This window comes from Thermobia domestica, chromosome 1, assembly GCF_964235325.1.
Source record: "Thermobia domestica chromosome 1, izTheDome1.hap1.1, whole genome shotgun sequence".
Taxonomy (NCBI): domain Eukaryota; kingdom Metazoa; phylum Arthropoda; class Insecta; order Zygentoma; family Lepismatidae; genus Thermobia; species Thermobia domestica.
In genome coordinates this window covers 85,298,113-85,562,833 of record NC_137454.1, presented here as the reverse complement: position 1 = coordinate 85,562,833, position 264,721 = coordinate 85,298,113, and the positions used below count along the sequence as shown (strand labels likewise).

The 264,721-nt window shown below is 35.4% G+C and overlaps 2 protein-coding genes, 1 long non-coding RNA gene and 1 pseudogene across 6 annotated transcripts; 3 read left to right on the top strand and 1 right to left on the bottom strand.

The window, feature by feature from the left end:
• The first annotated feature begins 46,717 nt into the window (after positions 1-46,717).
• On the top strand, positions 46,718-87,822 carry LOC145686939 (cytochrome P450 4d2-like). Of its 2 annotated transcripts, none has more exons than XM_081760551.1 (5): positions 46,718-46,805; positions 54,444-54,557; positions 62,396-62,464; positions 63,524-63,704; positions 83,172-87,822. In XM_081760551.1, exons 2-5 carry the CDS (start codon positions 54,456-54,458, stop codon positions 83,324-83,326), a joined length of 507 nt encoding a protein of 168 aa, XP_081616677.1. In that variant the 5' UTR covers positions 46,718-46,805; positions 54,444-54,455; the 3' UTR covers positions 83,327-87,822. The 2 variants fall into 2 exon arrangements, with proteins under 2 accessions (XP_081616677.1, XP_081616678.1); XM_081760552.1 differs by lacking the exon at positions 46,718-46,805 and adding an exon at positions 47,686-47,879.
• LOC145686965 (uncharacterized) lies at positions 71,636-181,510 on the bottom strand. Of its 3 annotated transcripts, XR_014131658.1 has the most exons (5): positions 181,451-181,510; positions 150,978-151,217; positions 121,712-121,822; positions 80,202-80,542; positions 71,636-73,560 (listed from the first exon to the last, which is right to left on the bottom strand). It is a non-coding gene; the product is annotated as an uncharacterized LOC145686965 (long non-coding RNA). The 3 variants fall into 3 exon arrangements; XR_014131657.1 differs by lacking the exon at positions 71,636-73,560 and having other exon boundaries at positions 79,619-80,542; XR_014131659.1 differs by lacking the exons at positions 71,636-73,560; positions 121,712-121,822 and having other exon boundaries at positions 79,619-80,542.
• A 33,340-nt stretch (positions 181,511-214,850) lies between these two features.
• On the top strand, positions 214,851-256,156 carry LOC145687628 (cytochrome P450 4C1-like). Its single transcript, XM_081761121.1, has 9 exons — positions 214,851-214,917; positions 235,486-235,555; positions 236,059-236,185; positions 237,140-237,224; positions 240,758-240,867; positions 242,511-242,579; positions 243,797-243,965; positions 250,307-250,486; positions 254,293-256,156. Exons 1-9 carry the CDS (start codon positions 214,851-214,853, stop codon positions 254,466-254,468), a joined length of 1,053 nt encoding a protein of 350 aa, XP_081617247.1. The 3' UTR covers positions 254,469-256,156.
• A 3,877-nt stretch (positions 256,157-260,033) lies between these two features.
• LOC145686923 (cAMP-dependent protein kinase catalytic subunit alpha pseudogene) lies at positions 260,034-261,392 on the top strand (annotated as a pseudogene).
• Positions 261,393-264,721: the final 3,329 nt, after the last annotated feature.

Here is a 264,721-nt window from a genome sequence, read left to right as displayed (position 1 = left end):
ATGACAACATTGTAATGAGAATGTAATATTTGTAAAAGCCGGTTGTAAGTTTTCCTTCGTGTCGATATGTTTTGAGACAAAATATAAAATCAAGTGTTCCGCATTTTAAATGCCGCCACGGAAAAGACAATTTTAACGGTAATCTACCCACAAAATATTTAATGGCTGTTTATATGCGTTTTGTTCAAACTAGTATTGAGTGCCAAGCCCTGATCCTTTCTTCCAACTAGGAGGAAGTTTACTTTCTTTATGTTCGTGGTGCAGTAACCACGTTTAAGGACACAAGTTTGTGAAAGACAAGTATTTGGACTGTGTGAGAAGTCCGCATATTATTCTGTTGCTCGTAGTTCTGGATTTCTATGTTGAAGTTTGATATGTTGTAATTCAGATAAATCTCAACTTGCCTATTTGTTCGATTGACATATCTTATGGACTTTTACTGGAATTCGAACTCAAAATCTCACCATGATAAGCAAGTACAGGCTATCTTTACATAAATATGTTTCTTTCTTCAAATTTAGGTTAGGGTACGTGGTATGCTTGATAATGAATAGAGAAGAATGCAAATACATTTACTTCCAGAAAAATTATAAACATATTTACTTAAAAATTACCACAGGTGGAGAAACACAATCGTGACATTACTTGAGTTGTGTGTGTCAGAATTTAATTTTAGTGATTCAGTGATTGTCTAGTCTTGCTTATTTTTGACTAAATTAATCAGGTTGTGCAACATAGAAGCGAATTTTTTAATTATCATTATTATTATTAACCCCTTTCCCTGACTAACCAACTACAAGTAATAGACTTCATTAGGAATCCCCAAAGGAAGCACACGCCATATTTCATAAAATTTATTTAATTTGAGGAATTTTATTTAAAGATAGAAATTGACTCATTTTAAATCAAATCTCAAGACAGGAAAACTCTTGCAGACGCAATCAACGAAGTAAGTGTTTCAATTTTTTTTTTTAAATCATTTAATTTGAAGAAAGTCATCGGTGACTATTTTCTCCTTAAGTTTGGGAGAATTTACCCATTGCTCCAGATTAAACTCAAGCAATAGGCTGATTCTGAAGTCGTAAATAAAATGCACACTATATTTCGTAAAAATCTGAGAAATTTTACAGAATTTATCGTGTAACATATTCTTTTAAAATGGAGTGAATTCACTCCTCAATCTTCATCGATTTCAACTGCAACCAGTAATAGGCAAATTCATCCCTTTGCCCAATAACGGAGTTTTTACGAAATTTGTCGTAAAATATCTTTTTAAATTGAGATAAATTCAGCTCCTTATTCTTAACCGATTTCAACCTCAAGTAGTTGGGATGATTGAGAAGCCTCAAAGAAAATATTCACCGTATTGCATTAAAATCGAGTAATTTTCCGAAAGTTATCGTTGACAAATATCTTCTTCTATTATGTGTATGATAAAATGCTTAATTTAATGTTCCGTCCTTGCTGATCCAATGGATAGCGCGCGCGCGCGCCTTTGGTCCATTGGGTTCTCCAGGTTCGATTCCCATTGATAGAGCCTTGAAATTTGAACTCATTATGGTGATTCGGATTCTACCTTAGAAGTAGGTCTACGTCTCATAGGTCGTCGGTTCTGAAAAAGAGATACTAAACTCGAACCACCCAGCTAAATTAATAGTGATTTTACCCTCTTATCCTTGACTGATTTCAACCCCAAACAATGAGAATAATTGCATGGTCCGAAAGAAATTGTGTATCGTATCTCGTCATAAATCGAAAAATTTTTACAAAAGTTTCATTAAAATCTGATAATTTGAATTATGACTTTTTTTAATGCGGTGAAATGCAATGAATCATAGTCTTGCTTTTCACTATACAGGGAAGTCTTACGTCAAACAAAGCTGCGCTATGTTTCATAAAAACTGGGGGAGTTTGTACGGAATTTGATCATTTCATCCCCAAGCATTGGAGATAATTGGGAACCCAGAAAAGAATTATTTGCGATATTGCGTAAAACCATATGGTTTTTGGGAAAGTTATCGTGGAAAACCATTTTCTCATCATATAATAGGCATAATAACAAGGCTCATAGCGAGTCACTTTTTTAAACTAAAAGTTACTTTTTTTCAAGTTCGTCACTAAAAGTTACTCTTTTGGGGGGTAAAGTGAATTTTTCGCGTGATTTATGTTTTGCGTTGGCAGTTTTCTAAGAAAAATATAAAAATAAATGGAAAAAGGCAGAAACTTGTTACTCATTACTCTTCTGAGAGCTTAAATACTTGCTGCCACATGTGAAACAGTCAGCTTTTATTCTTTTTAAAGCACAGTGGATGATTGGTGGATGCTTAAGCTCTCAAGATGGGGTTGAGAACCCTTCTGTGTCTATTCTTTCTTCTATCATAGTCTTTTAGTTTTCTCTTGTAATAGTTAACGCTCCGTTCAATGTTGAGTGTGTGAGGGGTGGTTTATCATGTTCGTCTTGTCTTATGCTTCTTGCATGTTCTTCTTAAGAGTAGGTGATGAATTTGAATATTTCATGGCTTTGAGAACTCTCAGTGCTAAGTTAAATATAATGTCTGGGATGAAGAAATTAGGAAATAGGCCATAACTGGTTCTACTTACTCAGTAGCTTCTTACATCTGCTAAGTCTGCTTACCGTAACTACAAAGCATACTTAGAAAACCTAAGAAAGGAGGAAGCTCGAAAAGAAGAAGTAAAGAAGAAAAGATAAAACAACAACAAACAGAGAGAGATATGATGGAGACATTGACAAAGGAAAAAAGGGGCATGATGAGATTTTGGTCACTTTTCAACTATTTACAAGAGACCAGACCACTATGAGTCCTGTAATAAAATTCCCAAACTGAAAATTAATTTATTCCTATTTTTGATAGATTTCAACCTCAAACATTAGGCTTATTTCCTAAGTTTGAAAATGAAACTTCATTAAGTTTCATTAAAATCGGGTAAATTTTACTTTCAGTTGTAAAAGTTTTTGTGAAACAGACACACACATTTTTTATGAAACAAAATTCAGGCACACATTTGCATTTGGCTCTGATTGTAGAAGCTCACTTCAACGAAACCTATTTATCTGCGAAGTCATTTTTATTTAATGTTTCAATGTTTCCTTTTTGGTTGTCAGTGATATGAAAAGAGTAGCATTAGATCCTCCACAAAACCATATTGCTCAAAAAAAATCTTAAAAACCTGGACATTTGAAAGAAAAAAGTGTAAAATCAAATGAATAAATATTCAGCTTTTCAAGTATGTTGCGCTATCATATCTGTGTGTACAAAGAATTAAAATAAAATCCTCTATTTTTGTGTTTTACAAGAAATTCAGGCTGTTGGCTCGGAAAAACAAGTAGTGCTTGCATTGGATTCTTATTATTCTCGTTTCGATTTCTGATAGACAAACTAGTTTCCATTAAGCCAGGGAATAGAAAAAAAAGTACAATCCAGAGAAAATAATAGCAGTTGTAGATTCTTTTTAACTTGCATTGAGGTCACAAGAAATATCTTCGGAATTCCAAATATGGTAATTTTATGCTATATTTTTTTCTGAGATAAACATTTACAAGATATTAAAATGTTGGGATTGGCAAATTATAAAACAATTAAAAAAAAAAAACGTTCCAATACACACACACACACACACACACACAAAGAAATGTAAAGAAAAAGCAAGTACAAGCATTTTCGCTTCTACGGACTGTGCAAGCATAGATTGTGCAAGAGCTTTTACAATTTACAACTGTTGTAAATTCAGATCTCCAAACTGCATCTAAGAAAGAAAAACCAAACAAATTTCTCTATAGAGCTTTTGGCGCGGAATACCTGAGTTCGATTCCCGGTGGGAGCTCATGTGGTTCAAATCCCACTTAAGCTGTAGACCACTTTTCATATAGCTGCGGTGCTGAATAGGACGCTAAACTCGAACCAACTAAGTTTCCAACTATAACATTGCTTTCTCAGAAAGTATATGACCAGCTTTTCCCTCATATTGAAAATTAAAGGGAAAAAGTGGACTTGGTGGGCTCTATGTAGTGTATATATATATATATATATATATATATATATATATATATTTCGGGAGGAGAGTATTGTTTTAGACCACAGAAAGTGTTCTTTGCCACTGATGATTGGCGTTTTAACCATATTTATATCTTGTAAACTTAATTATTATAGTAGCATCCCCCATGAAAATTTAAATTTAAAATGTTTGTTCACTACAAGATATACTTTATGTGTTGACATCGTATCCTGAGTTTTCCTTTCCTCATTTATACCATCCAAATGCCGAGATGGGACCTAACATACAGGTTCCAGTCCCCGGATAGTGTGCTTGCCGAGGGCTCATCCCTCATATGTTACGGGCTTTAGACTAAATCCCAGTAATGCCCATATTAAAAAAAAAAAAAAAAAATACTAATTTTAGGCACTTGTACCGATTTATGCGGTCTGCGAAGTGAAGTGAGAAGGGCATTAAAACTCAGATTATTAGTAATAGCTGTCAACATTCTACGCTATCGTCTCTGTGCGTCTTAAAACTTCTCATACATAAATTTATCCTAATTTCAAATTTATTTATCAACTTACTGCCGAATTACTAGTTTCGTGCACTCTGTAATATGATTTTTTTAACAAGTTTTAGACATTGCATATGATTGGCTATTTATTTCAGTTGGACGATGATAAAATAATTTATCATATCATTTAATATTGTTAAATCAGGATTCATGCATACATTCTATATATGTAAACCTGCTTTATTTTAAATACGTATACGTAATGTGTAAATTTTTTTATTGCATGAGAAGATTGTAAGTTTCTCCATAGTGTCAAATATTAAATCGTCGAGTGTATAATGAAGCCTGTGATTTATTGTTTGCTTTATGTGATACTTTGGCTTTATTAACGAACAAATGTGGGTTTTTCGTGTCTTTTTTAATTATCAGTATATGTAGATTTATTTACAATTTCATGCTCAATGATATAAAGGGAACTTGTTAACGAAAAACTGTCTTCACCATGTATGATGATTCTATTTTTCTAGATTTAACTTGTAGTGTTAGTTTATACGAATAGCAGTTGTAGTGATGTTTGCAATTTAATATATATATATATAATATACGAGGGTAATTCAAAAAGGAAAGCCACATTTGAGAATAGCTGTACCTATTCTAATGATAGAAAACTGAAACATACCTTATTTTTCTACTTAACCTTCCTAGACTTCAATGCATTTTCCCCACCGTTTCACAATTTATTATTATTATTATTATTATTATTATTATTATTATTATTATTATTATTATTATTATTCCGTCAGGAAAAAAAAGTTTTTCAGTTGCATCTGTAACCAATTTTGCACCTTACACACACTTTCCGAAAATTTAACATGTCGCGTAAGATGGAATACGCTGAACCACAGCTGATGTTTAAAGTATTGGCGATTTCGTCCACTGTGATTCTTCGGTTTTCCCTCACCATACCCTCAACGGCATTCATATTGTCCTCAGTAATTGACGTCTATGGCGTGCCCGATCTTGCCTCGTCACATACAGAAGTTCTTCCCTGTTTGAAGCGCTCTATCCATTCGTAGATCTTTCTTTGCGATAAACAGCTGTTACGATAATGTGCTGCATTCGACGAGTAATGTCCGCAAGTTTCACACCTTCCGCATACAAAAAGCAAATCACTGCTCTCATTTGCTCCTTGGTGCAGATCGTCAATGGAGCTGCCATGTTTAACGGCCTGCTACACTCCAATGACTAATGCAGGATTACGAGCGACACGTTGTCTCGAATTGTTGCCAACTACACTCACTCAGCACTGGTTACTAGCAGTATTGCCAATCCCTGGAAAAAGGAATTGCAAATGTGCCTTTATTTTTTGAATTTCCATCGTGTGTATCGCGTCATTGTTGTTTAGCAATAGTTATTATAAGTAACTAGTGTTGACTTCTATTCTGACAAGTTCAAATGTTGTATAAGAGATAAGAATGTGTGTCTTTTTTATATCATTATTTCTTGGAAGATTAAATATTATTGCTCAATATTGTATAATTTATAATGCTTAATAGTAATTAGTATCTATTTCCGCCACTTTAACAACTTGTTTTGCCACCGAATTTGATTCTTAATGTTCGTGTTATGTTGCTTGAAGTCACATTTTCAAACTTGCCGAAAAGGAATGCAAGTTCCTTCTAAAACATTTCGATTTCATCATTTAAGGAAAGAGTAAGAAATTTACATACTGTCAGATGAGGTAATTTTGAACAGATTGTATAATTTCTGTCACGAAGTCATATCTTTACTTACTAACAATATTTCTAACTTGTACAGATACAAATAAATTATTGTGTTAAACGGTTTGCTAGTAAACGACTAAAATGTATCTTAAAATCCGAAATTACACGTGCCCGAAGTCACTTTGCTTGACTTTGTATAATAATAGGATTACTCTTTGGTATGACGAATGATGCTATATATATTATGAATATACTTATAAGTAAATATATCGAATTTTCATTAAGATTTTATGTGATTGTCTGGAATGCCATCTTTCTTACCTCTGTTTTATTGCGAAAGATCTGTGATTTTTTTTTCTCTGAACGGTAAAGTAAGGTGTTGGTTTCGTTCTTGTACATTTGTACGTAAAATACATCCGTGTAAATTAATGATTTTCGGTTTTTTTCACTATGATTGTGAAGATTTATAGTAATAATAGTTGTTCTAAGGGCATATTTAAAAAGTGGCTATATTGTGAGATATTGCACACAGTGCCATGCCGTGGAAAATCAGCGTCCGGGGCGAGAGTATACGACGGCGCCCCATACATATATTCCAAATAATTTTTCCTCCCGAATTTTTCGCCCCCTTCGGCGCCCGGGGCTATCGCCCCGCTCTTCATGGCACGGTACTGATTGCAAAGAAACAGTTGTATTATGGTTTTGAATTCAATATTAGATGTTGATTAAATGTAGTTTATCTCTATTTTCGTCTAAATATTAACCAGTTCGTTGGAAAAGTGGACAATAAGTGTTGAATAGTGGCAAACCTATTCAGTTCATCATTAAACGAAGATAATGTCTAATAGAATCTAATTATTTTAATCAGCGACTATAGTATAAAGCAAGATCTGTAAAAGGTCAGTAATAACTAGCACATAATAGAATTCAAAGAACCTTCGAGTCCTTGAGCCATGAAGTGAGTGAATTTGTTAATCAGCGACAAGTTACCTAGTGAATAGCTCAGTACTTCATAAATTAAATGCAAACGAATTAAGTGTTCCATGTTGACACCTCGCTTTCGCTTTCAACATATATATTCCTCTTTAGCCTAAAAGGCAAGACTGTTGGATGCAAAACTAAACAATAAAAATGTATATTACCAGTTATAGTAGTAAATTTAATTATTACAGCTTTGTACATCAAACCTTGCATACAGTGACTGTATCTGCACTGTGGAAAAGCAATTGGAAACCGCCTTGTATCGTGAAAATACAGAGTAAGTCAAAAAAAAAAAAAATACTATATGGTATTATCCACATTACTTCATAGGGTCTCCATTTACACGTCAATGTCAACACATTTCTGGTGGTGATACCATGATACCTGTAATGCGCTCTTAAGAGAATATCGCGTGGCTTGGTAGTGTGCACACGGTTCTTTTGACCATACTTTACAACTAATCCAGAGTAGATTGCATTGGATTGGCACACAATAGAATGATTTCTATGTACCATGAATGAATTAGCACATAAAAGTCATATGGTGAAAGATCTTATGAGTAATGTCGGGTGTTCCAGTTTTACATTTAAAAAATAAAACCGATATTGCAAGCATTAACAAGAACAATTTTATCTACGGAGGATAGGGCTATATAATCTGCACATGTATGCATCCCGTGATCAAGATTCGAAGTTCTCCACATATCTGACGTGGAGATGTCTTGATATTTTTGGGACTGCCCAACGGAGCCCTTTATGCGGCACCTGTGTTCACAAGGAATCGTTCTATTCGTGGACATCTGTTGTTTCCTCTGTAATCGTCATAGCTAGGCTTGACGAACTGCGTGTGTAGCCGTTATATGACTAATCGTGAAGGCGGATTGTTATTAAACTATATTTGATTTTATCGTAAACAGCGGAAACTCTCTTCATCCATACCAAATCTTTTGTATTTGCTCTAAATTCAATCTGGTGCCATTTTATCACCATCTTATCTTGCAGAGAGACAAGAAAATAGTTGTATGTAGTTTCAAAATTCCTGCGAAGTTGAGATTGACCAAGAATTATTTTGAATATAAGTTCAACACATTTTGGTATGTCAGGAATTGCATTTTGCTTAGTGTACGTAGTTACAGATATTCTGTGGGTATAGATATTCACTTATTCGACAGTTTTCGTCATTCAAATGTAATTCTCTGAGAGTATAGATTTAATTGGATTATAGTATTCATCTATGATACATACTGGAACTTGAAACAAAATGTCTGCTTGTTTGGGAATTTCATTGCTCGAAGATTATCTCGTATGTGCTATTCTGCACACCGGTTTGATTAAATATATATAGTAAATTTTCCTTTTTATATGAGTAGGAAACGCGCGAAATCTAGAATACGACATAAAGAAGTTCCCAAGCAGGTAACATATCAGCTGAATTAACTGTTTTGTTATTTAATTTTTAAATGTCATTCTTATTTATATAAACGTAAAAGTTACGTGTGTTTACATAAAATAAAGTTTTTTTTTCGTTTTAAAAATAAAATTTTGATTACAGTGGGTCAAAAAGACTTGAAAACAATACTTATAGACTATTGTAGAAAAGTAGAAGGATTACGTAAAGATGCATTTGTAAGTTTTAATTAGAAGTATTACAAAATGTTATCCTAATGACAAAAAAAAAATGTAAATAAATATTTCGAAATTTATGAAGAAGAAAGAGAACTTTCATTTGATACCAGTTGTTTACTCCTACAAGTATGACTACTTTGTGTAGTGAGGAGAGTATATCAGTAGTGTATATTTATGCATTTATTATGTCAGTAAGTACTTAGTGTATGTACTTTCTCGCGTAGTGGTTTATTTGCAGTAAGTATGTGTGTTGTGGCATAATTGATGTGTCCTTTACGTCTAATGTGTGCATAAGGTAAATATATAAACAAACAAGTGGTGTGCTGTAAGTACTTCTAACTGAAGTTCCTTAGCATTGTATTTTCTGCTGCTACGTAGAATAACCTCAAGTGCATAACTGTCCCTGATTTTGCTTGAATGATGATTCGTCGTCTTTTGAGTATATTGTCACTTCTTACAGAAGGAAAAATTTTGCTGTGCTTTTGGTCTCTTCCATAGAAAAGTCGAATATTTGTACTCTCTGGTATCTCGAGTGTTCCTAATTCTTTATGTTGTTCCTTGACAGTGTAATTTGTATAAGAAATAAAGCAAAAAATGCATTTTGCAACATTAACTACTGTATTTTTATTATGTAATTTGTAGTTTCCAAACTTATAACCCATCATTTCACTTATGTGACACCTCTCATACTTTGAAACTCAGTTTGCATGAGTTAAATTTATGATTTATAGAGTAACAATTAAATAATAAAAAGTATGTTACGGAATAAAGAAGAAAAATATGTGAACGGTATATGCAATCATTCAAAGTATTAGATTGTTGGGAATGAAATGTACACCCCATATATATCATTTACAAAGGAAAAAAACGACATTACTATTTAATCAAAATAGCCCCTGTCTGCAACCACACCTTTTGTCATCATTCAGCCAATGATTGGGTTCCGTGGCAAAAAGAAGTATGGGGTCTGCGATGCGGTCAAATCTTCAACCGCATATTGCATCATCAGCGACGGTCTTTTCTCCCAAGAAGTGATCGAGATGTCAAAAGAGGTGGTAGTCATTGGAAAAGATTTCCGGGCAGTATTGCAAACTTTGTGAGAAGCCCGAGAAGGTGGATTGTTCCTAAGTCCAGACCTAAGATGTCCAAATACATGAGAAAAGCTAGTTGATCTTAATGCAATACTTTTCGGATAACATTATCCTAAAAAAATATGAGAGCTCTCTAAACTGTTACAAGAACACTAAATCATTCTCCAATAACTTATGAACAATTTTTCAACGCTGGCATTTCATTTTCATATCAAGGCACTGCAGGTACACAATATGTCAGTGAATTAGAGAAAGTAATTCCAAAGGATCCGAATATAAAGAAGTAGTAATAAGTCACGAAAATTAGTAAATTTGGGGTGGTTATATGGGTACTGTACTGGATATCGTTATCAGGAATTAAGATCTACAATATCTGTTGTGGTATATATTCACTGTTTATGACCATTAGCAGCCACCCAAGTTGGCACGAAGTAAGACCTTTAGGTAATCTACTACGGGTAATCTAACAATTGTATACGGGCAGGGGTGTAGCCAGCAGGTTTATGTAGGAGGGGCCCGTCGTTTTTGAGGGGGGGGTCAGTTACAATGTACAATGCCAAAAAATGTGTTGTTGCCAGTATTTTTAGGCCTGAAAAAAACGGAAAATTTTGGTTTTCTTCTAGAAAACTAAAAATACTATTTTAGATTATTATTATTATTTTCCTCCATAAATTATATTCAAGGAAGTTTTTATTATGCTTAAACAAGAACTACTGCCCGGGACCAAACGCTATACTTTTGTGCATAACTATAAAGGTAATCAAGAAAGTTCTGTCCCTTTTCGTGGAGGTCTGTGTTCAATTGGACCTCACACCGTGAGTTGAATGCGAGTGGAGATAAGGCGAAGGTCAGTTGATGGTGTGGGTATATCCAACATACTACCTGGTTGTGGCAATTCCGATACACCGTGAACTTGCGAGGACAGAGGGAACATGGGACATCCACAGAGCGTCATAAGGGCATGTATACTGAACGAGTTCAAATGGAAGTCAAACGCCGCTGCAGCGGGACAGAAGATATGCCAGACCTTTGGCGAGGGTGTCGTGACGACGCGGACAGTGCAGCGATGGTTTAACAAGTTTAAGGACGATGACGAAACACCCGAAAATACCACGTGCCTGAAGACCAACAAATGTACAAAATAAAGATCTTCAGGCAGCAGTTGAGGCGAACAGTGGCCAGACATGTAAGGAACTAGGACTACTTTTCAGTGTGACTGGAGAAAGCATACGGCAGCACCTCCATCAACTTGGGAAGCACTACAAGATGAGTCGATGGGTTCCGCATGTTTTGACTCCGGGCCAGAAGGCAACGCGGCAGTCGCCTGTGTTTATTTACTGTTCCGGAGCCAATTCTGGACAGGGTGTTGACATGTGATAAGAAGTGGGTCCTATACGAAGCTCCGCGGCGCCATCATCATTGGTTAGCATCCCATGAACCGATTTCAAAACAGCCTATACCAGCACTGCACCAGAAGGAGGTCCCTCTGGGTGTTTGGTGCATCGTGCATCGGGAACTGCTACCAGCTGGTCAGACTATCAATGCAACTGTATAGCGTTAGCAGTTTAGCTGTGTTCAAGAAAAACTCAAAACTTTGGAGTCAGCACTTCTGAATCGCAAACGGGTCCTCGTTTACGGGATAACGCTAAGTCCCAGGTGACTAGGATGACTCAGGATACCATTCTACGCCTTGGATGGGAAACAATATTGCAACCACTAGATTCCCCGGGTATTGCACCATCCGATTATTACCTGTTCAATTCTTTGGAAGATCACCTTAGAGGACACCAGTTCAAATCCCTAGTAAAAGTGCAAAATGCACCTGATATCTTCTTCGTTTCACGGCCCACCAAGTTCTACCACGATGAATTCCATGACCTTTGAGAACGTTGGCAGAAGGTCGTCGATGTTGATGGGGACTATTTTTGATCTTCCAGGTACGTCTTGGGTGACATGTCGATGTTCGAAGGTGGTGGGTAAAAAAGCAACTCAACTTTTCTTGGTTACCTTTATATTTAAATTTAAGACCTTGTATACAGAACCTATCTACACAAGATTGATTTTCTTTGAAATTTCACTTCATTTCTTTACGGTTTCCTGACAAAAATATTTATTTATTATTTGTGCCTAAAAAGCATAATTATTTTATTACACTAAGTAGAAATAAAAGAGAGCGAATGAAATCCAAACTGAATTAAATCATTGCTTCTCACAAAATTTTTCATCTGATAAATATATGTCTTTTAAAACACTTGTTAAAATATACTGTACTTACAAATCAGTTTAGTACCTTTATTTTGTGGCTGTATTTATAGTACCTTGTTAAAACGTTTGTCTCCGAACTGTCAAATATAAATCGCAATAAATTGTGTAATATGCTGTCACAAAAAAGTATCCTATTTTTCGATCGGTATAAGGAAGATATACCATACTATTTTTCGATCGGTATGGAAAAACAATATTTTTCCATACTATTTTACCGTAAATTATTAATTATCAGTAAACTTTGTTACTTTTAAATGACTGAAGCGAGATAATTTTACTATGATGTTTTAAAAGCTGGTCATTTGGGGGGGGCAGGGAATCATTTGGGGGGCCTGGCCCCGATGGGCCCCTTTCCCTTGGCTACACCTCTGTATACAGGGTTAGACAAGCAAGACAGTCGTTGAGGAAAGTGTTCGTTTTGTTGACCAGAAATTCTTTTATTACTAAATCTTATAAACCAACCAGCAATCAGAGAAAATACTCCCTGAAGTAGAACAGTAAAACCTTTTTCGACTTCAGTTTCGTTGAATCTGTATTTTCCCATAAGACGTATATGCGTGCGCAGAAGAAATTTTAGTTACGATTGTTTAGATTTTTTTTTTCTCTCCGGCCAAAGTTAAGTAATGGGTAAGAGATGATAGGAAGCATTCCCTGTATGAAAATGTCCCTCCGAAAGTATTTAAAAATAGTGAAATTACTTGAGGGACTTAGTAATTGTAGAACACGTTTCCGAAGGAAAATTGGCCATTTCCAGTAAAAGAACGGAAGTGGAGTAAATATACTTTATTTATTGGTTTAAACTTAGTGTCCAGATTGTCTGCCAAGCATGTTGAGTTATGTAATCAAGATATTATACGGAAACAGAAAACTTTAAAAGTCGAATTGACGCACCACAGCTGAAAAGCTAAATGTGTGATGAGAAAACAATAGGAAACTATTTTAACGGAAACCCGTGGAAATGGGTACGCGTTGTGGTACACATCGCTCTTCATTTAGTCATAAGTGTGATATATATACGTTCACTTTGAACGGGCCTTCTGTGCATTTATAATTCTTCCTCAATTGTGTGTGATCAAGTAATTTTCAAGGAAATATTACGGTAAATATCTGTCGTACTAATGTGATATAGCAGGGACAACCTTATACATGTTCTGTCTTTCTTCAAATCACGTAGCCAAGTATCGGTCCTCGGAAAACTAAAGTTCCGGTAATATGGACTGCACCCCTCACTGAATTTACTGTAAAATGATGGAACTTTCCACGGGGTGAATACCGATATACAGTGGGTAGCACACTTTTGCGCCCCCCCCCCCCGCAAAGTATAGAGAAGGGGCCCTAGTTGTAAAGCCGATAGAAGTAAGGTTGGAGTTCTACTTATTCATCGCAAGACTTCGGGGCCCCCCCGCACTGCGGGGGTTGCGGGGGCAGCTGCTACGCCACTGCCGATATACCTAGTTACCACGCTACGCCATGTCCATAGTATGTATCCCCCATCCCACGGTTCTGGAGAGAGTCACACCAAACAAAACTTAATTTACAAGATGCTGAGGATTTTCCACTACAAATCCCATACCGTCAGCGGTAACGTGACAAGTGAATAATCTTCACCTACTATTTCGACAGACGACATGTAGCCTGAGGCGAAAGTTAACATCCCTCTCCTGCATTATCATGCCCTCCATTAGTGACTGCACAGTACCAAAATGTTGAAAGAAAAAAATAATCATGTTTATGAAGTTCTCACTAGGATTGTTAACGGTAACGGAACTGATAGGTTTAAATTGGCTCTACTGAGTTTCGGTTCCAAAACTAAAACCGATATTGAGGGAAAAAATAATTTTGCTTTTGGAACTGATACTCAATTTTCTGAGAAATGGCTTATGCAATCACAGTGGAAAACGAAGAACCCAACCTGCCAGAAAAGCAAAAAAGAACATTGATTTGTTGAAACGGAATGTGTATACGCAAGTGCTGGGAAAAGTAGATGAGAGGAAGAAAAGAAAGTGATATCATCGAGATCTCATGAATATTGTGAGAAACGTGGTGTACGAAAGTAATTTTAAAAACTGGAGTGAGAAGATTTGTACTGTAGAAGATATACAGAGTGTTTCTAAACAAAAACGGCAACGTTTGGAAGGTGATTCCTGACATCAAGATAATACAAAAAGTACAGACCAACTTGGGTGCACAAATGCTTTCTTTCGGAGTTATAAGCTGCCGAAATCATAAAAAATTGAACTTTAAATATCCATAGCTCCAAAACTATGGGGCCTACCGCAGTCGGGTCAAGACTTAAGTTTCAGAATCCTGCGGTACTTCCACAACATTTTTTATAGAGGTAGTTGGTGAGTACTTCATCAAATTATATATGCCCGTAGCCAAACTCCCTCTATAAAAACTGTTGCGGAAGTACCGCAGGATTTTGAAACATGGATTGTTGGATAGGTCACATACTAATGCCTAAGTGAAGTCTTGACCCGACTATGGTAAGTCCCATAGTTTTGGACCTATGGACCTTTAAAGTTCAATTTTTCATGATTTCGGCAGCTTATATCTCCGAAAGAAAGCATTTGTGCACCCAAGTTGGTCTATACTTTTTGTCTTATCTTGATGCCAGGAATCACCTCCCAAACGGTGTTGCTGTTGTTTTGAAACACCCTGTAGATAAGAGAATATTTTTTACTTCAAGAGGAAGATAAGCGAAATTTTTCCACTTGCGATGCAAGTGACAAGCAAGTAATGACAAAATCTCCAATCACTACGTTGTTTAATCATTGTATGTAGTGCTCTTTTTTTCCTGGAGGTATGCAATGGTACGTAGCACTGGCACTCCCCTTCTTGAACTTCTTTAGTATGCTATTTCTAAATAGTGTATATATTCTACATTCTACAAATACCTACATTAACATTGTTACAAATGATTTCGGAAATGAAATTGGAAGTGAGGGTATATCAGAGGACATGTTAAAAGTGTGGGAATTGCTGTAATAATATATTCATGATGAGTATCGGCATTCTTTTTAAGAAAAGGAGCACTGATTGCATATAACATGTACTCCCATGCGCAAAAAAAATTGCGCGTATACTGTAACTCACGATTTTTCGCAATTATTTCATTTTCCATATGTTTATGGGTAAAATTTAGTTATTGGTAAGTGGAGATAATAGAAAGCAATCCATCTAAGGAGATATTTCCAAAAAATATAATAAAATAATAAAAATATAAGCAAAAAACAAAATTATGTTCGGTTTTGTGTATACTGGCAATAATGTTTTCGAGGGAATTTTTGGAGTAGCACAGCACGATTGCAGAGGGAATAACAAGATTAGTAGGAGAAGACCTGAACCAAGGAATGGAAATTGGAGTAAAATATTGCATTTATTGGCTTAAATCTAGGGTGTAAATTGTCTGCCAAATATAAATTAGCTTCTGTAAGCAAGATGTTATGCGAAAATATATAAACAAAGAGAAAAACTGTTGTCTTAAGTTTGGAAGTGACATGCTCTATAGCCATGAGCATTTATTTCTTAAGAAAAAGATAGGCATCAAGAGAAAATCTGTGTGGTGAAGTGGGTAGTGTGACGGACTAGTAATTCTTATACTGTTTTGACACCAGATCGAATCCCATCCGGTCCTGTTCAATTTTTTTTCTTTACAAAACATTGTAGAAAGTGTATAATTTTTATGTTGATAAAACTGAAGCAATACAATTAGGAAATAACTTTTTGTTTCCTCTGATGACGTATTTATTTAGAATTAGTGTACTATTAGTAATACCGATTGCTTTCAGTTTATGGTGTTGTATAGCTTCCTTTATCATCCTCTTTTCTTGAAAAAAAAATATCTCGAATAAAGTATAAAAAAATATATATAGTCAGAAACAGACATCTTAGTATCAAACGTGTTTTATCGTGATGAAATGAATAAGTTTCCCGTTATTAAAAAAGAAAACTATAGAAAATCATTGAATTCGGTCTTAAGGTTTTTATTGTGCTATATGTATTCTTTATAAGACTATACTTTATAAGGCAAGATGAGCGATCATACCCTCAAATTTAGCTAGTGAGTGAAAGATGTTTTCGGCACAAATATTTTACAGGTTTAGGTGCATGAAACACCAATACGCCATGGTCTTGACCTTCTTTATTTCACATTATTATCCGACATATCATAGCAGGTAAAAAGCAGCATCAATCGGCAAGAAGAACTGCAAGTTGTGGTCTTAGTCTGTTTTTGATGCTCCGGACTCGATCGCCTAGCACGCTCGTCTATACCTTGACTCATACGTCTATCATTCAGTGCAGGCACATATCCAGCTTTTCTTTTCGGAGGGGACCCGACACGAATCCTCGTAAGCACGTAATTCTAATGTTTCAAAAATATCAATAATAATAATAATAATAATAATTATAATAATAATAATAATAATAATAATAATAATAATAATAATAATAATAATAATAATAATAATAATAATAATAATAATAATAATAATAATGCAACAGTTCTGTATTTCTCTTAAACGTTTCTTACTTGTCATTTATGAACCGGTCAAACTTAATTCTAACTCTCACGAAATCAAAAAATATTTTCTAGAGACATGTAAGGAAAACTGTCTGCTACGTATATCACATAACAAAAATAGCAAATGGCAATGAGTGTATCGTTCTAATACAGTAATGTTATAAACAGACCGGAAACGAAATTGTAATCCCATTTAAAAGTGTTCTTTAATTCCACCTGGTATCAATGGCATTACGGTATATTTTTACAAGTAACACTTCCCAAGTGTAACACTCCGATTTTTGAAAGTTGACGCCCGAAAGACAAAAACAAGTGGACCAAAGTGTACGAAATTGTGCACAGATATGGCAGACGTAAAATGAAGGAATACGTGTTTTGTATTTTCCTGGAAAAAACGGTTAGGTGGGACGCAGACCCCTCCAAACCTTTGATCATGAAATATCAAAAGTGCTAGTAACAATATGTCTGATGTGTGTAAAGGACGAAGAATTCCGATGACACTTTGTGTATGGACAATACGCAAAAACTAAACGAATGCCTGTTTTAGGGGACAAAATCCCCTATCCAAAATGATGAAAGTTGACGCCCGAAAGGCAAGAAGAAGTGAACCGAAATGAATGAAATTGTGCACAGATATTGTAGACGAAAAATGAGGGAGTATGGGTTCCGTATTTTCCTGAAAAAAAAAAAAAAACGTTTCGGTGGGACACAGACCCCTCCAAAACAATGTCAGAAGTGCTTAAAGGACATGAAGAATTGGAACGACACATTGTGTAGGGACAATACGCAAAAAAAAAAAAAAAAAAAGTTTATTTTCTGCGAAAAATTGGTTTTAGGGGGCAGAATTCCCCCCCCCCAAATTTTGAAATCGTGCACAGATATTCTAGACGTAAATTGAGGTAATTGTGTTTCGTATTTTCCTGGAAAAAAGCGATTGAGTGGGGCTCGGACCTTCTAAGCTGTTGATTAGGAAATATCAAAAGTGCAAATAAGTATGTATACGTCAGAAGTTCCTAAAGAGTATGGTGAACTGCTACGAAACTTCGTATAGGGATAATTTGCAAAACAATAAATGAAATGCATTTTAATTTGTATGAAAAAACAGTGTTGGGGCCTAGAGCCCCTCCAAAAAAAAAGTTAATATTACCGTAAAAGTGCAGGAAGGAGTGGACCGAAGCAAATGAAATTGTGTGTAGATATTGTATAGACTGTATGTAAAATAAGGACTTTCGTGTTTTAAAGATGTCCCTATCAATTTTGGCACATCAACAGCAAACAGGAAATTAATCGGCACGTGTTTTTGTTTATGCGGAAAAACATTGTAAGGGTTAAAGTTGCCTCGTGAAATACTACAAAATACGCTATACTGTTTGTGCTTGTTGTTGATCTGCCAAATTTGAAGAAATCTGATGGAGACACTTGTGAAACACGAGAGGCTTTATTTTTCATATCCAATATCTACAGACAATTTCATTCGCTTCGGTCTAATCCTTCCGACACTCAACGCCTCGGTCCACTCAAAAGGTTTTTTTCTCTTTTCAGGAAAATACGAAGCACGTATTTCCTCATCTTACCTCTACAACATTTGTGAACAATTTCATTCAGTTCGGTACATTTTTCTTGCCTTTCTTGCGTCAAATTTCAAAATTCATGGGGGGGGGACCTTTTGTCCTCTAAAACCTTTTTTTCGCAGGAAATAAAAAAGCCGAATTTGTTTATTTTTTGCTTATTGTCCAAACACAAAGTTTTGTTCCAATTCTTCATGTAAATTTAGGCACTTCTGACATACTGTTATTAGCACTTTTGATATTTCATGATCAAAGGTTTCGAGGGATCTGTGCCCCACCTAACCGTTTTTTCCAGGAAAATACAAAACACGTATTCCCTAATTTTATGTCCGCAATATCTGTTCACAATTTCGTTCACTTTGGTCCACTTGTTTTTGCCTTTCGAGCGTCAACTTTCAAATTTTGGGTGAGGGCTTTTGCCCCCTAAAACCGTTTTTCAGCAAAAAAAAAAATAAATAAATAAAATAAAATAAAAAAATAAAAAAGCACTTATTTGTTTATTTTATGTATAGTATCTACCTGCCAAATTTTATCAAAATCGGAGTGTTACACTTGGGAAGTGTTACTTGTTAGAATTATAACAACAACGCATTGTCCACAGTTTGGACACTGACTCAAAGTAATCTGACATAAAAAAAAAACTCAAAAGGGAAAAAGTAGGTTTATTAAAAAGTGCTTGAGGTTTGGTAAGGGACAGCTTCCAGGACCTCACGCTGGATATCACTGAGTCAATGCATTATATTTGTTTCTTGCAAAGATGATAATTAGATGCGTAATGTGTAAAATTATATCATAGTTTGACTTTTTATAGGTCTTTCCTTAACACATCCATATTATCCGGCGTTCTGCCTGCCTGTTTTATGTCGGATAAGCGAAACTCTACTGTATTTTCAGATAGCATATACACAGGAGCTAGAGGTCTGCACGGGCCGGAATTTTTAGAACGGACCCGGCCCGTCCCCTTTAATTTATAATCTATAGGCATTAGCGGATTAAGAGCAGAGCCAATGGAGCCCAGGGCCCCCAGCTCAGGGGGCTCTTTAAAATCCCTCTGTTTAATACTTACGCTCGCGGTATCGCTAGATTTAAGTCTTTGCATCAGCAGCATTTACCTGTTAATAATGAATGCAATTATTTAATTGTTAATAATGAATTTAACTAAACTAATTATTGTAAACTTGGAGCACTTTCAAATATTACAGCATAGTTCTCGGTAGTTCCATAAGTAATTTCAGAGACCACGGTATTTCAGTGGTAGAGCGTTCACCTTTGGTGCATGGAGTCCTTGGTTCGATCTATGCTCGCGCCAAGTGAACCTTGTGCTGGACAAAACACTGTGTGCGTGGGTTTTCTCGAGATTCTCCCGTTTTATCCCACTTTTTTCATTCCACCATTTCATTCATTTCTTATCATCACTGTCTCTTTTAGCCTATCCGGCATAATCGTGGGACGTAAAACTTAAAAATTTCATTTCAAATCATTTCAATCAAAAAACAGTTGCAGGAAGTACCGGTATGTAATTTCGAATAAAACAAACTACTATATACAATTCTGAGTATATTATTCTTTTATGAAATTCTCGCGAACCTTATTTCTAAATTGAAGGGTAAGAAGACTAAATTCATTCTCTTATTATTATAGATCCATTTCAATTGAAGCAGTTGGAATAGTTGAAAAAAAAAACATACCCTATATTCCAGTGTGCCACAATCGGTATAACGCGCCACACTGGTGTGTCCAGCAAAGTGAACAGTGTGACGCAAACTTTTTCCTATTATTTGCAAGAATATTTGTCGAGTTCCTGTTATTTATTATTATTATTATTATTATTATTATTATTATTATTATTATTATTATTATTATTATTAACGATTTTTTCATGGATCAGCTGTCTGTATACGGTTAAGCAACCACAAGTATCACATTGAAGGAATGAGTGTAATTATTTACTTTAATAGTAATACAAAAGTCTATTTGCTTGTATATTCTACCGGTAATAACTGCATCCGTCTAGAAAGCTAGGACTAACAACAAAGGGATACCAAGTTGTGACCACACACCGCCCCAAATCGTGGGTGCCACAAGTTCTCTTCTACGCCTTAGAACAATAAGGGCTGTAGCGTTCAGGGAGAGAGAGAAACAACTTAATTCCATTGCAGTTATATGCTTATTAAATGTTAACTTATATTTATAAATTGTGTAAGTGATCGTATCGTTTTCTGTTTATTATTATTATTATTATTAATAATAATAATTCTTATTATTATACATTTCTTAATACGTTGATTGCCATGTGTATGGAATTCCATACACACGGCTGTCCTGTACAGTAGAGCGTGATTATTTTCCATACGCAAACAATGTAGATATTCCAAGTTTGTTGTGTTCGTTCTACAGGTGTGTATGTAATTAGATACATATGGCGTAGAAATCAAAATTTAATGTCCATGCCACGTATATGCAAAACCATACACAAAGACATTTATGAACAAAGACATTGAGTTTGAGTTTAACGTCTCGTTCAGCAACGAAGCTATATGAGACGTCGGCCTACTGATTAACGTGGACTCCGAACCACGTGAGCTCTCGCCAGGAATCGAAGCCGGGTCTTCCATGCCAAAGGCGCGTACGCTAACCACTAAAGAGCTTATGACTGAGACATTTATGAGCTAAAACAAAGGCGAAAACAAAGATGTGTGATGTGATTTTTGAGTTTATCGTCTCTTTCAGCAGCGAGGCTATATGAGACGTGGACCTACTGATTAACGTGAAATCCGAACCACATGAGCTCCCGCCGGACGAAAACAAAGACCTTTGGAATTGACAATTGTTTGGACATTCCAGTCGAACCTACCTAATATTAACAACGTTTCTACGATAATTTCGTAACTTGTATTATTTCTTTTGTTGATTAGCTTGGTTAGGCTTATTTAAACACTTTCTTCTTTGCACCGACGTGTCACATCTCTTGGATGAAGATACACTAGCTCTCACTGGAAATCTAATCCAGAACCAATGCACTTGAACCATTTGACCACAACAAGGCACATTTAAAAAGAAGTTTCGATTTTGTTCGGAAAATTGTGATTAGGTGTAACATTTAAAAATATATTTAAGAAAGGGTACGGAGTAAACGCACTGTACTTTCTCGCTCGAATTTTTTACACTGACTTACGTTAGGCTGCAACTGTTATTGAAACATTTATTTGGGAAATTGCGAATAAAATAATGTTTTGGAAAACTTTGCTAGAAGAAACTTCAGCCCCAAAAGTAAAGTACCCATTGGTCATATTTCCGTTAGAAATAACTTGATCCATATATTAGAATTATAAAGGATATAATTGTATGTGAACTATAAGCAAAAGCGTCTGAGTAATTTCTGAGAAAATTATGCAAAAAGTCATCCCCAAGAATAAATTATCCCTTGTGGATCTTTTCAGTACAAACGAGCTATGCTATATTGTTAGTGTTTTCATAAAACATTTATTTATGAAATACGAACACAATCGCCTGAGTCGTTCTTGAGAAAATCGCAGGGTAAAACTTACTGTCAAAAGTAATATACCATTTCTAGATTTTCCGGATGAGGGAATTATACCATATAGCTAGGTTATTTATGTAACACGTATTTATAAAATATGAACAACAAACATCTCCTGAGTTGTTTTTAGGAAGGTCATCGGGAAAAGCTTACCCCCAAAGGTAAACTCTTCTATCTGTACTTTTGACAGTATATCGAGTAATTTTTAAGCAAATCGTCGGGAAAAATTTCACTGTCAAAGTAAACTATCTCTTTTGGATTTTTCTTTTCGGAACAAGCGAGTTATACCATATTGTAAGATTATTACAGAAAATATTTTTACTGAAATTAGAACAAATTTGTCTCAGTTATTACTGAGACAATTGTCCAAAAAAAAAATCAACCCTTGAGAAAACCACTTCTTCTGTATGTTATCGGAATAAACTATTTATGCTCTATGTTAGTTTATTAATGAAATATTTCTTTACGAAATATGAACAAAATTGCCTGAGGCGTTAATGGGAAAACCATCGGGGGAAAGCTCACCCTAAGATTAAGCTACTCCTTCGAACGAGTTGTCATATTGTTAGGTAATTAATGATACGTTTATTTATGAAATGTGGTTGAGAAAATTGTGCAAAGAGAACGCATACCATACAGTAAATTACACCATATATATTTTTTCAGAAGAATTATTCATATGTGGTGGAGATTTGTTAATAAAATATATATTTATCAAAAGTAAATATAATCGTCACAGCTTTTTTTATTTGAGAAAATTGAATTATTTTAAATTTAAATCCTTCAGTAAATTACCCTTGCTTTTAGGTGTCGAAGGACATAAAATTCGAAAGATATTATGTTATTAAAACGTTATGTCTAGAATTCGGTGCAGATACGTTGAACAGTATGGCCTCTATTTGAGTGCGTGTAAAAGCGTGATGAACCGAGAGACAAATAGATGGACAGACATCGAAAAATCATTTTTTTTCGATATGTAGGAGCCATGTAACTTGAATTTATTGAAATCTAGTATTCGGTTTTTATAACTATCACCACACTTTCTTCCTTCGTCGCTCGAATGTGAAAACGAATAGGCCTACACCGACACGTACTGTGATAATTTGTAATCCCAAAAATTTAATTTGTTATGTTTAATGTGTGGTTACTCTAGGAAAAAAAGCTTATGCATGTTACATCATTTTATTATCAGTTTTTCATGCTACTGTATAATTCGGTACGATTATAGTTAATATTCATGGCATCTTTTGGAAGCATTCGCGTTCCTCACAAAGAGAGCTGTAAAATTTAGTTTTGTTTAAAGAAAGCACTCTTGATTTTTTTTCACACAGACTTGCATTCGTTGCACTTGTGGATATGAAACAAAAGGAGAGAGAGAGAGAGAGTCAATACTTTAAAAAGAAACACACACACAGAAACACTAGAACAGTTTTTTTTCTTCATGACAACGAGCTATCGCTGTGACTGTGTTCCTCACGCTGTGTGTAAAGCTGCAGGTTGCTCTTGTTTTTTCCTGTTCCTGACTCACAGACACTCGCAGTGAGTTGAAGCTGTGTAAAAACGGAGAGGGAACGGTTAAGCATACCATACCATAAACTAAAAACAATCGCTATTAGTAATAAATAGTAAGCTAATTCTGAAAAAATACGTCATCAGAAAAACAAAAAGTTATTTCATTATTATATTATTTCGTTTCTTATTAACATAAAAATTATACACTTTCTACAATGTTTTGTAAAGAAAAAAAATTGAACAGGACCGGATGGGATTCGATCTGGTGTCAAAACAATATAAGAATTACTAGTCCGTCACACTACCCACTTCACCACACAGATTTTCTTTTGTTGCCTATCTATTTCTTAAGCAATAAATGCTCATGGCTATAGAGCATGTCACTTCCAAACTTAAGACAACAGTTTTTCTCTTTGTTTATATATTTTCGCATAACATCTTGCTTACAGAAGCTAATTTATATTTGGCAGACAATTTACACCCTAGATTTAAGCCAATAAATGCAATATTTTACTCCAATTTCCATTCCTTGGTTCAGTCTTCTCCTACTAATCTTGTTATTCCCTCTGCAATCGTGCTGTGCTACTCCAAAAATTCCCTCGAAAACATTATTGCCAGTATACACAAAACCGAACATAATTTTGTTTTTTGCTTATATTTTTATTATTTTATTATATTTTTTGGAAATATCTCCTTAGATGGATTGGTTTCTATTATCTCCACGTACTAATAACTGAATTTTACCAATAAACATATGGAAAATGGAATAATTGCGAAAAATTGTGAGTTACAGTATACGCGCAATATTTTTTGCGCATGGGAGTACATATATATATATATATATATATATATATATATATATATATATATATATATATATATATATATATATATATATATATATAAGTTATGTATTTCACACATAACTATGACAGATTCACTGATTATGATGATCCTTCTTTTGTTTGAAAGAGTATACGTTCCCGATGATCACATATGAATTTCTTTAGGATCTTATGGTAATCTTTGGAGCTAAGCCATGAAACAACTTGATGGTTACTGTATTGAAATTGAACCCTATCAAGATTTTTATTAACAGAAGTTTTACATAAAATACACTAAAAAGAAAAAGATTTATTAGTTCTTCTAGTTGCCCTTTCTCCACCAGACACAACTTTGAAAATTATGATGCTAGGAATGGACTTTCCCAGACAAGATTCACCATGTTTGAACTATTCAAGATGATATATGTGATATGAAGCACTTTCTTCTAATTTTACACGGCTTCACAGGATGCGATTCAATTTCGTCAATTTATCGAAAAGGCAAAATCCCTGGTTACAAAAAGTAAGAGTAATATGCAAAAAACTAAGTATTTTCAATCATTCTCGAGTGCCAGCTGAAACTGTGGCTTAAGCTGGTAAATCTTTCTTTCTGTCACTGAATGAGTCAAAAAATATTGGAGACTTGGACATTTTATATCACCAACTGTATGAGAAGACAATTGCCAAACAGCCTATACTTTACAGTTTAACTTAGCTGTACTTCCTCTTACAACAGGAGCTGCTCGTGAGCATTCACTCCGAGTCTTTTATCAAGTGCAGCGTTGACTTGGTGTTAATATGGACATTTTACGCTAGGGTTTGAAGATAGTCAACAGTTATCTACGTTCACTGTCGTCTCTGGCATGTAAACTTGGGAGGGGGGTATCAAAGAAAGTTATTTAAATGGTAGTATCTAGCCCAACCTGTTTATTATCTTCGATTCCATTTGTCACCTTTCTGTTTACCTTGGCGGACCGCCTGAGACGTATCAAGAACTCTGTTATAATTGTTTCACAGCCTGAATATTATATTCCAAATAAATATAATTAATATTATTTAGATGTTATTCTATCGTTATTAAATAAATTAAATTAGAATAGAATATTGAATATTTTGTACTTCAAAATATTGGGGGGACGCGTCCACTTCGTCCGCCCGCCAGAGACGCCCGTGTCTACGTCCCATACCAACTTCCAACTCCGATGTCCGCTGCTCCTAAGGATCTACTGCATCTCTATCTCCTGTTCCTGCACCGACGACTGTGAAGAGTGACGAAGAGATATGTTAAAACGCTCAACCATGTGTATGTACTGCGTATGGCATGGGTGTACCAACAGGAACGTACGTAGAAGATGAAGTGGAAGTGGATGGAGATTTGCTAGTTCCCAAAAAGGATATCGAAGAAGAGACATCCCAAGATGCCAGATATCCTTGTCTGGAATAGATTCAAGTAAAAGTAAGTTATTTTCAAATGAAAATTATCTATGTTTGAACATTTAAATAATAAAGAATTAGTTTTTAGGTCTTTCCCTAGCTCAAACATTACGAATTTTTATACGTTACTAAACATAATTTTTTTTCAACAATTTTGTATACATGTCAAATTACTCCGACTAATCTGGCTTGCAAAGAATAGAGCATTTTTTTTTTCAAGAAATCCCTGAAATTCTTGGATTTTTCTCTTTCTCCCTCCTCAAAAACAGTCAACATCGGGGTTTGTAAGAGATATTGAAGACTTTTCAAATGCCTATCCATTGATAACTTCACTCAAAACTTGTGGATGCACAGGTGAAAACTTTACAATATTTGGACAAGAGGGAATTTACGGCATTACGTGAATCTACTTTTAAAATCCCAGCATTAGAAGGTGTTAATATTGCGTTTTTTTAACGTTTTACTGAGAAAGGTTTAGCCAACATTTGCATATATTTTGCGTTCTTTCTCCCTACAATATTGTAATAAGGATCAAAAAATATTCAAAAACTCAATTTTTAACTTCTGTTCTAAGAAATTTTGTGGAATTTCTTTTTTTCTCTCTCTCTCTCTCTAGGGAAAGTGTAAATTTCCTCAATTTTTGCACAATGAGAACTTAAAGTGGATGTTATGATTTCCACGAAAACTTTTGGAGTTGGAAATAGCCTATCCAATCGGCGACCAGTGACCAAACCCGACGCGGGTTTTTTTGGGACTTTCTCTGAGGTACTTAATAGAGTATTGCGATTATTTTAGAAAAGATTGCAGCTTTATTTGTTCGTTTATTTATTCTCTCTCTATAATGTTGTAATAAAAATCCAAAACCTCGCTTCTGTTTTCCACAAAGGACAAGGGAGGATCACGAAGTGGCTCCGCTGAGATCCGAACGAGACAATTGTGTTTGCCTTTGATATGTTATAACTAGACAAATCCCAAAGTTATACATGCCGCCGGGAGGGATATCATGAGTTACAACATTTTGTCATGTAAAAGCTACAAAATATTACATGGAGGAATAGTTTGAACCGAGTCATCTATTCGGAAAAGGTTAGGTAAATGGAAAGCTCGTCAAACACGTATCCCATTATTTTCAAGGGCACACTTTTTGGGGTAAAAAAGTGTGCTCCAGGGTCCCAGAGGGGTCTAACTTACGATGGGGTGCTGACTGCCACGGGTGCTGACTGCCACAGCCAATTAATGGTGCTGATTGCCACGACTGGGGCTGATTGCCAATATCAAGGTGCTGACTGTCACGATGGCATACTGACTGCCACGAGCCTGAGAGAAGGTTGCTAGACGTAACATTACCGGACGCCAAGAAGCATGAAAGGAACTAGATGATCCTTAAAATCGTGTTGTTCAGACCAACACCTAACAAAGGTAAACAGGTCTCTGTATGTACACTCATGTCCAATATTATTGTCACATGATTATAAATATGTTGTTCTAGTAATATAATTTGATAACAAATTCGCCCGGTACTTCTTATAATGTTAGTATGTGTATAATCGGCAAAGACAAGTATGTGGTAAATTTCATGTCAAAAGAGCAGTAAATAAGAACAATAAAACGAAAATAAAATTTTCTTGTCCATTTAGTTACATTTTATTTTACTCATTATGATTTTCGTATTTATAATTCTTTTCCTATGAAATTTATCACAAATATAAATTTCCTGATTATACACAATATAAGTATTAAAAGTACTCTGCAAAATTATCAAATTAAATTCTTACAAGAAGACAGCTATAGATATGCGACAATAATTTTGGACATGAGTGTACTTTCAGTTTTGTCAGGGAGCGGTGCGTACAAAATTGGTACGATTTATGTATTCTCACTTGAACTCCCTATGTCAGCACATGGTAGAAATAAGACAAGGTAAGTCCATCACCGAACGCGTTTGCGTCCTACTCGCGCAATGACGTCATCTTCGACACACGCTCGGGAAAGGAGTCGCTCTGTCGTCTGCTTGCTCCCGTATATTCTCTTTGGAATCTCAATGTGAAATTACTGTTTTCTCCTAACTTCAAGATATCTATTTGCTATTTCAGATTTAGATGCCTATTATGTTACTGGAAATTTATTCTGGCATGGGAATATATATATATATATATATATATATATATATATATATATAGATATATATATATATATATATATATATATATATATATATATATATATATATATATATATATATATTGTTTTTTAAATCGACATAAAAAGAAAAGTAGGATAAATCAAGTATTTCAATATACTCTTATTACATCCAAAACAATCAAACTTTCATCTATATATACGGTATAGACAAATTTCCCCGCAACCTTAGAAGTATTGCCGTCGTGATTTTTTATTTTTTATTTTTTTTTATTAAATGGTGTCCCCAGTAGGCCTATCCACTTGCATTTACCAGTTTTTTTTTCTTTTTTTTTACTGAACTCAATTCTCTCAGTTCACCACTTTCTTCATTTTCTTTAAAATATTCTTTTACGGGAAGAGTTTTTCAGTTGCTTGTTTAGTTCATTTATTCTTATGCAGTTCTAAGTCGGATAAAATACGTTTAAACTTTCGGTTCACACTTATTATCAAATTCATTTTTCATTATACTTGTTAATTTTCTAATGATGCTCTATTTCTTTTTGTATAAATTCTCGTTCTTTTTTGTGATATGCAATAAAATATTTGTTAGCTACTTTGATTGTGTCCAGACGTTTCCTTTGATAGAAATGTCAGTCCTCTTTTTGAGATTAATTTTGTCCAGTTGTATTGCAGCAGGTTCTTCGACAGGGAACTGTGAATATTTGATTTTAAATTTGAAACCTACCCTCCCAGCTATAAATTCAAGACCATTGTCATGCTTATTTAATGAACATATTTGATTTTCACTTTCATTTATATTTTCTGGTAAAATATACATCAACAGTTGCACTGTTGTACATAATTCATCATACAGTACGGAATTATTCAAGTATATATCTTCAATTAATGTAGATCTTATTGTTTCCTGCTGCGTAGAAGATTCTTCGATAGATTTAACATTTTTACCGTGAGTAAATAAAGCAGCAGAATGCTTACTCATTATATATCCTCTTAGTCTGTACTTAAATCCTAGAGAATCTGGATGGTCGTTGCTTGAACCCATGCCTCTGATAAAAAAAGAAAAAGTGAATTTAAATATAAATTTTCATTCCAAAATACTCTCTTATAAACCACTGCTGAATATTAGAAAATAAGCGCATATGGATTAAAGTTACGTGATTAACTTGGAGCTTCAAAAACAAATACCAAGAAACCGGCATGTAAAATCAAGCTCATGCAGATTTTTTATTGAATAACTGCCTTCAGTTAGCCGGGGACTTCGCCCCCAGACCCCTACATTTACTTTTCCCACGACCTCTCACTTCTCATATCCCTAAGAACTCTAATCTTAAGGGATTTTGAGATATATTATCTTATTATAACAATTGAAGCGCTTAGGATGAAAGTGTTGTGTTATATTTTTCGAAACGTTAAATTTTGGCGGTTCGTGCACGTGGAAAGTAATGTTACATAACAGATCATTTAGTGAGTCCTCGTCCCAGTGAAGAGATTTGAAAACGATGAGGGATGTATGTTATCGGATATAGTGTACACTTTCCCAAAATGTACAATTTGTTACAAACCATCTTTATCCTCTAACCGTTTCAATTGCAACTCGCAACTATTTTCTTCCCGTCTTTTTTCCTTTTAACGGTAATATCAAAATCGCTGAAATACATAATTAATTAAGATGTTTATACTCTTAAGGGATTTCGGGAAATGGTCATTTTATTTTACCAATTACAACCCCAACCCCTTTTTCTATTTTCTAAGGAAACATTAAAAAACGCAGAAACATGTCTTTAATTGTTTCAAATTTAATTATTTTAAATTAAAAACCTAAACACCAATTTTCATGCCAATAACGTTAAGGGATTTCATGATATGGCTGCCCAATTATAACCGCCCTGGTTTCTTTCCTTCTAGAGCAAATATCAAAAAACGCTTACTTACATATCTAATAATTTTTAATGAGATGTCCAAATAGCGAATTTCATGTGTTTAAGCTTAAGAGATTCCAAGATATGGATATCGTATTATATTAATTGTAATTCCCACCCCTTTCTCATTCCCACTTCTTTTCCTTCTCGTCTAGGCAAAATATCACAAAACGCTAAAAAAAAAAAAAATGTATATAATTGTTTTAAATGAGAAGTTCAAATACCAAACTTAATGTCTTTAACATTCAAAGATTCCAAGGTATAGAGATTTTAAGATAGTAATTTCCACTTATCTTTCTCTCCTTCCCCTTTGGATTCTCTCCCCCCCCCAAAAAAAAAATCTATGCCCAGTTAGGCGTTGATCAATCAGTCAGTCAGGACTTGTTCTTTTATATAGAGAGATACATAATAAGCAAATTAATGCCAAAAGCAGTATTTAAAGTGGTAGTAGCAAAGAACACATATGTTGTCTTACTGTATACAATATATTCATTCACTAGCAGCGTTCACCCCGCTTCGCTGCGGTCACCCCGGAACGCAATAAACTTTGTTACTTAGATAATTTTTACTTTTTCGCTTTCAAGTGATATGATAAAAACCATAGAAGATTGCAGTAAATCTTAACATTATATCGCCTGTCATTTATGTTAACCCGCCCCGCTTCGCTGCGGTCATCCCGGTGCTGGCATATTGTAAAAGTGTCTGTAAAAATAAGCAAATCAATTAAAAAATTTTAAACAGAAGATTCAAGCTATTTTCCGCTGTATATCGCCTGTCATTTATGTTAACCCGCCGAGTGACACGGTCATGCGGGTTGCATATAAATACGTTTATTTTTACCTATGATGAACTAATAACAAAGGATTTGTACGTTATGGACACTTGAATGGTCAATTATCTCAAGACACTGGTAATTAAAAATTAAAGTGATATGATAAAAACCATCTAGGGTCCAAATCCTAATAACCCCCCAAAAATGAAAGAAATTGGTTCAGCCGTATTAGCGTGATGAGCGGACAAAGGATTTTGTACGTTCTCTTTTATATATATATAGATTTGGTAAAATTCTAACAATTGCTTAAATCCTCCTGCTTTGGAAATAAATGGAACTTGGCATTCTCTTCACCAACTTTTCTATTGTGTTTATTTTTTCAGCCATACATAGCACATGAGGGTATTTTTAAAGCTTTTAGAGTCAATGTAACAAATGCAGATGAGTTGTACAGTACAAAATACAATATTTATACATAGAAAATGTCATACATAACAGCGTATAACAAGTTAACCAAATGTTAAAATCAAAGAAAACGTAGAAAATCTTCAATAGAAATACAGCTAGCAACCTGTCAACTGAGAAGGCGCGACAATAATATCATCTTGTTCGGAGGGTCAGTGATTTGGTGTCGAAGGTGACGTCACGCGAACGGGCAGGCTGCGCGTGGGTTTACCTTATCTTATTTCTACCATGTGTCAGCATGAACTGTGTACAGCTGTGCAAATTGTTTCGAGCAGCTCTTGAAAATTCCATAAAAAAAGCACTGCTGGCTGTACCTTACAAGGGAAGTTCAGGAGAACGCACTCGCCTGCAGATAAACTAAGCATGCCATTTTAAGTCCCAATTCATGCTGATTATAACAAGCTAATAAAATTCCTATACGGTTGAGAACTGTTCGAGATATTCAACTTGGAAGTTTATATGAGAAAATGAGGATATACGCATTTATACGCGTTAAGTACAACGTAATTAGTAACGAATATTGACATACGAATTGAAAGCTATAGGAAGTAACAGAAAAAATGTGTTTCACAATAACTAACAGGTTTGTTAGATACAATTAGTCATTACATTGTTCACAATAATCATAGGTTAGAGATGAAAATTGATCACTGTTGTTCTTCTGTTTTATGAAGAAATGACGCAGGCAAAATACTCCCTTGCACCATGAACATTTTATATGTGCAATTGTGTTGCATCCGTCAAGAGAACAGTTCGCAGAACGAAAGCAAAAAGCAAATTCGACAAGTGATTCAAAAGTTATAGGTCTATAATTTGTTCGTAACCTGCCTTGCAAAACGCAAACTGAAACAATCCAATGTATCGCGGTGATCGGAAGTGATTCGTATGGACACGAACTTTATTTGATTGTTTCGTTGGTACATTATAACGTCCAGATGAAGAAGATTCATACTATGTATTTGGTCTAGGAATTAATTCGTGCGGTTGGTATGCACACATTGAAGCTGTAGTACAAACACAAAATACATAAATACCTTAAGAAAAATATTGTCCATCGCTAGCCACCACTTTCGCCCATCTGTCAGGCAATGTACGGATTCCGTGGCGAAAGAAGTCCTCATCCTTGGAAGCGATCCAGTCAGAGACCCATGTTTCGATATCTTCTGAAGAAGTAAACCGCTGTCCAATCAAATCGTTGTTCATGCAATCGAACAAGTAGTAGTCCGAAGGAGCAACGTCTGGTGAATACGGCGGGTGGGGTAAAACTTCCCATCCGACATTTTCTAAATAGGTTTTGACCGGTTTTGCGACATGTGGGCGAGCGTTATCATGTTGAACAATAAGTTTATCATGTCTGTTCTCCCATTCTGGTCGTGTTCTGGCCAGAGCTTGCTTCAAACGCATTAATTGTCGTCGATAACGTTCTCCATTCATAGTTTCACCCGGTTGCAGCAGCTCATAGTACACCACACCTTTCATATCCCACCATATGCACAGCATAACCTTTGCACAGTGAATATCTCGTTTTGGTTGTGATGGACCTGGTTCACCTGGTTTCACCCAGGCCTTTTTTCGTTTAGGGTTCTCGTAATGGATCCACTTCTCATCACCCGTAATAATTCGATGCAGAAACCCCTTTCTGCTCTGTCGTTGAAGCAGCAATTCGCAAATGGTTTTTCGTCTTTCAACGTCTCTGTCTTTCAATTCATGTGGAACCCAATGTGACATCTTTTGAATCATTCCCATGGCTTTCAAGCGTTTGGAGACTGTTGTTTGATCAACGCCTAATGCTGCTGCAAGTTGTTCCTGCGTTTGACACGAATCCTGCTCGAGCAATGCTGTCAATTCTTCGTCTTGAAATTTTTTTGGCTGTCCAGCTCGCTCTTGGTCTGCCAAGCCGAAATCACCACTTCTAAACCGTGCAAACCACTTTTAACACGTTCGCTCAGCTAGAGCATGGTCACCATACACTTCCACCAAAATACGATGACTTTCAGTCGCACTTTTCTGCATGTTAAAGTAATGCAGCAGGACACCCCGCAAAAACACTTTATCAGGCACAAATTGCGCCATGTTCACTTAACTACAAACTGGTGTTGTTGACGCTTTAATCCACTGCCCTATACTACTAACGATACGCGATGACAGGGGTTTGCAACACATGTGTGGATACACGGAACTGTGGGACGCTCCGTTCGTTGCGCCATCTCTTGTCCACCCGCACGAATTAATTCCTAGACCAAATACAAATCTCCTGCCATAATCTTTGATTGATCGGAATCAAAACACATCAAATGGTTGCACAAATCGTGTGCAATTCTTTGGTATCTTCTCAACCATTAGGTTATTGCTATCCGTCATGGAACTTGTAATAGACAAATTGTCTGTGAATGGACCCCAGTGATCAAGCAATAGCAAGTTCAAACCATCAAGGTTCGCCATGGGTAAGAATACTTAACGCATTGAAACGTGCATCCACTCATTTTCTCATAGAAATTTCCAAGCTGAACATCTCGAACAGTTCTCAACGTACAGGAGTTTTATTACCTGTTGTAATCAGCATGAATTGGTCCTTCAAATAACATGCTAATTTCTCTGCAGGCGAGTGCTTCTCCCAAACTTCCCTTGTCAGCTGGCTTCAGACCATCATATCCATTAAATAATACAATAAAACAATTAATATAAACAATGAAATGTGCAAATTGTACATATAACAGAAAAGACAATCCCTTTATAAACATCCAAGTGTATGTCGTTCCACTTAGTGAGCAACTTTGTAACTTATAGGATGCCACATAGATTTACTGTGATGATTACTAAATTAATTACTAATTATAAATTTAGTATGAGAGGTTAATTCTGCTCTTTCCAAATACAGTTTCTCCCAGGCTCGTGGCAGTCAGCACGCCGTCGTGGCAGTCAGCACCTTCATATCTGCAATCAGCGGCAGTCGTGGCAGTCAGCACCAATAATTGGCTGTGGCAGTCAGTACCCGTGGCAATCAGCACCTATCCTAACTTACAAGTTTCAAATGGCAAGGGGGTTAAGTAGCACATCGTTTGAAAGCTGTTGTAAAATGAAAGAAAATGGTAAGTCTCGACTCTCTACGACAACCCTGTGCAAAATGACGTGAGTCAAAATGTAAAAAAAATTGAAAAGTCAATATCCCTCCCCTATAAATCGTAAATATTGAGACAAATGTGAAAACTGGCAAGGACGTGTGGCATTATTTTCAAAGTACAACGATTTAAGTTAAACGTCTTGTCCTAGGGCCTTCAAAGGGTCCCAGGTGGGATCCAACTCAAAAATTTAAAATGGCAACGGGATTAAGTAGTACATCGTTTGAAAGCTGTGTTAAATGAAAGAAGACGGAACAATTCTCGACGCTCTACGGCAACCTGTGCAAAGTGGCGGCGGGTCAAAATGAAACAAAAGCTTAATTGAAAAATCTATGACCATCTTGAATCCAACAAGGCCGGTTAAAACGTGTTTTGAAAGGATAGGTATATCAAACTGCTGAAGCTAGGAAATCAAAATTTGGCAAGAATTTTGATCAGTAGGTGATGAAAAGTTGAGAAATGTTCAAAAATGCGACATCTTGAGTTCAAAATGCCGCACTATGCATGTAACGCATGTTCAGCTCAAACCACTGGTGTTCGAGAAGCGAAATGTGGTATTTACGTTTGTGGTCAATAGTAGTGTAGCAGTACCAATCTTAAATTTTATTTTCAAGTTAAATCTAATTTTCATTTTTAGTTTATAAAATAAAAAATACAAAAATAAGTTCATTTATAAACAATTGTATCTAAAAAATTAAATCACAATGTAACTGTTATACAATCATGTCTGTAAATTTGTCTCATGCACTTACAACAGCTTTACTTACAGAATTAAACTCATTACAAAAAGCTAGCACAAACATACTTCCTCCTTTCTAAATTCTACAATTTATTCTAAAATTTCTAAAACCCAAACTCAAAATTCTTTCATTACTGCAGGTGGCTTTACGTCACGTCCACAAGCTTTTAAATTATCAACCTCACCAAAAATCCTAATATAAAAAATTAAATAATTTCAAAAAAGGGAGTTCCAACAAATCTAAAAGTCCATGCAGTTTAAGTAGTTCATGAAGTTGGTTAACATCTTGGTCTATCATTATCATAAACATAATAACTCCTGTCAAGTTTAACACCGTCAAAACAGCGGGTGTTCAGCATAACCACTATACAACTAATAAAAAAAAAAACTACTTATCATCAATACTCTGTCTCCAAAGTAATAATTCACCACCAACAAAAACTACATCAAAGGCAAGGCTAGTCAGTAATCAAAAACATAAAATTAAAAATGTCATCCTCATCAAAACTTACCAAATATGTATCAAAAAAATCTATTTGTGCTAAGCTTACCAAGTGCATAAAACACTTTATTCACAAACACACAAATTCACATTCAAAATTAAACTCAATTAAAACTCTTTTTAAGTTTAATTTATAAAATTTAATTATTATACCTCTTACTATACACTCCCAAATTAAAACCTAAAATTAAAAGCAATCTCATATAAGAACAGTAGATATCCATAAAATATCAAAGAGTATCATCTGTAATCCAATATTACTGCCAGCGTGAAAAATGAGTTTGTATACAAATAGGCCTATGCTATTTCTTGGAATATTGTGACCAAACCGACGATGCTTGACGCAGCTCGATGTACTGAAATGATTTATACGTGGTTTGGTACTGCTTGTCAATCTTGTAAATGAACTTTTTTTTTTTTTTTTTTTTTTTGTATATTTGGTATTGCTTGAAATATTGCGGTCAAACCAACAAATGACATACAAATGTAACCATCATGAATACGTTAGAATGGAGCCTCCAACCTGACTGGTGAAGCAAGTCCTTTATGTATAAACTACGTACGATAAAATTAGAAAAGTACCCGAAGGTGTTCAGCTTTTGTTTAGCAATATGAATAGGAAGTAAGGATTGTGTGTTGATAGCATATTCGTTATATTCATGTAAATTATATCGAAAGAAAAGTGACGAACGTGCATTAGGAACAAAACATATGGGCCCTATGTATTGTTACGGAATGAAATAATTGTTCAAGTAAATCGAAATCCAATTGTACTTTAGTATTTCTATTGTTTCGAAATATACAATAGAGAAAAATACAGATTTAGATTTGTACTGTTATGAATGACGTAAGTTTTAAGTGGCAATCTTGGATTCAAGGTGGCCATAGGCTTTTCAATTAAGTTTGTGTTTGCATTTTGACCCGTCGCTATTTTGCACAGGATTATCGTAGAGAGTCGATACTAGCTCCATCTTCTTTCATTTAATAACAGCTTTCAAACGATGTGCTACTTAATCCCCTTGCCATTTGAAACTTTTGAGTTGGATCCCACCTGGGACCCTGTGGGGTCCCTGGGACAAGATGTTTTAATTTAAGTCGTCGTACTTTGAAAATAATGTCACACGTCCTTGCCTGTTTTCACATTTGTCTCACTGTTTACGAGTTACAGGGGTGGCCAAGGACTTTTCAATTAAGTTTTTGTTTACATTTTGACTCGCCGCCATTTTGCACAGGATTGTCGTAGAGAGTCGAGACTTGCTACATTTTCTTTCATTTTACAACAGCTTTCAAACGATCTGCTACTTAACCCCCTAACCATTTGAAACTTTTGAGTTGGACTCCGTCTGAGACCCTGCGGGGGGCCTTGGGTCAAACCTTTTTTATCCCGAAATATGTGCCTTTGAAAATGATGGGATACGTGTTTGCCGAGCTTTCCATTTACCCAACCATTTCCGAACAAATGACGCGATTTAAACTGTTGTGCCAGCTTTGTAGCTTTTACATTACAAAATATGTTGAAACTCATAATATCCCGCCCGGTGGCACGTATAACTTTGGGATTCGTCTAGTTAAATCATATCAAATGCAAACAATTGTCTCGTTCCGATCTCAGTGGAGCTACTTCATGACTCTTCCTTGTGAGAAAGTTTGAAGAATTTCCCTTCTTTCCCTTTCGGGAAAATGTAAATTTCCCCAATTTTCACACAATAAGTACAACCAATTAAATATCTTTTCAACGAGGTTTATATCTCTTCTGTGTTTATAACCTGAATTATAATTAGTTAAAGTGAATGTTATGGTTTCTACGAAAACTTTTGGCATTGGAAATAGGCTATCCAATATGGCTGCCATAGTAACCAAATCCGACTCGAAATTTTTTGGGACTTTCTCTGAGTTACTGAATAGAGTATCGTAATCATTTTTGATTTTTTTTTTGAATGTCCGGGTTTTGCCCTTTTTGTCTAATTACACTGAACTATTTACCTTATCTCCAGAACAGTTTGAGATATCAAATTACTGTAAACGGGATTATGATCTGTACACCTATTCAAAACCATGTCTGTGATTAGATGGGATACTTATCTAAGCAGTTTTACGTAATAAAAGGCTTTTGAAAAAGTACAATTTTCAATCCCTTGTAACTTTGTTCCTATTCACATTCGAAATTCATCATATCATGACCGAAGTATTAGACACGAAAGTATTTTAGATTAGCACTGATCCGTTAGTGACACTTGCGTGTTACTGTTCTAGAAGTCAACAAAACTTGGGTGTTTCTGATACTGTAGTGCCCTTAGTTTAAAACACTGATTAACAAAGATGATACTGTAAGTTTCCGTTTGGAATGTAGATTTGAAACATGTAATAACCTGACGCAGTGCCATTTGAAAAATATTTATTTCGGTTATCAACACTGTTAACTTGGCGGTATCACAGAATGTGTCAAACAATGTCCCTCTGTCGATATTTTCGTGGTGCAAAATTTCAACTTTTTTTGGTTTAAGATAATTGGTCCACCCTGTATACTGTGTGTTCATAAATTATCTTTACACCTTTAGGCTGTAATAACCAAGGATGTTATAAATAGAGGATCTGCCCATATGTATCTTCATCCTATTAAATCGGTGAAGCCAAAAACCAACCGAGCATCGGCACGTCTGATTGGCTACTCTCGTTTCTACCATCGTCTGATTGGCTACTTTCGTTTCCGCCATGATTGTTGGCTCAAAACATTGCGATCCTATTGGGCGGAGTGGGCAGAGTAGGGGTGGCGAAACTGTGACGTATGGCTTCAAGATTTTGTTGTTAAGGGCAGATCCTCTATTTTATAAGATCCTTGGTAATAACTTTAAAACTATACTAGATAAAAACAAACTGTTTTCAACATATGAGAAGATAGCTCATAAGTTTTTCCCCTTATATATATCAATGCGTGCACCCCTAGTGGCACGGACAACGGTCCAGTCGGTATTCAATTTCTTAGGGAGCAGTAAAGTAGTGCCCTGCTGGAATATGACTTCAGATTGCAGATTTTCCAATTATGACCCAGCAAACTCTTGTAACATGTTCAGGTAAACATCACTGTTGGCAGTAGATTTGCTGCAAAAGAATAGACCAATGATGTAATTGTGCATAAGTCGTCACCACATATTGACCTTGAAATTGTCTTTTCCTTTTCACTTTAACATGAGGACGCTCTGATCCCCCACATACGAACGTTATGACGATACAGTGTACCGGATACGTGGAAAGTTGCCTCATCCCAGAAACAAATTTTTCCAAAATGTCATTGTTTGCGTCAATCTTAGCTAGGAAATCTACTGCAAACTATTTGCACTAGGGTTTGTCCGTAGGTTTTACTGTCTGAAGCAGCTGCGCCTTATAGGCGCCTCTTATGTAAATCTTTGTACCCTGTTGATCGTGGCATTTCCAAATCTCTGGCCGGCGTACGCATTGATTTTGTCAGAGTCCTTGCAAACCCCTGCCGTACTTTGTCCACGTTGGCCTCTGAAACAGAGCAACCCCCTATTTATGGAGAGCACTACCTATCTCCATAAATGACGTATGTCAAACCTGAATAATTGGTCGAGATGGTGATTCTCTTCCACACTGCATCCGAAAATTTCGTTGCATTAGGGTATAGGACTTCGTCTCTATGAAACAGGCTACACACTGAGCTTTCTCCTGTAACGTCTGGAAAATAATAATAATGAAAAAAAACTTCATTAGTTATTTTGGCACATGTTGAATACAGTTTGCTATTATCCACTATAATTTTAGTTATTAAAGTCTAAAGTTATAAAAATAATTTATGCCTGATACATCGGATGTCAAAAAATTCAACCAACAAACTTAGGGAGTCACGAAAATGAAAAATGAACAAATATTATCATGAAAATGAGCATAACTCTGAGTAAATATGTGTCCTACGACGCGTTCAAGAGATTTAAATTGCTGAAAGTGTGGAAAAATGAACTTTAGTGTCGTATATTTGAATCTATACAACGTAGATAGTGCTGCTTACATCGCTTTCGATGTTATACTTACTCTACTTAAGCATGCATTTTAAAACCGTGCAATGCATTTGCAAGGGATTCACCAAAGCGACGTAGAGAGTCCCGGATAATCTGTCAAGCAAAGATGGATCAAAATAGTTATGGATGCAGAGGTTTTGTACATGGTGAGAATAATTCCTTTGTACCAAACCAATATCGCAAACAGATACAAAATGCTGAACACTTTTATGCTATGTGTGCTTCCATAACCACCAGGTGCTGATGATGGCTAACAGTGAAGTTATAAATATGAATTGCAATGAATGTGCAGCCGAGTGGTGGTAGGGACTAGATGTGTGGAAGCAAGAACGGAAAACAAGGCCGATGTGGAAACAGTAACAAGTGTTTACACTCACATGAGATGGTAAAGGGAGAGAACTGCATAGGACATGTTAGCCGTAGAGTGGTCATCGGGAAATACGTCAGGCTCAACTCAATAGAAGCTGTTACAGATAGGAAAACCAGAATATAATGATCATGGTAGGCAAGAATGTCTCCGGAAAGCATGAAGTACAGTAGTATCTGTTAACATACGTAACAATGACCTGACAACTGACGTCTTTGGAACTTCAACAATAAGATGCAAACTATTGTAAAGATGTCGGCATGCAATACTTTGTTGCGTGTCCGCAAGTTGTAAAACGTCGGGTATCCAAATTTTGCAACGTTGATTGTTTGTTGAGTGAGACATTTCGAGCGAAATTAGGTTTAGAAAGTTGATATTGAGAGATCCTCTGGTATGTCTGTGAAATGCAGAAAGAGCATGGAAGCTTTCAGAAGGAGGCAATAACTGTCAAGGTTTTATTTATTTTATTTCCTCAATTGCAACACAGCATGGCAAGTGTGCTATTGTAAGTTTTTATTTAACATGCACATTTGAAATACGTAATACCTTGACGTAGTGTCATTTGAAAAGATACTCTTTGTGTTGGGTTGGCAATACTGTTAACCTTGCGGTTTGGTGCCTTAAACAAGGCATTCTGCTCCTCGATAGACTCACAGTGTGGACTTCGCGACGTCGGAGGCTTTGCCAAATAGGATGGAAAAGAAGGTTTGGGATTTTGATAAGCGGTCTGTTAATGTTCAGTGATGTTGGCGACACCAGAACGATAAGTAGGGGCGTAGTTGTAAGAAAAATCGCTTTCGTGTGCAATTTGATGATACAAACATGTCATTTGCGACATTCGATTATTTTTACGTTCCTGATGAATAATTACCATGGTGTCACTCTTTCCAGACCTTAGGCCGCATCTGGTGACGTCATCAATGTGGCCGCCACTTCAAACTACGTAACACGTAGACCCTATTATGTTGAGAACTACTTAACCAATGTTTATTCTGTTTGCGTCAAATGAAAACTTTAATTTCAAGCTAAAATTATGTTAAGTAACATTTTTTCATATAAGCGATAATTAAAAATGTACGAGGGGTTTTCCGAAATCAAAATTTGTTTTTTTTTGGCAAATTACAAAAAAAAAAAAAACTGTCAGGTTTACGAAAACATGTTATAGGACATAAATTTTAATTCAATGTGATACCTTTAATTTGCTGTAAAGAAAATCAAAATTGGCCTATTAGTTCTTGAGGTAAGGACATAAGAATAAGTCAATTAGTAAATACATAGTTGTAAGTTTGCATGCAAGTTGATAAAAACATGCCGTTTGCGACATCTGATTATTCTCGTGTTTCTAATGAACAATTACCATGATAGGGGAGAGGGGGGACATTGGTACACGGGGCACATAGATACGAGGTAGATATTTTTCCACTGTGAAAAGGTAAATTGACAACAGTTTGGTGTTGGCAACATTGGTGACAAACGAACATCGTGAGGCACAGTTGATGGATGGACGCAGCGTTCTTTTCTCTGTGCAGAAAAAAAAAAAAAACTTGATTTCCTAGAGTAAAAGGAAGTTTTCACTTAAGTCTTTATAAGCTTATATTTGTAATAAGCACTGGATTTTTGAAAACATGTATGTTGCATGAAAGTGTAATTCTTTACAAATAATTTCATTTATGTTTAATTGCCCTCCATGGAATAATTTTTCAGTTATAGGAATTAATGACTCTGGAGTTCGGTTGAGGCACATTAGTGCACATGCATGTGGGGTGGATTGGTACGGACCAATGTGCTCCCACTGCTCTGTACCAATCTACCCTTTCCATTTGTAATAAGGGTAGACTACTCTTTGTGCATTTCCCGTATGGACAGAGAACTTGCGTAAGGACAGAGTAAACATGGGACTTCCACAGTGTCCTAAGGGCGAGTATGGTTTACGAGTTCAAACTGGGGTCATTGTAATAAGGGTAGACTACTCTTTGTGCATTTCCCGTATGGACAGAGAACTTGCGTAAGGACAGAGTAAATATGGGACTTCCACAGAGTGTCCTAAGGGCGGGTATGGTTTACGAGTTCGAACTGGGGTCAAACGCCACTGTAGCAAGGGAGAAGATATGTCAGGCCTTTTGTGAGAGTGTCGTGACCACGTGGATAGTGCAACGGCGGTTTAACAAGTTTAAAAACGGTGACGAAACACTGGAAGACGCACCACGTGCCGGAAGACCAACACATGTACAAAATGAAGATCTTCAGGTAGCAATTAAGACGAACAGTGGTCAGACAGGCGAGGAACTGGGTCTACAATTCATTGTGTGTGAAGAAACCATTTGGTAGCACCTCCATCAATATAGGAAGCAACACAAGTTGACTCGATGGGTTCCACATGATTGGATCCGTGCCAGAAGGCAACGCGAGCAGATACCTGTGTTTCTTTGCTGTCTTGTCTGAGGAAGGAGAAATTTCTGGAAGGGTATTAACATATGATGAGAAGTTGATTCTGCACGAAGCTCCATAGCGCCGTCATCATTGGTTAGCATCCCATGAACCGGTTCAAAAACAGCCAAAAGCAGTATTGCACTTTGGTCCGTGGAATGTTCGTGGCATCGTGCATCGGAAACTGCTACCAGCTTTTCCGAGCTGTGAGCAGTTGGTTTGTATTCAAGCAACAACTCAAAACTCTAGAGCTAGCACATCTGAATCGCAAAGGGGCCCTCCTGTTACAGGACAACGTTAAGCCCCACATGACTAGGATGACCCGGGACACCATTTTATGCCTTTTACGAGAAACACTACTGCATCCTCCACACTCCCCGGACATTGCACCATCCGATTACCATCTGTTCTATCGCGATGGAATCCATGGCCTTCCAGAGCGTTGGCAGAAGGTCGTCGATGCTAATGGGACTATTTTTTATCTTCCAGGTACGTCTTAGGTAACATACCGATGTTCGAAGCTTGTGGGTAAAAAAGCGACAGAACTTTCTTGGTTACCTTTATAATAACAAAGCTCCGCCTCCTTTCCAGACAAGGGGATGCTCGAACCAAAATTATAACATATTTTCCAGCTAGTAGTTGAGGTATGAATGATTTCAAAATTTTGTGAACTGTAGGTAGCCCTTGAATTATTTACTTCTATTTTTCCTTATAGAGACATCACCTCATTTATAGTATGTTTTTATCTTTGTAAATAGCTTGCGGAACTTTTAAATTTTGATGAGAATACAAGCAAGCATTGGACTTTTTATTTTATCTTTTTTTATTTTTTGTAACAGGTTGAACTAGATCTATTGAATTACTAAAGTTTCTGACAAATCTTCACATTCTTTTTACGAAACATGTTTTTATTTTGCATTTTTGCTGCTGTAGGTCCTTAAATCTATTGTTAAAATACTTGAGTTTGTGGAAGTTTAATTGAATATTACAGTGAAACCTCTCTAAAGCGGACAGCCGTGGAGAATCAAAAATTGTTCGTTATGTAGAGGTGTCCGCCTTAAAGAGGTTTCAAATATTTTCTTGCATAAATTAGTGAACAAGGTAATATACAATAAGAAAAAATATTTTTGCATGAATCATGTATTTACGAATATTATCTGCATTATCTTCCGTTATCCAATACTCTATGTTCGAGGCACTACATTGAAATAACATGTTATAGTTCTCTGCACTTTACACATATCAGTACTTCCTACGTTTCCAGTACGTCGCTTTAATTTGTGGGTTAATTGAAGTCCAGAAGTGTCCTTTTTGAGACAATATGCAACCTGCGGGCAAAAAATACTACACTTGTCTTCTGGTTGGTTAGTGATTCCAACGGGACAGTAGCATCATACCAAACGGCTTGCAACTATCAATCACTTTTGTGTCTAAAACAGCTTGGGTGGGAGTGAGATGCAAGCAAAGGATATGAGTGTTGTTGAACGGAGACGCTTCGTTTGGGTTGCTGAGTAGACAGTTGAGGCGGCGAAATGTCACAATGCTTCCTTGGTGACACATGTATGAATTACTAAAAGTGTACTTTTACTACACTTTTCAATTTGTTTCTAGAGAAAGTGTCCGTAATACGGAAGTAAATAATACCTATAAAAGACAGAAAAGACTCTCCGTGTCCGTACTAGAGAGTGTCAGTTTTAGAGAGGTTCGCCAATATGTTTTTTCCTATTACATTGTTTGGAGATTACAAAATATGCCCGTTACGGGAGATGTCCGCTTTATATAGGTGTCCGTTAGTAGAGGTTTCGCTGTATATTTCAAAATATTTCATGGAAAAATAAAACAAAAAATACGTTATCTCTATTATCAAAAATTCTGTGTGATATTTCACTTTGCTCGTACCAATCTGCCCCAAACCAGTACCAATCTGCCACTACATGGGGAAGATTGGTAGTCTACAGATTGCAGACCTTTCGTAAAATGTAATTTATTTCAGGTAGGACATTAGTAGAAACAATGTTGTATATTGTAAATGTAGCTAAAGAATCGCAGTTTAAGTAGGAAAAAAATCATGTTTCTCAAGCTGACGAAATGTTCTAAAATCTCGGGTAAGTAAAAATCGTACCAATGTCCCCCCTCTCCCCTATAACATCTTCCCTCCCTTAGGACGCGTGTGGTAACGTCGTCAATATGGCCGCCACTTCAAACTACGTAACACGTAGGGTTCTGTTATCTTGAGAAGCACCTAACCAATTTTTATTCTGTTTGCATCAAATGAAAGTTTTGGTTTAAAGCTAAAAATTATGTTCAGTAACATTTTTGTCATACAAGCGATAATTAAAAATGTACGAGGGACTTTATATATTTTCTGAAATCAAAATTGTGAAATTTCAAGAAAACTCTCATGTTTAGGAAAACATGTTACAGGACATAAATTTAGTGTAATTTAAGACCTTTAACTTTCTGTAAAGAAAAAAAATCGACCTATTAGTTATCGAGGTATGGACATAAGAATAAGTCAATAAAATACTTTGTAAATGCTCGTCACTATCCGGTTTCAGATGTCATGAAGAAGACTTCATGTTGAAGATTGTCACATCATTAAGATAATCAAAATAGAGATATACGTAGGTGCTGATGCCATTACATTGCAACTAATTTGGTTACCTACAGTAAATACTGCTTCTATGAAATTGCGGCTGAGGCCGCCCGCTTGCGCCGTTTCGCTCTTCCAGAATGCGATGCAGATCTAAAGTTCTGGCTACTGTCCCATGATAATTCTATGTCACAAACCAACTCCTGAACTCGAAGGGCGACCATCTCAAACTTATCACCCGACCGTAACCGAAATGTGGAACTGAAATGCTAATTTATATGCTGCAACCGAAGGCGGTAAGGCCGAACCTTTTCAATACTCCATCAAATGTGATATACGTACTGTGTCGATTCAAGATATCGTGAAAGATACGAATTGCTGATTTTTTATAAAATTTACTTAAAATATCTATTGGATAATAGCCATGAATCAACAACAAATGAACTGTAAATAAACTTATACTTATTTTCGTTTCAATCCTTCATACAAACAAACAATCACATCACAAGAGCAGTTCTTGGCGCCCTTAGGTACACCTTTTTCACATACCTTGCATATAAAGAAAATACGTGATACAGAAATAAATTTCATTCTTGACCCCTGCTAACGCTGTATCTTTCTATTTTTCGAAGAAATACTACCACTCAAAAGTGAAATCACTAGACATATTGCACAATGAAAAAAGAAAACATATGTGGCGTACTAAAAACGTAGGTTACATATGTACATCCTGTAGTTTTTGGACTTAACGTACAGCAAACATAACTGAAAAAGTATATTTTGTACGCACTTTCCTTATAAGTGTTCCGAATAAACGTACTTCGCGGAATGATAATATAGGAGGAAATAGGAAAACCTCGTGAAACCCATGAACATGTTTTCTACGATAAACGCATATTAATATTATCTTATGTTTGACAATGCCGAAGGGTGTATTACTATTCACGACCTGCTCCCCGATCGGAAACAGGGCCGCGGTGTCTCAGTGGTAGAACGTTTATCTCTGGTGTATAGGGTCCCTGGTTCGATCCAAGCTCGCGCCAAGTGAACTTTGTGGTGGACAAACACCGCGGGCGTGGGTTTCCTTGAGGTTCTCCCGTTTCCTCCCACTTTCTTCGTTCCACAATCACATATCATCATTACGATCTGCTTTAGTCTAGCTGGAATAATCGTGGGATGTAAAACCCAAAGATTTCATTTATTTATTTTTTTTCGATCCGGAACAGCACCACACGCCACTGGAATCTCGGTATCGTCTCGAATCTCGGTCTTAACTCCAAACTTCCAGACGAGATGAGACCGAGACTAGTCTCAGTTTCGGTAACATCCGTAGATAAGTATGTTTATACTGTAAACCATTTACATCCTTTAAACATTTAAAAGTAACATCATACGTATAAATTAACCTTCCTCCACACAGATTGTTACAATTCCAAGATTTAAGGAAACCAAAATACAATTGTATCAAAATTACACTAGAGTGCCATTTCTAATCTTAATTTTCTACACAATTAAAAGAAATACTATGGTTAAAGGTAAATTCATTAAGTGTTATTTTGTGTTGTTTCCTCAGCTAAATGCAATAAACAAGTTTATTTATGCTGTCAGTAAGGTCAATACATTAATAAACAGAGTTCATCAACATATAAATAAGCCCCAAGCATTTTGTAGGGTACGAGGTGATGAAAGAGCTCTTATACTGGAAATGTAGCATATAGTTGTCAAAACAACCTTCTATGTCTTGAGTCCTGTTGTTGTCCTTGTAGCTTGGGTGGTTCGGGTTTTCTTTTTTCTTTCTTTCTTTCTTTCTTTCTTTCTCAAATATAATAAGGCTATATGCTCTCGGTTAAGTGTGCTGTAACAAGATTGAATAGAGCAAATTAATCTATTCTATGTTATTTGGTGCGTTAATATGAGTTGCGCCATATTTGAAATGATATCTTGAATATTTAATCAAAGAACTGGTTTCTTTCAATGTCACCAAGACCATTAATATTGAAAAACTCATCATAGAATTAAGATATTATTTTTCTCTCTTTCAGTTGCTTCCTATCCTTCATTTCCGTAAATATTCAGTAATGGAGTATTGCATTCTTTAAGAAGAGTCTCGCAGTTTGATCCCTAGGGTATGCTTTCCAAGTTTTCTGAGCATATAATTATTGTATTATTGTTATTATCGTTCATTTTCTTCAGTATAAAGAACATAAGTGTAGGATTGTATATATTGTAAATTTTTATAATATAATTTCCGAAGTTTTATTGAGATAATTCAGAATATGAGGATTCACTTAAGTTGCAGGTATGAAATACGGTATGAAAACTTCTAGTTAAAAAAGAAGGGACTACTTGCTTCAGCGTTTTCGAAAAGATTGCTCCTAAACGGAAAAAAATTAATATTATTTTCTAGTATTGAAGCAATTTTTATATTATTCAAATTTCCGGCTTTATATTTCCGTACCTCAGTTTACTAAGGGTGGTTGTCACAAAATGTAATTTTTAAATAGAAGCAAAATATGAAATCAAAGTGTGGATTTCTTAGTGGACACCCGCCGTTTTACAGCTGCAACAACTCTGAAACTAGCAAATTTAGCTTCTTGAGAGCTAGGAACACTGATAGGCTATCTGTATTTATTAATATAATGTAAAAAAAAAAAAAAAAAAAAAAAAAAAAGTTAAAATCGTCAAAAATGGACATTTGTCCGTAGTGAACTAACTACGTATTTATAAACTTTACTCTCCGCATGCGAAGAACGGGTACCTCTGCTAGTATTATACTAGTGCATAAGCTTTTAAATAGACCTGTTAGTTGTTTGTAACCAGTATTTTTAATGTATCATTTAGCCTCCACTTCTTGCCAAATAAAAATAGCTTTAGCATAAATACTTGCTCAACAGGTGTAACAACAACAAGAAAATAGGTATGTACAATTTTTCTATAATCTTACACAGCACATGGTCCATTAACCTTGACGTAGCAATTCAATATCAAGGCTAGACAATTGTTATGAACTTAACTATAGGAAATGGACATTCAAGCATATTATAACGGAATGACCTTGAGTATGGTCATATGTGAATTGTTTGTTATGTAAGAAATATGTTATTTAGTGTGGACTTGAGTGACCAACAGTGAAGATCAATCTCTTGCTGCCTTGAAAATATTTAGGTAGTTTCGTACTCTTGTTAACATCCTAAGTCAGTGTAAGTAAACAGAAGAATGTTTGTAAGCATAATGATAGCATATTTCTAAAATTAAGCAGTTAGCAGAGTTTGAGTAAGTTTAAGTTCTATATTGTAGCATGTTGGTTTTAGCCCATAATTAAAAAAAAAAAAAAAGTGTTAATTTTGATTGAAGTTGCCTACGAGATAAGAGAGATGTTCTCCGTCTTGTCTGGAGAAAATGTAAAAGTAATATTTCGTGTCGAAAATTATATGTTTCTGTTTGAAAAGCTGTCTCGTCTCGTCTCATGTCTGATTATCAACTGTCATTAACGTGCTTAAAGAAAAATTGGCCACGCTAAAAAGTCAGACCTGATATATTAGTGATAAGTGTACTAACCTCATAATTAGAAAGTTCCTAGTGTGCTGTAGTCTAGTATAAACCTGATCATTCGATTATCCTTCACAATACGATTGCTGTGAAATTATGCAGTTAGGCTCTTCATTCTTACTTTTAATGCAACAGAAGTACATGGTTGATTCATTAATTCAGTTTTAGGTATTTTATTTGAATACTGTCTGAGTATTTACTTAAATGTATTCAGAATAATGTGTCATAGAAAGAGAAAATACAAAGAGAACTAAATACATGAAAGTTTGACGAGATCGTAATACTGGACATTGTGGATGCATTAAAATATCAAATAATACTTTCGATAAAGTGGATACTTTCAACTATCTAAGATCAATATTAACAGAACAGAACCATTCATGAAGAAATTAAATGTCGACTAAAAGCAGGAAATTCGTGTTATTATTCAGTTCAAAATATTTTGTCGTCACGAATTCTGTCGAGTAATTTGAAGCTTAAAGTAGATAAAACAATAGTCATGCGTATTGTTTTGTATCGTTGCGAAACATGGTCGCTTACTCTGATGGAAGAAAGTAGACTGAAAGTATTTGAGAACAAGATTCTGAGACGAATATTCGGACCCAAGAGAAACGGGAATGATGAGTGGCGGAAACTTCGTAACCAGGAACTGAATAATTTATACCGTTTCGAGTCATCGAGCCTTATGCAGAGTCGTTCTGAAGCGTGATTAATGTCATTCTAAAGAGTTCGATTAACATATGTTTTCTGCACTAGTCACGCCTTTAGTATGACGCTAATCATTACGTCAAAACGACTGTGCATAAGATCTATCAAGTCTAGGAGGTTCAGGTGGCTAGGTCACAAAGCCAGAATGGAAGAAAGTAGGATGCTTTCAAAGTTTTAACTGGAAATCCAATTGGAAAATGACCATTAGGAAGACCTAGGTGCAGATGGGAGGACAATATTAAGATGGATCTTGCAGAAATATTAATACAAAGTAGAAACTGAATCCAATTGGCTAAGGATGGAGGTGAATGGAGAGCTTCTGAGAACGCGGCATTGAACCTCAGAGCCATAGATTTAGTTAATGTCCCATAGAGTCAAAACTCTCAAATTATATGGACTACATTAACATTGATCAAGAAATGGTCTCTTAATACATCTCAATGTAACGAATTTTCTGTTTCATGTGTTTAATACTCTATGAAAAAGTCCTCGTGAAGGAAATCTTTTAGGCCACGAGAACTTTCTAACTGACAGTGAGAGAAATTGACACATGTCTGTCCCTTTTCTTTCTATTGTAATGGAGTTAAATTTCTCTGTAACTAACATATTTCAGTTAATAATTCTATATACATATAATTTAATCATATTATTTTGTTTTCATAAGAATAAACCTATAAGATTAATGCTCTACCTATAATTTATTTTTGTTTGATGTTTTTGAGCTTGTCATAGATTATTTATTACGAGCATATTTAGGAAAGAAAGAATAAATTCATTCGTTCAAATAGAACTTCGTACTTATTACTGTTGTTGTGTGAAATGTTCCTTCTCAGAACCGATTCTGTATGATGCGTGAAACTCCAGTTTAAGGCGGAATCCAAACTGCCGTAATGCTTTCAAATTTTTCAACGCTGTCCAATCAGAAATTGAAATCGGGACTCCATACACCAGAGGCGAGCGCACTAGCTACTAGACCAAAGGGAGGACTGTACTGACTAATGGAGGTTTGCGTTCTTATCTTCCGTAGGAGACACTCAGGTTCGATTCCTGTTGATGATAGTACATATGAGAATCCTAAGTTATTATCGATTTCTTCGACTCGTTTTAGTTCCTTGATACTTTAAAAAGAATGTCAAATTTTGAGCAAGTGCACAATACTTTATTAGTTTGTGCGTGTATGTGTATGTGTACATACATGTGTACCACAAGTATTATTTTGATATTTGTTATATTTTATCGTAATCTAAAAACTCAGACTACTGCGAACATACGGCGCGGGAGAGCCAGGTTCGATTTCCGGCTGGATCTCATTTTGCATGGATCTCATGTTATGCTTTAGGTCCACGTCTCATATAGCCTCACTGCTGAATGGGGCACTAAACTCGAATCAAATCCCAAAAAAATTCATAAGTAAAACTCTTTCGAAAGTTTACTAATGGTACTAAGTAACTTTCTGTTTAGTAAAGAGCTCTCTTCAAATTATCCATTCTAGTAGCTATTTATTAACATGGGATTCTCTTTAAGGTATTAATATTAGTAGTAGTAGTAGTAGTAGTAGCGGTATCAGCTTGGTGATTTAAAAAAAAATCAATAGCTACACTTGAGTCTGAATTCAAATTAACTTCTTTTTACCTGAAAGGTCTAGGTTCGATTCTCAGTGAAAATATAAAACTCTCTAATAGAAGGTGAGGAGATGAAAACAAAAGGAAAAGATTCTTGTCTGTAGTCTATATATTGGCTGTGGTAAACATTCACAGATTTTCTAGATACGTCGGTGTTGGAATCGTTTTCCGTGTTGTATTTAGTTTTGTATCAATTTCGCTGTCTTTCGAAATAAAATCAGATATGTGAATGATAAGAAGAAAGGAATGATTGCAACTAGCACAAGAACCTCACGAGATACCAATGAGATACCAAAGAACCAATAGTTCGTTAGATAGCCCTCATCATACTAATTAGTAAGTCCCAAAAGCTAAACTCGAAACCAAGAAAGCAATTCGAGAAAATCGTTATCAAACTTTCTGACAAATGAGGCCAAAGTGCACCATTCTACGCCTGCACCAAAACTCTGGAGACAGCACTTCTGAATCGCAAAGGGATCCTCCTGTTACAGAACAACGCTAAGCTCCACGTGGCTAGGATGACACAGGACACCATTCTACGCCTTGGAAGGGAAACACTATTGCATCCGTATACTCCCCGGACATTGCACCGTCCGATTATCACCTGTCCCATTCCTTGGACAATCACCTTAGAGAACGCCAGTTCAAATCTCTAGTAGAGGTGCAAAATGCACTTCATACCTTCTTCGCTTTACGGCCCACCAAGTTTTACCGCGATGGAATCCATGGCCTTCCAGAACGATGACAAAAAGTCGTCAATACTGATGGGGACTATTTTTGATCTTCCAGGTATGTCTTAGGTGACATATCGATGTTCGAAGGTGGTGGGTGAAAAAGCTACAGAACTTTCTTAGTTACCTTTTAATACGGAAAAACTGTCTATCCTTTGCACTCCTGCGAAATACTGTATATAAAACGGGTTTTGCATGCTGCTCTTTGTATTTACAAAATTAAAATGATTAAAATGGCAGGCTCCAACATGGCAACCGTAGTGGGCACTTGAGTCGTTGAGTTTTCAGATCCTCCAAACACCAATTATAGTGAATGTGGACTCCGACCCAACAGTCTTTCCTCTGTTAGGACTGTCATCTGACTTTCGGCCCACACTGTACGACTCATACTTTTTATGTGGATGTTGCAGGTGAGAAAGTTTATAGGCGATTTTATCGGAAGTAGTTTGCTGAAAATCAACTCAACTTTGGTGGTCAATTAAGCACTGATTTTTAATTTATTTTTTATGTTCAGAATGGTTCACTTTGGCCTTATTTATCATAAATTTAGCATCTGTTTTCTCGAATTGCATCCTGGGTTTCAAGTTTTTTTTTTTTTTTTCCTTGATAGTTAGTATGAGGTAGCTATCTAACTAGATAGCTGGTGTTTCGGTACCTCATTGATATTTCGTGAGGTTCCCGTGTAATTGATATTTGGCATACTGTAGCTACTACTACTACTACTACTACTACTACTACTACTACTACTACTACTACTACTACTACTACTAATAATAATAATAATAATAATAATAATAATAATAATAATAATAATAATAATAATAGCTGAGAGAGAGCATGCATTTCATACACTTGTGTTTCTTTTTACTTTCGAGCAACGACGAGAGGAGACATGCCGAAAAAGTTGTTTTCGGTTTTCGTCCGTTCTCCCGATATATGTATAAACACCTAGAGACTATATCTTCTAACCAGACACGTAGCCAGGATTTCGTGAAGGGGGTGTCCGTGACATGAAATACTGTGATCATCACACCAGGGGCTCGATCATTCTAAACTATTTTACTGGAACATATATGGGTTCGTTTAACCAGGATTTCGTAACGGGGGGGGGGGGCGTGATATGAGATTCTGAAGGCTCAGGAGCTTGATCAATGTAAACTACTTTACTATCAACATATATTGGTTTGTTAGGACAATAAAATGAGGATATGCTTGTAAGTATTTTAATAACAAACTATGAAGAAATCTCGAGTAATAAAAGAATTAAAAAAAAAGTATTGAAAAAGATTTTACAATATTTACGTTACTTTCTTTGTTCATTCAAATATAACAATTTTCCTTTCATTATGATCTCAACTATTATGAAAAGTACATATTTACTATTATAAAAAGTACATACTCAATAATGTCTTGTAAAATATTTTACAATATCTGCGTTGCTTTTTCTGTTGAATCAAATGTTAACTTTCTTTCCATATATTTTTTTTGTTTTTATTATTCCGTCAACTACTGTCGATTCCAAATGACAGGTTAAAGAAGCCGTAGAAAATTGTTTTTGAAATAACATGTTTGATTCCGCAAGGATGCGATGACGAAAAATTATGATAAAAAATGTCCACGCTGTTTCACAACTGCACTATGCTTTCGGAAGCTTGAAATCTCCCTGACTAGTAACAGAAATTCTGAGAATTCTGTAACTTTTCCAGAAATTTCAAATTCCCTGACTCTTCCAGGATATCTCGCTCACCTCGCCACCCTGTATTGCAAGTAATACAAATCTCCTCATAAGAAAGAGTAGCCAAAAGCTTCCTGTAGGTTTTTATTATTATTTTTTTAACGCTGATCCTTCTTTTTCTCATTTCATTTTGTATCATTCTTCCTTATTTTTTTCATTTCTGGTCTCGAAGGGGGATCCGGATCCCCCGGCCCCCCCCCCTTGGCTACGTGCCTGCTTCCAACATATCGGAACCAAATTTTTAATTTAAGATCTTCGTAAAGTTTCTAATGGGTTCGAATTTTCTTCCTATCTTCAAAATTTCTTCCTATCTAGGTAGTTTACCGAGCGAAGTAGCGCAAGTGGTAGATTGTTGGCTTCGCATTCGGGAGGTCGTGGGTTCGAATCCCGCTGCCGACCATCCTGACTGAGGTTTTCCAGGGTTTCCCTCAGTCCTACCAGGCAAATGCCGGGATGGTACCTACTAAACAGGCCCTGGCCGATACCTTCCCAAATCCTTTCCATTGTTGTTGTTGTTGTTGTTGTTGTTGGATATCCAGTGTAAAATGGCCTCTGAGCTGTATCTGGTGATTGTTAAATAAATAAAATAAATAAATAAAAAACAAGGGTAGTTCACTGGAGGACGAAAATCGAAAAATTGAGATTTTATCGAAAAAAGTTCTAATGATTTTGTTTTATTTCGTAAATATTTATATCATTAAAAACCCTATAATGTGCGGTAAGTCATTTTTCTAGTGAATATTCAGAAGAATTTACTATTGAAATGAGTTTTGTTTAAACATTTTTTTTTCTTTTTCGGAAAAGAAAAGCAGTTCAGGTGATTTCATAAGTAATATTTCACTATAAATGAAATATTATTGACTTGACTAAATTTAAAAAAGTGAGATTAAGGTAGTTTAGTCCGATGGTTTGAGCTTCTTAGGGGTACTTAAAACCTCTTTGTGGTGTTCAAGGGTGAACTTAATCTCTCTAGTTGCAGATTTAAGTTTTAATTTATTTTGCTGAGTCATAGTCACTGCTAAACTGAGAAATTAATTTATGAGAAGAAGGCATCAAGTAATTACATCAGAAGTTGGGGTAGATTTCACCCCGGAGTTTTTAATGGATTTGTATTTCCTAAGCCTCAAAATATACACAATCACCAAGTTCCATTAATACTGGATACATTTTATGATAGTTGCTTTGGAACGTACTCGTAGATACCTACAGACAAATAGACAGACATGCAAATGGATGATGAGCCAAATGGTCAAATGGTAGAAACTCGCTTACATTCATTTCAATAGTCAGTATTAAACAAGACTATTTAATATCGATTTGTTAGAAAAGATAACTGTTGTAAAACATAGTAAAAATAGTTTTTTTTTTTTTGTAAAATCTTTATTGCAGTATTATTTTACTTTTTACTATTCTTCTCAGGGATCAAAAGAAATGAAATTATTCTCTGATACCTTGCTCCAGTCCAATTATGAGAATCCATACTACCAGAATGAAGCAAGTAAGCACGAAATGAAATCTACATTTGATATAAAGGTGAGTTGTAGTTACATTGTATCTATATTCACAGAAATCAGTGAATCAGTTAAGATAACGACATTTTGCATGTTAACTTTTTACATTTTAATTGCATATCTCAAAGTTGCTGAGTTGCGTAAGAGTAAGTGCTAAGATGCACATGTTGGGAACAGTTAATCTGAAGTTCCAAAATTGAAGAAAAGAAAGGAGATACGTAAACTTTGATAATCAAAATATTAAATATGCATCAAAATATATAAGTAGATAAAATAAAGATCGTTGTTTCTACACAATTAATTAACTATTCGTTCAAAATAATACAAAACTAAGTGATGAAAATATGGTGTTGGAGCATTAAAATATATGTGCTGCCTAGCGTTTCCTACTGGTGTTATAATTGTGTGTTGATGGAAGTAGCAAATTTTGAAACATCTTTTGACAAAGTTTCATATATCGGGTGTTGCAAAATAAGTGTTACAACTCTTGGGAGGTGACTCCTGTCACTGAGACAAGAAAAAAAGTTCTCTTCAATTTTCTGCTATCGGACATAGTTTCAGATCTACAAGGTGCCGAAAGCGTGGGAAAATGACTTTCGGACGCCAATAGTTCGGAAACTATCCAACATAAAGAGGGCGGGTAAGCAATTCACTGAAGAAGTCATACCTGCTCTATTAAATTTTGCATGTTTCACAATCCTACCGTGCACGCGCAAGGGATTCCCCAAAGGAACGTAGGGAGTCCCGGATAATCTGCCAAATGAAACTTGGTTAAATGGATATGAATTGATAGGCTATCTACCAGGTAACAATAATTCGTTTGTCTTAAGTCGTTATCTGGAACGAATACAAAATGGCGGACTCCTTTATGCCCGTTGTGTGTGGTTGCATAATCGCCAGGAACGGATGCTGGCCAACAGTGACGTTCTGAGTATTAATTGTAGCGAATTTGTACTCAAATGCTCTAGAAAGACAACTGGAGTGTCGGTAGAGCATAAGAGGTGAAGCAGGGTGATTCACATGTGTGGAAACACTTAACGAAAAATGCCCAGAAATGCACTCATACTCAATAAACGTGAGTTCAAAGCGTCGGAAATGTAAGGATTAGCGTCAAGAACATGAAAGCCATTGCCAATTCACCAATAATATTCCCTCAAACCGATGCAATATGATGTGCATGGTTGCATACCAATAAGGATGAGGCCAAGTTCAAATTGTGCAATGGACTCACAAAGAAACTGGGTAAACTAAAGGAATGTCACTAGTGGGATCGCATGATCGATATTGAAATGTGGCCAATATGTGTATTGATATCAACATGTAGCTAATGGACAAATGTCAACATGTCGCACTACTGCTGGGACACCATCTCACGTGCGAAAACTAGGAAAATAACGTTGTACATTCTGCTATTACATCTGGTGCACCTTTTGGTAGAACGTAACTAGAACACGATTGTATCAATGTCCCTCTTTGTTTCGGACATTGTCCCACAGTCGACACATATGGAAAGAAATCTCATAATGCATGGTTCAAATTCTGATAGAGCGTGAAAGTAACAAACTTGTATCATGTCCCACGTCTTCTGAGACATATGACGTACTCGAAATATAGGAAAATACCTCCAGAAATTCGTATCTTACACACAGTGCACATGCCAAGACAAAGACGAAAATGAACCGATTTGGCACATTTAACACTACAGCTGGAACACCATACATATGGAAAATAAAACGACATGAGAAATAGGAAGACACGTCTTAAAGCTCTGATTGTTTATAACCGTGCAGTAGAAGTAACAAAATGAAACACACAAGTATGTCGGGAGGCTGTACAAGAGAGCTTTCCAAACAAAGTGGGTACTCTTCAAAGAAATGAATACAGAGAAAGTGAGGCTCCTTCGAGCCATTGCCAATTCACCAATAATATTCCCTCAAACCGATGCAATATGATGTGCATGGTTGCATACCAATAAGGATGAGGCCAAGTTCAAATTGTGCAATGGACTCACAAAGAAACTGGGTAAACTAAAGGAATGTCACTAGTGGGATCGCATGATCGATATTGAAATGTGACCAATGTGTGTGTTGATATCAACATGTAGCTAATGAACAAATGCCAACATGTCGCACTACTGCCGGGACATCGTCCCACGTGCGAAAAATAGGAAAATAACTACTCGGGTCTTGAATCTGAGGCCGTGGGCTCCCAGTAGGATTGGAAATTGCGACCACGCGAGCAAAAGCGAGCGTTCTAGCCCTGAGGTTCGAAGGAGCCTCACTTTCTCTGTATTCATTTGTTTGAAGAGTACCCACTTTGTTTGGAAAGCTCTCTTGTACAGCCTCCCGACATACTTGTGTGTTCCATTTTGTTACTTCTACTGCACAGTTGTAAACAATCAGAGCTTTAAGACGTGTCTTCCTATTTCTCATGTCGTTTTATTTTCCATATGTATGGTGTTCCAGCTGTAGTGTTAAATGTGCCAAATCGGTTCATTTTCGTCTTTGTCTTGGCATGTGCACTGTGTGTAAGATACGAATTTCTGGAGGTATTTTCCTATATTTCGAGTACGTCATATGTCTCAGAAGACGTGGGACATGATAAAAGTTTGTTATTTTCACGCTCTATCAGAATTTGAACCATGCATTATGAGATTTCTTTCCATATGTGTCGACTGTGGGACAATGTCCGAAACAAAGAGGGACATTGATACAATCGTGTTCTAGTTACATTCTACCAAAAGGTGCACCAGATGTAATAGCAGAATGTACAACGTTATTTTCCTAGTTTTCGCACGTGAGATGGTGTCCCAGCAGTAGTGCGACATGTTGACATTTGTCCATTAGCTACATGTTGATATCAATACACACATTGGCCACATTTCAATATCGATCATGCGATCCCACTAGTGACATTCCTTTAGTTTACCCAGTTTCTTTGTGAGTCCATTGCACAATTTGAACTTGGCCTCATCCTTATTGGTATGCAACCATGCACATCATATTGCATCGGTTTGAGGGAATATTATTGGTGAATTGGCAATGGCTTTCATGTTCTTGACGCTAATCCTTACATTTCCGACGCTTTGAACTCACGTTTATTGAGTATGAGTGCATTTCTGGGCATTTTTCGTTAAGTGTTTCCACACATGTGAATCACCCTGCTTCATCTCTTATGCTCTACCGACACTCCAGTTGTCTTTCTAGAGCATTTGAGTACAAATTCGCTACAATTAATACTCAGAACGTCACTGTTGGCCAGCACCCGTTCCTGGCGATTATGCAACCACACACAACGGGCATAAAGGTGTCCGCCATTTTGTATTCGTTCCAGATAACGACTTAAGACAAACGAATTATTGTTACCTGGTAGATAACCTATCAATTCATATCCATTTAACCAAGTTTCATTTGGCAGATTATCCGGGACTCCCTACGTTCCTTTGGGGAATCCCTTGCGCGTGCACGGTAGGATTGTGAAACATGCAAAATTTAATAGAGCAGGTATGACTTCTTCAGTGAATTGTTTACCCGCCCTCTTTATGTTGGATAGTTTCCGAACTATTGGCGTCCGAAAGTCATTTTCCCACGCTTTCGGCACCTTGTAGATCTGAAACTATGTCCGATAGCAGAAAATTGAAGAGAACTTTTTTTCTTGTCTCAGTGACAGGAGTCACCTCCCAAGAGTTGTAACACTTATTTTGCAACACCCGATATGAACTTTCTATGGCGATCATAAAATCAGCGTTTCGCTCCACAGGAAATAAAGCAATCAAACAGAAAGTTTGTGCTTGTGTATTTTAGGGGTAAACGTGCCACCAGTTTCAATCATGTCCTGAATTGACTTCTTTCTCCAAAGCTATCGTCGCTGGTCTAGTAGCTAGAGCGCGCATATTTGACGCACGAGATCCCAAGTTCGATTATCGGTGCGAGATTTTCAAATTTGAACGCATGATGCTGTTCGAATTCCATCTCAAACTGTACGTCTCATATAACCTTGCGCTAGAACGGGACGCTACACTTCAACAAATAAACAACAAGAAATTACTGGTGTTGTTAACACCACATAAATCAAAAAGGAGTCACAAATAAATAAATAAATAAATACGACATAACGTTGCTTATACAATGTCATGTACGATTTAACAAATGAGACACCACGCTTGTTTCATTTGTTTTGATTTGTTTTCCCTACTACAGTTTAATCTAGCACCCGTGTACAGTACGATGCGTATTCATTCAGCATATTATTTCTCATAGTTTAAAAAACTAGTAATTTTGCAAGATGATTGCAATTTTTTAACTTCTTACTACAACTTCTATTCTAGGTTAATCTTTGGAAGGTCAGATAGGGACAATTGTTCCCTCACTGAGTTTGAGACACACACATACATTTTAATCAGTAGTATAGTAATATACTTTAGAAAAATGAAGCTACTTATCTCAATGTAGTCTTGCCTCCCCCCTCCAAGCATAACCTCAAATGTCGCTGCTGCTCTGGAACATGTTCAATAATTATTTATGGGCCTAATGCAGAGTTGTTTTGACAAATGATTAGCGTTATACTAAAGATCTGACTATTGCAGGAAACATATGTTAGTCGAACTTTTTAGTATGACACTAATCACGCGTCAGAACATCTTTGCATAAGGTCCTATGTGTCTTGGAATTGATTAGGAGGATGAACAACTTACCATGTCCATGTGTATGAGATACCATACACATGGATATGAAGTATAGAAGTTATATTGTTAAGCTGGTTTAGCGCAGCCTCTCAGCTATTATCCACGCTGCACGCGTGTCAAGTTTGGCACCCATCTCGCGGAAATCTTGCTCATTCCCAGATGTTGGGTGATAATTCGGTTGACGCTTGCAGTAAATAAGTTCACTGTCTCAGCAATCTACCTGATAGTCATTCGTCATGATTATTCGTGATGACTTCGTGCACTGACAGGCCTTCCTGATCGAGTGTCATTTTCAAAGGAGGTTCTGACCCTCTTAATTTGGCTGCCCGCTTTTCACTGTAGCATATGAAGGAGCACTCTCATCTAAAGTAGCAACCCTGTTGGCGTGGATCTCCTGTGGCTTTAAACCTTTCTTGTGGCGATATTCAATAACAGTTCTCGCCTTCAATTTCTTCATTTGGTCACACTTTGCTCACTCTTCCGCTTTCTGAACCTGTAAAGTCGGCATTAATTCCAAATTTGGTTACATCAAAGGAAGATTCAATATATACGGCCTAAAAGTATTATTAATGCATGTCTAGTTTTATTTCTTGGTTAGGCATAGCATTTATAAACAACTCTTGTGAACTCTACAGAAGTAAATTTCATTATGCATTCCTATCCTATATTGACGTAACATTTCCATTTATCAGATATGAATTAAAAAAAAAAAAAAAAACTATCAGATTATGGTATAATAAATGAAAAAGGCGAGTTCCATAAAAGAAACTAAAAAAAAAAGGAAAGCTTCTAACTGTAGATCTCGCAGTTTGTTTAGTTTCTTCCTAATATTTCTATGAAATGTGTCTTTTGTGTCTTAATGAACTATAAAATGAAACATTTATACATCACTATCTAGTGTTGATCTTTACTTTTTCTTAAACAAAAAACTTGAGACTGTGTTTCAACCTTTTTCAGCTACCAACACACACACTAAAAGTCTAATTTTAAAATGCACAGTCTGTATTTGTAGGTTATGAAGTTAATCAAAACACTCAAATGATACTACCGTACTCTTTTACATAGCGTAGCGCTTCGATACTATTTTTTATGAATATTACATAATTATATATGATATACCAAGTAGAACTGAGCGAGCTTATCAGGAATTAGCTAATGCCAAGTACGTGAGAAGAATCACCAGCATGCATTCCTCATGGATACAATTGATTCTTGTTCTCCGCTTAGAAAATTAAATCTTACTAAAGACATAATAGGCGTTTAACTTTCTGTTCTGTTATGAATGTATACATTTTTTACTAGTTTTCCTATTTTCTGAGGTATTATAGAGAAAAGTAAATTTCTAGGCTAGCTCCATCGAATGTACTACTTTTAATAATTACATTCGAATTTACGTTATGTGTTAATGTTAATTGTGCTAATACTGTCCACTTGATACAAAATGGACTATTAACGCAGAAATGGCAGAAAACGATTTGAGATTGGTTTCATACTTTATCAACGAAATTAAGATATTTAATAAACTCTACTGAAGACAGTAAAGGGGGTCACACGAAATGTACGTTTATGAATAAATGGGATTGCGTTTATAATAAAGATGAAGGATATCTAAATATTTTTGCCTAGGTGTTTATGCAACTCGTAACTCTTAAGTGTTTTGAGGGTTGTATATTACCTTTACGCCAAACTTGTATTTTGCGAATGAATGGCCTACGGATAGCCATCGTTACCCTTGAAAATGTTAACATATTGACTGTATTAACGAACTAGGCTGAGATAATTGGTCTAGTTATCTATTGCGAAAAATATAATTCAAGAATTCGCTTTCGTTCATGAGTTATCGTTTGGAGTAACGGACAGACGAGTATATTAACATTATTATCTTCTAAGGCCTGCAAAGTTCACAATTCCGTCACAATTCGGCTCATAGCTTATGACCAGTAATATTCTCTCGTGGGAACATTTCTTTTTAGTTTAACGTCCCATGATGACGCACCGAGCGCAAAGGAGCCCATAATCGTAATACGTATGAATGATAATGGCTAAGTTACCAAAGTGGGAGAAAACAGGAGAACTTCGAGAAAATCCACGCACGCGATGTTTGTTCACCAATAAGCCTACTTCGCGGCAGCTGCGATGAAACCATAAACCAGAGTTAGGTGCTGTACTACTGAGCCATTGTTAAAAAAAAAAAAAAAAAATCTAACATGAAACAGTTTTTCCGCCGCCATTTCATAACATCACATTCGCTCTTTAACCGTAGCAAGGTTCTGCTGCAGATGACCTTTAACTTGCAAAATAAGCGAAGGTTACTTGTGAAACTTAGAAATAATATTTCTAACTAGCAGCGTTCACCCCGCTTCGCTGCGGTCACCCCGGAACGCAATAAACTTTGTTACTTAGATAATTTTTACTTTTTCGCTTTCAAGTGATATGATAAAAACCATAGAAGATTGCAGTAAATCTTAACATTATATCGCCTGTCATTTATGTTAACCCGCCCCGCTTCGCTGCGGTCATCCCGGTGCTGGCATATTGTAAAAGTGTCTGTAAAAATAAGCAAATCAATTAAAAAATTTTAAACAGAAGATTCAAGCTATTTTCCGCTGTATATCGCCTGTCATTTATGTTAACCCGCCGAGTGACACGGTCATGCGGGTTGCATATAAATACGTTTATTTTTACCTATGATGAACTAATAACAAAGGATTTGTACGTTATGGACACTTGAATGGTCAATTATCTCAAGACACTGGTAATTAAAAATTAAAGTGATATGATAAAAACCATCTAGGGTCCAAATCCTAATAACCCCCCAAAAATGAAAGAAATTGGTTCAGCCGTATTAGCGTGATGAGCGGACAAAGGATTTTGTACGTTCTCTTTTATATATATAGATAGATAATAAAAAAGCAATTCTATCCTTAACATCTTTGCGTACTTAGCTCAATATTAACGACAATTAAGATATTACTAAATTCTCTATATATTAATTTCAATCATCGTAAAACGTCCTTTGCACTGCAGAAGAATTATTATTTTTTTATTATTTCAATTAGTTTTATAAAGTTCCACGTGAATTCATCATTCAATTCGTTTGACCTAAAGAGCATAAAACAGTTAGCAAAGAGCATAGCATGCTAAACTTATTTTAACTTCTTTTATCCTCATAATAGGGTCATGACACAACGGAGTTACGAGCTTTATTCTTCTTCTTGGAAATGAGTCTTCATCCAGAAATTGAGGTAAGAATGCTCTTAAAGGATACTTACAAATATACATTTTTTCTGAATATTAAATGTTTTATTTTTTAAGTAAAATAAACCTATTAATGTCTACAGTATGTTATGGGTAAAACTGATATGAGGTTAATAAACTTAATTTATGACATAGTAGCCTAAGTTTACTTTTTTGCTTTTATGCTGGAAACAACAATGAAAGATGAGAGCGCCTTCGTACCTGAGCGGTTAGCGTATGCACCCTTGGCGTGGGAGACCCCAGGATCTCATGTGGTTTGGATTGCACATTAATCAGTAGGGCAACGTCTCATATAGCCTCCCTGCTGAAAGGGGTGTTAAACTCAAACCTAACTCAAGTCAATGAAAGATAAAAGATGATTTGATTAGCAAGTCGTCCCACACGATATCAACGTATATTGAAAGGTACAGTATCAACGTTCGCCTGGTGAGGCTGAAATAAAAATTCTACAGAAACTTCAGCCAGGGTTACCAGCTGTATATTTCGAACCTGCAAAAATCTAGGCAAACGTGACTGCTCAATTCACTCAGTGCCTGCCAACCTCCCGAGATTATGAGACGCTAACCGTCTACCTTGACCCACTCTGAAAACTATTGGTTGTTTCCATTTTAACTCTTGTATGTAAAACTACGAACAAATTGACCTTTATTCAACTTTGGACGTTTCATATAGCCCAATCGCTGAGAAAGGAAGCTAAATTCTAAAACAACCAACCAACAGTTTACAAAAGGTCAGCCCGATTTGCTTTTCGGCATATGAATAAGTAATATACGAATTTAAGATGATAACATGATGCAAACGAATAATATTCTTCCCTTAACTTGAAAAATTGCACTTAGAAGCATATTCTTCCTCTGAACCTTGTATTTTTTTTCTAATGCAATATTTTAATCATCTAACAGTATTTTATACTCAAAATATACGGATCCAAATTACCAAAGGTATGTGTTTACACTGAAAAATATGTCCAGTGTGTACAAGGATTATCTACTACAATAAATATAGAATCTTCATTTATCTAAGTTTAAAATGTGATGATTTTACAGGACAAATTTTATGAGGAGCTGAATGATATATTTGGCAACTCAGGCCGTAGATCTGAGTCGCCAAATGCTAACAAAAATCTTAGAGAACTTGAGATCATGGAAACATACATCAAAGAGACTCTGCAACTTCGTCATTCAACTGCTGTGTTTGGAAGATTAGTTGGGTCAGACATTCAAACAAGTAAGTCATCTTTCTATTATAAAATAGGTGAATTATAAACATTATAGGACGTAAACAAAGTATTCACAGCTGATATACGACTAAAGAGCTCTGATATATTTACAAATTAAAATTAATTTCAAAAAAGTTTATAAAATTTTGATCGTAGTTGAATGTGGCTCTTAAGTCAGTTGACACTAGCGGGTTAATAGACTCTAGTTTGACTATGTAGTATGTATTTGACTAGAGCCAGGGGAGGAGAAACCATCAAGCAAAAAAGGCACGTGCTTAGGAATTAAAGGGAAGGGGGCAACACTCAAATTTTCCACAACTGGATTTCCCGTGGTCCGTGGGCCGAATACCGAATTGTGCAATATTGTAAATGATGTGGATGAACCACGATCTGCAAAAGGGGTCCTAACACTAAATGGAAAAAAAAAAGAAGATAAATACGATAATAACAAGAGAGCTCAAAGTGTGCATACCTCCGCCGAGTCATGAAATTGAAAGAGAAAAGATGCTCCACGTTGCCTAGATAAAAGAAGAGGAAAACTGTTTATGCAGTATGTGAAATTTGTACCTATACTTTCTGTACAACGTCAGTGAATAAAATAACTCTCTCTCTCTCACTCTCACACACACACACACACACAAACACACACAATACATACATACATACTTCGTCAAAAACGTGACTTCCTTGGTGGATTGAGAATAATAATAACGGTACTGAAAGAACTAATGATTGATAATAGTAGCAATTGAAGATATGATAAAACACTTTCGAATTTTAAAAAAAACTGGGAAAAAACTTTTCATATATCAGGTAGTCTAAAAAGTACTAAGTCTTTTGCGCACGAGATGGTGTTGGAGTTCCAAATCTCAGTTTATATGAGTCGCATCGGGACAATCTTAATGCCATTTGACAACTGATAATTGCAGCAAGTAGATGAGCAAAAAGTATTGGAATCCTTGTAATCAAACGTAAGATATTGCATTGTGAAGATGAGTGAACTTTCCGCAAAACCGCGCAACGTTACACAATATTATTTCGATAAAGGCGCAATTGCCGCGCAGATCCGTGAAGAAATTTGTGCTGTTTATGGAAAAGATATATTATCAAAAGCAACAGCTAAAAGAATGGTGCAGTCGCTTTCCGTTGGATGATATTTTGGCAAAAGTCGAGCAAGACCGACGTGTAAACAGTCCACCATCACCAATGACCTAAACATCCTTCACTAAACAGTGTTAAACAATTTGGGAAAAGCTGGCTATAAAAAGATGCTCAACGTTTGGGTGCCACGTGACCTGATTCAAAAATATTTATTCGATTGAATTTCTATCTGGGACTCTCTGCTGACTAAGCGGTTATGAAATTTGATAATGATAACCTACAACGTATGAAAAAGATCTTGGTCGAAGCGAGAAGAAGGTCCGTAAATTGTGACAAAGCCCACATCTGACGCCCAGAAAGATTATGCTATGCATTTGGTGGGATTGAAAGGGCATCATGCATCACAAACTGCTGCCGCCGGACAGAACAATAGACTTGGTCTTCTACTGTCGACAATTAGCGCTAGTGTGCCTAGGAATTCAAAATAGACGGTAGTAACTGGTCAACAGGAACAGGCAGCGCCAGACCTTATACATTTTTAATGACCGGTCAGAAATTGCAAGAACTTGGCTGGAGGTTGTGACATATGTATCGTTTAGCCCTACCTGGTACCGTCTAAATATATATATTCTTTTGGTCTCTGTAAAACTCTCTAATTGATGTTACGTTAGTTTCAATAAAAACTACGTGACAGTTTTCTTTAATAGCGTCGGAATTACTATGTTGGCGGAAAAATTGTCTGAAGGTCATTGAACAAAAGGTGCATAAATGGTTTCAAATACCTTAAAATCAAAATAAATGTATTTTCGCTTATGAAATCCGAAGGTTCAATAATTTTAGACAATCCTATATTACAAGGCAACCAAAAAAGTTCTTGCCGTTCTAGAGCGGTTTCAAACAAAGGGCAATACAGTGGGTATAGAACGCAACGTTAGGTTTTGTCAACGTTTCTGCAACTATATTCTGATGATAAAACTCGGCCGTCGTGGATGCAAAGAAGTCCATGAGTGCGTCCTCATTTACGAAGGATCTCCCACAGACGTTTGTCAAGTTAAAATCACCACTTACTATTAAATTAAAAATATAATAACCGTTAGTACTGGTTAGTACCGCAAGCACAATGTTAGTACTCTCACCCATGTAAAGATATTAACGAATTAAAGTGGTGATACTCACTTGACGTCAAGCCAGAATCGTCACTTTTGTAAATATTATCCAAATTATACAAAAGTGTTGTCAATCGTTAGTACTGGTTAGTACTGCAAGTACAACGTTAGTACTATCACCCATTAAAGTTATTAACGAATTAAAGTGGTGATTCATACTTGACGTCAAGCCAGAATCGCCACTTTTGTAAATATTGTCCAAATTATACAAAAGTGGTGTCAATTGTTAGTACTTCGTTAATACTGGTTAGTACTGTAAGCACAACGTTAGTACTATCACCCACGTAAAGTTATTAACGAATTAAAGTGGCAATGTTCACTTGACGTCAAGCCAGAATCGCTTTTTGTAAATAATTTCCAAAGTATACAAGAGTGGTTAAAGTGCTTCGTTAGTACTAGTTACTACTGCAAACACTAAGCTAGTACTCTCGCCTATTTAAAGTTACTAGCGAATTAATATGGCGTTATTCATTTGACGTACGTTTGTGAAGTCAAAATCGCCACTTACTAATAATTAAATTAAAAATGTACTAATCGTTAGTACTACGTTAGTACTGATTAATGATTTAAATCAACACAATGTGAGGACCCCATTTGTTCTAGCGACTAGAACGTTTGACTTCGGTTCGCGTGGTCCCGAGTTCGATACCCGGTGAAGGTACAGTTGAACTACCGAAGTGGTTCGGATTCCACTATGATCTGTAGTTCCACGTCTCCTTTAGCCGCCCTACCATAAGAGTGGGACGTTAAACTAAACCAAACCAAACCAAAACTCAACACAATGTGTAGCTATAGGCTATTTAACTGTAAGTCCTTGAATAATTGCATATAGCTCTATGGTATAGATCGAGTTTGAGGTGGTCGGTGGTCAAATTAAAACAAGTGAAGTGTAATTAGGATGTATACACAAATTAGAACTTTTAATTAAGAACGGTTTTAATCTTAAGCAGTGAAGCCATATCTAGCATCTTGGTGCTAGATCTAGCATAATCCACAAGCATTTAGCATCTAGCATCTTGACTTTAGCATCCTGGCCAAATCTAGCATAATTTTATTTTACCCTTTGTTAAAAAGAAAAAGAACGAAAATTTAGATGGTATAAAGACCGTCGGGAATTATTCTTTTTAGTTGAAGCGATGGTTGGAGAAATGAAACCAGTCAGTATTTCTGCGGTTGTAATTTTTTGTTGAATTCAGAGCAAACACAAATGTTCAAAAATAGCAAAGGTGACTGCAAAACATATTTACTTACTCATAGTTTTATTACTGCCAACTGACACCTGAATGTGTGATTATCTGGGATGTTTCTGTTCCTTTCAATTTACAACTTGAGAGGGAAGGGATTTGAGCGTCAGAGGACAACTAGTAATACACTAAAAAAAATGCTTCAGGGCTGAGTCGGAAGCGGCATGTTGTATATATATTTCTTAAAATGTTATCCATTCATAAAATATAAATTCGACCATCCTCCCCTATAACGTGCCATTTATCATCATTCCTAACAGCGTCATATTAAATTTGTACATGAATACAGTTAATACACTTCATTAAAATAATGAAGATAAGTAGGGGCGTGTCTTTAAAATTAGTTAGGAAAGATAATTTGAAAATCTGGCATAATTTACAAAAATCTAGCATAATTCAGACCCGTGTTTGGCATCATCGTGAGTCTCGAGTGTGGCAATCCTGATCTTAAGCGTACACCAGACCTACGGCTTAGAGGGAACAACTAATTTTAATGAAAAATTAACAGTTACATTTAATTTCAGTTACAATTTGCATTTACCTGTATTGTTGTAACGAAAACTTTGATATTAATATTATAAGTAGCCCAAAGACTATGAAAAACGACGTCTTTTGAAAACATTCTTCCACCATAAAACAAACTACGAGTAATTTTAAAATAGTTTGCAGTTTAACTGTTATTGGTACTATATTTAGAATAATGTTTAGCAATTTATTTAAGTTGGCAACACCGCTTTAAGTAATGTAACTGCGACTTGTAATTAAAACCACTAAAAAAAAAAACTATTGTTGTAGTGTTATAGAACCAAAGCAATGAATACTCATAAAAATTTAACAAAAATACGTCATTTTGAGCAGTATAACAATCACTACCCATTTGTATCTCTGAAACGGTTTGAAATAACTGTTGTAAATTGCATTATGATCATTTAAGTCTTTTGGAAGCATCTACATGATGAGAGGTGATATCTCAGCACGTTTTCGAAGTAAAGTCTTTAGAAAAATTTAAATTTTCAATTTCTTGTAACTTTGTTACTTCATTCATTTGAAATACATTATACGATGATCACAGTATTTGATGCTAAGATACAATTGATGCGCATGGCACCGTCCATGTTATTTGAGTCATTAGAGATCTCCAAAATGTTCATGTTAATGCTACTGTATTGTCCTTTGTTACACTTAATAATGTATGTAGTATTGTGGCAGTTGCGGATCTAGAAGGTAAAAACTAGGGGTGGCAGCTAGTACCCCACTGTAAACTTTCAAAAATATATAAATAATAGCTTAAATTATTTTGTCACAGAAAAAACTGGGGACCTAGCCCCTCCCCGGCCCTGCCCTAGATCCGATACTGTATTGTGGTTTCATTTAATATTTAAATTAGAAATATGTAATACATTACGTAGTGCAATTTGTGAAAATACTACTTAAGCTGCAACACTGCTTGTTTATCTAGTGGTATTGCAGAATATCTAGATGAATTTCCCCTTCAATATTTCACCCAACATGTACAAGATTTCAGCATTTTTAATATATACTAGCATATATTACCCGCTTCGCTGGGTTGAAATGAAAATTTAAATGCACAACTCCGTATCTCATGTGTTTAGTACCTGTGAAATATGCTGCTTTCGTTTTTAATGGCATTGATTTAAGCAACATCGGAAAGATCATTGATCATTTCGACGACCCCGAAAACCATGGATTCGACACTAATATTGGTCATTTTCGATCATTTATATATATTGGGCCATGGCATCGGAAGTGTCACCGTTATCTCAACCACCCCAAAAAATGTAGATCCAGCACTAATATCGGTCATTTTCGATCATTTTTAAATATCTCTTTCTCCCCCTCCCCCAAGTGGCGGGGCTGATTTTGGATTTAAGAAGGATCGGAAATGCCACTGTTAACTTGACTGATCCCGAAAACTATGGATTACACATAATGTTGGTCATTTTCGATTATTAGCTCCCCTCTCCTCCTCCATGCTGCGGTACACGGCATCAGAATGTCACTGTTAATCTCAGATACTCCCAAACTATGGATTCGGCACTAATATTAGTCATTTTCGATCATTTTAAAATGTTTATCCCCCTCCCCTACGTTTACCCTCCCCCTCCCCAACTATCAGGGCTGAACTTGGATTGAAACAGCATCAGAAGTGTCACTGCTTCTCTCATACACCCCGAAAACTATGGATTCAACACTAATATCGGTTATTTTTTATCATTTTTAAATTTCTCTCCCCCTCCCCTTCCCCTACGTTGCATCGTCAAAGTGAATGGCATAAAGCAATCCCTGCTCCTAAACTCATGTATGTTGAAAATTTGATTGAGGTTGGTCGGATAGTTCAAGAGTTATTAAGTTACAAAAATAGTCACTTTCAGTCTTATATGCATTGATTTTTATATATCTCCTCCTCCTTCTACTCCCCTATGTTGCTCCGTCAAATTTAAATCATAAAAATGATCCCAGATCTGAACCTCATCTATATTGAAAATTTGACCAAGATCGGTCGAGTGGTTCAGGAGTTATTAAGTTTTAGTTATTTTATACCCCTCCTCCACCCCCTCCCTTTAGGTTCTACCATCAAAGTGAATAGCCTAAAACCAGCCCAGCCTCGAACTTCATCTATGTTACAAATTTGATCGAGATCAGTCGGGCGGTTCAGGAGATTTAGAGTCACGAACATAGTGGTTTTCAATTATATATATATATATATATATATATATATATATATATATATATATATATATATATATATACCTATATATAAGACGCCGATCCAAAGGGAAGGTTATAGAGGATAAGCCTCCCTTGACGCTCAGGTATACACTGGATAAAATTGACTTCAATCCTACTTTCTTTACACTGGATAAAGCGGCAAACTATGGTTGAGTCCTTCCCTTGACCATACCATATATATAGGGGCGGATTTAGGGGTGAATCGGTGCACCTGCACCTTCATTCGTTGCAAATATACACTATCTAAAGTGACAAGTTAGCAGCGAAAATAGCAAATTTTCTGAAAATTTCTGACCTTAAAAAAAAAGCGCAGTTTTGTAAAAGTAATAGTTTAAATTAATTTTCTGAAGGTTGAAGGAAAAGGATTCTTTGAGATCAGTCAGCATTTTATATATATGCAGAGAGAGTAGGCTATATACATCAGCAGTGGATATTTTGTTTCGGGAGAGGCTTGAGGAACAAGTAAGAAACATTTGTGTTGTACGTGCAATGCGAAAAAATATCACAAATTTATTTTGGAAGGTGCATGAGCCCGATAGCCACCCCCTAAATATGCCACTTTACATTAGTCATTCGTTTCCATATTATCTAACACAAAAACGAAACAAATTTTGACTAAAGGCAATTTTAATAGCTATCAATATTCAAGAGGAAATCGAGACTTTCGAGACAGCTGAGTCTCGTCTCGATTTACAGAGGTCTATTTCGGTCTCGGTCCGGTCTCGAATATATAAACGTCCGTCTCGGTCTCAGTCTCGTTTCGGTATATAAAAGTCCGTCTCGGTCTCGATATCATCCCTAATAATGATTTACCACCTGTTAGCATCCTCCCACAAACTATTGTTTGCTTACAATCTAAATATCTATCGCAGTATCTCCACGGAATTAGACGCTATTTCTTTGCAAAGCGACATAAATTTTATTTTCCAATGGTGTGAATCAAACACCAGGAAAATGAAATATGTGCGCAATGTATATACTATTAATCAAACACCAATTAAGAGAGTGGATTATATAACCGATCTGCAGTCAAACCTATCATTCGATATTCATGTCAACGTAGTAGTTGGTGAGACCTTTAGGAACCTCGGCTTTGTGATGAGGTTAGGAAGTGATTTTTCTAAGATCAATATCCTCCAAACACTATACATTGCCTGTGTAAGGTCTAAGGTTGAATATGCAGCGATAATATAGGGTATTAATAGTAAGAATTTATATTTAAAAAATCGAAAATGTTCCAATAAATCTGTGTGCTTTTTAACATGTAAAGAAACAGGGATATATCCAAAGGAAGATCTTCGAAGCAAACATTCATTACAATCACTTGAAAGCAGGTGGACTCATTTTATTTTATCTTTCTTACATAAAATAATTTATAGTTCAGTAGATTCAGAATATTTGTTATCAGAAATCAAAATTCACGTCCCGCATAGAGCAACAAGACCCCACAATGGCATGTTCCTTCTCTCAGCACAAATTACTAGTGCATTGGATCTATCGCCTGTCAGAAAAAAAAAAAAAAAAAAAAAATATATATATATATATATATATATATATATATATATATATATATATATATACATAATATGTCACAAGAACACTCAGAAATAGACATTTTTAGTTATAGACAGAATTTTACTCTAAATAAATAAGATGTATATCAAGTCACATGCATTTTAAACTATTTTACCGTTGTATTATTATGTTGTCATATGTGTATTTTAAAGAATATTATCATGATGGAAAACTAACTAGGCATTCACCTGCTGTTTTCTGAAATAAATAAATGAACTGCTAGTGTTTTCTCCGGAGCACGCTACTTTCGACAGGCTGTCAGATGCCAATAGTTGAAAATTGAAATGGTTAGCTTTTTTGAGAATTTTTCAGAATTACTAAGGCTCCTCACTGATGAAAGGAGCCATAGCTAATAGTTTTACCAAAACAGAAAGGGTAAATAAATACGTACAACCATTTCCTGAATTCTTGTACGTGCTTTTTCTTATTCACATCTTCCTTCGCCACCCATTTCAGGGTATTATTTTGGCCACTGACCTCCAAGAACAAATCGCGGGAAAAAGTATTATGATTTCTTTCGATTGAATACATTTTGTGAACGCGATATTTATAGGTTCATATTCTTGAAGCTGCGCCTTGTGGGAAAGGTAACGTTTTTTTTTTTTTCCTTCCAGTACCTCTCTTATCAATATGAGTCAGCTATTATTTCACGAAATACTTGTTCTTTGAAACACTGCTCCTCAATGAGAACGTGTCCCATCCAGCGTAAGCCGCAAGGCAAAGTGGTGATTTAAATGTCAAGATACATTACTGTAGGAATATACATAGCTTCTGCTTGTATACAAAGGATGAATAGTACTAGATGCTTTGTCTGCTTGTGCATCTAATGCGGTCTTGTTCCAGCGGATCAGGAACAAGAACGCCGAAAATCCTCATTGGGGCAGGTAACATGCTGTGCAGTATAAAAATGATCAACCAGGTACTCTTATTGTATCAACATCTGTGTAATAAGTAGTATCTTTGTCATGGATAAATACAGGCGCTTTCTTTATTTTCCAGACAACAAACTATAATGTTAATCACGACTGAACATACTGAAACTGACAATAAAAATAAATTCTCCACTTTAATATGAATTTAATGGCTTTTTCCATAAATAGCACATAGCACTGAGCTTTAATGACGTAATATGAATCAAAGTAAGTAACATTATGACTTAAGAAGGCTGGAACTTCATTATCAGAGAAAAATGATTATTTAAGGCAATGACGTAAGCAGAAATTCGTCAAGGGGATTTAAGCTTCCAAATTCATATAAGTTCAATACAGAAAATAATTACTCATTCTTATTCTATCTTACTAAAGACGAGAGAGTTTAAACTCCGACACTCCTCCTTGCTAATTTCACTGATTTAAGGTGGATCACCACCCGGAAGTCAGTGCATATTATAGCTCATTCCTTTAACTATTGCGAAATGAAATGTTACATATTATAAATATTATACTATAAGATAGTTACAATTCAGTTACAACACAAGACACTGATTCATTTCAATGTGCCTTCTGATATCGAAAAAGACACAAATACAAGAAAATATTTAATTCATTTTACAATAAGCACACAAAATGGCACTTGCTGTTAGATCTTACTAGTGCTCAGTTTTATGAAATGTTTGTTTGAATGTGTAAAGTACTTTAAAGTAACGATCTTATTACGAAATAGATATATTGTTTGACAGCTTTTCGTGTTATGTTTCATATTTTATTTAAATATTAATTTATATTTAAGGAAATAGATTTTGAGAAGAAACTTGCGCTGAACGCCATAATGCGTTGTTGCTAAATTTGTACGTTTTCTATGGTAGTCGCAATAAGAAAATTCCTGGATTCTAGCGTTGCAGTTCGAGAAGCGGAACTTTGCTGTGAATTCGGTAAGGGTAGAAAACTAATTTCTGCAGTAAGTATCCAAATAAAATTCCATGATTACTTCCTTTATTATCTGATATCAGTAAACACTCGGCACTATCTGGCAATACCACACTATTCAAGCAGCGTTTCGCACAGCACCGAGAACATTTAGTGACCCACCTTAAAGAGAAAAAGTAAACTTTTTTCTTCACAAAACTTTTATACAGAACCAAGATTAAAGTTCTTTAATTTATTAAATCCTATTTTACTCTTAAAGTAAATATTTTGTTTTGACAAATCAACCAAAGTACTTTAATAAATTACTAGCATCATGTCCGTTCTTCGTACGGAAAGAATAAGGTTTATAAAAATATTTCATATATGAGCAAATTTTCTAAATTTAAAACACTTATTAATAGAATTTTCATTTCACTGGAATTACGTAAACCTTCACACAAGCTCCTAAACAACTTTTCAGAACGCCAAGGCTGATCCAGCCGTTTTTTCACAACACAGAGTAGTGGTAATTATCAATTCTTTCCATAAAATAGTTATTTTTCATTCTATGAATTAGCTCTGTTTGATGTCAGTTTTCGTGGGATCTTCAGAGAATATTCAATTGTCCGTTTTATGTGTTAAAAACGAATGACTGTAGATTATCTTGTATCTATGATTAATTTGATTTAATTCGATGGGGGGGCCACTGATTGTAATTTGCATTCACTTACATAAAATAGTTATATACAGGGTTTTCATAGTCTGGACGGATTTAATTTGCTTATAATTTTTATAAAAATGCTCATAATGAAATCAAATAAAGTGCAAACGGTAGCGGAAGGATTAAATTTTTAGTTGGCAATACTGTTACCGTATCAAAGATGGCGTCGGTGAAAGAGAAAGCGCAATGTGTTCTTTGGTACGCAGAGCTAAAATCACCAATTCTGGTGTGTCGAAAGTTCACCAAAGAGTTCAAAAAGCCGGCACCGACTGAGAGTGCAATCCGAAAGTGGCATGCTAAGTGCTTGGAGACAGGAAGCGTCCTGGACCGTCCTCGAAGTGGGAGGCCGCCAACATCGCTTGCAACAGTGAGCAGGGTAAGGGAAAGCATCATCAACAGCCCACAGAAGTCGATTCCTAGTGGCGCCCAGTTGGAGGTATGGCGGTGAATGAACTGAGCTGGTGCAGATTACAGGTTAAAAATTTAATCCTTCCGCTACCGTTTGCACTTTATTTGATTTCAATATGAGCATTTTTATGTAAATTATAAGCGAATTAAATCCGTCCATACTTTATGAAAACCCTGTATTAATATATTAACTCCGTTTCTTGTCAGTTTTCGTACGATCTTTACAGGTTATTCAATTGCCCGTTTTAGATGTCAAAGGTTACCCTCTGTATATTATCTGAGAATATTTTGGTTCGATTCTTTGAGTGGACATTGATGGTAATTTGCATTCAATTACTTAAAATAGATATATATTAATATACTGACTCCGATTCTTCTCAGTTTTCGTGGGATCTTTACAGATTATTCAGTTGTCCGTTTTAGGTTTCAAAGACAACTGTATGTAGATTATCTGTGAGTAATTTGGTTCGATTCTTTAGGGGGCCACTGATGGTAATTTGCATTCATTTACATAAAAGTGTTTTATTTTAATATATTGACTCCATTCCTGATCAGTTTTCGTGGGATCTTTACAGATTATTCAGTTGTCCGTTTTAGGTTTCAAAGACAATTGTATGTAGATTATCTGTGAGTAATTTGGTTCGATTCTTTAGGGGGCCACTGATGGTAATTTGCATTCATTTACATAAAAGTGTTTTATTTTAATATATTGACTCCATTCCTGATCAGTTTTCGTGTGATCTTTACAGATTATTCAATTGTCCGTTTTACGTGTCAAAGATGACTGTATGTAGATTATTTAAGAATAATTTGGTTCAATTCGGTGTGGAACCACCGATGGAAATTTGCATTCTTTTTTTTTTTTTTTACATACAATAGTTTTTTTTTTTTAATTTTTACATATCATAATTGTTTTTGTTATCAGATTTCATGGAAGAGATATTCAGTTTTCCGTTTTACGTATCAAAGATAATTATATGCAGATTATTTGAAGTCAATTTGGTTCGATTCGGTTGGGAGTTACCATAGTTATGGACGTTGATAATTTATTTAACGAATAAATATTTTTGTATTTCTGGCTACACTGCTTTTTGATGCCTTGATGCTTTCAGCTGTCTGCCAAAATCACCGCGGTGAACAGGCAACAGTAGAAGAAAATAATGCCAGCTTTAGCAAATGCTAAACACACAGGCAACATGGGGCCCTGATGAGTTAATATATATCGCTATTTACAAATATTAGGTTTCGCCAATATCAATATTTCAGAAGAAAAAATAACACACAAATATGGAAAGATATGCCAATCCGTTCATTTTCCCGCAATATAGGCGAAAATTTTCATCGTTCTTGTACCGTTCTCTAAACTCAAGCTCTTGGACCATCCTCTACGTTGACTTACGCAAGTAAAAAGAGCTAAAAAAAAAAATTAAGGAATCATAAAAGAAAGAGTAAATTTTGAGTAAACATTGGCAAATAGTTATTGGATATGTTAAGAAAACAAATTTATATACAGGAAGAAAAAACGTAGGGCCTATAAATATCTCTGAAAGTTTCCTTTCAATTAAGCTTTATGGAGCTATCGGGAAGCAAAACATGGGTGCCAATTTTTCAGTGGCTTCTTAAAAAAAACTAGGCTCCTAAAGAAAATCCTTCAAGTTTATATTATTTGATTTCCGATAGGTGAGACTTCCATTAGTAGACGACCTGATGGAGTGCAAGACACAAAGTTCATATGACCTGACGTCAAGTGAATATCACCACTTTAATTCGTTAGTAACTCTGTATGGGTGGTAGTACTAACGTTGTCCTTGCAGTACTAACCAGTACTAACGAAGTACTAACGATTGACACCACTTTTATATAATTTGGACAATATTTACAAAAGTGGCGATTCTGGCTTGACGTTTAATTCGTTAACAACTTTATAAGGGTGAGAGTACTAATGTTGTGCTTGCAGTACTAACTAAGTACTAACGGTTGACACCACCCACAGAGGTGGTTGTCGAGGGAATGAAACAGGTGGTAATCTGTTGTCGCAAGATTCTGTGAATATGGAGCATAGTACAATGTCTCCTAGTCAATTTGCTGAAGAGTTTCCTAGGTCTTCTTTACCACATGTGACTTTGCGTTGTCGTGCAAGAAAAACACACCCTTGCGATTTATCAATGCAGGCTTCTTCTGCCGCACTGCGTGGTGTACCTTTAGCAACTGCTGAGAGTAGAGGTCAGCAATGATGTTCTGACCAGCTCTCGTAATGCACCACTTGCCAACAATTCCATCGCACAAAGAGCATAATCTTTCGTGGGTGCAGTCCTTGCAGAGGTGGTTTTGAAATGTGAGGACAACCAATGTCTGGTACGCTTGGGAGTGTCATAGAGCATCCTTTCCCAACCTGGGGTACGCGGACCACCTAGGGTCCGCAAGTCGACCTCAGGGGGTTCGCAAGGCAATCTGAGAAAGGTACCCACTCAGTTGCGAGAAATACACCATTTTAAGTTAAATGATTGAATTAATAATGATAAGTCAATTTGCGCGAGAAGTGATATTCGACCTACAAGAAGTTGTCTATACTTCTAAACTTCAATTTTTTTGTATCTGTGTGTGTGTGTGTGTGTGTGACAGTTCCAAAAAAAGCGTGTAGAGCCTGATGTACGTGTTTGTAAACTATCTTCAAAAGAAAATCTTCTTTGACGTTTTATTTTTTTTTTCTTCAGAAATATCTTCAGGTATTCAGATCTTTTCCCAGAAATATCCATTTTTTCTATAGCTGATAGATAGGCTATTGTGATTTAGTTTTGTTTACGTACTGGATGTATTTATAAATTTGCATCATCTTTGTTAAGATTTCCGGCCCCAGGTTTGAAACCCAGGACCACCTGATTACGGAGTAGGCATCATACCACTCTAATATCACTAGATGAAACATGAAAACAGCAGTAAAAAGTCCAGGCAGAAACACTAGCCATCAGGATTCGAACTCAGGACCTCCCTAATGGCAAGCCGACGGTTGTTCGACAAGGAAATGTTATTATTGTTTATTATCTTCTATCATGTCGTCACGTCTTAGAATAATTGCTTGTCTTATATGAAGATCCCCGCGGAACGGAGTCCTCCACAAATTCTCCATGTATTTATGGTTAAGCGGTTAGCGTACGCGCATTTGGCATGGGAGATCCGGGTTCGATTCCCGGCGGGAACTAATATGGTTCGGATTTCACGTTAATTAATAGGTCCACGTCTCATATAGCCTCGCTGCTGAACGGGACGTTAAACTCAAATTCTCAATGTAAATTTGACAAATTAGACTACTGGTTAGGCAAGATATACCTTTGTGTTCATATTTTACTTAAAATATCTTGAAACCTAATTAACAGTTCTTCATATTCCTACATCTGATATCATTCACGAAACTCAAAAATATCGTCTGTCATCTTCTCTACTTTCAAAGTAGAATTTAAGGCTGAGGACACACTATAAGATAGATCGAGACCAACCTTTAAGCCAGTGAAGTAGCCGCAACCGAAGGTCTATGTAACTTGTTGGAACGTCTCTTCATAACGGCGTTGGATCGCATTCAGTATTTTAACTACAATAGTTTTCTTTGTATATATATATATATGTAATATGCATCATAAAGTGGATGATTGTGATAGGTAAGTGGTAACCTCATTGAACTTTCACTGAAGAGACTCTGGTTCGAATCCTACCAATTCCGAACTTTTTAACATGCTTCAATTCAAATGCCAGTTCATACTCACTAGAGGTACTTGAACCTGAACACACAAAGTGAGAGTGATGAATATATTTCCTGAAAGCTTGGGTCAAGGTAAGATCAAAACCGGTTACCAAAATTGGAGAGGTCTCATGCATTCCGCTTGGGGACAGCACTTTATTCATTTTTATTAAAATCTTTAAGCATGCCCGGAAAGTTCGTTGCAACCCCGAAAAATGTGAAACGATGAGACAGGTATGAAAACAGAAAAGCATGTCTTTCATCATTTCAAAAGCACAACGTATCAAAGTAAAATAAATTGTCCCAGGGTCCCTCGCAGGGTCCCAGACGGGATTCAACTCAAAATTTTTAAATAAAAAGGGAGGTCAACTTTCATATCGTATGAAAGTTGGTGTTAAATGAAAGAAGATAAATCAAGTCTCGACTCTACGATAAGCCTGTGCAAAATAACGGTGGGTCAAAATATGAACGCAATCTTCATTGCATTCTATGGCCACTAGTATGAACCTGAAACGGTGGGATAGGTGTAAAAAAAAATGTTGAAATGGGAAAGGGATTCAAGTTTAGTTGAAAGCTGATATTAAGTGAAAGAAGATGAAACACGTCTCGACTCTTGATAAGCCTGTGCAAAATGACGGTGGGTCAAAATGTCAACAAAAGCATAATTGAAAAGCCTATGTCCACTCCTATTAATCTGAAACGGTGAGACAGGTATAAAAATAAACCAAAAAAACTAGAATGTATCAAAGTAAAAAAAAATAGAAATGTCTCAGGGTCATCCGCAGGATCCCTGACTGGGTCCAACTCAAAAGTTTCAAATGCCAAGAAACTGAACTTGAATAGTCATTTTGTTAACATGTCAACCATGTTGTCATTGCATGGACAAGTACTGATTAGAAGCCCGCCAAAAGGTTTAAATCCTCTCGCTACGACAAGGTTTGAATTCTTACGAGAGAGAAAAGGCCCGGCTGGATGTTGTTTATGTAAAAATTGGAAAGACAAAACTTATTGAAAAAGTCGTGACTGTGGTAATTGGAAATGACTGAAAAAATGGGAAGAAATCGCGCAGACTCTTTCCTGCTAAACATGAGAACTTCCATTTCCTGCCGCAACTAATACAGTACCCATTGAGGTCGCTGCGACCGACTGTCTAGAAAAAATACTCAACTTGAAGCCCTTTTTCATTTCAACATTTTGAGTTGGACCCTGTCTGGGACCCTGAAATAGGTTTTATATATATATATATATATATATATATATATATATATATATATATATATATATATATATATATATATATATATATATATATATATATATATATATATATATATATATACTTTGAATCATTATACTTTTGAAATAATGACATATCCGTGGTTTTGGTTTTACACCTATCCCGCCGTTTCAGATTCATATGAGTGGCCATAGACTTTGCAATGAAGATTGTGTTAATAATTTGACCCACCGCTATTTTGCACAGGCACATCATAGAGAGTCGAGACTTGATTTGTCTTATGTCATTTAACACCAACTTTCATACGATATGCAAATTGAGCCCCTTTTCCATTTAAAAATTTTGAGTTGAACCCTGTTTGGGACCCTGCGGGGAACTCTGGGACAATTTATTTTACTTTGATACATTGTACTTTTGAAATGATGAAAGACATGTTTTTTTCTGTTTTCATATCTGTCCCATTGTTTCAGATTTTTCGGGGTTGCAACGGACTTTCCGGGCATGCTTAAATATTTTAATAAAAATGAGTTAAGTGCTGCCCCCAAGCGGAATGCATGAGACCTCTCCAATTTTGGTATCCGGTTTTGATCTTACCTTGACCCAAGCTTTCAGGAAATATATACATCACCCTCACTTTGTATTATTTTTAGTTTCATTCAGCCATTTTCTAACTCAAATATGATCAGTGGTTTCCCTTCTTCCACATACATTATATAGGTACATACTACGAGGTATGATGTCATTGATATGTGGTGTTCATTAGACAACACGCTCCAAACAATATAGAATCATCATAGAACGGAGAAATGGTTAGTGCATCACCCACTCTAAAGTATGAAGACCAAACTGCCGGTTCGGTGCTGCTAGCTTCTCCCGTTGCTGAGAAATATTTCGTGTACGTTAAGGTTTGTCTGTTCAGGTGTTGATAGCGTCACATGTGCTAGGCCCAAAATAATTGAATTATAGTACTCAGAAGCCCATATTATTTTGCTGGTGACTGTACCATGTAGACGTCAATAGATAAACCTCCTCTGCACCATGTCTGAAAGATAGAAGAACCCTGTACCTGGAATATAACAAAAGAAAATACTTATTAGGAAATGTTACCTTTTAAATTCACCTTCATATTTGTTCATTCCTTCAATATTCAATGCATTAAGTAATTATGACTGACAAATTTCAAGCTTAAATCCCATAATAAATGTATCTTGTATTGCTACTGACAAGGTATTTGATTACACGCAGACTGATACGCAGTATGAGACTGACAGTATTATTTTCAAACGATATTACTGAATTGTTGCTGACTCTTGATATGGAGCAAATACATTGCTACTATAAGCGATAAATTACTACTATCTTTTGTGCATTGTAAAATGAGAGATCGAATAAAACTTCCATTTCCAACACTACTTATCTACGTATATGATCAAATACATCTGGGTATATCAATTTGGCAATCACTATCGAACTCTATCCGTCGCCTTTATTTCAACCTGACCCCTGGGAGGATTCTCCTAGAAAAGTTAAATTAGGATTCTAATGTGGGATGTTAGGGTGTGGAGGGCATTCATTTTCTAATTAATTTTATAGGAAGTTTATTGGTTTGAGGTCTGGCCTCAGTTCGTTAAATCAGAAATGCTTCATTCTTTCTGAATTAATATATGCAATTCCACCTATTGAACCGCATAATGAACTGTGATTCGTGTCGCTACGTAACAAATATTGCCGTTGTTTAGTGGGCACGGTGTCTACTAGTATAAAATTCGTATCTTATGAGAGGGACGTTGGATCCAAGCCAAGTGATTTTGTGATGAACAATATTTGTGTCTGTGCATTTTTCAAGATAACCTCATTTCCTCCCATATTTGTATTTCATAAATTCTTCCACAGTCGTTCACTTTTATTAATTATCCGTCTTCGTTAACTTAAAGGACATACCGTGGAACGTTAAAAAAAATATATTTATTTTTTCATTTACGTTGATAAACGTGAATTTCAATCAACTTTTGGTATTTAGAGGGTTAATGTTTACTTATAAATGATTTTGATCATGGAAACTTATTACCAACATCTTTCAATTAGTGAAAAATATGTCGGCTTTACTTGAGATTAAGTTTTGAAAGTTAGTGAGGTAGTAGCAATCGAAGTTTGGTGGTTTTGATGAGTCATCCCCTCTCAGTATTTCGCTGTATCTCAATTTCTATGCACACGGCCTGTGAAATACTGATTGCAAGAGGCTCATCACGCACCACAGATTCGAACAACAATCCCCTTACTGATTACCAAGCTACTAGGGACAGGTCACGGGCGTCGTTAGCGGGGGTGGGTGGTCGGAGGGCTCGTCCTCCCCAGATTTTAGTCAAATATATTTAAAGAAACTAAGACAACTTTCCATATATAACTTTTGTCTGAAAGAGAATTTTTATTTTGATTCATCGACCCACCCCCAGTTTTAAAAAGCTAACGACGCCAGTGGACAAGAGTCGCTGAACTGTACAGAACGTTGACTTCGTTATTACGAATTGTTAAACAGTAAACATCTCTTTACTTTATTTTTATATTGACATGTACTGTATGTCCTTCAGTTAACTACTGTGAAGGTGGGTTCAATGCTTTCCACCACATGAAGTAGAGTACAGGAATACTTTGCATAACACAGTTAATTAGTTTTAAGAAACGTCCGCGCTATGCAAAACCGCGTTGCTAGAGCTTTATTTACAATCAATTTAATTTTATTTCGTTATTACAAAAATTTAGGATAATAATCAAACTTTAAAATGAAAAAATATAAACTAAAAAGATACAGGATATATTTTTGGACATTTTTTTCAGTTTTAGTTTTGCATTATGCCCATAGGCTAAAGACGATGGATAATTAATGAAAATAGATGATTCCGAGAACCCAAGAAAACCCATGGACATGTATTCTCCACTACAAACCCACATGGTGGCCTGGGATTGAACCAAGGACTGTTCATGTCAGAGATGAACACTCTACCACTGTGCCATCCTGTCCTATCCTTCAATTCTAGTTAATATAATCATGTCACATGCCAATACTTTGACTTGACTTATAGAGTATTTCCATCCATATTAGTAGTTGCTACTTCTAGTTTTATTTGGTTAGTTTTTTTTTTTAATGAATGTGGAAATGTATTACCAAATTGTAAACATGTGTAATGATAAAAAACTGGTTAGAGGAAAAGTTATGTTTTTCAAAAGTGTGTTATGCAAGATATTCCTGTATGCATGAATACATAGCCTACTATATAAGTACTTTCTTGTATATATATGTGCATTCTTTCCAAAATGTTCACTCCGTTTTTATTTCAATAGTTCTCTCCAGTTCTATTTAGAATTTGAAAACGTCTCACAATACATGACAATAAAATTGTGATAAATGAACTAGTTTGTTCTTCATTACAACTTTTAAGTTGAATTTCCTTGAATGTGTGATATATATTTTAAATGTTATTCAAGAATTAACATTTTATCTACCTACAGACTCAACTTTGTTTTTTTCTCTGAGCATCAGATTGCGCAACAGCTATTTACTAAAGTTACATCACTGCTGAAAGAGTTAAAAAAAATAGTTATATTTATAAGAAATGTAGTGTTTTCATATTAGACAAGCACTATGTTTGGAATATAAGTAACGATATAAATTTCTAATTTTATTTTCTGTTGTTTAGGATCAAGAAATACTACTGAAATATTGCATATGGCTCTGGGGACGAAGAATAAAGTAATAGCCCAGCGGAAACGTTTAGCAATCGCATGTAAAGAGAATTCAAGATCATGTTTGCCTGTATTGCGCAGACAGAATTCAGATACACGTGGATTGTAGAGGTGTATTCTGAAGACAAACCTTTTTCCCACGAATACTGGCCATTATGTAGTGTGACCCAAAGAGAAAAAGGTGAAGCGAAATGACAAAATGAATTTGTGTTGTAATTTATTTCATTTAGCGTATCAAATGAGTTTGCCCTTGGTCAAAATACTTTTTGAGTTCTTGATATTACTATTTTTTTCTTTCCTTCAACTGTAAAATAAATAATATAAAGGAAATAACACAGAGTAAGGTTCTCAGATGCGATCACACTAACATCTTGCCTAGTTGGGCAATGTTAATCAAAGACAATAAATAGTTATTTATTTTATTTATATATCAAAACTTTACCTTTAACCATATATGTAAAGTAAATTAAATAACAACACTTGAAAATAAAATTTATAACATGCCATGTTTGTAAAAAAATAAAATAAAATAAAATAAAATAATGAAAATAAATGTTGAGTACATTTATTATTGGATGCATTCTTGTTTGTTCAATAAAAAGACGATTATCGATAGATTTTTTTCGATCACTGACTAGGATATCATTTTCAATAGATACAAGCCAATGATGTTGCTAATGTCCCCTGGCACACTTGTTATTGCATTGTTATGTATTGTTAATCTGCTTAAACTTAATAAAATGTACACGAAAATCATTTCAGTTGAACTCTTTACTATAGAAGTTCCTTTAAAATTCGGTAGGTACAGGAAGGTAAAGGAAATTTAAGAAGGTGTCAAAGTACATAGGTGCCGTTCGCATTAATAGTATAGTGGTTGTGTTACACGTTGTGTACTGACACGAACTTTACCCGTTACATACGTAGTCTCGGCTAGACTCCGCCAGAACTTCGCCATGGTAGCATATATATATTAGGGTGGAGCGAAAAACTCAAATTTTCGAGTATCGAATTCTAATAGGGCTCCAAAGTTGTGTATTCGCATGATAATCAATGGAAAAATAACGAAAAAATTCACACTTTAGATCTTCAGTTCGCGCAAACGGCCTCAAGTTTGAAAAAAAAAAAAAAACGACAAAAGCACCAAAATTTACCTTCACGCAAGGAATACACAATGTACTTTTTTAAAAATTATTTCTATAGCGTCTAAGTACTTTATTTTAGTTGTGTGAGGTCATGTTTGTTATTAACTCGTTAATGTGAGTGATTTTATACATTTTATTTTCATAATGATTTTGCAATCTTCGCCCATTTCTAAATTTTTAAAATGAAATGACCCAGAACTCACCACGAGGAGGTGGCTGCACTTCGAGTTCCACCCATAACCTACCTAACTCTCGTATCAATTAGGGTGTGCTAAAGTATGTATGTTGATTTAGTCAAGGATGTTGTCATAAATTCACTTTCTTTTTTTTTCTTTTTTTTTAAATCAAATTTTGACATTGTGAGTATTGAAAGTAAAGTTACTCTAATGTAGCCATCTGTGTTTTCTTGTCCTCACACTTTTCCTGCAGACTGTGTGACAAGTTCGACACAACTTTCAACTTCCTGAGTATTGCATGGAAAATTTAAGAAGCCAAACTCATGAGAAGATTTGTCATAAGTGGTAATTTTTTGTTGTCAAACTTTCGAGCACTGGAGGGGGCGACAGCGTGCATTTTCTCCAATCTATCAGCTCACTGTAGTCCGTGGCATCAAAATTTATTGAAGGTGCCGTAAAAGTTCTAACAGACTTATCCTTCGGATCTTAATTTCTTGACTCTAGCATTCTCTTGTAACCTAACTCTCGTATGTGTTGTCTTTCATCCACTGTCATAGCCAACATATGTTCTCTAGATGACAAAAAACGTGTTTCTCTCAATCACAGGATCGATGATTCTTTTAATGTTATTTGGCAAATGTTTAATTGTTTGAACTAACTTCAAATTATGTTTTGGTCCATATTTCATTGACATATCTCTGTTTGTCGAACCAGACAGGAGCATGCGTCTTTATAATGTAGTTTACAAGCATTGGACACAAACTTTGAGTTTGTTTGTAGGATCTGTTTGAGAAACGTACACTTGTAAGATCCGGTTTGCACATGTTAGCCTTCGGAAGTTAAGCCACATCTGGACCACACTGCCCTGTCTGAATTGCTTTCTTAGAACTTGGCACCTTCAATAAATGTTGATGCCGCGGACTACAGTGAGCTGATAGATTGGAGAAAATGTAAGCTGTCGCCCCCTCCAATGCTCGAAAGCTTGATAACAGAAACATCACTTATGCATGACAAATCTGCTCATGAGTTTGACTTCTTAAATTTTCCATGCCATACTCAGGAAGTTGAAAGTTGTGTCAAACTTGTTACAGAGTCTGCAGGAAAAGTGTAAGAACAACAAAACAGAGATGGCTACATTAGAGCAACTTTGCTCTCAAGATTCACAATGCCAAAATTTGATTAAACATCTGAATTTAAGGCAACGTCCTTGACTAAGTCAACATAATTTAGCACACCCTAATTGGTAGGAGAGTTGAGTAGGATGTGGGTAGAACTCGAATTGCAGCCCCTCCTCGTGATGAGTTCTTAGCCATTTTATGGAAAAAAAAAAAGTTGAGAAATGGGCGATGAGCTGCAAAATCATTATGAAAATAAAATGTATAAAATAACTCATATTAACGAATTATTAACAAACATGACCTCACACAACAAAAATAAAGTGCTTAGACGCTATAGAAATGGAAAAAAAGTAATCCGTATATTTCTTGTGTAAAGGTAAATTTTGGTGTTTTTTTCTTCCTGTTTTTTTTTTTTTTTTTTTTTTTTTAACTTGAAGCCGTTTGCGCGAACTGAAGATCCAGTGTAATTATTTTCATTATTTTTCCATTGATTAGCACGTAAATACGCAACTTTTGAGCTCTATTTGAATTCGATACTCGAAAATTTGATTTTTTTTCGCTCCACCCTAATGTATAGGCTATAGTATCCAGTAATGTAGGCCTACTATATTTCTTATCAATATACGCCCTGATCGGACTCCTTCGAAAAACATTTCTCCATTCTCAATCTTTAATATGCAAGGAAAACTATATAAGTAATCAAATGTAATTTAGATTCAAATATAGGTAAGAAACATTTCATGGTCAGCTAGTGGAACATTTGTAAATTCCGGAATGCGAAACCAGAAACCGACAGAGTAAACATTATTCCATTACTTCATTACTATGAGGCCACATGTTGTTCTGAACATATTAATCTTTTTACAATATCTGTTCTATTTAAAGTGAAACAAGATTGAAGAAAAATAATTCACCAAAATTAACCTAATGCTTAATTTATATAATTCATTATCAATTTTTAAGGGCAATGCAATTGTTCCAGTATTTTCTCTATTTACGTTGCAGAGGTGGAACTATTTTGCTAATTTTGGAAGCCATGAGTTTCTTTTGAGGGAGATTGAGAGGGTAATACCTGTAACTTCAAATTACAATTCATCCCATCTACATTTGACCGTCTGAAAATATAGGGTTATTACAAATGATTGGAGCGATTTCACAGATGCATAATAACTGTATTGCTGTATATACAAGGTGTTTCAAAACAACACCGAAAACGTTTGGGAGGTGATTCCTGACACCAAAATAAGATGAAAAGTATAGACCAATCTAGGTTCACAAATGCCTTCTTTCGGAGTTAAAGGCTGCCGAAAACATGAAAAAAAAAAAAATGAAATTTAAAGGTCCATAGCTCTAAAACCATGGAACCTATCGTAGTCGGGTCAGGACTTTACTTGCGAAGTAATATGTGCCCTATACAAAAATCCCTGTCTCAGAATCCTGAGGTACTCACGCAATATTTTTTAAAGAGGAGGTTTGGCTACGGACATATAATTTGAAGTACTCACCAACTACCTGAATAAAAATTGTTGCGGAAGTACCGCACGATTCTGAAACATGGATATTTGGATAGGACTCATACTAGTTCCTAAGTGAAATCTTGACCCGGCTATGATAAGTCCCATAGTTTTGGAGCTATGGATCTTTAAAGTTCATTTTTTCATGTTTTCGGCAGCCTATAACTTCGAAAGGAAGCATTTGTGCACCCAGGTTGATCTATACTTTTTGTCTTATCTTTGTTTCAGGAATCATCTACTTTCAGTATTGTTTTGAAACACCTTGTGTATACTGCGATCATTTTTTTTTTCACACAGAAAAACCCAAAAAGTTTTTGTTAACAATTACAAATGTTCGATATGTGTCCCCTTAGTGATTTGACACACAACAAGCCGAAAATCAAGTTTTTCCCACACTCGGCGCAGTATATCCCTTCAATGAGTTCAAAAGCATTGTTGATGCGGGCTCGCAGGTGGGCTTGCAGTTCTGGCAGGTTTGCTGATAGAGGAAGTGTAAACACTGAATCTTTCACATAACCCCACACACAAAAAACAAAGGTCTACGCATGGGGTTAGATAAGGAGAGCGTGGAGGCCATGACATGAAATGCTTTCTCGGCGCCTGTCGCCATCTTGACTCCCTGCTCACTGCTGTGCTCTCGTGGAAGAAATGTGAAGTACACCTGCAACAAACAAAACTCTGAGTTTTTCTACTTTACTATTAAGTTTTGTTACAATATCTCAATTACTACAGCTACAGTGAATTTATGAAATCGCTTCAATCATTTATAATCATCCCGTATATAGAACCCCAGCAAATGCAACCTATTTGTCATCCTGAAAGCAAAACGAACTTATAGCATGTTATGGTAAAGCAGAGACAGAAGTGATTATTGTAGAATTAAATTCAGCTGAGAAATTCAACGTTATAGTTGATGAAACTCGTTATACTAAAATACTATCAACGAGTCAACGGCGCCAACTTTCCAAAATTTATGTGGGTGCATATCAATGGCGGGGCTTGTTATATTTTTTATCGGGGGAGTCTCAATAATTTTGATTGATTTCCTTTTAGTTAAAATCCTTTATGAAGACTATCATAAAGAGTTGTGCTGTGATAAAGTAAAATATATGTTAGGTTTGAGTAATGTTTGTCTTCTTTTGGATATTAATGGAGGAGGACAGTGGCAAGCCACAACAAGATAAAAACAATCAATACAAACAATTTCAACAACAAAATAAAACGTCAGCTGTACGTAAAAGACGTTTTCAAAAAATGAAATGAAATCTTTACGTGCTACGGTTATTCAGTGCATATTTAAATTCCGGGATCTGTACCTTTCCATTCGTTGATGAATTGGAATTTTCAGTCTCTGTTTTCTTCAGTTTTTTTCCACACTAAATGCGTAGTTTAAAATTCTACAGTGCACTTACAAACATTTATTTTCTTTCACAGCTAATGCAAAATTCCTTTGTATTTTCGGTTATAAGGAATCATTAACCAACGGAAGTTTGTTACTCTTTTGAAAGGTATCAATAATAAACATTTGTCAGAGGTATTTGTTTTACGTAAAACTTCTTACGTATGCGTGTTTCTCGAAATCAAATTTGTGTCAAAGCAGTCGTGTACACACTTTTAACTAGCTCTAAGTTGATTATATAAAACAATTTAACATGAGATCAATGATAATGCCAGAAAGTGAGTAAAGGGACAGGCGACCCCTAGTGACTACGTCTGCACCCCCAACTGTCCCTCCAGACATGTTGTATTGTTGTGATGTAGATTAAGTAACATAAAACTTTCCTTTTAGGTGTATAAAACAATATCTGCTTCCCAAATTGTCTCTCCATCTCCTACCCCCTTCCCCGCAAGAAACTAAAATTGGTGTCGTTACAGCATGGGATCAAATAATAAACCTCTATAGATATCTGCTAACTTAACCCTCGAGAAGTCGCGCTGAAAAAGTAACGCGAGTAGTCGCGCGCGGTCAAAAGGACCGCACGAACATAATGTGTTGCAAATATCGTTTTAAACATTTTTCTTGCATTAGAAACGTAATTTTGTACATTTTCTGATTAAGAGGGAATAACATTTTTATTATTATAATAAGTTACTGTATAATATATACAGTAATAACTATTAGAGGAACCTACAATTAGACATGTACTGTTTTTTTTTTTTATTTCTTTTTTGGAATAAATTGTTTTTTTTTTTTTTTTCGTTACATATTTCTTTAGATAGATAGCTACGCACTGGTTTTATTGAAAATTCTAAATCTGATGACGATCTTTGGTTTTTGTCAACTCTTTGGTTCGTCTAAAATTAGAAATGCAATAGCAAATTGGTAAAATAAATACTATATAAACATAACACTAAAACAAAGCTTCACAGAGCACTTTACATTCAATTAGAACTCACTCGTAGCTAAGCGGTTAGAATACACGCCTTTGGCGTTGGACTTCCTTGTTCGATTCCCTGTGGGTGCTTATGTGGTTCGGATCCCACGTTAAGAAATAGGTCTACGTCTTACATAGCCTTGATGCTGAAAGGCGCGCTAAATTGAAATCAAATCAAATTTGCATTGAATTATTTTACGGTCCTGTTATTTTGAAACTTCACCTATACAGCACTACATTGAATTATTTTAGGTTATTTTCAAATTTACACTTTTCTACACTCGTCGCTTATTTCGTCCTCTCCTGCTCTGACTACATTCAGGGAATCGCTGGTCATTTCTGGGTTTAAGATCTTCAGACTTGCTCGCAGACTCCTCACTTCATCTTTCGTGTTCACTCACTTCTACATTTTCTTTGTGATCTTCCTCAGACAGAGCTTCCACTAGATCATCTCGGCTGATTTATCCAAATAGTCCATTCTTTTAAGCTCCCTCCGTTTCCCTCCGTTCTTTTAAGCTCTTCATTTCTAATTTCCTCTTTTTTCACACTTGGTATCAGTTTGTTAACTGTGTCGACCTCTCTTCCGTCCATTAAAATAATATTTATGTTTATAAAGCTAAAAACATCTCTAAAGCAAAGGTCACCTGCAGACCGAAACACTGAGAAAAAACATTACACGGTTAGTCGCGCGCGGTGGAAAGCACCGCAGAATCACTAAACAATCACTAGTAGTTAAACTAAACAACGGAAAACGGAGTGATTGAGCAGGAATGTTCGGGAAGGTGAGGGGGAAGATTAGCTAGACGGAGGAGTCTGTCGGACAAACAGTATGGGCACACGATCAAAAATAATTTCCCTGCGGTGCTTTTGACCGCGGCGCGACTACTCGAGGGTTAATTGTCCTGTAGGAAAGCATGGTGGCTTAATAGTACAGAACTTATCTTTGGTTCAATCCCCGGCTACGTAAGTTTGTAATGTACAGCATCTTGTCTGTGGGATTTCTCAGGGTTATACATTTCTTTGATTCTCACGTTTCCTTCCACATTCTCATTCCACCAATAACTTTATAATGACACTTTCATTAGCTCATGTTACCTTTAGCCAACAAGGTATAAACGTGGGGCGTAAAACTACAAATTACCTTTCATTTTCATTACATTGTTCTGTATAAAACATAACTCTAAACGTTAAAGAATATAAATTACTGTTCTTCGCACGGAAAGAATAGTCAATTCAAAACAACTCACAGATCTGAAATTTATGCAACTTGAATGACAGAAAAAACGTTTGGGTTGCCTACCTTAGAGGCACTGTGGTATTCACTGTACAATTTTTGTATATATTTTGACTCCCGAATTCCCGCACCAGACGAAAATAAAAAAACAGTTTCGTACGCGATTAGATTGAGTGAAGATTTATATGTGTACAAAATTTGATAGCTCCGACTTTTTTCTATGTGAAAATCTTATGACACACACACAAACACACACACACACATACACTTGTTATTTAAATATTGAATCAGATAATGATTATGCCAGTAAATGGCTGAGAAAACACTTATACACTAAATTATATGGACAATATAGAGAGAGTACAGTCTTTCTTTGAGTAGGATCACATGACTATAACTACCACTGATTTGACCGTTTTCATGTGTTTTCTATCTATTAACCCGTAGCTAATCATTTCTGGTAAGAACGGTTCTGTAGGCATTTTAAATGTTTTTAAGTTCCTTAACGATGTTTGAAGAGCAGTAAGTTACGTAATACGCGACTTACATCAAATCACAATTACGTAATACATATCGAAAATGACAATATACTAGGCATATGTCAAATGCTACATTAATATAGTTGTAAGTCTATATTTTCCATACTTGGAAAAAAGAGTATTATTGTCTGTTTCCATTAGCTGGGGACACTGAACATCTCATTACACCAACACGAAAGAAATTGAGATCTTGGAGAGCCACAATATAGAACATCGTGATCTCGGATTTGGTACAATTACTATAGGTAAATAAAGAGTATTCTGATTTCTGGCATAATATTTCATCTTACAAGAATTAACACATATATCATTGCAACTAAGTAATACTGCATCTCATAAAATATAATTCTCATTAGACTGTGCTGGAGCCAGGGCCGTATTTACATATAGGCCAATATGGGCCATGCCCGATGCAGATTTTTTTTTTTTTTTTTTTGAGGATGCAAAATTTCTCTTACCAACTTTTTTTTTCATTTTCCAGTTCTAGAAAATTGGCCGGAAACATTGATATAGGGAGGCGGCGCTTTTCAATGACCCAGTATGGCAAAATTTTCAAATATGGCCCTGGCTATAGTTCCCTATCAACTGCTTTCCTGTATTAGCTAGAAAGTTCGATTGTGTACGAAAATGGTAAGAGTTTGCATGCCTAGCTCACTCAAGAGTACGTACATACTTTTGTGTGCTGGCTAATCCTTAGCAACCGATGCAAAAGTATTGTTTAATACTGTATTAGTAAACAATAAGGTTGTATTTATGAAATTTTTAATAGAGCCAATCATTTTAGCCCTGGATTTCAGTAGATTATTTTGCAGTCTTGGGAAGATGACAATATTGATAAGGTAAATAGGTTTTTTTTTTTTTTAATAACATTAGATTCAGCGATTTCTCATTTAAGAACCAGTTTGAAGCAAAATGTTTTCTATGTTCATTTAAATATATTAGTTTTTGTAATCTTTTAAAATGAACAACCCTTAAAAGTGAAAATTAAAATAATTCAAGCCTACTGTTTTCAAAACACAAAATGTTAAAATATTAAAATTTCACATTGTACAGTCAGCAGCAAAAGTATTCCCCCCTATGACTGGCATAGTTCCATTACGCCGGCTCCAGTACAAATTACACATTAGGTCGGCTGCTATCACAAACGCCTGGCTATATGCAACGCAATTTATACCAAACATTTCAACTAGCAGGAAACAGTTGGTATGCCTGTAAAGCACTTAAACAGGCTTTTGCTGAGGAAATTGACGCACGAAAAAAATTTTCACTTCAAGATTAATCTGAATTGTTTGGAGCTTGTTGCCTAATCAGTGCCATATATCAATGACACTAGAATTTATGTGCATAATGTATTATTTCACTACATTCTGTATGTAGGAAGAACGAAAAAAGAACACTGTTCACACATGACTTAGAAAATAGTTGAAATTAACTGAAAATATCAACTTTGGAACGATTGAAGTAATAAGTCCATAAATCTTTGTGTTCCCTTATGAACCTATTCCAATTCTCCATCATTCTAGTCATTCCAACACCTCTTTCCTTCTTCACAGGAGAAGATCTTGCATATCACACAGAGTATGGATTGAAATTAATATTGAAGCACGTTAAAAATTTCGAACCTGCGGCGCTTCGAACCCTTAGTAAAAAGGCGATGCAGCAATCACTTCTATACACCCATCATTTAATTGGTGTTGTATGCTCTATTATTGCTTTATTATTATTATTATTATTATTATTATTATTATTATTATTATTATTATTATTATTATTATTATTATTATTATTATTATTATTATTATTATTATTCGAAGCCTCCACCAGTTCTCAGATTCTATTTTACGTAAATTATTGTGACGGAAAATAAAATATGACTTGTGCAAAAATTACGTTTATACGCTACAAGAACTGTAACCCCCTAATTATTCGCAATAAGCCCAATTGTGCTTGACTGACAAAACCTTGTGTGAAGCATGAGAGAAGGAAGTACGATGATTTTTAAAAAAAATCGAATTCGAGGTTCCAACGGACTTACACGTTTCATCACCTGTACATACGGGAAAAGTGATTTTGAATATTCGTTCGTCCGTTTCAATCTAATGGGTACACTACCCTAAAAATTATATCATTTAACAAATGAGCACCAAATTTTAAACTTGAGATTCGCTAAAAGAGTTTCGCGAATTTCATTCCTATCCCAAAAGTACTGAAGAATTACGGTAGTCAAGATATGGCTCGAAAATGGCTCTAACAATTATATATATCGTTAGAGCTAATAGTGGTACTAGTAGTAGTAATTTATTTATGGCGTTGAGTGCTTTCCGGACGATTTTCTTAAAACTGACAGATAATTTTGTTTATTTTTCGTAAATATATACGAGGGTGGTTCAATAATTATTGTCCCTGACCTATAAGGAGTATTATTTTTCCAAAAAGTCTCTTTTTATAATAATGCACTTCTTTCACCTATGCTGTAAAGGCACTATGCCAGCTTCAAAGAAAGTCTCTGGCTGAGCCGTGAGCCATTCCTCCACAGCTTCAATAACAGCTGCATTTGAGTGAAACTTCTTCCCCTTGAGGTGCTCCTTCAACTTTGGGAACAAATAAAAGTCACTAGGAGCGAGGTCGGGTGAGTAGGAAGGATGTTCCAACATATCAAAACCAGCAGCATGGATTGCGACACCAGTAAGATGGCTTTTGTGGGCCGGAGCATTATCTTGGTGGAACAGCACTGTTAGCTGCAACACCCCGCGCCGTTTTTCCTTGATTACTTCGCGTAACTTAGGGATTAGGGCTGCATAATAGGTCTCCGTGATAGTGTGTCCAACCTCCAGGTAGTCAATAAGGAGCACACCCTTGGCATCCCAAAAAAATTGTGGTCATAACCTTGCGTGCTGATGCTTGCACCTTGAACTTGCGTGGGGGAGCTGAACTTCTGTGCCGCCACTCCATGCTGTGCCATGGACTCGGGATCATAGTGGTGGAGCCACGTCTCATCCACTGTCACAAATCTATCACAGAACTACCCCCATAACCTCCAAACCAGCCCTTGAACATCGAACTTTGTCTTTCTGATGTTCACAAGATAACATTTTGGGTACCCATCGCGCTGACACCTTTCTGAATCCTAAGTGTTCATACACAATGCTTTCCACTGAGCCTACAGAGATGTGCATGATATCTGCTAACTGTTGCACCGTGATTCGTCTGTCTGCTATAATCATATCATGCACAGCATCAATGTTTTCTGGGGTACATGCTGTTGTTGGAGGACCAGCATCAGGGGCCTGTTGACAGCTTTCCCTGCCGCAACGGAAGTCGCGGCACCAGTTCTTTACCACCTGGTAGAAAGGAGCCCCATCACCCAATACACTGATCATGTCCTCATGAATCTCCTTTGGGCTTAACCCCTTTTTCTGGAGGTACTTGATATCAGCTCGTTGTTCGGTTTTCTCCATTTTTAAGCTAGGTGCCTCCTCTCACACCTGAAAGAAAAAAAATAGAATATTAATATAGCAGCTATGGTTCTGAAATTTAACATATATGCATCTAAGACATTAGGCTACAATATTCCCCATCAGCCATCCCAGTTCAAGTATTTTAAATATGCCGGGGACAATAATTATTGAACCTTCCTCGTATTTAATTATGTGACAATGTATAACTTACTAATTCTGAACAAATCTACAAGGGGTAATGATTTTGATTGGAATATTTTTTTCAAAAATGAATCAGGTAATTTTGTATATATTTCATAAGTAAATCTTTGTTTAACACCTTGACAATACAACATAACTCATTTGTCCTAGAAAAAAGTCCACGAGGGTATATTATTTTTGGTGGTGATTTTTTTGGAAGATTTACGCAAAAACAATTCAGGTGATTTTGTTTGTATTTCATAAGTAAATGTTTCATTAGTCTGTGACTACGTGTACATTGCCAACACTTGCTTATTCCATTCTTCTACATCATTCCCTCCCCTCCTTTACCCTAGGTTTCCTGTGTGATATTTCTCAGATTGTAAAAGCCTGCTCCTACGTTGTACATCGGCTAGTTGGATATGGAGGTATAGGCATGTTGCATATTGTATGATACATAATCATTCTCCTATGGGCGTCTCTGGCATGTAAAATTTGATAGGAATGACTAGAACATACAATGATTGTACGCACTCACTCCAAATAAATTTACATCAAAATTGTAAGGTGAATGGGAAGCTACTTGACTTCATCCATCACTGGTAGGTCTCTTGCTAACAATTGGAAATTTCTATGTACAAGGTGGTTACAATTAAAGTGCCGCTATTTACGGCGATCCAACGCAGGCTATAATCAAGGTATTACATTGAAATTTAGTAAACATGCTAATGAGGCTATGCGGAAACAAGTTACACTGGAAAAATATTAGTTCCACTTTCCGCCACTAAGGGAGAATGTGGCGCTGTACAGGTAATACGCACGTGGAAATGGTCCTGAATGTATGAATAAGACGATGATCTAGGTCGAAGAGGTCAAACATGTGAGATAAATGTAAGGCAACCAAGGTCAAGGGCAGATGCTTGTAACAATTGGTGCAAAGTTATTAACTTTAAGAACAATATATGGGTAACAAAAGATAAAACTTCATTTCCATTTAATGGTAACAAAAGGTTCAACGGGAATAACTTTATTAACATTTGCAGTTACAGTAACTAATTTACATAGCATGCTCTATATGACTACCAGACACATCGACGACACGTTGCATCCGCAAAACGGCGTACGCAACAGTTGCTTGCAGCAGTTTCGGAGGAATTGTTGCTACATGTTGCCGTATGTTGTCCTTGAGACCCACCAACGATTGGATATTTATCTAATGGACCTGAGTTTTCAGATATCCCCACAGCCAGACGTCACACGGATTGAGATAGGGAGATCTTGCTGGTCACGCATCTGGAAAACCTAGGAAGATATTGTCATCAGCAGTAGTTCCACGAAGCAGATCTTTCACGTGTCGACCGATGTGTATTGTTGCTTCATCTTGAACGAAAACAGTGGTCTCCAAACAGTTTCGTGCCTGTAACGCAGAAATCACATGTTGCACTAAAAGGTCCACATATCGTGCCGATAGGGTACAGGTGACAATTCCTGGGATGTCATCTAGTCAAAGAAAAACTGGCTAATAATGAAAGTTCCTGTGAATTCACATCACACAGTCACGTACACAAAGTGTAATGGCTGTTCCTGCATAACATGCGGATTATCTGAACCTTATACCCGACAGTTTTACGTATTCACTGCCCCTTTTAGTTTAAAATGCGCCTCAACAGTCTACGGCTACATGTCATCCACTTTCATATGTGCCAAAAACCGAAAGGGAAACTCAAGCAAGGCGTTGCGGCGGATATTGGGATATAAGGATACCAGTGTAAAATAACCCTCACTGTTGATTATGGGATATCCATCTCCCGAGCACTGGTAGCAGAATATGAAGCACATGCTGCGTGTCTCACAACATCCACAGCAACCTCGTCAACAACCCCTGTTTGAATGGGCACCTTCCTCTTCCTGGAGCCACACGAAACTCACTCGTTGTCTCAAATTTCAGTATCATCTTCTTTAGGCCATTTCTTGATAGCGGTTTTCTTCTCATTCCTTTCAGACGCCGATATTCTCTCAATGTCGCACTGTAATTGCTCCCGTTCTGATAGACTAATTTTACTAACAGTGCATGGTCTAGCTTGTCAATAGCCATGCTGCTTCTCATGCGATTATGCATGTGAAGTGTGAACTCACGTGTGTTACGGCCTTACAGCGCCACATTTTCCACTGGTGGTGGAAAGTGGAACTATTTTTCGGTGCATCTCGCTTCCGCATTGTCTCATTAGCATTTTCACCAAGTTTCAGTGTAATACGTTGATTACAGCCCGCGCTGGACCACCGTGAATAGCGGCACTTTAATTGTAATCACCCTGTACTGTGATCCTTAGGAAACATCATGTTGATGTAGGTTTTATACCATTAGTATCTTCTATCCATTAATTTTATATGTATCTATCTTTTCTCCCTTCCATCATATCTTCTACCATGTCACTCAAAGTACAATTCGTTCTCCAAAAATGTGTTAACATTTTTAAAATTCTTTTACATCATATTCCTTCATCCTAGTATATCGTTCCAAATGTTTTTCCATTCTCTTCAACATACAAATTTCGGACAACGAAAGCTCCATACTTAGCATTTAAATCCTTTTTGTCACTCTTGATTCAGTGACTAATATAATGTGCTTCTCATCATTATCAGCACAATCATCTTAAAGATATTTCACCACTTTGCACGTTGCTTGTTATTTATCGTTTACATTTTATACCTTTGTTAATAACACTACCTAAGTATAGGAAACTAGCCACCACATACGTACTCCATCTTCCTTGCTCAGCGTTCTACAATTGTCACAGCCTCAATCAACCCAGCCACCATTACTTTAATCTTTTATATACGTGTTTATTTTAATCTCCAGTTATTTTCAGAACCTTCCTTTATCTTCTTTGGCATCATGTTCATTTATGATTCATATTCCACAACTGCAGCCATGCCATCTAAAGAGTAAATATATCGGTTATTTTAGTTTCTATCAAATCAAGCTGTTTTCTAACTAAACTCTCGATGAGAGGTTTTGGGTTCTCATTGCTGAAATACCCTTTTCGGTACCTCGACGTACCGAAATGCTCCTTTGAAGAAGGGCCATTCGAGCCACCTAACTAACATGATGGCGACCGCCACTATAATCAGAGCCGCCATGGCTCTCCAAATACTAAACACAGTGAGGACACACACTGAACAATTGACTATTAAATATTGATCTATCATCCTGCGTTACTTTCGCACGATTACTCCTGACACCTGATAATCGACAAGAACATTTTCCATAATATTGGAAGAAACTGAAGAGGCCAGGTGAATGGAGGATGGCGGAGTTTAGCGATGAGAGTAGTTTCTATCTTAGAGACGGAGACGGTTTTCTGCGTTTAGGTGAGAGGGAAAATCTAAAATGTTCTCATTCACCATATAGAACCAATGCTTCACTTTCTGGTATTTGATCTCGCTCATTTCTGTTTGTTTTTCCAGAGAAAATGATTAGTACGTCGTGCATTCCTGATGTCGTCAATCCTGTCCTCTGACCTGGTCTAGACATTTTCTGAACTCCTATCTCTGAGCAGCACATCTCACGTCCCCATACAACCAGTTTAACCCACCCTATCCTACCGGGTATATACTTTTTGCTCTAGCCTTCTAGGTCTCCGAACCTAAGCACGTGCGAGGCATGATAGAACGGCGTCTGACCACCAGGCGGCTCTCCCAAAATAGATATAGTCTACAGCACCTGAGCGGCTACGCGTCTAAACAGTTGTGTGGTCACTTGGAATAGTACGCGTTCTTTTAAGATGAGCAACTATAACACGTTAGGGATGCGCCATATTGGAAACAGTATTGTTCAAAAATTAGCAGGTGGTCATAATGATTTGGCTTGTCAGTGTATATAGATAGCTGATGTATTTCGATTCCTTTTAAAGCAAAAATAGTGTTGCCACTCTTAATCGTTTATTGCATAATTCTTTTTTTCCTTCTTGAAATCTTTAAAATGATAAAAGTAATTGTTGTAGAAATGTCATATCCGAAGAGTTTCTAATTTTTTTTAAAAAAATCCTTAACTAATTTCACGTATTATTTCCCATTAATTTTCTACTAATTTAAACTTTCATTAAATAAATAATAGAAATAATCAACCTAATAGCCTTCAATCACTGTCATGCTAGATGTTAAGCAACCTTGTTAATTTATTACCGAATCGTGCATTTAAAAACAGTTGGTCGCAACTTCAAAAGGGTCATGAAAGCCCCAGGATCAATCCAGAAATTGTTGGTAAGTTGCACTGAAGACAATTTTGTACTGATCTTTGTTAAACTTACTTTGAATACCAAGAATTCTCATATTTGAGGAATGATATAGGCCTATATATATAGATATATAGATATTCGAAAAATAATAAATTAAGATTATTTGATATTGATGCTAACTTCACAGGTTTTGCTTGAAAAAATGTACAATTTCAGTTTCATGCAGCCAAATAAGTATCGCATCGGGCGCTGGCGAACGCAGGTCCCCGAGATGCACTGACTACGCATTACCTAATTAACTGCTATCTGTCCCTTTGTGAACTGTAACGCTAGATTGGAATAATTTTGTTTTTTACATTGCTTCTATTTTTCGTTGTTTTATTTTTTAAAGATTCAAATTCTAAATTTTAAGATTCAACTTCATTTTCATACATTTCCATACAACCTGGAACTCTTCTAAAATTATGTACAGTACAGGTACGTAAACTCAGCACAACACAACATTTTAACATGACTTGCTCTGTAGCTTACCGTCTTATTGTAAAATTAGTTGTTAATGGTTGCTGGAAGTGATGTATCCTGCAACAAAAATTTTCTGCAGTTGCATGTACAGTAAAACATCCAGAAGACCTTCGTGAATTACGTTTCACGTTGTGAAACTACGATAAACTGCAAGACTTAACTGAATGTAAAAAATACAAAAAGTGAAAATAATATTCGTAAAAAATCCTTTAGAAGCAATACTTTCACAAAATGCACAAAAAAGATTTTATTTTGTGCTAGCATTCATTACCTGCTTAGCTGGGTTAAAATAAAAAAAAAATAATGCACAAGAGGTGCATTAAATTTTAAGTGTTACCTTATCTCATGTGTATGGTACTCGTAAAATATGCTGTTTTCGTTTTTAGTGGCATGGATTTAAACGGCATCGGAAGTATCACTGTTCGTCTCAGCGAACCCGAAAACTATGGATTCGACACTAATATCGATCATTTTCGATTGTTTTTAAATATCTTCCCCTTCTCCTCGCGCAAGTTGCAGGGCTGAATTTGGATTTAAACGGCATCGGAAATGTCATTGTTCATCTCAGCGATCCCGAAAACTATGAATTCGACACTAATATTGGTCCTTTTTGATCATTCTTGTATATGTATTGCACCGTCCTAGTGAAATGATAAAACTCAACCCAGGTCCGAACTTCATCTATGCTGAAAATTTGATCGAGATAGGTCGGATGGTTCAAGAGATTAAAAGTCACAGAAATAGTCACTTTCAATTTTATAATAGGGAAGATAGCAAAGTGAAGAAGTGGGACTAAGATTATAAAAGCATTTTGCGCTTTGAATGTTTCCTACAATAAATTATAATCAATCGCACAAAAGGTTTTTATTGTCCTAATCTCATTTCTTCGTTTAGTCTCACAAAAACATTTTCTCTTCTTGTGTATTTTATAAAAGCTTTGTTTTTATTTAATTTTATTTACGGTATTACGACGTGTTATTTTTATTCAATAAAATATAAATTAGTACCTTAATTGTACACATAATTTGTAAATTTTCCAATAGATGGCGCATGTGTTGCATAGATGTGTAGTTCTAAACTTTAAGGCAAACAACAGATGGCAGGAGAGTACCTACCTGTCTGTCTACAGTCGGTGAGTGATCCGTGGTATAATTGAGATACTACAATGAAAATATTCATGCATGTTGATACGAAAATAGTACTTGCCTCCCAAGGCCATTTTTCAAAGTCCAAGAAATAAAACGAGGAAGGTAGAGAAAGATTAAATCAACAGATATTATTAAAGATATAAAATATATGTTAAGGTTATAACGTTATGTTATTTATATTCTTTCGGTTACATATATTTAGCCCACAGTACGAATCACTGAAATCAACGCAATCGAGTACCTTAAATTTTAACTGCAATTGCAATATTTAATAATTGTATCCCTTGGAATCATTCACATGAAATATACCATAATTAACTTCTTATTCCCTTTTAAAACTCAATGCCTATATTATTTTTTGTTACCATAGCAACTACTGACAAATATCTATATTCTTTCCAATAGCTGACATTTTATGATTATATATATATATATATATATATATATATATATATATATATATATATATATATATATATATAATTAACATATGTACTACATTCTTCTTCTTCTTCTTATCAACAAATTGTGCGCTTCTACGCACCGTTGCCCAAAATCAAGATATAAAAATGGAAGTAATTCGCAAGTACTTCGCAAAACAGATACATAATATCGTTGTATTATGGCTCCCGACGAGGACTTCTTGAATTGGTTACAATTTAAGAAAGAATTCTGGACCGTTAAATATTTATACATATATGGTTATATTACTTTCCGAATAATCCTCATATATATTACAATACATATATCCATTAATTTCATTTTATCTCAACAATAATAATATATTTATTTAATAAACAATTAAATTTTAATTCTATACATTATCGTCGAGGAGGACTTATTCAAAAATACGACCATCTTGTTAATTATTTTGGTCCTAAGATAATTTTTAAAATTTAATTTCATGGGAACTCATTGACGAATTAACTCAGTATAAGTTGACATATTATATATAAAATATTTCTTCCATTTGGACATAATTAACATAGTATTGATAAATAATATTTGTATCGATGTATAGATGTAAATAGCATAGAATTCAGAAGAGGTACAAATTACAAAGGAATTATAACAATATTCAAAGCGAAATAAAACAAAACTTGATCAATATCATTATCAGGAACAATACAAATAAAGAAGTTATTATATTAAAAATCAGCAAAGCTTATGTGGATTAGAATACCGTATAACATGTTTTATTTATTCAAGCATATCTATCATAACTTTTAGTAAACGATATTCGTATTCATATCACAACGTGCTGAAATCTAGTATCCATCATTTTTATTATTTGTATAAAATTCAAACAAAGTACGAATGACAAATGAAATTATGATTGTATTCAAAGTGAAAATAAACAAAAAAACAATTGAATGCGTTTTGTCGGATGCCACAACATTAGCTTAAGTTATATTGCCAAAGGGTTCGATTAAGTTGCATTGTACGCCACCATCTTGTATACAATTCTTTCTATTATTTGCTTCAACAGTATTCCGATGTCTATTTTGATAATTTCTGTCACCTATGAATCTATTGTGAAATCCATTTCGTGTAAAATTACATTTATTGTTCGCTTGATTCCTCAATGTATTACGATTATTGTTTCTGTTTCTCTTAAAATTAGATTCAGTTCTATTACCGGTACAATTAGGTTTAGTTCTATTCTCATTACAATAGAATATAGTATTATTTCTCGCATTAGAAACACATTCTTCCCTGACATTGATATTGCGAACAGGTACATAACTAGCTTGATTACGATTAGCATATGCTTGATTTCGATTACTATTAGCTTGCAAGCTAGATTGACTTTCAAAATTTTGCACTATCATAATCAGGTGATTGAAATTAACGCATTGTGCAGAAATCAACATTTGTTGCAACCTAAAAGGTAATAGTATCCGGATCGATGCTATAATTCGTGATTCATGTTGGTACGGATTAATTAATTTCAAATCATTATACACAGAAATCACAAAATCAGTTAGAATCTTGTCAATTTTAAGATCAAACCGCCTATTTCGAACCAAGGCGTCTCGATTTGCCAACATGAAATCGTTCTCAAAATTGGAAAGCAAAGCATTCTTAAAATCTAAGTATTTCGTAAACTACCCCTGATTGTTTTGAACCAAACAGAACAGGCTGGTAGTAAGACATGCGGTAAAATTTTGAGAAACTTATTTTTGTCTATACCGATTAAATCACATTCCTCTTCGAATTTTTCTAAGAATACACTGGCAGTAATATCTTCCGACCGTCCACTAAATTTTGTTAAAGACTGTATTTCACTGAATCTGACATGATAATTATTACTATGAGACGTAGATCTTACACATCTGGCTTTCCTGCGATGTATTGCACGAGGTCTTCTTTCTTCCTTCTTAACGCTACAGACACTTTCATCTCTCTCTGAGAAACTTTCCGGTATACCACTTTCTTCTGTTGCTAATCGAGGTTCATTGGTTAAATGGTACCTGTTGTTGATTAAATCGGGATTAACATTTAGGGTGATAATCTTTCCCTTTATAGTGTATATTTCCTCCTGTAATATTTTAATCTGGTTACTATGTTCACTAACTTGCGTCTCAACCATATTTACTGCACTTTGTATATACAATTGTAAATTTAGTGTTAATATGCTGTGTTATTTGATCTAATCTACTATCCATTCCCTGAATCATAGCCTATGTATTTTGCTCAATTTGTTGAAACCTAGTATCCATTTGCTGAAACTGAGTATCTATTTGTTGAAACTTTTGTTCAAATTTAGCATCTATTTGTTGAAAACTAGTGTCCATTTGCTGCAACTTTTGTTCAAATTTAGAGTCCATTTGTTGCATTTGATGCGATAAATTACTGACCTAGCTGTTTTATAAGGTCAGCTACACTTGTTGATGTATCCGATCCCGGTGTTTTAATATCACCAATTTCATCATTAATACTTCCGGCTCTGTGTATATCCATTTTAATGTTACGTAAATTTTCCTTTTACTTCTTAACAAAGTATACCCCGTGTTAACGTCTTTTAAGATTGCTTACTTTTCTTCAAACAAATCTTAAAGTCCTTCGCGGAAAATACCATCTAAAATATGTAACGTTATGTTATTTATATTCTTTCGATTACATAATTTAGCCCACAGTTCGAATCACTGAAATCAATCGAGTACCTTAAATTTTACCTGCAATTGCAATATTTAATAATTGTATCCCTTGGAAATCAGACACATCAAATATACCAATATTAACTTTTTATTCCCTTTTAAAACTCAATGCCTATATTATTATTATTATTATTATTATTATTATTATTATTATTATTATTATTATTATTATTATTATTATTATTATTATTATTATTATTATTATTATTTGTTACCATAGCAACTACTGACAAATATCTATCTTCTTTCCAATAGCTGACATTTTATGATTATATACAAGGATCTTATAAAGTAGAGTATCTGTACTTACAACAAAATCTTGAAGCCATACGTCACAGTTTCGCCACCCCTACTCTGCCCACTCCGCCCAATAGGATCGCAATGTTTTGAGCCAACAATCATGGCGGAAACGAAAGTAGCCAATCAGGCGATGGTAGAAACGAGAGTAACCAATCAGACGTGCCGATGCTTGGTTGCTTTTTGGCTTCACCGATTTAATAGGATGAAGATACATATGGGCAGATAATCTATTTATAACATCCTTGATTATATATATAGAATTAACATATATAGTACATTCTTCTTCTTCTTATCAACGAATTGTGCGCTTCTAAGCACCGTTGCCCAAAATCAAGATATAAAATGGAAGTAATTCGCAAAATAGATATATAATATCGTTGTAAGGTGAGGAAGCAACCTAAGGATCACATTGAATGGAAACTTTTTAACTTGTACCAAATGGTCTATCAATGATGGAAGAAAATAATGGTGAATTGTAGTGGTAAAGGTAGATACAGGGTACCACTAGATCTTAGTACTAGGAGATTCCAGATTTAACAAGTAGTTTCTTCAGAATATGTATTTTTTTTTCTAATTTTTTCTAATTTTCTCTTTTATGTATATGTTTAAATTGATACAATATTTTGTATGAATATACCTTAGACAAACAACGCAAAATTAAATTTTCGGTTCTTTCGTTTGAAAAACACTAAAACTATGTAAAAACGAGCTACCAAACATGTTCTAGGTTACCAACGTAAGTCAACAACATTCATCTTTTAGTTTGGGTTATATAGTTAAGTAAAAAAAAAAAAAACATTTTGTTGAATCCACTAGGAAATGAATAAATTTGGGGAGCTTAGAAATAAAAAAAAATAATTAATAATAAACTTCACATTGTGAGTGTAATGTCCTAAAAAGAAAAAAAAATCTGTAATGTTCTGAAGACACGTGAACTACATCAAAACGACAGAGTAGTTGACATTCTGGTTAACATTTCAAGGTTTACATCCTACGATCGATATTAGAAACACAAAAAAGCACTGGACGACTGTCCTTTTGTCTTCTCTGTACAGTGACAGGTGGAATTATAATGAGGCTCGAGTTGATTTTTTAGTGTAACACAAATATTTTGACTACACTATATGTAATCTATCTTTCTTCATCTGGAAATGAGGCACAGATGTAAAAAAAAAAAAGCTTGGATATTCACCTTTTCAAAGATAGAGTAATTATTTTCAGAGATTTTTAAAATGACGCCTTTGTTATTAGCTTTCACCATATTACTTTATTACTCATCGTTGCTAATACCTAATTCGTAACCTTTCATTTGATAATAATTACATTATACATTCTGAGATTCCTTTTAATGCTTTCATATGTCTAAATTCACAGATAGCTTGTGATATAGATCGACATATCAGTAAGAGTCAATATTCTTATATAATCATATACTGATATAAAAACGTTTAATAACACTTTCGTTTTTCCCCTTCTTTCAAACTAGCAGCAATAAGCACTTTTTACTAATTATATGTCCTACTTATTATGTTTGTACAAATGGCTCTGGGATAGGTGGGAATTACCTAAATTACAATTACAATACAATTTTGTACATAATCTTGGACAGTACTTGAAATATGGTATACTTTATAGGTCTTTTATGTTTTTAACATATTGATAAAACCTTGTATAATACGTAAGGTACAGGGGTCGGACAAAAAATCTAAAACGTTTGCAAAAGTGTGAAAATCATACCTAATATGGTGTGGGGCCTCCTTTGGCGTCCAAAACAGCTTGGATACGACGTGGAATGGACGTATACAGCTCCTGAATCGTGGTGTATGGAATTTTGTACCATTGTTCCTTTAAAACATGCTCCAGTTCCTTAAGGGATGCTGGTGGAGGGTAATGATACCGAACACGCCTTTCTAATTCATCCCACAATGGCTCAATGATGTTCAGATCTGGTGATTGTGGGACCCAGGGGAGGTGTGATAGCCATGGTTACTGCTAACGGAAGAGGGAGGTCCACATGACACATTAAAAACAAAAAACGATCGGCAACCGCAACATGCGTTGTACAGTGGAGGGCCAAACTTACGTGTCCTGTATGAAGTGTTTTTAGATTTTTTGTCAATCCCCTGTATGTTCATATTAAATTACAAAAATATTCGATATATATAATTGACCTCCCAACATTTAGAGAATTTTTCAATAAAAAAGTAATATTGATTATTTACGATTATTCTCGTATATTTTATTTTATTATTCATCTAGTATACTGTTATTTAACAGAGTTAATGTGATTCACTCGTCAGCACCTAGATCACACTACTACAAATAGGAACGTAAAAGTTGATTAGAAAATTTATTTTGCTACGAAACCAAGAGATAACAAAGGATTTTTTAATAATTGTATCCTAAGAGGAGAAACTTATTTATTTGTTTATTCTAAGAACAAGGTTTATTAAGAATTCTTGAAGTTAGAGAGATGAAACTCGACTTATTAAAAATAAGTCCTAATTAAAAATAGATAAGTTAACGTATTCCAGCGTTTTAGAAAATTCCATATTTGAATGGGTAAAGTAAACAGTTTCTACGTATAATATTCTAATATTCGATATTAGACTTATATGTTTATCAAATGTAGAATGAGAGGATTTCAAAGTCGCTATATAAATATGAAAATCAATGTTTAAACTTTCAATTAAAAATAAAGAAATACATATTCAGTATTTACGAAAATTGAACTTCTAAAGGGAAAGGGGGAACTTCTTTAATATTCAGTTTCATCAGAAATCGATCAAGGTAAGGATTCATGTAAGTCGGAGGAATGAAATTCGGTATATAAACTCTTAGTTTAAAATAACTGAAACCGTGTTTCAGTATTTGAGAAAATCCAGCTTCTAAATGGATGAAAGGGGTAGGTACAAAAATACATTTTTAGGGTTTTAAAAATTTATTAAACTTCCTTCTTTCCGTGCGAAGAATGGATACTAAATGTCATTATTCATCTCAGCGACCCCTAAAATTATGGATTGAACACTAATATTGGTAGTTGTTTATATTATTATTACATGTCACCCTTCCCACACCCATCTCTTACTCCTTGTCACTTCGATGTCGATAAAAAGATGAATTTTCACTTTACCGGCATCGGAAGTCTCACTATTCATCTCAGCGACTCAAAAAGCTATGAATTTGACATTAATAATAGTTGTTTTCATTATTTTTACATGCCATCTGCCGCTAACACTCATGCCAATGGGGAAGAATTTTGACTTAAACGGCGATGGAAACGAAAACTGGGAGTTAGACACTAATATTTCTCATCTTCGAGTATATTTACATGTCACTTCCTTCTCCCCTCCACCTATACCGATGGGAGATGAATGTGGACTTAAACGGCATTGAGAGTGTCATTATTCATCTTAGTGACCCCGAAAACTATAGATTGGACACAAATATCGATCACTTTCGACTATTTTTAAAAGTCACCCCCTCCCACTACAATTCCTGAAATTCTTTTCGTCCCCATGCCAACAAGGTATGAATTTGGACTTAAATGGCATCCGGAGTTTCAATATTCATCTCAGCGACGTTCAAAAATATGGATTAGACTATGTTTGTCAACTTTGGTATGCGAGCTGCTGTTAGTACTACGTACAACTTTATGGTGGTATATGCTTTGATACCAGTGATGAAAATTTTCTGGAAAATTTTGAAACGGAAAATTTTCCGGAAACTTTTCCGATTCATAAAAACATACTCCACTTATTCCTACATCGTTATTTAGTCGAGATGTAAGGTGGAAAATTTTCTTCTATAGTTTTCCGGAAAATTTTCCGTTCTTAACAAATATCAGTGATTAAGTAACAATTCGTCAGTATTCATAAAATTGATTGAATTCATATATAAAAATATTAAAAAGTGAAAGATCGTTTAAAGAACATGAAAATGTTCATGGCTCAGACAATTTTCAGTACGATGTAGGAATTAGTGGAACAATTTTTCATGAATCGAAAAATTGTCTGTCCTGTACAGTGATGAAAATTTTTCGGAAAATTTTCCGTTCTTAACAAATATCAGTGATTAAGTAACAATTCGTCAGTATTCATAAAATTGATTGAATTCATATATAAAAATATTAAAAAGTGAAAGATCGTTTAAAGAACCTGAAAATGTTCATGGCTCAGACAATTTTCAGTACGATGTAGGAATTAGTGAAACAATTTTTCATGAATCGAAAAATTGTCTGTCCTGTACAGTGATGAAAATTTTTCGGAAAATTTTCCGATTCGTAAAAACATATTCCACTTATTCCTACATCGTTGTTTAGCCGTGATGTGAGGTAGAAAATTTTCTTCTATATTTTTCCGAAAAATTTTCCGTTCTTAACAAATATCAATGATTAAGTAACAATTCGTCAGTATTCATAAAATTGATTCAATTCATATATAGAAATGTTAAAAAGTGAAAGATTGTTTAAAGAATCTGAAAATTTTCATGGCTTAGACAATTTTCAGTACTATGTAGGAACAAGTGGAACAATTTTTTATGAATGGAATGAATAAGTGGAGTATGTTTTTATGAATCGGAAAATATTCATGATTTTTAATAAATTGAAATTTTAAATAATAGAATGGGATATGTGCACTCTACGAACTCGATGTATGTTCTCTGCACTTTGCATACACACACACACGCACATAGAGAGAAAGAGAGAGAGAGAGAGTAGTTGAATTGAGTTGATTTTGAGTTTAACGTCCCTTTCAGCAGCGAGACTATATAAAACGGTACCAACTGATTAACGTGAAATCCGAACTACATGAGCTCCCGCTGGGAATCGAAGCCAGGTTTTCCATGTCAAAGACGCGTATGCTAACCGCTTAGCAACGAAGGAGCTCTCAGAGCAAGAGAGAGAGAGAAACACTGTAAAATTTTATTTCCCAACTTGAAATAGAAAATTTTCCGGTTCCCGAAAGCTAATTGGAAAATTATAATTTGTTGCTGACTAACTTTCCTCTACTGAAATTCAATTTTGTAGCTCTATGTGCAGTTAAATATAGTGGAAAATTTTCCACCTAACATCACTATACATAATATCCAAAATTGTCCGGCCTATGAAAAGTGTTTTCCACTTGTTTCTATATCGTGATGAAAATTTTCCGATCTATGAAAATTCCTTTCACTTGTTTCTACAGAGCAATAAAACTTTCCGATTCACAAAAAAGTTTTTTACTTTTTGCTTCAAAATGATGAAAACTTTCCGACTCATAAAAAGTTCTTCAATTTTTCCATATAAGACAGAAAATATTTCGATTCATAAAAAATTGTTTAACTTGTTCCTACATAGTACTGAAAATTGTCTGAGCCATAAAATTTTTAGATTTTTTAAACGATCTTTCACTTTTTAACATTTTTATATAAGAATTCAATCAATTTCATGATTGCTGAGGAATTGTTACTCGATTACTGATATTTTTTTTAGAACGCAAATTTTTCCGGAAAAATATAGCGGAAAATTTTCCACGTCACATCACTATTTGATACGCTACTGGAAAAGGTTTATAATCTCTGATTAGACATTATTATCATCATTTTCGATTATTTTTACATGTTACCCCCTTCCCACCACAACCCATCACTCCCATGCTGATGGAGGATGAATCGAGAGTTTCACTATTGACGTCCCCAAAAACTATGGATTGGAAACTACGTATTGATCGTTTTCGACTATTTTTATAGGTAACCCATCTCACATCTTCTCCCCCCTTCCTTGCCGAAAATGTGAAAGATCTTGAATTAAGCAAGAGTCTACTCATATAGATAACTTGCTAACTAGTTTAAAAGTCTGGACTATTTTTTTTTTCGAAAATCCTTCCCATTCAATTTCCACAGCGCGCTTTCTATTATTACCCTTCTTGTGGGCAAAAGCATGAAATCATTAAAAAAATAAATAAACTGGAGAATTGAATACGTATCTGGACAACAGTATAACACAAAGACATACTTTTTCTGTTTATGTGTATACTTACGCTGTACTTAGATAGAATAAAAAATAAAAGCAGAAATCTATTGTTTGAGGTGAAAAACTATAGATTAATAATGCATCCTGGATGTTATGTGTCCTTTGAATAGGAATACAAAACTGTAATTTTTATTTTATAATTGGGAGCTGGGAAAGGTTGTCCAATTTGTGTAGCCTTCTCTCTTACCCACTTCTCACCTTAGTGTTCACTGATTTATGAAAAGAAAACCAAAACAATACTGTATTCAACAGATGCATAGATTTTGTCAACATAGACCTTGTGTATTGATAATAGATTAAGTAAATGTATATTTTGTTTATCTGAAAGATCAGGAACGCCTAATTAAGTTGTGATGACCTGAGCTACGGATATCCTTGCATGACAAGCAATTCATCAAGGACGTCTGTTCTGCTTAAGTTCTTCGAGCAGCTACTTCCAAAAAAAGAAAGTAAGAAATAAGAAAAGGTAGTCTCTCTTCCATACCCACCAACATAATTTCAGTTCTCACGTTTCCGCGCAGATGGTTGATAGTTAGAATAAACGCTCTTTCCCCAAATATGTAATTACATTTCTTGAACTTATTCTTCTGTTATTATTACTTCAATCAAAATATATTGTCATATTAACACATAAGAAAAGGAACTACACATATAACCTTGAAAATAACCCCATGTTACGTAAAGCTGTCTAACCTAATTTTTAAATATTTTTATAGTATTGATGTGAGTTATTTTTGGATGTGAATTATTTGGAATTTAAGTCCTTTTTCAGCACCTGGCTACGTGAGACATGTACCGTACCTACATTATGTAAGTAATGTGAATTATGTAACACTATACAAAGGTACAATGTAAACAAATTCTGAACTTTTTAAAACCACATTTACAATTTATTATCGTTATTGTAAATTCTTACATCAAGAGTGCTAATTTTATATTCATTTTCAAAGTTTGAAATTAGCCCTCTCCGCTGGAGACACCACTTTAACAACACCTTTTCTAGACGAAACACCCTCAACCACTGATGATTTCAGACATTTTCCCCGGTAGGCAATTTCAGTACACACGAGATAGTCATGAAAATTTCCCTAAAAATTCTGAAACGGAATTTGTTTCGTTTCATGGAAGGTTGTTTAACTTTTTCCTAAATTATTTATCTACCCTAAACTTTATTTGAATCAATAGTTTTGAAAAGGTCATGAGTCAGAAAAATAAAATTATCAAAAAATAGAAGGAAAACTTTTAATTTTTGAAAATCCTGCTAGACATGAAATTATCTACCCTTGTTTGAACAAGTTGAGTTTTCTAGTCATTGTATATACAAAATGAACAACTTGTATAGAACAACTGTAGCAATAAAAAGTATAGTCAATGTAAACTAGGCATTTTCTGACTCACGACTTTTACAAAACTACTGATTCATTTGTAATAGAAGTCCCATTATAAAATAGTAACACAAAGTGAAAAATCTAACAATTCTTCATTTCTGAAAAACTGTTAGAAAAATTTAATGTACTTTTTCCATTGAATCTATTTTAGACCACGGAAAATCATATCAACATTTTATAAGATTCATGTACGCGATACAATGTTTCTTATGATTTTACTACTTTTCTACATTTACTTAGTTTCGTCTGGTATAAATAAGCAGACACAATATAAATTATCTATACTAAGATTTTGATTTCCCAAAATCCCAAGATTTAACCGAAGTAACTCTTTAAAACAAATACTGATTTTTTTTAGAAAATAAAAAAAAATATCTATATATTCGTTTACAAAATAAAGTAAATTATAACTAATAAACAAGTTGACTTTTGTAGTTGTTCTACCAAGTTAGAAAACAATATAAAAGAAAAATAGAAAGCTGCAAACTACAATAAGTAACTTCATTTTAATGTATAAAATGAAAAGACATATCTTTTCTTATCATATAATTATTATATTTTGTTTTATTATTCTTTATATATATATATATATATATATATATATATATATATATATATATACGAGGTGTGTTAGAAAAGGAATGTTGACTGATTTTGTACTAACTAAAGTTTTTGTTTTTCAAACAACAATGTTATCCCCTTCAAAGTGGTTCCTTTGGGCAGCTATACGCCGGCGAAGTTATTGTTCCCACTCTTGGTAGCAGCGCTGGAAGTCTTCAACTGATCGGTCACAGTCTTTTGAATGTTCTCCATGGTTCCAAAATGACGTCCTTTTAGGACACGTTTCAATTTCGGGAAAACAAAAAAAGTTACAAGAACTCAAATCAGGTGAATAGGGGGTTGAGGAGCAACAGTAATGCGTTTTGAGGTCAAAAATTCACATATTTTTTATTGTCCTTCTGTTCAGTTGTGAGGTTTTTCGGCACCATTTTGGCACAAATCTTTCGCATGTTCAAATCGTCTGTCAAAATTTGATATACGGTGAAAGTGTTTAAATTTAACTCTACATTCATCATCCTTATTGTTAAACGACGGTTTGATCTCACAAGAGCCCTCACACGTTCAACGTTTTCGTCAGTTTTTGAAGATGTAGGTCTCCCTGAGCGAAGTTCATCTTCAACGTGTTCCCGTCCTTCCAAAAATGATTTGTGCCAGCAGAAAACTTGTGCTCTTGATAAGCAATGTTCCCCATAGACCTGTTTCAACTTTTCAAAAGTCACACTCGCGGATTCACCAAGTTTAACACAAAAGTTTATTGCACAACGTTGCTCTAAATTTCGATGCTCCATTTCCGTAACACAGAACAAAAACACAACTTCACTGATGGCGATGTCAAAAATAATGTGTTAGCTGTACGGAATAATGTGTTATATATACAGAGAAACATAAAACTTTGGACAAAAGTCAAAATCTTATAGAAAAAGTGTTGTGTAAGCAGAATATAAACATTGTAAATGTATGTAAACTATGTAAATTTGAACACTATTGTCTATGATTGTTCGATGAGTAATTACCATGTCCATTTTATTAACAAAAATGATCAATTGAGGCTCGTAAAAGCAAAGTAGTGTGAGTCAGTTTTCAATAAGCTATAATGATTAGAGATTGATTCTTTGCGGTGAAGCATGTTGTATTTCACTCATGGGTACATCCACGAGTGAATTACGACGTGCTTCACCATCCAGTTTAGAATCAATTTTGTTGCGTAGTCAATTTTCTGAGTGAAACTAAACCTTATTGAAAACTAACTTACACGTTACACCACTTCAAGAGCCTCAATTGTGCGTGTCCGTCCATCAGGCGGATGTTACTCTTACAGCTTATTTTTTGGATGTTACCAACTAATGGTTAATAAAATGATAGGTTGATTGCAATACACATTGAAATAAAAAATTATGTTGTTTATAATACATTTTTGAAAAAAGAGAATATTTTGTTGTACCGAGTTGTCATGGATAATTTGCACTGTACCCCCAGCAGAAAAAGATTGCGGAACACTTTCTTAGAGGGTAAAATAACGAACGGTTACAGATGTAATTAAGACATAAAATCTCGAATAGCTCAAGCGAAGAATGTATTTGAAGAAAAATAGAAGCTTCTAACCGGAAGCATCGGTATAGAACTTCAGAAAAGGGTGATGAAAACATATGTGTGGAGTGTGGCATTGTGTGGGTGTGAGATATAAACACTAGAAGAGGGAAACCGAAGAAGGGAAGTTTTGAAATGTGGTGCTATAGAAGAATGTTGAAAGTTAGATAGGCGAAAAAGGTGTTAAATGTGTATTGGGAATGGAAGGGAAAAAATGAGTACATTGAAGAATATTTCAAAAAGATGAGATAGATGATCAGACACACTATGAGATATGGAGGAATAATACTAGTAGTTATGGAGGGAATTGCAAAAGGAAAACATCTAGAGCAAGGCCACGATTGAAATTTACGGACCAAATAATACAAGATATAGAGAAGAAAACCTACAAAGAAATTAAACGTCTGGCCCAGGATAAGATAGGCTGGAAAGCAGCTTCAAATCAATCGCGAGGTTGCTGACCTGAGATTATATATATATATATATATATATATATATATATATATATATATATATATATATATATATATATATATATATATATATATATATATATATATATTCCCAGATTTATGCCCACTGGTCAAGAAAGTTTTGGATCCGCCTCTGATTTAAACGTTGATGAAAATTTTTCATTGTGTACGTAGACCTACAATCACTTTATCAATTTATACGGGTTTTGTACTATGACTATAAAATTAGTCTCATAGTTTTATACTATGAATCATGTAACACTAGAAATCTAAGGCTTGGGTGAACTAGTGCGGCCCATGAGACTATTGAAATTTCTCATCCTGTCTCGAATGTAAAGAGGTATTTCTCAACTCATGGGAACATAAAACATAGTAGTTGTAGAAACAAAGTAATGGAAACCACAAGGTCCTAAACAACCCCAACACAAAATCCACATTATGCATCCTAAAATCGAACCAGAGACTCTGCACTCTAGAAGTATTGGTACCACTTTACCATTGAGGCACCAATTTTCATGCTAGAAAGGCTCAAACAAGAGTAGCTAGGACAGAAAAGCCCAATTTAGATTCTTGTTTAAAATTGTTATCGTGATTTTAAATACATTATCATTTTAAACTTTCCAACGTATTCTTGCCAGTTAATATTCTACATTCATCTGTTAAAAGTTTATAACTCGAGGGAAAAAAAAACGAATTTTAGTTGTTTACTTTATAGATTGCAAGTGGGCCAACTGAAATTCGTTCAAACTTGTTTACCTCATGAATGAATAAATTATCAACCATCTTCTTCGTGTTGTCGTGAAGACTGAAAACAGTAAGAATTAAGAATAAAGAAGGCACCTGATGTTAAAGAAAAGAAAACGAAATAACTAAAAGCAAAACAGCTTCAAGAATAACAAGATTTCAGCTAGCCAAGTTCCTTCAGGACAATAGCTGTCAATCAAAACCAGCTTTCTAGGGGTCCAAACGCTAATAACATTATTATAATTTTGCCCTAACAGTACATCTAAGCTATATTCTTTGTGTAGTGTATAACTAATGGAGGTTCCATTCTCTCTTTCCGAAAATGCTCAGGGCAGCGATTGCCTTTTTAAAAAAAAATCTCAGTTTAAGCCTGTAGTTTGATATGTAATGTGATAACTCAGATCAAGCTTTAAAATATTATTTTTATAAAAATATGTCTTTCTCATAGTAAATCTTTGAATAGTACAATCAGAAGCAGTATTAAATATAGGTTGGGGGTATAAGAAATGCCAAACTTTACTTAATATTGTTTCTGACTGTACATCTCATAGTAAATCCATGATTTGTTTGTTTCATCTTCTGATTTTGAATCAAAATTTCGTTCAATTCAGTATTAATCTTTTCATTGCTTATTTTAATTTTTATAAGATTGATATTTTCGTAAATATAATAATAATAATAATAATAATAATAATAATAATAATAATAATAATAATAATAATAATAATAATAATAATAATAATAATACAAGCATTAAAACATATAGGGTCTTGTGCAGAGTCATGCTGATGCGTGATTAGTACCATACTAAGTTTACAGTTACCGTTAACCAAAATAGTACCGATAAAATTATGATCTTACAACAAAAATAGAAAACACATATTTAGCTTATTGTAATGTTGATTGTTAGTATTGTATCAATATAAATATTAAAGTAACTTACAGTTAGTACATTTTTTTATCTCGATTGACAAACATATTGTGTAGTTTTCTTAAGAATAATGACAATTTTTTGCACTCTTGACCGAGTCGTGCGTAGGAAAGAATATTAAAAGTCAAAACTTCCCAAAATGCATGATTAAGAGATAAAGTTACAAGTACTATTGACACCATTACCATTAACAATCCTGAAAATAAGTGTTAAATTGTATTTATATCACAGACCAAGAATAGAGAAAAAATAAGTTCTACTTTTTCATCGAGAAAATTTCCTCTGTATCTTCAGTCCTTCGAAACGTATTCCGGTGTCTCGTGTTCGTTTATGAGATATTTCTCCAATAATAGTCGAAACATTCCATGTAGGACCGGCAAAGATAAAATGGCGAGGACAAAAAAACACAAGTCAATAGGGCTCTGGTCGAAACGGCTCCGTGTGAAACGGGCCAGTGGCAAAACGACACCAAGTCAGAAGGGTCCAGGTCAAAGGAGCCCTCCTTTTAAACGGCCTCATGCCTCTAAAGGCTCCTGCGTCAGAAGGATTCGGGTCAAAGAGGCGTCAAGTCAGCCTTGGTCAAAAAAGCCGCTCGAAAAGTTCCTGCATCGAAAAGGTCACGACTCAAAAGGGACCCAGTCAAAAAGACCGTGTCAAAAGACAGTCAAAATGCCCAGCATAAAGAGAAGCCTGAAATCGATAGCCCAAAATCAAAGTATGAAAAGTGAATATAAGTAAAAGAAAAAAGGGAATAAAGAAAGAGAAAAAGAGAAAAAGTATTCTTTAAACATCATCTAATTTATTTGTGTTGAAATAACATGCATAGTTGCTGAACTCGAGTTTCTTTCTGAGTGAATTTTCTGAGCTCGTGCGAAGCAGTTGCCTTTTTAGTTTGCCCCAAATCACGGCTGCCTAGTCGAAATTAAGCACAATTATAGCTCACTAAAATTGCTGTAGCTGCTTGAAACTTGATACATTATTATGTTACTTAATAAAATTCGGCACGGGGATTATGAAGGAGGTATTTTTGGATTATTTTTACGGTATCTCGAACCCTTTTCAAGATATTGGCATAGTTTAGGTTTGGGGAGTCAAAATCATCGTAGAGTTATAGGCTTAGTACATAAATGTTTCGTGATGGATTTTGACTCTTTGGAGTCAATTTTGAAGTTATTTTCCGATATGTCTCTGTACTGTTTACATCCCATTTTGTAAAAAATACGCCATCTATTATACAAGTTATGATCTGTTGTAAATATGAATTTTTTAAATTTACCGCGTGCTCCCAAGTATCTTTTGAGGAAATCTGTTCAAACTTCGGTCGCTAAGAACACGCTCACAATTTCTATAGAATGAAATAAAATAAGTATACTAAAAAGCACAGATGGTTTGTTCATGCTTTATTCCTTCAGTCAATAGTTCAGTTGCATGGAAAGCACTAAACTTAAACCAAATATTCATAAAAAAATAACAACAGAGAAAGATGCACACATACAAAGCCACGTGTAAATACTTTAATTCGAATAAAATACGTATTATCTACAGATTAGTTTTTTCCTTTTCTTTCTTTCTTTCGATTTCTTTTTTATTTATACATACTTTGATACTTTGGTTTCATTCTCTTTTAACACAGAGTACTTTCACTCGGTCTGTTCTGAGTATAGCCTTTTTAAAGCGGGCTCTTTTTGACCGTTGGCCTACTGAGAGTACGGGCCCTGGCCATAGGTCCCGAGGAATAGCATATCTGACAGCAGTTCTCTCCGGATCCGGTATATACTGTACAATCCAATATATATATATATATATATATATATATATATATATATATATATATATATATATATATATATATATATATATATATATATATATATATATATATATATAAACTGGCATACATTCTGAGTTCCGGGCAGTTTTTTTTTCTTCTGTGGTGCCTTTTCGACAGGAGGCCATTTCTCGTAGAGTTCTTTTGACGTGTGTTCGTTTGTCGAAGATAAAAAGTTTGTGATAATACTGAGATCGGGCGGCTATCCAGGCAGTGAAACCATATGTCAAAACAGGTAGGTGTTGAGGATTGTGTGTGGCTTGAGACCCCAGATAGTACCAGTAAAACATTTCAAGAGATTGATACGATTATAAGCTTTAGTAGTTACTGTTTTCAGACATTGTGATCAAGTAAGATGACGATCAAAGGTAATTCTTAGATACGTTACTGTATTTTTGGCCTGAAGGGGCACTTGATCAACATATAGAGATAAGCGACGTGGGTTTCTGCGCACTCTGGAAGTGCATCGTGGTAGTAAGAAGACCATGGCCTATGTTTTTGTTCCGTTAATAGTAAGTCTCCAGTGATTACACCAGGTACTGAATCGATCGATAGCAAGCTGGAGAACTGTATTGATCTGTTGGATAGAGTTTTCGAGTTCAAGGAAAGCCGTGTCATCGGCATATTGGAAAATATGAATGTTATCAGCTAGTCTGGGCATGTCAGCGACTTACAAGAGATAGAGTAGAGGAGATAATGCAGACCCTTGTGGCACTTCAGTAAGTAGAAAGACCGGATGCGATAAACAGTCCTGAATGGAGATGTAAACGAGACAGTTGGTAATGAAATTGTAAATTAGGCGGATGTAGTACATAAGGAGTCGAAACTGAACAAGTTTGTATATTAGCCCGTGGTGCCAGACTTTATCAAACGCCTTTTCTAAGTCAAATAGGACTGCAGGATAGTTTTGCAGAATTGAAATCTTTGAGTTTTACGTCCCACGGTTATGCCGGTTGGGCTAAAGGAGAGGGTGATGATGAGTAATGAATGAAATGGTGGAATGAAGAAAGTGGGAGGAAACGGGAGAACCCCGAGAAAACCCACGCACACGGTGTTTGTCCACCACAAAGTTCACTTGGCGAGGGCTGGGATCGAACCCGGGACCCCAAGCACCAGTGGTGAACGCTCTACCACTGAGCCACCGCGGCCCCTAGTTTTGCAGAATTATTGAGTAATAAGTGATGATAATCTTAGAAGCTGATCGTTAAAAGAATATGAGGGTCTGAAGTCGGCCTGTCTGAAAGGAATTAAGCTGCGATCGTTTATTATTTTCTGCTTTTTAGTGTTTTTATTAGTTGCTACTTTTTTAGCACTTTTGTTCAAGTCGGTTGATATTGCTTTTTTTAAAAAGGTTTTATTTTCTAGTTTTTAGTGCGTTTTTGAAGTCGATTATTTTTTTTAAGTTTTTAATTTTTTCCACTTTCAACTATATATATATACAGGATGTCCATAAAGTCCTTTGCCACCCCTAAAACTCGGAAACGGTGAAATATATGTCAAAATGAGAAAACACGTATTTCATCATTTCAAAAGTACCACATAATGAGGGAATCAAAGTTGCCCCAGAGCCCTCGGAGGGTCCCAGACGGAGTCCAGCTCAAAATTTTCTAATGGCAAGGGGGTCAAGTAGTATATCGTTTGAAAGCTATTTTCAAAAGAAAGACGATGGAATAAGTTTCAATGCTCTATAGTAAACTTGTAGAAAATGGCGGCAGGTCAAAATCTTAATACAGTTGGCATTGAAAAGTCTTTGGCCACTCCTAGAAATCTGAAATGGCTCAACAGATATCAAAACATAAAAGCACATGCCACCATTTCAAAAGTACCACGTTTAGAAGGAAACAAAGTTGCCCCAGGGTCCCTCGGAAAGTCCCTACGGGTCCAACTCAAACTTTTCAAATGACAATGGGACCAAGTACCGTTTGAAAGCTATTGTTAAAAGAAGGAAGATGGAAAAGGTTTTATGTTTTAATACTAACCATGCGTGCATTGCGGGGGGATTAAACTGTTAACACGGCCTTCATCAAAATGTCCATGTCACTTCCAGTGATTCGAAACGGTAAAACATAAGATGTCAAAATGCTAGGGATTTAGGATTTAGATTTCTGGGCTTTCGGCATCTATGGCCATTTAGAAGCGTGTTACACTTTTTCGATCGAGTGACCCCACCGGGAATCGAACCGAGGACCGCTCGCACCGAAAGCGAGAGCGTTAGCGACTACGCTATGCGGGGCCACTGTCAAAATGCTAAAAGGAGTGTTTCCTTATTTGTAAAGTACACCTTTTCGATGTACAAATATTTGTCCCAGAATCCCCGCAGGTTCCCAAGTGGGGTCCAACTTAAAATTTGCGAATAGGAAAAGGGTCAAGTACCATAGTGTTTGAAAGTTATTGGTAAAAGAATGAAGATGATACAAGTTCGGAACGGCTATGCAAACCGTGTCCGAAAGAACAGGGATTGAGTGAATTGATAGCTATGTGAACAGTCAGATCTATTGAAAGGTTTAATTAACTGGATGCCATGTTACTACTAATTGAGACAATACTATATCAAGTAGAAGTGTGCCTACTATTACTTCTGATGTTATTACTAATGCTCCTATTACAATTAGTAGTACTATTATTAGTATTACTACAATTCGCTTTACAAGGCTGTGCTAACATTTTCAGTCCCCCGCCACTTCACACGAGGTTAGTATACCCACAAGACTTGTTCCATCTGCCTTCTTTTAACAATTGCTTTCAAACGGCCATTTACAACTTTTGCGTTGATCCCCATTTGGGACCCTCCGAGGGACCCTGAGGCAACTGTTTCCCTCAATACATAGTACTTTTTAAATGCTGAGATACGTATTTTTCAGTTTTGATATATGTTGAGCCATTTCAGATTTCTAGGAGTGACCAAAGACTTTTCAATGTAAACTGTATTAAGATTTTGACCTGTAGCCATTTTGTACAGGTCTACTATACAGCATCGAAACTTATTCCATCGTCTTTCCTTTGAAAATAGCTTTCAAACGATATACTTGACCCCCTTGCCATTTAAAAATTTTGAGTTGGACCCTGTCTGGGACCCTCCGAGGGACCCTGGGACAACTTTGATTCCCTCAATACGTAGTATTTTTGAAATTATGAAATTTATGTTTTCTCATTTTGACATATATATTTCACCGTTTCCGAGTTTTAGGAGTGGCAAAGGACTTTATGGACACCCTATATATATATATATATATATATATATATATATATATATATATATATATATATATATATATATATATATATATATATATATATGGGGGGTATGTATGTATGTATGTATCGTTACTGGATTCTTCATGGGCATAAACGAGATATTAACAGTGTCAACTGTTGTGGAGTTTTGTTTTTCTAACTTAAACTGTTATCAGATCCTGATAAAATTTGTTGGAACCTACAAAAAAGTATACCCTTTGAAACTAGAAAAGAATAATCAAAATCGAAAAATCTATTATTTGTTGAAGTTATGTGTAAACAGGGAGAGAATAAAGCCGGTTAATTGCGATATTAACATGGTTAGCCGTTTATGAGTTTCATAGTCTAGCTCTGAAGATTATTGGAGGCGGCATGTGTCGACTGTTTGATGTTCCTTGCGGAAAAGCACTTGGTGTTGTTTGTAAATTCGATGCATTTTGCAATAATCACTAAGAATATTTGAGTGCACACTGTCGAACATAGAAAAGGCAGCATGGCAAGCATTCAAGTTAGTGCGTTGGGAATACAAAAGCATCAAATTATAGAACTATTGTTAGTATATAGTGCTCTGTTTCCAAAGCAGGGAATGCCCTGAAATTACATATTTTGGATTCACATTTGAGTTCTTACCACAAAATTTAGACATTGTTAATTATGAATATGGGGAACGGTTTTACCAGGACATCGCACCATTCAGTGGATTATGGAACAGTGGATGATGATGTAAAATGCGTATCCTACCTACAACGACAAAAAAAAAAAAAAAAAAAAAAAAGTACGTGTTAAGAGGAAACGGACTTCACATATCGATTTAGCACCTCTAATTTAGTTAAAATTAGTTGTTTTCAACTAAAGGACAGAACATGACCACAAAATAATGTTATTATCGACAACGGAAAACAATTTTTAGAGCCATAAAAATTCTTCTTCCTCAAGAAATCCGTACGAGAGGGATATATATGTAATTCGATGTAAAAATATGATTATATCTCTATGTATCACCTTTGAGAAACATTGTACCTAAACATAAATTAAAATTTGAGATATAATCATATTTTTGAATAATTGTATATCTCATTAATCAAACTGTGTACTATGATCTGATTAGTGTTATAATGAAGAGCTTACTTCCGTTTATCGTACAGTGTCAATTTTTAGGTTTACAAAAAAAATCTCTATTTTCTCGAAAACTGCACATGAGGACTTCCATTTATCCATATCATTTTGTTCGATAAGATGTATTAATTGACATTCTTTTCCCCCGTTAAAGACTAATAATGTCGTAAAATTTAACAGAATTTCGCAAACACTATTTGGCCTACTTTCTACGTATGACTAAAAGTAAGACTAAGAAGTGGCCAAAGCGTAGTGAGACTCTTACACTTTTTGCTATATAAGAAATCAATCACTGCTCAATGTTTCTTCCTTCTCAGTATATCAGAAATTCTGAGTAAAAGACATGAAATTCTTATGTAGGTGCAGAACTCCCCCCCTCCCGCACCCATCAACCAGAATCTGAAATGCCGTTGCAGATGGAATACATCTCTTCCTCCTTTTACTCTCTGTGTATCTTATATTCGTGTTCCATTATAATAATAATTCAGGAAAACGCTTATTATAGTATTTTTTTTTCTTAGAGATATCTACAATAATTTTTTTGTTATTATTCTAAAATTGAGACAAAAGTCCTTGAAGATCAGAGATAGAAAGTACGGATAGAACATTAGGAAGCTACATACCTGCGAAATCTGCATATTTATTATTTTGAGATTATCGCAACATGTCAACTGCGTACAATATAATTGTACTATGCTAAAACAGAAAATTACACATGTTTAATTGGTATAGGTGGGAATTGAATCATAATTACTATAATCTATAATTTCTTCCGTTTTTTCCAACTATCATTAGATTTTGTTTATATTTCTTTTATAAAAGTAGTTCTGTAATAATACAAAGAGTATGAATAATTTGCGTTTTTGGAATTTAGTTTTTTTTTTTTTTTAAGTGTTTGCAATTACTCCTGCTGTTATGAAAGGGCAATTGCTGTTAGTCTAATAAAATTGCTATTTATTTATTAAAAAAAACAGGTTTCTTTTGTACTTCTCTCAGTTGGCTTTGTGAAGGATATATGGGAGGACAGGATAGGAGATTCTTTATTAACGAGGACGAATAGCCGCGTTAGATAACTAAAATAGGTGTGTGAATTATAAAATAAATTGTTGTGCAAGTTACTTGCTCGCGCTTTTGATTGGTGAGAACCTGTCAAATAGGAAGTACACAAATAATTACTACTTTAATTTGTTTACTACAATCCAAACCAGATGTCAATCTAAGTCTTTATGTAATATTATAACAATTTTTGCTTTTAAAATTAAATTCAAGGTGAGTGATTACATCACACAGTAATGAACTACCAAACAGACTTCTTGCTGTAAGATACAAAGAAATATATTCTGTGTAGAATTTGTACTATATCATTCAACCATTCAACAGATTTTACATTTTAAGTCTTCTAATCCAATAGTTCCCAACCAATGTGTCGCTGAGTTCCACTGTATGCAGTGTTCGTAGTTTGAGGAAATTTCCCTAATCTAGGGAAATTTCGTAGTTAAATTTAACAAAAAGAGAATAATGGATTTTTTCGATAAAATGTGAAAATCCAGGCTGACCGAGTGACCAATCTTCTGAAATAAAGCAATACAATAATAATAGTTTGTATGTGTGTTTAAAGTAACATAATTTACACCCATTGTTCGCTAAGTATATAATAGTATTTTTTGTTAAAAAAAAGAACAAGAAAAAGAAAAAAAAGAAGGAAAAAGTAAAAAATAGAAGCAAAAAACAAATAAATAAAATAAATGTGGTTCGCACTTCCATTAATACAGCTAAATTAATCTTATTACATAACTTGTGTCATAGGAATTAGACATTCAACAAACTGGGGAAAATTTGATAAGAAAAGGGAAAATTTTGTGTCAGTCGAGGGAAATTTTCATACGGAAATCTACGAACACTGACTGTATGGGCCGTGAAATTTTAGAATTTAAAAATGAGGAAGCAATTAGATCTAATAATAAACCAGGATGCAATTAATAATAAGTTAAAATAAATTTTGTGACAGACTGTACCAGTTCACCTCTCCTGCGGCAGCAATGCTCAGTACTATAACTTATACTCGTAGTCTTATACTAGAAATTATAATTTACATTATTATTAATAGAACTAATAAAAATCAAACGTGATACTGTGAGCAAACAGTAAAGTGTAAGAAAAGGTTGGGAACCTCTGTTCTGAACATTTTGCTACATTACCACAAAATACTGGAAAAACCCTCATGTCTCTACTTGTAGTAGAGGTCTGCACGGGCTGGAATCTTTAGTCCGGGCCCGGCCCGGCCCGTGAATTTATGATAAATTAGGCCCGGCCCGAGTCCAAAATATGTTTTAGCATTTAGGCCCGAGGTCGTGTGATAATCAAATTAGCCCGAATTACAGAAACTTAATAATTAACTCAAAATTATATTTTTATTTACAGCAATTGGAGGTTTAATTATGCAGTTGTGCTTTAAAAGTTCTTCAGAAAGAACGGTCCGATAAATATTGTTGTACAGTATATTTATACAGTTAGGCCCGAAATGGTCCGAGAAATATGGCTGTATATTTAAAAATTTAAGGCCCGAACCCGGCCCGGGCCCAAAGTGACATATGCTTTGTAGGCCCGGGTTCGGCCCGAGCCCGTGCAGACCTCTAACTTGTAGGGGAAGGGAGTAATGGCCATCTCCTGTGGAAAATCTTACATTAAGTGAATATTGCATACTGTACTAGAAACCTTCTTTTTTCTTGTATACGCGTAAAATACGATTCAGATTTAATTAAGGAAGTAGCTACACCGAAAAAAGAATGAAAACTACATTGATCCTCATTTTCCATACCTTGGTGTGATTGAGATCATTAATACAGTCAGAAAATAACATCATAATGAATAAATCATGAATAAACATTTTTACAATCATTCAGCTGTCATTTGTCGAGAAGTCTCTATAACACCGCCTGAAGGAAAAACAACACCTGCCAAAAATGGAGGTTACTTTACATTGTTGATGAGAATGAGAGTAAAAGAATGAAAGTATACACTTGCACGGTATTATGTACGTCTCATACACCCGTGCAGTAGCATGCAAATGCACATGTGCACACAACGGCTTAAGCACCGGTAATTTAAATGTGCTTCATCTACGCAAATACACATATGCACATGCACGGCTCAAGCATAGGTTATGTACGTGTGCTGCATCCACGCAAATGCACATGTATACATAACGGCTACAGCACGGGTTATATAAATGTGTGTTTCATCCATGCAAATGCACATGTGCACATAACGGGTTAAGCACGGGTTACGTACGTGCGTTGCATCCATGCAAATTCACATGTGTACATAACGGCTTAAGCACGGGTTATATATAGGGATGATACCGAGACGGACTTTTATATACCGAGACCGAGACCGAGACGGACTTTTACATACCGAGACAAGACCGAGACCGAGACAGACCTCTATAAATCGAGACGAGACCGAGACGAGACTATAGTCAGTCTCGAAAGTCTCGGTCTCGTCTCGAATATTGATAGTTATTTTGCCTTTACTAAAAATTTGTTTCGTTGCTGTATGAGATAATATGGGGACGGTTGACTGATGTATAGTGGCGTATTTTGGGGGTAGGTATCGGGCTCAAGCCCCTCCCGAAATAAATTTGTAATCATTTTTTTGCATTGCATGTGCAACACAAATTTTTGTTACCCGTTCCTCAAGCCTCTCCCGAAACAAAATCCTCTGCTGTTGTATATAATCTTCTCTCTCTCTCTCTCTCTCTATCTATCTATCTATCTATCTATCTATCTATCTATCTATCTATCTATCTATCTATCTATCTATCTATCTATGTATAGGGTGGCCTATTTTAATCTTTCCACGGAAATATCTCGAAAACGGTTGAACCTAAATGTACTGAACAAAAACTAAGATAAGAAATACCATGGAGCAGATCGAATGGCGATGTCATGGTGCCCCCAGGGCCGCTCTTCAAGGGGGCCCGGGGCCCAACTTTAAAAATCTTAAATGGAAACATGGGTCGGGTAACACCTCGTTCGATAGGACTTTAAAAACTAAAAAGCGATGTGGCAAAAGATTTTTCATATCGGTCACCGTATTCAAAATAGCCTGAAGATATGTTACCTGCATCAGATGAACGTCCAGTAGCACTAATATGAAAACGGTTGAAGATAAATGAACCAAACAAAAATTCAAATATTAAATCCACGGGGCAAATCGAATAATGTTGTCGCGGTGCGCCCCAGGGCTGGCTCTCATGGGATCCAGACCCAACTTAGAAATTTGAAACGATAATATGGGTCAAATGATACCTAGTTCGATAGATCTCTATACACTAAACAGCATTGAGGCAAAAGATTGTTCATATGTGTCACCGTTTTAAAAATGGCCACCAAGACATGGTGCCTGTATCAGATAAAACGTCCAATACCACTAATATGAAAACGGTTGAAGATAATAACGGATGAACAGAATAAAACTCCTATAGGAAATCACAGAGGGTATTTATCATTCCAGGACTCGAAAATGTTGCAACAGAGGAGAAGATGCTTAGAGTAAAAGTGCCATAATGCAAAGGAGGAAATCTAGTTCCTAGAAAATCATCGTTCCAACGTCCTCCGTATGTGGGTGAAGCGGGACAGGAAGAAACGGTGAAATTTCAAATGAGAACCTTAGTTTTTGCAAATTGTATCTACACAACAAAATTATCTGAAATGTGAGTTTATAACAGATAGGTGTCTGTAATAGAAAAAAGTAGGTAAAATTCTTGTTAAACATTACTTTCCATTTTGATTGCAGGCAATGAATTGTTCAAAGATGAATGAACTGAAATGCGAAACCAATTTGTCGAACAATGCAATTTTAAAACAACTTGTACAAATGTTGGTTTTGCTCAAAAGTCGTCTGCACAATATTGGTTCGTTACTTCATTACAGTACCAGCCACTTGTACACCCAAATGTTTCAGACAATCCATACCTATTGCAAGTAAAAGTGGGGTTTTCATTTGAGATTTTACCATTCATTTCCGCTTCACCCACTTACGGAGGGAGATAGGAAAGATAATTTTCTAAGAATTAGATTTCCTCTTTAGCATTATTTCACTTATACTTTAATAATATTTTTCTCCGTTGGATTATTCTCGAGGCGTGGAATGATAAATACCTTCTGCGGTTTCCTATACGAGTTTTATCCTGTTCATTTATCTCCAACCGTTTTCATATTAGTGGTACTGGACGTTTTATCTAATACAGGCACCATGTCTTGGCGACCAATTTGAATACGGTAACTGATATGAAAACATCTTTTACCACAACACTTTTTAATTTTTAAAGATCTAACGAACGAGATATCATTTGACCTATGTTTTTTCCATTGATAGTTTTGAAGTTGGGCCCTGGGCCCCCATGAAAGGCGGCCCTGGGGGTCACCACGGCATTATCCGACGTTCTTTATGTAATTTTCCTGTTTCACTTTTTGTTCTGTTCATTGTCACAACTCTGTATAGTGTTTGAAGGTCTATCGAACGAGGTATCACTTACCCCATGTTTCCATTTAAAATTTTAAAGTTGGGCCCTGGGCCCCATGAAGACCGGTCCTTGGGGACACCGCGACAACACCATTCGATGTGCCCCCAAGGCTTTCCTATTTGAGGTTTTGTTTGGTTCATTTATGTTCAACCGTTTTCATATTAGTGCTACTGGACAATTAACTGATACAGGTAACATAATTATCTTGGCTACCATTTTGAAAACGGTGACCGATATAAAAATCTTTTGCTACATTCCTTTTCAGTTTTTAAAGATCTATCGAACAAGGTGTCACTCGCCCCATGTTTCCATTTAAAATTTTAAAGTTGGTCCCCGGGCGCCCTGGGGGACACCATGACATCACCATTCGATTTGCCCCATAGTATTTCCTATTTGAGTTTTTATTCAGTTCATTTTTGTTCAACCGTTTTCGAGATATTTCCGTGGAAAGATTAAAATGGGCCACCCTGTACATATATACATACAGGCGCGAATCCAAGATATGATCAAGGGAGGGGCTAAACTATACTTTGCCTCTTTATCCAGTGTAAAGCAGGATTGAAGCTCATTTTATTCAGTGTATACCTGAGCATCAAGGGGGGGGATATAGCCCCTATAGCCCTTCCCTTGGATCCGTGCCTATATATAAACAAGCAGTGTTACCAACGCAAAATAAAGTTGTATTTTCTCAAATTGCACTATGTAAGGTATTGCCTATTTCTAATTTAGATATTAAATAAAACCACAATACCACATACATTATTCAGTGTAATAAAGGACAATACAGTATCACTAACATCAACATTTTGGAGATCTCTAATCTCTAATCTAATGCGCATCATTTATATCTTAGCGTCAAATACTATGATTATGATATAATGTACTAGCAGCGTTCACCCCGCTTCGCTGCGGTCACCCCGGAACGCAATAAACTTTGTTACTTAGATAATTTTTACTTTTTCGCTTTATCGCCTGTCATTTATGTTAACCCGCCGAGTGACACGGTCATGCGGGTTGCATATAAATACGTTTATTTTTACCTATGATGAACTAACAAAGGATTTGTACGTTATGGACACTTGAATGGTCAATTATCTCAAGACACTGGTAATTAAAAATTAAAGTGATATGATAAAAACCATCTAGGGTCCAAATCCTAATAACCCCCCAAAAATGAAAGAAATTGGTTCAGCCGTATTAGCGTGATGAGGGAACAAAGGATTTGTACGTTCTCTTTTATATATAAGATTTCGAATGGAGGAAGGAACAAAGTTACAAAGAACGAAAAATTTAACTTTTTCTAAAGACTTTACTTTGAAAACGTGCTGATATATCACGTCTCATCACGTAGATGCTTTCAAAAGACTTAAGTGATCATAATGTCATTTACAAGAATTGTTATTTCAAACCATTTCAGAGATACCAAACACATGGATAGTGATTGTTTCATTGCTTAAAATACCGCATTTGTGTTAAGTTTTTATAATGATTGTTGTTTTAGTTTGCTTCTATAACATTACAACAATAGTTTTTGGTTGTTTTAATTACAAGTTGAAGTTCCATTATTTTAAGCAGTGTTACCAACTTAAATAAATTGCTAAATATTATTCTAAATATAGTGGAAACAACGTAACTAAGTTGCAAAATATTTTAATAACTCGTAATTTGATTTATGTTGCAAGAATGGTTTCGAAAGACGACGTTTTTAATTGTCTTTGGCTATTTATAATGTTAATGTCAAAGTTTTCGTTCCAGTAATACATGCAAATGCAAACTGTAACTGGAATTAAATGTAACTGATAGCTTTTCAGTAACACTAATTGTTCCCCTAAGCCTTAGGCCTGATGTACACAAAACCATAAATACACCCTAGTTACATTTCACTTGTTTTAGTTTGACTACCGACCACTTCAAACTCGATCCATACCATATAGCTATATGCAATTATTCAAGGACTTATAGTTAGTAATACACATTGTGTTGATTTTTGGTTTGGTTTGTTTTAGTTTAACGTCCCATGATTATGTCAGGGCGTCTAAAGGAGACGTGGAGCTAATGATTATAATGGAATCCGAACCACTTCGGTCGTTCAACTGTATCCCCACCGGAAATCGAATTCGGGATCACGCGAACCGAAGTCAAGCGTGCTAGCCGCTAGACCAAATGGAGGTTCTCACATTGTGTTGATTTAAATCATTCAGTCAGTGTTGCCAGATTCGAAGATCAAAAAGTAGCGTGTCGGTGCTCCAAAAGTAGCGGATTTGAACTATTTGTAGGCCAAATATATACAGTAGAAATGAATTATTTGGCAACTAATGACTGGTACTAATTGAATAATTTTAACATGGGATGGAAAATGTGCTGGACATATTGCAAGAAATTATGATGGATGAACAAAAACAATTCTAGACAGGATACCACGAGATAAAAACAGCCTAGGAAACGTCCTTATACAAGAAGGTTTGACGAAATCAAGAACAACTGGGGAGTAACCTGAAAAAGAATTGCTCAAGATAGATAGTTGTAGAGAAGACTTGGAAAGACCTTCATCCAGCAGTGGATTGACAATAGTTGATTATGGCTATGATTTTATTATATCTGGACCTTAGAGGTAAACTAAACCAAGTCATAATTTCGTAATTTTACAAGAGAATCGAAAAACAAGTTCCTTAAGTAAGACCTATAGTACTGTTTTCAACCTTTTTTTCTAATAAGTAGTTACAAAGTAATAGGATGCTTTTAGACTTACATTGTTACACCACTAGAAAGAACATAGTCTATTAAAAAGTATTCTTAACTCAATTTCGACCAAAAAATGACTTAGCATAGTCTACCTCTAAAATTCATGTATATATATAACTTTTACTAGGTAAGGTAGGGTAAAAACAGATCCAAAATTTAACGAAATTCGTACTACAAAAAACAAATTTGATCCTTTATATTGCGGCAAAACTACGAAAATTAATACAAAAGAAAACTAGAAAGTTAAGAATCACTTGTTTTGCCGGGACAGAGAAAATAGATACATATAGCTCGAATTACTTATATACTTACATAATCAAGGTGACCGGACGTCCCGTTTTAGCCGGGACAGTCCCTTATTTTCAACCGTTGTCCCGTTTTTTTCTGATTCTCAAACGGGACGCCTAGATGTCTCGTTTTTAAGCAAACATGACCCAGGTGTCCCGTAATTATTATTCAAAATATAAATGGTCAATGCTAATTCTACACTTTTCCGTACCAATACTCATTGGGAAGGTTCAGCCGTGCCTAGAACTTCTGAATATTCAAATGAGAATTGAGTGTTCTGTGGTTCAAGTGGGAATTGAATGGAAATTCTGAGTGTTCAAGTAATTAAAAGTATTGTTGGGTAGTACTTAAGTTAGAAACGCTGTGTTATCATTCTTACTTGTGTATTTTGTAAATTGAAATCACTCCTGAGTCCCACAATGCAATGTGGAAGTCCCCCCCGTCCCCCCGTCGCAGATTCGTATGCGTCCCGTTTTTGGAAGTAAAAGTTCTGGTCTCCTTGTACCTAATATGTATGTCCATGTTTCACAAGTAATTTTTAAGCAATATAAAATTTCAGGGTAATGAATGCATGATTAGTTTTCTCGAATAAAGATCACATGCACCGCTGAGAAAAATGAAATGAAATCTTTGAGTTTTACGTCCCACGATTATGCCGGTTAGGCTAAAGGAGACGGTGATGATGAGAAATGAATGAAATGGTGGAATGAAGGAAGTGGGAGGAAACGGGAGTACCCCCAAAAACCCATGCACACAGTGTTTTTCAACCAATAAAGTTCACTTGGTATAAGCAGGCATATAACCAGGAACTCCACGCACCAGATTCGAACGCTTTACCACGAGCTACTGCGGCCCTTAACTTGTGTTGATGTTTAAGAAACAAATTTCAGTTTCTAACGTTTCATTATTACATTTTTTTTTTTCAATTTGAAGGCAATACAATTTTGAAGACAATGTAAATGACTGAGAACAATGTATATACAATACAAGCATAACAGTACAATAGAGATTTTCTACAAAAGTAGCATCTTCTGGAAAATTTTACTTTTTGTTGCAAAATGATCTACATTGTTATCATTTTCAAGGTTTACTAAAATGGCCCTTTTAATTGCCATAAGCATAAATGTTTTCAAGTGTTCTGGGGACAAAGTACTTCTTAATCTAGTTTTTATCAATATTTGCAACGTTTGCATTGTTTTACAACTCTGTACTAAAAACAAACACTTCAATTACTATGAAGGCAAGGAAGCCAATGCGCGTTTTTTACATCAAAATTTTTCTTCGGCGTTTGGCCATACATTTTTCGGATTCAATAAAACCCCAACACGGCTCCAATGTTTCAGACAATTGTACTGCAAAATTCTCTAGTATAATGCTGTGAAAGTAACAGTCGGTGGCCTAGTATTTTTATGATGGGCGCCAGAATTTCGTGCCCGAATAAAATTTTAGTTTCAGACGCTCCTGAACTACTGCAAAAATGGTCATTTATTGTCCCATAAATCTTTTATTTATTCAAGTGATTTTAAAGCGATGATGATTATGACTGTTAAGCTGGGGAACTGATTTTGTGGTCCTTAGGCAAGGTGAACACCGACAGTGGTTTGCCATTGCTTTCTGCCGGATAAGTTCAATGGTGGGATTCTAAAGTATCGAAGAACATTTACATGAATCTAACAATCGTTATTCTCTAATTTCCTAGAGTTCCCTTTCCTACGTTCTTCCCTTTTCTCTCTGTTTTTCTTATCGTTACAGGGATTTCGGTAAAAAGGACGGACATATCCCACCTATCCCATCCATATCCTATTGCTATGCCCCTGATCTCATGCAGTACAAAGAGCAATTTTAGGTTTAAAAAAAAGTGTTATGTTTTTAAAAAAATTAAAAAGTGTATCGATCAGTTTCAGTTGTGACTATCTATTTAGGTTTAACATATTTTCGTGTAGCACATAAACGTTACCGACTGCAATACATTTTTAAAAATTACTTTTTTCTTTTCGTACATTCTGAAATTACAACATGCATGAAACACAACGTGCTGAATACTAGAATACATTTCAAGGGCCCCTGACATTCAGAAAAAAAATGTAATGGTCAATTCTGTTATTAATTCTGTTGGAAGTTGTCATACAAAATGGAGCATTGAGTACAGTATGATTCCACCATTAGGCCTCATTGATTTAATATTGGCAGGGGCCTACCGGGATTCTCCCGGTATCCCGGTGGACCTATCCGCCCCTGGTACAGCATACACGCTCTTATGACGCTCTGTGGAAGTCCCATGTTCATTCTGTCATTACGCACGTTCACAGCGTAACTGAACTGCTACAAGAAGGCAGTATGTCGTATATACCCACACCAACAACTGACCTTCGCCTTATCTCCATTCGCGTTTAACTCACGGTGTAAGGGGCAATGGAACACATATCTCCACAAAAAGTGACAGAACTTTCTTGGTTACCTTTATAAAAGTTCACTCTAATAATTTGTTTGAATTAAATGAAATGAAGTTAAGTGAAAGAGTCATAATTCATTGTCTCAGATTATGCCCTGTTTGAAAATAAACATGAGGTCATGGGAAAGTGTCGGTAGTCTGTAGATAGTTGAAAGAAACTATTAGCATTAGCATTAGCAATTTAGGTTAAAGGAGATGGATGATAAGTGGAAGTAACTAATAAAATAATTCATCATCATCATCATTATAGGCATTATATTATTATTGGCAGGTCACTTGGTGCAACTGTGTCATTTAAGTTGGTCCTCGATTCCCTGTTCCCAAGACAGGCTTTCTTGTTCTTACATTGCTTTCTTGTTCTTACATTGTAGATGTATATGTCATTCCTGTAACGAAGCATCAGCGCATGCGTATTGTTTTCCAGGTGGTATGGGATTGCTGACTAAGCACGTTTACTTTCTTTCCCCGGACGTAACAGGATGTTATGTGACTGAGCAAAGGAGTCGCTGACGTCTGTGAAGTTGTCCCGCCCACATAATGAATTTTTCTTTTTTTTCTACATCGTTAGTTTATCGTTAGTTTACGTTAGTTTTGCTAAAATTATCGTTAGTTTGGAAAAAATAAAATTTTTATTCACCAAATAAATGGGCAGGCCAACTTCACGGTTCCCGCCCACAAACGAATTTTAAAAGTTTTTCATATCACATCGTTAGTTTATCGTTAGTTTACGTTAGTTTTGCTAAAACTATCGTTAGTTTCGCAAAATAACGATTTTATTCGAGAAATAAAGTTTCCCGCCAACAGTGAATTAGCCCGCCCATATTGAATTCTCATAAAATTCCAACTCATATCGCTAGTTTATCGTTAGTTTTGCAAAAATTACGATTTTATTCGAGAAATAAATGGGCAGGCCAAATTCACGGTTCCCCACCCGCAAATGAATTTCAAAACTTTTTTCTATCATATCGTTAGTTTACGTTAGTTTTGCTAAAACTATCGTTAGTTTCGCAAAAATAACGATTTTATTCTAGAAATAAAGATTCCCGCCAACTGTGAATTAGCCCGCCCATATTGAATTCTCATAAAATTCCAACTTATATCGTTAGTTTATCGTTAGTTTACGTTAGTTTTGCTAAAATTAATGTTTATTTTACAAAAATAAAGATTTTATTCTAGATATAAATTTTCCCGCCAAATATAGTTAGCCCGCCCATAAATAATTATCATAAATTTCCATTTCACAACGTTAGTTTATCGTTAGTTTTACTAAAACTATCGTTAATTGCGCAAAAATAACGATTTTATTTGAGAAATAAATGGGCAGGCCAACTTCACGGTTCCCCACCCACCCACAAATTTCAAAACTTTTTCATATCACATCGTTAGTTTATCGTTAGCCTACGTTAGTTTTGCTAAAACTATCGTTAGTTTCGCAAAAATAACGATTTTATTCTAGAAATAAAGTTTCCCGCCAACTGTGAATTAGCCCGCCCATATTGAATTCTCATAAAATTCCAACTTATATCGTTAGTTTATCGTTAGTTTACGTTAGTTTTGCTAAAATTAACGTTTATTTGCAAAAATAACGATTTTATTCTAGATATAAATTTTCCCGCCAAATATAAAGTTAGCCCGCCCATAAAGAATTATCATAAATTTCCATTTCACATCATTAGTTTTACTAAAACTATCGTTAATTGCGCAAAAATAACGATTTTATTCGAGAAATAAATGGGCAGGCCAACTTCACGGTTCTCCACCCACCCACAAATTTCAAAACTTTTTCATATCACATTGTTATTTTGTGATATGAAAAATAAATGTTTCCGTCAAATGTAAAGTTAGCCCGCCCCTAAAGGATCTTCATAAATCGTGAACATTTATTTTTTGAATAAAATCGTTATTTCTGCGAAACTGACGATAGTTTTCTCGAAACAAACCTAAACTAAAAATATACTAAGAATACGAGGTGGAAGTTTATGAAGATCCTTTAGGGGGGGGGGCTAACTTTACATTTGACGGGAACATTTATTTCTCGAAAAAAATCGTTATCTTTGCAAAACTAATGATATAAGTTGGAATTTTATGAGAATTAAAATATGGGCGGGCTAATACAGTTGACGGGTAACTTTATTTCTAGAATAAAATCGTTATTTTTTCGAAACTAACGATAGTTTTAGCAAAACTAACGTAGGCTAACGATAAACTAACGATGTGATATGAAAAAGTTTTGAAATTTGTGGGTGGGGAACCGTGAAGTTGGCCTGCCCATTTATTTCTCGAATAAAATCGTTATTTTTGCGCAATTAACGATAGTTTTAGTAAAACTAACGATGTGAAATGGAAATTTATGATAATTCTTTATGGGCGGGCTAACTTTATATTTGGCGGGTAAATTTATATCTAGAAAAAAATCGTTATTTTTGCAAAATAAACGTTAATTTTAGCAAAACTAACGTAAACTAACGATGAACTAACGATGTGATATGAAAAACTTAAAAAATTCGTTTGTGGGCGGGGAACCGTGAAGTTGGCTTGCCCATTTATTTGTTGAATAAAAATTTTATATTTTCGAAACTAACGATAATTTTAGCAAAACGATAAACTAACGATGTAGATAAAAAAAAGAAAAATTCATTATGTGGGTGGGACAACTTCACAGACGTGAGTCGCTGCTAACGGATGTGACCATGGTACGATATAGGTACTCTCCATTGAATATTTAAAGGCGAATGCAAGCTATGTACAGTGACAAATAGGTATCGGACAAAACAGATATTCGCGTTTTCGTGCTGGACGAAACACATTGAAGGACAATTAGGGGATAGGATGATGACAAATCGCAATCGTGATGTGAAAGTAACTGCTATAGACAATCTCATTCAAGACGACAAGAGTAAACCGTCTTGCATTCCGTTGTTCTTCAGCGGTACTTTCATTGTTCAGTCACACATCATGTTGCGTCCGGGGTAAGAAAGCGAAAATGTTTAGTCAGTAGTCCCTCTCCACCTGGACGACAATATACGACATACACTGTGGGTATACAATACTGGAATACCACATACACCTGTGGGTATACACAGCACACAAAGAAACTACCTCATGTAACACGAATGTCGGGATATTTTGAAATGGACCTTTCCATTTGATGGCACCTTATACATTTTGGTGTATCGGTTCTGTTCATTAAACCGAAAAATTTAATTTGTGTACTTTGGAAGAGAAGTTAAATTATTTCGACATATCGGTTTCTGCCGGGAATTGTTTTTGTCCTAGAACTGTTTGTTTCGGGAAATTCAATACAACCCATTCGTACGACCCATCAGTTCTGTTATCGTTAATAACTCTGCCTTCAGTGGAACCTATGGGAGTTTGCTCCAGAAGTTAGTTCCACTAAATCCTCAAACCTAGGATTGAATCAAACTTACTTCGAAAGGTTAAAAAAAGTCATCTGTCACCATACATTTCTTTCTTTTTTCTAAGTTGATAATGTAAACAAACTATATAAGAGCATTGTTTGGAAGCAAACTTGCTCAGCGATTGATGATAGGATATCAAGGTTACGATTTTCAGTAATACTCGTATTAAAACCTGTTTATTGAAAAAGAAAAAAGCCTTGACTTGACTAAACAGGATCCGCTAGTAATAATCACATGTTTCTCTTCCTATTACTTAGTCACTTCAGCTTTGGTTGGGGTCAATCAATCTTAATTTATGACTGTTTACTCCATAACTGAAAAATTTCAAGATTGCTTTCAGTTCTTTTTAAGATATAGATAATAACAAAGAACGAAGCAAATATTTTGTTAATATTTGTGTGCTAAGAATGATTTAGTTGAAATAAGAGTAAGATTCTATTCTCCTTGAACTGCAATACAGCAAAATCATGAATCTTGTGGAAATGAGCCAAAAATCAAGTTATATAATACTTAAAAATAATAGTGGAAAAGATGAAGGGAAGAACCAGGATATGTGAAAACTCAAACAACTTCTTTTTTTTTTCATTTAATTATATTTGATTGTATAATAGTTTGCATAAAACGATGTGACACTATCATTTCAGGGAGTCTATTTTTACCTGATCATTTTTATGTAATACCTTGAATCTGTTGTTTAGAGCCCGAAAAGGACAATGTCTTCGGTTTTTACAAGCTAGAAGAAAATGAACTGTTTTCTCGTATTAGACTTTGAATAAAACAGTAGTAAAAAAACATATCTAGTGTTGTTTAAACCAGCTCTTCAATATGTTGTCAAAAATAATAACTATTCTCAAAGTGACATTAATTGTAGAATGTAGATCATTTATACTTAGATTTTTAAAAATGTATTTCCCCTTAGGATTTGAAAGATGAAAGAGAAAAGGATGTTAATGTTTTATTGTGATTATTTTTTATTGTTCCGATAGCCATTGAACCCAATTTGAGTGTGATAGCGACAATTTTTATAGAGGTAGTTGGTGAGTACTTCAAATTATATGCCCATAGCCAAACTCACTCTATAAAAAATGTTGCGTGAGTATCTTAGGATTCTGAAACATGGATTTTGGATAGGGCATTAGTTCCTAAATGAAGTCTTGATCCGACTACGGTAGGTCCCATAGTTTCGGAGCTATGAACGTTTAAAGTTCATTTTTCCAAGTTTTCGGCAGCCTATAACTCCGAAAGGAAGCATTTTTTGCACCCAGGTTGGTCTATACTTTTCGTCTTATCTTGGTGTAAGGAATCACCTCCCAAACGTTGTCGGTGTTGCTTTGAAACACCCTGTATTTTCAAGAATAAGACAAGGTATCAGGCTGCTAATATATGCAATAGCTATTGGAAATGGACCTATGATTCTGCCTCGATAAGTAGCCCGTAATTATTGACTAAATAAACTTTTGAATATTCTTATACGACAAACTCTGTTTTTATTTAAATTAATTAATTTTAAACTAGATCCTTCTGCTAACTGAAAGTCCCTAAATTTAGGATTATTTGAATCATTTATGCGCATAGAATAAATTCATTTTCTTAAAAAGAATACTTATCAGAAAAGCGTATTATGGTAAGCACATAACACAAAGCATCTACAGGCCTACAATAAACTAAATATACAGAAAGCTACTTACAATTTAATAAATATCTGCTATTATGAACAATTTGGGTGTTATTCTGAATTATACATTATATATCGGTTACACAGTAATTAAGAAGTTAAAAGATCTTATAAATTGGTACAAAAGGAATAATATTGTGCTTGGTGTGGCATTACTTAAAGTGGCGTGGTTAAAAATGAATCACGTAGCCTCCGGCGGAGTGTAGGCGAGATGATGCTACTCCAGGAATTCAAAGTGGTTCGGTTCAGGTTTTATAAGAGAGTACAGAGTACAGTAGAGTACAGTAGAGTACAGTACAGTAGAGTATCGATTATCAGAACTAATGTGGACTCGGATAAGCAAGAACTCGGTTAACACGGATAAATACATACAAAATATTGTACACTATTTATTATTGTTGTTGATTGATTATTTCTCTTTATTAGATTATTTATTATTACCGTGTTTATTATTTTACTCGATATATTGTATAGTACATATAATTACACATACGTACATAAGAAATTAGCCATAATACAGTAAATAAAATGAGGTTGAAATTGATACGTACAGAAGTAAAACACAATACAGAACACAACACAAATAAGGTACTGATTAACATACACAAAAACGTTTTTCATAATCTTCTGCTTCATTAAGCTGTCTCATTTTTGGCCCCTATATTACACAGACATAGCAACATCACAATGTCAGCTGGTGCCTTGTCGTCTTGCTGTTCGACGTAAAACAGTGCCTTCTGAAACTGAAACTCAAGAAGTGCAACGTTTAAACCTCGCTCGCTTAATTCTGGCAACGTTGGATGGGGGTGTTATCTTTACTTCGCTTCATTTTGTTTTCTTGCTGAAACAAAAGCGTGCAGACTGATTATCGTTGTAACTGGATTAGTTTACAATTTGTCTGTTTGTTTGTTTGTATTAAACTCGGATAAGACGGAACCTCGGTTAATCGAAACTCGGATAATCGGTACTCCACTGTATTACGTATCTACTTTTAAAATATAAATAATGAATATAAATGATTCGCTGAATTTGTCACGATTTTCTTAACCCAACACATACCTAGAAATAGATGATATTACAGGTATTCATCATTACCTTTCAGTTATTTAAATAAAAGCAAATCAATTGGAATTTCTAATACTTATTCTTTGTGTTAATTACAAAAGGTTGATACAGCGGTAGCATACAGTATCAAAGATCCTGGGTTCGAGGATCATGCCCTCTAAAACATGGAATATTTTACCCTTAAATGACAGCATTAGCATGAACTACAATATCGCATACAGCAATCAATAGTGAATTCAAAGTCATTCGCCATAAAGACGATTACGAAAGAAAGCAATATTGAGCTCCCAATCTACTCACCCTAGAATACACTGAGCCAAAGTCATAATTAGAGCTAGTTAGCTCTTTCTCGAGTCATCTTGATTAATTAATCGTGCATACTGGTAATATTAGATTTATAATACTTGCATACTTAAGTACAACCATTCTAAACACTGATCAAATTATAACGACGAGTAAAAGTCGCGTAAACTCAAAGTGGCTTAGCTACTACTTTTCTGTTTACCAACATTAGAAGAATCCAGTATTTCCTTTAACATTGCAATCAAACTTGCACTAGTTTTTCGTGGCGTTCCGCATGATTACCTCATGTTGTCTACAACGTTCTCAAAAACTTTATCTTTCCTCGAGATTTGCAACTCTGTTGATCGACTTTCTCGAAATAGTCTTTGCAATTGGTAATGACCTACGCTTCGTTCAATGACCTCCGCACTTAAGGAAATGCTGTCTTTTCCTTGTTCTTCACTGTAAATTCTCATGGAAAAGATCTTTCGCAAACATCATGAAAAAAATATATATATACAAAATTTAACATTCGGAAAACGCAAAATTTCATCTCCCCCCCCCCATACTTTCCATTTCAAGACTCAGTTCTGAACGTCATAATTACACCTAGTTAACTCTTTCTCGAGTCATCTTGATTAATTAATCGTGTATACTGGTAATATTAGATTTGTAATACTTGCATACTTAAGTACAACCATTCTAAACACTGATCAAATTATAACGACGAGTAAAAGTCGCGTAAACTCAAAGTGGCTTAGCTACAAGCACACTTTGGACTAAGTTTAAAACACCTAGACAATTATTCGGAGCTATAAGTTACTGCTCTATAGCCACAGATGTTCCTTCGCGGGTTATGAACCACGAAAGACTGTACCGAGATGAGATCCAACACACGCGTACGACTGAATGGTATTGATTCCCAACTCGACTGAGTCAAGTCGTTATATGCCACCTCAATTCTTTTCCACATCACAAACTGTAACTTTGATCTAACTACATCATAGCCCTGTATCCTTTCCACTTTGGCCAAAATATTATTTCTGATATTTCTAAAATTGGTCAATGTTTTCCTTTCGTCTTTTAATTGAGAACGCTTAGGTTTATTTCCATCGAAGAGATCCTATTTATGCCATCTCTTTCAACTGCGACGTCACTCAAAGACTGTTAGGTATCCGTAAAGTGGCTATTAATAGTTTTGTGAAGAATTCTCTTCCGTATTAAAGACAGTTATTTTTATGTTCTTGATGAAATTATGCTTTTCGTTTTTCACTAATGTTTTGATGCCACTCTTTTGGAAGGTTTTTAATAAAAGATTTTTTTTTTTTTTTTTTTGGAAATCATCCTTTTCTCCACTAGAGCGTAGCACAGGGGACAAAATGAATTCACTTCCTGTCAGGGGACGAATTGAGAATATGTGAAATGCAACTTTACTATGAGTATTGAGTAGTAACGTTGATAGGCTATTGATTTGAGACATGTTATTACTGTTGTCCAAGAGAAAAAATAATTATCTTGACGAAATTCGAACACGCCTCTTTCAATCAGAACAGATACTTTTCGAGATGAAACAGCTCTTTCACTACAATTTTTCCAAAGGAAACAGCGTCAAATCTCGTTTGGATCGAAATGACTTGAAAAAAGCAATTTACTTTATTTTTGCAACAAGATACAGTAAAACCTGTCTTTACTGGAATCGAAAGGAACTCGCAAAAATATCCGTTAAAGATATGTTTCCGGTTAACAAAGGCAGACTTATGAAAAAAAAATGCTTGCATATAATGGACATACTGAGATGAAATAAGATGCTGTATGTGTTTTAGCCAATCTCCAATATTTATTTCTACCACGAATTAATACACGCAGAAACGCACAATGAAAAGAAAAATACTGTACACAAGTTAACTTAAGTCAAGGAGGGTCTTCTATACACATCGCTGCTTGTCTGCTCAACTTTACATACAGTCTTTAGCCTGAGAAACCACGCTAAGCGTAGCAGTGTCATTGTTGTACTTCCTTTAAACTTTTAACAGAATCTTGATAAGTCTTTAGCCTACGCTCTCCTTCCAACTGAATGTAATATTTCTCTTGTTACTCCACTTTCTCTTTTTTCAGACTTTTCATATAATTCTCAATTAAAGCATGTATATTTGTTGTATCTTCTTCGGTTTACACATCACGTCTGTCTTTGCTAAAAATATATATCTAACCTCCTATAGAATGTCTAAAAAAAAAAAAAATGTCTAAATGATGCATTCGAAACTTGAAATTTTCTGTTAAGATGGTTATTTTCATTTCTGTTGTTTGCGTAATACAGTTTTGGTTTAATGAAGAGAATTTAACATAATTTTTGCTAGTAAATTCATGGGACCATGAAATATTTCCGTTTAACACAAGTTTCCGTTTAATAAACTGTTCATTGAAGACAGGTTTTACTGTAATTGTATTTTTGGGGTATTTACGTCGTGTTTATTTATAATTGTTTTCATGTTGGTTTCTTTTAGGCTATGTGCTTCTTCTTTCATTATCTTCATGATTGAAGACTAAATGTCATTTAAAATGTATCCTCTTTTATTATCAATGTTTTTCTTTATATTAATATCCATTGCTTCCCGTATTATTATTTCTTTCATCTTTCTTCTATCTTTATCATTAGAAATGTTTTAAAGGAGAAATTTCTATTAAAACGCCAGGATAAAACACTGTTCACAGTTCACATTAGATCACAAAGCAGAAGAGTATTGCTCTTCTCAAACATTAAAAATTTTCAGATGCGAATTTTACTCCGACCGTTTTTAGATCATAATTAAAGGTACTTTATCTTTTCCACTTTAGCATACATAAACATTTACATTGTAAAAGTATCATACATGTATTATTATTTCATCGGTATCAAAGAGCTTTGTTTCACTATTGAAAATTATTTATCTTCGCAAATTTTTAAACCGCTACAGTCAAGGTGCAGGGTACGGAGATATTCCAAACAGTGTCGACTCTACACAGTTCCGATCATACGGCGTTTCGATCATACGTTGGATTTCCCTATATATCTTCACGAAAATTGTCGTTACTTCATATTGTGTGATTTAAAATGATGTTTTTTATTACTTCAATCCTATTCAGGTAACTGCTTTCAATCCTATGCCGGTGTCGGCCGTAGGCCGTTTCGATCTTATACTGTTTCGATCGCACACTGTTTCGGTCCCACGCCGTGTCGATCCTACTCATGTAACTCGGCAAATCGACACTAAGGCGGAGCCCGCGAGCCGGACTCGAGCCTACAAAGCATATATCATTTCGGGCTCGGGACGGGTTTGCGACGTAAATTTTTAAATATGCAACCTTCATTCTCGGGTCTTTTCGGGCCTAACTTTGTAAAATACTGTACAACGATATTTTTCGGACAGTTCTTTCTGAAGAACATTTAACCCGTGAGTACTCGCGCCCTTTTTTGTGACACTAGTACTCGCGCGAGGGTCCAATAGACCCCCAAAGTGATATTTTTTTACAATAAAATTTTTTTAAAAATAATTAAGACAATGTAGCATAAATCTAGACATGTTTTTAAAAGTATTTGCTGCAATTACATTTTTTGTACTCGTTTTGAGACATTTTTAAAAAAATCATCAGGACTTCTGGCTAGCAACACAAAAGTTACCTGTTTGGGTGTCTGTGAACAACCCGTGCGAGTACTTAAGGGTTAAAGAACGACTGTAAAATTAAACCTCTAATTGCTGTAAATAAAAAATACAATTTTGTGATAAATATTAAGTTTTTGTAATTTGGGCTTATTTCGGGCTCATTTGATTATCACATGGACTCGGGCCGGGCTCGGGTCTGAACACTAAAACATATTTCGGACCCTGATCCGGCCTCACATTATAAATTCACGGGCCGGGCCGGGTTCGGGCTAAATATTCCGGCCCGTGCAGACTTCTACTGAGTGTTGAATGAAGGACCATGAAAAGATCTAGATTTTCAATAGTTGATTTAGCGATGATAACCAAAATTAGGCATGATTATTATGTTAAGTGGTCAGAAACATTTCAGATGCGATAGGCAAACCTATTTCTATGGGTAATACAACAAAAAGAAAGAAAACATCTGGCATTGTTGATTGTCAAGGTGATTTAAACTATTTAGTTAGAAAAAAAAAGAAGAAGAAGCTAATTCGTATTCCAGTTTTAAAACTTAACAAAAATAGAAAACAAGAAATTGAATCTCTTACGTGATGTCAAGATCCTTGCAAAATTCTTGTTATCTTCCCCTCCTATCCAAACCCAATGACCTGTTCGGAAACAAATTAGCACATTCCTCCCTATTAAATACTTCTTCTTCTTCTACTGATCTTGGTTTGTTAACTGAGCTGTTTTTTTTTCTCCGCCAAGATTATAATAATTACGTAACGCTTTGAGCGCCATTTGTTTTCTTTTCGCTTAACAAGCTAACAAGAAAAAAAATCGCGATGCCGGTTTTATTTCGGAAGGACATTCAGGAGACCAAAACAAAATTTCTGGTACGCCTCTTTCTTAAATACTTTATCAACCTTGAATCGATGAACTTATAAAACTTTTTATTTCCCATGGATATTCAGTATTTTTCATATTGCCGTAGATCAGTGAAAACAGGAAAACCCTACTTCCTAATATCCTTAACATTTTGTCACTATTTTTTTAAAAGGAAGAATTAGCTATACAGGAAGGTAGGACATATTTCAAATTCTAATAATGATATTAGTTTTATTTCGGAAGTTTTAGTTTAAGATAATTGATTTAAAAGAGGATCTGCTACACGTACTAATAATTGAGGTAAAACAAAACAATATTTTAAAATCTTGCAATTGCTTTGTTTAGTGTAAAAACGTTTCTTGTAAATAAGAGCTGGCAGTTTTCTCTTTACCAGCCAGTAAGTAGCTACATCTCTTCGTTTATTCTTTTAATTAGTTTTATTTGATTCTGGTATTATAGACAATGATTTCCCGCATAGCATTTCTTTGTAGGTAGCTCAAAAATTAACGAATCGCATGGATAGAAAAGCAAAATCAGAGAAAGTGCTAAGAATTGTGTTAATAATATGTATTCACTTTGTTGTGAGAATAGAGCAATTTGATCCGTTCAATGTTTACCGCAGAGACGTGTCTGATCTTTATAAAACGAAAGCAATGTGTCTTTTGTTGAAATAAGTAAGTTCCATTTAGTTTATGAAACAAACACGTCTATTGCACAGAATAGTGAAGATTAATCAAAAAAATGGGGCGAAATGAGTAAAGTTATTACTTTTATTACTCATCAGGCCCGTATCCAGGGGTGTCTAGGGGGTCGGCCTCCCCTAAATTTTCGCTGCCCCCCTAAAATTTTCAAGGTAGGCTTGAAAATGAACTATAATATAGTTGGATCGAGTTCCCCCTAACTTCAGCCGGGCCCCCCTTACATTTTTGGGCTGGCTATCGGCCTGCTACTCATTCATATTGTAATGAATATTCGGGTGTCTAACACAACGTTTCCAACTTCCTTCATATTTTATCGATTTTTCTGTACAAGAGTAATTTGTAGTGGTAGATTAGAAATTTTATGTGAAGATGTTTTATGTGTTGAAATTGGTATATGTAAAACACATAAAAACACGGTTTCAGGAGATGCACTGAAAAAAAGAACACATGCAGGGTTTTGAGTGTGTAGAACGTTAGTTTCCTCTTTTTCCGGGATTTTTACCATTTAAATTCTTGTTAAAAGTGGTCAAAAAATGTTTATTGTCTTGGCTACATTACACCTTCATTTTCTTTAGAAGAAAATGAATTAATAATGAAATCATTAGATCATATCGCTATATTTGGAAATTAGCGTCCAGAATAGCAGTCAGTAGGTAGCATGCTCGAATCCCCAATCCCATCAAGCAAATGTCCGAATTCTATTTATCTTGAATCGATAGGAACTGATCTGCTTCTTATATATTTTTTTTTACCGATCTCTTGTGGTTAATTTTCCGGCATCAAATGCCCATCCGGTTGTTTTTCAAACTTATTAGAACTTTGAGTTTGAAATTTGTACAAAACCAGTAGCGGTGTACGATAGGCTATAGGAGAGATTCTCATCTATAAAATATTATAAACTGTCATTATTATTATTCTTTAATACAATGAGAAGTTAAAATTTGAATTTCCCTGAAAGAAATTGTTTGTTTTCTTGAATTTGTTTTATATACTTATTTTTCAGAAAATTTTCATTGGTCTTTCGTATAATATTGATTAATTGATTGGATTTGAGTTTAACATTCTTTTCAGCAGTGAAGCTATATGAGACGTGGACCTACAGCTTAACGTGGGTTCAGAACCACATGAGCTTCCGTCGAGAATCGAACCCGGGTCTCCTACGCCAAAGCCACGTACACGAACAACATAGCCACGAGTGAGCTTAGTTGATTGATTGAGATTTTATGGAGGCGTCATAAGTTACTGGTTTGTGCAGTATAATTAATACTCCCTCTTGTAGCATTTTAATTCTTGATTCGACTATTCAGAGCATAGCTTAAAAAGAACAAAATAGAAGTATATGAATATTAACCTTAAGAATAATATACTATTTACTCATTTATATATATTTCTGGACATTGCCGGCATATACGGCCTTAAGCTCGTCACCTATGAGGGATAATATCCTTCGGCAGGCACATTATCCGGGGAAGGAGTAAGGAAGCAGCCTGGGATGTACATGTTAGGTACTATACCGACACTTGCCTGGAAACCCAGGAAACATTTCATTTAGGATGCTGGCCTGAAAAAGCTGTTACACGTTTTCGACCGAGCGTCCCCACACAGAATAGTACAATAGAATCATTGTAGAAATGGAAGGTACTGATAGGTACACGCGGTGTTCTTATCCTGAATTTTTATTCCTACATTATGTTCTCATCTTAAACTTGCCTTTATATGAATATACTAAAGAGAACAGATGAAATACTAATCTATAGAAATTAATTTAGTCTTTATTGCACTATGTTCAATGATACAGCGCTGTCATCAGAAACGCATAAACGCAAATTAGGATTAGTCGTTCGTGTACAACTTTAGATACTTGTGTTTCATCCACTAATTATGTTCCTCTATCGCCGAAGACGTGAACGAAAAATAAAGTGAAGAATAGTATTGGTGAAACATGTCTTTAGGAAGAAGAAAAGCGTGTATTATGGAACGCTGAATAAAGAAGTGAAAAAAAAAAATATCATCAAATGTTTTTGATACAAGCATCGTGCTCTACGGAGCAGAAATATGGGCATCATTATTATGGAAAAACGACATAAAACAGTCGAAGGTTTTTGAAATTTGAGTATGCAAAAGAATAGGAAAAAGTTGACTACAATGAATGGAAAACTAATGAGGAAGAAGTATTAGGAAAACTTGGACGTAATTAAAAATTAGAAATAGAAACTGGTTAGGACATGCTTCGAGATGAAATTGGATTGTAAGAGAGGCGATACACGGTACTGTAGAAACGTGACAAATATGGGGAGAAAAAGACTTCAATTGCTTGTTTTTTATCTCATTTTCCACAATATATTATAATTTCAATCAATTGACGTTGATTTAAATTATTCATTCATTGTAAGCTACCCTTCCACAATGTGTTCAATGAATTCTAAATTGATAGAATTAAATTATCTTTTATTTCGCACGAATTTGGTATTTTAACTGCCAAACTTCTAATGTTATATAAAGTGTTCGTTCGAGATATTCCAATTAATTCCACTTAATTCCAATTCCACAAAACCTCACAATATTTTGATCAATTCACTTCAAATATCCTTCAAAATGACTTTTTGTATCTGAAAACAATACTTTTACGCTGCTCATATTTGGGTTTGGGTGAATTAAATTGTTGGTTGATTTTGCAGTTTTTTCTTCTTAAAAAAATTAAGGATTTCACAGTGGGAATCGAACCCTTGTCCCGTGGGCTAAAGGTGCTGCGCATTTGTGTCGCAGAACATGTGCATTATGAAAAGATCATGTGTTCAGGAAAAAGCACTGCATATAACATGTCTTGCTGAAGTGACATCGCCTATAACCGTTCACATTTTTTTAAAGGAAAGATTAGAATCGCAAGATAATATAAAGAACATGTTAGCTCTAAAATAATAAGTGTTGATTTACAAAGTTTAAACAAATTGGGAGTCTAACTTTACAGCCATGTAACTGGCGTGTTACAAGCGATGTAGAAACAATTCTATAGTAAATGTTGATTGAAGCCCAAAGAAATCAGATCTTACTTCGTAATAGTTCTGTGTGAGATTTAAAAAATATATTACGATAAATCTGCCAAGGAAAGATTTGGAAACAAAGATTCAACATATCGCTTCTTCATCCCCGAATGAAGTTAACCATAAATCAATTGAAAGTTTCAAAAGCTTCCTACAGGAATTCATAGAAATTAGTGAGACTCAGTCATAAATTATGAAAGTCTGGGTCAAATAATAAATAAAGAAATAAAATAAGGAAAAGTTCTTACTTTGACCAAATTATTCAAGTGCTGCAGGCAACTGAAATCAGTGACGTTTTACTAACATTCTATATTTTTAAGAATTGGAAAAATGAAATGAACTCTTTCAGTTTAACGTACTACGCTATGCCCTTTAGGTTAAGGGAGGCAAGTGAATAATGATAAAAGAATTGGTCCAATGAGAATACGGAAGGAAATAGAAGTAACCCGAAAAAAAACCATGGACACGATATTGTCCACCACAAACTTACTTGGCCGAAGATCGAACCAATGTCCCCACGTACCAGAGGTAAGAGTTCCGCCACTGAGCCACTGTGCCTTTTTTTTAAAAAAAAAAAGAACTATAATATTCAGACAAGCCTATACTTCAATTTTCAGCTGAAAGTTCACGTAGTTATCAACGAGCTTCACGAGTTCAAATTGGTTGTTAATGTTTGAAATTGAAACGTAATAAATTATTAAGTTTAAACTGTAATTCGATTATAATCCGAAGACTAGGTCCCCTCTGAATACATATCCGTGGGCCGCGGTGGCTCAGTGGTAGAGCGTGTGCTTGGGGTCCTGGGTTCAATCCCAGCCCCCGCCAAGTGGGCTTTGTGGTGGACAAACACCGCGTGCGTGGGTTTTCTCGGGGTTCTCCCGTTTCCTCCCAGTTTCTTCATTCCACCATTCCATTCATTACTCATCTTTACCGTCTCCTTTAGCCTAACCGGCATAACCGTGGGACGTAAAACTCAAAGATTTCATTTCATTTTTTGAATACATATCCGATGGAAAGTTCCTATCCGGTCAATTAGCCTAACCAGGTGTACTATTTAGAGGAAATGTTAAAATAACATGATGTATTAAAACTTAACATCCCATACTTATAATCTAAAGACTAAAGGAGACAGATGAGTAATGAAAGTGAATGTTTATGAAGTTATTGGTGGAATGTGGTAGGAGACAGGAAAATCTCGAGAAAACCCACAGACATGATATTTTTCACCACTAACTCACATGAACTGGGGTCAAACCAGAAATACTGGTGGTGAGCATTCATACCAGAAGTAGTGAAGAAGGGTCAGTTTCTTTCCCCTGTAGCTCAAAAGGATATATAGAAATTACAGGGCCGAAGTTTCACTTGGTTGGTTGGAGTATGGCATCCATTTTCAGCACTGAGTCTCTATGAGATTTAGATCTACAAATTAAGGCAGAATTCAAACCATTGTAATGTTTTCACATTTCAAGGCTTTCCCACCGGGAAATCGAAACCAGGACCACGTGCAACACTAGAAACCAAAGGAAGAGTTTAGGGCTCGAAAAAGAAAAAAGAAAAGAAAAATTAAGAATTAAGATTAAGCATACTACTTCATTACAAGAATACTATTTTCTGTTGTATATGCTAGTTAATGTTTCTCCTCAGGAGTTCTGATTTCTAAAACTATAAAGAAAACAAAACACATAAGGTTGATTAAACATAAAAGCTTCTTATATTATTATCGTTTAGCGGGAAAAATGTACAGATATGAATCATATATTAATCGATAAGTCTTATTGCACTGAATAAAATGATTCCCGCGAGTATAAAATTTCATGCGTACTTTTCGAAAAAAAGGAGAGAAACTATTCATTTCTAAACCTAAAAAAAAAAAAAAAAAAAAAATGATGATGTACGGGCGTATGTTACTTATTGAAGTGAAACTAATACTGATTAAGCTCTTTATTATGACATCAGCAAGATGACAATGCAGGGATTAATTAATGTAGTACGGTCTAAAACTATTGATCAACCATTAAATTTTAATTTTTGCTTAACTTAAATATTGTCCAAATATAAAACATAAATCGGTTGAAAAATGACGTCAAGTTGAAGAAGACAACATGTTTGAGGGTGAACTTTCATGTGCAGTTTCCGAGAAAATCGAAAAAAATAAAAAAGATTTTTTGTGGCGCTAAGAAGTATACCTTCGTTGCCAAATAATAATCAAAGCATTCCGCAGAATAACGCTAAAAGGCACATTTCATAGAAACCGAGAAAAAACTACGAAAATAAATGAAAATGAAATGAAATCTTTAAGTTTTGCATCCCACGTTTACGCCGACTAGTCTAAAGGAGGCGGTTATTATGAGAAATCAAGGAAATATTGGAATGTAAAAAGTGAGAGAAACCGGGAGAACCCCGAAAAAACGCACGTACTCGATGTTTGTCCACCATAACGTTCACTTGGCGCGAACTGGGATCGAATCAACGACCCCATGCACCAGGTGAACGCTCTATCACGGAGACATCGAAGCCCACGAAGAAATTGGGGTAAGTTCCCATACACAGCAATGCTTTGCTCAAAGTTTGCAAATATACTACAGCTATTATCTTGGGCAATAGAGAACATAACCTTTTGGCAAGGGCGCCGATTTCTCTGTAATTTTTTTTTGGGGGGGGGGGCATTCAAATGCAGAAGGTATATATATGAGGATTTTAAGACAAATTGCACTCAAATTATGCCAAATATTGTATTTCATAAATACAATAGGGGAGCCCACATAAGCTTTGAGGGGCCCGGGCCCCCTGGACCCCCGGGATCGGCGCCCTTGCCATTTGGTGAATGTTAGATATATTCTGGAAAAGCATGATTGCACTGGTATAACTCATAAGCCCAAAATGTGCCATACAGCGTTATTATGGGGAATGCTTCAATTAACAGTTTTCTTTTGGCCAGAAGAGATTGTTATTTATGTTCATGTAGCAAAATACACTGTTAACTAACAAATTGTTTGTGTTTTTCTACCGTTGACACACATACTCTTTATGCATATGCTACTTGTAAATATTATAAGAAAAAAAATAATAAAATTACTCACATTTGTGTTTTCCGACTTTGTGAGAAAAAGCAGCCGAGTAATTGACACTGGGTGACCTTCATTTTGGCATTCGTTATCTTGTTATGTAAGGGGCAGACGTTCCTCATCTGCATCTGCCGCACCACGATATTTCCTATCCCTGACGTGCTTTGCTACTGGCCACGTTAAAGTAACAAAACAAATCCCGTCAAACAAGATTTCAACTTTTCCCCTCCCTCCAGAAAAGGTAACACAAAAGAACTAAAAAAAAAAAAAAAAACACGTTTTATTGGAAACGCACTGAACTAAAAAGTTGGGTGATATTATCAAATACGTAGCTCACCGTAAATCTAAGTATAATTAGAATTGTAATAATAATTAAATTGAACCGTAGATACAGTCATATTTTATGTAGTTGTATGAATATATGCCAATATTTAATAGGAATTAACGATTAAACTGCTCATACACATACATCATGTAAACTATAGCAGACTTGTATAGACACAAAAAAAATCTGAGTTTTTAAAATTAATAATTGTCTCCGCATGTGGTACTTTCGGAATTCGAGTTATTGTAATAATAATGAGGGTAATGTTAATATATTTCATCTTTATTTTGATAATGTTGTATGCTTCGTTCTTCGACAAATAATAAATTTCAGACTTCAAATTAAATAAAAGAGCTAAACCAGAAGAAGTGTTTTTCTTGAAGAATTTCTTTCGCTTTTGATTCTTAAATATTCCAAGAAAATAGAGAAATGTGCTACATTGCCGCAAAACATCAAAATTCTTTATTACATGTAAAATATCTCAAACCATTTTGCATATATAATATGTACACCTTGTCTCAAAAAGGTTGAGCGCATTCTTTATTGGTGTTTTGAGGCAAAAATTTTCAAAGTCCAACTTCGGGTATCTTCGGGAAATAGTAAACCAGGTTCGAACCTCCAAGCCAGCCTTTGCAATCGGGAAAAAGTTTGCAGATGTGTTTTTCTTGTTTTAAATATAATAAGACTTGTTACCAAGTGTAGAAAAAAAGCAACATTGATTGAAATATTTAATGATACAATATTTCGAAACTTTGTATTAATGTCAGCAAATGTTTGTTTGTCATTTAGCTCTCCATACGTGATGGAACATTTAGATACGTAAACGAATCTTTCCATATGTAAAAGAATGCTCAAAGTTAATACATAGAATATAATTATCACCTGAGTACTAAAATAAAAGTCAAAGTAGAACAGAAACAGCGTTTGTAGTGGATATGAATGTCATAATTGTCTTGAGAATATTTATACATCGCTAAAAGTACTTTAGCACAAGTCCTTGTGTTAGCTCACTGGTAAGTTGTCGGACCTTAAATTATAAGGTTATGAGTTCGAATCTTATCTGGGTCAATGCCTTTTTTAAAAAATTTTATTTTCCGCAATGCATGAAAAATTATATAAAATAATTACATTAAAATATATCAGTTGTATATATATAACATAATCATTGCAGAATGTAGTAATTATTATGTTTAAAATATAAAATCTGAGCTAATTTTCACAGTAGGTCGGTATTATATATGAGAATGTTAAATGCAAGTTAGGAAAATCGTTTAATAGCAATAAATAAATTATGTAGTGTATTTATTTGCAGCTATTTGTCATACAGATGTAACTTCTCAATATTCTCAATACAGCATGTCATTTACATTCGTGAACTACAGTATATTCCTACGAATATAGAAAGTGTGTAAACAGAGTATCCAAAGTCGGATCCTGCTTCAAGACACATAACTTTTCCCGATCCCCTTAACGTCACGGGAAGAAACACAAATTCTCTTTAAACGGAATATCGTTACTTAGAGTCTCATTCGAATACGTTGAATATGCTTTTGTATATTCATTTCTCTCTCTCTCTCTCTCTCTCTCTCTCTCTCTCTCGCTTTGTTTATGTGTTGCGGAATACCCCAAGTTGAATACAACATTTGCAAAATATATGACCATCAGTGTAATGGAATACCGGAAATTGAAAGTCGTGTTTCCTCAGGTTGGATTTGCGTGTTCATGTTAGCTCACTGGTAGAGTACGGGCTTGTTAATGAGGTCGTCTTGAGTTCAAAGCCTGCAGAGAATTTTTTTTATTTTTTGTTAGTAGAATTGCACAGAAATCGGATTCAAGGAGTGGTTTACTTCTAGAAATATTTTCAGAAGCGTTTAGGTAGCCCTGAAAAGGACTGTTTTCGGGAGTTAAGGCGGGGACATTAATATTGTGTCCAATACTTATTTTATTTATTTAAATCCGCTGACTCCAACAGGAGAATCCCAATTACAGGAGTCTTACATAAAATATTACATCTATGTTATCAACTTAAAACAAACACTAGAATAAAAAAAATCACCCTTCTGAATTTATTACACGCCCTATTCTTCTGGGCATGGAATCTATTAAATGGGTGACAAATTTATCTCCTTCCCCTACCTCCAGCTATGCTTCGGAAACAAGATGCCACAGGTCATCTTGGGTTCTGGTGGATCTGCCTCAGGCCAACTATCCCTTAGAGTACTCTTCACTTCTGCCCACATATTTTCCATGAGATTGAGGTCTGCTCCACGAGGCGGCCAGTCAATTAAATCAATCTCAGGCTGCCCTGCGAACCATTCCTGAACCACACGGGAAGTATGTATTGGCGGATGGTCTTGCTGGAACTGAATTACACCATCAGGCTGAAATACTCGTACAGATGGCACCATGATATTACTCATAATATCTAAGTACTGAGCACTGTCCAGGTGTCCTTCAATTCTGTGAAGCTGTTCTGCTCCGCGCCTGAAAATCCAACCCCAACATGAAATAGATACATGGCCACTGCGATTTCAAGCAGCAACACATCCAGGGTCATATCGGGTGCCTCTCGGGCGATACACAAAACGGCGTCCCTCATTTGATGTTGTGAATATGGATTCATCTGAGAAAACTACGTTTTCCCAATTGCGACCCACATTCGCCTGTGCAAGCGCGAGACGGTAAATTTTGTGGTCGTCTGAGAGTTTTTCCTTCACGGCAGCAACACAGCCACGTAACCCGGCATGACGAATCCTTCGCAGAGCTGTATGCTTACTACCAGGAAAAAGAGAAGCTTCCCTTAGCTGTCTAGACGTCCTTAGTGGGTCTAGCCGGGCTTCGTTTACTAATCTCGCATCTTCGGCTTCGGTTGACACATGCGGACAACCAGAAGATCGTAAATTACCAGTTTGACGTGTAGGACCATATTTCCGAATCCATCGCTTTCCTGCAGAGGCCGGGACACCTACTCGCCTGCTAGCTGCAGTTGCAGAATAGCCTTCCAACTCCCATAGAGTAATTACTGCTGTACGTCTATCCATAGTTACCAATGTTCTGAGCTGTGAGCAGGAAGCAATAGGTAAAAGCTAGTACCTGACGCGTGGTTGGTTAATTGCACGACACGCCTATTGTGGGGAACGACTTGGTCAACGACTCGCAAAAGAAATCTGAAAATGGTGCGCCGTAATAATAATATTAAAAACAGTTTTTATAAAGGAGTATTAATACATACGAAAAGCTGTTTAAAGAATGAATTGTTATACTGACTTTACACGAATAAAAACATATACCATATACCAAACAGATTGAGCGATATGATGATAGCTGTATTGAGACGAACACTTTCGAAGTCCAACTTCGGGTATCTTCTGAAAACAGTAAACTAAAGCTGCTGGTTCAAACCTCCAAGCAAACCTTAGCAATCGGGATAAAATGTACAGATACGTTTTTCCTTCTGTTAAATATAATAAGACATGTTGAAATGGTATTAAGTGTAGAAAAAAGTAAAGTTGATTGAAATAGTTAATGATACAATATTTCGAAACTATATATTCACATCTCGTTTCGTCATTGTGATTTCCATACGAAAAAAATAATTTACGTATGAGCTCAGTTATATTTCAGAAGCAGCTTCCGAAAAGCGGTCATGTTAGCTCAGTGGTACACCCCCGAGCGTTTAAATCGTGAGTTCGATACCCGTTCAGGTGAGATTCTTTTATGATATTCTACTTTCCTCAATGCATGAAAATTATGTAAAATAGTTACATTACAATTCATCAGTTGTATATATCAGTTGAATATATATATTCATATCATTTCAGGACATAAGCAATTCTTATCTTTAAAATATAACATTTGAGGTATTGACAGAACGTCGGTATGTTATATGTGAATATTAAATACAAATTAAGAAAATCGTGTAATAGCAATAAATAAGTTATGTAATGTATTTATTTGCAGCTATTTTCATACGCAGGTAACTTCTCAATATTCGCATTACAGCATTTAGGTAGAGCATATCGAAAATCGGATCGTGGTTCAAGACAAAAAACTAGCTAGCCACAAACTGTCACGTAAGAAATTCACGAATCGCAAAAGTAAAGTGAAGAGATTAAGAGCGGTAATACCTTAATCGCTCTCTCTCAACTCTCTCTTACCTGCATTTATACATATAAAAGTGTATGTGTGTATGTTCCAACATAACTCATGTATGCCTAGAGCAGGGTTTCTCAACCTGGGAGTCGTGGCCCCTAGGAGGTCGCGAAGATAAGCGGAAGAGATAAATATAGTTAGAATCTAATACCGGAAATTATTTTGAATTTTGTTATGATAGGCATACATTTATTTTTATACATACTGTACAGAACAATAAAAAATAAGTCTACTGAACATTGTCAAAGGGTGCAGAGTTGTTTAAAAATGAATTTAAATGAAAGACGTATGATATGATACTAATGAGAACTGTATATAGAAATACTAGAAAAATACACATGGAACAAAACCTGCACATTGAAATACAATTAAAATTGAAACCTAATGAGATACCTAAGCATGGTGTAATTTCACTAGTGCAGCAATGCCCGGTTCAATCTTCGTGACGAACATTATGAAGCCATTTTCAACTGATAAGCGATTTCTTGTCTTTGTTTTAATGTTTACCATGAAAAAAAAAAAAAAACTTTCGCACAAGTACGATGTAGCAAATGGAATTATTACTTTTAAAGCAGCAGATACCAGACCAGGATATTCTTCTCTCCTCATCAGGCAGAACTTGTCCAAGTCTTAGTTACAGAAAACCAGTTGCAAAGACTTGTCGCATGATCATTCTATTATTTGGTTAAGAAGTTGTGGGCTTAGATCAGATACGTTAATGGCCTCTTCAAAGAAGGAGTTTAACATCCATCTTGAACCAGCACCTTCGTCGTTGGGAATATAGATAGTACAGTTACTGTATCCACTGTCAATGCCGGGCGCCGAAAAAAGGGGGCACAAATTTCGTAGGAAGTGTGTTACTCATGTTGGGAAAGTAGGGATGCACGCGAGACAAGACGAGACGAGAAATGGAAAAGTCTCGTCTCGTCTCGCAACCTCAAGCGTTGGTCTCGTCTCGCGTAAGGTCTCGTCTCGCAAATGTGAAGTCTCGTCTTGCGTCTCGCATAAAATTTTGAGTCTCATCTCGCGTCTCGCGCGAGACTTTCTTGCATGGTCTCGCATATATTCTAGGTCAAAATTTTGCAATGTGTTATTCTATGGCTGTTAATGAATGATGATGTGATATTCTGTCCGAAGGCAGGTATTTGACCTAAAAGTCCCTTGGCAAGGTGAATGGTGGTTTGCCATTGCTTTCCATGGGATGAATGTTCATAACATCCTAAGGAGACGGAACCTAGAGTTCAATATGGTATCCGAACTTGTGTCCCCTCCGCTCCAAATTAAAAGAAAAGTTGTGCTGGAATTTGATCGCTGGACCATTAATTTTCGCCAAATTAATAGCATAATTTACAGCAAAACCAGCATAAATTGTTGCTGGATCCAATATTGTTTTCCAGCTTAGAGGTCTCCAGCAATATTTGTCTCTTCTAAAATATCGTCGCCACTATCAACATTTACACGTTTTGGTCGTTTCCTTGAAGGGTGATTTTCCAGTATAAAGATGTTTTTATACCACCAAAAGCGCTTGTTCACAACAAAAGAACTCCTCACAACACAATATGACCCAATTCTTTTGGTTCGTTCGGGCTTGTAGCAATGTTGGATTATCGCATTTTATCAACTTTCGCTTTCAACTTATACTGCCAGATCTAGAAAATAAAATTACTGACAGATATAGGGCCATTCCTACCATCTCCCACGAAACCTATAGGGACATCCTGCCAAACCAGTATTTGAATTAAACTTCCGAACTAGAGGGGGATGTTTTTGATAAATATATAGAAAGAAAGTACTTATTCCATGTAAAAATATCATGTTATTTCTGCGAGCCGGGCCGGGGATAAACTTTGACGAGAGGGGATTTCCCCGCCATCCTCCAACATTAATCGCTAGTAGTAATGTGAAAAAGACAGAAACAACAGAAATATCATATTTCGCAGCAATAGGGAGTCTTATTCGCTTTTCAGACCAAAAATAGAAGTTCATGTATTCGTGCGCGCTCGCGTGTATATGTTTGTGTCGCAAAATAAAGTCCTAAATCGATGCTGTAATAAATTTCCAATTTACAAAGCTTTTCTTTTTTAGAAACTAAAGAAGGCTTTAATTCTGAAAATTAACCTTGATTAATAATAAATCTCATAAAATGTCTATTGCCCCAATCACTTTTTTGTTCCTGGAGGCATTAACGCTCAACTTAGAAAACTCAATAAATGTAAAATTACTAAATATACAATTAAATGTAATTCAAAAATGTTGCGAGACTGCGAGAAGTCTCGCGAGACTTCTCGTGCGAGACTTAACCGAGTCTCGTCTCGCATGGTTTAGTCTCGTCTCGCGTCTCGCATAAAATTTTCACTCTCGTCTCGTGTCTCGTATCGCAAATGCGAGACGAGACGAGACTTCTCGCGTCTCGCGTGCATCCCTATAGGAAAGTGCATGTGCACATGTATAAAATAGAAGGAAAAACGTAATAAAATGTGCTCAAAATCAAGAAAAGGCAGAGTTTACTTTTGAAAATTTTATTAAGCTTCGTGCCAACCATGGTGGCGCTTCGCAGCTAGTCTGTCGACCTCACTCATATGTACGGAGACATCGTCGTATACTCTCGCCCCGAGCGCTGATTTTCCATGCCACGGCACTGTTCACTATAAAAAAGAAATGGATTCTACTATTATAGAAATAGGTATGTTAAAAATCCCACACAAGCTTATTATAAAACACAAATTATAAAAGGGTCGCTGGCAAGAGGATGTGATAAAAGGGAATCGTGATAGGAATTAGATTGAGAACCACTGGCCTAGAGTAATTTTAACCAAATTTCTTATAGTCTGAAAAAGAGTGCTGTCGGGTTACCTATGGTGAATGGGAGGGGGATACATATAAAAGATTGCTAGAAAATGATCGGTATTAGTGTCGAATTCATAGTTTTCGGGGTCGCTTAGATAAATAGTGTGACTTTCGATTTCGCTTAACTCCGATTAAGCTCTCATTAGTAGGGATGGGCACGAGCGACTTTTCTTTGAAACTCGACTCGACTCGAAACAGACATCTTTGAGGTCTACTCTAGGACTCGGCGCGAAAAATATCCTCCAACTCGACTCGGATTAGAGTCGAGTCAAACTAAAACGAGCCAAATCCTGTGTGTAGTCCTACCTAGACAATACATAGACAATATAATTATTCTATTATCAATTATACTACTATTACTACAAATAATAATAATAATAATAATAATAATAATAATAATAATAATAATAATAATAATAATTATTATTATTATTATTATTATTATTATTATTATTATTATTATTATTATTATTATTATTATTATTATTATTATTATTATTATTATTATTATTACAACACCGTGTATAAACATGAACGATAGATGGTTAGTAAAGGAATACTAAAAGCTAGTTGACTGCCGACGTCGGTAGTCATGACGTCTACAAGGCAAAGACATCGTTCATTACCCTAAGCTGTAAGCGTCGGTGGACTACAGATTGTCAACTATTGACCTCTCGCCAAAAATTGGTGGCCCCGCAGCGAGAATCCGCGGTGGCCCCAGTTCCATTTTGAAAACTTTACTACCAGCGGCAGAGACGCGATGAAACGACAACGAACCACAAAATTACTCTCCCAAAATATGTTAAAATGCCTATATGTGTGATTTGTTTATATTTAGGTGAGTCAAAAAAACACAAAACAAATACCCCGGGGTGGACGCGAACTATCAATATTACGATTACTAGGCACGTGTTCTTCTGATTTCCCTACGGAAACGATCATAAAAAGCTTGCTTGTTGATGGATAAATCATTGACGTTTTAATTTAGCCAATCAGACAAACCCCTACATCTCGAGTTCTAGGACGTGATACCGTGAACCGTTTCAGATTTATTGCTTTCTGGTGGGGTACTATCTATGTGCAAAATTTGAGCATAATAGCCGACATGCATCTTCGGTGCCTCTTATCTTTAATACAATTTTAACCAGAGTTTGGTGTGGGTCAATGAAAATTTGATTCACGACCCACCATATCCAGTATCACCCACCACCCAAATGACCCATTGGCCCACTCTGACCCATCATCCATCGTGATCTACTCTGACACACCACCAACTCTGAACCACTCTGAACCATTGCGACCAACTCCGACCCATCGACATCAACTCTGACCCATGATCCACGTCCTCTTCTCCGTTGACTAAAGAGGCTACACTTGTAATAAAACAAGACTGTGAAATTATCACTTACCGGAGTTTGAATTTCTACCGTCAATGGCTCAAGCACCTCTCTGTTACTATGCTGGTGGATCTGACCTTTACGATATATAATGGCAAAGTGTTTCTCAACTTCCGAATTAAAATGAATTTAAATTTATCATATATAATTATTTCTTTGTTGCCTTACACACACATTTCAGTAGAAAATAGGATGAAATTTGAAAGTCTCAAATCAAGGAAAAGTAGACCAACGTAAAAAAAGAAAGAAAAACTAATTTTCTATATCATTAAGCACCTGGAGTGCCACTCTTTATCTAATCCACCTCGAAAATTATGGATTCGACACTAATGTCGGTCTTTATATATATATATATATATATATATATATATATATATATATATATATATATATATATATATATATAATTTTGATGTCAGCCCCTTTCATTTCTCCTAGGAGAGCAAACGGATACTGCCACCGTTAGGACTAAATTTGGTCTTAAATGAGATTAAAATTTCTACCAATTAATTTAGCGACCAGTGTTGCATTTAAAAGCTCGGCGCCTCTACGCACTTTTGCTCTCGGCGCCCAAATAACTACATATTTCTCCGCCCCTTCATCCCTAACTTAAAAATAAAACTTAATTCGAATATGCTTAATTAGTGAATTTATTACATTTAAATACCACTCACTACATGCTACAGCTAGAACTACGTAACAAAAAATAACAAATGTGAAACGTGTTCTGAATTATTTTTAGATTTCTTACGCTATTATTATACATATTAGAACAGTAAAAGAGGATTGTTCATGAAATAGTAAATTTGCTCTTGATTTTTAACTTTTTCATATGGAAAAAAATAAAATATTATTCAAGTTTTAAACTTTGCACTCTGCAAATATATTGCCCTCTAGGCAATAGGACTAATGTGAAATGTGGACTAATGTGGACTAATGGGAAATGCGGCACTGTTAGCGGCGCTGAAAATTTATGATTCGATTCTAATATCGGTTGATTTCGATATTTTTATGTCGCTACGTAACCACCCTGGGTGCTAATGGGAACTTAATTGGACTTGAATTGAAAGTAGAACTATTCACCTAAGCGACCACGAAGCTATGGATTCGATACTAATATCGACCAGTTTCTAGCATTTTTGATATGTATCCCGACAGTACTCTTTTCCAGACTGTAAGAAATATAGTTATAATTGCGCTAGATATATCAGAATTATGTTGAAACACACACATACATCCACTTTTATATTCTGTATAAATAGAGAGTGAGCGAGCGAGCGAGCGAGCGAGAGAGAGCGACTAAAGTCATCACCACTTCCACATTGCAAAAGCATATATCAGGAATTGAATTGAAAATCTATGTAAAGACTTTCTGCTGTGGCGTGCTTCATAAGGACAATTCCAGTCTGCTCACGTGACCTTTGGGGTTCATGAATTTCTTGCGAGCGTTGCGACTTTGGATTCTCTGTTTAAACCTTCGGTTTATGCATCGAATAAGTTTTCAAGAACATAAATGACATGCTGTATTATGAATGTTGAGAATTACCCTCTATATGACAAATAGCTGCAAATAAATACACTACATGATTTATTTATTGCTAGTGAACGAGTTTCTTAACTTGTATTTAACATTCTCATATATATAATACAGACCTACTGTGGACACCTACCTATTTCAGATGTTATATTTTAAACATAATAATTACTACATTCTGCAATGATTATGTTATATATATACAACTGATGTATTTAATGTCATTATTTTATATAATTTTTCATGCATTGCGGAAAATATAATTTTAAAAGAGCATTGACCCAGATAAGATTCGAACTCACAACCTTATGATTTGAAATCCATCAGCTTGCCAGTGAGCTAACACAAGGACTTCTGCTAAGGTACTTTTAGCGATGTATAACGGTTCTCAAGAAAATTATGACATTCATACCCACTAGAAACGCTGTTTTTGTTCTACTTTGACTATTATTTTAGTACTTAGGCGATAATTATGTTCTATGTCTTAACTTTGAGCATTCTTTTACATATGGAAAGATTCGTTTACATATCTAAATGTTCCATTACGTATGGAGAGCTAAATGACAAACAAGCATGTGGTGACATTAATACAAAGTTTCGAAATATTGTATCATTAAGTATTTCAATCAATGTTGCTTTTTTTCAACACTTGATAACAAGTCTTATTATATTTAAAAGAAGAAAAACACATCTGCAAACTTTTTCCCGATTACAAAGGCTGGCTTGGAGGTTCGAACCTGGTTTACTATTTCCCGAAGATACCCGAAGTTGGACTTTGAAAATGTTTGCCTCAAAACACCAATAAAGAATGCGCTCAACCTTTTTGAGACAAGGTGTACATTAAACGTTTACCATACTGACAGATTATAATACCGAATTTGACTTTGCTTCACGCTTACCTGTTACCATCTAGTTTATCTGTATGAAATAACTTCATTATTGAAGTTGCTACTTTATTACTACAATTGATTTTTTTTTTTTTTTAAATTCTAGGTTAAGGAAAGCAAAATTAAATTGTCTTTGGTATTTGGGATAGTCTCGAATCTGTTCTCAGCCCAATATAATAACAATTTCCACTCAACAATGTTCTTAAAATTCACAGGCGTTACTCCCTTTATCTGTAGATTTTTTTTAAATGTATAGTTTCCACTACAGTATCAACTTATTTATACATTGATAAAATTGTACTTTAAATTGAAAATTTTGTAATTAAAATTACACATTTACTACAAAAAGCTTTAGAGCACAATAAACTTTTGTTTCGTTATTTGTAGGGTCTATATACAACATATAGGCCCATCAATCGAATTTTCTAACCTTTATTAACTTTTGAATATCAAACAATGATTCTTTTGTTTGTGTGGAAATTGACAAATATTATTTTTCCGTATCCTTTCTCCGAATTATGACAAAAGATCTATGACATGTCTTAGAACGCTTGAGTACATTGTGCCTGACCCATCATACATCAAATCAACTGCTGGAATTTTACACTTAGTATATTCGAACATACGAATATGGCCGAGGATCACGTTGAAAATTACCGGATATGTATAATACGAGGATATGTCCTGATTAAAGTTCGTATTAAGGTGGATCACTACGTGTTCCTGGGCTATGCTAAACAATGCTTGAATAGTGTGAAGTTGCCAGATTGTGCCGAGCGTTTATTGATGCCAGATAATAAAGGAAGTAATCATGGAATTCTGCTGACCCTTACCGCAATTTACAGCTAAGTTCCGCTTTTCGAACTGCAACCCTAGAGTCCAGGAATTAAACGTACAAATTTGGCAACAATGCATTATGTCGTTCTGCTCAAGTTTCTTCTCAAAATGCGTTTCCTTAAATAAAATGTGAAACAACACGAAAAACGTTCAAACAATATATCTATTTTATAATAAGATCGTTACTTTAAAGTACTTTACACATTCAAATAAACATTTCATAAAATTGAGCACTTCTAGTAAGATCTAACAGCAAGTACCATCTTGTGTGCTCATTGTAAAACAAATCAAATATTTTTTCTTTTATTTGTTACCTTTTTCGATATCAGAAGACACAACCAAATGAGTCAGTGTCTTGTGTTGTAGCTGAAACATAACTTTATTTTATAGAATAATATTTATAATATATAATTTTTCATTGCGCAGTAGTTAAGGGAATGTGTTAAAATATGTACTGATCCACCTTAAACATGAAGTAACCACCAGCGTGAAATAAATCTTTGTTGTTGTTGTTGTTTTTTTAGATTCTCCATTATAATTATGAAAAATGTATGTATATTAGCATTTCTTTAATTTTGAAGGCGTTTAGTTTACCAAAACTCTTTTTTTTATATATATTTACTCTGACTGTCCTACCGGCAGACATAAAATTTGTGCGCTTTCCGGAGGACAGAAATTTGAGAAAAACCTACTTTATGGATCACTATCAATTTTGGTGAGGATGTAGATGGTTAAAACTTAGGAATTGAGTTCGTTGATAGCCATAATATTCAAACTAGGAGTGCTAGAAATCAACCATTTCCGGTTTTAGCGTTGATCGCTAGAGTAAAAACGGTGATAGATAGCGAGAAACTATTTCCTGTAATCAATTAGGTGTCTCAAGAATTAGGGATGCGCACGAGACGAGTCGAGACAGGACAAAATTCCTGACAAAATTCGAGTCGAGACACGGCTCTTCCAATAGAAAAATATATATTTTTCGAGTCGAGACATCACTTTTACAGCACATTTTCGAGTCGAGACAGCCATAAATCTTGTCTCGTACGCATCCCTATCAAGAATACATTTCACCTTCATTCCTAATTTTCTGGTAAAACCGAAATTGATACAAATCCACTACAACTTCCGGATTCAATATTGCCCTACATAAAGAAAAAAACGACAAGAGCTAACGAGAAGCGTTTTCCTAAAAAGTCGATTTAGTGTTCCAAGAATAGGCACCACTTCTTTCTTAATTCTATTTTCGAACAAAAAGTTGCAGAAATCAACCATTTCCGTTTTTAACGTTTATCGCTATAGATTTGATTTTGAGAGTTTATCGTCCCTTTTACCAGCGAGGCTATATGAAACTTGGACATACACCTTAATGTGATATTCGAACCACAAGAGCTCTCGCTGGGAATCGAACCCGGCTCTTCCGTACCAAAGACAAGTACGCTAACCGCTTAGTCATGAGTGAGTTCTGTTGATTGCTGTAAATTAAAAACGGTAATACATAGCAAGAATCGGTTTGCTGCAATAACTTAAACATCTCCTCTCTAATATCTCTACTAAAATCGGAAGTCGTAGAAATCTACTACCACTCTCGGTTTCATTAGTAGTTAAGAAAGTTTCACGCAATGCAAACCAAAGTCCTTCACGTGGTGTACACGTAACACTGCCACTTGTTCTCGACCACAACAGGAAATATGTATTAATTTGTTAAGTTTGTCACAACTTGTGCTGCAAAATCCGTTGAATACTATCATCACAGCTGACAAAGTGTATATGTTCAAACTTATTTTCGTGCATGTAATGGCACGTTGTAGTACGTTGTAGCACATTGTTACATGCAGGACTTTCGTGACTAACAGAGGAAAAACTTTTTTGTCTTTGGCAAAAGAAGTAATTATCCAACAAGACACTATTCGCGAAGAATGGCAAAAGACAATTTGAGCTTAGGTTATTGATGTGAATATTCTTTCATTCGGTCCCAATTCTTTTCTCCTTTTCCGACATTCGTATATTTTCTACAATGTAAAATCCTGATATTTTGTCCTTTAGCTATACATTTGACGAGTGACTTTAGTTTCACAAGGCGAAACTACGGTACAAACTATGCGAATTCAAAAATTAAACTTGAGTTGATGTTGAGTTTAACGTCCCTTTCAGCAGCTAGACTATATGAGACGTGAATCTACTGATTAACGTGGAATCCGAACCACATTAGCTCCTGCCGGGAATCGAACCAGGGTCTCCCACACCAAAGGCGCGTACGCTAACCGCTTATCCACAAAGGAGCTCACGGAAATTAAACTTAAAGTAGTAAATCTATGAGGGTCACTATTTATTTATATTTTGAGCCTTGTCAACAGTGATTATAGTTAGGCGCCAGTTTTTGTTTGCATAGAAACGTTTGACATTGTCGACCATAAAGTATCTCAAATATTTTGTCTTCATTTGTATTGTTTACGTTGACAAGAAGATTGCGTGACAACAGAAAAATGGAATTAAATCTTGAAAATTTTCGTGCGATGATTTATTACGATTTTCGACGTGGATTATCAAGGCAGGAGTGCATCGATCAACTTCCACATTTGGCGATGAAGCCCCATCCCTTTCAACTATGGGGGGCGCGGTGGTTCAGTAGTAGAGCGTTCACCTCCGATGCTTGGGGTCCTTGGTTCGATCCCAGCTCACGCCGTGTGAACTTTTTGGTGGACAAATACAGTGCTTGTGGGTTTTCTCGGGGTTCTCCCGCTTCCTCCCACTTTCTTCATTCCACCATTTCATTAATTTCTCATAATCACCGCCTCCTTTAGCCTAACCGGCATAACCGTGGGACGTTAAACTTAAAGCTTTCTTTCCCTTACCACTATGAAACGCTGGTATAACGATTTTACTCGTGGCTGCCATTCGCTCACTGACGAAATTTGCGAAGGTCGTCCAAAATCAGTTGTTATTCAAGAAAACATTAATGCTGTGTAAAACCTAATACTGCAAGATCGTCATGTGATATACTGTTAGAGTGAGGCAACCCTAGGCATTAGTTCCACCAGCATATATAAAATATTATATGATTATTTAGCTGTGGGAATGGTTTGACAAAAACTCGAATAGAAGCTCACGTCGATTGGCGCACACAAATACTCAATAAATACAATGGCGGTGCTTCAAAACACGTATATAAGATTGTAACAAGTGACGAATCATGGATATATGTATCTGAGCCAGAACGTAATCAGCAGTAGAGTGTATGGGTATTTCAAGATGAACCAAATCCAACAAAAGTTGTTCGCGCTCGAAGCACATCGAAACAAATGGTCGCCTGGTTTTCGGGAAAACTGATCATGTGGCAACTGTGCCTTTAGAGGAACATAGAACGGTCAACTCTGAATGGTACACAACAATTTCTTTGCTCGAGTTCTTCGGTCAAATACGGAAAACAAACAAGCGCGAGCTTCATTCTTCATGAAGACAATGGGAGCTCTCACACATCTCGTCTAACAACCGACTATTTGAACATTCAAAAAATCAAATTGATTGGTCATTCGCCGTACAGTCCTGATTTGGCACCCAATGACTTCTTCTTGTTCCCGAATGTCAAAAATAAATTGCCTGAATAACGATTTTCGTCGGCGGAAAAAGCCGTTGATGCGTTGAAAAACCATACTATGGAAATGTCTCACGAAGATTGGAAAAAATGCTTTGACAAATGGTTTGAACGAATGCAAAAGTATATTGATCATAAAGGAAAATATTTCGAGAAAACAACAAATCAATTTTCAATGACAAATTACTGTTTTTTCATTGTTAGGCTCAAAATATAAATAGTGGCCCTCGTATAGCTACTGGTTGCAATAGATTGGCAAGATCAAAGATAGTTAGAACCTGTTCCTCGGACGCTGAATTTATATCAAAGAAGCCATTACTCAATACCTTTTGTTGTTTTTGTTCTACGGCGATAAAACTTGAAATAGAAAATCGTTAATTTGAACCACTACTGATTTGAATAGAGGGTTAAGGGAGGAAATAGAACCTACTTTTGGAAAGCTCAATCGATTACAAAAAGCCGATTCTCGATCTCTCTCACAGTTTTTGTTCTACGCAAAGCAGTATTGAAACCGGAAGAGTAGTAAGTTTCAATCACTTTCGGTTTCGATAGTGATTTAAATTGTGATAATATGTGCCCTGAGACCCGAAATAGATTGGAGAAAACGGCTTGTCAGTATCTCATACCATTTTTATTCTATGGCGATAAATGCTGAAAACGAAAATGGTTAATTTTAAACACTTCCGGATTCAATAAAAGGTTAAGAAAGGAAATGAAATCTACTGTTGGGAAGCCAAAAAAACTGCATCTCGATATCTGTTAGTGTTTTTACTCTAGGGAAATCAGTATTGAAACTGGACGTAGTAGTCAATTTCAAACACTTACGGTTTTGGTAGTGTTAGGGATTGTGACGATATGCTCTCTTGGGACTCTGAATTGATTGCAGAAAGCAGTTTGCCGCTGTCTACTACTATTTTTAATAACCGGAAATGGTTAATTTGACCAACTTTCGGTTTGAATAGAGGGTTAACAGAGGAGATGGAATTTATTCTCGAGACGCTGCATCAGAATCCTGTGGTACTTCCGGAACAATTTTTAAAGAGGTAGTTGGTGAGTACTTCAAATGATATGCCCTTAGCCATACTCCCTCTGTAACACTTGTTGCGTGAGTACCGTAGAAAACGTATTTTTGGATAGTGCACATATTACAGTAGTTTCTAAGTGAAGTCTTGACCCGACTACGGTGGGTCCTATAGTTCTGGAGCTATGGACCTTTGAAGTATTTTTTTTTAATGTTTTAGGCAGCCTATAACTTCGAAAGGAAGTTTGGGTACCCAGGTTGGTCTATATATATATATATATATATATATATATATATATATATATATATATATATATATATATATATATATATATATATATATATATATATATATTGCCTTATCTTCTTGTTAGGAATCACCAACCAAACGTTGTTGGTGTTGTTTTGAAACACCCTGTATAACATTATCTTACAACAATGCACCTAAATACTATATATTGCTCATATGCAGCGTGTGTAAGTAGTTGCATAGAGGGGTTTTATTGCCAATTAAGCTAATGCTCGGTTTAATAATTACAAAGGAAACTATTGCACCATCGTTCAGAAATAATAATCAAATTAAAAGGAATAGCGGCCATAAATAAGCTTTTGATTCAATTAGTTATTGCAATGTGCTAACAGAAAAAGATATGAGTAATAAAAGAATAAAGAGAAAGATCACTTAAAGCAAGACTTGGTACTTGTATAACCGGTTTACGCTATTGAGCTTTACTTGGCTATTTTCAATTTAGTATCGGTCAAGTAAAATATTTGCGTTCTAAGGATTGAATACATAATAAGTTAAGTAAGAAAATTAGTTGAATAATTGATCGTTTAAAGCTTTTAAATGACTATAAAGATCAATCTTCTTAGAATATAGAATGAAAGAAAAAAAAATAGGCCCACAATTCAACTATATTCTTAGTATCTAGGATTTATTAAAGTTCCTTTCACAGTAGTAAAATGATAACTCGTAAAAACAAGTACGATTTGTTTAACAATTTGAAACTACGATACGCTTCAAAGCTACGAAGATTCAATATTGAAACCGGAACAGGCACATTTCTTAATATTGAAACCGGAAAGGATACATTTAATACTTAATAATAAACCCGGATAGGGTACATATATTATTAAATATTGAAATCGGAAAGGGTACATACGTATATTACTAAATAATGAAACCGGAAAGGGTGCATATATTTCTTAATATTGAAACCGGAAGGGTTACATATATTACCTAATAATGAAACCGGAAAGAGCGCATATATTTCTTAATATTGAAACCGGAAAGGGTACATATATTACTTAATAATAAAACCAGAAAGGGTATATGTATTAGCATTCCTGTAGTTTCTCAGCCTCCCTATTCGTCAGATATTAGTCTCTGTGACTTTTTTATTCTCCTTTCTCAATAACCACTTGAAAGGGCGTCATTTTCGAACTTATCATTTTGAATATTATCCAGAAGAGCGTAACCGACGAACTGAAAAATATTTCAGCAGAAGCCTTAAATTACTTTTACGAAGAATGGAAACAACGCCTCCATCACCATATAGCTGCCCAAAGAGGTTATTTTGAAGGAGATACCTTTGATTAATTAAAATAATAACATTCATCGTTAACAGAAATTCGGTCTCCTTACTTTTCTGACATACCTCATATTTTATTCGTGTAACAATAAAAGAAGTTTGGGGACAGCATTTGACTGTGAGGGGATCTTTCAAGCCCTTCACTTTTTTCTTGCTTTACTATAAACACTAAACTCGTCACGTTTAAGGTAAATGTTTATTGAAGCATTTTTATTTATTTATTTATTTATTTTTTACCTACATGCTTCATTATCGCTCACTTTAACTTTTCTTTTATGACAGTCCCATATCCAATGTGTTACGCATATTTCCACTACTTCTTTAGTTAAGGCTTGTCGCTTCTGTCTCTATTGAACTTCTTTCAACATGGTAAAACCACGTTAGATTTCCAAACTATGCAAGTTCAATACTGAAACCGATTATTACTATGCTAGTTGTTGTCTCAAGCCTTCGCTTGTTGTACAGTTCGCTTTAGGTTAAAATCGCGTTTAATTAAAAGTTTTAATTGCTTACATTTAACTTTCTTTTTATCTTGTCCGTGAGGTACTGAAACTACATCAGAAAACTGATTTTCCATATCTACTGCCGTTTTTTTCTTTATAGCGATCAGTATTGAAGCAGGAAATCGTTATTTTCATCATTTATGTCTTGAAAAAAGGAATAAAGACTGAAATGAAACATATTTTTGGCTCGCTGAATCCATATAAAAGCCATTGAAGCTTTAAGTTGTAGTATATTTCTACCACTTCCGGTTTTAGTGGAAAGAAAGTGTGGATACAAAATTTTCTTGGGGCTCTGAATATACTCTGAGAAACTGCTTCTCACTAATCTTACAGTTCTTTTCTTCTCTGATACCTATCGACAGACAGACTTCTGCAAAGCATAGTTTGAACACCTAAAAATAGTTTTAAAAACCTTTTAGCTTTCATTCTCTTTGTAGATTTGACTTTAACTTTTAGTATTTTACAAACTGTAACGAAATTTTCTATTTAAATATATCGTTCCAAATTGATTTTTAATAAATCTTTGTTCTAACTACGCGCTGCACTTACATTTTGATTTGATTTAATTTCTAGTTCAGCATCCCTTTCAGCAGCGATGCTATATGAGACATGGATCTACATCTTAACATGGAATCCGAACCACATGAGCTCCTGCCGGGAATCAAACCCGGGTTTCCCACGCCAAAGGCGCGTACGCTAACCGCTTAGCCACGAGGGAGCTCTGCATTTATGTCGTTTAACATGTTTGTAACTACAAATCTCAAATTTGATATTCAATAACTCGAAAAACAAAGAGGTTTCAATTTATCCAAATTTGAAACGGGGTAGATCTTAACAAGCTTAATAATCACATGAAATACATATTACACTGTATAGACCTTTTGTTCTTGAGTTGTTAACCATAAATTTCGGGCCCTTAAAAATATTTCATAGTCTACGCCCAATAAACATGGTGAAAATCTGTCATCATGCCAAAATTTGGTCAAGATCGATTAGTTTCATGGATCGTGTAGGACATATATATTATCCTTATGATTAAGTAAAAAAAGAAAAAAAAAGAAAGAAAGAAAAGAAAGACAGAAAGAAAAACGGAATTTAACAATCTATCTGCCAGGAGAGAAGTACAAAAAGAATGAGTAAATTATGGGATTGCTTTCAAAAGTAGTAATTACCTGGACATGTAATAATTAATTGGATAATAGAGACATTCAGTACAGTAGTGAAAGGCAAGGGAGGAAGTAATTTTGGTTATTTGAGAAATAACTATGGATTAAATCGTAAATGCGTGTAAGGAATAACACAAGTGCGTGTAAGAAGATTGGATTCTACACACGAATAGTAGTAATATATATGCACTAAAAAAAATTGTTTTCACCTGAGGAAATTTACAACAGGAAAACAAATCAAACATGCTCAAATACTCAGATATTTTTTGACTCCAAATTTTGGACTTAAAAGTATATATTACTGTAAATGTAACGTACGTAATAGCATGATCTTTCTAATGAATAATTTGTTATTTACTTTATATTTTAAAGAGCAAGATATATTTAAAAATTCATTTCAGCCATGTAGAATACAAATATTTCAGAGAGCACATCAACATAATAATAGCAGTGGAAATTTATAATAAATTCTATTTGTTATGCAGAAGTATACTGTAGCATTGCTTTAAATTTATTGTTAGGACAGTTACCATGTAATTTATGCAGGTAACAGTATAATGGTAACAGAACACCGATAGCAAACAAAAGATACATTAACATAAATTTTGGCGTGAAAGCTATTTTATTTACATAACCAGAGAAGAAGGAATCCGCTGCCTCGAGACGTTAAATTGGATTACGGCTATCGGCTATACACTGTTAGACATTAAAAAAATAAAGAACATATAGCAGCCTAATCTAGCAGACGAATGGCTTAAGGTACTAAGTAAGTCTGAAACAATTATACTTGCCACTTTATGCGATCCATGACAGCGCCGCCAGAGCCTAGAAGAAAATCTAGTGGGCCGTGCATGTGAGCCTACTGTAGGCGACCAGAGTGGTTGACAAGAAGAGATATAGAAAGAATGGAAACAAGCTATATGTTTGCGACACGTTGCCACAGCTTATCAACTATAGTCTGCTGTGCGAGTTGTTGTGCAATCATGGAGCAGACGTATGCAATCGGCAATAGATCAGCTGAGCGTGTCAGCCAGAGAAGTAGTGGAAGATCGTGTTCATCCGGAAAGCGCAGGATGTTAAACTCGATGGAGGGCCTGATACCTTGCCAACTGTCAAGAGGTAACATTCTGCAGCATATTACAGACCCATCAAAGTATATTACACCCGAGCAGGAATGAAATCCAACATCATTTATGATAATGCCCGGTGCAGTAGTGATGTAGAATGTAGACGCTGTCCAACCTGTTGACACGGTGCCACTGATTCCGCCGACATAATGTTACAAAGAGAATGTTGTGTTATTCATCTCTCCATGTGCGATGTTCGCGTTACATGTGTTGTGCAGTCAATGAGAGTCTCAGTAATAACAGTCGCTCGTGGCAATAACCTGCCTCGCCAGACGACGTCGAACTGTTTGTAAGGACAGTGGTCACTTCGCAACAACCCCGAATGCGTTCGCCAGTGTTCCGGATGTAGTTACATAGCCATACACACAGTCTGCCCTGTCGGTCTGTGGTATAACGCACAAATTGCAGCTCTTGTGTATTGCCTTGCTACAGCTATTAATTCCATATTCGTTACACTAAGCTGCGTTCTGTACAGCACGTGCACTAATACCAGGAGAGGATAAGCCGCTGCTATGATATGCCACTATTATTCCGTGATTAAATACGAGAACCTGCTGGAATTCTTAGCACATTCGACAACGAAGCATTGTTCAACCATCTATAAATACTGACGTCATCCAACACTCTGCCAGTACTGAACAGTGGATTTCGGGCCTGTTTTTGGTTGCTCTTTTCAAAGAAAGTTATCGGCACTTGATGTGTCGCAGAGGTGCACTGCTAATCATTTTACTGTCCTTCCATCATTTACACATTCTGCAAATGTGAGACCAATTCGATACCTCCTTGTTAGTGTTTCACTTTTAATGTCCAACAATGTATATTCACTATCTGGATCGGAAATTATAATAAAAATACAAGATACCACTGACCTCAAAACACAGTCAATGTATACTATGTATAGTGTAACAGTATAGAAGTACTTCCGACAGACAACCTGTATTGTATAATTTAAAGAATATATTTTAGTCAAGAACGTATCCTAAGGGGAAAAACTGTTGGAAGTCAGAAGCATTGAAAAATCTTTAGTTGATAATGCTCTTCTGGGCGGCATGTTAACAAAATCTAAGGGATGAATAATCGGGGAAGGTAGATAGACATATGGTTATGGATAAAGAATTATCATTAGACAGTTTATCTTGTTGAGAGTTTCTAATATGACAATCGATGTGGTATAAATAAATCTATATATAACAAATATATAAATTTTATTGTGAGCCAAGTAAAAACTAATATGATTATTTTTTGTTACTTTTAAATATTGGTGTCTAGTAATTTCTAAACTATATTATTTTCAAGTAGACCCTATAGTAGATTATTTATATAATCCTCAGTCTTGAAACAACTACGATATATTAGCTACAACAACAATATATATTAATTATCCGTTTTTAAAACGAGTTTTAATATTTGTCTGCAGTCTTTCTTCCTGGAGAGACTTTGATTCACCGCCGATGTTAACTATTCCTCCCCAAAACTAAAATTAAATTAAATTGCGATTACATACTACTTTTATGCAGGACAATGCACCCAATCACATTTTTTATCCTGTTGACCTTGTGGGCCAACATTCCCTTAAAGAAAGGCTCGTTTTCTCAAATCATCAACTTTCTCATTTATTTATAACATATTGAAGCAATTTCTTGAACTTAAGTAAACCTTGTTTTTGGACTTTATTATTATTATTATTATTATTATTATTATTATTATTATTATTATTATTATTATTATTATTATTATTATTATTATTATTATTATTATTAAAATAATATCTATGCCTGAGTTTAGAAATACTTAAGTTTTACGTTCCACGTTTATGCTGGCTAGGCTAAAGGAGAAGGTGATGATGAGAAATGAACGAAATGGTGGAATGAAGAAAGTGCGAGGAAACAGGAGAACCCCCACACAGACGATGTTTGTCCATCATAAAGCTTACTTGGCGGGACCCCATGCACCAGAAGTGAACGCTCTACCACTGAACCACCGCGGCTTCTACACCATATATATAAAACATTTTGAGTCCCGGTTTTGTCCGACTTTCCCCAGGTTTTGCTTGTTCCTCAGCATCTATATGGATAATATAGCTTGAATTAGTTTTCAAATGCTGAATAGATTTGTTATTGACATAAAAATGTTTATTTCGGTGGGGAAAAGTTGGTAAATTTCGAGAGCAAAAACATTTTTAAAGGGTATGCAAAAACCCGGTTTTGTCCAACCGAGTACATACAAAATAATTATTTAAAAAAAACTTTTCTTTTACAAAAACAATATGTAATTACTCCATGAACTAGAACAGTAAGAATCAATACAACTGAAAAAATATGAGCTTAAAAAGTACGGAAAATATAGAAGGCTAGACTATTAGACCAATAACATAGAAAAAATAACTTTAGGTCACGATTTTGTTAAATCTAAGAACAAAAACCATGAATAAAAGTTTCATCATATTCGTCCGCATTGCTACAAGCTTTGTGTGCCCATCCTTTACAGTTAAGACACTGTATCTAACCTTCTCAGATTTACACAGTACTACCCGGTTCTGTCTGACTGTTGATGTCCCGGTTTTATCCTACTACGTCATTATTCAGAACTACAGACCTAGCACCTGTCAAAGAGCAGAAAAATCCTAATTCAAGACATGAAATAACAGCAGGAAGAGTTATTATTATATGTTGTATACTTACATAAGTCGATCTTCCAGTGGTTAGGAACAGCAGAATATTATCGATGGGAGAAAAATCTAAACTTTTCTACACAAATTCTACACATCGCCAATGACAAAGGAGCCACTTACTCAGCTTTCTCTTAAACTAAGAATGATCTAATGGCTGTTTGCAACTAATTCCATGCGTTGGCCGACAGATAATATAGCCAGAAAACCCACGTTCCGGTTTTATCCCACTTTCCCTTATATATATATATATATATATATATATATATATATATATATATATATATACAGGGTGGCCCATTTTAATCTTTCCACGGAAATATCTCGAAAACGGTTGAACATAAATGAACCAAATAAAAACTCAAATATTAAATGCCATGGTGCACATCGAATGGTGTTATCCTCGTGCCCCCCAGGAAGCCCTTCATGGGGGCCCAGGGCCCAACTTTAAAATTTTAAATGGAACCATGGATCGAATGATACCTCGTTCGACAGGTCTCTAAAAACTTTAAAAAAAAAAGTTGTGGCAAAAGATTTCTCATATCGGTCACCGTATTCAAAATGGCCGCCAAGACAGTGCCTCTATCAGATAAAATATCCAGTACAAGTAATATGAAAGCAGTTGGAGATAAATGAACAAGAAAATGGCATGGGGTACGTCGAATGATGTCGCGGTGATTCCCAGAGCCGCCTTGCATGGAGCCCAGTTTACAACTTTAAAATTTTCAATGGAAACATAGTGCGAGTGGTACCTCGTTCTATAGATCTTTAAAGCCTAAAGAGCACTGTAGCAAAAGGTTGTTCATATGGGTCACCGTTTTCAAAATTACCATTAAGACATAGTACCTCTATCAGATAAAACGTCCAGTGCCTATAGAATCAAAACGGTAAAAGATAAATGAACAGGATAAAAGTCGTATAGGAAATCACATAGGGTATTTATTATTCCACGGCTCGAGGAAGATGTAACAGAGAAAAAGTTGATTAGAGTAAAAGTGCCATAATGCAAAGGAAAATTTCTAATTCTTAGAAAATTACCCATCAGACCTTCCTTCTTAAGTGGGTGAAACGAGATTGAATTGTAAAATGTCAAATGAGAACCTCACTTTTACTTGCTTTGGGTATGGTTTGTTTGAAACATTTGTGTGTACAGAGGTTGTTCAGTCTACATTTGGCCAATTTCGACTTACCTAAAAATTTAGAAGAATCCATGGCGCCAGGTCCGTAAGTGCTCAATGGGTTTCCCTTGGTTCCAACAATAGCCCGACAGCGTAATTTCCACTGTAATAGGCTTCTCTGAAGAACTGCAAGGGAAATCTTGTCTCAATCCATTTGCACAGCTTTCCAAAGTCCTTCCACAGTTGTCACACGCCGTTTTCCCAAAGCCCGCTTCAGCAATCCAAATCCACAATAGTCCATAGGACTTGCATCTGGAGATTTAACAGGTACCTTATTGAAAGGTATCCCTGTATACAACTTGCCTCCTCCATCTCCCTGTAGAATGCAAGGAACGATCGTGAGGTATGTCATGAGGCCTTGTCCATGTGAATGCGCACCAGATTGGCGTCATTTCCGTACATTGTTGGAATCTCATGCTCGTAGATCGGCCGCATGATCTGCTCCTGAAAATAGAGCGAATTTATTTTGCAGTTCTTCGCCACCCTACGAATCTTCAGTAAGAACCATGAACCATGAACCATGAACAGTAGCCAGTAAGAACCATGAACCCTTTTGGGAAGGATTCTTTACAGACACGGACCCACCTTCTGAAGTTCTTGGCGCCTTTCTTTCGGTGCATGATGGCTCTCGGTTTGCCGCAGTCGGAAAGGTAAATCCATACTTCATCGAGCGTTACGATGTATATCCACCTTTGTTTTGCCAGATGTCGTTCGTACAGCTTCCGGGCATTAGACTTTCGTTCCTTTTAGTGGACATCCGTGAGAAGATGGCCGCGAGCTTTCATGACTTTTTCCAGCTTGAGTTGATGGTGTAACATCCGGCTCACAGTCCCCAAAGACACGTCAAGACGATTAGCCATACACCTTTGTGTTACCGGATTTTCTTGCATTGCCATTTTGCGAAGTTTCCTCTGCATGGTGGAGGTGGCCTTGGTGCATTCCCGCTTCCTAGGCAACTTCGTTGGTGATCCAAATGGTGGAGTTTCGTTGCCCTTGTACTTTTTAATAACATTTTTATTCCACTTAAACTGATGTTGCAACCATTCTTCTTGCACTGTTTCCTAATGAGAGAAACACTAAAGTGGGCGTCATAAAGAGCCGCAACATAGCCTTCCCAAAACCGGCTTAGTTTGGGCGGCATTTTGGACACAGAGCGGAAACCCACACACTTGGAAACAAATTTAACACAACACTCACAACAATGGTCCTGTTTTGTGCGTTATTGCCGTCCGCGCGGATAAACAACTCCGTTCCCAGGAAGCTACTGCACAACACTGCAGGACGCCACGAGCCAGGTCGGGTGAATCCATTCTGCCCGGGAGGGGGAAGGAACAAAATCGGCCAAACGTAGGCTGTACAACCTCTGTAGAAGTGACTGGTACTGTAATGAATAAAAATAATTTGAAATTCAGTTTGAAGAGTAACACCCATTTGTATTGCGAAGTGTCATTTGATGAGAAAAATAAATAAAAGGTTTTTAATAATACATTTTTGTAAATTGCAAATATTTGATCCACCCCCTTCGCCCCTGATAATTAACGCAATGCGTGCAAGATGCCTGGGAGGCATCTACATCAGTATGAACCGTTTCATTACTGAGGATCACAACTGAAATTACCGCTGAAAGTTATTCGGAATGTAACTGTGGAGAGCATCTCAGTGAACCTAATATTCTATCTCCTAAATTTCCCTCGCAGGTGGTATTGGGTAGGTTGAAAATGGGCATACACGGGGACTCACGAAGAGGCGTGGAGACTCACGAAGAAAAACCATCCCGGAGGTGGGAGGTGAGGGGACTCAATAAAAAAACACCTTGGACGTGAGAGACGAGAAGACCTTGACAAAAGAAAAGCCCTGGACACGACATACAAGAAGACACAGAAGGGAAAGAATCGAGCCAATATCGTGCAGACGACTGTTGAACAAACAGAAAAAAATTGTACACATTGTTCAAAAACTACATTGTTCGACGACTTTGTTTCGCATTTCATTTGAATCATTTTTGCATCAAATCATTGCCGGCACTAAAATTGGAAGGCATCTTTAACACAAATTTTACCTACCTTTTCTCATTACAGAAACAACTATCTCTTATAAAATACATTTCAGATATTTTTGTTGCGTAGATTAAATTTGCAAAAACTAAAGTTTCCATTTGAAATTTCACCGTTCCTTGCCGCTTTACCCACTTACGGAGCGAGGTTGGAGTGATAATTTTCTAGAAATTAGATTCCCTCCTTTGTATTATGACATTTTTACTCTAATCATTTTCCCTCTGTTGCAACATTCTCGAGCCGTTGAATGATAAATACCCTCTGTGATTCCCTATTCAAATTTTTGTTCTGTTCATTTCTCTTTAACCGTTTTCATTAATGTGGTCACTGGAAGATTTACCTGATACAGGTCATTTTGAAAACGGTGACTCATGTAAACAATCTTTTGTCACAGTCACCGTTAGGTTTTTAAGATCTATCGAACGAGGTATCACTCGCCCCATGTTTCCGCTGAAAATTTTAAAGTTGAGCCCTGAACCCCATGCAAGGTGGACCTGGGGGTCATCGCGACATCATTCGATGTGTCCTATACTATTTTCCTGTTTCACTTTTTGTTCTGTTCATTTATCTCCAACCGTTTTTACATTAGTGTTACTGGATGTTTTATCTGATACAGACACTGTCTTGGTGGCTATTTTCAATACGGGCGGCCCTGAGGGGCACCAGGATAATACCATTCGATGTGCCCATGGCATATATATATATGCGCGGTTGTGTGTGTGTGTGTGTGTGTACTATAACTATGTGCAAAGGGAAAGGAAGAAGAAACTTCTAGTGCTGTAACTCCAATACAAATGCTGTTGCAATATGCAATTTTAAACAGATTTTTTAAAAAATCGTTAAGGAAATTTATTTCCCCCCCCCCTCCACTACTTCGCTAGCCATAGTTACCGATCAAAATTTACCATATTTGACCAGTTTTCGAGGGAAGACAATGCTAAGCACCACTTCCGGCGAAATTGAGTTATTGGGTGCAATAGGCTGGGATCGGACTACGGAACAGTATGTAGGTAGTTTAATGTCGGACATGTACTTGTGGATGGCAGGGGAAGCTTGTTTAGTATACATCATTACATTGCATTACATTGAGATATTGAACTCCTTTTTCCAGTTTACTCGAAAGTTAGAAAATGTGACTTAATATTGGTTTTCCCGAGTCGCTCTTGTATCTAACTTTAAAATGTCACACCCTTTACAGTCTATGGTAATACGCGTAATCTCTTAAGTAGTTAGTACTAGTATATCACAAGAATCTTTTCTGCGATTCGATAGATCAACTTTTATTCACTATCCTAATAGACTGAACTTGAGATTCCAGATGAAATTTCAGGTAAATGATACGTATTTTTTAAAGGCATAAGCATTCAGCGTTTTATGCAGCTTTTTATAAGTTATTGACTGCAATGAGCATATTCAAATTCCATGTTTAGCTATAAGTCATCTTAAATGGCCACAGTGCTAGAAAGGAACTTGAACTCTAAATAAAATAATAAACAATTTGCGTATCGGCGCTTAAGATTCTTGTTATAACTTTACTTGTGTGTCTGAGAATAAACTTTTTATCCTATGAGATGTTCAATTTTAGGTGGAATTCAATATTTTCCCCGTACAATTAGAAAAAAATCAGGGAAAACATAGGTCGAGATAGCCAATTTTGGGGATCCCCAGTGATATGTAGAAATTATTTACTTTCTGAAGATTATTATTTTTATTATTCCAAATAAACAAAATTCTAAATCATATTTAGTATAGAAAACAGAAAAATACAAAAGGATGCAGCAATATTCTTTAAAATTAACTTTATTATTGGAGGGAAGTGAATACACGCAATTAGACCGAGGAAAATATTTATCATTGCATTTAAGTAACTTAAAAGATTACTGTCAACCTTTGATTTGAGATGAATATCGAAATATTCCCGCTTGTATAATTAAAAAGAAGAAGAATTTTAATTAGATTTTAAGAAAATACTGGGAAAGATAGTCTCATGAAGATTCTGAGAGTGAAAAACAACAAATCATTGTATACACCTGTATGACTCGTTTTCACCTCACGTTACAAGAGTTATTTTTAAAATTGAACGCACGTATGTTGCTCTTTCATTACTTTGATAACTGCTATAGCTTTGACATAATAAATAAATGAATGTTCTATTACTAGGCCCGCTTTTATCATTTGTCTTCCACAAACTTAAAGTGTAACATAACATAAACTAAGTGAATTAAGCTATTCTGATTTGACAGCTGTGAATTATTAGCAAAATTGCCACATCTTTTATATTAGTGTTTCATTCCTGACAACTTAATCACTGTGATATAAACATTATAATCAGCCAACTGGTTCTAGTGGTTGCGCAATCTTTTATAGTATTCGTTCTCAAAATAAATGAGGATTATAAGACTTGAACTGCAAAATTAATTAACCACATGTCTCCTTATTTAATGCCGTGTCACACCTACATGAGTTCCCTCAAATCGCCCTCTCAAAACTTGTAACGACAGAAAAGCCAGTAGACGTTTTCTTCAATTCTGTAAACATGATAAACATTTGCAGTGGCAGTTCATGACGTGAGTTATCTCGGTAAAAATTGCTATTTAATCGTTACAAGTTAAGGGAAGAGAACTTACCAAATTTCCTAATTCTTGTATATTTGAAGCTTCGAACGACTAAATCGTGATTTTTATTGATTAGAGTTCACTTGCAAGCCGTCACTGCACATTTCTGGAATCAACTAAAGTGGCTCTTAAATAAGTTTTGTAAGTTTTCTTAGCATTTTATAAGAAAAGTGAAATCTCTGTTGTGAGTAAATGTTGATGCAGAAGTCTTGCATTCTATTTCTGTTGGAAACCCATTTAATTCGGATCTCATGTGAAGGTTCGTGTTTCATACAGCCTCGGTGCCAAAAATGACACTGAATTCTAAACAACGAAACTTAAAACGAGCTAACGAAATGTAAATTCAAATAATAATAATAATAATAATAATAATAATAATAATAATAATAATAATAATAATAATAATAATAATAATAATAATAATAATAATAATAATAATAATAATATGGGTTTCAAATTCAGAATTCTACCCTGTGCCACAAAAGCGAAATTGTATAAATTCCAATCAAAATCTTATTCCTAACGTAAAAATTATATCCAGTAGTCCTCGAACTCAGGCCTCACCCAGCCATTTTGTATTTTTTTCTTTCATTCATGTTTCTTCATGACTTCGCATTGACTTCTCCCAGGAAATGCGAAATACAATTGTATTTTAGTTCCTTGTAGTATGAAATGTGACAAGAAGCTGCTAAAGGCTTCTTTTTTCTGCCTAAAATTGAGTGAGTAAAACTTCAATGTAGATATGTTAAGTATGGACAAAGCACACCACACATGTAAATACTACATTATGCAGGCAATCATAAATATTTATGCATGCTCCACGATCCCTCGATTTTTAGATGAAACCTGTTCTAATTTAAATGTAACACTTACTAAAATTAAAGGAGAGGTGATATCTGGTCATGCTAGGTAAGTAAGCTCTTCGAAAAGAAATAAGATGATCGATTTTCCTCTAAGGAATGTAGCTCAAAGTCATAAATTGAAAATAATTACCTGTCAAAATGTTTAGTATCACCAAAAACCAACCTGAAAACAATATACCTTGACCACAGAGAATCGGAATCATATAAAGGACAAACAGTTACCTAAATGATGCCGCTAGTTTTATTACCATAGATGATTACTTTGGTGTTCGTTAACCAAAAGGAATAAAATATCCACTGGAACACCCAACAACTTTACATTCTTTCAAAAATTTACTAGTTTAACCGGTCCAATAATCCTCATTATTTACCAACAAAAATAGTAAAAACAATATACCAGCTACTTCACGCAACACGATTGTCTAGAAAAACCTGTTCATCGGAGTTTTTGTTTCAGTCATTTTGCTGTAGTCCATCTGGATGACAACAAATCAACGGAGCACCCATCGCATGATGATTTTTTCTTTGTGTGCGGAACTTAGTTTATTAGTATTCATGATTAGTTATTCTTTAGTTGCCTCGGAGCAAACGGTTCAGTTAATGTCAAGTTACTACATTAAGACTTTTGTATTTACTTCATAGCTACCCAACAATTTTTCGGATGCACACAATCAGTCAAGTGTACTTGTGTTTCTCCATTAACTATTGATTAAAAAGTAATATATTTATGTACTAAGAATATAAAGAACATATTATTTTTATATAAAGAATGATGTGGCTTCAGGGTCGTTCCACGGGTGGAACAAATAGTGTGATCGTCCTAGGCTCCACGCCATAGGAGGAAAGAGTTCGGCTCTTGCGGAAAATAACAAGCTTGCTGTTTCTAATTCACTTTTGGGATTCAAAATGTTTACAGATGGTGAGCAATCATCTTTCAAAACATTTTTATAACTGTACACTACGTACGTACTAATGTCGTGAAGTGCTACCATAATGTCAACAATGATAACATTCAAGATTATTCTGTAGTGGATGTCATTGATATGAAAAAGTCAGCGCAGAATAATTTATTCACACTAGATATGGAATTTTCATCTACGCCCTTTCCCCCTTTTAGGTGGTTAGCCGACTTTGATGCACGAGGTCCCGGGTTCGATTCCCGGTTCAAGAGCCTTAAAATTTGAATGCATTATTGTGTTTCGGAATCCTCGTTAAACTGTATGTCCACGTCTTATGTAGGCTCGATGCTGAAAGAGAAGGAAAACTCCAATTTACCCAACCTCGCAATCTACTTTCGCCGCAGACCCCATAAATAGATGGGACAGTTCTGGATGGCTTACTGGTAGAGAACTAACCTCTGATGCAAAGGGCTCCAGTTTGATTCTAACCCACACGAATTTGTAATGGATAACATCTAGTTGGTGACTTCCTGGGTATCTTTCGTTTCCTCTGTTTTTCTCACTGTACCAACTCGTTCATTACTATTCTCTTCCATTTACACAGTATCATCCAGCTCGTTCAGCATACACGGTTTAATTGTGCGACTTTCAAAGATTACGTTTCATTTTAATTGTACACCGCATTGAAAACTGCATTTAGACTCTAGAATATTAAAAGTAACAGGCTAGGCGTCCCCTTTTACGGAGACAATTCGTGAATCTTAATTTGTTGACCTCGAAGTAGCAGTCCCCGTAATTTCCAGATTACTTTTTCATCTAGTAATAATCAATTGCAAGGATTTTCTCGCTCGTTTTAACATTATTTCAATTGGATTAGATTGCTTTTGTTTCAATTTATTTAGATTCAGGAGCAAACAAATAAATTAAATTAGAACTATGTCAGGAAAGAAGTGCAGTGCCCATACAGGTAATAAGGTAGACACACTGGTTGTGATGTTCAAGGGATGCGCACGAGTCGAGATTTAAGCCTGTCTCGACTCGTCTCGAGAAAATGTTGTCTCGACTCGAAAATATGTTTCTGTCTCGACTCGACTCGAGTTCGAGACGAGACGTCTCGTAATTCGAGTCGAGACGTAATATACGAGTTAAAATATACGCACACATCAGCCAGAACATTATGACTATCTACCTAATTGTCAGTATGTCCACCTTTGGTATGGATAACAACGCTGACGGTCTTGGCATGGACGCAATGATCCTTGGTAGGTAGCTGGAGAGAGTTGGCACCATATGCGTACACACAGCTCACCTAATTCTTGTTCTGTACTAGTTCTTGGCATCCAAGCAGTTCATTTATTGTAATATAGTATGTAAAATAGTCTCGTATCATAATATATGATGTACAACAAATGTTACATTATATATTATACGTAACTAGTGGTACGATGCAACACATTAAAGGCTCAAAAAAAATAGTTGGAGAAGTGAATAATCATGAAGTTATGTAACCCTATTGCGTTCATTGGGACGAAAACACAACAATTATAACTATACTAAATTACTATAGACTTCCAATTGTTCATTCAGAGAATTTATGTTCACTTTATCACAACAGTTTTATACAAACTAGATTATTAGTTATTATTATTATTATTATTATTATTATTATTATTATTATTATTATTATTATTATTATTATTATCATTATTATTATTATTATTATTATTATTATTATTATTATTATTATTATTATTATCATTATTATTATTATTATTATTATTATTATTATTATTATTATTATTATTATTATTATATTTGAAGTACAATCAAATAACATTTATTTAGTTTTAATTAACTGAATTGATCTGAAAATTAAATGTTGATCTCGTAAGATTAACTATTAAGTTTATGCGTTTTGTACCTTTTTTAAAGTAATAAATGCTGGAATTGGTTTCAAGGCTGTTTCTGAGTGAATACTTTCTTCAAAATAATATTAAAAATTATAGAAAGATTTTCGAGACATTCGAGTCGAGTCGAGATTTTAACGAGCAGTCTTGACTCGAAAATTCGAGTCGAGAAATACGTTTGTCTCGACTCGTCTCAAATTTTACAAAGTGTGTCTCGACTCGAATCGAGATTCGAAAAATGAAATTTTTTGTTTTACGTTCCACGGTTATGCCGGTTAGGCTAAAGGAGACGGTGATGATGAGAAATGAATGAAATGGTGGAATGAAGAAAGTGGGAGGAAACGGGAGAACCCCGAGAAAACCCACGCACACGGTGTTTGTCCACCACAAAGTTCACTTGGTGGGAGCATGGTTTGAACCCGTGACCCCAAACGCCAGAGGTGAACGCTCTACCACTGAGCCACCGCGGCCCCGCAAGAATCGAGATTCGAGTCGAGTCGGGATTCGAGACATGTATCGACTCGTGCACATCCCTAGATGTTCCCAAATTCAGGTTCTCCTCCTGCAGTCTATGACCTTGTGGCACGCTCTTGAAAATTGACGATGCAATGACAAGCATTCATCACTTGTTGTCTGTTTAATTAATTAATAATCAATGTGTATGAACAAAAGAAAATCACCCCTAAAATTATATTAAATTCGAAGAAAAGTCGGGATTTCGTGGCTATGAACCCACTCCCTCCCACTCACACAGTCATCGTTACTATGTTTTAATGATCATAATAAATATCTATTTCCGTTGGTGGGAAATTTTGCGTCTAATCCGTTTTTTTTTTGGGAGGGGGGGGAGGTTACAAGTAACGTGTTACCACGAAACTGACATTAAATGTGTTCAGTGATCTTTCCGTAACAATCATGATTTATTTCAACTCGTGTAGTACAATAGGTTTTATTAGTATAGAATATCATTGGTATAAACAAATAAATATATATTAATAAATAATAATGCATAAGTACATGATAATATAATCATATAATAATAACATTAATATTAATTCAAATTATAACACTAATCATAGAACCGGTTGTTAATATCAGCATGCCACCATAGCTCATAAAAAATTAAACACTTTATGTAAAGTATTCCAGTACTTATTTTTATTTATTTATTTATTTTTGGTTGACTGCTCTTGGACGTCTCTTTTCAGTATCAAGGCTAAATGAGACGAAACTCTGGGTCTTATTCCGTATCAGTCTTCGCAAAAATTGCGGAACATAACGCAACGCGAACATGCAAAAATAAATTATAATTGCTATGCCTGATATTGCAAACTAAAATGCAGGTTGGGGCACGGTGGCTCAGTGGTAGAGCGCTTACTTCTGGTGTGTGAGATCCCTGGTTCGATCTCCAGCCAAGTAATTTGTGGTAGACCACCTAGTTTCCGTGAGTTTTCTCGGGTACTCCCGTTTGCTTCCACACTCTTGTTCCACCAATTGTTCCACCATCATTCACTTGCCTTGATTATCCGTCTCCCTTAGCCTAAAGGGCATAGCGTGAGACATTATTGGATATTTACTATTTGCAATAGTGGATATGTACTCTTTATAATAGTTGGGGTCATAATGAAAGGAAAATTGTTATATTTGAATGAACAGAGGAAGGAACGTAAATTATTTAAGGTAAATTAATATTGTAAAATCTTTTTCAATACCTTTTTTTTATTCTTTTATTGGAGATTTCTTCATAGTTTGCTATTAAAATACTTACTAACATATTCTCATTTCCTTACTAACAATAAAATGAGGAAATGTTGTTTGCCAGTGTGTTGTCAGTAAAGCCAGTAAAGTAGTTTAGATTGATCGAGATCCTGGGCCTTCAGTATTTCGTGTTTCGCTCTCACCTCCCCCTCCCCCCACCCATTACGATATCCTGGCTAAACAAACCAACATATGTTCCAGTAAAATAGTTTAGAATGATCGAGCGAGCCCCTGATGTGATGACCACAGTATTTCATGTCACGGACCCCCTTCCCCTTTCCGAAATCTTGGCTACGTGCCTGTGTGGGATAGAAATCAAGTTTCAACTGTCCATTTAATGAGCCCTGTGACATTTCCCTATCTCACTTTTTGTTTCATTTTTTTATTCTCAGCCCTCTATGGTTTATGAACACAGAAACATTCTATGTGACTGTGCAAGCACTCAGAATCAAATGATGGACATTTCGTAAGCGATGCCCTACACGAAAAAAAAAAAAAAAGTTTCTTATAAGCAATGTTTCTGTACTTGTTTGTTTCTCCATATGTTTTTTTTTTTTTTCAGTGACATATCAAATGACAAATTTTCGAGTGATTCCCATGCTCCCAACGCCCGTTGAAAAGAGGCCCTGTGGGGAAAAAAATGCACGGTCCATTCGATTCCCTCTCCCCCCCCATGACATTTCCCAATCTAACTTTTTATTCATGTTTTATATATTCAAACACTAGTGTTTTGTAATAGATAAATGCTATAAATAATAAATACATTATGCAATATTATTAGATTTTAACGAAATCATGTCCAAAATAAGATCTTCCATTCGATAGATCTTATTGATCTGAACAAAATGGAAAGCTTAAAGGCAAATTCTCATGAGTAGTTTTCGAAAAAATGGAAGAACACAGTTTCGTGGCATTAAAAAGTGTGTTATTTGTTCCCAATTTGACACAGTTGATACTTTTTATTCTGTTCGAATATATTATTTATTTATTTACTGTAATTAAACTTTAAATATAAGATTACTTTCATAATATATCGTTTGATTTCCTCTAAAAGTTCTTCTAACTCTTGTAAGGTTAAATTGAATCTTCATGTAAACGTTATGCAGAAAGGAAAGGAAACATATTTGGGATGACGCTCGTAAAGTTTCCTAAATATAACATGTCATCGCAAAACATAATGGAAAATGGCCGGAAGGAATTCTTCGTGTGCTTTTAAGTACTGTAATGGCCATAATCTTCATGCAATGAATATATAAAAATGTAAATTGAATATCATATGTACCTACTTAAAGCCAACACGTACGCAATATTTGTCTTCATACGCGTATTTGAGGTATGAAACTATTAACAAATTGATACTCACAAAAAAATAAATGTACAATAAAGCTGGGAAGTTGTTTAACGAGTAATAAATTTGCAGAACTACCTATCGGAGCATGTACTCAAACAGGTTTTCCCCTTTTATTTACGCCATTACGTTTAAGTGCTTGAGTAATTGACCATACTCATGAAATGTGTCTTGAAGTTTTTGCCTCATCATTTTTAGACTTTCAAACTGTATTATGTATAAGTAGAAAGACGTCTTATAACATATAATGTTCACGTTTTCCTCTATTATAACTGGGAAGGTAAATCTATCCCTTCTAATTTCAATATTATATCCTCTTAAAAAACGGTAAGGGATAGCAAAAGCTTTTATATGGATTCAGTGTCCTAACAAAAACTTTTAAAACAGTAACCGACTTCAACAAAAGCTCTAGAAAGCAGAAAATAATAAAAGTACTAAAAAGCAGAAAATACTTTGTTAGTATTATCTATAAAAAATGTTGAAGTCTGTGCCAAGCAAAAGAAATTACCATGCCTAAAAAAATTACCATCTGAACTAATTTTATAACTGACATTAATTTGTTTGGCTTGGCCCAGACTTCAACAACGTTTATAGATAATACTAACGAAATATTTTCTGCTTTTTAGCACTTATTATTTTCTACTTTCTAGCGCTTTTATTGAAGTATTGTTTTTCCTTCAGTTTTTATTTTCTCCTTTCTTTTTAAATCGGTTATTTTTCTTTAAATTTGTTCAAATTTTCCACTTTCTCGTTACCGATTACTTTAGTTAAGATATCTAAGGCTAAAAGTAGTACACTAACTTCCTATGAAATAGGTCTGCCTACTAAACATGCGTGAACAATTATATATTTAATATATTTCAATTGGCCTACGTGTTATGGTCCCTATATGTGCGTAAACACATGATATTAACACTATCAGCTGTTGAAGAGTTTCATGGTCTAGGTCCAAAGACTGTCATCAGATCCTGATAAAATTTATACGGAACTTGCCAGAAATTATACTCTTCGAAACTTAAAAACAATAATCAAATGGGATATATTAAAGAAAGGTGATATTGCTGTCATTATCGAAAATAATAGCATTTAATTGTATTGATTGCTAAGTACAACTTAGAAATTATAAGACGATACTGGAAATTGAGTTTATATATAATACGGTTTACGATCATCTCTCTTCGCGAACCAAATCGATTCATGATCAATAGTTTTGTGAACAATTTTGCCCTCGGCTCACGAATGATATTTCGAAGTACGAACATGCATATACTCATACATACACCTTTACCCATTCGAAGCAGTTAGTGTGCCTTAGGCGCTGGAGACCCGGGTTGATTCACGGCGGGAGTTCAAGTGGTTCCTATTCCACATTAATCAGTAGGTCCACGTTTCATATAGCATCGCTGTTGAACGGGACGTTAAACACAAAATCAACTCAACTCAACTCGAAGCAGTTGGTTCCTCCCCAGCACTACCTTGTGCCAGCAACTAAGGTACGAGTAAAGTATTGTATTGTTTTATATGGGGAAAATAATTTCGGTTCGAGAACAGCGTTACAGAACGGATTAAGTTCGTCACTCGTATGTCCACTGTATAAGTAATTGTGTAAGACATCATGAAAAAATGTAAACACATTTAAATTAGCATTAATCCCATTGCATGTGGCTAAAAATAAATTTCCAGATTGTTTGTAAAACAAAGGCACAATGGCCTATTGCGCCTATGGCGATGGGTTGTAATACTGCTACTTAGGGTGGGATGCTGACTGCCACGGGTGCTGACTGCCACAGCCAATTATTGGTGCTGACTGCCACGACTGGCGCTGATTACCACTATCAAGGTGCTGACTGCCACGATGGCGTGCTGACTGCCACGAGCCTGAGAGAAAGTTGCTAGACGTAACATTATCGGACGCCAAGAAGCATGAAAGAAACTAGATGAACCTTAGGATCGTGTTGTTCAGACCAACACCTAACAAAGGTAAACAGGTCTCTGTATGTACAATCATGTCCAAAATTATTGTCGCATGACTATAAATATGTTGTTCTAGTGATATAATTTGATAACGAATTCGCCCGGTATTTCTTATAATGTTAGTATTTGTATAATTGGCAAAGACAAGTATGTGGTAAATTTCATGTCAAAAGAGCAGTAAATAAGAACAATAAAACTAAAATAAATTTTTCTTGTCCATTAGTTACATTTTATTTTATTCATTATGATTTTCGTATTTATAATTCTTTCCCTATGAAATTTACCACAAATATACATTTCCTGATTATACACATATCAGTATTAAAAGTACTCTGCAAAATTATCAAATTATATTCTTACAAGACAGTTATAGATATGCGACAACAATGTTGGACATAAGTGTACTTCAGTTTTGTCAGGGAGCGGTGCGTACAAAATTGGTACGATTTATGTATTCTCACTTGAACTCCCTATGTCAGCTTGAACTGTGTACAGCTGCGCAAATTGTTTCGAGCAGCTCTTGAAAGTTCCACCAAAAAAGCACTGCTGGCTGTTCCTCACAAGGGAAGTTCAGGAGAAAGCACTAGCCTGAAGAGATACTAAGCATGCCATTTGAAGTCCCAATTCATGCTGATTACAACAAGCTAATGAAATTCCTGTACGGTTGAGAACGGTTCGAGATATTCAACTTGGAAGTTTATATGAAAAAATGAGGATATACGCATTTATACGCGTTAAGTACAACATAATTAGTAACGAATATTGACATACGAATTAAAAGCTATTTGAAGTAACAGAAAAAAAGTGTTTCGCAATAACTAACGGGTTTGTTAGATACAATTAGTCATTATATTGTTCACAATAATCATAGGTTAGAGATGAAAATTGATCACTGTTGTTCTTCTGTTTTATGAAGAAATGACCCAGGCAAAAGACTCGCTTGCACCATGAACATTTTATATGTGAAATTGCGTTGCATCCGTCAAGGGAACAGTTCGCAGAACCAAAGCAAAAAGCAAATTCGACAAGTGATTCAAAAGTTATAGGCCTATAATTTGTTCGTAACCTGCCTTGTAGAACGCAAACTGAAACAATCCAATGTATAGCGGTGATCGGAAGTGATTCGTATGGACACGAACTTTATTTGATTATTTCGTTGGTACATTATAGCGTCCAGATGAAGAAGTTTCATACTATGTACAAATCTCCTACCATAATCTTTGATTGATCGGAATCAAAACACATCAAATGGTTGCACAAATCGTGTGCAATTCTTTGGTATCTTCTCAACCGTTAGGTCTTTGCCATCCGTCATGCAACTTTTAATGGACAATTTGTCTGTAAATGGACCCCAGTGATCAAGCAATAGCAAGTTCAAACTATCAGGCTTCGCCATGGGAGAGAATACTTAACGCATTGAAACGTGCATCCACTCATTTTCTCATATAAACTTCTAAGCTGAATATCTCGAACATTTCTCAACGCACAGGAGTTTTATTACCTGTTGTAATCAGCATGAATTGGTCCTTCAAATGACATGCTTATTTCTCTGCAGGCGAGTGCTTCTCCCAAACTTCCCTTGTCAGCTGGCTTCAGACCCTCATATCCATTAAATAATACAATAAAACAATTAATTTAAACAATGAAATGTGCAAATTGTACATAGAAAAGACAATCCCTTTATAAACATCCAAGTGTATGTCGTTCCACTTAGTAAGCAACTTTGTAACTTATAGGATGAAATATAGATTTGCTGGGATGGTTACTAAATTAATCCCTACTAAATTAATTACTAATCATAAATTTAGTATGAGGGATTAATTCCTCTCTTTCCAAATACAGTTTCTCCCAGGCAGTTGGCAGTCAGCACGCCGTCGTGGCAGTCAGCACCTTCATATTTGCAATCAGCTACAGTCGTGGCAGTCAGCACCAATAATTGGCTGTGGCAGTCAGCACCCGTGGCAATCAGCACCTATCCCTACTTAGAGCTACTTTTAAGAGCTCCAAACTCTGGGATGGGTTTTTTCATATATAAAATAAGAAAGTTCCCTCATTTGGGGGGGAGTGGGGTGATTGCCCCGATCGCCCACTTGGATCTGCCCCTGCAAGCAAATGATATTAATGAAAGCTCAAAATTTCCAGTCTCATAATCCGATGAAGATTATGCAGTGCACCCACATAAAGTTTCCTTATACCTTCATTGTTAAATATTGAGATATGCAGAATAGAGACTTTTAACGTGGGATCTGAACATAGAGCATATAAACCTATCGAGTCGGTACGGTCGATTTAATGTCCCTTTTTCATCACCGAGGTTGTATCGGAATCCGAATCACGTAATGCGTTCAAATATTCTTGCATCAGGAATTGAACCCAAGATCTTTTGCACCAAAGGCGTGCGTGCTAGCTATTAAAACATCGTGAAGTACTACATCTAATGAGATTTAAGTTTGGGTCTCTGAAAGCACTTATATTTAGATACGAGTGGGCTCAATAGAATACTTGGAACATGTAAACAGAGGAAATGGGTTATTTCTTTAACATATAATGTCCTATGTAGCTACGCACAACACATCAATTTTGCAACTAGCTTTTCTTTTCTTTCCATCATTCTTTCATAGATGACTTTTTAAAGTTAACATAAACAAAAATGTAAACTCCAGGATTCTATTTATATAAAGAATCAATAATCAAGTCTTCAAGGTTTCTTGTTAGGGCCCTCTTCTTTTCTCGCATAATTGTAGTTTGCAAATATTGCGGTTACATGGAATACTTTATGGTCATGCAGTCAAGGAAGAGATCATATTTCATTCTAGAAAAGAACATAAAGGGAAAACCAAAGACCTTGGCTATCTTAACGACAAAAGAATCTCTTGCATCTTCTGTTCATATTTTTACACATCAAGCTAGGAAAAGAAAAATAGAAGTATTGTAGTGGTTAAGTTGAGTTTGAAATTTCAACAAATGTGTGTGTTTCATCATCCCTGCATACCGAAAAATCATCTTTCGGATCTCTTTCGTCCGCATATATAGGGCCTACATATATAATTATTTTTTTTTTCATTCCTTGTAAGGATTTCCTATTTCTGCTATTCCTTTGCATACGAGTACAAGTTCGGGGATGGCGGTTCAGTAATTGAGCGTCCACTTCTAGTAATAGTATTAGGAGTACCGGTACGCAATTCCAGGTTATGTGCCATTGTGGTGGATGACATTATTTTCGTGGGTTTTCTAGAGGTTCACCCATTTCTTTCCATTTTCTCATTCTACCAATTACTTCATTAAAAATTCACTTTCATTATTTCATCCGTTTCTTTTAGTTTCAGTGGCATAACTATGCGGCGTAAAATTAGAAAATTCGTTTCATTTCACGATTAAAAATATGAATGAAAACTGCAATCGTAATTCTCTCGAAAATAGCTCCAACAATTTTGTTCATATTTCATACGTTGCTGTTTCAACAGTTTTGTGGTTTTCCATTACTAGAATAGATTGAAATATTACTTTTATATGAGTTACTTATACATTGCAACAGTGAAGACATATGTTAAAATTACGTGCCATCCGGATCGCTATAGATCTGGACATTGCTCATATGAAGCAGCTAATGGAGAATGAAGAAAAAAATATGAATCAAAATTGTCACTGACGGGAAACGAACTCGGGGTTTTGAAATATATAAGGCAAGTGTAGAGCAACTTAAAACACACACACACAGTGTTGATTTCGGAAGATTTTTCCCCGAAGATACTTTCTTTACACGTGGGATGAAAAAATATTACTGGGGAAATACTAGGTAATCCACACCGAAAAGGATTGGAAATATAGACTCCTGGTGGAAATAGTTTCGGGAAAGATAATTCCTCCCGTGTCGCCCGCTGAAAACATCTCTGCATACATTAATTATAAAAAGTACAGTGAAACCTCTGAATAACGGACACCAATGGAATATTAATTTTTGTCCGTTACTGAGAGGTGTCCGTTACAGAGAGGTTACAGAAATTTAATCTCTCACAACGGTAATTGTACGCAGTAATATACAGTAAATACATTATGTGTGAGCGTAAATACGTAAAATTCAATATGGAAACACTTATTTACTACGTATTTGAATTACTGGGAGGGAAGGAGAAATTCATTTCTGTTAAATAATATTATTGCTGGGGGATGTGTTAACATATTCGTATACTGCAACCTGCTAAACTCTTTTGTTTAGCGAAAATGGCATGCTTTTATCTCTACAAGCGTAATAGAACTCATTAGCAAGTCTCCTCTGAAAATCCTCAGTACCGTTTGGAATAAACAGTGTGTGTATGTGTTTTTGTACTGGCACGGTATCTTCAATGGTAAAATGGATGAAAAGGCAAGTTATTGGTGGTGCATGTGTTTATTGACCCAGCCCCAATCGCAAATAATATCCTCTTAGAGAAAGTGAAAAAGGAAGCCGGGAAAGCTCCAAACCAGGCTTGTTCCAGTATCATAAGTAAAAAAAAAAAAGTTGCTTTTCCAAACAAGTAAAAAAGGAAACATTGCTCGTTGAAAATGTTATTGTAAAACAATGTTTGTTTGGTTATCTATGAAATTGACGGGAAAGATGCAAGGCCCAGCGGAAAAAGGACTAAATTTTTTTAGGGAAAGGAAGATTTTTCGCATACAATTCTTGGCCATACGACTGACCCTACATGACTGTTGTTCCTTATTGAAAGATTCCTAGGATTTTCACCAGAAAGCAGTTTATTGTGGGCAGAAAAAAAAATAGAATTTCAAGTTCAGCTTGAAGTTGTTCTGTTTGATAGTTCACCAGGTCTAGACTCATGATAGATACACTTGTGGGGAAAAGACTTTTCTGTCTACTGTAATATATCGCAGAACCGAGAATAATTCCTGTCCGTTATGAAGAGATTATTGAAACGTTTGGGGGGGGGGGGAGGACTGTCCGCGTCCTATCTGAGAGTGTTCATAAAAGGAATTTTGTTCCGTAAGAGAACATATATTTTTTGCCGGGACAAAAAAAAAAAAAAAATGTCAGTATTATAGAGGTGTCCGTTAAGGGAGGTTTCACTGTATATGTTTAGAGAAATTAGAGAAATATTTTTGCTAGTAACTTATCCAACGGAAATTTTGAAATTTACAAAATCGTGGAATAATAAATATACAGGGTGTATAATAAAACCAGTTGAGAATGTTCCAAAAGCATTGCCAGAACGAACTTAAAAAGAATGGAGAGATAGAGCGGGAAAGATAACTATGATTGTTCCAACATGAAAAAGCAAATCTTTTTATTCGCACCTTCTGTTTCTCGCAAAAATTCGCAAAATATCCTCTCTCTATGACTGACAATTCCCGAGATGTGGCTCCTTAAATCTCCCGAAATTCGAACTTTTTGGCCAATATCCGGGGAACAGTGACCGGTTGGCCAGTAGCCAGTTGATCAGTGGCCACCGGTTACTATTTGGTACCAGAATGTTCACCATCCTCTTAGGTATTGATCAACACCAATATGATCTCTCTGTGACTTACGGTTCCCGAGATTTGGCTCCTTAAATCTCCCGAAATCGGAACTACCTTTTGGCCAATATCACGGGAACGGTAAGTCATAGAGAGAGTATATTGGCGTTAATCAATACCTTCCTAACAGGATGGTAAACATTTTGGTACCGATATTAATTGATGGCCACTGGCGAAACCAGTGGCCAGTTGGACAGTGGCCACCGGTTACTATTTGATACCAAAATATTTACCACACTCTTAGATATTGATCAACATTAATTTCATCTCTCTATAACTTACGGTTCCCGAGATATGGATTCTTAAATCTCTGAAAATTGGCCACTTTTTGACCGATAAGAGTGACGCGAAAAACTTAATCACGTGCTCAGATAGTTTTTGACGCTCTATCGAATGCGGGGTTCAAAATTGAAAAAAAAAATCGCAAATAACAGACAGACGGACAGACACATAGACATAGAGAATTCAGAAACGAACTTTTTTTTTTTTTTTTTTAGCTCATTGAGAAAAGCTAAGCTTTTGAAAATAAATTTATTCATTGTTTACAAAGCAGTATGTCATCAAAATGGATGGTCTCACTATTAATTTACTCAACAAGAAACATATTGAAAAAACAAATTGTTTTACGTTGTAGAATTTTGTATAATTTCTTTTTTATCTTTTTTGCAGTTTTTAAAGAATTAGGAACATAATGCTTTAGTTGTGCAACTCTAATAGGAGATTTCATTTCAATTATGCCTTCGATTCCTGGCAGGTGTTCATGTGGTTCGGATTCCACGTTAATCAGTAGGTCCACGTCTCATATAGCCTCGCTACTGAACGGAGCGTTAAAATCAACTCAATTTCAATTATGCTATATTTATAGTTTTGCCACTAAACACAATAGTGTCAATTACGCTACAATTGCACAACAACGATTGGAACATTTCATAGCTTAGTCTGTTTTATGCAAGAGATGAAAAACTCATGGCCATTAATTATTTAAATAATACAATACATCCTTTCTTTTCATCCAAAGTTCTCAAACTTAAAAGAAGAAAAGAAACATTGATGTACCTTCATTATCTGTAAAAATAAATGTATGGTTTTCTGAAAATATAGGGTAGAGAATACACCTGTAGGTAGAAGATCATGTTGATTACATATACCGTCTTGAGAGATTAGAAAAGTAGCTGTATTAAAGATGGGTTTGTTTCAGTGCAAGCTATAATTAGGCAATGAAGTGGACCTACCTATCCTGTGCTTAACGTACCAAATATTTAAGCCCTAACGTGTTCATTTTGTTGTCATTATCAAAACTTTTTTATTGTACTAATACATGCATTAAGATTAACTTTCTTTTTACTGATATATGAATATTCTTTCCAGTATACAGGCGGAAGTATAGTCACATACGTCAGAAACTGCTTCGAAAAAACTTTTGATTATAATATTTTACAATAACTACGTGGTAAAGTTCTTTCCAATTTTTATTTCTTTTTATTAGTTTCTCTCCCATCCTCACTCAGCTATCCATATTTGTCTATATTTGTTTAAAATTCTCTTTTTTTCTTTCTTTTTAAACCAATCACAAACAGAGCTGTAGCTTGTGGGGCGAGCGGGGTCGTTGCCCCGGGCGCCGATAGCAAGAGGGTGCCGAATGAAGAAGCAGAAAGAAAAAAATGTTGGAAATGAGTAAACAACGCGTCGTCGTCCCGAAAAAATATTGGTACTCTATTAAATCAATATTGTTATCGGTTTGCAAAGAAATAGATTTGGTAAAAATTTTCTTGCTCGCTCCTCTCACAATAAGAGTCAAAACTAGTTTTTAGTTATTACTTAAAGAATGTTATTATATATGATTTCTTAATGACTATAGTGTAAGTAGGAGCGTTTTCAAAATCAGAAACAGTAGTTTTCAAAATCAGTAGGAGCGTCTAAGTCTGAAATACGTGTTCGGCGTTTTGATGGTGATGAGTTTACTTAGTTAAGCATGCTTTTTTACCCAATCGGATTAATCACAACGGCGAGAATGATGGTATGAAAATCAGAGGAGTGAAGAGACACACGCAAGTTGCTGTTTGTGCGGGAATATTAAAAATGAAGGTAAATAATGAGAATAACAGTCTAATATTTTCCGATTGAAACAGTTATAGAATAGAGGTTTAAGTAGTCAGAACTTAACGAAACGAATTTCGTCTTTTTCAAACACTGATCATTACCATTGATTTGTATTTATTCTATTGACAAATGAAATGCTTCCAATTTGAAGAAATTTATTGTGATCACATTTCCATCAACTACTTGTATCACCAGCATATATATATATATATATATATATATATATATATATATATATATATATATATATATATATATATTACTGAAGTTTGCAACACTGTTTAAATCATGTAATTGTAAGAACTTGTAATTATAAGTATTAAAAGCTATTGCTATAATGCTATGCTATAAAAGAGAAAGAAAAATACAATCATTTTAAACATTTTTCATAAATACGCCATTTTCAACAGTGTTGCGAACTTTATCAATGTTTTTCATATCTCCGGAACGGTTTGAGATATCGAAGAGCTCTAAACGGTCAAATAATTTGTACGCTGATTGAAAACCATACATGTAACTAGATATAATACTTATCTTAGCAGCATTTTTTCGAAATAAAGCTCTTCAAAAATTCAAAATTTCAAACTCTGGTAACTTCGTTATTATTCATTAAAAAAAAAAAAAAAACGTACCATGAGTGCGGTGTGGAACGCTAAGGTACAGTCGATGTGCATTATCTTGTCCATCTCCGTTGTGTTGTACGTGTGGTAGAGGCTTCCAAATTTTGGATGTTTGTGATAATATAACATCCTTAGTTTGCAACACTAAATAATAAAAGTTGTATTTTAAGTTTTCGTTTACATGTTGATTTGAAATATGAAAAAATCTGGCGTATTGTCATTTGAAGAAACATAATTTTATATTGTGTTGGCAACACTGTTTATTGAATCTTTCTGTTTAATACATGTAAAAACCTGGATCCACAACATAAGTTAATCGCTCTTTGATACCGGTCATTTTCGATAATTTTTACATATCCCCTTTCTGTCTTCACGTTGCAGAGCACGGCGTGTCATTGTTCATCTCATCGACCCCAAAAACTATAAATTCGACACTGATATTAGTAATTTCGATCATTTTTATATATCTCCCCCTCCCCCAAGGGGCTGAATTTGAATTTAAACGACATCAGAAGTGTCACTGTTCATCTCAGCGACCCCGAAAACTATAGATTCGATATTAATCCAATCTACCGGTCATTTGCGACTATTTTTAAATGTCTCTCTCCTCCCCCACCTGTAAGTTACAACATCAAAGTGAAATGACAAAAAACATCTCAGGTTTAAACTTCATCAAGGTTGTAAATTTGATCGAAATTGGTCGGGTGGTTCAAGAGTTATTAAGTTTTATTTATTTTTTAACTTCTCCCTCCCCCAACCGTTCTATCGTCAAAATCAATAGACAAATACTATCCCAGGCCCGACGTCATCTATGTTGAAGTGGGTCGAGTGGTTCAAGAGTGATGAAGTCACAAAGACAGTCACATGAGGTTCTAACGTCAAAGTGAAAATATATATATATATAAACATTTCCAGTCCTGAACCTCATCTATGTGGAAAATTTGATCGAGATTGTTCGGGTGGTTCAAGAGTTATTAAGTTTTGTTTATTTTTATAGATCTCTCCACTCCCCTAAGTTCTACCGTAAAGGTGATAGAAAAATATGATAAAACCCACCTCAGGTCTGAACCTCATCTATGTTGAAAATTTGGTTAAGATCGGTCAGGTGGTTTAAGTATGATGAAGTCACAAAGACACTTATTTTTGTCTTTATATATATATATATATCCTCTTCCCCTACGTTGCACTGTAAAAGTGAAATGACGAAAACATCAAATGCCCGAACCTTATCTATGTTGAAAGTTTGATCGAGATCTATTGGATGGTTCAAGAGTTATTAAGTTTTATTCATTCTCATATATTTCCTCTCCTCCCCTTCCCCTCCCCTAAGATCTACCGCCAAAGTGATATGATAAAAAACCAACCTAGGTTCGAACCTCATTTATGTTGAATATTTGATTGAGTTTGATCTTGTGGTTCAAGAGTTATTAACTCACCAACATAGTCACTTTTATTTTTATGCACATTGATTTTAATATATCTCCTCCTCCTCCCCCCTCTCCTCTGTTGCTCCGTCGATGTGAAATGATAAAATCCATCCTAGGCACGAATCTAGTATATTTTGAAAATTTGATCGAGATCGGTCGCTTAGTTCAATAGTTATTAAGTTTTATTTATTTTTTATAATTCCCCTTCTCCTCCGACCCTAAGTACTACCGTCAAAATGAATAGGTAAAAGCACTCCCAGGCATAATAACCGTCACTTTTCAGTATGGCTGCAGTACAAAGAATCATGCGAACTTGGATTCCTTAATCTATGGTATTCCCTTGAAATTGACACACGAGCGAAGTCTCTATCTTAATTCTCTGGTAGATATTGTCATTTAAATGTAAGTCGATGTCTCGGTTTGGTCGCCATATTGAATCCAAGATGGCTCATTTTCCCAAAGTGAACAAGGTGGGGATATTTTCATCTACCTTCAAGCATTTTCTGATTCTGCGTGGTCAGTGTTTTCATTTCTTTGAACATACAGTATATAATGAAATAATACATTACATACACAGCAATATAGAGATTAATATATGGTATTCATTGAACAACACCCTCCGAACCAGAGATTCATCTCAGAATGGAGAACTGTTTCGTGCGTGTTGGGTTACATTTGTCCAGGTGTTTTACAAACTGCAAATTATCTGGACACCAGATAATCGAATTATTGCACTCGGGGGGCTGGAGACACTTCTGCTGGTGGGTCTATTTCCCTACACTATCTGCACAGCAAATAATGCAAAAGTTGTATAAGATGCAGATTAGAAGAAATTGTTAGGATAAGAAAGGATTCCTGCGTTTTGTCTTAATTGCTCAGACAGCAAAATAAGTTGTTTCATCTAAATACGTTGTTAATAATTTCAAATTTTGTGCTATGATCAGGATATTCTTCACTCACTGATAACTGAAACTGATTTAATGATTGTTTTCGAATCTAGAGTTAGAGTTACATGAGGGGAAATTTTCATAAATAGCACACCAGCATGTCATAGGCCAAAGCTAACCACCCGCTAATGCTGATGGTCGGTGGCGGTCGAGGACCATTGGTTGAAAAAGCACTGGTCTATGCTGTATAGCAGCGTTTTTAATTCTCTGCCGGTTTTCATTATAGGCCCTATTAACTGTGTAATTTAAAATCCTATAAAATATTAACGTCTTCACAGCTTATGTCCGTAACTGTAATTCTGATCATAAAGAAACATTTATCTTATAAACTACAACCACCTGACTATTGAACAACGAAATATTCTATTGTTGCCCATTTGAAAGATATTTCTCTAAATAATAAACTTTACTGTAGTGTTAAAGAGTTCTCTCGTGGCTATATGGATAGCATTCACTTCTTTGGCGATGGAGATCTGGATTCGATTCCCGGCCGGAGCTCATGTGGTTTGGATTCCACGTTAAGTTGTAGGATCAGTTCTCATATAGCCTCGCTGCTAAAAGGGACGCTAAATTCCAATCCAATCAAATCCTATAAAGCGTTACACACCGTTTGAAAATTGTTACAGTAAGATTATTTTCAGCTTCGTGTACCTCATACTAGAAAAATGACTTGGCTGAATGTAAAGAGTTAGTCTTATTAGAAAAAAAAAAAAAAAAAACATTAAGTAGAAGTTTATGGATCGCCTAGAGAAGGCAACTCTTAAAGCAGGTTTTGCAAGAGAACAAGAAATTTGCAACATGTCATTAAACGTTTCCATAATTATACCCTTAGCTCTCTTGTCGGGCCTTAGTGTGTTTTTCTTTAACTAATTTTCTCTGTTTTTATGGTAATTTAGTCTTGGAATAATTAGAGTTGTAAATTTATAATGAAGTATGTTTCTTTTAACTTCTTTCTTCACACAATATTTGTGCAACGTTTTCGTATACAAGAGACACGCAACTAAAGAATTGACCATTTACCTTATGTCCCGAGTATTTTTACAAGTACATGAAGTACTAAAAAAATTATGTGGTTAGATGGTCAGTATTCTCAATATGTTATGGTGCAACTTACAAACATGTTAATAAGACCTAGCATAAAAGCTGAAATTAAAAATCGAAAAGTTTGAAACTGTTCATCGAATTTTATACGTGTAGTAAGCCTATCGACCTTTTAAAAATATTGCAAACGACAAAATTTATAACCGAACTACGATTTTGATGGCCACCAGAAGCAGATACTAAAAATAAAATGTCATTACATATTCAAAAATAAAATGAAATCTTTCAGTTTAACGCCCCAAGTTTTTACTTGTTAGGCTAATGGAAATGGATGATTAAGTCAAGTGAATAATGATGAACGAATTGGTGGAATAAGAATTTGAAAGGAAACAGGAGTACTCCAAGAAAACCCAAGGACACGATGTTGTCAATCACAAACTTACTTGGCCGGGGATAGAATCGGGACTCGCACACACCAGTGGTAAGCGCTATAGCACTGAGCCACCATACCCATCGTTACGTATTCAAATGAAGAATAAATCATATAGAAATTGTTTATCCTAAGGTAAACTGCTGTGGGCATAAATAGTTACCAATTAAATGTTGCGTCAGTTAGTATAGTTATTCCAGTTAGCTACTTCAGTGTTTGAGGTATCAAGCCATTACAGAAAGGTTGTAGTTTTAACATTTTATAACGTAGTTTTCCAGTAGTAACAAAATCACGTAATCGTAAATAGCTACAATTAGGGCTCTAGTTGAGGACAATGGTTCCCATTATAAAAATGTCCCTAGTATTCTAATTCAATGTTTATGAAGCATTCGTCTACAGTTATGCCTTGTCTCCTTTTCTTATTGTGATATACTAATAAAGTAGCATTGTAGCACAATGATTGGCTCTTCAATTTAAAATATTTGTCATGAACCATAAAATCAGTTTCTAAATTATAGGGTGAGAATTTCCATAGAAGTTAGGATAAAATAAACCGAGGAGGCTTACGAAAAAGTATCTATTTTTTTCTTTCGCATTCTTTCGTACTTCATTTACCGCAAAGCAGTGACATAAAGTTTCATAGTAATATTGAAGACGGGACGGAAAATAAGGTTTTCTTGGCTCGTCTCGCAAATTTTGTAAAGTTGTATCTCGTCCTCATTCTCGAAACTCTTTTCCGTCTCTTTAGGATTCTTGAAAAGCTTTCCTCGTCTTGCCTAGATTTTTTTTCTCGCCTTGCTTTGTAAATTTCTGTATAAAATTTATGCAGATTTTTTTGTATTGCTAAATTCCACCTAGAAGTTATCAGAATACTTCCGTGTCACGAGTGCTCCACGAAAGAAGGTGATATAACGACACTAAAGACATATTCGAGTGTGTAATGACTTGTAATTTTTAAACATAAGATAAATGCCCTTCATTGTGTTCGTAGAATATCTTAATCTATTTATAGTTTTTATACTATGAATGATATAACCAGGTCGGCCAGCCCAAAAATGTAGGGGGCCGGTAGAAGTTAGATGGGGGCGATCCAACCATATTATAGTTCATGTGCAAGCCTACCGTGAAAGTTTTAGGCGGGGGCCAGTCCCCCTAGACCTCCCGTAGATACGGGCCTGGATATAACACTAAAACGGGTTTAGAGTAGGGATGGCCATTTCCGGAAAAAGAGTTTTCCGGTTTCCGGAAATCACATTTTCCGATTTTCCGGAAAATTTTCCGTCTTCCGTTTTCAATTTTCCTATTTCCGGAAAAAATGTTTTCCGTTTTCCGTTTTTTCGGAAAATATGGCCATCCCTAGTTTAGAGATCTAAGACTTGTTTGAACTAGCATTTCCCACGAGACTCGGGAAATTTCCTTTCTCATCTATTACAATTTAAAAAGATAATTCTCGTCTCGGTTTAGTTAACATTTAATTTAACATTTTAAACTAAACTAATAACAGGAACCTTTGAAGTACCCCTACTTTTCATTTATTGTAAGTAATGACACATATGGCATTGCTTACATTATTAAAGCAGAAGCATGCGTTGTTTCGATGTGAATTTACGATTATGCCTTCGTGTGTATTTACGTGGAGGTGTGAAAGCATGTTCACTTTTAGAATAAAATTAAAAAAATATAGAAAAATATATTAAAATGTTAACTTCAGAAATAAAATTGTTAAAATGATTGTAAATGTAAGTTTCATTTAAAAAAAAAATAAATAAATAAAATAACAAGAGTAAAATGCGAGTTTTAAAGCAAAAATTTAACACGCTCTTTTAAGCTGCAGCGTTTAAGTAAGAGATCCCAGAAGTTAAAAATAAAGCAAAGTAGGTTTTGGACTAAAAGGAAATTGTGGGCGAAAATTGAGACAATTACTCTTAGTACCAAACGGGAATCAAATACTTGTACGAGATTAATTATTAAAAAAAAAAATATATAATAGATAATATTGTATTATCTATTTTATTGTATAAAACTAACGAAATTGAACATTAGTCTACATTCGAATAAACAATATAAAAGATATCACAAACTCTTAAGAAACGCTTTACTCACCTTTTTTTTTTTTTTAATGAAAATTGAAGGAGCGCACTAAAATAACTTTCCCCTGATATGTCTAGGACTAATACCGTAATTAACCGAATTCATATTGTGAACATGTTTACGCGTAACTTTGACACAGGTGCACATATTTTGGTTATTCATTTTGTTTCAAAGAATATTCTTTTGGTGATGGTCTCCTGTAAAATTAATTAGAATCTGATGTCAGTCTGGAGCTAAAACATGACACTTTTCAACAGCTGATAGTGTTATTACTGTAATTGAGTGTAGCTATATTCACGATATAATTCAGTAACGCATAGATTCATTTGAAGAAAAAATAGGGCATTTCCAGTGACTGAATACTTTCTTGACCGGTAAGCACCAGGGTAGGTATTGGTATGTAGAGAAACGGTAAGCTCTGTAGGTCATGAATACTTTGGTTTCGATGTCACAAAGTGAAATGTGTTAGAACAGGAGTCAAAAAAAACTGATCGACGATCCCGACAGTGTTGTAGTCACTTCTCGGGTCACCGTACACCACTGGAGAGACTTTGGGTCTATCCTCATCTCCCGACTGTGCTGCGTAATTCTATGCCGCACATTACTCATAAAACTACAGAGATCCTGCAGGATCCTCACAAGAAGTGACGAGAACCAGACCAGAAGCATGTATTGTTTACTTGTGGGGGCGCGTATCTCCGGTGACCGACGAGCCCCTCGGCCAATGTGAGTATGGTTAAGAACGTGTAGATACGTTGGTTTCCGAATATGCAAATCGCGATGTCGCATTTGAAATTGTTCCACTGCCAAGGCCCAAAACAGTTAGACACTGCTGGTCGTTCTCGGCTATTTTGACCCATGCGTCAGTGTTACCGAACAAATCGAACTGTGCCTACTCTATAGCACACTCCTATCACAACTAAGCCCAAGAATGGGTTAAAACTGGAACCAAGCTAAGCTCAGCTGACACATGGGTCGGAATAGCCGAGAGCGGTCAGTAGTGTCTGCCCGTTTTGAGCTCCGGTACTGGAACAACTTAAAATGTGACATCGGAGTTTTCATATTCGGAAACTAGTGTGTCTTCCTGTTCTTCCCATTCCCACATTTTCGAGCGGGCCGTCGGTCACCAGAGATACGCCCCCACAAGTAGACAATAAATACGTGCTTCTGTGCCGGTTCTCGTCACTTCTTTTGAGGAGAATGCAACATCTCTGTGGTTTCGTGGGTAGTGTGCGGCATAGAATTACGCAGCAGAGTCAGGAGATGAAGATAGACCCAAAGATCTCCACCGGAAGCCTCTCCAGTGGCACACGGTGACCCAAGAAGTGACTACAATACTGTCGGGACTGTCGATCGGTTTTTCGACTCCTGTTAGAACACTATGCGACATCTAAACCAACGTATTCGTGATCTACAGAGCCTACCAGTTCTTTACATACTCATATCGACCCAGGTACTCACAGGTCAAGAAAGTAGGAGTCAACAATGCATTGGGTGGAGATGCCTTTTGCTCACGTATATTTCATAGCCTGACTCATTGTATAGGAAGTTAGTACTTAGTATATCCTACCTTTAATTTAAATACGTCCCTAAACTACTTGGGGTAATAGAAAAATGAAAAAAATGAAAAAAGTATTAACCGACTTTTAAAAAGTGCTAAAAATTTGAAAATAAAAAACTTTTTTCTATAAAAAATATGAACCCACTTTTAAAACAACGCTATTATCAGTAATAATGTTTGAAATATGTTCCAATCCAAACAAATTAAAGCCTAATAAAATTATCACTGAAAGTATAATTTTACATTAAGCAATAGTTTGTTTGACTTGGTACAGACTTCAAGATTTTTTATTCATAATAGCAACATTTTAGAGCTATTAAAACAATACTTCCCTCCTTTCTAGCTTATCTTAAATTATTTTCTATTTTTAGAGCTTCTTTTAAAAGCATAGGTTAATATTATTTTTGTAAAAAAATGTTTATATTGAAAAAAAAAACAGACATTTAAATAGTTTTGACGAAGAAATCAGTAACATTACCTAATTAAAATTCCAATTTAGACCCCATTTAAAAGAAAACAGAAAAATAACTACCCATAGAAAGCAGTAGTGTACAAAAAACATGCTTAGGTTCTCAATTCCCTTAATAATTAAATTAAAGAACTTGCACGTAAAAAAAAAAAAAGAAAGAAAAAGAAAAGAAAGAAAGGTTTGCTACAGACAAACAGAAAGAAATGTACAAGGACAGCTTTTCTTTTAAAAATGTAATAGTAGCTATAGAAGAAATGGTGCGTTACCTATAATTTCTTGTGGTAGGTTAAAAACTATATCTCTTTTTATGCAAACTTCATAAAAACCTGTTTTGAAAATTGCAAAGTTAATAAGTATATCGTAACCTTAGGTCATCTGTAATGGAAAAACATGTTTTTCAGAAGATGTTACCTATCACAAATCAAGGTTAAATGTATTTATATATGCAAAGAAATTGATTCAGATGTTTTTAACAACTTCAGCGAATAACTTTTGAAAAACAATAACGCAAGGAAAACATCTAACCACGCCCTCTTCAAAAATTATGCATTATGATTTGTTGATTGTTACACAGTTTATAATATTGAGCAAATGCTGGATAGAATACATTAAACATGTATTTTGTGGTGTCATATTTACGACCATGGTAAACAGGCTCCAGCATCATGCCAGGTTAACAGACCTGGAGGCTCGAGGCTTACAAAAAAAAAAAAAAAAAAAAAAAAAAATGGTCCCTGCTGACTTCACCTAATACATTTCTGTGAAAGCACAGTAAGAAAGTTAAGGGAGTTGTTGAGTTCAGTTGATTTGAAGTGTAACGTCCCTTTCAGCATCGAGGCTATATGAGACGGGACCTACTGATTAACGTGGAATTCGAACCACATGAGCTCCCACTGAGAATCGAACCCGGGTCTCCCACGTCAAAGGCACATACGTTAACGGAAAGTTATGGGGATACACGTAATTCCATGACATCAACAATGTCATGCATTATAGTGGAGAGGGAATATCCTCATATCGAGTAAAATCGCGCACTTGGTGACAAGTTTTTGCAATTTTACATGGTGTTAGGTATAGACATAAGTTTTTCAAAAAGCACCGCTAACAAGCTGAGGCTGACCTCTGTTGGCCTGTTTGGGTAAAAACAAAATGGCCGCCGGCAAACTACGTCTCTCTAGATTTAAAGTGCTATAACTTCTATAAATTTTTAATTGAGAACTTTGTGATTGAGTGAATATTTAGGTAACATATTGGACATTTCATTTTACTGCAGTATATTGTCATACCGCCCACTATATGCCCAACAAAAGAAATGTCAATGGAAGTACCCGGATGAGATTGGAGAATCGAAGATGGTGCGCCTCATGAGTTTCCTCCACATTGAGATGATAGCGCAAGAATGCGGAGGAAAGCTGTTGGCCAGATCTGGTTGGGATAAGATGTTCTCACAAGCAAAGATTTTTACTCCTGGAATTGCAGAGTCACTGCATAACGGCAAACATGTCAAACGTACCAGCTTACCCTTGCTTTGCTTCACGTGCTTAGGACTGAAGCATGTAATCAATATGGGTTAGAATGCAATGGTCCCCACGAATCCATGGAGATGTGGGAAAAGAAACATTACTACTGCTCCAACTGTCAGTTACTGGGCATCAGTTAGGAAATATCTAGTAGTAAACTGTCAGCTTGTCCGTAGTCAGCGAATGAGTGATCGGCCACTAACTCTGAGCAGTGTGCGAATTGAAAAATTTTCCCAGGGGGGGATGAATTTCACCCATATGCGCACCCAGTCCTCCCACATACACACACATTATATATCTATATCTATATCTATATCTATATCTATATATACATATCTATCTATCTATCTATCTATCTATCTATCTATCTATCTATCTATCTATCTATATATATATATATATATATATATATATATATATATATATATATATATATATATATATATACTAACAAGTACAAAACAGTTGAGATGTGAGATCTTTCATAAATTTTCACTCAAGTAATATTTAGGTTAGCTACGCAAAGTGAGAAATGTTTCCTTTTTCTATCTTATCTTTATGTCCATTTAAAAATACTCCAGAGGGGGAAAAAGTTATCCCTGCCAGGGATAAAATTTTTCTTCTCCAGGGTGGGAAAGATTTTTGTCAGGGGGGGAAATCCCTGGCATCCCCCCCGCCAATTCGCACCCTGACTCTGAGTGCCTGTAGAGACTTTGTCTTTTTTTTTTTCCGTTTGGACACACAAATTACGCTCCTTGGACACCAGTATTCTTGAGAGACATGGCACGTTTACCAACAGAACATCCAAGCATCCATGAAGCTTTCATGAAGGGAAAGTTTGTAGTACAACGCAGTGAAAAAAAAAAAAAAATATCTCATGGCACATGGGACAGTGGACACCGATGTTGTTGCTCTACGAATCTACTGTTTCAACCAGATGAATCTGACACAGTTGTGGATCGGCTTTTGATCAGGAAAGGCATTCAAAGAGATTCAAATCCATTATATTTGTGAACAGTTGGAATTTCAACGATGTCAGGCACTACCCTTCTTTCACGCCTACACAGGATGTGATTTAACGCCGGCGATGCTTGGAATTGGTAAGAAGACAGCACGGAATGTTTGGTTTAATTCCCCTGAGGTTATTGACACTTTCATTCCCATTATCCAAAAACAAAATAGCTTCACACTTGAATCTAGTCACATGCAACGTTTGCAGCGTTTTACAGTGTCCTTGTACAGCAGAAATTGCAGTGCAGAGTCTATGAATGAGGCAAGGAAAGTTATGTTCATACACAGCCTGAAACCACTCGACTCTATTCCACCGACACAGCATGCATTATTACAACATGCAAAGCGTGCTTTACTTACTGCTGCCTTTATTTGGGGACAATCTCTTTCGAAAGTACCAGACATCCCTGACTCAACTAACTTGGGCTGGGAATGGAATGCTAGAACTGAAATATGGATCCCATATTGGACTGACCTACCGGACGCAGGCAAGGGGTGTTCACTTCTACTGCATTGTAGTTGTTCCATTGCTTGTAAGGGTAATTGCAAATGTCATCGAACTGCAAGAAATTGTGGTCCATTTGTGCAAGTGCGAAGGAGGTTGCAGAAACAGTTTCACTAATGTATCAAAATTTGCCCCTGAATAATACTTGTGTGCATCCTTCAGATCGCACAACATCAAATTTTCTGAATGTATAGTGCAGAACTCGGACAAACTATAAGTGTAATGTATGAGTAACGTGTATAACGTAAAATATGTGAAAACATAGTTAATTAATGGTATAATAATTGTAAATGGTATGTTAATGGATATTGTGAGCAATATGCAGTTACTCACTGAAGTCATTATCACCTTAACAGTCAAGTTTAATATGGCAAAAAATGCAAAATTATTATTTTATAACGCAAGTGTAAAATGGATGTGAAGCATAAGATAGTTTTCGCGCTGCAGCCATTTTGAATTTAGGCAAACAGGCCAAAAGAGGCCAGACTCAGCTTGTTTGCGATGCTTTTTGAAAATACTATCTCTATACCTAACATCATGCCAGATTGAAAAAAAAAAAAAAAAAAAAAACCTTACACTTTAAAGCTAGAGAAACGAATTCTGCCGGCGGCCATTTTGTTCCCCCTTCCCCTCCCGGGCCACTACCACATTCTTCGACTTGACACCTGATACCACATGGTTAGATAGCTTCTGATGAAGATATTTTCTTCCTACACGCAACATGTCTTCAAGCAAAAACCCACGAACTTATAAAGGCAGGCTTCAGACAGTTTTTTCTGGCTCGATTAAAATCAAAAAGTACTTCACTTAAAATCACAAAAAAATAGGCTAGTTCCGTTAATTTTAAAGATACAAAAATGGCACATACCTCATTGGAAAGTTCTTGAACTGTCTAATTACGTTCCTGTCAGGGTAGTTTTGTGTACATGTGATAATAAAAAAGTTATTTCCCTTTAAATACAAAGAAAATGGATTGAAAATTCGTAATTTTGGGATTTAATAACGCCATATTCAAAAGATGGCGTCGGTATGGCAATATACTGCAATAAAATGAAATGTCCAATATGTTACCTAAATATTCACTCAATCACAAAATTCTCAATTAAAAAATTGTAGAAGTTATAGCACTTTAAATCTAGAGAGACGTAGTCCGCCAGTGGCCATTTTGTTTTTACCCAAACAGGCCAACAGAGGTCAGCCTTAGCTTGTTTGAGGTGATTTTTGAAAACCTTATGTCTATACCTAACACCATGCAAAATTGCAAAAACTTGTCACCAAGCGCGCGATTCCGCGGAATTGCCTCCCTGCTATTAGATGATCTTATACCTAATGGAAGTTTCCAAATGCATAACAAAAAGACAAAAAAAAAAAAAAAAGTTATTTCATTCTATAAATGTTTATTAATAAAGAAATGAGTACCTCAAACATTTCTTTTCCTAGCTTTCGTCCTAGCGAAATTCTGGAAGTCAAGAGAGCTGGTCACCGCACCAATGTGTTTGAAGTAAACCGGCTATTATTGTGGTCAAAAATTCTACCCGACTCCACGTATACAGAATTTATAAACAGACAGAACTTTTGACACAAAAGGAATGTAATTTGTGAAGTCATCTACGCAGTGACTTAATTTTTCTGTCGGATTGGGACTGGATATTCTATAACTACATGAGACTGCAAAACACTTCTATTCAACGAGAAAATATGAATTACTATATTCGATATTTTTTAAAACTGATTTATGCTAATTTATTGAGACGGTGAATGTAACAAACGGAGAAATTTGTTTCATATTTTGATCATATTTTATCTTATGATGATGATTGTATCTTGTATGATTCTTTTTAAACAGCCAGTTGAGATTTTGATAAGAATAGAGGACCCGTCCACCTTGAGGCCCGTGTCTACAACCCCCTAAGTCCCCCCTTAACCCACCCTTACATGCAACGTAAGCAATTTTCATGTAACTTATCTACAGAGTAGCAGAACGAGAATGTCAACTCCATTGTAGAATTTTAATTTGTTTTGTAGTTTCTGACGAACAAAACGGGAAAGTGTAATTTAGTTAATACAATAATATAAATATAATAAAAACTTTTGTATGATGGCAGTGCGTTAAAGTTAAAAGAGTTAGCTAAAGACTGAGATACATGTAAAAACATTTCCAGACCCGAAAGAAAGAAAGAAGAAAAAACACTCATTATTCCCAGTACTGCTTTTATTATGTTACTTTTCTCCTTGTTTGTTTGTTTGTTAGTGTCAAATTTTCAACTTAAATTTTTTACACTTCCATACTATAATTACAGGTCTTAAATTTTGTGCAAATATGTAAACCCGATGACAATACCATATATTCGTATAATTTCTTTTCTACCTTATTTATTTACGGTAAGATTAGTTAAGATATTACAAATGTATTTAGATTGTGTATATGGATACGCAACGTCAATTAATTAAAAATTACTTTAGTAGATGACAGAGTGATTGATTATTTGATGGAGACCATTATGTGACACATTCAACAGAAAAGTTAGGAACTATTGTCTTCCAGTACTGTTCTCTCACCCGTTCAAAAGCTAAAAAGTAAATAATAACCATAAAAAAGTGTTCTTATATATCAGTGGTGTCCAATTATAATGAGCCTGAGGGCCATAACAGTCTTTACTAGCAAGGTGGAGGGCCGCAGCTAATAATAATAATAATAATAATAATAATAATAATAATAATAATAATAATAATAATAATAATAATAATAATAATAATAATAATAATAATAATATTATTATTATTATTATTATTATTATTATTATTATTATTATTACGCTACAAAACAAAAATATAAAAATGTATTTTGAAATATTACACACCTATTTAATGTGGCAAATGAGGGTGAATAGTAGCGTTTACAAGGGCTGGGATATCTACATCCATTTTTGTTGTTGCTAGACACAGGAGACGTAAAAGAGAAGAATCTCCAAGGCAGCTTCTAAAGCGATTCTTCACAATTTTCATGGTGGAAAATGCACTTTCACACAAATAAGTACTACCAAACATTGACACTATTTTCCGACTAAACTCGCAAAAGTTAGGGAAACGTTTGTTAGAAAGTAGTCTGAAAAATCTACTCCTTTCTTTGTTCTTGTCTGAAAGAATGGGTCAGCCTGAAGGTCACAAAGTTCGAGCTGTAAGTTTGGAGGTTGTTCTTCGATGTCTACTGTCAATGGATTAGTAAATAACGCAATGTCGTGTTTTAGTTTGTCAAAATCTGAGAACTTCGCATTAAATCCATTGGTGATACTCTCGATGTCTCTACAGAACTCAGAAAAATTAAATGCTTCATTTTCAAAATCTAATATCAGACGATTGAAACTTAGAAAGTATGCTAAATTGTGTTTATCACAAGAAGTGGTATATGTCTTACGCGCTATGGCTTCTAGGCAAAGTTCGAGGAAGAAAGGGTCTGATTTAAAAAGCTAGATCAAATATATATGCGTTCTTGAAGTAATCGTCCCTTTCAGCAGCGATTACATTACCGACTCCAGTGTTGCCATGGATGCTCGCGTCTTTTTGTTGTATAGAAGCGCTAAATGGATGCCTTATTCCGAAAGAAGAGTGGAAACATTAAAAGAATGAATGAATATAAATTAAAATATTATGTTATAACAATCGTAAATCAAGAAAGCTTTGCGGGCCGCAGAAAATGGTTTGGCGGGCCGCCATTTGGACAGCCCTGTTATATATTTTGGTTGGGTAGAATCAAGAAGTTGAACTAGGGCTAAAAATAACATCACTAGTATTGACTATCATTCCTAATATCCGTTAAAATCTTTATCCCTCAACCTTAGGAAGAGCACCAAATATTATCAATCTTAGTTTCATTTCTTCATTATTCTCTCCCTTCCCCCAACAAAATATTTTCTTCTTTTTAGTTGATTTTATGAAAGTATTATTTTTATTTTATTTATTTCTTTATTTTTATGGTTATTTTATGGTTTATCACAAACACACCTAAGACAAATACAAGTTCACATTCACCTTAAATTACTACATTTTCTTTTATGGCACTAAACTCAAATTATTGTATCTCAATCTAGCTGAAAGTTTTTAAACTGATAACTAGAATAATAGGCCGAGCAAAAAGTTTTTTTTTTTTTGGTAAGAGTCGCCACTTTGCCCCTACAGCCCATATTATAGCTGTTTTAAAATTATATTAGTTTTTAAGTATTGAAAGCTTACATTTGTAAAATTTCAATAGTATTAGATCCATGACTTGATATCTAAAATGAAATAACTTGGATATCTGTATATAAATTAATGCAACATATCATTGGTAAACTGCTTATAACAATTTGCCTAAATTAGGGGCCTATATCATTTCGATGTTCTACCTTTCTTTTTTTAAAAAAAAAATCTTGAATATGCAACGGCATGTAGTGCCTTTAAAACCTGAAAATATTTATAGAAACAAAGAAGTTTAGTACCTACATATACCCACTATTAGCTCCCTCGTGGCTAAGCGTTTAGCGGACGCACCTTTGGCGTGCGAGAAACGGCGGGAGCTCATGTGGTTGGGATCCCATGTTAAGCTGTAGGTCCACTCTCATATAACCTTGCTGCTAAAAGGGATGCTAAACTTAAATCAATGTTGTTGTTAACATTAGTGGAAACGGAACAGACTAGAGAAAAATGAAATGAAATCTTTAAGTTTTACGTTCCACAATTATTCCGGCTAGGCTAAAGGAGACAGTGATAATGAGAAATGAATGCAATGGTTGAATTAATAACCTGGGAGGAAACGGAAGAACCTCGAGAAAAACCCACGAACACGGTGTTTGTCCACCACAAAGCCCATTTAGCGCGAGCTCGGATCGAACCAGGGATCGCACGCATCAGAGATGAACGCTCTACCACTGAGCCACCATACCCCCGGAATACACTAAAGGACTAGAGGGTCGAATAAGCATCGAACCCAAAAATTCGGAGTTTGATTCCTGAATTCTAATCCGAAAATCCGTATTTATCTCAGACATTAATGAAACTACAAGTCCAGTTCTATATAGCAACTGTGTCGAGAAATAGTTAAAATCATAATAAAAGTAATTCAGTATTCATGTTTTTTTAATGCACTTCGTAATTTTGTTTATTGTGGTAGTAAAGAATCGTCCACGTTTCTTATAGACTTGCTGGTGAAACGAACGTTAAACTCCAATCCAACCAACTAAAGCTACTGAATGATAATTTCATTGAAGGAAAGTTTACCGATCCAATTTTTTTTGCAGATTGGTTTTAACATTTGGTGGAGAGGACAGAGCTAGTCAGCTTTGACCCATATTTGACCCATGGCAATTCACATGTTTAAATCCAGCAATACACGGCGTAAGAAGGACCCAATTATGCGTTATATATCCCATGAAACCTACTTATTTCAGCTGCAAAGCAGTTGCAACCAGTGATAGAATTGGTCATGGATCACCAAGTAACTAATTTTGTTCGAGTCTGGGTTTCGCTTCTCAGGCCCGGACTGACCCGTTGACTCGAAATTTATTTCTGCAGCATTAGTGCAAAATTTCATAAATGGTTAACGATATCCATTGCTTGAGCTCGAAAATTCATTTGTTTGATTGTCGTCATAATATTTCTTAATAAAGATATCATGTTTTGAATATTTCGTGTTTTCACAAATATGATTTAATATTTCTTCGTTTTCCCATGTGTGGTTTCTGAACATAGCCTATACAAATATATTTATATAGAATTAACAATACACTGTTTGTGCTCAGTGGCATCCATTATATTCTAGTTTTACAGGTCCAGTGAGCATTGTGAAACATGACTGTCGCTTATCTTTTCTATGATTCTGGTTCATTTATACCATGATAAACCTTGTAGTTATCTTTCAGAATAATGTTTGACAACGAGAGAGAAGAGAGGACCATATTTGTCAGAAGTGCATTAGTAGCTTCACAAATACTCTCCATGTGTATGACGACGTTTCGTCTCCGGGTCATGAGTCTGTCCTGGCTCCGACCGGGTCACTACGAGTCATGGGTCTGTCCGGTTCATGGGTCTGGTGGGTTACTGGTTGCACCGGACCCATTCCGTCACTGTTTGCAATGGACTACTACAACAATATATTGATATCATAATTGAAAGAGAACACCCAAAGATGTAATAAATAAATAAATAAATAAATAAATAAATAAATCGAAGTTTATATGAAATGTATTATTCATCACTGTCAGTGACTGTAGAATGTAATTCTAACGTGTATTGGTCGTTATATCGTTAATTTCATATTTCAATTTCATTTCTGTTCGTTTTAGGTGAAATATGATGCTGTTATTGCTGTCCATACTAACAACGGTGCTTGTTCTGTACCATTGCTACCAGAAGCGATTAACTTTTCGAATGATATGGAAGATGGCATCATTACCTCATCCACCAACTATTCCTGTCATTGGAAATCTTGATTTGGTGAGAGATGAAGGTAAATTATTGAATCTCCAGGTCCTTTTTATTGGGTCACTTTAACTCAATACCAAATTTCTCTTCATGATTTAACAACAAATTCAATTTTATAATTCAATGTAACTTGTCTTGTAATTTTTCTTTTACAAGAACTTTCAGGCGTAAATGAGTATTTTCGCCCTATTTTCGTAGAATACTTGACCAAACTTATGGCATTATACGTATATATTAAATGAGATGATTTAATTTTGTCAATGAAGAGCTAAAGAAATATTTTAATCATTCTCTAATAGTTAATTGTTTTAAAACGTTTAAAATAAAAGCATTTACATATTTTTTGAGTTCAAAATCAATCACTTTATTTCCCGAAATAATTTCAATCGTAACTTAGGATTAATAATCGGTATTTTGTTGAAATTAATTTCTGATACTAAAAGTTCTAACAACGACATTGACAAAAGCACTACTAGAAGACCTATCTGAGAATGGAATAGAAGTGAATCGTTACTTTATCCAGGTCGACTCAAGTCTCTTTCAGTGCATTTTCAGTCTAAGAAACAGCTAAAAGTTAGAAGAAACCACGTCGGGAATTACTAAGCGTGGCGGACTTAAGGTATCTGCTCAAAGTGCATTATACGAGTAGCTATGCGACTGTCATGCTACACCACCAAATGGCTGTCATTACGATAAATATACATACTACTTGGATTTTCCTTTGGAAACCACAAATAAAGTAAGTAGAAACTAGTATATGAGTTATATTGTTACTTCAATTGTATTCATGTCTTGCTGCATTTCATTATCTGTATTTCAGAATTGTTTGACAACCTGCTGAAATGTGTAGAAAAATTTGGAAATATATTCGCTTTATGGACAATAGGACAACCAGTTTTGATACTGACAGCACCTGAACATATAAAGGTAAGACAAAAAAAATTTTATGCTTTTCTTCAAGGCCATAATCATCAGTAAGTCCCAAAGAAGAATACGCAAAATGGTATGATGGGAATAGTAACTAGCCAATGCAACCAAAATAAGGAGACAAACCAAAACCCTTTTGTCTCTTTCTTCCTCAGATCAACTCATGCATTCAAGAGATTAATTCTCTCGTTTTACCCGTTTCTGGGTCTTTTCTTCACTGTAAATGTTCAATAAGGTCCATTCCACGCAGGGCCAAACTTAACCCTATTGGACTGACTGCTTCTAATCGATCCCCGCGCTAGAGTGTAATCTACTCTCTGCTTGTAAAATACGCTCAAGAACAAGTAAAAATATACGATTTTCTTTACTATTCCAATGATTGTAGCATCTAGAGAAACGATTTTTCCCAAGTTGAAACTGATCAAAACTTACTTAAGACCACCAATTTGGTAAGAAGGTTTGAACAATTTTGTCCATTGAATCTAAAATTAGCATGAGTTTGAATATAGACAAAATTCTAAAAGACTTTGCAGAAGAAGTAGCTTTCTCATAATAAAAAGGAATAATTAAATGACTCATTTATGGTTTATGAGTGTGAAGTCAATTTTAGAACTTCAAAAAAGCATAATTTATTTCTAACACACTTAAATTTTCATTTTTTCTAAAAATCTCTCTCTCTCTCTCTCTAAATATATATATATATAAGCCGGTATACGGACAAAATCTCGCGGCCGAAACATCGCCGCCCAAAATCTCGCCGGCCAAAACCTCGCGGGACAAAATCTCGCCGGGCCAAAACCTCGCGTGGCCAAAACCTCGCCGCCCAAAACCTCGCGGGACAAAATCTCGCCGGGCCAAAACCTCGCGTGGCCAAAACCTCGCCGCCCAAAACCTCGCGGGCCAAAATCTCGCCGGGCCAAAACCTCGCCGCCCAAAACCTCGCGTGGCCAAAACCTCGCCGCCCAAAACCTCGCGGGACAAAATCTCGCCAGGCCAAAACCTCGCCGCCCAAAATCTCGCCGTGCCAAAACCTCGCCGCGAATGAAACTTTTATTTAAAATTTACCCAATGTTTCCTAATATGCAATTCCACATTACAAATAATAATAATAATAATAATAATAATAATAATAATAATAATAATAATAATAATAATAATAATAATAATAATAATAATAATAATAATAATAATAACATACAAAACATCGTGTGCGTGGGCTTTCTCGGGTTATTGCCGTTTCCTCCCACTTTCTTTATTCGACCATTTCCTTCATCCTGGTCATCTACGTCTCCTTTAACCTATAGGACATAATCAAGGGACGTCGTAAAAACTCATATATTGTTTCATATTTTCATAAATATTATTAGATTTTTGTTAAAATTTTAAGTTTTTGGATGTTCCAAAGTTCACGAAACTAACCTCGTTAGTTGTCATTACTTTCCTTATGCAGACTTTCTTTCCCTATAACCAGTTTAAAAACATCCTGTCGCCCTACCTTCACATTGAAATCCTCTAATACAGAAATAGAATTTTCATATGGTATCGCGGGACTTGGTCAAATACCCGTGATACTTCTTCTGAAACAGCGTATTTTATACCGTCATCCTTATCATCTGTTGGAACATTTACATTTTGGTCAGGCGAAATTTTGGGTATGGCGATATTTTGGGGCGCGAGGTTTTGGCCCGGCGAGATTTTGGCCCGCGAGGTTTTGGGTGGCGAGGTTTTGGCCAGGCGAGGTTTTGGGTGGCGAGGTTTTGGCCAGGCGAGGTTTTGGCCCCGCGAGATTTTGTCCCGCGAGGTTTTGGGCGGCGAGGTTTTGGCCAGGCGAGGTTTCGGCCTGGCGAGATTTTGGGCCGCGAGGTTTTGGGAGGCGAGGTTTTGGTCCGCGAGGTTGTCGCCGCGAGGTTCTGGCCGCGAGGTTTTGTACCCAAACCATATATGCCAGTTCAGTCACTAAAACTAGTGACTGTACTTTTCAGAGATGACATGAAAAGGTTAGTTACTTGTAGGCTTACACGTATGCAAAAATCTCCAAACACGTAGGCCCTGATTCCACGTCAAGGCAAAAATCTTCAAGTCTAATGGAATTTGGTAGGAAGGTGCTTTAAGGTCTTGGTTATATGCCAAATATGCTTCAATATCTCCATTTCTTGCACTTCTATGGCCTCTCAAGCCACTGATTTTCTCTCGGAAGTCGGTGCATTCGGTTTACAACGCTTGGGAGAAGAATCTACACACGAAAACAAACAAACAAAAAAGTTTATGTGGCATTTCGTTAAATTCGGCGTCGTTTCCGAGTTACAAGATGTCCCAAATGGCGGGAAAACGACGTATGACACCCCATTGCGGACAAAGAAAAAGTGCAACAGCAAACAATACCAAACAGTTTAGAGAAAATAATGCCTGAATGACACAATAGTGTCAGAAGCAGGGCAGTAGAGACGCGGCGCAATGAATTTCTCAAAAAGGTGGGAGGGAATAATGATGTCGACAGACTGACATGCGGAAACTGGATGCAGAAGACGAGAAACAGTGAGCCACGGATGTATGATACATAACCGAAAACATTAGGAGTGATCAGTAGCGCTTCGGCAGGGGCCAAGGGGCACTTGCCCCAAACAGGAAAATTGTTCTCCGAAAAAAACAAAAACAGTGATATTGAATACATTTCTAATGCGAGCAAGGTGTTACGCAATCATAATGTAGTCTACCATCCCGCTCCCCTGACTACCGCTGTCAATGCTTAAGAATTCTTGTTTATATTGTCAAAATTGCCTCGTTTGTGAGTGAGTTTCATGAGAAAATCGGCTCTCACCTGCAGGATGTAGAAACAGGCCGAGAATATTATTTTAAAATTAACTATGACCTATGCCGTGGGAAAGGGTGGGGAAGGTAGCTGCCAAGGCCATTTAAGTATAGATACCATCCCAGCATTCACCTGGCCGGACTAAAATTCCTTCGGGAACTCCAATCAGGATGGTCGGACCAGGAATTGCAGTCATCCCAAATGCAACCGCATGCTCTACCAACAGAGGTACAGACTGCAAGAAAGGACTGTCTGTTCCTCACACCTCAAAACTACCTCTGCATCCACTAAAAGTTATATTCTCTGTATGGTGGAACACAGCCATAGCCTGGGGGGTCGAGCGGGGCGATTGCCCCGAGTGCTGATGGCAAGGAGAAGCTGAGCGAGCAAGAAGAAAGATAAAGTGTTGGAAATGAGTACATGATGCGTCGCCCCGGAAAAGTATTGGCGCTCTATTAAATAAATGTTGTTGTCGGTTTCAAAGAAATAGATTTGTTAAAGATTTTCTTGCTCGCTACGCTCGCAACAGTTCCGTTAACTTGTTCCCCCACTTTTAAAATTTACTCAGAAAAGAATGTCAAAGTTTTGTACTAGTTTTGTACCGTTTTGTACAACCAAAAAAAGTTTTATACCACGTCCATTAACCAGTAATGGACGATTCAAAGTGCGGGAACAAGTGAATGCCTGTTCCCCACCATAACGAATTTTCCCGAAAATAGTGTCAAACTTTTGTACTAGTTTTGTACCGTTTTGTACCACCAATAAAAAGTTTTGTACCACCCCCATTAGCCAGTAATGGACGATTTAATGTATGGGCCCAGAGTTAACTTGTTCTCCACCATAACGAATTTTCTCGAAAACAATGTCAACAGTTTTGTATACTAGTTTTGTACCGTTTTGTACCACCAATAAAAAGTTTTGTACCACGTCCATTAGCCAGTAATGGACGATTTAAAAGATTTTAAGTTCGTTATGGTGGGGGAACAAGTTAACGCTAGGTCCCAACTTTAAATCGTTCATTACTGGCTAATGGACGTGGTACAAATCTTTTTATTGGTGGTACAAAACGGTACAAAACTAGTACAAAACTTTGCCACTATTTTCGGGAAAATTCGTTATGGTGGGGGAACAAGTTAACGCTAGGTCCAGACTTTAAATCGTCCATTACTGGCTAATGGACGTGGTACAAAACTTTTTATCGGTGATACAAAACGCTACAAAACTAGTACAAAACTTTGACATTATTTTCGAGAAAATTCGTTATTGTGGGGAACAAGTTAACGCTGTGTCCAGACATTAAATCGTCCATTACTGACTAATGGAGGTGGTACAAAACGGTACAAAACTAGTACAAAACTTTGCCGCTATTTTCAAGAACATTCGTTATGGTGGGGGAACAAGGTAACTCTGGGCCCAGACACTAAATCGTCCATTACTGGCTAATGGAGGTTGTACAAAACTTTTTATTGGTGGTACAGAATGGTACAAAACTAGTACAAAACTTTGACATTATTTTCGAGAAAATTCGTTATGGTGGGGGAACAAGTTAACGCTAGGTCCAGACTTTAAATCGTCCATTACTGGCTAAGGGACGTGGTACAAAACATTTTATTGGTGGTACAAAACGGTACAAAACTAGTACAAAACTTTGACATTATTTTCGAGAAAATTCGTTATGGTGGGGAACAAGCTAACGCTAGGTCCAGACTTTAAATCGTCCATTACTGGCTAAGGGACGTGGTACAAAATATTTTATTGGTGGTATAAAACGGTACAAAACCAGTACAAAACTTTGCCACTATTTTCGGGAAAATTCGTTATGGTGGGGGAACAAGTTAACGCTAGGTCTAGAGTTTAAATCGTCCATTACTGGCTAAGGGACGTGGTACAAAATATTTTATTGGTGGTATAAAACGGTACAAAACCAGTACAAAACTTTGCCACTATTTTCGGGAAAATTCGTTATGGTGGGGGAACAAGTTAACGCTAGGTCTAGAGTTTAAATCGTCCATTACTGGCTAATGGACGTGGTACAAAACTTTTTATTGGTCTTACAAAACGGTACAAAACTAGTACAAAACTTTGCCACTATTTTCGGGAAAATTCGTTATGGTGGGGGAACAAGTTAACGCTAGGTCCAGAGTTTAAATCGTCCATTACTGGCTAATGGACGTGGTACAAAACATTTTATTGGTGATACAAAACGGTACAAAACTTTGGCATTATTTTCGAGAAAATTCATTATGGTGGGGAACAAGTTAACGCTGTGTCCAGACATTAAATCGTCCATTACTGACTAATGGAGGTGGTACAAAACGGTACAAAACTAGTACAAAACTTTGCCGCTATTTTCGAGAACATTTGTTATGGTGGGGGAACAAGGTAACTCTGGGCCCAAACATTAAATCGTCCATTACTGGCTAATGAAGGTGGTTCAAATCTTTTTATTGGTGGTACAAAATCGTACAAAACTAGTACAAAACTTTGACATTATTTTCGAGAAAATTCGTTATGGTGGGGGAACAAGTTAACATTAGGTCCAGACTTTAAATCGTCCATTACTGGTTAATGGACGTGGTACAAAACGGTACAAAACTAGTACAAACTTTGACACTATTTTCGGGAAAATTCGTTATAGTGGGGAACAAGTTAACGCTAGGTCCAGACTTTAATTCGTCCATTACTGGCTAAGGGACGTGGTACAAAACATTTTATTGGTGGTATAAAACGGTACAAAACTAGTACAAAACTTTGCAACTATTTTCGGGAAAATTCGTTATGGTGGGGGAACAAGTTAACGCTAGGTCCAGACTTTAAATCGTCCATTACTGGCTAATGGACGTGGTACAAAACTTTTTATTGGTCTTACAAAACGGTACAAAACTAGTACAAAACTTTGACATTATTTTCGAGAAAATTCGTTATGGTGGGGGAACAAGTTAACGCTAGGTCCAGACTTTAAATCGTCCATTACTGGCTAAGGGACGAGGTACAAAACTTTTTATTGGTGATACAAAACGGTACAAAACTAGTACAAAACTTTGGCATTATTTTCGAGAAAATTCGTTATGGTGGGGAACAAGTTAACGCTGTGTCCAGACATTAAATCGTCCATTACTGACTAATGGAGGTGGTACAAAACGGTACAAAACTAGTACAAAACTTTGCCGCTATTTTCGAGAACATTTGTTATGGTGGGGGAACAAGGTAACTCTGGGCCAAGACATTAAATCGTCCATTACTGGCTAATGGAGGTGGTACAAAACTTTTTATTGGTGGTACAAAACGGTGCAAAACTAGTACAAAACTTTGACACTATTTTCGGGAAAATTTGTTATGGTGGGGGAACAGGCGTTAACTTGTTCCCCCACTTTGAATCGTCCATTACTGGTTAATGGACGTGGTACAAAAGTTTTTATTGGTGGTACAAAACGGTACGAAACTACTACAAAACTTTGACATTCTTTTCTGAGTAAATTTTAAAAGTGGGGGAACAAGTTAACGGAGCTGCTCGCAACACAAACGTTTCAATAAGAGTCAGAACAATTTTTTACTTATTACTTAAAGTTATTATATATGATTTCTTAGTGACGATGTGATACACATGCCACCAAGTAATAATGACTTATAGTGTACACAGGAGAGCTTTCAAAATCAGAAACGGTCAAAGTCTGAAATACGTGTTCGGCGTTTTGATTGTGATAAGAGTTCGGATAGTTAATCTCTCTTTTCTGCCGAATCGGATTAAGCATGACGGTGAGAACGAAGGTATGAAAATCAGAAGGTTGAAGACACACAAGCAAGCTGCTATTTGAGCGGGAATATTAAAAATGAAGATAAACAAGGCGAATAATAACATTTTTGAACTTGAAGCAGTTGTAGAATAGGAGCTTAACAGGTCAGAACGTAACCCAATGAATTTCATCTTTTTCAAAGACTGATCACTAGGGAACGGAACTTTGTGTGCTAAAAGCTTGGAAATATTTATTTATTTATTTTCAATAAATTTTGAAAATATGTGATAGAACCAGAAAAATATGTGACAAAAATAAAAATATTTCGTAACAGAAATTTAAATATGTGTATTGTAAGCTTCTTAAAAGTGAGTTTTAAAATGCTTATCTCGTAGCGAGCTATTCTTTGGAAGCTTTGCAGTGGCCACTATAGTTTTCTCCAAGTTCTCTATTGTAAATTTGTGACGATTATCTCTAAAAGCATCTTATATTGCGAGAAAGATCGCTTCATGTCACAAGAAACAATTCTCGTATATTTAAAACATGAAATTTCGTTAAAACATAAATTGACCACATCTTTCTTCACTTCTTCCAAAACACGTGCCATCTTACTCAATGTTTAAAAAACCTTTCTTTTTTTAATGTCTGTAAATATAGACATAGAGGTACTTATCCACTAGCTTCAGTAAGTTTTTTTCAGTTTGATTTCTACTATGAGGATTTAGCCCACTGTGTTCGATACAACGAGAAAGAAAGGACAGGTTTGTTGAAGTGAATGCTAACTCGAGTTTTAGGGAGGGATCTTTTAACAGTTTTTGCAGAATTTCTATAGACGGTGCTTCGCCTTTGTCGACATCATTTATGATAAATAGGAATTGTTCAAAGTTCTGAGCATAATACTCAACAGCATCCAACCAAGTACTCCATCACGTAACTACAAGCTCGGGTGGAAAAGGATTTTTTGATTAAAAATGACTATACTTTTAGGTCAGTTGATAAAACTTTCTCTCCATTTGAAACTAGTTTATCGACCTTGGGATAAAGAACGCTTATCTTTTCACATATTCTATGGAACGAAAGAGCCACAAAGGTAACATGCACCATTTTGGGATAGCCAACGGCAAGGCCTACTGCAGCTTTTTCCATGTAAGCTGCAACATCCGAAACAAGAACATTGTCAGATTTTATGCCTTCTTGCCACAACAGCTGCATTGCTTCTTTGAAAAGTCTTGCTATCGTTACATGTGTAACAGCCAGTAGCGTCTCCTGACGTGGCTATTAGGGCGTTGGCAAGAAAGGAAAAATATACACAAACATAGGCAAAACTAGATTGGGAACTCCCTTTCTCCAGGAGCAAAGATGGGCTCACCCTCATTTTTTTACTGATCAAAAATATTGTGATAAATTTACCTCAATTTACGCATAACTATTTTAGTGGTATTTGCATTCGACATACTAGTATTGAATAGTGACTATACTTTGCCCATCCATCGATTTTTTGAATATAATCTGTACCTGGAAGTTCTAGCAAATTTTCGAAAGTAAGGAACCATGACCGTTCCCGCATAATGTCCTAGTTACGCCAACCTATAAATAGCAATTTTCTTCTAACAATTTAGTCAGCAAATTATAAAGATGAATCAAGCAGGATGTTATTACGTAAGGAATACATTTAATTATAATAATTATATAAGTAAATATACCCTCAAAATAACTGGCATCTCTAGCATGTAAAATTTGGAAAGGGGGGGGGCATCAAAGAAAGTCTTACTACCTAGCCAACCTGTTTATTGTCTTCGATTCCATTTGTTACCTTTCTGCTTACCTTTACGGACCCCCTGAAGTATATCAAGAACTCTGTTATAATCGTTTCACAGCCTGAATATTATATTCTAAATAAATATAATTATTATATTTATATGCTATTCTGTCGTTAGTAAATAAATTAAATTAGAATAAATATTGAATATTTTGTACTTCAAAATATTGAAGGGGGAACGCGTCCCCCCACCAGAGACGCTCGTGCTCAAAATATGAAACTGAAAATCAAAAACAAGCAATTATTTACTTACAATTACTTTAATTCCAGCTCGAGTCGTCCAACTGGATTTACTTTCTTTGTTTAGAAACCTCTGGATTACTGCTTTAGAAACAGTAATGGGGGCCCTGAAACCGTAAGTCTTGAGGATGACACACTAACGACAAAGTAAATGAAAATAGGGAAAGAAAAAAGCAGAATGGAAAATCGTTCTGTAGCTTAACGTCCAAACTTTTTTTTTTTACATCAACTGACACTTTGAACACAACTTGGATCGAGAAAAAAATTATGTTTCTTTTTACCGTGCTCCTTACATGTATTTTAGGAAGAAATCGATTGCATCCTTAACTTATGAATTGAATGATATGTTTAGCAATAAAGTGCGTAGATCATACCTCCTCTCCCCAAAAAATGTATTTCGTATTGTTGAAAATATATGTACATTCACAGATAAATCTACAGACTTGGCAACGCTTGAGACAATCAGAAAACTCAAGACGTTGACTTCCTAAACAATGCCTTGGATCATAGAAGCACGAGGTGAGAAACGCGAAGCGCATGCGCAATATCAGTCTTCTAAAGCAGTGAAAATTCAGCCAAAGCGTTGCCAACGACTTACTCGCAGAGCTGCCTCCTAAAAACATGACAGAGACCGCACAGAACTTCTCGGTTCTTTTGCACTTCAACAGTTGATTCTGTCTCGTTGAAAATAAAAAGAATCCATAGTTCTGACGATCCGTTTAATTAAATTAAAATACTCTTTTCTTCATTTTCGTTGGGCGTTAACACACGACTTGCACACCCAGAGAAGACGCTACTGGTAGCAGCAGATAGCTCTTTACACACTAGCAAGTAATTTTTCGTCAACACAGTTTCGTCATCATTCATAGCATTCCTACAATCACGTTTCCCACCTTTCTACTACTGGATTCTGTAGTTTCGTCCATACATGAACAAATATTTTGATGTGCAATTTCCAAGCGAATATTAGTAAAGTTAGCTCGTAACACCTGTGCAAATAAGTTTTTCGCAATGTTTATTCGTCAGGCAGTTCGAAGTTCGTATATTTCTTTAATTTGAACAATGGAATATCCACGGATACAAAAGCTCTGCACACGTCAGTTGAAAAAGCGGACCATTTTGACGGTTCACCAGAACTAGACACAACTGGTTGACCGATAAAGGCCTATTTCGCTCTATGTTTTTAAAACGAAAATTCTTAAAATATGTATTTACATACGGAAAATTGGAAAATATCTGTTTTATGTAAAAAAAAAAAAAAATTGCTGTTGTGACATAAAAGGATATAATCAACATTTCAGCAAAAGAAAGAGCCTCTATCTTGCTGCAGAAAAAAAAACATTTATTTACCTAAAAATCCGTTCTCTACTGATCACTACCAGTGATTTTTTTTATTCCATTGACATACGAAATGCTTCCGATTTGAAGGAATTAATTGGGATCATTTCTCCATCAACTACTTGTATGGCCAGGATTTTTTGTGTATACGTAGCTATTATTTGTGAGTGTGTGTGATATTTCTATCTATCTATCTACATACAAAAGATATACACACATTATATATATATATATATATATATATATATATATATATATATATATATATATATATATATATATATATATATATATATATATATATATGTGTGTATGTCAGTTAGTGTATTTTTAACATGCTAATTAATATTAAGTAACCCTAAATTCAGAATTCTCATTCATTAAGAAATGAAGTAATTACAATAATTTCAAACATACGTAGTAGTTAAACTATATTTTGGATTTTAAGTACAAACGTTAAACATACTCTTCACCTCCATCGATCAAAATTAAGAAATTCACAGATTCCTTCTGAACTTCAGTTACATTTCTCAAAATATTTCTTACCGTTTAAAAAATCTAAATTAAAATTGCATAGTTTTTTTTTTTACCGTAAATAATCGAATGCAATTTGTGTGTTCACATCATAATAAAATTACAAGAGTTTACAATTATTACTGGAAATTGATGCCCATTTCGTATAGAAATGTCATTCTTATAGATAGTATGAAACGTTATAACTGTTCTCGAAGTAGATATGTATACAACCGAAGGTAGTTTTGTCAAGTTTAACAAAAAGTCCAAAATAAGCCTTTAAAAACAGCTCGTACACACACTAGTCTGTCCAATTAGCTTGATAAAAATTCAGCGTAGCATAACGACAAATCTTTAGCTACGAGCTTGGGAATTGTCGGCAAGTGGTGCATTACAAGCTTCTTATACCTAGTCAGACCATCACTGCTCACGTCTACCCCAGCAGTTGCAAAGGGTGCACCATGCATCACGGAGAATTAGCATTGGTGAATCGCAAGGTTGTGCTGTTCTTGCACGACAATGCTAAGCCACACATGACAAAGAGGACTCGGAAGTCAGACCCTTCAGTAAATCTGCTGGGAGATATTGTGACATTCACCATATTCACCGGATCTTGCGTCAACAGATTACCACCTGTTTCATTCCGTCGACAACTACCTTCGTAGGAAATCCTTCGCAAATGAGAGACACCTGTGGAATATACTCACAGACTTCTTTGCATCAACTACGGTCGACTTTTATCACCAGCTATGATGCAACTGCAACCAGGTATGGGACGTTGGCAAAAGGTGTTGGATGCTGATGGAGATTACTGCGATGCCAAGAGGTACGTGCCGTCCATTGTATTGTTCTTTGTTTATAACTGCTCTAGAACGGCCAGAACTGTTTTGGTTATCTTGTATTATGTTGTATACTGCACTATTGAATGGTAGTGAAGCACTTTGTACTATCCCTCTGCTTTCACTGATCAAATAACGAGTACAGAACTAGAGTGGGTTGAAATAGATATAAAATGCGTTACACCACATTGAACTAAGTAACAGTGGTAGACAAGAAATATGTATATTAATATGTATTAGCACCTTCTTGCTTCAAGGTCCGCAGTGGTTCAGTGGTAGAGCGTTCACCTCTGGTGTATGTGGTTCGTGGTTCGAACCCAGCTCGCACCAAGTGAATTTTGTGGTGGACAAACACCGTGTGCGTGGGTTTTCTCAGGTTCTTCCGTTTCCTCTCACTTTCTACATTTCATTATTTCCCATCATCACCGTCTCCTTTAACCTAGCTGGCATAATCGTGGGACGTAAAGCCTAAAAATTTCATTTCATTCTTATTTCATTTCATTTTTTCTTCTTGCCTTCGACGACATCTGCCGTCTGGTTGGCCTTGCATTTGTTAGCTAATTTTCAGATCATTTCATTATCTTGTCATCCAAAGTACACAACACTAGCAACTTCAGATGTCGAATAAAACAATAAAGGTAATGAAACTAGAAAGACGTCGACCCAGAATTCTCGGCGAAAGAAATTCCAGATCTCTTGTTTCCTCATGCGAAGATTCAATGCTTTGGCCCACCTACGCAGTCACCGATGTGTGCCCACTAGATGTAAAGTGAAGACAGTGGGTACAAAATCAGAAAGAATGTTGCGTGCAAGCAACGGATAATAACAACGTTCTGGTAGATGAAAGCAAATGATCCAAAACATCATTATTAACGTTAGTATTACAGCTTTGTACCATTGATTAAAATGAGTATTATTTAATTTCCAGAAATGATTTTTTTAACTCATTATATTATGCTGAAAAATGTATTGTGAACATAAAGAAGAAAAATACAAGAATAACAAAATAACAGTTCATCACAACAGTTATACCTTGAACGTGTTGAATAATTCGTTGTAACAATTCATCCATAAATGTTCAGTAGTTCGGACAACTAACAAAACGTAGACAATTAACATTGAAATGCATAAGACAGGCTTTGATCCCGATCGACTGAAAAATGTAGCACCGAATTTCCTGAAATTGTTCTTGTGCGTGTAATCAAGTAGTTTGCATGAAACGATTAGCCTTTTTATTAAGCTTAAACTAATATCTTGCATTCAATCTACTTTAGATTCAGGATGCATGTAGTAAACGTAACTTCAACTTCCTTACAGATTTATTTACATATATTTGTAGTTAGCGTATTGGCTGGTGACTTACAATATCTTAACGTTATTAAGTTTACATTTTGCTTGCTTGTTATTTCTATTTAGATATTTAATAACAAACTTTATTTTCATTTTTACGTAAATCAAATTTCAAGACATGAAGCTGACACTGGAATCTCCCAATGTTCTGATATTCCAATTCCAACGAAATAATCATTTTAAAATTTTTATATTATACATATGTAAAAGTGCACTTATATTTGAATATATTAAACATCATTTTCGATATTTTATATTATATTTGCAGATAAATTGTTAATTTATATTGAACGTACTAATTTCGTATTAAATTATTAAATTATTTTTTCTATCTTAATTATTTTACTGATAACCCGTGCAGAATACATGTTATACAATATATATGTTCAATGTATTTTCAGGAACAGCGTCAGCGTTAATAACGTGTAACATTACCTTAATGAATTGTAAAACCAAATGCATCATGCAAATTGATCAACAAGACAAAAACCAATAGTTAGTCAATAGCTACAACAATTATATGAAATTGATATCATATACTACGTTACTATAGGAAGTTGACATGTGTAATGTTTACCTATAGTTGTAATCCATTCCAGATATTATTTGTTTTAGACGATCGTTACAAAATTAAAAGAAGGAGAGAGGTTCCTTTGAGCTAGATAGTATACTTAAAGATTCATGATGCTGCGTTTATTTATTATTCATATATAGGAACTTGATCATACATTAAAAGTTTAAGCCTTAGGTAACTTTTCGGCTGCTCACAAATCTCGCACAATACCCGCGGTGGCTCAGTGGTAGAGCGTTCACCTCTGGTGCTAGGGGTCTCGGGTTCAAACCCTGCTCCCGCCAAGTGAACTTTGTGGTGGACAAACACCGTGTGTGTGGGTTTTCTCGGGGTTCTCCCGTTTCCTCCCACTTTCTTCATTCCACCATTTCATTCATTACTCATTATCACCGTCTCCTTTAGCCTAACCGGCATAACCGTGGGACGTAAAACTCAAAATTTCATTTCATTTTCCAATCCAACCCGAATGTACCTAGGCCCGGCCCAGCCCGGGCCAGAAAAGTTTTAAAGATTTTCGGCCCAAGTCCGGCCCGGCCCGATAAGTTTTTCAAAATTCTTGGCCCAAGCCCGGTCCGGGCCCGATAAATTTCAAAAGTTTCATTTGGTAGCATTTTTTACGGGCACACTTCTTCAACGTTTGCCTTTATTCTAATTATCGTTTAGGAATAGAAAGTATAGAAATAGAAATATAACATTTTACCATTGACCTTTCGGTGACAGCGGGGCTGTATAAAGAAATGTTTTCAACAGGTCAAAGGTATTCTTGGCCACGTGTGACCTAGCATTGTCCTGGAGCACATTCGTCTTATATCTCCGCCGGACACTGTTAGCCGTACATCTGGACCCTGCGATAAATTCCTAAAGAATGCACTCCTTTTGAATGATGATTAAATTAGTTAACAGATCGTTGCTCTGATCTGGAGAATCCATTAGGCACCCGACCACGCTGAACAAGTTTTCTCTACTGAGAAGAGAACATTAATACCGTTCACTATAAGTACAAACTGAGAATTGTACCATGGCATCTAACGGCAAACATATTTCTCTACTTCAATTAGATATAAGACCACAAGTGAATCCCGTTTTCACTTGGACAATTCTTATATTAAAAGATAAGAAAGAGAGGAGATGAAAATGGAGACGATAATGAACTAAGTAATACCTGTGTACTTACGCCAAAGGAAGCGATTGGCAGATGACCCAAGCCCAGTAAAGTTCTTGATTTCAAGCAAATGACCTCCCAATCACAGTAAAATACTATTTATAATTATGATATATTTATTATATTCCATGAACTAAAACAGTTTTAGGACTATAGTTGCTTAAATTTACAATTCATCATTTCAGGTATTGCTTTCTGGTCATCAACATCTAGATAAAAATATTTTTTATATACCAATGCGTACTGTTTTGGGAGGTGGTCTCATTACGTCAAGGGGTATGTATTTTAAACTTAGAATAATTAAGTATTCACTATGTAATAACAACTAAATTAAGTGTTGAATTAAGACTATTATTTTTGTCAATAGTGTATTTAATATTAGGTTGGTCGAATGAAATATCTGCGCCCAGGTGCATGATTTCCGAAGTACATAATAATGTTAAACTACAATACCTGGTTACTCAAAATAGTAACCGTCTGCAACCACACACTTTTGCTATCGCTCAACCAGCAGCTGAATTCCGTGGCGGAAGAAGTATGGAGTCCATGATATGAAGAAGTCCTTAAGCGCATGTTGCACCTAACGTTCATGAGGGAAGGTCTTCTTTTCCGAGAAGTGTTCGGGATTTTGGACTAAATAATAGTCGTGGGAGAGACGTCAGGACAATACGATGGACGAAGAAGAGATCTTTTAACGTCCATTGAGCGATGTTTTTAAGTGCATTGTCGTGTAACATGAGAACATCATGTTTTTTTTTTTAACATATCTGTGCTTGCGGGAAAACTTCCAGTGTATTTAGGGTGTTCAACACTGTGGGGTTTCTTCTCGACGGAAGAAAACATGACGGATCAACCCTGCCATAGATCACCATATCAGCAATAACATCTTCTGGGAGCTTTAAAAATCGTCCTAAACTTTGATTAAGATCCAAGCACTGTCTTTGTCCATTTACGATTATTGTAGTACGAGCATATCCATTTTTCATCAAAAATGACAATCCGATGGAGGTTATTCCTTGCACTAAAAAAATCCTTACACTCAAAGAACTACATATCTCCCGTCAGCGATTTTTGTTGGTCGGTGTCAACTCATGTGCCACCAATGAGCAAACTTTTTCATCTTACCGATTGTATGGAAACCCCGAACGACATTGGTATGAGGTATGGCTAAGTCATCTCCAATGCCAATGAACACTTTTACGAAGATCTACTTCTACGCTGTTCTTGTCGAGATCATCATCTAATCATGGTGTTGGTCGGTACCCACGGAGCTCATTTTAAAGTACTATGTTACTAGAATGAAATCTGATAATCCAGTGGTGTATGCCCAGACCAAATACATTGTTAATCTTCTTGTGGTTTGTTGTGCAGACTGTCCGAGTTTGAAATAGTAAAGAAAAATCACTCACATTTGTGTTCATGGTGAACTTTCTCCAGCAACCCACTGTCTCGTGTTTATCTGGGTACCCGAGCCTGTTTTTGGGACGCGTACACAGCTTGTGACGTTACAGGCGTGACCTTACTCCATCTCTGTCTTGTTACTGAGATGAGTTTCCCATCAGAGGTCAAAGCGGGTATTTCATTCACACCAATCTAATCGAAATAGGGCAACATTTCAAATAGATCTAAGCTAGGAATTATGCTTATAAGGAACAATTATTCGTACAAATTTTCCTATTGTAGCGTTCAAAAACTCACTGCATGTCAATATTTTACGAATGAACTTACCAACGAGAGTATGCATCCTAACTTCTTGTTTTAAATTATATAAATACAGAACGGAATCTTTAATATGTTTGTACAAAATAAATTGAAACTTTACTTTAACTTGGCCATTTATCTTAAAATTACTGATTCACTGATTGGTTTGTATTTAAATCTTTGTCAGGTGCAAGGATTTGTATTTTAATTTAGCATTTCAATTACTGTAGTAAGTTCAATGATCTCTCACCGGGAATCGAACCCGAAATCTCGGGCCAAGAGTACAATTACTAGTCACTAGACCTGTGATGAAATAACGAATAATTACTCAAACAAAGCCAGAGTCCATGTCAATGTCCTATAATCTAGCTCTTTTTGGAGGCGAGATAGTGTGGTAAGGAAAGGTGTATACTGTAAAAGTTGATTTTACATGATGGTCTGTGCACCTGCCAACTGAACTGAGTTCAAGCCCCGGTTATGGTTTGGAGCCACGTTAATAGTAAGTCCTGTAATTCATAACTTCAGTGTTATGTAAGGACATGAAACAGAAAGGCTTACGTTATTCAAATAAATAATATTCGAATTGAATACTGAGAGAAATTTGGAGGGGAATTGTTTGAGGCGAAGAAGATAAAGGATAATGGTCGAGTGGAACAAGAAAGAAGGAATCGAAAAATAATACAGATTACATTTATTTTCATAACAGCAGAAATTTATAATTGACTTACTATATTTTCACTTAACGCTTCTTTCAAAAGTTATTATTACTAAATATACGGCATATATTTTAGATTACGTAATTATAAGTAATTGTTTTCTTTTTCATTTTCAGCTAAAAATTGGAAAATAAATAGGAAAGTGATTAACCCTGCATTTAACATCCCACTACTTGAGAGTTATATTCCTAAAATGGGAGAAAAAACAAAAATATTAATCGAAAAACTGAGGAATGTACAGGACAACTCATCTGAAGTTTCACGCATGATTCATATATGTTCACTCCATATTATATGTGGTAAAGCATTGTTTTCTACTTTCTGTTTGATTTTGCGTCATGTACCATATTTACTAACTTTGCTGTGATTGCACGTATTATGATGTTATGTAAGTTTTGATTATAGAGGATAGATATTCAACGATTTCTAGGAGTGTTCATTTTTAGTGTCAATGGTTTCATATAGTGTTCTGGGCAGATTCTTTTCAGATTTTATTTCGATTATTCATATTTTGTTTCTTTTGCGGTTTAGCTCGCCCTGGAAAGTAAGCTTTGCTTCACCTAGATTTCGAAACTATAAAGCAGTGTGTCAGTGAATATGTAATGCGATCTTATTTTATTTATTTTTTTTTCCGACGGCCTATCCAATATATTTTTTAAAATTTTCCATTCTCTTTGTTTCTTATTCTTTTCATTCTTCTCTTTAATTATTACCATACTTTTTTTTTTAATTTTCTTCAAAAATATACTGTTATAGTTTTTGTTGGTAGATATGTTCCTTTCTCTCTATTTTCCTTACTTCTAGACCTTTAAATACACTTTTTAGTACATTCTATCTGGACTTACAATAGCTTGTGATGTAAACAGAGCTTTAAAAGGAATTGTGATTGCGTACTGCATTATGAGCCTTGTGGCACTGTCTTATAGAGCACACGCAGTGTATTATCATAGAAATTCTGGATTCACTAAGAAATACGTTTGCCCTTGGAATGTAGCAACATATTAGAATAAAGTATTAAATGAAATATGAGAATAAAATATGGAAGAGGTATTAATAGATCCTGACTATATTAATTAACTATCAAACAAGGACAACCAATGTCTAGACAATAGTATGAAAACAACATCCGGACGGATTGTAGGAATGCGATCTTAGGTTTCACTTTAGTTTTAATAATAAAATATTTTTCTCTCAATACTTACCAAATACGTATAAATGCTGAATGGCCCATAATTGAGTTGACTCTAACAGTTATTAGACTTTGGGTTGATTAGTGCGGTAGCAACTTGGCTACAGTTCTAGTAGTTCCCATAATTCAGTTGACACTATCAGTGACAGAGTGAGACTTTCGTGTGAGGTGAATTTGTTCATGTGAGCCCTGTTGTTGTTATTGTTAGTTAGTTGATGTTAGTTGAGAAGCAATTAATAGAAAATTATTTACAGAAAAGCTTGTTTTTGTACTCCGAATGTGGTGCAGACATGGATGCACCACATTTGAAGCCATAATTATGGTGATGTTAAATTGTTTTTGGACCGTTTTCCAAACATCGCACCGCAATCTTGCAAAATTATTTGGAAACTCAATAAAAGATCGAGTAACATCTTTTGCAGGCATAACTTGCATAATTGAGTACTATATCTATTTTTTAAAAAAATTAAAACATGTTATGTGTATCACTTTCGGTTTGTATTTCACATCTGCATTAAAAACGCAATTTTGCCAACTTACAGACCATCTTGCATTACAATATAAACGGGAAACTGGAAGCAATGAGCGTGTTTGAGGGAGGGGAAGAAATTGCAACTAAAGGAATCTAATATCAGGTTATGTGAAAATAAAATAATAGGATAAACTGAGTGAGTTACAAAGAGAAAGATTTTAACATTACTGAATATTTATTTTTGATTGTCTAACAATATATTATGTGTGCTTGAGCATAGTGTGATTAAAATAAGTATTTGGTTCGGAAAGTTGATCGTAGAGAGGACAATGATTGGGTGGAGAGTGGGAGAATAGTCTAATTTTAAACCAAAAATGAATATTATATTTTAAGCTCAAAATAACACTATAACACTATACTACCAGAGGTGTCCGAAACGGTAGTGGAAGTCATAATGCAAACTGCGGCATTGAAATTTTATGAAAGCGGGAAAGACTTGTTAAAATAGTTTGAACCAAATAGCAAATAAAGATTTATATGAAACTAAAATAATTTGCAAGGAAAACACGTTTGAACCAAAGCCCACTTGGAATCAGGATCATTAGCGGTAGTTTAGAAATGATACTGATTTGGGGGGGGGGGGTTATCACATCAATACAATTAGGGGTTTTGGCATGAAGCTAGGGCCTGAATGTCTGGAAAGAGATCACGACCCAAAGTGCGTCATTGAATTTTCAGGAAGTCGAAAAAATAAGCACTCACTACCAAGTAGTAACTAAATGTTTGAATAAAAATTTATCAATAACCATGTTCTGATAAAGAATGTGCCTTAAAGGGTTGTTACTGAAGGAAAGAACCTTTGAAAAAGTTTAGTAAAAGTAGATACGGTTTGCGTAGGGGTCACATCAGAAGAATTTAGGGGAATATGTCATGGACCCCTGCAGTGAACAATACACCAATGTGTTAATAGATCCAATAAACCTATGTAATAATGGTTGCACCGAACGGCATGAAAGTTTGTCTCAACTTGTAAAGCTACAGCATTTAGCAAATTTTTAATCAGAGAAAATCTAAAGCGATTGATTGTCACAAAATGGTTAGCAGTAGCCATTTTTCCTATTCACATTTCAAAATATCTAATTATCAATTACATTCAATTCAAAATATGTTTTGGAATTGAATTAAATTATTTATTTATTTAATCTTCTTAAAGAGACGATGATGGGAGTTAATCCACCAAAGGGAGAAGCTAGAAGTACAGAACTTGTGGAAGGATTTTATGCGTAAGTATAAGCACTTATACCTAAGATATAATGTGTGTTTGAGAATTGCTAAGTTATTGTTAAATAGAAAAGTAATTGCACGCCCTGTACTAATTAAGAAGAACATTTTATGCCATTAAATGAACAGAGTTATGTTGAGGTGAGAGATTCACATTTCTACACATAAAAAGTGGTGTACACAGTAGTTAGATTGGCCATTCCTACTACAAACTATGGAAACAACATTTTGGAAATATTGTTCATTAATTCACAACTTAAGTTTTTTTTTACTATAATATTGAAATTGAAACTTAGAGCATTTTAACGCCATTCAAGAAAACATATTTTGTTTTGCAAAGATATCTTAACGTTACGTGTTTTGTAAGGAAGAAAACTCTTATATGTGCAAAGCCTAGTCACAAATTTAATAATACTACACTTAAGACAGTTATACTGAGTCAGCTTATAACCTATGCATTTATTTGGAATTAATGTAATCTGACATTCTTTGCTTTTCTTTTTAGAGCTGAGAAATTGATGTTTTATCGCATGAAATATCCATGGTTTCTGCCTAATATTACTTTTAAGTTCTCGGATAAGTATCAATTAGAGCAAGATTACAGACGAATTCTTCACGCATTCACTGATGAGGTGAGCATCTATTTCATATAATCTCTATTCTATTTCTGTTGTGGCATCTCATCATATCAGGCTAATGTTCGATATATGATGAATGTGTATGTTTTTCTTTGCAGTTGTATAATCATGTTAGTGATATGATGCCTACTCCGTAATTGGGTTTTCCTGGGTTTCAAACCTGGGGCCGGACACTTTGACTAAGATGTTGCAAATATATAAATAAACCACAGAAAATAGCTTAGTCAAGGCTTTTTGACAAGTGAAAAAATGCCGAGCAAGAATTTCTCATTTCCTCTTTCCTTTTCGAGGCAGCTATTGTGTCAAAGAAGATTTTTCATTTCAAGATATTTTACAAACACGTACATCATTCTCTACACGCTTTTTGGCTGTCAAAAAAAAAAAAAAAAAAAAAAAAAAAAGCCGTCGGGAGTATAAGCAATTTCTTGTAGGTCGAATATCACTTCTCATGCAAATTGACTTGTCATTATTAATTCGATTATTTAACTTAAAAATGGTGTATTTCTCACCATCGAGTGTACCTTTCACAGATTATCTTGTGGACCCCAGGTTGGGAAAGTCTGGATTAGACCAACATCACATGGCTATTAGTCTCCATATTTTTTTTCCTTTCTCTGTTCTGTTGACGGTATATATATATTTTTTAACAGGTTTTAATTTGGTATGATAAAGTATGCAGTTTTTGACTTTTATCTTTGATTTTTACACGTCACTTGAATATTTACTTGGAAGCAATGTCTATACGGTCTATTTCTATTAGAGAATACGCATGTTGATCTGTAACTAAATGGAGGAAACATGACTGTTTGATCACTGATTTATGAATGAATGCTTTCAACGAATAAATTTCACATCATACTAATGGAGACATTAATAAGAAGTAGTAATATTTTTCAATTTATACTTTACGGAATCTAATAAATCTGTTTTCATTGTTCTTTTTTAAAGGTTATGAGTGAGAGAAGGAGAATTTTGAATGAACAGAGGAGTAATGATGCTACAGAAGTTGATGACGTAAATTACTCAAATAAAGGTATAACTTTAAGTTTGATAGCATTTCTATTCTTTTAAATAAATGTACTTAGTATTTGTAGTATTGAGAAGAAATTAATTGAAATTAATATAGATATTACAGAAATAAAATGTCAAATAACCGAAGAATGTAATTTCAACAAAAGAGAATAGACTGGCAAAACTTTATTATCAAACCAGACCTATCAAAACATTGCAGAGGCAGTATTGGGTTGCTACAAGAAAACGTGTTTCTGTTTCGCCAGCCTTTGTGATCACGTATGCCAGCGTATCAACAGCACTTCCTTACTGAATACATATAGAATTTGCAATATTTAATTTGTACAGGATGCGGCAGCGTTCATAGTAGGATATTAAAAACACACCATCAGGCAGAACTGTAATTTATTCATTACCTCTTATGCCAATTAATAGCTAAAGGTATGTCATTTACTAATGTGTAAGTCATTGTCTATTGCGTGGATTACTTTTTGAATATGACTCCTGTCAAATGATGTTCCCTCTGCACAACACATTCATCTAGGCGGCGTTGGAAGCTTTCCATAACTCGGTGTAACGTATTCCTTGGGACATTGCAGACGGCAGTTCTGATGCGATCCTTCAACTCAGGAATAGTGGCACAACGTGTTCGGAACACTTCTTGCTTCAGGTAGCCCCAAAGGAAAAAGTCTGCACATGAAAGATCAGGTGAGAGAGGAGGCCAGGAAATGTCACCAAAACGGGAAATTACTCTACCTGGAAATGTGTGTCGCAAGAAATCCATGCAAATTCTGGCTGTATGCGAGGTCGCTCCGTCTTGTTGAAACCATAATCGTCCCACATCCACATCGACCATACCTAATTGGGGAAGAACGAAGTCTTGCAGCACCTTTAGGTAGCGTTCACTGGTGACAGTTACAGCCAAACCGCTGTCATCCTCAAAGAAGTAAGGGCCAATAATCTCAAAGGAAGCAACTCCACATCACACTGTGACACGAGAACTGCGCAAGGGCTTCATGTGCAGTTCATGCGGGTTTACATCACTCCAATAACGCATATTCTGTTTATTCACTGAACCACATAACTCGAAATGAGCTTCATCTGATATCAGGATGGTGTGCAACATTTGTGGATTTTGGCGAAGGAGATAACGCATGGTTAAGTAGAATGTTTCTCGTGAAACCCAATCGCGAGGCCTAATTTCCTGAACAATCTGCAGCTTATATGGGTGAAAATGGAGATCTTCGTGCAATATTCTCCTGAATGCACGCCTATCGGACATATGCACAGTTTGCGAATGACGACAAGCAGATTTTTTTTGGGCTACGCAATATTGCAGCACGAACATTTTCCACAGCTTCTGGTGTCCGCACAGTTCTTTCACTTCTTCCCGGTTTGCCATTGCAAACAGAACCTGTTGTTCGAAATGCACATACCCACCTTACAATGGTCCTTCCATCTGTCTGCGTCGGGCACTCGAGGACGCCCCGGTAATTTTCTCTTACAGAAATAAACTGTTGTTCGGAATTGTTCATGCCATCGTCTAATGCTCTCTACAGTAGGAGGATCCACACCATACTTAGTACGAAAGTCACGCTGAACAGGTATCACTGATTTGCATTCCGCAAAACGTAGTACACAAAACGCTTTCTGTTGCCCAGATGCCATTTTAACCTGAACCGTAATGTGCGTTCACTCAAGCACACTGCTGCTACCTAGCGAAACCATGTACAACTAGATATGTTCCTCTTTCCAACAGTACGTTGTTCACTCACATCTCTGAAAAGACAGAATAGATATTATTGTTTAAAACCGGATGATTCTTTTTGATACAAGCTGTATTGAAATCTAAGCTCTAGGAATTAGAGTTATATTTCTGGGCTTTCGGCATTTAAAGCCATTTTAGCTCGTCACGTATGAGGGATGACGTTCCTCGACGATCACACTACTCAGAGACGTGGAGAAGGAAGAAGGGAAGTGACCTGAGACCCGTTTATGTTGGTCCCAGCATTCTTCTGATATAAATTTAAAAAACTTCACTCAGCATGGCTGCCCTGAAAAGGCTGTTACATCTTTCCGACCGAGTATCCATAGCTAGAATTGTGCTAGGATTAATAATATCAGAAATGCACTAATCAGGACTAGTTAGTAAGTTTCATTACATAGCGTAGAGTACTGTATATCGCTATAGAGTATTTTTCATTTTAAAGTATTCTTCATATACAATTGAATATGCAGTAACGATACTACAATTAAAGCGATTTTTCCTTTGTTTTTTTTATTTTAATCTGGAAGCATCGAACTTTTGTGGAAGGTAATTTCATTAATACATATACTCTGCTTCAGTTACAGACAAACTCCTTGTTGGGTTAGGTCAATTAGTCGGGCAAGGTATTGCTAGTAAATAATCGGACAAGGTGTCAGAAATGTGTAAGAACAAATGAAGAGCGTAACTATGTAATTCAAACAGTGTGTATTTGTATTGATGTTGGAATGGAGCCATAAGTGGCTGAAGTTGTTAGTAAAGTGGATATGAGCCAATAGTGGCTGAGTACATTGTAAAGTTGTTAAAGTGTAGTATCTCTGAACCTTGGTGTTTGTAACAGAGTATGTAAATGTACCCAGAGATATATAGATGGAGTAAAAGGTTGATGCAGTTAGGGGGGTTGGCAAGATGGCGTAGAATGTTTTACATCATAGAGCGTCATGCTCTTTAATTATTTCAATTTAATCATTAACAACAATTTCCATTCTGGACATAATATAGTGCATTACAATTTTTATAGTGTTTTACATAATTTTTTGTATGTTCTACGCTTCTGCCTTCCTTTTTCAATAACAAACTAGTGTGGAAACAGAACTATCTGAAACAGGCCAATTCATCCATTTTGGAACGGACCATCTTTTTACAATTATAATAACAACAAGAAGATTTAAGACAATTTTAGTGAAACAGTCAACTTGGCCTTAGTGCTGTGACTTTAATTTTAAAATCTCCCGCAAGGGAGATGCATAGATAGATAGATAGGTAGTTGTTTACACGTGCATTGTAGAACACTAGTAAGATTTGGAAAGTTATTTAAGATAAATACCCTTGCACTGATTATTTGACTAACATAACACTCCTTATTTTTTTTTATTTTATATACCTTGACAGACAAATTCCACAGCAGCATTCTCTGATACAACTGGCGTGCCCGTTCTCTTTTGTTGAAATGTATGAATTATATTCTTGCATTGTAGTGACTATTATAATAACTGATCAGAATATTAACAGAGGTTGATCTTCAAATAGCATTATTTTTACAATTTAATTTACAGTTCAAGTCTAGGCTATTCGTGCTTTGGTATTGAACCTAGGCGTGATTTAAAAAAGATAAGCATGCCCTATTTAGAAAGTTCTGTGTAGTGAAGATCTCAGCATTTATAGAATGTTAACAATTTGTATTTTCGTTGTCAAACGGCTATCGATACATTTGCATCCGTATTATGGATTAAACTATTGAAGTGTTTAAATTGATCAATGTAATTTACACTGGACCTATTTTCTTACAGAAATAAAGAAATCAAAAGTATTTTTGGATATTCTCCTGGAATCATCAGAAAAGAACCCATCAGACATAACAAACTATTTGAGAGATGAAGTGACCACTTTTATTTATGCTGTAAGTACTGCAAAACAATAACGTACTTTTGAGGAGTGATGAAGTTAGAATTTTATGTGAATTTCGATAAGTTTTTCTGCTAAATTAACAATTTAATAGGTGATACGCATTTCTTGCACAGAATATTCACGAGGGGTACATAATATTATTGGTTGGAAAGCCAGGGTAAACGCCTTTGAGTAGGTGCTTTTCTACAGTCCAGCACCGAAAGAAACACACAATAATGGTAAAATTTCCCCTCCTTATATTCCATGTTTTCTGAAATGTTCCCCTTCAGTGTGCAATTTCCAAAATCCGACATTATGAATGAATAAGTAAATTTTGTATTTCTACATCAAAATGCTCCGGGCAACCATATCCACTAATAAAATATTGAGAATGGTTATCCTTATAGATAGAAGTGTGTACCAGAATGATATATCCCAAATTGTGTCTACGCACCAAAGCTATTTAAGCAGTATATAGGAAACGTACCGAGAGATAGGATCTGTTGCTGATCGTCCTAGAAAATGACGAAAACACACAAGAAAAGTTGATATATCCAACACATGTTATTAAAGGCCCAATGAAATTCAAATTCACTAAGAGCTCAAACATGCATCAGGACTAAGTATCTCTACACCAAATCTTTGTAATAAACTTCACATAGATAGTTTACAATCAATTAGGCCTCTCAAAATGCTACTTCTCGGATAACTCCTGACAGCTAGGGCGATATGGGCACGACAGTAAAAGAAATGGAAACGGCAGAACAGACTGAACAAGCGTTCTTCTTCATCCTGACGACAGTAGTATTCGTAGTAATGTGGAGGCGTTCTGAACTTTTGTGAGCAGCATGTTCAGTCATAATTCTGGGTAGAACGCCTTTCTTGAGGATCCCTTGCAACAATCATAGTCGTACGACTAGTCAAAGGTATAGAAAAAAATCTTCGGCCTCATTATGACTGGTTGTGCTCAGGCATATTGCGAATACTCAATGCTATTCAATGCTGTATCATTAGCCAGTTACTGTATGAAAACAGGTTCATCGGATACTATACCCATCACATTCCCGACCTCGACTGGGTTGCAAATAAATTGATATTTCTCATCAGGAGTAGTCCTCCGAATCATGAACCCTCCAACTGCTCACTGAATTACCATACAGGAATGGAACATGTTTCGATAGGAGTAATTGGACAACCTTGTAGAAAGCACACTATGTTGTATAAAGAAGTAGTTACGTGTTCGGGGAGAGCTGGCTTGTTCCTGAACACCAAAAGCTCTCGCATCAGGAACAGAAGCTAGGTTTGATCATGATTTTTCGTAAGTTTCATTGTTTTTGTCATTTTACTACCAATGTGAACGTAATATTTACTGTTATTTTCTGAAAACTAATTCACTTTTCCTTTCAAACAAAGGAATTTGCTTGGCAGCTCATGAGACATGACGTATTTTCAACATTTGCATATCACATTAAAAACAAATGTTGAGAACTGAACTGTAGATGTAAAATATTCTTCCTGTAAGAGGATCATTCCGTGATAAAACAATAGATTCCCATTTAATTTTTCTAATAGAAGCACATTATTTATTTTCTGTCTTTAATTTTAAATATTGAGTATTATTTTAATTTAATTGTGCATTGTTTTCTTTCTTCTCAGAGCCACAGCACAACAGCAAAAACAGTCATGTTTTGTTTGTACGAGCTGGGACACCATCCACAGATACAAGTATGTATTTTCTTAAAAGAATAATTATATTTTATTCTAACAATATAATTATGATAAAATAATCGTATAAGGATCACTGGCACTTAGCAAATATACGTAGGTCTACATATTTGATGCGTCATACTCTGCAGTTTTAATATCAGTGTGAAAACGAAGAAAGTGAATTAAAGAAATGGCTTATTACACTTATATAATACGGAGACATTGATTTATAGGTAAAAATGTTTGTGCAAATGCTCATCACCGCTAATGTACCTGCTTCCTATAGACTCAAACCGCACATACCTCTCTAGTCCACTCTTACCCTAATGGGCTGCTAAATATACTAACTTTTGGTTCCATTGGGTTCCTAGTTAACGGTGAAGTAAGAAGGAATCGTTGCCCGGCGATACATGAACACGTACAAAAGAAATTCATGAAGCTTTTGAATATTTATTTAAGCAATAACATAAATTTTCCCATGAAATTTAGCAGAAGATCTGTAAGAAAAGTTTCTTTCTCTTCTAGACAGGGTTTAACTTTATGAGGTCACAGTGTGAAGGCCAAAGAAAAAAGGGGGAAATTACTTCTAAGCTTTCTCTCCCCTGATCTCGACCATTATCTGTATAAGGGTTGGCCAAGACATACACTTTTTATATAGATTTCAATTACTTACTGGTTTAAATCATCCAACATTTACTCTACTATCTAACATATGATAGATTCACTTTCGGGTTCCTTCCACTCATATTATCGGAAGGGTTGTCCAACCACCCCCGCGCAGCTACGATAAGTTAAATTGTGATTACAAGTCACTCTTGAGTTCCTTTAGTACATAATACCAAAAGTACGACGGCCAATTCCCATATGAAAACAATTCCCGAACTTTCAATATTTTATTCAATTGCGATATATATACCAAAACTTTCCAGAGCTATCTTCTTACGTTTTGATTTTGTCCCCACTTCTCTTCATAACCTTTTTCATAGACATTTTTTCATACTAAGAATAATTATAAGTTACTGCAGCATTCGAAAGACGTGATTCAGCGCCCGTAAATAGTGTGTTATGTCAGTAACTTACGTTGGCCTGCGACAAGCAGAAATGTAACAAAATATATCATATTGTTAAGGTACAATCCTCTGTTGCTCACATGACTGATTAAGCTGTGTGTTTCTTTTTTCTCAAAAATTATGAAAATAACAAAATAAACAGAAAACTTTTAATTCCTTTTTCAGGACTTAGTGGTAAAGGAAATCAATGAAGCGTTAGGTGACGAACAGATTGTACAATCCGCAGAAATACTGAAGCAAATGCCGCTACTCGATCGTTGTGTGAAAGAAACCCTACGCTTGTACCCAACAGCCCCTATCATTGGCAGGCTAATTAAGCAGGACATAGATTTAGGTAAGGTTAATTTCCTTACACATCACATACAATATTGCAATCGAAATTTTACTTTTAATAATGATGTAATAACAGGGATGACGTACCGTAGGATATTTGAGGAGTAAGTAATTGTAATAGTAGGCATGGTCAACTTTTCAACTTCATTTGCATTATATTTTGATAATAACAAGCAATCCACATTTGATTATAACATGCTCGTCTGGTTAAAATAAAGAAATTATACTTATAAATGTGTTGTTTGAAATTGCATTAAAATACCGATGTTGAATATGTGGTGTGAAGGAAAAGATGGAAATATGAAATTCAGCGATTTATTGTAGTATAAAATGTTCCATAATTCTATATTACTGGGGAAATATGGTTTATGTAGTATGATACATTTCTAGAATATAGCTAAAGTTCATTAGAGCTAAACTGGATGCAATAGAAGGACGTATTATGTGAGGTCGCCAAATAAATTTTTGATTATCAATCAGTTGTTATAAGGTTTAAAAAGAAAACTTTGTAAGTTTTCAATAATTTTAAATTAATTATTATTTATTATTCCAAATAAAAATTTATAATAATTTTGTTTGAGTAAGAAACTAAAATAGTTCTATCTAAAAATAGTTAATACTAGGTTTCAAAACTATATTCTTCTTCAATTAAAAATTAATATATCTGGGTTAAAATTTTGTGTACTAAACTATGTATATATATACCTGCCTATATCAGTAAATTGAAAGTGTGGTAAAAATTAAGGAAGTATGTATCAAGAGTAAAGAAAATGTTTCATATTACAACCTTACGTTTCACAGCCCTCATCTTGCAATGATTTATTTATATGAAAAAAAAATGTTTATTAACACTTTCCGGATGACCGTTGCGCTATGCCTGCAATGGAACGAATGCCCAGTAGAACGAACGACAAGCATAGCCCGCCCTTTGCTTTACAATTTTATTGCGTAAGAACTACGGGTCACATTCCGGTCACATTAACGTGAACTACGGGTCACATTCAGTGTTGTTTCCTGTGCACATTTAATGGCACCACTTGTTCAAATTTGAGCTACTAGACAGTATGGATATATTCTTTTGTTACGTTTATGGTGTTGGAATAGGAATCGAGCAATTTAAATACTGATCAAATTTTTGGAACTTCTTCACAAGGACTCTAGTTCTGATAACACAGTTCTGTGCACCGGACCCCAGGATGTATTTTGTTAAGCAGAATCAAAATTTCGAAACCCCAGGATGATCGACCGTGTCAATTTTTTTAAGGACGAAAAACTTTAGCGATTTTAGAGAGGGAAGATATACGTAAGCCAGTCATACAAAAAAAAGTTATACACAGTGGATCCTATGGTTTGGATTCGATGTATTTTGGTACACAGAGTCCAAATTTCGAAACCCCAAGACGATCGACCGTGTCATTTTTTATGGGCGAAAAACTTCAGGGAATTTTGGTACGTAAGACAGCACATATGTTTTTCCGTGCTGTCTTACGTGTATTCTCCCTATGCAAAATTCCTAGTTTTTCGCCCATAAAAAATGACATGGTCGATCGTCGTGGGGTCTCGAAATTTGGACTCTGTGTACCAAAATACGTCGAATCCATACCCTGGGGTCCGTGCACCGAACTTCTATTTTTTATGTATGGCTGTATAATTAAAGTCCATCTACAAAAAAAAAAGTATTTAATGGCCATCTGCTGGGGAAAAAATTGCATTTTAAAGGCCATCTGCAAACAATACAATATTTTTTAACAACTAGTGTATTACTACTAAAAGAAATAAGTTTTTTCATGTGCGAAATTTATAGTAACGCTGTTTAATATTTTTTGATTGCTGAGTCAAATTGCACACGCTATCCTTTTCCTCTACTATAAGTTGTATTTAGTGTTTATATCTTTCATTCGACTGCCTGCTTCATTGGTTAATTTTTATATTTTATTGACGTATATTTCAATATATTATTTGTACGTTTCCTTTCAGCTGGAAATATCACCTCCAAAATTAATAAAAAGGAAGTAGCTTTGTTTCACTCAGCAAAGTGTTTCAAATGATGCATACCTGTGCTTCAAACAGGCTCTTCGATGTACTTTACGGTATTTTCTTTTATAATGTAACGATTCTCCACATTTTCTATTCGCTTAGCTCTTAAGTTAAATCAAGTCTACATCTTTGCATAAAATAAACACGAATGTTTAACTTGGAATCAGATATGAAATAGTGCACTTTCCATTTCTTTCAATCTAGAAATAGAAACAACACTAGCCTCTGACTTTTTAAAATCAATTGAATAATGAATAATGCTATTAGAACGGTTTACGAAAAAATTATCCGAATGAAAATTTTAAAAAATCCTTACCAGTAAATAACCAATTCTGGGTTTATAGGAGATAAATAATAATAATAATAATACATCGGAACAAAAGTTATCCTACCTATAATGATTTCTCTGAAAGAAATTAATTATAGCTACTACATTGCATGTTTGTCAACGAAACGAACAAAACCGTTAGATCCTCTTGAAAAAAATACCAGAACAAAGCATTCACACCTTTCACCCTAACTTTCTTTTTTAGACTTGCAAAGGAATGAAAATATTTACAAAATATGAAGAAGACAGTTATAGACATTTTCTAGGAACTCGTCCCAGAAAAACTCGTCCTCACTACCCTTTATGAATTTTTCTTGAATCTTATAGGCTATATTAATGAAATAAGAACAGTCATTCGAACCGTTTTTAAGAATCATCTTAAAACTAAGGATGTTGTACTACAGCTATTACTATTATATTTATGGTCTGAGAAAATAGCAGTGTTGGACTTCACCCCCTGGAAACTCTCTTATTTTGGGCGTAGGGAATAAATACGAAAAATCTTAATTTTAAAATTGTTAAGATTTACAGTACGTTAAAATTAATTTAAAGAAGCGCTAATTACCAACAGATAGCCAGATAGCACCACGTTTTCCCCATCTTTACAATGTACTTTGTAGGAAGTGACAATATTCACAATTATTTAATCAAATTCAAGAGATGGATGTTCAAACTTTGTACAAAAGCAAATTCAATCAAGAGATAAATATTCAAATTTTGTACAAAGGCAAATTGAATCAAGAGATAAATATTCAAACTGTGCAAAAGCAAATTGAATCAAGAGATAAATATTCAAAATTTGTACAAAGGCAAATTGAATCAATAATTAAAGAATAATACGTATATTTTATATGATATTTTGTTTATTTACTGAGAGAGTTTTACTGTTGGAAGCATGCATTCGAAGAATACAATTAAGTGATCTGTACTACGAATGAAACAAAATAATAAACAAGCGCACGTTCAAGACTTCTTTGTGGCTTAGACAGCAACAGCATATTTGCAGTAAAGAAAATCAATCAAACAGTGAAAAATGTAAGTTTACTTTGCCCAAAGACAAAGAAGGACGCTTAGCTTTGCAGCTACAGTAATGGAAAATTAATACGAACTCCATGTAATTTTATGCATTCACAAGGTTTAATAAGAAACTTTTATGTAAGTAAACATAATCATACAACAACTTAAAGGAAATTTTATGGAGAATGCAAATAAGGTTACCAAACTACCTATCTCTGCAACACTGGGTGATAATTTACAAAATGTGACGCAAATGAAACACAAATAAGCCTTTCCGAATGTTCATTTCATGGCTGTCCTGGTCTAGTTTAATATGAGGTCCGCGCTCGACTATTTAATCAATCGTATAGTACTATTCTTCCGTTGATTCTCGTTATGCAAGTGTTCAGGATTACGCAAATGGAGCGTTGAAGTTGTCAAACGTGTAGTGAAACTTGTCAGTTCTAAACTTTATACCCTAAAAATTCTGTTTTTATTTCATAAATATTTATAGTTAGTGCATTTTAAAAGAAAAATAGTGCATTTCATTTCCATCGGACATAGAATGGAGAAAAGTATGACGTAACACCAACAAAGTCTAGTAAAATTCGAACATTAAGTAAGTGAAGTAAAACTAACGCTAAAATTGCGCAGATTATGAAAGTGCGAGAAGATAATAAGATAATAAGAAGATCGTGCACGGATACCTATAGCAAGAAATCGGTTAATTGAAGAAATAAACGACCTTCAGCAACATTGCATTCAAGCAGAGACACTGCAAAACCTAGTGAACACTATGCTAGAACGGTACAATCTACAAATCACGTGGATATCCAATTAAGTATTAGCTTAAGTCAGAGTTATTTTTATACAAACTTAAATTTAACATTCGTTAACAATGGTTGTCACATTTTGTAAAGTATCACCCATTGTTGCAGATATAAAGAACTTCTGTAGCTTAATTTGCATTCTGCATAAAGTTTTCTTTAAATTGATATATCTTTCATTGTATGCTTATACTTACTTAATAGAAACTTCTTATTAAACCTTGTAAACACACAAAATTACACGAGTTGATATTAATTTTTCCATTACTGTATTTCATGTACGGCAATTGAGAAATAGTGTTGAATTTGGCCCCAAAAAGTCCAAAACGATTAACATTTTTGTGGTGTTGAAGATTCCCTGCTCTGTTGAGAAGTGGTGAGTTTAAATCGAAATCCGTGTTTCTGATTGGCGGTATTCAAAATGGTCCTGTATGGGATGTTCGCGGGCTTCCGTGGAAGTGGGCCTGATCGTAAAATTGCGTAATCGTAAACAATGCAGACGACAGTGAAGAAATGTTGCCAACTAATTAAACAAAAAATGTTATATGTAATTTTGTGCTAAGAAATGAATAAAGATACTGAAGGGGGGGGGGAGGAACAATGAGATTTAAAATGAAATGGCATGGGCTTTTGATAGGAGAATCAGGAACCATTTTCTCTCGTTTGCAGTGGCGTACGCACTGCTCTCCTGAATCTTTGAACTACTATGTAAACGCAGACACGCACCAGGAGGAAGAAGGGCAGAACGTTGAATTTCTTCTACCAGTGTAAATTACAATTAAAACTTACTATCCCCACTCCTAACGTTTCCTTTAGCTGAGAATCTACCTAAGATGTTTTGATTCAGAGCCACTATTACATGATGACTTAGTGGTCCTACTAGCAGATCTATGGTTGGATGGATGGATTAAACTTTATCGTCCCCTTCAACAACAAGGTTCTATGAGATTTGGACCTACAACCGAACGAGTGGTCCGATCTACATGAATTTTCTCCGGAAATCGAAGGCGGGCCGGTGACGAGTACGCGGTTCATATAGCCACAAAGAAGTTAATTATCAGATCTAGAAACATATGCAGTTGTACTCACGACTTCTATTCAAAATTGAGCTCTTGGGGGGGGGGCACAGTGGCTCAGTGATAGAGCGTTCACCTCTGGCACATGGGGTTCCTGGTTGGATTCCAGCTCGCGCCTAGGACCGGTAATGGGAGAAGAAAGAGGTGGAAAACCAGTATGTATTAGTTGGTGTGGTCGGTTAAAGCGAACTTTTTAGGGGGGGGGCATTAGCTCCATTTTGCAGCAAGTCACACAGAAGTTCTTATTTAGTAATAGACCACACGCCTTTTGCTGGTAAAATCCATAGTGGTAGTATACTGCTTTCCGTTTACAAGTACGAGCGGAATGCCCGTATCGGCAGCAATTCCAACAGGGTGATGTCCTGGAAGCACTCTTGGATGCTTTCATTGGGTGGTGCTTATTCTGGTAGGTAATCCGCATTTGGAATCTGCAGTGAACAGCCGAATGAGCTGAGTGGAGCCCTTGTCCGATTGAGTACGTACCAGGTTAGAGCAGATGACTTGATGAGAGAATACCTGTAATCCTGTTTTAAACGTCACTGAGCAAACAGAATAGCTATGCTTCTGTGTGTGAGTAGTCAATCAGCGCGCTGTCCACTTGATCGTCTACATTTGTTTTCTGAAAAAAGTGTAAGAAAATATGAAGTTTGATTCAGCAGGCAGTATGACAAGGTTCCATTTAAAGCAATGTTCCCCCGTCCGTCAAAGGAGGAAAACGGAAGGATAAAGTAGGAAAATTTTCGTATAACCGCATCCGAAATCAAGAAACATGTATGAACAGAGAACGGAAGAACGAGCCAAAATCCAGCTTAATATATAAAAATAAATAAATAAACAAAATGTATCAGAAAGGAGGTTTATTAGTTTGATAGTTATTCAATTTAATTCATCGTTTACTGTTCATGTTCATACATTTAATCTTACAATAGATCTGAAGATGAGATCTACGTATCTTGTTAGTTCACGGCCAGTGAGGATTACTACATGCTTATTCCTGCACACTAATTTATACAATACTCCCCATATTTTGTTTTTATAGTTGCTTGTTCTTGAAATCTTGTGTAATTTTTCGTTTCAGGAAAATATACAATTCCCGCAAGGACTGATATATTCTTGTCCCCATACGTAATTCATAGAATACCTGAATATTATCCAGAGCCAAATAAATTTAATCCTGATAATTTTCTACCGGAGAATGTACAAAAGCGAGATCCATTCACCTACATTCCATTTAGTGCGGGTCCAAGAAGTTGTATAGGTAAGTTGAATTTATGATTCTTTATTTTTAACTCTACTATACTATTAACTCTACTATACTATAAGATCTAGCTAATCGATAGATCTTATTGAGATCAACAAAATGATATGCATGATTGTAAAAGATTATGTTTTCGTAAAAATTGAGAAAACGAATTTCATTGTAAACCTAAAAATTGATGCTGTACGAGAAACGTACCACTTATTGAAACGAAACTAGTACTGAAATATATCCTCATTATGACACTAGGAAGACAACAGTATTCGTTTATAATTAATGGAACATAATTTAAAGCAGCCATGTGCAACAGCCGGCCCCCGGGCCGGTTGTGGCCAACAAAACCCTTTTTATCCATCCCGCCTGATCCGTTATTGGACATGTTTTTCTTACGTAACCTCTTAACCTGAATAGTATTTTTTCTCCTGGATAACTTATGGTCCTCTTATAAATATCCTTCGTGTTGGAACATCCACTTTACCACCGAACATTGCAAGACTAGTTCAAACATGAAAGATCAAGTTTCGCACTAAATAGTAACTAAATAAATTTTTCTGCGTTTTTTAAGTAAGTAAACATTTTGGTTACAGATATAGCAGTTTTCATTTTCCTGTGGTGTTACTGTATGATGAACAAGTTTCCCATACAATATAGCTATTAAATTCTTATGAAAGTTTTATACATTGTCTCATACGGCCCTCGACACCAGAAAGACTTCTGTAGTTGGCCCACTCTCTGTTCCAACATGCACATGCCTGACTTAAAGTTATTAAAATTTCTAATTAACCCTTAAGATTTAATTCGCTTACTTAAAATATTGTACTTAACAGTGACCTGTTATTAAGTGCAAGAGAACAATTTATTTATGAATCAACATATATCAGTCGATCCATCAAATGGAGCTGAACCAGATAACATACTTGAGGGTAAATGATCATATTTGTAATTTTGGAGAAAATCGAAGAAAATTATCTTCTGTGGCACTAAAACTATACGGTACCGTTAATTGCCAATAATACTTTATTTTGATGTAAACTAAATACGTAAATAAGATATTGTAATTGTTACTTACTTTTCTCTGTATATGTAACACAATACACAATTAACTAACGGATTGTTGTTTTGTCTTCCTCTAACTTTGAAACACATATTCTTTACACACATACTACTTGTAAGACATTTTTTCGCAAGACTTACTGCATTTCCTTTTTATTCTACAAGAAGAACTCGGTCGTGGCTCAGCACTTAGCGTATGTGCCTTTGGCGTGGGAAACCCGGGTTCGATTCTGGGCGAGAGCTTATGTGGTTCGGATCCTACGTCTAGCTGAAGGTCCACATCTTACATGACCTCGCTTCTGAAAGAGACGGAAAAGGTCAAATCAAATCAAAACAAAATACACGAAAGTTACTAGATTTCTTTTTTCCTCATCGAGGACAACTTCTGCCCAAGTTGTTCTCGATAAGGAAGGAGCAACTTCGATGACAACTTATATTACCTACATACACACACACACACACACACACATATATATATATATATATATATATATATATATAGTAAGTTTGGGTGATTGCGGACTGTCGCTGAATCCGGACATCCTAAGCTTACGATAATATACTGTTCTTTGTTTGTGTAATGTGGAGACTTATGATGCCTATTTGAAGCACTGTACCTTCCTACACTTCAGTGCTGAATAGGAAATGCAAAGAGTGTTATACGTAGTTTCGACGGCGGTGTAAAGAAGGAGAAAGAGGAAAGTTCATGCACGTTTCTTGACCTGATATCACTTTTTAGTGGAATATGTTATGGTTTTGCACAGATGTGGTTATCAGCAAATGGTTAAGTAAGACATATAACGAAGCGAAGTCTCTACTTTACTCGTTGCATATTGGAAGAATTCTATTACTTTGCGAGTGCCTTCTAAATTCTATGTTAAATTTCAAGTTTCTAACTTAAGTAGTTTGGCCTTCTCGTTGATCTGTCAGTCAGCTAGGATTTCTTTTATATACAGAAGTACCTACAGATACTTACTGACACATTGATTCATTTTCTATCTTTACATTTCTAAATTGTTAAATTACCCTTAACAACTATGCCTTACACTACAAATAGTTTATTTTTTCTTTGATTTGATCATTCTTGACTCACCAATACAACAGCAAATTTTTATGACTGCATTACTCTATGTTGATACTCACTTTCGATCAAAAAGATATAAGAACAATTACTTTTTATACAATAATTTTTCACTAATAAGTGGGGATGGCCAGAACTTGTTCCTGGTAGAACGGATCCGGTTCCGGATCCAGGTTTTCGGATCCAGGTCTGGAACCGGTTCCGGAACCGGGTTTTCGGATCCAGATCTGGAACCGAATCCGGAACCGGTTCTGAAAACCGGATCTCCATGAACCGGAACTTTGTGGCCATTCCCTACGCTAAACTCGAGCTACTGACAGGCTGTGAACAGTGTGCTAGATGAAATAGCGGAAGCGACAAGCAGGCGTCCAGGCGGCGGCTGTTTGTCTCATTTCGCTAACCTAACTGGGTAACTGGCAAACTGACAAACTCATTTGGCTAAACACCCATTGGTGGACAATTTTATTTCTGGGGCACAAGTGGGTCTGAGAGGGGAAGGCACAAGCGCGTTGTCTTCTTTGCAGTGTTTTGAAGGTGAACTTTGTGCCTCCTGTACAGGTCTTTGGGGGCTTCCGGATCCAGGTCTGAAACCAGTTCTGGAACCGGGTTTTCGGATCCAGATATGCAACTGGTTCCTAAGATCCGGTTCTGGAACTGGTTTTTCGGATCAGGTCTGGAACCGGCTCTGAAAACCGGATCTCCAAGAACCGGTTTCTCGCGGAATCGGTTTCGCCGGAATCGGAACTTTGTGGCCATACCTACTAATGAGATTAATTTCATTATAATGAGATAAATTTAACATATATTCTCTATAGGTAGAGAAAGGTGTATGTGACATAAGGAATTAAAGGACAAATGTATATAAAATACGACAGCGATAGATATTTTAATAATAGCTATAAAGGAAAATTAAACTTAGTTTCTTTTAATCTTTTTTTAATTCTATAGGTAAAGTTGGAGAGGAACAAAGACTATCTTTACTTTTGTGTATAGCTATTTTTTGTGAACATTGCAAATTTGTAAAAACTACTTTAAATCTTTAAAGTGTAGCAAAAAGTCACTTGAAGAATTAACACTTTTTGGATATTACCTTCTTCAGCAGTGTCACTCTAAATCTGCACTCGTTTTACTCTATGAAAGTAATGTACACTCATGTCCAAAATGATTGTCGCATATCTATAACTGTCTTCTTGTAAGAATATAATTTGATAATGATTTTGCAGGATACTTTTAATACTGATACTATGTGTATAATCGGGATATGTGTATTTGTGGTAAATTTCATAGGAAAAGAATTATAAATACGAAAATTAGAATGAGTAATACAAGATGTTACTAAATGGACAAGAAAGTTTTATTTTCGTTTTATTGTTCTTATTTACTGCTTTTTTGACATGAAATTTGTCACATACATGTCTTTGCCGATTATACACATAATAGCATTATAAGAAATACCGGGCGAATTGGTTATCAAATTATATTCCTACAATAACATATTTATAGATATGCGACAATAATTTTGGACATGAGTGTACATTTTATCAAGTGATACGAATAGCTCATAATAAAAAAAGAAAGAAAAAGTTATAGTATATAGCATGTTTTGCAACTAGGCTGTTCATATCTTACGATAATGTAATACCACATTTACTAAATGTATCTTTAATTACAGGACAAAAGTTTGCCACTATTGAAATTAAAGTTCTGTTGGCGTCTATTTTACGGACTTACCAAGTACAAGCTACCGGAAAACGAGAGGCAATTAAACCCTTACCAAATGTAGTCCTCACGTGGAAGGGTAACCTTGGTTTGAAGCTCATAGAAAGAAATCTGGGTCAGAAGAAGTGAAGAAGTTTCATGGTGTCATTTCCTAACTTGATAGTATTTATTTGCAAATTGTTTGTATATTATATTAATATTATGTTTATGTATGATGTGTATGTTTGAATGTGTGTGTGTAAGTATATATATATACGCCAATAACGATCTTGTTAAAATGTCATGCAAACCCAGTGGTGGAAATTCCAATAGAGATAAATCATAATCAGTTACTTTATATTTGAGATAAGTTAATAATATGAGGGAAATCTTTCGCAGTTTGCTAAGATTAACAGAAATATGAAGTATCAGAGAAATAGTAGCTGGTCCATAGTGAAATCAAACTATTACTTGAAGTGAAGTACAGAAACGGAAGACCTATGATGAGGGCCGAAAACAATAATAACAATAATAAGGTTTCAATACATGCTTATGATATTTGTGGTCTTTATTTCTCAAGTGTGATCTGTTGGTTGTTTGGAAGATTGATCTCATTTTTTAAAATGTTCTTTCTTTAATTTCACACTTAATCCTGTCGTCTAATGTACAAGTTATTAACTCCTTCCAAATATATTAATGCTATTTCATACATAAAGATTCTAGTTACCAATATGAACATTTTAAATCCAGAATATTGGATTCAAAATTTTCCAAGGGATCAATAAAATACAGTGGAAATATACTAAAACATAGTAAAATTACTTGAATGTTAATTTATAAAGCAAACCAATTATAACATTTGAAACGTAATATTTTCCATTGTACAAGCTTCGCTTTAGTAGACTTAAATCGGCTGTCGCATGAGGAAAGTTTAATGTTACATGGATGGGTTTCCTACTTAATATTAGTGGCTGTTAGTATTAAGGTTGCAGTTTTTATGTTTTTCTTCTTTTATAACCGAGGTTATGAAGGATTGCACCTACTATTAATGTACTCCGAAACACGATCGAAGCTTAAACCTGATACAGTTGGTGTGTATCAATTGTAAGATCAACTTTTACAGTATAAGCCATTTCCCACTACTGTGTCTCACCTCTAAAAGATCTGAAATCTCATTACTTACAAGTTTTCGCAAAATTTATGGATCACAACGCAATGGAAAAAATGCAACAAATAATATGATATAACTCCTATGTTGACTATCCCAAACGAAAATGCAAATTTTTGCGTTATGTTGAAACAAATTGATACATAATATGGTCCTGAATTAAATGGCCACTCCACTGATCCTCGAAATGAAGTAACTAATTGAAAAATAATAGACTGTAATGGACTTTGCCACTAGGCTACTGGACGTCTTATTAGTTTATTCAATTTTTGTAAGATTATATATTTATTAATTTACGTTTAAACTGCTATAGTGACATGAAAAATGTAAGGCCCGTTTAAGTTCAAATTCAAATACCTACAGTCATGTCTGAAGAGATTTTGCTTATGTTTTAATATAGCAAATGGGAAGAAATGATCTTTAAAAAAGATACAGAATCTTGCAGCAAGTTCAAAAATTGAAGTTATGTTACCGTGTAAATCGATTTGATTACCATTATTTATTTAGAAATAAGCGTAAGTAGTGTAGAATTAAGATAAAATGTGTTTTTTGTGTGTGTGTTTTAAGGAGTTTTAATATGTGTTTATATATTATGTAAAGAATTATAACGCTTTTAAAATAACTCAAAATACATCAATTGTTTATTGTTAGTATAAAACTGAAAGGAAAAATAAATTTATTAACTATAAAACTAAATGCTTATCTGAGTACTTCATTTCATTTTATAAAACAATATAAGTCTGTTTTGCTTCGTATGGGTAATTTTTCAAACATTAGTCTCTCTTACATTTAATTATTACCAAGATGTTCATTTTTTTAAAAAAATCAGTATATTGTATTTGGCAACACTTTTCAATTAAACTAATTATATTCTTTTGTTAAACATGGTGTATAAAGTGTAGATCTATGGTGTGTTTGCATTTAACACACGTTTCACGTTATTTCTCGAAAAGTCTGCAACACTGATCTGTGTTTACCATCTCTTTTGTTTTTATTTTCATTGTTGCTTCCAATGATGATATCCAATTTAGGCAAGAAGTTGGGTGCGATCTCCTTGGGAAAACGACAGTATGGAATTTCGAAGAATTAAGACTGGTTAATTAAATAACCTTATGGAGTTAAAATAATATTACGATACTACTATTTTCTAATACTTTGATTTGTTGGCGAAAAACACTACAAATATATTCAAAATACAAGCATTTTGTTCTGAAAAATTCTGCCATTAATTTTTTTGTGATAATCTGCAAAATAAGAAAAAATGATAAAAGAAAAACAAAAATCAAAAAGCGTTAAGTAACAAAGGGGGAGGAATTCAGCCTTGCATTACGAAGTGTGACAAGGGAAAGGGAGGGTGTAGAATTGATCAAAAACAGTGTTATGTAATATGTGAACGGTCACTAATGCCAATTACGTGTGTTCACTATCTGCAACACGTTCTTGAATGACTCCAATAACTTTATTAGTTCTCGAGATATGTACCTTCGAAGCAATGTGTACAAAATAAAGTGGTCTTTTCATCGATATCTCGATCGATTACTTGTCATGACCAATACTATCATCTCTCAAAATATGGCACTTGCTGACGGGACAATATATATATATATATATATATATATATATATATATATATATATATATATATATAGAGAGAGAGAGAGAGAGAGAGAGAGAGAGACGGTTGTAAAAAGATTCGAATAGCATCACTGGGGACACCCTAATATATATATTGTGCAATTGTACGTTATTGGATATAAACAAGTCGAAGATAGTCAGGTAGTGTGCAAATAATGTGATATTATTTTATGTTATGTATAGGTATACATGTTTTGTATAATTATATTGCGTATTAACAATTTGGTTTCAATTCTAATTGATTTAATAATATGTTGTATTCCGATCACTGTTTTGGAAATTCGAAATATGTTCTTTCTGACTGTAACTATCTCAAATTTTCGATTTCATGGAGTATGGTCTCCCCACATTCCAAATTTGGGTGCGTTACTGTTGCTTTGAGCTACGCTCTAAATTGGGGACTCGGGCCGTTCAACGTCGCCTAGCGAGGTTTTCTTTGGATTGTGCGTTGAACGACTTTTATATTAAAATCTTGCAACTATAAGGGAACAAAACTTATGAGCTATGCAATGGAGCTCTGGGAGCGAGTGAGGAAAGAAATAGAAATAACAGATAATTAATTTGGTTTCATTCTAGGGCGGTCAACAACGGATGCAATATTTGCACTTAGGATACTAATGGAAAAGTACAGAGAATACCAGAAAAGCCTTCATATGGTTTCCATCGACCTAAAGAAAGCGTATTATAGACTGTTACGAGATCTTATTTGATAGGCACTGAAGAAAGTGTTCCAAACACATACATATGTATAATTCAAGATATATCTGCATTGCACTGCACATACATCTGTATAGCACTGCAAGCGAAATTATATACCTGCAAAGGGGTATTGGAGAACAAGACTTAGAATTAGTAAAATCAAGATAGAATAGTTAAATTATCCTTTCAGGGAAATTGTAATTGGCAATACAAGAATAAGACTTTGCAAGAAAAGAGGTGGTAATAACGAGAAAATTCAAGTACTTCAGGAAAATGCAAAAATAAAAGATGTAAACAGTAGAATTAGCAGCGGCTTAAGAAAATGGAAAGAAGCGACAGGAGTATTTTGTGACCATAGGATACTAGTACACTTTAAAGGAAAAGTATGCAAAACAGTAATGAGAACTACTATATTATACGATGCAGATTGTTGGACGATGAAGAAGAGAGAGAGGAACAGAAGCTGAATGTTGTGGAGATGAAGATGCTGCGTAGATGTTAGGAGTGATGCGAAAGGACAAAATGGACATTTCCACTGAATGTCTTTCATTGCGCTACAAATTGATTGATTGATTTTGAGTTTTACGTCCCGTTCAGCAGCGAGGCTATATGAGACGTGGACCTACTGATTAACGTGGAATCCGAACCACATGAGCTCCCGCTGGGAATCGAACCCGGGTCTCCCGCGCCTTGCGCTACAAAATACTTCGGAGCTAGGTGATTACGGAAAATACTTTCTTTCGCTCATGATTCTAACTAGTTAAATTTGCGGTTGAATTTCGGTCTACTACACGTCCTCAATAACCACCATGTTTGTTGGTCATCTATCGGTTCAGAGAAAATTGCGCCGCTCAGTGCGGAAACGGCTTTGAGAAAAATACGATGAATATTTTTCAAACACGTAGAACGTTGTTAATAAAAGAATTGAAGTAACAGAATTTAAGATTTCTTTAAAAATACTGAACTGTAAATTTATTTATTAACAATTATATGAATATACTTGAATATCTATGGGCAAAGTTGTAGCGTACTAATTTGCAACATGATACAACCAAGTATCTAACAGGTTACTCATTAATAAAGTCAGTGCATTGATTTACTAAACCATTTAAATATGTAACTAGTGCTACTTTCCTTAGTAGTTCAGTACAATCAGTGCCTATGAACATACGTACTCGTGCAGTTCTTTTAAAAGTTGTAATGTAACTTACACGTAAAAACACATGAAGGTTGTTGTGATAGTAATTTTATTTAGTATCTTTATATAAGTGGGCATTGGTCGAAACCTGAGTTAACACAATAATTATTGTCTTCATGTTTGGATCACCACTAACAAACCTTACGAAGCGAAATCTTATTCATACTTTAAAAAAATCAACGATATACAAGCACGGAGACTGCGTTGTAGTTGGACAATATGTATTGCATCCCAATCCTCTTACAGGCTTTGCACAGGCCAGTGGTGGTGAGGACTCAACGATTGGGCAGGTGTCTCTTGAGGAATCCGAAAACACAATAGTCTATTGGACTGGCATCTGGACTCTTGACAGGGACATCCGAGATGAAATTCAAGTTTTCTGTTTCCATACGGTGATAGAATTCCAGCGATGCTTTCGCTGTGTGACTGAATGCCTTGAACCGGTGCAGTTCAATCTGGATCACGTCTTGACATACAATGATGGAATTTCATGCTGGTATTTTTTAAGTCATGACATGAGTCTGGTAGTACGCAGCATTGATTTTGCACCTGTTTATAGCCATTGTCCTTAAGCAGCCTTAGAATAAATGACACGAAATTGGTAAACAGGTGTAAAAGTTTGTTTGCTAATATAATTCATGTTGTTAAGACAATTAGGAGCTGATTTATTAAGATGAAATACGATGCTTATAGTAATAATCCTTACGCTGGGGTTTTCTCTATCTGCAGGGTTTCCTTCGCAAACATCCGTCTCATGTAAACAGAAAATGCTTCATGAAGTAATTCTGATAGATCAATTAGAAATATGATGAAGCTGTGTGACTTTGCAGAAATTCATGCACGGTTTTTGTAAATACTGCTAAACCATACATGTTTCTATGGAATTTGGTGCGAAATAGTCGCTCAACTAGTCTCTTTAACACTCATGCAGTATATCAAATTCGTTAGATTTATTAAATCATTTCAGCTCTTAATATATCACCTCCGTGAGAATTATTATCATAGAAGAGAAAAATGTTAATTTCCTCAAATATGGAACTTGAAAGATTATTTCTACGTTATAAAGTGAAGTAACTTTAACAAATTGATAATAAGTAGAAATTACCGCGAAACAAGTAACAGAATGACGCAGACTGTAACTCCAAACTGTCCTAATGACAACATATTTCAAGATCTGAAGACTGCGGACCAGTTTCCACAATTTCTTGAAAAAGCAAAAGCAGAATTTGAAACAAGGTATAAACAGAAGGCTCAAGATGATATAAAACTAACTGATTTCAGTTGTGTTAGAACGCTGGGTACTGGAGCGTTCGGAAGAGTAGTGCTTGCTATTCATAATCCCACAGGTCAACATTATGCAATAAAACTATTAGATAAACAGAGAATAGTTAAAATGAAACAAGTGGATCACACAATTAACGAAAAGAGAATATTGCAAGCTGTAAGATTTCCATTCATAATTCACTTGAACTTTTCATTTAAAGACAATGATTATCTTTATCTGGGAATGCCTTTTATTAACGGAGGTGAAATGTTTTCACACCTGAGAAGGTTAGGTAAGTTTAGTGAGCTGCATGCTAAATTTTATGCATGTCAAGTAGTTCTTTGTTTCGAATATTTGCATTATCTGAATGTGATTTATCGGGATCTTAAACCTGAAAATATATTAATATGTGCTAATGGGTATTTAAAAGTGACAGACCTTGGCTTTTGTAAGATTGTGAAAGGTCGAACATGGACTCTATGTGGAACACCGGAGTACTTAGCTCCTGAGATAATACTTAGCAAAGGATATGGTCCATCAGTTGATTGGTGGTCATTTGGCGTTTTGATATACGAAATGGCTGCAGGTCACCCTCCGTTCTACGCTGATGATCCCATCAAAATATACGAAAAGATTGTAGCATGTAAAGTACGTTATCCGAATCATTTCAGTACAGAATTAAAAGATCTATTAAAAAATTTATTAACTACAGACTTATCAAAGCGGTATGGTAACCTGAAAAATGGTATTAATGATATCAAAAATCATCGATGGTTTCATGGCCAAGATTGGATTGCAATTCTGAAAGAGAGTGTAGAACCACCTTTTATACCAAAATGCAAAGGTCCTGGGGATCATAGCAATTTTGATAAATATGAAGAGGAAAAATTTAAGAGAAGTTCTAGAGACAAGTTTGCTAAAGAATTTGAAGATTTTTGAGGTAAAAATCATTGTATTCAAATGTGTAGGATACCGACATAAGGTGTTAATTATTACACGGACTTCGCAAATTAAGTACATAATTTTTGTACTACTAGACACCTATAATTATTTTTTTTATTTCAATGGTGTAAATACGCAAACAATTTTAATAAATTGCAATGAATAGATGGTGATTATATCAATCTTATAAAATAAATGGTAATTGCCTTAATATTGTATTCATCCTATCAACAAGATCTTAGTTATCACTTTAATCATACGTAGGTAATTAAGAAAACCACAAACCAAAGTAGGCTATCCTATACATGTTTTTAATTATTTCAAAAATCATCAATTGTGTTGTTACACTTGAGATTCGAGATATATACATGAAGACATTGTTAAATTTAGCAATGTTATCTTTCAGTTATCATACGCACAACCAAACTTCCAAACTCAGTTTGTTAAACTTAGTTCGCTAATTTGTGAAAAAGTGATGTCTATAGTTGTAGAAGATGTAGACTCTGGATGATTTGGTCTCAATTTCATATTCATAGTTGCAGTTGCACTTTATACAAGAGACTATATACTTTCATGTTTTCTATGAAATACAATTTTGCACCAACAATGTTTGGCCATTACCACACGAATCTGTATTAGGGGAGACCGGGGTATTCACAATCATTTAAGCTTGCAATATAAATAAATCTTATGATTCCAGAAATAAAATTGAGACATTCCAGAAATAAAATTGAGACATTCCAGAAATAAAATTGAGATATTTTGTCTATAGAAAGTTCGGAGAATGTTCATGTTCCACTTCGGCTCCGCTATATGCATCCGGTCCGTAGTTTCTCTTATGGGGACTGTATATCCTCGTACAATTAGTGCACTATCAATGTATGTCCCTTTGCGTTAACTCGCAATTGCGATGTAACTCCTAGAGTGCGATATTCAGTGCGCGGCCAAATCAAAGTTCTGAGTGCCTACTAGTTAACCTCCTGGTCGAGGTGGTCCTTCTACTGAGTCAGATTCTTCCATGCTCTGCAGACATGGTGCCTGAGCGTTAAAGCAATTTCACCTCCCGCTCATGCTCACCGTTATCCAGGTTCCTGGGATAAGCTCAAATAAGCTACCGAACTCCAGGAGTCCGGCAGAGTTCAACCCAATCCAGAAGCCCCAGTCATGCCTGAGCCTTGTGATAGGGCCGTTCAGGCAATTGCGGAAGAGGTACACCATATATTTTCAGACTCAATGGCTGATGTAGACTGTCTCCCTTTAAAGAAAACGGCCATTTGGGAGGGGCGGCTCGCCTGGTAGGGCCGTGAATTCTAATCTCCAGCTTACCTCTCTTACTCTTGAAGTACTAGTATGTGTTAGGATACAAGTATCACATCCCGCACCCAATAGGTGGAAAGCCTATCATAGGTGGAAAGCCTATCATACAGGTGAAACCTAAATCCAATGAAGATGATACAAAAAATAGGTGGAAGGTTATTATATAGGTGGAAAGCCTATCATACAGGTGGAAGGCCATCACAGGTGAAATCTTAATCTAATGAAGATGATGATAGTACAAAAATAGGTGGAAAGGATATTATATAGGTGGAAAGCTAATCATACAGGAGAAACCTGACTCAATGAGGAAGATGATCATAAAAAACTAGGTGGAAAGCCTATCATACAGGTGAAACCTAGACCTATGAAGATGATGATAAACATACGAGAAAGGCTAAGTATGATAAAAGGAACGAGGATGAAACAATTGAAGACTAGAGTAAGCTAAACTTGAGTCGAGAATAGAATAGAATAGGAAAATTAGAAGATGAACAAATATTAGGTAGTTAGGAGTTTATATATAAAAAAAAAAATCTTTTTTTTTTCTTTCTTTGTTGATTTTGTCTAAATTTTATTTTGTTGTTTCTTAGTGTTGTGGTTTCGTCCATTTTTCCATCCCTCGTCCCTGTCCTCCCTTGTCCAAATTGAAAACCAAATGAATGATGAAAAATAATAAAGCAAAGAAGATTGCAATGATGATAGCCCTGTTTCGGTTAAACTTTCAGGTGCCGAAACTGAAAGGCGCGATCTGAGCAAAAAAAAAAAAAAAAAAAAAAAAAAAAAAAAAAAATCCCGCACCCAAGTGCACGCACGAAACGCTCTTTGAGGACTATACCTACCTCATCCTCGAGGTAGGGCATGGATCCGTTCCTCTGACCACACTAGTAGCCTCTTTCATAAGTAGTGGGGTACCACGAAGTCTTATCTTCCAGACACAAGGGCGAGACCGTGAAAAGGTAATACGTACTCTTCCAGATTCAATGGCATGAGTTAGTCGCCCATTTCAGAGAATAGCCAGGGCATCACCTCTGCCGATAAGTTGTTGTCCTGCAAACATTGGTAACTTGAACACAATGTAACACTACAGCTGCACAGAACATTACTAGACGTAATGTGTTTCCACGTACTTACATAATTCCGATCCCGCTCCAGCTACGAACTGCAACAATGTATGAAATTCAGAACTAAGCCCTCCACCTTTCTCAGCACGAGTTTGGTACCGGCCATGCAGGGTTTAAGTATAAATATGAATTTAAGAAGAGTGTGATAAAATTGAAAAAGAGCACAGGTTTAAGTGTAGAAATCACAAGTATATGCATTAGACTGCCGTTTCCCAGAATGGCAATCTTTATGAATCCAATTCTTACATACAGCATAAGATTTTGAGATAATGTAGAACTTTCTGCCCAGCATTGTCCTGTGAAATGTCATTTTATTGTACCTAGGTATAGGTAAAAACTGTTTGCTGAGTGTATTACGGCCAGTGGTGTTACACAGAACTAAAGCTGAAATAGGACATGAATAATGTAGCCTGATATGTAACAGTCTATGTATAATAAAAGAAAACTTACATTGGCCAGAATATAAACTTAAAGCTGTAAGGTAATGGGGAAAACAAACAAAGCAGAAAAATATATACACTTTGAGCTCTAATAAAAAATTTGGTTAATCTTATAATTAACTCAAATAAGGATTATATAAACCAGTTTACTTAGTTAAAATAACTATACATATCCGCGTATCAAATAATATACGGATAGATTATGCGGTATATATGTTAGCTTATTTTTTTTAACTAACTCAAAGCTTAGCGCTGAGTTTTGAAACTATTAACATAGTCCTACCTGTAAATCAATTAAAAGTATGGATGGATCATTTGGGAGGAAGAACTCAACCTCCAATGAAAATTTTGAGAGTCTAACAGCTCCTAGGTTCCGGCGCTACTGATTCATACGTAATACTACTTCGAAAGAAGAAATTGTTGATTTCATTACTCGATAAATGACTTTTGAAAATGCTATATATTGTTATGCAGTAATTTATTTGTAAATATTAAAAATGCAAAATTCGATAACACTTAAACGAGTTGGAGAACTTATCCGTAATAAAGTAGGCCTATTTTCCGTTATATGCAAATATAACTGAGGGTTCATGATTTGTATAATATTTGTAATATTTTA

Excerpts from the sequence above, each read along its gene's own strand:
- LOC145686939 (XM_081760551.1), top strand. The coding sequence starts at position 54,456 with ATGAAATTATTCTCTGATACCTTGCTCCAGTCCAATTATGAGAATCCA. Across the intron at positions 54,558-62,395 it reads AATCTACATTTGATATAAAG|GGTCATGACACAACGGAGTT; the intron begins GTGAGTTGTAGT and ends TCCTCATAATAG. Across the intron at positions 63,705-83,171 it reads TGGGTCAGACATTCAAACAA|GATCAAGAAATACTACTGAA; the intron begins GTAAGTCATCTT and ends TCTGTTGTTTAG.
- LOC145687628 (XM_081761121.1), top strand. The coding sequence starts at position 214,851 with ATGGCATCATTACCTCATCCACCAACTATTCCTGTCATTGGAAATCTT. Across the intron at positions 237,225-240,757 it reads CGTAAATTACTCAAATAAAG|AAATAAAGAAATCAAAAGTA; the intron begins GTATAACTTTAA and ends ATTTTCTTACAG. Across the intron at positions 240,868-242,510 it reads TGACCACTTTTATTTATGCT|AGCCACAGCACAACAGCAAA; the intron begins GTAAGTACTGCA and ends CTTTCTTCTCAG.